This window comes from Somniosus microcephalus, chromosome 25, assembly GCF_052327205.1.
Source record: "Somniosus microcephalus isolate GS21.2 chromosome 25, FLI_Smic_1.0, whole genome shotgun sequence".
Taxonomy (NCBI): domain Eukaryota; kingdom Metazoa; phylum Chordata; class Chondrichthyes; order Squaliformes; family Somniosidae; genus Somniosus; species Somniosus microcephalus.
Window position 1 is genome coordinate 15591451 of NC_141011.1, and position 288358 is coordinate 15879808.

Genomic DNA, 288358 nt, shown 5'->3' on the forward strand with positions numbered 1-288358 from the left:
TTTAAACACTTACCTTGTTGGTTGTGGCCTGCAGGGGTCCCTTTAAGGCCTGTTCGGCTGCATGTAGACCTGGTTTTCCTGAGTGTGGCTATTGCCAGCTGCCCCAGGGTAACTCAATTTTGCAAACGGGCCTCAAACAGCCGTTAGGCCCCTTATTTGCATACGCAAAGTAAGTAACACCTGTTTCAGGCGCGGGCACAGCACGCCGATTCTTACGGCCTTTACCAATATGGCAGGTAGCACACTTCTGGCTCGTAACGAGCATGCACTTCCTGCCCATCATACTGGAGGCTTAGGAGGCTGCTTAGTGCCCGAATAATGGACGAATTTCTAGGCCGTTTTATCAGCTCCTGCTGTAACTCATTTCTTTCTAGGAGCTCAAATCCGTCAAACTCTTACCTCCATTTGCCTCACCTTCCTCAGTGCTTCCTTCCTTCTAGCACCTACAGCCTTTCAATCAATGCCTTCTGTCAACAAAGCACTATATCTTGATTTATGTGGATTTCTATCCTACCCTTGCAATGTCGACATTGGTTCTGCATTGTGGGCCCTAGTCTTCACCTTGGTTTCTCAAATTAAAAAAAGGCAATCCTAAGATCCTGTTAATTCTGTTGAATTCCTATCTGCCGGCTGCTGGTAAACATTAAAATCACTTATATATTGGGGCAACTATTCCGATGCCTATGGTTGTGTACAGGCCCGTAGGGACATCGGAAATGCTGGTTTCAGGTGTGCGAAGCACATGCGCTGAAAACCGGCATTTCTGATCTGTCAAGAATCCTCTTGACAGATCGGACGCCTGCCCTGGAGAAGGGTCTCTGCAGGCGGATTGTTCCACTTCCTGGAGAACCTCCGCCCGCAGAAAACCCTTAGAAATCTTACGCCTGGTAAAAGCAGTAAGGTGTCAGGCCTGCTCTTACCAGCATAAGAGTTGAAAAAGAGTTAAAAAAAAATTTTCACTCATTTATCATTTAAAAATACCTTTAAAAAAGCGAAGTTTATTTTTAGCCCCGTAAAAAACTTGAATTATTTTTTTCAAAAAATTTAATTTTTGTTTAAAATATTTAATTTACTGTAATTTCAACTCATTTTAAAAACGTGATTTAAAAAAAATTATTTAATGTTTTACTGTGTTTTTGGGGTGATCTCCATTCATATATTTGACGGGTCTATCTGTCAAGTGTATGAAGGGAAATTCCCTTCTTCTATTGGCTCCCCATGGCCCACATGATCCCAGGGACGCTTGCGAACCGCCTGCACCTCAGGGATACGTGGGCCCTGTGCATTTCGAGTTTGGAGAGGCCCAGGAGCGGAAGTGTCCGGACCTCGGGAGCCCTCAGGTCATTTTGTAGATTTTTCCAGATTGGAAAATATAGCCCCATTAAAGCTGTAATGTGAGACAGATTTAACATTGGTCCTTTTGTGATATTGGAACTCACCATGTAGCTACACGTCAGGAGGGTGTAGTGTAATATCCCCACTGACACCTGGGAATCCCTGGCCCAAGACTGCACAAAGTGGAGGAGAAGCATCCGGGAAGGCGCCGAACACTTCGAGTCTCTTCAACGGGAGCAAGCGGAAGCCAAGCGCAAACAGCGGAAGGAGCGCACGTCAACCCAAGCACCCCACCCGCCCGCCCCTTCAACCACCGTCTGCCCCACCTGTGACAGAGACTGTAGGTCCCGCATTGGACTCATCAGTCACCCGAAAACTCATTTTTAATGTGGAAGCGAGTCATCCTCGGTTCCGAGGGACTGCCTAAGAAGAAGAAGAAGAGGGGTGTGTCTGATAGGGCCTACGGGGAGTGAGCTTCGGGAATTCGTCATGTAGGATTGAAATTATGGAATTAAAACTTGCTTAAGCCTAAAATGATGTTTGATGCTGTGATGTTGCACTGCTTATTGAAGATGGGAGAGAGAGCCCGTGGAGGCCTCGGACAATAACAGCACCTAAAATGAATAAAAGGCTGTTCTGTTCATGACCTTGGACATACTACTGAAAGTTTACTTAGACAGCAGGGCTGGAGAACATACTCTGGAAGGCACAGAAAGAGCTGGGGCTCCCCTATGTGAGATATCTGATATCGGAGCCCAAATAGCAGGAGTAGAAGGGTAGAAAAGCAGAATAAATTAACCCCGAACTCTCTGGGATTTTCTTCCATGTGTCCACTATCCTATGGCAAAAGACGATTTTACTCCCTCTAACCTTGCACGAGACTACTGAATCAAATGCTCGTTCTCCACAAGTTAAATACCTTACTTACTTCAACCTCATCTAGACATTTCATTATTTTGGCTTGTGTTTATTACCAACTATTTAACTGAAGTCAATGGAATGGAAAATCAGGCGGGGTGTATAATGGGCAAGCAACGTGTTCCTGCCCATTTTGCACCGCGATTAAGTGGAGCTTTAATCTGTGTCTAACCGTGGTGTGTGCCTGACACAGGCCTGCTTGATGCTGACACTGGCTGGTTGAACTGAAAAGTGATCTATTCCCTAGCACAAACATATCTCAACTTCATAAGCACAAAATTTACCAAAAAACAAAACACTGGAAGGAGCACTAGTTGCTGGTCTGTAACGATGATGGACTGGGGACAAATGATGTAACAGAGGACTATTGCAGACTGATTATTGCGCTAAGTCACTCTACTCTGCACAGTGACATGTTTTACCAGGACACTAAGTGACTGCCACTCTTTAATTTTATTGCTAAGCACTTCGTTAATTAATTCTTCATTGAACTTTTAAAGCAGCCACAACTGACAATAACTCTTGCTTTTTATGGTGGACAGGGACCGGCCAATCGTGGCACAGACAGAACCATTAGTGCTCCAGAGATGTTGTGTTACGGCTACAGTTGCTCCGGAGACTTGAGCACATAATCCAGGCTGACACCTCCGTGCATTGCTGAGGGAGTGTTGGACAGGAGGTGCCGTCTTTCGGATGAGACGTTAAACCAAGGCCCCGTCTGCCCTTTCAGGTGGACATAAAAGATCCCACGGCTATTTCTAAGAAGAGCAGGGGAATTCTCCCCAGAGCCCTGGCCAATACTTACCCCTCAACCGACATGACTTCAAACAGATTATCTGGTCATTATCACATTGCTGTTTGTGGGAGCTTGCTGTGCACAAATTAGCCGCCGCGTTTCCTACATTACAACAGTGACGACGTTTCAAATGTACTTTGTTGGCTGTAAAGCGCTTTGGGACGTCCTGATGTCGTGAATGGCGCTACAGAAATTCAAGTACTTTCCTTATTTTTCTGCTCATCAATCCAAGCGTTGGTATTTCCAGCAGGTGCTGAACAGTGATCGGGAGCGAGGAGGTTGATCAGCTCGTCCTTCTCCTTCTCTAGCCCAGGGCTCCTGAAGTCAACTGTGTGTGATGAAATATTTCCATTCATCACTGCCTGTGACTGAGATCGGTTTCAGTGTCATTTCCCTTCCCCCAGACCTCATTGTATTGTGTACTGGAATGTGCTGTATTGTATACTGGAATGTGCTGGAATGTGCTGTGTGTAGGGCTCCGCCCATACCTGGCCCCGTTTGTAAGCTAGCTTCAGTCTAGCCCCAATCTCCAGAAGGACGACATCTATCTCGCTTACGTGTTTCGTTCTAAGTTAATAAAAGCCTTGTTTTGTTCTGCGACCTTCGAGTCTCGGAATTATTGAGGCACATCAATTTTATTAACTTATTTTTTCAACACTATGGATCAACTCCTGAAACCCGAACGTTTGGATTTGGATCAACATGCTCCGGACGCATCAGCACGCTTCAGACACTGGTTTGAGTGTATGGAATTCTTCCTGGACAATTCCGCAGCCGTCAAAGACGCTACGGACGCTGCAAGGATGAGACTCAGAATTCTGCGGAATTGGGTAAGCCACCGGGTTTACCCCCTCATCCAAGACGCCGAGACGTACCTGGCCGCCTGCGACATCTTAAAGGCGCATTACCAGCAGCCTACGAATGAGGTGCATGCTAGGCACCTGCTCGCCACCCGCGCACAGCGACCTGGGGAATCGGTGGAGGAGTTCCTAAGCACCCTGAAAATGCTTGGCAAAGACTGCAAGTGCCGAGATGTAAAAGCCGCGGTGTACACTGACGAGCTTGTTCGCGATGCCTTCATCACAGGCCTCAGCTCCACTTACATCCGGCAAAGACTGCTGGAAAAAATGGGGTTGGACCTGAAACAGGCTGCGGACACCGCGCGATCCCTGGATGTGGCCCAGAGAAACTCGGACGCCTACTCTTCAGCCCGTGCCGTCCACGCCGCCACGTGTGCACCGAGGGCGCCGCCATCTTGGAAGGCATCTTCCCCGCTCGACAGCCCGACACCGGCTGGGCCCCGCTCTCCCCCCAGAAGCCCTACGACAGCCGCGACGCGTCAGGGACCCAACTGCTACTTCTGCGGGCAGCCAAAGCACACCAGAAACCTGTGCCTGGCGAAAGGCACCACCTGCTTTAAGTGCGGTAAGAAGGGGCACTTCGGGAAGGTGTGCAGAGGGAACCCCGCCGGAAAACCCGCCACCGCCGCGTGTGCGCCGTGGGAGCGGCCATCTTGGATGCCATCTTGCCCGACCTCGTGGGGTCCGCCATCTTGTGAGCAGACAGCGTGGACGCCATCTTGTATCGATCAGGGCCCTACAGTGGCATCGGTCACAGTGGACCAGACCAGGCCGCACCCGCTATCCAGATCAATGGTGGACATCGAGGTAAACGGGTGCCGGGTTAAATGCTTAATTGACAGTGGAAGCACGGAGAGCTTTATCCACCCAGAACTGGCACAACAACTCTCCCTAAAGGTGGTCCCTACTCAGGGTACCATCTCTATGGCTGACAAAACCCAGACATCGACCATTCTGGGTTACTGCACGGTACAATTGTGCGTTAACGGAACTGTATATGATAATTTTAAAGTATTAATCATGAAGAACCTATGTGCGAGCGTGATCTTGGGCCTGGATTTCCAGTGCAACCACCAAAGCATCACGCTCAAGTACGGTGGGTCCCAGCCGCCCCTCACAGTGTGCGGTCTGGCTACCCTGAAGGTAAAGCCGCCTTCGCTATTCGCGAACCTTACCCCTAACTGCCGGCCAATAGCGACCAAAAGCAGGAGGTACAGCTGGGAGGACAGGCGGTTTATCGCGACCGAGGTAGACAGGCTCCTGAAAGAGCACATTATTGAACGCAGCAACAGCCCGTGGCGCGCCCAAGTGGTAGTGGTAAGGGGTAGCGAGAAGAAACGGATGGTGATCGACTATAGTCAAACGATCAACAGGTACACCCTACTAGACGCCTACCCGCTACCCCGCATATCAGAAATGGTGAACCAAATCGCCCAATACCGGGTGTTCTCCACCATCGACCTCAAGTCAGCATACCACCAGCTCCCTATCAGACCAGAGGACCGCCCGTACACCGCCTTCGAGGCGAACGGACGCCTCTACCAATTCCTCAGAGTCCCCTTTGGGGTGACGAATGGGGTCTCGGTCTTCCAGAGGGAGATGGACCGCATGGTCGATGACCACCACTTGCAGGCAACCTTCCCCTACCTCGACAACGTCACCATCTGCGGTCACAACCAGCAGGATCACGACTCGAACCTCGAGAGGTTCCTGAAAACCGCACAAAAACTCAACCTCACCTACAACGAGGACAAGTGCGTTTACAACACCACGCGCCTCTGCATACTAGGCAGCGTGGTGGAGAATGGGAAAATCGGACCAGACCCCGACCGATTGCGCCCCCTACGGGAGCTGCCCCTGCCCAACACTCCCAAAGCCCTGAAAAGATGCCTGGGGTTATTTTCTTATTATTCCCAATGGGTCCCCAACTACTCCGACAAAGCCCGCCCCCTCTTGAAAGCATCCTCTTTCCCGCTCTCTGCTGAGGCCCACGCCGCCTTCAAAAGCATTAAGCAGGATATTGAGCGGGCCACGCTACAGGCAGTGGACGAGAACACTCCATTTCAAGTGGAAAGTGATGCGTCAGACTTCGCCTTGGCGGCCACCCTCAACCAGGCGGGGCGGCCCGTAGCTTTCTTCTCGAGGACCCTCCAAGGGCCCGAGATCAGACACTCCTCTGTGGAAAAGGAGGCCCAAGCCATCGTGGAGGCAGTGCGCCACTGGCGCCACTACCTAGCCGGCAAACACTTCACCCTACTTACCGACCAGCGGTCGGTAGCGTTTATGTTCAATAATAAACAGAGGGGGAAGATTAAAAATGATAAGATTCTTAGGTGGCGGATCGCGCTCTCCACCTTCGAGTACGACATCATTTACCGGCCAGGGGCCCTTAACGAATCCCCTGACGCCCTCTCACGAGGGATGTGTGCCAGCGCCACCGGGGATCGGCTACAGACCCTCCACAACGACCTCTGCCACCCAGGGGTCACGCAGCTGTTCCACTTCATAAAGTCCCGTAACTTACCCTACTCGATTGAGGAAGTTCGGTCCCTGACCAGGAACTGCCGCACTTGCGCTGAGTGCAAGCCTCGGTTCTACCGCCCAGATAGAGCCCACTTAATCAAAGCTACACGGCCCTTTGAGCAGCTCAGCTTAGATTTCAAGGGCCCCCTCCCGTCCGTCGACCACAATGTTTACTTCCTGAACATTGTGGACGAATACTCCCGGTTCCCATTCGCCTTCCCCTGCCCAGACATGACCAGCGCCACGGTCATTAAATGCCTCAACAGCCTGTTCTGCCTGTTCGGTATGCCGAGCTACATCCATACGGATAGGGGGGCGTCCTTCATGAGTGAAGAGCTACGCCAGTACATGCTGTCCAGGGGGATCGCCACGAGCCGTACCACCAGCTACAACCCCCGGGGTAACGGCCAAGTGGAGCGAGAGAACGGGACAGTATGGAAAGCAGTCACTCTAGCTCTAAGGACCAAGGGCCTCCCTATCTCCCGCTGGCAGGAAGTCCTCTCGGATGTGCTCCATTCGATACGGTCGCTATTGTGTACGGCCACTAATACCACGCCTCATGAACGAATGTTTGTCTTTCCCCGGAAATCCACCTCAGGCGTATCCATGTCGTCATGGCTCTCCACCCCAGGTCCGGTACTCGTGCGAAGGCATGTGAGGGGCCACAAGACGGACCCTCTCGTGGAGCCAGTACACCTACTCCACGCCAACCCCCAATATGCATATGTCCGGCACGCCGACGGAAGGGAGGACACCGTGTCCATAAAAGACGTCGCCCCAGCCGGCATCGACAACAACCACGGCAATAGCGGCAACGACGATCACAGCAACTCTTACCCACCCACTACTCTTTCATCACCCCCGGAAGAACACCGACCAACGGCACCCCCACCAACTACCCCTTCAACAACCCTGGCGGCACCCCCGGCAGAGACCCAGGAGGCTACCGGGGACACCCAGCCGACACCCGCGGCACCGCAACAGCCACGTCGGTCGCAGAGGACTATCAAACCCCCGAACAGACTAAATCTATAGAAGGGGTGAATGTGATGAAATATTTCCATTCATCACTGCCTGTGACTGAGATCGGTTTCAGTGTCATTTCCCTTCCCCCAGACCTCATTGTATTGTGTACTGGAATGTGCTGTATTGTATACTGGAATGTGCTGGAATGTGCTGTGTGTAGGGCTCCGCCCATACCTGGCCCCGTTTGTAAGCTAGCTTCAGTCTAGCCCCAATCTCCAGAAGGACGACATCTCTCTCGCTTACGTGTTTTGTTCTAAGTTAATAAAAGCCTTGTTTTGTTCTGCTACCTTCGAGTCTCAGAATTATTGAGGCACATCACTGTGGCACCTCTATTGCCACCTCAACGGAGGTAGTTTAACTCCGCGCAGTTTGGGGCATAGGTATCTGCGCCTGCAACAAAATGAAAGGGAGGTTTTTTGGTGCAGCAGACCCTTAGGTGAATCCAAGTTCTGTCAGCACGTACCTTAGCGCACCAAGTTAATATCCATTTTCTCATTTGAATATGTGCCCTATTGCAGTGCTGGTTTAAACTGGAAGTGTCTGTGCAGCATCAAAATGGCTCCAGGCGAGACAAGGGTCATTTCTTTCTGGAGGTGGAGTGGTTCCCTCCCCACCTCCTCCCCCTCTCCCCCTAGCCCCCCTCTCTCCCCAACCCCATCCCCCCCAACCCCCTATCTCCCCACACCTTCTCCCCACCCCCCTCTCTCCCCACCCCATCCCCCCCAACCCCCTCTCTCCCCACCCCCTCTCCCCACCCCCCTCTCTCCCCACCCCCCTCTCTCCCCACCCCATCCCCCCTCCCCCTCTCTCCCCACCCCCTCCCCCTCCCTCCCCACCCCCCCTCTCTCCCCACCCCCTCCCCTCCCTCCCTGCCCCGCCCCCCCGCCCCCACCCCCCGCACCCCCCCACACCCCCCCACCCCCACACAACCCCCACCCCCCGCCCCCCCACCCCACACCCCCCTGCCCCCACACCCCCACACCCCCTGCCCCCCGCCCCCAAATCCCCATCCCCACACCCCACACCCACACCCCCCACCCCACCAACCCCCCGCACACACACCCCCACAACCCCCCCGACCCCCTGACCCCACACCCCCACACCCCCGCCCCGCCACCTCCCTACACCCACACCCCTACCCCCCGACCCCCGCCCCCACACCCCGCACCCACACCCCCACACCCCCCCCCACACCCCCAGCCCCCACCCCCCACACTCACTCCCAGATCTACTAACTCAGGAGAGATCAGTCTGAATGTGAGCACACAAATCAAGGGTGACCACTTGATCAAGTTACTGGCAGTGGGGCTGTACCCAGCAAGTATCAGGACATGGGGGGCGGGGGCTGGGGGTAGAACTGAATTATTACATAGAATTACATCGAATGTACAGCACAGAAACAGGCCATTCGGCCCAACTGGTGCTTATACTCCACACCAGCCTCCTCCCACCCCTCTTCATCTAACACTATCAGCATTTACCTTCTATTCCTTTCTAAATTATAAAACGAAGCCCCCATTAACCTTATATGTAAAGGCAGACTAGGTGTGTGGGTGACAGGTGACATTGCAGAGTGGGTCACCCATGCGTTACAGGTGAGGTAGTTCTGTGTTGAATGTATCCCGTGAGATCTACTGAACTTGGTTGAATAATTCCAACTACTCAGAGAAGCCATAAAAATTCAAAGTGGCTGTGTTTCTTGCCGTTCAGAGAGGCTGCAAGTTGTTCCAGTCCAACAAATTTAATTAAAGTGTTAAGTCGGAGAAGTGAGGCCGCATCTAAATAGTTCTAATGCTGTAAGTCAGAGAGCTCGTTTGTTACAGTTTGCCAAATAAAGCAGCTTTTGTCTAGAATCTAAAGTAGAAATATCTATGTGCTGAAAAAAATCGAGTTGGGGGGAAATAGGATAGCTTGGAGCATTCAACATCTTTGACTAACTAAAGTCTTTATCTTCCCATTCCTATTTGTGGACTGTGCCTGTGGCGAGAAGCAATACTAAGAGGGTTAGGGACGTACCACAACACCTCAGGGCATTTTAAGATCGGTGACAGGGATCCTACAACTGGTCGCGGCACCACAGGAGAGGAAGAAAATCGGCCCCCAGGATTTCCCGCCTTTGACTCCTGCTGAAAAGCACTGGGCGAGGCTGCAGTTAAGATTTGTCAGGGTGCTCCCCCCATGGTCAAGTCGCCTGATGTCACTCACTGCACCGGTTCATTCATTACAAATGGACGGCTGGATGAGGTGCTGAAGGGCAAAGAGTGCCCGTAGAACCTCGCTTCAGGATGAGTCAGCGCCTCAAGGGGAAGAGATTGGAGGGGGAAAAATATGTAAACAAAATGAAGTTCCCTCCTCAGTAAAGAGGGTGCAAAAAAAACCTTTTACTTTTAAAAGCATACCTCTCTTTTTAAGGGCTCAAGAACTTGCATTTATATAGTGTCTTTAATGTGGAAAGAAACCTCCAAGCACTCCACAGTGAGTGTGGAATCAAGAGCCATTCGAAAGAAGATTGAAAAAGATTTTCTCCTTGAAAGAAAAGTACACGTTCTTATTTTAAAATGTCTTCCTTGCATCCAGCGAGACCATCAAAGCTATAGGTCAAGCACTGCATTAGACTTACCTCCTGTGTTGTCTATTCGATTTTCCGCTTTAATCCATTAAGTACCTCTCGGGCAGGTATTTCTTGATAAGTGCCTTCATCAGCGTACATGTTGGAACACAGCACTAATTTACTGCTAATGGGAAATGGAGACACCCGATCAGCCTTGACGATCGGACGCGATGCTGTTGTCTCCTGTAAGGCACCAGGTGGAGGTACCAAGCTCTGTAACTTGTTTTAAGCTTCACTACAATCCACGATTGAATGAAAAAAGGGGAGAAAAAGAAACTTTAGGAGAGTTTAGTAACTCACACCTGCTCACCAGCTTCATCCTGCAGACACCTGGCTTGTGTTGCTTGACACTAACCCACTGCCTAATTATTTTATTGTCGGCCACTGATTGTTAAAGGGACGCCTTTAACTTATTCAACCGATTATGAAACAAGGCACGTGTTAAAATAAGGGAACGTCTACTTATCTCAAACAGCACTCCAGATATGCTGTTAATTACATTTCAAACTACTGGCACAGCAATCAGAAAGACTGCTCCCATTTCTTGTTCTTATGTGTAAAAGCAAGGAAGTTATGCTGAAACTTTATAAATCACTTTCTAAAACATCTCACCATCCCACCATCTCAACCTCACTCTGTGCACAGACGGTATAAATCGCCAAATCCACAACATTCACCCACCAACTATGCCCATCTACTAAAAGTCACATCCACATCTCACGCCTTGCATACATTAACAGCTATTCAACTATGGTAGGCACATCTGCCCAACACACAGCTGCACACTCACTCACACGCTGTCCTTCTTCTCGCAGGCCAAGCTTGCTCACAACAGGTGGGAACAGCTGGAGGAGCGAGTGCGCAGCATCATTGCGGCACAGGTCGTGGCCGCTGTGGCAGTCGGAAAGGTCGACCCCCTTGGGGAGAACAACAGTATGTTCATCACCTTTCCCTCTTCTCTCATACCACTTCCCCCTCACAATACCAAGCCCTTCCCACTTTCCACCTAACTATACTGTCTCCATTCCTTGCCCCCTTCCTGCTCCCCTCCCCTGACCTTAAACCCATTCCTGTGCCTTTATGCTTTCAGATAATCAGCCACCATCTGACCAGCCTGTCCCTCAGCCTCCCAGTGGCAGTGACGCGGAAGAGGATCAGGAACACCAAGCCGGAGCCTCACTGCCTGTGTCTCCCGAGGGCGAGACATCCGATAATGTGGCCACGCGGTCGCTGGAGGGGAGAAGAGAAAATGGCTCTGATGTGGGCGAAGCTCCGGTACCCAGCGAGCTGCAGCAACGCCATGGGGAAAGGGAAGCTCGGAGGTCATCTCCCCGGCGGGTGAGTTCACACGTGAGTTCTGCTGCACAGGACTCGGATGAGGACCTCAATGTCGAGGCGATGACCACACATGTCTGTGATGAGCATGCATACTGAGCTCATGGGTGCAATGGCAATGGTGCACTGGCTAGGAGCATGGAGGAGTCCGCCGCCAGCATTGCTCTCATCTCTATGCAAATCATTGAGCCCATCCTTGGCACTTTGCGGAGGATGGTCGACTCGCAGAGAGGCCGTGGAGACCCAGACCTCATGCCACATGTCACAGGTAAGGTGGCAGCAGCTATTGCAGCACAGGCCGAGGCAATGCAATGGCTTAGTGCTGTAATGAAGTCAGTGGTTGGTGGCATCCAGGCTCAGATTGCTCTCATGCAGTTTCAGATTGATGCCACGCAAGCGCTGGCTGCTGCCATCTTCGCTGGGTCGCCCACTGGGGATCTGACGGTGCCGCAGCAGGCCAGCAATCTGTGCTCGAGCAGATTGCTCCGGATGCTGAGGTGCTGCCCCGAGGGAGTGGCGGTGTGTCGGTCAAGCAGGGAGGTGCTGTCCTCTCTCAGGGTGACAGCATTCCTGCTCCCAACACTGCCACTCCACCATTGCACTTGTCGCAGCCTGTAACCCAGTCATCCCAGACTGCTGCCACCTGTGGTGAGTTGGTGCAGTCTGCAGCCGGGCTTTCCAGGCCCAGAGCTGGTCGCGGGCATCCTGCAAGGCCATCTGCAGTCTCTGGCTCCCAGACTCGCAAGCCTTCCGCCAGCCTTGCTGCAGCTACTGGGGCCACTTTACAGAGGAGCAGTAGGGTTAGGAGGGGGGATTTCCAAAGGGGAGGGAAATCATTGAGGAAGGGGGAGTAAATAACATGTTAATAGCAAATGGGGGGAGTGTGTGTACAAAAGTTGATGTGTTTGCAAATGTATTGTTCAGTTTGGTAAGAAGTAGTTCCGTTTGCTAAGAACCAGTTGTGTTTATTCATAAATTGTTGTGTTTTTTTATTATTGGTTGTGTTTGATAAGAGACAGTTTTGCAGAATAATAAATGTTTATTTCAATGTAACACATTTTGTGATGTTTCTCATTTGACCTTTGCCCGGTGACAGGGGCTGCGAGCTGGCTGTAATGATGTGGTTGTTCTGTGCAAACATCATGTGCTCGCTCATTTATTGGAAGCGCTGTGTAATGAGGCACTCGCGAACGGCCCTTGCAGAAGCAACATTGAGTGGCTCCCTCCTATGTTGGTGCTGCTCCTCCTCCTCCAGAGGTGGACCTGTAATCCCTGGTGGCAATGGCTGGGTCCTCAGAATAGCCAGGTTGTGCAGCACACAACGATGAAAAGGGAGACTCGATCAGGGGAGTACTGCAGGGCTCCTCCAGAGCAGTCAAGGCAGCGGAACCATTTCTTTAGCATGCCGATAGTCTGTTCGATCAGGTTCCTGGTGGCGCTATGGCTCTCATTGTATGCGTGCTGAGCAGGAGTGCTGGGGTGGCGGAGGGATGTCATCAGCCAGGTGGCCAGTGGATAACACTTGTCTCCGAGCAGCCAGCCGCGAGCTTCATGTGGTGGGTGGAACAGTGCTGGGATTCCAGTCTCACACAGGATGAATACATCGTGGCTGCTGCCAGGGTAGCGGGCAATAATGGCAAGGATGAGCTGTCTGTGGTCGCACACCAACTGAACGTTCAGAGAGTGGTAGCCTTTGCGATTGCGAAACACCTCTGCATTGCGATGAGGTGCATGCAATGCCACGTGGGCGCAGTCAATGGCGCCCTGAACCATGGGGAAGCCTACTATCCTTGCAAAGCCACATGTGCGTTCGTGCTGTTTGTCTCTGGTCATGGGGAATGACCTTCTCCTTCTGTACAGAGCATCTGTCACCTCCTGGGTGCAGCAATAGGCAGCGAACTGTGAAATGTTTGCAATATCCCCTGTTGAAGTATGGAAGGAGCCGTTGGCATAGAAATTGAGAGCGGCTGTGACCTTCACTGCCATTGAGAGAGACGTCCTAGTCCTGAGCTGAGGCTGGAGGTCTGGCTGCAGGAGGTGGCAGAGCTCTGTGACCAGAGCTGAGTGAAGCCTTCTAACGCACTGCTCCTCTGAGAGATGAATGCAGGAGAAGTGCTCCCGGAATACCCTGGGAGGGCAAGGCCTCCTGTGCAGAGCTCTGTTGGCACTCCTCCCTCTGGCCACATTTTCCAATCTTTCTCTCTGCCTCCTCTGCCTCCGACGGTGATGCTGGAGGGTGAGGTCCAGTGCCGGTAGAGCCCCCATTAAGTGTTGGAAATGTTGCAGGATCAAAAGTAAGACAAATGAACCGATAATTTTTTGTCAGGAGCAAAGCTCCTTCAAGCAGGAAAACCTCCAATGGGTCAAAACGTCTTCTGCTTCTGTCAAAGTGACAAGGCTGCATTGTTTGCCGACAAAAAAACAGGAAGTGCACGCCTTTAAATAGCGCTCCGGAGCTCCCGGCTGACTGCAAACTGCCTCCTCAACCTGTTGTTCCTAACGGCAGGCGCTGAGGCAGGGGGTGAAAATCAATTTCCAGTCCAGGGCGCTACCGGGGCGATGCGCGGCTGGATGACGTCACGATCTCCGGGCGCAGGAGATCTTGGCGGTAGTGTTTAGTGCCACCGCAAACCACCAGGTGAATTTTGCCAGTGGCGCTAGCGTTGCCGTGCCCGGGCGGTAAGTAGTTAGCAACCCGTTAGCGCCCCCTCGGAGGCACTAACAGGAGGCTAACCAACCGAGTTTCTCACCATGAAAGTGCAGGCAAGGACAGGATAATTAATAGCTCCCTTTCCACAATAATAGGAATGTATAGATTCGAGATTTAATAATTAATCTATTTGGACACAAGGCGATGTTGGTCCAGGGTGATAATTAAGTTGTTCAGAGTTAAGGGTGTCAGCTGAGGGGCGACTTGATTTGGGAAATTCATTTACTGGGAACCTGAAGAAATATCAATTGAGGGGTGCGGAATAATTTAGTCAGTACTCAAGGAAAACCGAATCGGGAAGTTAATCAGAAATTGAGCAGAGAGAGAAAGTGGAAGGCAATGATTCTAACTGGAGCGGTAGGAAGTCACTAATGACTTTAATTGGAGACTCACTGGAGATCGATAATTAGTTTAATCAGTGATGAGGTAAAGAGCTGATGTATTGATTCCATAGGAGGCTGATTGGAGATGCATGTCAGAAAGAGATTTATTTTGTTATTCTCTTTACTGCAGTCATTTCAAGAGATGCTAGAAATTCGGCTGGGTAGTGCCCGATTATTCGGTGCTACGGATGACATTTTGTGTTGAAAATGGTGTCTGCGTCGCACACTTCTGGTGTGGGCCATGCCGGCTGCCATTTTAGAAACATAGAAACATAGAAGATAGGAGCAGGAGTGAGCCATTCGGCCCCTCGAGCCTGCTCCGCCATTTAATGAGATCATGGCTGATCATCCAAATTCAGTACCCTGCCCCTGCTTTCTCCCCATATCACTTGATCCCTTTAGCCTTAAGAAATATATCTAACTCCTTCTTGAATATATTTAACGAATTGGCCTCAACTGCCTCCTGTGGTAGAGAATGCCACAGGTTCACCACGCTCTGGGTGAAGAAATTCCTCCTCATCTCAGTCCTAAATGGCTTACCCCTTATCCTTAGACTGTGACCCCTGGTTCTGGACTCCCCCACCATCGGGAACATCCTTCCTGCATCTAGTCTGTCTAGTCCTGTTAGAATTTTATAAGTTTCAATGAGACCCCCTCTCATTCTTCTAAACCCCAGCGAATATAAGCCCAATCGACCCAATCTCTCCTCATACGTCATTCCTGCCATCCCAGGTATCAGTCTGGTGAATCTTTGCTGCACTCCCTCCATGGCAAGAACATCCTTCCTCAGATAAGGCGACCAAATCTGCACAAAATAGTCAAGGTGTGGTCTCACCAAGGCCCTGTACAACTGCAACAAGACATCCTTGTTCCTGTACTCAAATCCTGTCGCTATGAAGGCCAACATACCATTTGCCTTCTTAACCGCCTGCTGCACCTGCATGCTTACCTTCAGCGACTGGTGCACAAGGACACCCAGGTCTCGTTGCACTTCCCCTATTCCCAATCTATTGCCGTTCAGATAATAATCTGCCTTCCTGTTTTTGCCACCAAAGTGGATAACCTCGCATTTATCCAGATTATATTGCATCTGCCATGCATCTGCCCAATCACCGAACCTGTCCAATTCATACTAGAATTTCTCTGCATCCTCCTCACAGCACACATGCCCACCCAGCTTTGTGTCGTCTGCAAATTTGGAGATATTACATTTAGTTCCCTTGTCTAGACCATTAATATATATTGTGAATAGCTGGGGTCCTAGCACCGATCCCTGTGGTACCCCACTAGTCACTGCCTGCCACTCAGAAAAAGACCCATTTATTCCAACTCTTTGCTTCCTGTCTGCCAACCAGTTCTCTATCCAAGTCAGTACCTTGCCCCCAATCCCACGTGCTTTAACCTTGCACGCTAATCCCTTATGCGGAACCTTATCGAAAGCCTTCTGAAAGTCCAAATACACCACATCCACTGGTTCTCCCTTATCTATTCTACCAGTTACATCCTCAAAAAATTCCAGTAGATTATTCAAGCACGATTTACCTTTTGTAAATCCATGTTGACTTTGTCTGATCCTGTCACTGTTTTCCAAGTGCTCTGCTATTACATCTTTTATAATGGACTCTAGCAATTTCCCCACTACTGATGTCAGGCTTACCGGTCTATAATTCCCCATTTTCTCTCTAGCACCTTGGTTAAATAGTGGGGTTACATTAGCTACCCTCCAATCCATGGGAACTGTGCCAGAGTCTATATTTTGGAAGATGACCAGCAATGCATCTACTATTTGTAGGGCCACTTCCTTAAGTACCCTAGGATGTAGATTATCAGGCCCTGGGGATTTATCGGCCTTCAATCCCGTCAATTTCCCTAACACCATTTCCCTGCAAATACTGATTTCATTCAGTTCCTCCCTCTCATTAGACCCTATGTTCCCCGACATCTCTGGGAGGTTATTTGTGTCCTCCTTTGTGAAGACAGAACCAAAGTATGTATTTAATTGGCCAGCCATTTCTTTGTTCCCCGTTATATCATTTGGTGAGGGCGGTAGGGTGGGCATTAGGAGTGCATACCAGAAGTATGTAGAGTGGGCAGATCCTGACGTCAATCAGCGTGCAATGCTGATTTGATGACAGCGCTGCCATTTTCATCCTAAATGCTGGAGCTAAGGCCCTGTGTTAACCTCGCACAGCTGAGCATGTGTTCAGCAGCAGCAAGGACCCCCCCACCCGCGATATTTAAAGGGATCAACAAATACTCCCAGGTTAGTTGCTGATTAATTTCTACTGGCTCTGTAAGTTTGTAGAAGTGTTTGGAGTTTTCTAGAGTTGTTTAAAGTTTATGAGGTGAGCGGAAGTTCCTGGTTCTGACTTCAAGGGTTCTGGTCAGACCACTTGTTCCCAGTCATGGGTGCTCTAGTTGTCTCCCCCTTGGCCTGCAGCATGACAGGGAGATGGAGCAGAGACAACAAAGAAGAGGGCAAGCTGCTCGCAGTGGGAGGAGGAGGAGGATGAGAAAGAGCAGGAGGCATGGAGGAGGCAACCAACACATCCCGTCTTCGGCCGGGCAGTCCGTGATCGCCTCATTCTACTACGGTTCTGCTGAACACACCCCTAAATCCCTATTGTATAACAGTTATGCACCTTACCATCCCTCTGTTACTGCCCATCATAGCATCCGCTTGGCCACAATACTGAAATAAAAGCCACCATAAAGGAAACATTTCAAACCAGCTTTATACATCAATCTATCCAATATTACATAACAAAGTCAACTAATCAGCCTTGTACATTCCCTTAGTGCCTGTCTTCTGTGTGCCTTTGCCTGCCCCAGTGCCCCCCGAGTGGCTGCTGCATAGCTAGTGGATGTTATGTTCATTAATAACTAGTCGTTTTTATTCAGAACAGCTAGCTTTTGCTAGACACTTTATTGAGCACATGTGGATTAGGTACAGTATCTGTAGAGGCCTCCATCTTGACTGCTGCCTTGTGGGTAGCCTAGTGCATCGTGGGTAGCCCACTCTTATATACATACAGCACCACCTAGTGTACCATTCCAGAATGACAGGTTACTGATCATTACAGTGGAAAGTTACTGACTTTCAGTGGGGGAGATTGCAGATGGCCTTGTAGGATGACCTCTAGCAGCACTGGGCCTAAAGGGCCTGGCTTTAGACTGCACCACATCAGCATGGGCGGCTGGGCTGGCTGTCTTTTTCTTATTCATTCACAGTATGTGGGTGTCACTGGTAAGACCAGCATTTATTGCCCTTGAGATGAGCCACCTTCTTGGCAACTGAATGGCTTGCTAGTTAAGAGTCAACCGCATTGCTGTGGATCGACAAAGGATGGCAGATTTCCTTCCCTAAAGGACATTAGTGAACCAGATGGGTTTCTACGACAATCCAGTAGTTTCACAGTCACCATTACTGACACTAGCTTTTTATTCCAGATTTATTTAATTAACTTAATTTAAATTCCCCCAGCTGCCGTGGTGGGATTTGAACTCCCTGGGCACATTAGTCCAGGCCTCTGGATTACTAGTCCTGTAATATAACCACTATGTTACCGTACCTGTATGTCTGACAGGCAACAGCAAGGGCACTGGCAGAGTGGCAGGGGTGGGAGGGCGAACGCTGTCATCCTGAGAAAGAGCAGCAGGTTCGTGCTCCACGGAGCCACCTCAGCATTCCTAGTACAGTAATCTGTTGGAGGACAGATTGCTGGACTGCTGTGACACACTGCTAGCCCCCTTCCACACTGATAAACGCAGCCACGATGTCAGCAGCCTGAGCTTGCGTGGCAGCAAGCTGAGCGTGGATGAAAGCAGTCTGAGCTTGCGTGGCAGGAGAGTGAGCTTCCACTGCAGCACTCAGACATTGGGTGGCTACTGCTTGTGCTGCAATAGAAGCTGAGACATTATCAGACCCTGAATCATGATTAGTTCCACAAGTGCGCTAGTGGAGTTGCCCAACACTTCCATGCTGGAAATCATGGGCTCCAAGCTCTGCGCAAAGCCCTGTGCAAGATTGGTGCTGGACTCCTCCATGCTCCTTGACATTGCACTCAGGCTGTCTGGCAGGCCTGCCAATGCACCAAGCATTTCATTGTGCATACCCATCAGCGTTCATCTGTAGGCAACCCCATCGAATTCCTCATCTGAGTCCTCTGCAGCAGAACTCATGGGTGACCACGCCCTCCGGGGAGCTGGCACCTGCACTACCCATTCCCCCTGCCCTGGGAGCAGGCCACTCATGCCCGGTGACTCACCATGTGCAGATCCCACCTCTAACCTATCCTCTAAAGTACACAGAGAGTCAGTATCAGAGCTGGTGCCTGTGAGTGTGAAAACGAGTGACGGTGCTGTGTCTTCATCAGCAGTGTCTTGGTGCTCTTCAAATTCCTGCTCCTCCACCAGTGCCTGGCCAGCTGTCAGTTTTTGAAAGGAGAAAGGTCCTGGTGAGGGGAGGGGAGAAAGCAAGAGGTGCATGCTTAGATCAAATGCAGCTTGTAAGTCAGAAGAGATTGTGGGGTGAGGGTGAAGTGGGATGTGAGAAGGATGAATACATATGAGGATGCCAACATCTTGTATTGTTTCAGCTCCTCCGCTGGCCATGGGGTCAGCAATGGCCCTCCCAATAATGGCCAGCACCGTCTCCTCCATCGGGGTCATGTTAAGCAGGTGTGCATGTCCCCTGCCGGTTAGGTTCTGCTGCCTCCAGTTGTGAACCAACTTGTCCTGCAAGAGAAAGGGAAGTGTGTGAGTGAGTGTGATTCAATGTGTTTGGGTGATATCCCTGTCATTTGTGTGCAGGCTGTGAGATGTGGGTGTGAGGCTTGCATCAGTGCTAAGTGTGTGAGGGTGAGGTGAAGGTATGAATGTGAGGTGTGAGTCGTGTTTGGTAGAGATTGTTGGTAAATGAGTGATGGGGGTGTGGTGCATTGAGCAGTGTGTGAGGCAATTGTGCAGATGGTGGGATATGGCATTTGAAGATGAATTCACTGATCTTGACCACTCATGTGAGGTCATTAAACTTCTTCCCGCACTGAGCCCAGGTCCTCGGGGCTACACAGCTGGCATTGACCACATCGGCTATCTGGTCCTATTACCTTTTACATATTTGCCTGGAGGGCCTCCTGGCCCCCTGTGGAAACTAGACCTCTCTCCTTGTGTTCACCTCCAGCACCAAGGCCTCTAGTGCTGCATCGGATAAGCTTGGAGCACGATCACTCCCCCGTTGTGACATCAGTAGATTTATTTGCTGCTCTGACTCTGTTCCCCAGCCAGTTAAATCAGCAGCTGCAGGCAGAAGGCACCTCCCCTTTAAGAGGTGTAGACTGCCTTTAAGAAGTGCAGGCTAGCTTTAATTGGCGCTAGCCTCGCACAAATTCGGGCCCATGCCAAGCGTTCGGCCACTCAGCAGCACTGGGCTGAATGCCACAATCATGTTGATCAGCAGGAAGCAGGAAGTTAGCATTGCGATTCCCACACCCGTTTTCGGGGGCAAACGAATTTCAAGCCGGCTGTTTTTTTTCTTGATAGCTAACATTAATGATAGTTAATATTGGATCTGGAATGCATTGCTGGCTGGTGCGGTGGGTGCTGACTCTCTGGATCACTTCAAGTGGGAGCTGGACCGGTTCTTGACTGGGCAGGGGTCATATCATATAGACATCACATGATGGATTGGTTTCGATCGCCTGAGGAGGTGGCAGAGAAATTTTCCAGAGTATTATCTGGAGCAGGAATCAACTCAGTCTTTGACCTACTAAGCCATATGATGCACTATGAGCTACAGCTCTTTACCTAAGTTCCTTAGCTCAAACAGAAAGAAATTGCCCCCTGATAGCCTCATGGGTCAGAACATTGCTCCTCCAGGCTTTTGTTACCGCTAGACTCGACTATTCCAATGCTCTCCTGGCCCGCCTCCCACCTTGCATCCTTCGTAAACTTGAGCTCATCCAGAACTCTGCTGCCCACATCCTAACTCGCACCAAGTCCCGTTCACCCATCACCGCCCCCCCCGTGCTCAGTGACCTACATTGGCTCCCGGTCCGGCAACGTCTCCATTTCAAAATTCTCATCCTTGTTTTCAAATCCCTCCATGGTTCCGACCCTTCGTATCTCTGTAACCTCCTCCAGCTCTACAACCGACTGAGATCTCTGCGCTCCTCCAATTCTGGCCTCTTGCGCATCCCTGATTTTCATCGCTCCACCATTGGTGGCCGTGCCTTCAGCTGCCTAGGCCCTAAACCCTGGAATTCTCTCCCTAAGCCTTGACCTCTATTTCCTCCTATAATAAGCTCCTTAAAACCTACCTCGTTACCTGTCCTAATATCTCCTTATGTGGCTCGGTTGTTACATTTTGTCTGGTAACACTTCAAGCGCCTTGAGATGTTTTACTATGTTAAAGGCGCTATATAAATTTAAGTTGTTATTCTTGATGCAGAACTAGGGTAAAACTAAATAACAACAGAAAAGGCTGGACAAACTGAGCAGGCCAGGCAACATCCGTGGAGAGAGAAATAGAGTCAACGTTTCAGGTTGAAACCCTTCGTCAAGACTGAAGAAGCACAGGAAATGAAACAGATTAAAAGGCCAGTTTGGGGGCTGGGAGAGAACAAAAGAGCAGTGAAGAGACATTAAGAGGTATTCGTCTGGTTTTGAATACCTCTAAATGTCTCTTCACTTCTCTTTTGTTCTCTCCCAGCCCCCAAACTGGCCTTTTAATCTGTTTCATTTCCTGTGTTTTTTCAGTCTTGACAAAGGGTTTCGACCTGAAACGTTAACTCTGTTTCTCTCTCCACGGATGTTGCCTGGCCTGCTCAGTTTTTCCAGCCTTTTCTGTTGTTATTTCGGATTTCCAGCATCCGCAGTATTTTGCTCTCGTACCAGGGTAAAAGGAGCCTGAATGTTCCATGCTGATCTGCAGTCTGCGCTGAGTGACTGATCTCAGCCTGGTTGAAGTGCTGCGACGTGAACTAGTGTCCCTGAGCCATGGAGGGGGAAGCCAGCCTTCCAGGTTTTGACTATTAGCTGGTGATGGTTGCTGGACGGCGTGTGATGTAAAAAGACTACTGAGCACGTGGTTTGAGTATAAAACAAGGCTTTAATCAACTGTTTCAAAACCATGAGATTCTAGTTTCATCACTAGTTCCTGGTTACAGAAACATCCTGAGCAAGCTGAGCCCACGCCCGAGTATTTATACTCCTTGGACGGCGCCACCAGCTGGCCGCCCAGTGTTATTTCATGAGTCATGATAAGATTCATGACAGCGTGCCTGTGTGGAAGTCAGCTCAGAGCAGGACTGGGCTCTGCTATGATGCTTGCCGGCGTGGACTAGACTGTCCCCACTTTCTCCGGGGGGACAATTATCAACAAAAAGAAAAGAAACGTGAATTTCAGACAGTGAAATAGTAGAGCAGCATGCCGTGCGATACCAGGTGAAGAGAGCACGAGGAGGAGCTGGCAATGTAACAGCCAGATAATCCATCAAACCAGTGACAAAAACACAGCTGAACCCACCCAAGGGAAGAACTGGAGATAAGAAAGTATGATTTATGTTGGTGTAGCCTGCGTTGTCTTGCATTTAATTTGCTGATAAAACAATAGATTTAACCACTTCATATAGTGCGCATTTAATTTATTGGCAGCAAAGCACTTTCGGGACATCCTGAGGCTATGTCAGGCATGATAGAATTGTTTTTAATTGGATTCAATGGAGGACTTTGGAATTCCACGAGTGAGAACAGACGGATCTTCACTGCTATCAGTCCACTGTCGCGGCGAACCCTATCTGAGTGCTATATTAGCATGAGCAATCTTACTTTGCACTCTGAAGAAATGGAAACTGGAAAAATAAAGCCATTTGTTGTAACTTGTGAAGTAAAGTTGCTTCGAAGCTGTGAATTGTTGGGAAAATGTGGAATCGTTATTGAAAAAAGACTGATTGAGTCATGTGGGCATGTTTTGTATCTTGCTTCTCTTCATTTTTTTATTCGTTTATGGGATGTGAGCGTCGCTGGCAAGGCCAGCATTTATGGCCCATCCCTAGTTGCCCTTGAGAAGGTGGTGGTGAGCCGCCTTCTTGAACCGCTGCAGTCCGTGTGGTGAAGGTACTCCCCCAGTGCTGTTTGGGAGGGAGTTCCAGGATTTTGACCCAGCGACGATGAAGGATCGGTGATCTATTTCTAAGTCAGGATGGTGTGTGACTTAGAAACATAGCAGATAGGAGCAGGAGTAGGCCATTCGGCCCTCTCGAGCCTGTTCTGCCATTTAATGAGATCATGGCTGATCATCCAAATTCTGTACCCTGTCCCTGCTTTCTCCCCATATCCCTTGATCCCTATAGAAATATAGAAGATAGGAGCAGGAGTAGGGAGGGGAACTTGGAGGTGGTGGTGTTCCCATGCGCCTGCTGCCCTTGTCCTTCTAGGTGGAAGAGGTCGTGGGTTTGGGAGGTGCTGCCGAAGAAGCCTTGGCGAGTTGCTGCAGTGCATCTTGTAGATGGTACACACTGCAGCCACGGTACGCCGGTGGTGGAGGGAGTGAATGTTTAAGGTCGTGTATGGGATGCCAATCAAGCGGGATGCTTTGTCCTGGATGGTGTCGAACTTCTTGATTGTTGTTGGAGCTGCACTCACCCAGGCAAGTGGACATAACGGTAGCAAGAATTGCAGTATTATGGGGCAGAGTTTCCGCTTTGGGCGCGATTGGCGAACCGGCCGCAGATTGCGCCCAAAACGGCACTGGTTTTCAGAAATGCCATTTTTTCACTCAGGCTTCCGCTCAAATTAATTGGCATACCGCTGAATGTAGGTTCTGCCATGAACCAGCGTTTTAGAACATCATTTTTTTTTAAAATTTTGCTTGAAAAAATATTCCTTGAGATATTTAAGAGTGGTAACCTGGTGCCGTTTGATTAATATAGCTGAAAGTGGATTTATCACAAAAAAATAAGCCTTTTAATCAGAGTGTGTCGTCCAGCACCTGTAAGTAACCTGATTTTAAATAACTCAAAATGACTTTAAAAAAAAACTATACAGAACCATTTGCTGGTTATGTTGGTGTACAGAAGTCAGTTCCTCAGTAAATTAAAAAAAATTATACTCAAAAGCTTTACAAACGTGCCGATTAGTGTCCTTGCGCACAAAAGAACCGGCTTAATTTTTGGAGCCTCCTCAAAGGCCTGCAAACGGGCACAGTTAGCGGAAACTCGCCATGGTGACTGATTCGGTCTGTGGGCATGGGCAGTTTTGTGGGCGGGGCCAACTTGTAGCTCTTATTGAACAAGAGTAAAAGATTGCGGAAACTCGAGTTGCGCTGAATGAAATTTGCGTTTAAGATTCTTTTGTGCCAGTTTGGATGGTTTTCGGGCGAATTGCGCCGAAGAAAAACAGCGCAACCGAGCGGAAACTCCAGGCCTACGTCCCCCTCCTGAACCATTATCACAGTTATCACAACACCCGCTTTGATGGCCACAGGTTATTCCAAAGATCCTGTTGAAAAGCCAAATGAGACCATTTGTTGCGCTGTTGGGATGAAGACTTCCTGTCAGGAGTTTCCTCTGGTGAAGATGCCTTGGTGATCACTATTTGACAAATAATCACCATTTGTCGAGCACCATAGATTCCCCGAGGAAAATCCACAGGGAGTTCAGTTTTAAAATTGCATAAATCTAAAATGGATCCAAGTTGGTGCATTAAGAATCTAACGTGTCATATTTCTATGGCAATTCTTGTTGGTATGATTGCTTCTAATGTGGGAAAAAGCCATTCTGAAAATACAAAAAACAGTTTTGTGTAAAGTGTAAGTAAGTGCTCTATTGCCAGCTTAGTGTAAAATGTGTCAAGTTACAATCAGGTTCAAGAGGACGTATTTTGGACGTTTGACAGAAATTGCATTGAATTAATAAATTAAAATGTTGACTCGTTGAACAGGCTTGTCACAAAGATCTTTTATTCATAGTTTGTAATTATAACTTAGACTATTAATGTATATTTAAAAATAATAATAATTATAAACTATGTGGGGAATAAAGGCCATAGAGTAGGAATTTATGGAACAACTTGACAACTAGTTGTTTAGAGTAAAAGGCAATTTAGAATAGTCATGCCATTTTTTTTTACTGATAAGATTATTAGAATATGGAATACATTACTGAAAATGGCCAGTGAAACTACTTTTAAGAGGGAGTTAGAAAAACACTTGAAGAGTACAGGGAAAGAATAAGGAAATGGGACTGGAATAGAAAGTGGAGCAAGGCGTGGATGGGTATGAGAGTCTGAAATAGCCTTCCATGCATACACTTCCATCATAATTTCAAATTGGAATAAGAATTATGTTGCCCAGTGCTGCATCACGTTAGTTCAGGTTTGCTTCCATGATTCCCCACATGCGATGTTCCAGATCGTGGCCTTGCCAGCAAAGGACACACTGCGCAGAGGTTAAGGACAGAGCAAGCATTGGTGTGTCTCCTCACATCGCCAACACAGGATTGACATTTACATAGAAACATAGAAGATAGGAGCAGGAGTAGGCCATTCGGTCCCTTGAGCCTGCTCCGCCATTCAATGCGATCAGAGAAACATAGAAACATAGAAGATAGGAGCAGGAGTAGGCCATTCGGTCCCTCAAGCCTGCTCCGCCATTCGATGAGATCATGGCTGATCATCCAAACTCAGTACCCCGTAACTGCCTTCTCCCCATATCCCTTGATACCTTTAGCTTTAAGAAATATATCTAACTCCTTCTTGAATATATTTAAAGACTTGGCCTCAACCGCCTTCTGTGGTAAAGAATTCCATAGGTTCACCACTCTCTGGGTGAAGAAATTCTTCCTCATCTCTGTCCTAAATGGCTTACCACTTATCCTTAGACTATGACTCCTGGTTCTGGACTCTCCGACCATCGTGAACATTCTACCTGCATCTAGTTTGTCCAGACCTGTCAGAATTTTATAAGTTTCGATGAGATCCCCTCTCATTCTTCTAAACTCCAGCGAGTATAAGCCCAATCGACCCAATCTCTCCTCATACGTCATTCCTGCCATCCCAGGGATCAGCCTTGTGAATCTTCGCTGAACTCCTTCCATGGCAAGAACATCCTTCCTCAGATAAGGCGACCAAAACTGCACACAGTACTCAAGGTGTGGTCTCACCGAGGCCCTGTACAACTGCAGCAGGACATCCTTGCTCCTGTACTCAAACCCTTTTGCTATGAAGGCCAACATACCATTTGCCTTCTTCACCGCTTGCTGCACCTGCATGTTTACCTTCAGCAACTGGTGCACAAGGACGCCCAGGTCTCGTTGCACTTCCCCTTCTCCCAATCTATTGCCATTCAGATAGTAGTCTGCCTTTCTGTTTTTGACACCAAAGTGGATAACCTCGCATTTATCCACGTTATATTGCATCTGCCATGCTTCTGCCCAATCACCCAACCTGTCCAAATCATCCTGGAGTTTCTCGGTATCCTCCTCGCAGCACACACACCCGCCCAGCTTTGTGTCGTCTGCAAACTTGGAGATATTACATCTAGTTCCCTTATCTAGATCATTAATGTATATTGTGAATAGCTGGGGTCCAAGGACCGATCCCTGCAGTACCCCACTAGTCACTGCCTGCCACTCAGAAAAAGACCCGTTAATTCCTACTCTCTGCTTTCTGTCCACCAACCAGTTCTCTATCCAAGTCAATACCTTGCCCCCAATCCCATGTGCATTAACTTTACACGCTAATCTCTTATGTGGGACCTTATCGAAAGCCTTTTGAAAGTCCAAATACACCACATCTACTGGTTCTCCCTTATCTATTTTCCCAGTTACATCCTCAAAAAATTCCAGTAGATTAGTCAAGCACGATTTACCTTTTGTAAACCCACGTTGACTTTGTCCGATCCTGTCACTGTTTTCCAAGTGCTCAGCTATTACACCCTTTATAATGGACTCTAGCATTTTCCCCACTACCGATGTCAGGATTACCGGTCTGTAATTCCCTGCTTTCTTTCTACCACGCTTTTTGAATAGTGGGGTAACATTAGCGACCCTCCAATCCCTGGGTACTGTTCCAGAGCCTATTGAGTTCTGGAAGATGACCAGCAATGCATCTACTATTTCCAGGGCCACTTCCTTAAGCACCCTAGGATGTAGATTATCAGGCCCTGGGGGTTTATCGGCCTTCAATCCCGTCAATTTCCCTAACACCATTTCCCTACAAATACTGATTTCTTTCAGTTCCTCCCTCTCATCAGACCCTATGTTCTCCAACGTCTCTGGGAGGTTATTTGTGTCCTCCTTTGTGAAGACAGAACCAAAATATGCATTTAATTGGTCTGCCATTTCTTTGTTCTCCATTATAACTTCCCCTGCTTCTGACTGCAAGGGACCTACACTTGATTCCACTAATCTTTTTCTCTTCACATATCTATAAAAGCTCTTACAGTCAGTTTTTATGTTCCCTGTAAGCTTACTTTCATATTCTATTTTCCCCTTCTTAATTAATCCCTTTGTCCTCCTTTGTTGAATCCTAAACTGCTCCCAATCCTCAGGATTACCGCTTTTTTTGGCCAATTTATATGCCCTCTCCTTGGATCTTATGCTATCCATAATTTCCCTTGTTAGCCACGGTTGAGTCACCTTTTTGCTTTATTCTTATCCCAAACTGGGATGAACAACTTCTGTAGTTCATCCATGCGGTCTTTGAATGTTTGCCATTGCCTATCCACCGTCAACCCTTTGAGTGACATTCCCCAATCAATCCTACCCAATTCGCGCCTCATACCATCGTAGTTTCCTTTATTTAAATTCAGGACCCTAGTCTCCGAGTCAACTACTTCACTTTCCATTCTAATGAAGAATTCTATCATATTATGATCGCTCTGACCCAAGGGGCCTCGTACAACAAGACTGCTAATTAATCCTCTCTCATTACATAATACCCAGTCTAAGATGGCCTGATCTCTGGTTGCTTCCTCGACATATTGTTCCAGAATACCATCCCGTAAACATTCTAGGAACTCCTCCTCCACAGTATTTTTACTAATTTGGTTAGCCCAATCTATATGTAAATTAAAGTCACCCATGATGACTTCTGTGCCCTTATTGCACGCGTCTCTAATTTCCCGTTTAATGCCATCCCCAACCTCCGTATTACTGTTTGAAGGTCTATATACCACTCCCACTAACGTTTTCTGCTCCTTGATATTTCTCAGTTCTACCCATACAGATTCCGCATCATCAGAGTTAATATCCTTCCTTTCAATTGTGTTAATCCCCTCTTTAACTAGCAATGCTACCCCACCTCCCTTTCTTTTTTGCCTATCCTTCCTAAATATTGAATACCCCTGGATGTTGAGTTCCCAGCCTTGGCCACCCTGGAGCCATGTTTCTGTAATCCCAATCAAATCATATTCATTTACCTCTATTTGCGCAGCTAATTCATCCACCTTGTTCCGAATGCTCCTTGCATTAAGACACAAAGCCTTCAGGCTTGTTTTTTTAACGCTCTCAGACTTATATGAATTATTATTTACTGTGACCATGTTTGATTTAAACCGTTGAGTTCTTTGCCTTCTAATTTTGTTTTTCTCCTTCCTGTTTTTTGCTTTTTTCCTTGTTTCCCTTTCCTCTGTCTCCCTGCTCAGGTTCCCAACCCCCTGCCACTTTAGTTTAAACCCTCCCCAACAGCACTAGCAAACACTCCCCCTAGGACATCGGTCCCGGCTGATCATCCAAATTCAGTACCCGGTCCCTGCTTTCTCCTCATACCCCTTGATCCCTTTAGCCTTAAGAAATATATCCAACTCCTTCTTGAATATATTTAATGAATTGGCCTCTACTGCCTTCTGTGGTCGAGAATTCCACAGGTTCACCACGCTCTGGGTAAAGAAATTCCTCCTCATTTCTGTCCTAAATGGCTTACCCCTTATCCTTAGACTGTGACCCCTGGTTCTGGACTCCCTGACCATCGGGAACATCCTTCCTGCATCTAGTCTGTCCAGTCCTGTTAGAATTTTATCAGTTTCAATGAGATCCCCTCTCATTCTTCTAAACTCCAGTGAGTATAAGCCCAATCGACCCAATCTCTCCTCATACGTCATTCTTGCCATCCCTGGTATCAGCCTGGTGAATCTTCGCTGAACTCCTTCCATGGCAAGAACATCCTTCCTCAGATAAGACTACCAGAACTGCACACAATACTCAAGGTGTGGTCTCACCAAGGCCCTGTACAACTGCAGCAAGACATCCTTGTTCCTGTACTCAAACCCCTTTGGAGAGATCAGGGAGCTGGTCACTTGCCTACACTCTCAGCCAAAGGGATGGTGAGTCTAATGGGACACCTAAAGAGGAAGGGTCACCAAATAAAAGGAGGTCATTAGAGAAGTTAGGAATGCATTCAAAACTATTACCTGACTTTGAGCTCAATGGGCTAATTCAAGCTATATTTCCATGGTAGTCTATTGTGGCTAGGGAGTAAGTTAGAGCACGTAGAGACAAAAGTAATGTTATAATTAATGATGAAAAGAAAATAGTAGACTTACTTAATAATGTACAATAATTATTCTTTAGAGGGGAATGCACTAACTTGTTATGCAGTTAGTTCAATGACTACCCTAAAGTTTTGGAAATCTGTGTGGAAGAAATGACTGATAGGATAAAGGAACTAAAAACTAACAAATCCCCTGTCCCAGGCTGCATATATCTTAGGGGGCTGAAGGAGGTACATTGTTGGGCACAGGCTACATTCATGATGCAGCCTGTGAGGACTGTCCTATGAGGAGAGATTGAGTAAACTAGGCCTCTATTCTCTAGAGTTTAGAAGAATGAGAGGTGATCTCATTGAAACATACAAAATTCTTACAGAGCTTGACAGAGTAGATGCAGGGAGGATGTTTCCCCTGGCTGGGGAGTCTAGAACCAGGGGTCACAGTCTCAGAATAAGGGGTTGGACATTTAGGACTGAGATGAGGAGAAATTTATTCACTCAGAGGGTGGTGAATCTTTGGAATTCTCTACCCCAGAGGGCTGTGGAGGCTCAGTCGTTGAGTATATTCAAGACAGAGATTGATAGATTTTTGAATATTAAGGGAATATGGGGATATGGGGATAGTGCAGGAAAGTGGAGATGAGGTAGAAGATCAGCCATGATCTTATTGAATGGTGGAGCAGGCTCGAGAGACAAAATGGCCGACTCCTGTTCCTATTTCTTATGTTCTTATGAAAGGGTCTGTGGTTACTGAAGACTTCCACAGGATTGGAAGCAAGCAAATGTAGTGTTTAGATTTAAAAAGAAAGACAAATATAATCTGGAAAACTAAAGGCCTATTTGTCTAATATTGAAGGCAGTGTCCAAGGCTCAACTATCTTCAGTTGCTTCACCTTCCTTCCATCATAAGGTCAGAAGTGGGGTTGTTTGCTGAAGATTGCATCGTCTTCAGATCCATTCCCAATTCCTCAGATAATGAAGCAGTCCGTGTCCGCATGTGATGAGACCTGGAAAACACACAGACTGATAACTTTATGTAAATGCTTCTCCTAGTGATTTTCAAACTATAGTGGGACTTGCAAGAAGTTTGGGATGCCCCAAGAAAGTTCTTTTATCAAGCCTATGTCCATCCAGTCCAGATGGAGTCATGTCACCTTATTTGGGCAGATTGTGGAGGAACCTCCATTTCTTCCTCTTGTAATCAATGCAGTCCAAAACTGTTAAGACAAATGGACTCGCTGCAGACAGCCTATTTCATGGTAGAGTCTATTCTACACAACAGTGTGACTTCAAAGCTTGTTGGAGCAGAAGAGGATTTCAGCTAAGTTGTTCTACAATCATCCTTTGTAACTTACATTACATAGTATTAAGTAGTATTTACAGCACAGAAACAAGCCATTCGCCCCAACAGGTCTATGCCAGTGTTTGTGCTCCACACGAGCCTCCACCCACCTTATACCACCTCAACCTATCAGCATATCCTTCTATTCCTTTCTCCCTCATGTATTTATCTAGCTTCCCCTTAAATGCACCTATGCTATTCACCTCAGCTACTCATTGTGGTAGCAAGTTCCACATTCTAACCACTCTCTGAGTAAAGAAGTTTCTCCTGAATTCCTTATTGGATTTGTTAGTGACTCTCTTATATTTATGGGCCCTAGTTTTGGACTCCTCCACAAATGGAAACATTTTCTATATATCTACCCTATCAAAACACTTCATAACTTTAAAGACCTGTATTAGGTCACCACTCAGCCTTCTCTTTGCTAGATAAAAGAGCTTCAGCCTGTTCAGTCTTTCTTGAAAGTTATAACCTCTCAGTTCTGGTATCATCCTTGTAAATCTTTTTTGCACCTTCTCCAGTGCCTCAATATCCTTTTTGTAATATGGAGACCAGAACAGTGCACAGCACTCCAAGCGTGGCAACTTGGGTAGAAACCCTGGAGAAACAGCATAAGTGGCTGTTTACACAGTTTCCCAAGGTTCTCGCAGAGGTCTCCACCTCAAATTGTTCACCTTTTGATGTTGCATTTCGGTGTGTTACTTTGAATTCTGTATTTTGTTCTGACAAGTTAATTTACATTCCACGTCTTTGTCCATTTCTCATTCAATCACCCAACCACCATTCCAGCCGGTTGCAGGGATGCACCTGATGCTCAAGTCCTATTATACATGGAAACCGGCAAATAAATGCCATGATTGATTCTCAGTGCTTACATGAATCTACTCCCTTCTACAAGAGACTGCGGTTAATTCAATGAACAGTTTTGTTTTAGATCAGCCATGTGTTAGAGTTGAATAATTATTTTACAGTTGAAGAACTTCGGCGAGCGTTCAATTAATAATTATGTTTGGTGATGAATTGCTGCTATTGCTTTACTTTGTTCACAGTATTACTGTTAATCATTCACGTTTAAGTATTGTAGATGAACATAAATTGGCAGCATTTTCTTTTTATTGCCAGATTCTGATTTAAACCATGAGGCATTTATTCTACATTTGAATACATGGCATTTACAGAAGCTGATTTTGTTGCACAGTTTTGCGAACAGAGCATTTTATATTTCAGGCCTGCGATGGCCATGGGACTGGAGCCAGTTGGTCGTGGGTCCACGGGGCTGTGTTGCATTGTCCAGGAATGCCATGGAGTTTGGACATTATTCTTCTGGTCTCTGTTACACTTCAGGCTATGTTCCAATACTTATTATTCATGCTCTCCACAAATATCAACTTCCATTTGACCAACCCAGAAATCCTATGAATTAAAGCATAGCCTTATTCGTGAAATAGATGGACTCGCTTTGTCACATGCAAAATCCCACCATATACTTGATTTCCAGGAAGTAGCTGGTCACACTAGGAGTGGTGGGCATTGCCATTTGTGTTGCCTCACCCAAACTAGTAATGGAAAAGGCCCCTGAATCGTATAAGAACGTACTTGATATTGTGAATACTTTTCACGATGCTGTGATCCGCCAAAGACCTGTAGCAGTTGTAAAGGGCGGTTGGAGGCTCCTTGATGTTGATGATCATAAAGTAGTGGTTCCCGGGCTCCAGCTCACGACTTAACTCCTCTCCTTTGCAATTCTATACATGGTCATCCATTATCATTGTTTGCCTTTCCCTTCTCAGTCCCCCTCCACAACTGCTTCAGATCCCCTGACCCTAATACTGGCCACATTTTCGCTCGGATCAACCAATTTAAATGACAAATTAAAGCTGCCTATTCAGCGCATATTGCCCATGTCCCAGCCCGACACTTGTTCTGTGATTTTACCTGTAACTTTTCAACAGTGGGAAGGAACCCTGCTCACATTTGATTCCTGAACGTCTCCTTCGCCATCAGGGCTGCAGGCTCTGCTGGACTTTACTGCAGGCCTCGGCTCCGCCACTCAATCTCTCCGAGTTTAAGGTGAGCTGTCCCTCTGCTGCTGCTGTCACCCGCTGGACTTCAGGACTGCAGCACTGCCAGCTTCTCAGCTTCACTCTCCTGCTGCTGTGTTTCCACCTCTGGAATTCCCTCCCCAAACCTCTCTACCTCGCTCTCCTCCCTTAAGACGCTCCTTAAAACCTACCTCTTCCTGCCCTAATATCTCCTTTTGTGGCTCGGTGCCAAGTTTGTTGAAAACGCTCCTGTGAAGCGCCCTTGGGACGTTTTACTACTTTAAAGGCGCTACATAGATGCAAGTTTTTGTTGTTTCTGACACCTCCACTGCCGCTTTTCTACTGAGACTTTAGCCTCTGTTCGACTGCCACTTGGCCACGGCCTGGCCTGCTCCTGTTGGCTCAATTTCCCGCTCCTGCGCTGAGACTTTTCACCCTTTGCTGAGCTCGCTCTGATCCATTCCTGCTGATTCCCATCCTGCTCCAGGTTTTGCCCCCATGCTGCTGAATGATCCCTCTTTTCACGGCTGTCCACTTGCTTCTCATGGCCACCGACTCCACTCGTCCTCCGTTACTCCTCCATCCACGTTGGCAAGCGCGTGCGTGAAGACCACCCAGCTTGTTCTGCCGTTGAGATTTTGTCCTGTGAGCCAACGGTACTATTTTCATCGGCCCCACCAACAAGCCCACTGGGCTGAGATATCGCAGGGTCCCTGGGTGGGACCAGTTCCTCAAGCTTATGCAGCTCCCAATTTTGTGCCCTCCTCACTTTTTTACGGCGGTTCCTCAGCTTAGCTCCTTCAACCAAGCTGATCTTGTGGATTTACCCTTCACCCTGCACTGGCTTTCATGGACTTCACTGCTCTTGGTCCTTGGGTTTCACTTCCACTGCTCCTTGCTCTCCTGCTGGTATGTTGGATCTGCTGGTGCTCCCTGCTAACATTTAAGGCCACTGCACACCGCTGCTGGATACCTGGAACAATCTCTGCTGCCTCATGAGGGACTCTGCACTCCTCTTCGGCCATCTGATTCCAAGCAGCACGCCCACCAGTACTCGACCCCTCGAATGGCTCCTGTATTCACCCCGTTCCACAACTATCTCCAAACCTATCTAGGTACCCATTGCTGCTCCCTTATGAGGAGGAACCACCACTATGTTATCCTCCTCCTCTTATTTTGAATGGTTGCATTGATATCCTAGCTTAGACTGAACCGTAGCTAATGGTTTGAGATACATTTCCTCTTACCAAAGTCTCCCCAGTCTTTGGCCTCCCATTCACCATGATACTCCTGCAGCCATCGATTTGTTCAATGACTCCCTCATGTCCACTTCTGGTGCTCTTGTCCCCAGCAAACCCCACTCTGTTGCTCCCTTCACCTTCACTTCCAAAAGCAAGTGTGATGAGCTCATGGACTTATTGGTCACTATGAATGAAACCATCCGTGCAGCTGCCTCTGTTGCTTCACCCCATTCCCCTTGCCCACTGAAGCCAGCGTCTTCAGCCCCTGCCACAAACTGCATACCCTCACCACCAATTCTATCCCCCCCCCCACAGCTACAAACTAGAATCATAGAATCATAGAATGGTTACAGCACAGAAGGAGGCCATTCAGCCCATCGAGCCCGTGCCAGCTCTCTGCAAGATCAATTCAGTTAGTCCCACTCCCCCGCCCTTTCCCCATAGTCCTGCAATTTTTTTTCCTTCAGGTACTTATCCAATTCCCTTTTGAAAGGCATGATTGAGTCTGCCTCCACCACCCTTTCAGGCAGTGCATTCCAGATCCTAACCACTCGTTGCTTAAAAAAGTTTTTCCTCATGTCGCCTTGGTTCTTCTGCCAAGCACCTTAAAACTGTGTCCTCTGGTTCTCGACCCATCCGCCAATGGGAACAGTTTCTCTCTCTCTACTCTGCCCAGACCCCTCATGATCTGAACCAAACTGTTCATAACCTCAGTGTCCTTTTCGGTCCTGAGCTGAGCTTCTGACACCATATCCACCCTATCACAAAGACCGCCTACTTCCACCTCTGTGATATCACCCACCTCCCCTCCTAGCTGAGCCCATCTACTCCTGAAGCCTTCATCCGTGCCTTTGCCACCTCCAGACTCGACTATTCCCTGCTCTCCTGGCCGGCCTCCCATCTGCTACCCTCCGTAAACTTCAGCTCATCCAAAATTCTGCTGCCTGTGTCCTAACCCGCACCAAGTCCCTCAGTGACCTACATTGGCTCTCTGTCTCCCAATGCCTCCAATTTAAAGTTCTCACCCTCGTGTTTAGATCCATTTATGGCTTGGCCCTTCGCTATCACTGTAACCTCCTCCAGCCCCGCAAGGATTCTGAACTCTTGTAGGAATAGGTGTATTCCTAACAAATAACGGAGCTTGACTCGGAAGAACAACAAACGGGATTTTAATGTTGGATAAGATGAAATACAGCAAACAACGTAGGTCGATGCAGGAGAGTCGTGGAACAGGTCTTTCCCCAGTGGGGACGCCACGAGGACTGACTAGGCAGTCCGGAGGTTTGCGCGATGACGTCATCGCGTGTGCGTCGTGACGTCATCGCGTTGCTCGCGTTTCCCGCGCTTGGGGCGTCACGTGACTTGCGATGTGGCGTCATCGCGTTTGCCCGCACTTGGGGCGGTCACGTGACTCGCGCGATGACGTTACCCGGCACCCGGCATTGGAGCTGGCCGTTGCGGCCGAAGTCGCGGGAGTGGGAGGCCGAGCCGGGCTGGCTCGCGCCTGGGTGAGTCACGTGATGCGCGACGTGACGTCATTGCGTTAGGTCGCGCTCTTAAAGGGGCAACGGCCCGAACAGGTAAACTATATATATATACATCGTTAAGTTAAAGGGAATTATATATAAGTAAGGGACACCCGGTGGTACCGCTACATGTGCCCCCCCAGAATTCGCTTTAATGAACGACAAAAGATGAGGTGGTCTGTCGAGCCTGTCCGAATGACTCCTGCAGTCTCGAGACGGAGATTGCTGGGTGGCTGGCGGTCTGGTTGGCGATTGTGCTTGGTCTGCCGTAACGACGATGGTTGTCCGATGGTCCCGGCGGTCGTGCTGTCTCGACTTGGCGGGCGAGGTTCAAAGGTGCTGGTCGTGAGCGGACCCTTGCGTGCGTCGTGGCGGATAAAACGTATCCAGCCGTGCGAAGGACCGTGGTGTCATGGCGAATAAACTGCATTCAGCCATGCGAAAGACCGTGGAGATGTTCGACCTCTGCAGCCCGTGGTTCGAAGCGGGCGCCGAGGCGAAACAGCTGGCCGTGTCATAGTGACTGGCATATTGGGCAGACGCGGACCACGGCTCTGTTGATGTTGGAAAAAGTCCCCAGTCTGACAAAATCTGCAGGAACGCTGAACGGGCGATCCAGGAGGACTTGGTGGGCGAGGTCGGTGAACTCGCCGACAGGTGAGCGAACTGTTCGGCAGTCTGGAATGCACGGAACGGTGCATGCCGTAGTGCTACGATGGTAACACAAAAGAGAGTGAACCGTTGCTGCGTTGATCATTGATCGGTGATGACAGCAAGTTTTGCGTGGCCGATCGCGGCCGCGGGATGCCTGTTGGACCCGTCCTCAATGGTCGCAGCATCAGCAGATGTTTGCTTTTGTTGAGGGGAACACTGTAGAGAGGGCGGCAACGCTTCGGGTTGTTGTTGATTTCGGTAGGGGGAAAACTGCCGGGAGGGCGGCAACGCTTCGAGTTGTTGTCGATTTAGGGGAAAACTGCCGGGAAGGCAGCAACGCTCCGCTTTCGCGCCGAAAAGCGTGGTAGAAAACACAACCAGCAGGCTGACGGGCTGGTGCGACATCGGCGGGGAATGAGTCTTCGTGTTTCACGAGGGATGGGTCCTCGTGGTTTGCGAGGGATGGGTCCTCGTGGGTCGCGCGGAGTGCGTTCTCGTGGTTCGTGAGGGGCGAGTCCTCGTGGAGCCTCCGAACTGACTAGACCTATATTCGATGGTCTCCTGTTGTAAGAGTCATTAAAGTTTAAGAAAGAAAATACTTTAAAATATTGGTTAAATAGTATAATACAGTTAATTTACCTGACTGATTTATTGTATTGAGAAACCCCCTCTTTTCTTGTTACAATAGTATAGGCTGAGTGACCCCCTTTATTCTTGCTACAATGGTACAGTCCTTAAGCTTGTCACATGGTATCCAGCCATTTTACAGCTCAAGCACCACGAGGCTGGAGGAGGCAGAAGCTTTGAGGGCTGGAGCAATACAGTTTTTGACCGTGTTCGTTTAAACGTGTTTTGCTTTGTAATTCTGTTTGTACGGTGTTACAGTAAACAGTTTAAAGACAAAGTTATGGTTTGGAACGTTTTATTTCGACACGCGTCTACTCGTTGCTAAAGCCTCAAAGCTCAGTGGCTCCATGTTTGGAAACTGCGAAGCGCCACTGCACCTGTATTTATCCATTAAACTCTGTTAGTTTTCATTAAACCTCGTTTATTTAATCGCCTGAGTGAACCTCAGTCTTTTGACAGGAACTAGACAAAGACAGGGTCGCCATACGTTGTTGGTCAGCAATTGTAGGAATTGGTGTTCGTCGTGCTCTTCCTCTGTGAAATCGTTCACAGAGATGGGGTTCAAGCTGCGCGCTGCTTCCGTGAAAAATGTTCACGGAAAACGGGGTCACCAATTGTAGGTTTTGATAAATTCCCGTCCTCACGTCGTTGGGTCACCAATGTAGGTGTTGGACGAATTCGGCTGTGCACGTCAGTCGTCTTCTGTGAAGACGAGGTTCAGGCTGTGCGCTTCTTCTGTGAAAAATGTTCACGGAGGCGGGGTCACCAATGTAGGAATAGGTGTATTCCTAACAAATAATGGAGCTTGACTCGGAAGAACAACAAACGGGATTTTAATGTTGGATAAGATGAAATACAGCAAACAACATAGATCGATGCAGAAGAGTCATGGAACAAGTCTTTCCCCAGTGGGGATGCCACGACGACTGACTAGGCAGTCTGGAGGTTTGCGCGATGACGTCATCGCGTTTGTGTCGTGACGTCATCGCGTTGCTCGCGATTCCCGCGCTTGGGGCGTCAAGTGACTTGCGATGTGACGTCATCGCGTTTGCCCGCGCTTGGGGCGGTCACGTGACTCGCGTGATGACGTTATCACGTCTACCCGGCACCCGGCATTGGAGCTGGCTGTTGCGGCCGAAGTCGCGGGAGCGGGAGGCCGAGCTGGGCCGGCGATTGACGCGGGAGCGGGAGGCCGAGCCGGGCCGGCTCGCGCCTGGGTGAGTCACGTGATGCGCGACATGACGTCATTGCATTAGGTCGCGCTCTTAAAGGGGCAACGGCCCGAACAGGTAAACTATATATATATATACATCGTTAAGTTAAAGGGAATTATGTATAATAAGTAAGGGACACCCGGTGGTACCGCTACACTCTCCATTATTCTGACTCTGGCCTTTTGTACATCACTGACGCCCCCTGCCTTTTGTCCCACCATTGGCAGCTGCACCTTCATCGCCTAAGCTCCACATTCTGGAATTCCCTGCCCAAGCTCCTCTGCCTCTCCTCTGTCTGGAGGACTCTCCTTAAAACCCACCTCTTTCACCCTTCCAATATCTCCTTATTTGGCTCGGCATTCATTAATTGGTGATTATGCCTCTGTCAATCACCTTGCAATGTTTTTCTATGTTAAAAGCACTATATAAATGCAAGTTGTTGTTGTTATTTAGGACAAACAATGAACCCTTATGCTGTTTGACTCTAAATAATACAGTGTGGCACCATATACTCCTGGGCTCTGAATCAGTGGGAAAAATACCACACTGGCAGACCATTTAGCTCAAGCTAAAACTACTAATCCACAGCTTTTAAGACATAAAATTAAACAAAAGGAAAAAGGTAACTTGACAGGTAAAAAAACAATTCAATCCTTCATTCATACTGGTATTTCAAAACTGTTTCTGAGGTCAATACAGCAAGCCTTTCAGATTTCTTAGCTGAGGTTATATCTCAAATTACAATGGAGTCTTGTTGCATGGAGCTAAATGGATGATTTATGTGAACCACTCAAAGTTTTACACTGTGGCGCAGTTGGTTGCACCTCTCACTTCTAGAGTCAGAAGATTGTGGGTTCAAGTCCCACTCCAGGGACTTGAGCACAAAAGTCTAGGCTGACACTCCAGTACAGTACTGAAGGAGCACTGCACTGTCGGAGGTGCTGCATTTTGGATGAGGCGTTAAACCGAGGTCCCATCTACCCTCTCAGGTGGACATAAAGGCCTAGAAATTCAGTGGGCTGCGCCACCAGTTAGCACCCAAAGAGGGCACTTAGTGGCTTTAGCGCCACTGGCCACGCCACCCGTGAAATTTAGCGGGGGGCTAATGGCGGCGTTAGCCTGTAGCGCTGCACCACCACCAATGACGTCATCGGTGTGCGTAGCGCCCCGCTACTGCCCCGAACGTGATATTGGGTCGCGCCCCCCACCCCCCATAGCATTGGTCGCAAATCGCGACCAGTTCACGGGGCCTACCTGTGGCGGTAGTGGCGCAAATTGTGGAGGTGCGGGCGGCCACTTTTTTTGGTGGCCGCCTGCCAGCACCTCCTCATGCCGCCCTCCCCGGCCTCCTGTTCCCCCCCCCCGGGCAGTGCCGGCTGTGACCTGAGGGCCCGGCACTTCTCCTCGGTGCCGGGCTCTTTTGCCGGCACTCGCGATCGGTGATTGCGCTGGTGCAGGCCCCTCCCCCTTAAGAAGGGGAGGAAGGCCTGCAGTACCGCAGCGCGCCGTGCCGCAGCGTGTGGCGCTGCGGCACGTTGCACTGCGATATTCAGTTTCAGCTCCCCAAGAGGGACGCGGGGCGCCTCGAGCAGCGCCCCGCGTCCCTCTTGGGACGCTCCAACTGAATATCGCACTGGTGCTCCCGGCACCGTCCGGAGCGGTAATTCCGGCGCCCAGGCGAGCTTGGCGCCCCAAATGGGGTGCCAGTGAATTTCTAGGCCAAAATATCCCACGGCACTATTTTGAAGGAGGGCAGGGGAGTTAGCCCTGGTGTCCTGGCCAATATTTATCCCTCAATCTACAAAACAAAAACAGATTATCTGGTCATTATCACATTGCTGTTTGTGGGAGTTTGCTGTGTGCAAATTGGCTGTCGCGTTTCCCACATTACAACAGTTGTAATGTATGTACCTTTAAGGGGGAGAACTACTTTTTACAGCTCATGTATACTGTAGTACCGGCAGTGACCACACCTGTATATAACGTTGAGTAGTAATCTGTACAGATCAGTTGCAGTCTGAGCCACGTTGAGTAAACACCGTTTGTACCGTTCTCCGCAGTCTGTGTCTGATTATACACGGACGTAACAACAGTGACTACACTTCAAAAGTACTTCATTGGCTGTAAAACACTTTGAGATGCCCGGTGGTTGTGAAAGGCACTATAGATATGCAAGTCTTTCTTTCCAAGACAAAACAAACCTGCTTCAGTCTTCTTGCTAGTTGGACAATTCCTGATGAAACATTCCCTCATGATACACTCCTTGTTGGGACACTCCCTTATGAGACACTCCCTTATGAGACACTCCCTTATGACTTGTTGAATAATTAAATTTTGTCAGTCTTCACAGTAGAGGAAGAAGATAATATACCTGAGATTCCAGGAAAATGAAAAATGAATCAAAGACTGCAACTTGCTAATGTTAACGTAAGCAAGCAAAAAGTTTTAGAAAAAGTAATGGCACTAAAGACTGACAAATCCCCAATGCAGATGCTTCGGTTATAACCTTCCAAAGCTCTCTCCATTCAGAAATTGGCCCTTTAGATTGGAAAATTGTAAATGTAACTCTGTTATTTAAGAAAGGAGAGAGAGAAAAACCAGGAAATTATAGACCTGTTAGTTTAACATCTGTTGTGGGGAAGTTATTGGAATCTATAATTAGGGACAAAGTGACTGAGCACGTAGAGAAATTTGAGCTGATTAGAGAGAGCCAACATGGATTTGTAAAGGGTAGGTCATGTTTAATGAAATTAATTAAATTTTTTGTGGAAGTAGCTAATGTAGTAGACAGGGGAATGTCTATGGATGTGGTTTATATGGATTTCCAGAAGGCATTTGATAAGGTTCCACATAAGAGATTGTTAACTAAAATGAAACCTCATAGAATTGAAGGCAAATTATTGACCTGGTTAGGAGATTGGTTAGGCGGTAGAAGGCAGAGAGTAGGGATGATGGGTAGTTACTCGAATTGGAAGGAAGTGACTAGTGGTGTCCCACAAGGACTGTTGGGAAGAGTTTAAACTAATTTAGCAGGGGGATGGGCACCTGAATGTAGCATTAGAAAGGAGAAACAATGTGCACCAAGGATGGGGAGAGACCAATAACACTAGAGTAAGAAATAGTATGGTATTAGGTGGGGTCAGACTAAGAGAGAATACAAGAAGGTCTGAGATAGTGCATGTGTGTAAACGCTGGAAGCGTGGTAAATAAGGTTGGTGAGATGCAGGTGCAAATAACCACTTGGGAATATAATGTCATGGCGATCACAGAGACCTAGCTCTAAAAAGGGCAGGATTGGGTTTTAAATATTCCTGGATATAAGATGTTCAGCAAAGATAGGGAAGGAAAGAAAGGAGGTGGGGTGGCATTATTGGTTAAGGAGAATGTTACAGTGCTGGAGAGAGAGGATGTCCTGGAGGGGTCAAGGACAGAATCTATTTGGTTAGAGTTAAGAAATAATAGAGGTGCCATTACACTAACTACTAGGTGTATTCTATAGACCACCAACTAGTGGGAAGGATATAGAGGAGCAAATTTGCAGGGAAATTACTGAGAGGTGCAAGAACGATAGAGTTTAATAATGGGGGATTTCAATTATCCTAATGTGGACTGGGATAGTAATAGTGTGAGGGGTAGAGAGGGGGAAGAATTTCTGAAGTGTGTTCAGGAGAACTTTCTTGATCAGTGCGTTTCCGGCCCAATGAGGAAGGAGGCATTGCTGGATCTGGTTCTGGGGAATGAGGTGGGTTAAATGGAGCAAGTGTCAGTACAGGAACATTTGGGAACAGTGATCACAGTATCATAAGGTTTACATTAGCTATGGAAAAGGACAGGGGGCAATCTAGAGTAAAAATACTTAATTGGACAAAGGTAAATTTCAGTGGGTTGAAAATGGATCTGGCCCGGGTAAATTGGAATCAAAGATTGGCAGGCAAAACTGTAATCGAACAATGGGCTGCCTTTAAAGAGGAGATGGTTCGGGTACAGTCGAGGTACATTCCCATGAGGGGGAAAGGTAGGGCAACCAAAGCCAGAGCTCCCTGGATGACGAACGAGATAGAAAGATGACGCAGAAAAAGAGCACGTATGACAGATGTCAGTTTGCGAATACAAATGAGAATCAGGCTGAATATAGAAAGTTCAGAGGGGAATTAAAAAAGAAAATAGGAGGGGCAAAGAGAGAGCATGAGAATAGATTGGCAGCCAACATAGAAGGGAATTCAAAAGTCTTCTATATGCATATAAATAATAAACAGATAGTAACATAGAAACATAGAAGATAGGAGCAGGAGTAGGCCATTCGGCCCTTCGAGCCTGCTCCGCCATTCAATGAGATCATGGCTGATCATCCAAATTCAGTACCCTGTCCCTGCCTTCTCCCCATACCCCTTGATCCCTTTAGCCTCAAGAAATATATCCAACTCTTTCTTGAATATATTTAATGAACTGGCCTCCACCGCCCTCTGTGGCAGAGAATTCCACAGGTTCACCACTCTCTGGGTGAAGAAATTCCTCCTCATTTCAGTCCTGAATGGCTTACCCCTTATCCTTAGACTGTGACCCCTGGTTCTGGACTCCCCGGCCATCAGAAACATCCTTTCTGCATCCAGGAGGGGTGGGGCCGATTAGGGACCAAAAAGGAGACTTACGCATGGAGGCAGAGGACATGGCTGAGGTACTAAAAGAATACTTTGTATCTGTCTTTACCAAGGAAGAAGATGCTGCCAAAGTCATAGTGAAAGAGGAGGTAGTGGAGTAACTGGATGAGATAAAAATTGATAAAGAGGAGGTATTAGAAAGGCTGCCTGTACTTAAAGTAGATAAGTCACCAGGACCAGATGGGATGCATCCTAGGCTGCTGAAGGAGGTTAAGGAGGAAATCACGGAGGTACTGGTCATAATCTTCCAATCCTCCTTAGATATGGGGGTAGTGCCAGAGGAATGGAAAATTGCAAATGTTACACCCTTGTTCAAAAAAGGGTGTAAGGATAAACCCAGCAACTACAGCTCAGTCAGTTTAACCTCGGTAGTGGGGAAGCTTTAAGAAATGATAATCAAGGACAAAGTTGACAATCACTTGGACAAATGTGGATTAATTAAGGAAAGTCAGCATGGATTTGTTAAAGGCAGATTGTGTTTAACTAACTTGATCGAGTTTCTTGAGGTAACAGAGAGGGTTGATGAGGGCAATGTGGTTGACGTGGTGTATATGAACTTCCAAAAGGTGTTTAATAAAGTGCCATATAATAGGCTTGCCAGCAAAGTTGAAGCCCATGGAATAAAAGGGACAGTGGCAGCATGGATACGAAATTGGCTAAGTGACAGGAAACAGAGAGTAGTGGTGAACGGTTGTATTTCGGGCTGGAGGACGGTAAATAGTGGTGTTCCCCAGGGGTCGGTACTAGGACTATGGCTTTTCTTGATATATATTAATGGCTTAGACTTGGGTGTACAGGGCACAATTTCAAAATTTGCAGATGACACAAAACTTCGAAGTTAGTGAACAGTGAGGAGGATAGTGATAGACTTCAAGACATAGACAGACTGGTGAAATGGGCGGACACGTGGCAGATGATATTTAACGCAGATAAGTGCGAAGTGAAACATTTTGGTAGGAAGAGCAAAGAGAGGCAATATAAACTAAATGGTACAATTCTAAAGGAGATGAATGAACAGAGAGACCTGGGGGTATATGTGCACAAATCATTGAAGGTGGCAGGACAGGTTGAGAAAGCGGTTAAAAAAGCTCACGGGATCCTGGGCTTCATAGAGTACAAAAGCAAGGAAGTTATGATGAACCTTTATAAAACACTGCTTTGGCCTCAACTGGAGTATTGTGTCCAATTCTGGGCACCGCACTTTAGGAAAGATGTGAAGGCCTTAGAAAAGTGGCAAAAAAGATTTACGAGAATGGTTCCAGGGATGGGGGATTTCAGTTACATGGATAGACTGGAGAAGCTGGGGTTGTTCTCCTTGGAGCAGAGAAGGTTGAGAGGAGATTTGATAGAGGTGTTCAAAATCATGAGGGGTCTAGACAGAGTAGATAGAGAGAAACTGTTCCCATTGGCGGAAGGGTCGAGAACCAGAGGACACCGATTTAAGGTGATTGGCGAAAGAACCAAATGCGACACGAGGAAAAGGTTTTTTACTCAGCGAGTAGTTTGGATCTGGAATGCACCGCCTGAAAGGGTGGTGGAGGCAGACTCAACCATGGCTTTCAAAAGGGAGTTGGATAAGCACCCGAAGGAAAAAATTTACAGGGCTACGGGGAAAGGGCGGGGGAGTGGGACTAGCTGAAGTGCTCTTGCAGAGAGCTGGCACGGGCTCGACGGGCTGAATGGCCTCCTTCTGTGCTGTAACCATTCTATGATTCTATGGACTGTGCTGGGGCCTCAACTATTCACTATATTTATTCATGACTTAGATAACGCAATGGCGAGCCATATATCCAAGTTTGACAATGACACAAAGATTGGTGGTACTGTAAGTAGTGTAGACAGGAGCATAAAATCACTAAGGGACATTGATAGACTAAGTGAGTGGGAAAAACTGTGGCAGATGGATTTCAACACATCCATTTTGGACCAAAAAGGATTGATCCATGTATTATTTAAATGGTGAAAAGCTAGGAACAGTGGAGGTCCAAAGACATTATGGAGTCCAGGTACACAGATCACTAAAATGTCGTAGTCAGCTACAAAAAATAATCAAAAGGGCTAATGGAATGTTAGCCTTTATAACTGGAGGGCTAGAATATAAAGGGGAGGAAGTTTTACTACAGCTGTACAAAGCCCTGGTTAGACCACATCTGGAGCACTGTATACAGTTCTGGTCACCGCACCTTAGAAAGGATTTATTGGCCTTGGAAGGAGTGCAGCGCAGATTCACCAGAATGTTACCAGGGCTCCAAGGGTTAGATTATGAGGAGAGATTAAATAAACTAGGCTTGTATTCCCTAGAATATAGAAGGTTAAGGGGTGATACGATTGAGGTTTTTAGGGTTTTGAAAGGAATTGATAGGGTAGATAAAGAGGAACTTTTTCTGCTGGTGGGGGAGTCTAGGACAAGGGGACATAACCTTAAAATCAGAGCCATTCAGGAGAAAAATTAGGAAACACTTCTTCATGCAAAGGGTGGTAGAAATGTGGAACCCTCTCCCACAAAACGCAGTAGATGCTATCTCAATTAATAATTTTAAATGTGAGATCGTTAGATTTGTGCTAGACAAGGTTAGTAATGGATATGGAGCTATGGCAGGTGGATGGAGTTAGGATACAGATCAGCCGTGATCTCATTGAATGGTGGAACAGGCGCGAGGGACTGAATGGCCGTCTCCTGTTCCTATGTTCATATGAGACGCTCCTCGGTGGGACACACCCTGATAGGACACTCTGTGAATGGACTTTCCCTGATAGGACTCTCCCTGATGGGACACACCGTGATGGGACACTCTGTGAATGGACTCTCCCTGATAGGACTCTCCCTGATGGGACACACCCTGATGGGACACTCTGTGAATGGACTCTCCCTGATAGGACTCTCCCTGATGGGACACACCCTGATGGGACACTCTGTAAATGGACTTTCCCTGATAGGACTCTCCCTGATGGGACACACCCTGATGGGACACTCTGTGAATGGACTCTCCCTGATAGGACTCTCCCTGATGGGACACACCCTGATGGGACACTCTGTGAATGGACTCTCCCTGATAGGACTCTCCCTGATGGGACACTCTGTGAAGGGACACTCCCTGATAGGACACTCCCTGATGGGACACACCCCGATAGGACACTCTGTGAATGGACTCTCCCTGATGGGACACACCCTGATGGGACACTCTGTGAATGGACTTTCCCTGATAGGACTCTCCCTGATGGGACACTCTGTGAAGGGACACTCCCTGATAGGACACTCCCTGATGGGACACACCCTGATAGGACACTCTGTGAATGGACTCTCCCTGATAGGACTCTCCCTGATGGGACACACCCTGATAGGACACTCTGTGAATGGACTCTCCCTGATAGGACACTCCCTGATGGGACACACCCTGATGGGACAATCCCTAATGGGACAGCCATTACAGTTAACTCTTTTGGTTTCCACAGGGCTAAACACACACATTTCCTCATGCCACTGTGAAAAAAGGATTGACTCTCTCCCTCTTTGCAGTGTTGGTAAAGGGGTTTCTGTTGTATAAGTACAAAGAAGGGAGTCCAGACTGGTACTGCTTCATTTTGTTCCTGATGATCCCTGTCGCATAGATGCTTGATTCAATGCGTCATCTCAGCATTAAGTGACAGTTTGCTTGTCTCAGCGTGCAATGCTCTGACCTCTATCCCACTCCTTTGTGCTGAAGAATAAAATAGGTTGTTTTGCTCTTGTTCCCTCTACTGGACAGTGAGGTTGAGTCCCCTTAGCTCGTGAATCAACAGTTCCCACCAGGCCGCACCAAGCACAAGCACACTTTTATACAGTCGTCCTAAGCCTTGCATCTTCCCATTCATGTAAAGACAGTGATGACTGTTTCTCGAGCGAAGGATTGGGAAACAGTTTCTTTGCTTTCTGTGTGGAGGTGTGGTGTAGAGGCTAAAGCATTGGAGCAGCAAATCAGCGATAAACGAGGAGGAGAGCAGCCGTTAAGTGAATCATTGAATGCTCATATATATTGTGGTTTGCATTATTCCGTGTGAGCTCATTATATCTGGGAAAAGAGGCTCTAATCGCCTGCATGTTGGTACTTAATTGTCTGTTAAATGAAAAGATTAGCAGGTTAAAAAGATTAAAAGCAGAAAACCTCCAAAATATTGACAAATGTTTTTGATGATCGTAGCCTGAGATTATTTGGTGTTAGAATAATAAAGCTTGGCCTAGAAATTCAGTCTGGACACTTTTGGGGCGCTAAAGTCGGGCGTTCGCTAAAGTTAGCGCCCGCCGGAAAGTGTAGGCCACATCGCCGAAATTCAGTAGAGTTGGCCAAGAGTTTGGCCGAGCGCTGAAACTGGCGTTGCAATGCTCTCTTCAGGCGCTAAGCCGGCGATGCGGCCTGATAACGCCGAGGCCGGGCGCAGCTCAGGTGCAGTCATGTTTTGATTGACAGCAGACACCCTGACGCCGGCCAGCTCTTAAAGGGGGAAGGGTCGACTTTGACTGCTGCCACGCCCTGCATACTGGAGCCCTGCAGCTAGGCCTCAACACTGCTGGTGGGCCAAAATAGCGCCTGGAGCCATGGAGAGGGCCCGTGAACGAGCGCAGCGCTTCTCAGAGCATGCTCTGAGGGTGCTGATTAATGGTGTCGAAAACAAAAGAGAGATCTTGTGCCCGGACAGTGGCAAGAAGGCTCCCAGGAGCCAGTACAGGAAAGCCTGGAGGAAAATCGCCCGCAGGGTGTCATCCACCTGCGATGTCCCCAGGAGTGCGGACCAATGCCGCAAGAAGTACAACGACCTCACTCGGATGGTGAAGGTGAGTACCCTTTCCAGTGTCCTCCTCATCCTTGCATGTGCACCTCACATTATGGGCAAAGGGACCTCAAAGGACTAATGGGCAGCCCTCCTCCCGCAGCAATGGCACTGGCATGATCATGAATAGCACTTTCTGCACTTAACACACTGGCCAAGCTATTCGACCATGGGAGGCAGTGCACACAGCAACAGGGCACCACACTGGCCAAGCTATTCGACCATGGGAGGCAGTGCACACAGCAACAGGGCACCACACTGGCCAAGCTATTCGACCATGGGAGGCAGTGCACACAGCAACAGGGCACCACACTGGCCAAGCTATTCGATCATGGGAGGCAGTGCACACAGCAACAGGGCACCACACTGTACTTAGAGGCCGTCCTTTCTCTTGCAGGCCAAGCTGGCATGGAATTTGAGGAGCCAGTCTGCCACCGGGGGAGGCCGTCCCCAGTACCAGGCGCTCAGTGAGCTGGAGGAGAGCGTGGCTCGACTCATGCGTGCCCGGGTGACTGGCCCTGTTGCGATCGGAGATGCGGACCCTGTACTGGGACCCACTGGTAAGGACATGACCGGTTGGACCTCTGTCGTTGCCCTTGCGCTTCAGATCTACATCCTTTCGCACTGACCGACAAATGCGCATAATGCCACCACTCAGGCCTCCCTCGCTGACGCCCTGTCCTCACTCTAAAGCTACTCTTGTGCCTTCCTGCTTTCAGCTGGTGAGGAGGAGGTGGTCCCTGAAGCTCAGAGTGCCAGGCCCTTGGAGGAGGAGGACGACGAGGACCAGGAGGAAGGCGGCACATCGGGGGAACCCTCATCCATGCCAGGGGATGGCAATGGAGGGGAGACGTCTGGCCTGCAGGAGAGCCAGGGGGAAGTGTTGCAGGGGAGGGCAGATCCTGCGCCCAGTGGGCTCGAGGCACGCGGGAAGGGTCCGGCAGCACGCCGGCCTTCTCCCCAGAGGGGGGAGGTGTTGCAGGGGAGGGCAGATCCTGGGCCCAGTGGGCTCGAGGCACGCGGGAAGGGTCGGCCAGCTCGGCGGCCTTCTCCCCAGAGGGAGAGTCCGCCCTCCAGTCCGGAGACAGCCCTCGCCCAGGAGGTGCGCCTCCTCGATGAGATGTCGGCGGTGTCTGAGCGGCGCCACCAGGAGTTCATGGGGGTTGTGCAACAGATGCCTCAGGCCATTGAGTCCCTGGCTCATAGTGTGGTCGCTTTCGGGGAATCACAGGCCAGGGGGGTCGAACAACTCGCGGCAGCGCACGACAGTGGTGTCCAGCAACTCGCGGCAGCCCAGGACGCGACTCGCGAGATGAGTGGTGCCGTCCAGACACTGGCAGAGCTGATGCGGGCACATACCAGGGCAGTTCGGGCACTCACTTCTGCCACACTCGCTGTGGCGCGGAAGCATCGCCAGGGCACCCGCCGCCCTGCTGCAGCACAGCGGTCTGGCCTCCACCAGATTGCTGCGCTTGCTGCACTGCCAGCCCGGCCGAGTGCCAGTGTCTCTGGCGAGCAGCGCGCGCCTGCCATCAGCCAGCTTGCCCCCATTGGTGCAGCCGACACTGCCACTCCCCCAGCCAAGGTGCGACGAGCTGCTGCTGAGACTGATGCTGGCCAGCCACAGCTGCAGCAGTCAGCAGCCGGCCCCTCCCGGGCCGGGCCTCATCTAGGCCGACCCCCAAGGGCATCTGCCGACACGCATTGTGGCCCTCATGAGCCTTCCCCCAGCCTTGCCACACCCGCAGGGCCCAGGTTGAGGCGGAGCAGCAGGTCGGGCAGGGGCCAGAGAAGCCTGTCTAAGGACTCGCCCTCTCGGCACACCAAGTAGAGTGTGATGATAGCGGTTTTTTTTATATTGGGGGGCTTGTGTTCTGGGGGGGCATTATTTTGGTAAGGCCGATGATGAAGGCCATTTGGATGGGCAAGTTTTGTTAGTCCTCCCCAGGTTTTGGGAGTGACAGATGTTTTTGACTGTTTTTTGGGGGTCTTGTCTGTTTTTCTGTTTCATGTGGGAAGGGCCCTGAGTTTGTGAAATAAAGCTTTTTATTTATTCAGCATGTCCACGTCTCAGGTTTCAAGTGGTTGTTGCGTTAACCGGCTGAGGGCTTGCGGTGCGGCTGCCTTCAGGTGCGTTCATTGCCACAGCCCATTCCCTGACAGGGGGCCTAGAAGTGTCGATCAATAAGCCCCCGGCGGACGGCCCTTGGACCTTGTGGCTCCCTCCTGGGCTGGTACTCCTCCTCCTCCTCATGGTCCTCCTGCTCGTCCTCCTGAGGTGGTGGTGCAATGTCAGGTGGCAGTGCCTGAGTCCTGTGGATAGCCAGGTTGTGCAGCATGCAGCACACGACGACGAACTGGGAGACTCTATCCGGCGAATACTGTGGAGATCCGCCGGAACGATCCAGGCAGTGGAACCGTTGCTTGAGGACGCCTATCGTTTGCTCTATGATGTTCCTTGTGGCTTGATGGCTTTCGTTGTATGCCTCCTCCGCTGGGGTCCTGGGCGCGTGGAGCGGGGTCATGAGCCATGTACACAAAGGGTAGCCCTTGTCCCCGATAAGCCATCCCCTTGGTGGAGGCTGTGCCTCGAACATGTCAGCCACAGTAGTCTGGCGCAGGATAAATGCATCGTGGCTGCTTCCTGGGAAGCGGGCATTGACAGCTAGGATGCGCTGCCTGTGGTCACACACCAGCTGTACATTGAGGGAATGGTAGCCCTTCCGGTTGCAGTAATCCTCAGCATTGTGGATAGGTGCCCGCATAGCCACATGCGTGCAGTCAATGGCGCCCTGCACCATGGGGAAGCGCACGATCCTGGCAAATCCGACTGCACGCTGCTCCTGCCTCTGTCGGGTCATGGGGAAGGAGATGAATTGGTGTCTCCTCGCAAAAAGTGCATCGGTGACCTGCCGGATGCAGCGATGCGCGGCGAACTGGGAGATGTTCGCTATGTCCCCAGCAGCGGCTTGGAAGGAGCCGCTTGCATAAAAGTTCAGAGCCACCGTGACCTTCACTTCCACCGAGAGAGACGTCCTGCACATCAGCTGTGGACGCAGATCTCTGTGAAGCAGCTGGCAGATCTCTGCAACCACCTCCCTTCTGAAGCGCAGCCTCTTAACACAATGCGCCGCAGTCATGGTGAGATAGGACATCTGCTGCTGGTATTGCCTGAGTGGGTAAGGCCTACGTTGCCGACGCCTGATGGCCCCTCTGCGTCTAGGCATGGCTGGCCCTCTCTCACAGCGTCTGCGAGCCCTTCGCACATAATGCTGCAACTGAGGGTTGGACCCCCATACAGCCCCCATAATAAAGTTGAAAACAGTGAAATCAAATGAATCAAATGTCAAAGCACTGGCCAGAAGCCAAAAATACCTCTCCTATGTTGTCCCAAATCAGTAAGCTCTGTCCCTTGGTCTCTGTCCAGAAATCCAAAGCAGTAAAGTCATTGCAGCAAAATGGCTGGGCTTTATAGGTCAGTGTAAGTGCCCTTTAATTAGCGCTCCCTGAGGCCCACAGGGCCTCTGTTGCGTTCCATTTCACAGTTCTTAGCAGCGCCACGCCCACATTGGGCGGGCGCCACTGAATTTCCGGTTTGGGGCGCACAAACAGCGTTGCACGACGAGATGACGTCATAAGCTGCGCGCACAGCTGAGCGGGCGCAAACACTTTGCGCCGGCGCTAAATGTCAACTGAATTTGGGCGTTGGCGCAGATCGGTCTGCGCCCGGGCGCTAAGTGCCTAGCGCTGGAAATATACCCCTCTTATGGCGTTACCGGCTGGCGCAACCAACTGAATTTCTAGGCCCTTGTCTTATGCAATGTACAATAAAAAGCTGTCGACAGCACACTATTTACAACACAAATTTCTTTTCTCAACTGGGTGTAATTGTTTGGCAAACAACTATGCTAATGACTACTTGCACAACTAAGCATAAACAGTCCCTTATTCCGTAGACATAATGATCCCTTTTTCAATTGGGTTAGTGCCTATAGCTTATTTTCCTATAGCCTGTTTATCCTGCTTGCTTATGTGCATGGCCAGAAGTAACAGCGGGGTTGAATTATTTGTATGCAGCTGGATATCTTGGGTTCGCTAGGTGTAATGGCGTTAAATTAAGTGATATGGCAGACTGTACTGTCTGCCAACCCCTCTGGTCCTGGTGGGTGTTCCCACACCTTGACCATTATTTCCAGACTGGTTGGGTGTAAGAGCTACTCCCCAACATACTGAAGGAACTTTGCCATTCCACTAGAGATGGCAAGGATGGAGTATGTAAGTGCTTACGAGAGCTGAATGTTACCCCTAGAACCAGGAACACTCAACTTGCTTATGGTCTTTTCAATAATGCTGTTCAATGTATTTAAACAGTGTTGTCTTCATATAAACGTTTGCATGCTGTAATATGTTTATACTCATCATGGCCAGGAGACACCCATGTCTAGACTTTCCTCATCAGTGAGATCGCTGGTACAGGTGTGGCAACTGGCCTTTCTGTCGGCCTGAGGTAGTAGCCATTTACAACAACAACAAGTTGCGGGGAGGGGGGAGGGGTGGTGGGGGGTGTGTGGGGAGGGGGTTGAGGTGGGGGGAGGGGTGTGTGGGGAGGGGGAGGGGTGGTGGGGATGCGGGAGGAGGAGGGGTGGTGGGGGGCGGGGTGGTGAGGGGTGCGGGGAGCGGGCTGGGGTGGGGGGAAGGGTGGGGTGCGTGGGAAGGAGGAGGGGTGATGGGGCTGTGTGGGGAGGGGTGGGGGGAAGGGTGGTGGGTGTGAGGGGTGGTGGGGGGAGGGGTTGTGGTGTTGAGGGGTGGGGGGGTGTGAGGGGTGTTGGATGTGAGGGGTGGTGGGGGAGGGTGGAGGGGTGGGGGGAAGGGTGGTGGGTGTGAGGGGTGACGGGGGGGGGTGCGGGGAGGGGGGGAGGGGGTATTAAATGCTGCTGCAGGATTTCTGGCCAGGCAGCCCCCTAGACTAAAAACTCCATCCAGCTCGTTGCCTGCTGTGACCTTTTAATTATTTTTTCATATCAATTAACAATGCTGGCCACCTGTTTTCTTAAGGTATAATACACCCAGTGTCACTGAGCTGCTGATGGTGGATAATGGGGCGTGTGATGTAACACCATCATTAGTATCTTATTTAAATATGCCAAACCATATTTGGACGGCACTTCCAGCATCCAACTGAAGTGACAGAGGATTGGGACGGCCAGACAAATGGTCAGAGATCAAATGCTCCGGGTCCACACCCAGTTTTCTGCCCAGGCCTATGTTCCTATCCCTACTTGTCTCCATACTGCTGATAAATGAGGCTAAAACTCAGGCTCCTGTGTTGAGATTGAGCACTCCCACATCAGGTTTAGCATGATGGAGGGGGAATTGCTTTAGTCATTCTGTGCAGTAGCATTGTGTAGTGTATGTGTCTTTAAGTCAGTACTACTTTTTACAGCTCCTGTATACTGTAGTACCGGCAGTGACCACACCGGTATATAAGCAGTACGCATGCCTCTGTACCCCAGTCTAGAGATTACCCTCCTCCAGAAAGACTTGTTATTTGTTTATGTACAGCATCTGTGTGATTATTTATCCACTGAACCACGGATCTAACAGTGGCGACGAGTGTCGATGCGAATCTACCAGCAACATAAAAAATTTAAAAAAAATAAAAAAAATAGTCGAGTCCAGGAACACGGGCGTCGACCGCGAGCAACCGCCCAGCAGTCAGGCAGAGATCCAACTTCACTGGGGAGGCTGTGGAGAGCCGGGCTTGGTTCCCCAGCCACAACGAGCAGTAAGAGACCGACGACAGGTCCAGAGCAGACCCTTCCCGAGCAGCGGCGGCTGGAGCTGACCGACGGCAGAGAGAGAGAGCCGAGCAGCGTCAACGGGGTAAGAAAGAGGGTGAAGAGAGCAGGGCGCAGCCGGGGGTTGATCACCGAGCGGCGTCGAGGAAAAATACTGCAAACCGGAGAGAGGGAGGGTAAGAAACAGCCGGGTTCTAGACTGAGCGGCGTCGACAAATATCAGGAGAACAACGCGCAGAGCAGAGCCAGGGATCACGGGCTGATCAGGGTCCGCGGGGTGAAGCAAGGGGAGATGCCATTGAGCCGCGGAGAAGAAGGAAGAGCGCGGGAGACGCCATTTTGCGAAGCCGCAGCGGAGAAGACGGGCGAGCGCGGGAAGGAAGGAAAGCGCGGGAGATGCCATTTTGTGCCAGCGGAGAAGAAGGGGAAGCGCGGGAGGCGCCATTGGTGATAGTTAACGCACAACCAAGGATGCCGAAGAGAGGCAGTATCTCTAGTTCGACAATGAAGTCGAAGATTGGGCGACATATGTGGAACATATTGAGGTGTACTGCAGGGCGAATGAAGTGCCAGATGCTAATAAAGCACTGGTTCTGTTAAACTCCATGGGTGCAAAAGCTTATGGGTTACTGCGAAATCTAATAACCCCAGAGAAGCCGGTAAACAAGAATTTTGAAAGCATAGTAGAAATCCTACAGGACCACTTAAACCCCACACCGCTGCTGATAGCAGAACGATTTAAGTTCCATAAAAGGAACCAACACAAAGACGAAAGCAATGCTGAGTACCTAACGGAACTGCGCAAGCTATCGAAATACTGCCAGTTTGGAGCGGGACTAGCAGACACGTTAAGGGACAAGTTTGTGTGTGGGCTACAAAGTGAAGGAACCCAGAAACGGCTTCTATCAGAAAAGGACCTTACGCTGGACAAAGCTTTCAGTATGGCAGTATCACACGAAGCAGCCGCAAGGGGCGCTGCAGAGATACAATGGAGACTGCAAGAATATGGCACCAACGAAATGACCTATGGAACAGGGAAGTGCTATCGCTGCGGCAGAACAACACATGACCAGAAAGATTGTTGGTTCAAGGACCAAGTGTGCAGACAGTGTGGGAAAGCAGGACACATAGCAAGAGTCTGCAGGTCTGGGAAGAAAACCAACAGTAAGAAATCTCCACAGGAGAAGTACAAAAAGGTACACCAGGTGATGGACAGTGGTTCAGACGAACAGAAAAGTGACACAGACTCCGGAAGCAAGGAGCTGGGTTGTCTGAAACGACATAATGTAACCGAAATGGAGGACCACCAGACTATCTGGGTTACACTCAAGATAGACGGAGTCCAAGTGGAAATGGAATTGGACACTGCGTCAGCTCTAACAGTCATAAATCAAAGAGACTACAAGCGGCTATTTTCACATATACCCTTGAAAGCTACAGAGATTGTCTTGAAGACGTATACGGGGCAAAAAGTCTACCCCAAAGGTAAAATAAGGGTGAAAGTGACATATAAAGGTCAGGAAATACCTAAAATGGATATATAAGTATTGCCAAATGGAGGACCACCACTGCTAGGACGTGAATGGATCCGGGAGATACATTTAGATTGGCATTCCATACAGGCACTGAAGGTGGAGGCCAAAAAGGATGACGACATCACACCTGGACGACTGTCAAAAATGCTAACTGACGCAAAAGAAGTGTTCCAGGAGGGACTAGGAACACTAAAAGGAATAACAGCAACAATTAAAATAGAGGATAATGCAAGCCCAAAGTTTCTGAAGGCCAGACCAGTGCCTTATGCGATCAGACCAGCGGTTGAAGCAGAGCTGGATGGGTTGGAACGTTCAGGAGTACTGTCCAAAGTGGACTGGAGCGAGTGGGCTACACCCATCATTCCTGTAATGAAGAGGTCATTGAGTAATATGCCTGGGGAACCAAAGAAGGTCCGCATCTGTGGGGATTTTAAGGTGAAAGTGAACCCAGTCCTACACATGGTGCAATATCCGCTTCCACGAATTGAGGATATTTTCGCCTCGCTATCTGGTGGTAAACGCATCACCAAAATTGATCTAGCCCAGGCGTACTTGCAAATGGAGGCAGAAGAAGCTTCGAAACATTACCTTACGATCAACACCAATAAAGATCTCTATCAATACAACCGGCTGGTGTTTGGAGTAGCCTCGGCTCCGGCTATCTGGCAAAGGGCGATGGATCAGGTCCTGCAAGGGATTCCAGGGACCCAGTGTTATTTGGATGACATCTTGGTCACGGGCGAAAATGACGGTGATCACCTCGCTAACTTGGAGAAGGTGGTCGCCAGATTAAAGTAATATGGGCTACGAGCTAATCGCCACAAGTGCGAGTTTTTCCAGAAACAGATCTCGTATTGCGGCCACGTCATCGATGAAGAGGGGTTACATAAGTCCCCTGACAAGATTGAGGCAGTAGTCAAGGCTCCAGCACTGGAAAATGTGTCACAACTGAGGTCGTTCCTCGGGCTGGTAAACTATTACCACAAGTTCTTAACAAATTTGTCTATGGTATTACACCCGCTGAACACCCTACTGCCAAAAGGGGTACCATGGAAGTGGGATGACGAACGTAGACGAGCTTTCCAGAAGTGTAAAGAATTGATCACATCAAAAGAGGTGTTGGCCCATTTCAACCCAGCACTACCGATTCGTTTGGCATGTGATGCATCACCCTACGGCATTGGAGTGGTGCTGTCGCACAAATTCCCAGACGGGTTGGAGAGGCCAGTAGCCTTTGGGTCTCGGTCACTAACCTCAGCCGAGCGCAACTACACCCAGATTGACAGGGAGGCCCTCAGCCTAGTATAGGGAGTAAAAAAATTCAACCACTATCTGCATGGACAGAAGTTCACCTTGCTGACTGACCACCAACCACTTGTCTCCATCTTTAATCCTAAGAAGGGCGTGCCAGTAATGACTGCACAGCGGTTACAAAGATGTTCCCTGTTTCTAGGGGCGAATCAATATGAAATAGAATATAAAGGCACGAGACAGCATGGGAACGCTGATGGGCTATCGCACCTGCCACTGCCTACTGTGGAGGAAGCACCAGCAGTGGACCCTATCGAGATATTTTATTCGTCGATATTTGAATGCTTGCCAGTAACAAACGCGGATATAGAGAAGGAGACCCGCAATGATCCGACGCTGTCACGGGTATATGAATTGACGGTGAGGGGATGGCCAACACATGGCGACTCACTGTTGCCAGCATTCTCATCCAGAAGAGAACGGCTGTCAGTATGCCAGGGGACAGTGATGTGTGGATCCAGAGTGGTGATTCCACCCAAGTTAAGGGAGAGAGTGCTAAATGAGCTACATGAAGGTCATCTGGGGGGAGTGAAAATGAAAAGCCTTGCTAGGGCTTATGTGTGGTGGCCGGGAATCGATCAACAAATCGAAGACCTAACTAAGAGCTGCTTAGGATGCCAGAAGGTCCAAAATGCACCACCACATGCCCCTCTACACCCATGGGAGTGGCCCTCCTCTCCATGGCAATGGGTGCACATTGATTTTGCTGGTCCATTCATGGACTCAATGTTCATAATAGCAGTGGATGCTCATTCAAAGCGGCCTGAGGTGATAAAGATGTCTTCAACCACTACAGAGAAAACGATTGCAGTCCTACGGACCATATTTGCCAGAAACGGTTTGCCAGAGCAGATCTGCTCTGACAATGGACCACAGTTTGTGTCCGACGAGTTCCAAAAATTCATGAAAAGGAATGGGGTAAGGCATTACACATCCGCCCCGTATCATCCAGCCACCAATGGATTGGCTGAGAGGTTCGTGCAAACCTTTAAGAAGGCGATAAAGGCCATGTGCGATGAGGAAATTCCACTACAGCATAAGATGGACAATTTCTTATTAGCCTACCGAAACGTGACACATGCAGTTACCAACCAGACCCCGGCCATGATGTTCTTTAACCGAAGGTTGAGATCTCGTCTGGACTTGCTCAGACCAAATGTGCGAAGAAATGTTGAGGACAAACAATTCCAGCACATCAACGAGAAGCCGACAAGGAGCTTCAATGTAGGGCAACCAGTCTTGGCCCGGGACTATCGAACAGAGAAATGGCAACCCGGAACGATATGTACAAGGCAGGGGCCATTAATGTACACAGTGGATGTCGGGGAGAACATTGTGAGACGCCACGTCGATCAGATATTAGCATCACAGGAATGCGTCAACCCCATGTCTCGAGTACCGGGGGATGAACCCGACATACCGGTAGCATCTACTTCAGACCCAGTAGCAGTGGAACCCGATGAACTACCCGATGAAAGGGGGTCAGAATCGCCTCTGCACCAAGAACAAGAACCTCTGGAAAGGCGCTATCCTGAAAGGGTCAGGAAGCCGCCCCAAAGACTGAATCTATAAATGGACTTTTGTTATTGAATGTACATGTAAAAATGTAATTGTTATTTGAATATTAAGGGGGTATTATTAATCTAAAAAGGGAGGAATTGTAGTGTATGTGCCTTTAAGTCAGAACTACTTTTTACAGCTCCTGTATACTGTAGTACCGGGAGTGACCACACCAGTATATAAGCTGTGCGCATGCCTCTGTACCCCAGTCTAGAGATTACCCTCCTCCAGTAAAGACTTGTTATTTGTTTATGTACAGCGTCCGTGTGATTATTTATCCACTGAACCATGGATCTAACACATTGTAAAGGAGTAATTCTGCAATCCTGCACTGCCAATGGGGGAGCTGTGCTCAAAGGAAGCATCGGCCATATTTAGATCTATGTCATTGCACTCTCGAATCTCTGACTGGCATTCACTGTGAGCACCACTTCCCGCTGGGATGCAGGATCATGGGATTAGGCCTTATTTATGTCTGGTCAGTATTTCTAACAGATTTATAAGCCCATTCATTTTCAACATGCAGGAAACTCTTTGGTATCCGGCACCGACGGGACCGGCGTGTTGCCGGTTGATCAAAAATTCCGGATGACGGAGAGGGTTATCTACCGAGGCTATTTTTAACAAAGAAAAATAAAAAAAACAAGAAATGTGCAGTATACAGTAATTGGGTACTCGCCTACAGAATGTTGTGTTAAATGGATGGTGGAAGATGCTTGATTAAGTACAGTACTGCCAGTTGAGGGTAATGCAATGCAATGACTACCAGCAGCGTGGGAGACACACAGTACCCCTGTAAAATGGCAGATCAGAAGAGACTACCGGCAGCGCGGGAGAGTCAGACTCCTGTTACAGGGGTATTGAGGTGTTCTGACTCCCGACAGCGCCAAGAAGCCGAGTAGTGGCAGTTTGGAGAACTACCCCCACTGACTAACTCGGCCAACGTGGGAGACTCGGGCTCGGACACGGCAACATTGCCGGTTATTGAGGTGTTGCTTTCGGAGTGAGAATTTTGCCGGTTAATAGAGAATTCCGGATATTTAGGTGCCGTTTAAACGAGAGTTTCCTGTATTTACAATAGCCCAAGCAATGTTGACTGGAGCAAATCTCCATCAACCAGAGCAGTAATTCCCCAAAGATGATTTAAACCCAACCTCCAAAGAGCAATCTGTACGACACCAGTACAAGATTAGACTTCCTACGAGTCATTCTAAGTGGGTAATTTTAACCCAATCTGCCCAGCGGGAAACTGATAGTGTTGTGTCTGTGTGTTGATAGAGACACTGAAGACAGGAGTTGGTTTCATAGGTGTTTACTAAACAAAGTCTGGAGGGGAACTAACTGATACAACACAATATACAGGCTTATATAGGCCGAGTGGCCATTACCGGCATTACAGTACACATGGGGCTCTTAAAGGCACATACACTACAATTCCTCCCCTTTTAGCCAACCAGTACATAATATTTTAAGTAATTATTAATTACATGTTACAAGAAAAATAATCTACACATTGCTGCAGTTAATTAATTATAAGTCAGTCTCTCTGGAGGCTTCCTGACTCGGTCCAGATAACGCCTCGGTGGTGTAGTAGTTTCTGGTGGTGTAGTAGGTTCTTTTGGCAAGGCTGATTCGGCTTGAATGCCAGTGTCGGGTTCATCGGGTTCCAGTATCACCGGATCGGAGGTAGATATGGGTATCTTTACTTCATCGTTAGGCGTATAGAGTTGCGGTGTAGGTTGTCCCTTTTCGGATGACTCTATGATTTGGTCAGCATGGCGCCTTATTATGCTTTCTCCGATGTCCACGGTATACATCAGCGGTCCTAGTCGTGTGCAGATAGTTCCAGGCTGCCATTTCTCGGTACGGTAGTCCCGGGCCAAAACTTGTTGACCTATCTGGAAGGTTCTAGTTGGCCTTTCATTCATGCCTTGAAATTGCCGGTTCTCCATGTCCCTTCTGATGTTGGGCTTGATCAAATCCAGCCGGCATTTTAGGCTTCTATTGAAGAACATCATGGCGGGAGTTTGGTTTGTAACCGTATGTGTTGCATTCCTGTATGCGAACAAGAAGTTATCCACCTTGTGCTGAAGTTTTATGTCTTCATTACCCATGGCCTTTATGGCCTTCTTGAAGGTCTGGACAAACCTTTCAGCCAATCCATTGGTGGCTGGATGGTATGGGGCGGACGTGTAGTGCTTAACCCCATTGTTTTTTAAGAACATCCTGAATTCTTCGGACACAAATTGCGGTCCATTATCAGAACAGATCTGTTCCGGCAGCCCATTCCTGGCAAATATGGTCCTTAATACTGTGATGGTTTTTTCCGTGGTGGTGGAGGACATCTTTATTACCTCCGGCCACTTGGAGTGTGCATCAACCACGATTAAGAACATTGAGTCCATAAATGGACCAGCAAAGTCGATGTGTACCCTTTGCCAGGGAGATGAGGGCCACTCCCATGGATGTAGAGGGGTTTGGGGTGGAGCGTTTTGGACCTTCTGGCATCCTAGGCAGCTCTTGGTCATTTCTTCGATGTCTCCATCGATATCTGGCCACCATACAAACGCCCTGGCTAGGTTCTTCATTTTCACTCCACCCAGATGCCCCTCGTGAAGCTCCTTTAGAACTTTATCCTGGAGTTTGGGTGGAATCGCCACTCTGGATCCACACATCAAGGTTCCTCGGCACACTGACAGCTGTTCTCTTCTTTGCGAGAATGCTGGCAACAGTGGTTCGGCATGTGCTGGCCATCCCTTCACTGTTAAATCGTAGACTCGTGAGAGAGTCGGGTCATTTCTAGTTTCCCTTTCAATGGCAGAATTTGTTACTGGTAGACATTCGACTATGGTAGAGTGGAAAATATCCACTGGGTCTACGGTAGGTGCTTCTTCTACCATTGGCAACGGTAGGCATGATAACCTGTCAGCATTCCCATGCTGTTTTGATCCTTTGTATTCTATGTTGTATTGGTGTGCCCCTAGAAAAAGGGACCACCTCTGTAGCCTTTGCGCTGTCATAATGGGAACACCCTTTTTAGGGTTGAATATGGAGATGAGGGGTTGATGGTCAGTCAATAGGGTAAATTTTTGTCCGTGTAGGTAATGGTTGAATTTCTTCACTCCCCATACCAGGTTGAGTGCTTCCCTGTCGATTTGGGCATAGTTACGCTCAGCTGAGTTCAATGAGCGTGACGCAAAAGCTATCGGCCGTTCCGAGCCATCAAGGAATTTATGCGATAATACTGCTCCTACGCCTTAAGGGGATGCATCGCACGCCAGTCTGATTGGCAGTGATGGGTTGTAATGAGCCAAAACTTCTTTGGACGTGATTAAGTCTTTGCATTTATGGAAGGCACATTTACAGTCTTCGCTCCATTTCCAAATTACTCCTGTTTGTAGCAGTTCATTAAGAGGGTGTAGAAGAGTTGATAAGTTCGGTAAAAATTTATGATAGTAATTTATTAATCCCAGGAACGACCTTAATTGTGAAACATTTTCAGGTGCTGGGGCTTTTATGACCGCTTCAATTTTTTCAGGTGACATATGCAACCCTTCCTTATTAATTATGTGGCCACAATATGATATTTGATTTTGGAAAAATTCACACTTGGGGCGATTTGCTCGTAGGCCCCGTTCTCTCAGCCTAGTAAGCACCTGCTCCAAATTGGCAAGGTGCTCGTTGTCGTTTTCTCCTGTTACAAGGATGTCGTCTAGGTAGCATTGAGTCCCCGGAATCCCTTGGAAGACTTGCTCCATAGCTCTTTGCCAGATAGCTGGAGCGGATGCTACTCCGAAAACCAGTCGATTGTACTGGTACAGACCTTTGTGTGTATTTATCGTGAGATATTTTTTAGAGGCCTCTTCAACCTCCATCTGTAGATATGCCTGTGCCAAGTCAATTTTGGTGAAACGTTTCCCTCCGGATAGTGAGGCAAAAATATCTTCTATCCTCGGAAGAGGATACTGTACCGTGTGAAGGACCGGGTTTACAGTCACCTTGAAGTCTCCACAGATGCGAATTTTTCTCTGTTCTTCAGATTTATCATTATTCAATGTTTTCTTCATGACTGGAACGATGGGTGTTGCCCACTCGCTCCAATCTATTTTGGATAATACGCCTGCCTTTTCCAAATTCTCCAGCTCTGCCTCGACTGCTGGACGAAATGCGTATGGCACCGGTCTTGCCTTAAAAAACTTGGGAATTGCTGCATCTTCCACTTTTATTGAGGCGGTGATGCCTTTCAAGGTTCCTAGTTTCTCTTGAAACACTTCTTTGGCGTTGGCCAAGATGTCTTTTAATCGTTCAGGTATGACGTCATCATTGTTTTTTTTCTTACTGGTCACCGTCAGTGCCTGAATGGAGTGCCAGTCTAAACGTATTTTCCTGATCCATTCACGTCCCAACAGCGGTGGACCACCATCTTGTAGAATGTATAAATACAACTTTTGTATTTCCTTGCCATTGTGTACAAGAGGCACCCTTATTTTTCCTTTGGGGTATACTTTCTGCCCCGTATATGTTTTCAAGATAATGGATGTGTCTTTTAAAGGTATATGCGGAAATAGCCGCTCGTAATCCCATCAATTTATGACGGTCAGAGCTGATCCTGTATCTAGCTCCATTTTAACTGGGGACCCTGCTATCGTGAGGGTAACCCAAATGGTCTGGTAATCATCTTTGGCAATTACATTATGTAATTTGAGACAGCTTAGTCTCTTGTTTTTGGAGTCGCTATCGCTCTTCTGGTCTTTGGAGCTACTGTCCGTCATCATTTGTACCTTTCTGTACTTTTCTTTATTGATTTTTTTTTTCCTGTCTGTGGATTTTTTTTGTCCAGATCGGCATACCCGTGCAATGTGTCCAATCTTTCTGCATTGCCTGCATGCTTTGTCCTTGAACCAGCAGTCCCTCTGGTCATGGGTGGATCTGCCGCAGCGATAACATCTCTCGAAACCCTGTGTCATTTCATGGTTGCCGAAGTCCTGTGTCTTTTGTTGTATCTCTGCAGCTCCTCTTACGGCTGCTTCGTATGATACAGCCATACTGAAAGCCTTGTCCAGTGTTAAATCTTTTTCAGAAAGCAGCCTTTTCTGTGTTCCTTCACTTAAGAGACCGCAGACGAATTTGTCTCGAAGATAATCTGCTTGTCCTGCCCCGAATTGGCAGTGTTTTGATAGCTTTCTTAATTCGGTGAGGTAATCAGCGTTACTTTCATTCTTGTGTTGATTTCTCTTGAAGAATTTGAATCGTTCCGCTATCAGCAGCGGTGTTGGGTTTAAGTGCTCCTGTAGGGTATCAACAATTTCTTTAAAATTCTTGTCCTTTGGTTTGGCTGGAGTGGTTAAATTTCGTAACAGCCCGTATGTCTTTGCGCCCATTAGATTTAGCAGTACTGAAGCTTTTTTTTCATCTTCTATTCCATTTGCGGTGCAATATACCTCCACTCTTTCCACATATGTGGTCCAATCCTTTATCTCGTTATCAAAAGCATCAATATTGCCAGACTTAGGCATCCTAGAAATAAAATGGCGCTTCCCGCGCTTTTCTTTCTTTTCTTCAGAAAAGATATGGCGCTTCCCGCGCTTCCCCGCCGCTGCTGCCGATGACAACGCTGTTTCCCGCGGTTTCCGTTCTTTTTATTTATTTATTTACAGTTGGAGACTCGTTCCCGCCGGACTCTCTCTCTAGGTCTGAACGCCGACCTGCTTGCAGCGCCGGCCGTCTCCCGAGTGCTCCCTCCCCGTCTGTTACTGCTTGCCTCCGCTTTCGCTGCTTGGCCCAGCTGTAGAGCCTGCCGCTGGAGCCCCAGCCCGACGCCCAGGAAGGATTATTGCAGTACCTGCCACCAGCTTGGCTAGCTGGTGAAACCACAGCTTTTTCTTTTTCTTGATTTTTCTTCAACTTTGGACGCCAGAGGAATCGATGTCCTTGAGGTGCTGCCGAATTGCAGGTAAGTCCGTTTCCAATTCGTCACCACTGTTGTGTCTGTGTGTTGATAGAGACACTGAAGACAGGAGTTGGTTTCATAGGTGTTTACTAAACAAAGTATGGAGGGGAACTAACTGATACAACACAATACACAGGCTTATATAGCCCGAGTGGCCATTACCGGCATTACAGTACACACGGGGCTCTTAAAGGCACATACACTACAGATGGGATCGGATTGGCCAACCATTTTATGCACCTCTCGATTTACTTTCCATTTAACTCATCAGAAAATAAAATCGGGTGCGGTGTAAAACAGCCGGCCGATCATATCCAATCCCATCAATCTCCTACTGGGCAAGTAGGGTTAAAGTGACCCCTAACACTGGGCTGTTTTGTGCTGGAGACTAGTCACTGGATCGAGACAGGCTCAACTCACTTCCTTTAGGAACTTATGAAATCACCAAAGAGACCAGACTCTAAGCTCACCAATCAGGGCTGGATTCAAACCCAGATCCCATAGGAACAACAGCAGGCCATTCAGCCCCTCAAGCCTGTTCCTAAAGGTTGAAGCACCAATAATCTAATCAGTTGCAACACCCAGTTCCTCTCAACAAAACAGATTCTAAGTTAGCAATTAACTACTTTAACAAAGGCCCTAACAAATGGACAAGAATAACCACACTAATTTTTCACAGAAGCATTTTCAGCTCTGTTGTCCTGCTAATATATTTTGGAATCCAGTATATGAGTAATTTGAGACATGATGTGGTCAGTGTAGTATGCTTGAGAGGAACAGGTGACTTTGGACCTATGGGCCTAGAAATTCAGTCTAGCCACTTTTGGGGCGGTAAAGTCGGGCGGGCGCTAAAGTTAGCGCCCGCCGGAAAGTGGAGGCCACTTCGCCGAAATTCAGTAGCTTTGGCCAAGGAGTTTGGGCGAGCGCTGAAACTGGCGTTGCACTCCTATCTTTAGGCGCTAAGCCGGCGGTGCGGACTGATAACGCCGAGGCTGGGCGCAGCGCAGGTGCGGTCATGTTTTGATTGACAGCAGACACCCTGACGCCGGCCAGCTCTTAAAGGGGGAAGGGTCGACTTTGTCTCCTGCCACGCCCTGGATAGTGGAGCCCTGCAGCTAAGCCTGAACACTGCTGGTGGACCCAAATAGCGCCTGAAGCCATGCAGAAGGCCCGTGAACGAGCGCAGCGCTTCTCAGAGCATGCTTTGAGGGTGCTGCTTAGGGGGTTGGAAAAGAACAGAGAGATCTTGTGCCCGGACAGTGGCAGGAAGGCTCCCAGGAGGCAGTACAGGAGAGCCTGGAGGGAAATCGCCCTGAGGGTGTCAGCCAACAGCGATGTCCCCAGGACTGGTGACCAATGCCGCAAGAAGTACAACGACCTCACTCGGTTGGTCAGGGTGAGTACCCTTTCCAGTGTCCTCCTCATCCTTGCATGTGCACCTCACATTATGGGCAAAGGGACCTCAAAGGCCTAATGGCCAGCCCTCCTCCCGCAGCTATGGCACTGGCATGATCATCAATAGCACTTTCTGCACTTTACACACTGGCCAAGCTATTCGACCATGGGAGGCAGTGCACACAACAACAGGGCACCACACTGGCCAAGCTATTCCACCATGGGAGGCAGTGCACACAACAACAGGGCACCACACTGTACTTAGAGGCCATCCTTTCTCTTGCAGGCCAAGCTGGCGCAGAATCTGAGGAGCCGGACTGTCACCGGGGGAGGCCGTCCCCAGTACCAGGCGCTCAGTGACCTGGAGGAGCACGTGGCTCGACTCATGCGTGCCCGGGTGGTTGGCCCCGTTGCTATTGGAGATGCCGACCCTGTGCTGGGCCCCAATGGTAAGGACATGACCGTTTGCACCTCTCTCGTTCCCCTTGCGCTTCAGATCTACATCCTTTGCCACTGTCCGACCAATGCGCATAATGCCACCAATCATGCCTCCCTCGCTGACGCCCTGTCCTCACTCTAAAGCTACTCTTGTGCCTTCCTGCTTTCAGCTGGTGAGGAGGAGGTCCCTGAAGCTGAGCGTGCCAGTCCCTCGGAAGAGGAGGACGACGAGGACCAAGAGGAAGGCGGCACATCGGGAAAACCCTCATCCGCGCCAGGGGATGGCAATGGAGGGGACACGTCTTGCGTGGAGGGGAGCCATGGGGAAGTGTTGCAGGGGGGTGTAGCTCCTGGGCCCAGTGGCGTCCAGGCACGCGGGAAGGGTCGGGCAGCACGGCTGCCTTCTCCCCAGAGGGGGGAAGTGTTGCAGGGGGGTGTAGTTGCTGGGGCCAGTGGCGTCCAGGCACGTGGGAAGGGTCGGGCAGCATGGCGGCCTTCTCCCCAGAGGGGGGAATTGTTGCAGGGGGGTGTAGTTGCTGGGCCCAGTGGCGTCCAGGCACGCGGGAAGGGTCGGGCAGCACGGCGGCCTTCTCCCCAGAGGGGGGAAGTGTTGCAGGGGGGTGTAGTTGCTGGGCCCAGTGGCGTCCAGGCACGCGGGAAGGGTCGGGCAGCTCAGCGGCCTTCTCCCCAGAGGGAGAGTCCGGCCTCCAGTCCGGAGACGGTCCTCGCCCAGGAGGTGCGCCTCCTTGATGAAATGTCCGCGGCCTTGGAGCGGCGTCACAACGAGTTCATGGGGGTTGTGGGACAGTTGCCTCAGGCCATTGAGTCCCTGGCTCATAGTGTGGCCGATTTCGGGGACTCACAGGCCAGGGGTGTCGACCAACTCGCGGCAGCACAGGACGCGAGTCGAGAGTTCATGAGTGGTGCCGTGCAGACATTGGCTGATCTGATGCGGGCACAGACCAGGGCAGTTCGGGCACTCACTTCTGCCACACTCGCTGTGTCACGGAAGCATCACCAGGGCACCCGCCGCCCTGCTGCAGCACAGCGGTCTGGCCTTCACCAGATTGCTGCACTTGCTGCAGTGCCAGCCCGGCCGAGTGCCAGTGTCTCTGGCGACCAGCGAGCGCCTGGCATCAGCCAGCTTGCCCCCATTGATGCAGCCGCCACTGCCACTCCCCCAGCCAAGCTGCGACGAGCTGCTGCAGAGACTGATGCTGCCCAGCCACAGCTGCAGCAGTCAGCAGCCGGCCCCTCTAGGGCCGGACCTCGTCTAGGCCGACCCCCAAGGGCACCTGCCGTCACGCATTGTGCCCCTCAGGAGCCTTCCCCCAGCCTTGCAATACCCACAGGGCCCAGGTTGAGGCGGAGCAACAGGTCGGGCAGGGGCCGGAGAAGCCTGCACAAGGACTCGCCCTGTCGGCACACCAAGTAGAGTGTGTTGCCAACTGTTTTTTTATATGGGGGTGTTTGTGTTCTGTATGGGGGGGGGCTTATTTTGCTAACGCCGAAGATGAAGGCAACTGTTTTTTTATATGGGGGTGTTTGTGTTCTGTATGGGGGGTTTGTCTTGGTTAGGCCGAGGATGAAGGCCAATTGGATGGACAAGTTTTGTTATTCCTCCCCAGGTTGTGGGAGTGAGATATGTTTTTGACTGTTTTTTGGGGGTGTTGTCTGTTTTTCTGTTTCATGTGGGAAGGGCCCTGAGTTTGTTAAATAAAGCTTTTTATTTATTCAGCTTGTCCAGGTGTCATGTTTCAAGTGGTTGTTGCGTTAACCGGCTGAGGGCTTGCGGAGCGGCTGCATTCAGGTGCGTTCATTGCCACAAGCCATTCCCTGACAGGGGGCCTAGAAGTGTCGTTCAATAAGCCGCCGGCGGACGGCCCTTGGACCTTGTGGCTCCCTCCTGGGCTGGTACTCCTCCTCCTCCTCCTCATGGTCCTCCTGCTTGTCCTCCTGAGGTGGTGGTCCAACGTGAGGTGGCAGTGCCTGAGTCCTGCGGATAGCCAGGTTGTGCAGCATGCAGCAAACGACGACGAACTGGGAGACTCTATCCGGCGAATACTGTAGAGAGCCGCCGGATCGATCCAGGCAGCGGAACCATTGCTTGAGGACGCCAATCGTTTGCTCTATGATGTTCCTTGTGGCTTGATGGCTTTCGTTGTATGCCTCCTCCGCAGGGGTCCTGGGCGCGCGGAGCGGGGTCATGAGCCATGTACACAAAGGGTAGCCCTTGTCCCCAATAAGCCATCCCCTTGGTGGAGGCTGTGCCTCGAACATGTCAGCCACAGTAGTCTGGCGCAGGATAAATGCATCGTGGCTGCTTCCTGGAAAGCGGGCATTGACAGCTAGGATGCGCTGCCTGTGGTCACACACCAGCTGTACATTGAGGGAATGGTAGCCCTTCCGGTTGCGGTAATCCTCGGCATTGTCGATAGGTGCCCGCATAGCCACATGCGTGCAGTCAATGGCGCCCTGCACCATGGGGAAGTCGGCGATCCTGGCAAATCCGACTGCACGCTGCTCCTGCCTCTCTAGGGTCATGGGGAAGGAGATGAATTGGTGTCTCCTTGCGAAAAGGGCATCGGTGACCTGCCGGATGCAGCGATGCACGGCAAACTGGGAAATGTTCGCTATGTCCCCAGCAGCGGCTTGGAATGAGCCGCTTGCATAAAAGTTCAGAGCCACCGTGACCTTCACTTCCACCGACAGAGACGTCCTGCACATCAGCTGTGGACGCAGATCTCTGTGAAGCAGCTGGCAGATCTCTGCAACCACCTCCCTTCTGAAGCGCAGCCTCTTAACACAATGCGCGGCAGTCATGGTGAGATAGGACACCTGCTGCCGGTATTCCCTGAGTGGGTAAGGCCTACGTTGCCGACGCCTGATGGCCCCTCTGCGTCTAGGCATGGCTGGCCCTCTCACACAGCGTCTGCGAGCCCTTCGCACATAATGCTGGAACTGAGGGTTGGAACCCCATGCAGTCCCCATAATAAACTTGCAAACAGTGAAATCACAATGAGTGAAATTTCCAAGCTCTGGCCAGAAGCCAAAAATACCTCTCCTATGTTGTCCCAAATCAGGAAGGTCTGTTCCTTGGTCTCTGTCCAGAAATCCAAAGCACTAAAGTCATTGCAGCAAAATGGCTGGCCTTTATAGTTCAGTCTAAGTGCCCTTTAATTAGCGCTCCCCGAGGCCCGCAGGGCCTCTGCTGCATTCCACTTCACAGTTCTTAACAGCGCCACGCCCACATTGGGCGGGCACCACTGAATTTCCGGTTTGGGGCGCACAAACAGCGTTGCACGACGAAATGACGTCATAAGCTGCGCGCGCAGCTGAGCGGGCGCAAACACTTTGCGCCGGCGCTAAATGTCAACTGAAGTTGGGCGTAGGTGCAGATCGGCCTGCGCCCGGGCGCTAAGTGCCTAGCGCCGAAAATCTACCCCTCTTATGGCGCTAACGGCTGGCGGACACAACTGAATTTCTAGGCCATGGTTCCCAAAGCTCTCCACCACTGGGGTTTCCTTGAGTCATGTCTGGATCTGTTTTAGACTAATTGACAAAGATTGAGTGTTATAATTAGTCGACAACTCCCTTATCAGTGTATCATGGGACTACCAGGATGGTAGAAGGTGAACTGGGGGGGGCGAAATTCAGCTCCTTTGCGCCTGACGTTAGCGCCTCCGGGCAAAGGGATTATCGCCCAGGGGGAGGGGGGGTGCCACAAAACACCTCCCACGAAATTCGGTGAGGCGTTGCTGAGGCGCTTCCCGGTAGCGCCGCACTCCCGCTGGTAACGCCCCAGGCCGCCGCGCCTCTGGTGATGACATCATTGCCATGCGCGGCAACCCTTTAGTGCCCCGTCGCATCCCCTTACTGCCCCACGGCAGAAATTTGGCTGTGCCCCGCAAGGCTGCCGCGGGTGGTGTCAGCATCAGCCTCGCGGGTCCCGAGCCGGTCGACCTCCGCTCGCGGGGTGGTATTTAAAGGGGAGGTGCGGCCGTGACACACGCCCCACGCCGCCATTTTGTTTTTTTGACCTCCCTCCAGGTCGGCACTCCGTGATGTGCCGTGGCGTGGTCCTGACCGCCACCACACAGCCCAGCATTGCATCTCGGCGTCGGGCTGCCACCATCGCACCATGCTGCCCTGGTGGCCTGGTTGGGGCCATCGGAGGCCCTGCAGTGTGCGCAGTGGACCTCCCCTTTAACTGAAGGGGAGGGGCATTGAAATGCGGCAGAGCTCCGTGGAGCCTCCGTGGAGCGCTGCTGATCGCGCCCCGACATCGCCTCGGTTACCGCCCCACTAGTAAGTGGAGTGCCCGAGATTGCGCTCCACTTCCTGGGTGGGGCGGTAAGGTAAATTTCACAGCCGGAGCGGGACTACCTCGCTGGCCGCGGGATGGTCTGCCTCGCCAGCGTTACCGCCCCAAAACGGGGTGCTACCGAATTTTGCACCCTAGGGCCTAGAAATTCACTAGCCTTAGCGCCGCTTTTGAGGCGCTAGAGCGACTAGCGCCAGAGTTATGGCCAGTTGAAAAATTCCCTGGGGCCCGAAAGCGGCGTTGCACCGGTAGCGCTGCGCCGGCACCGATGACGTCATCGGTGTGCGCAGCGTCCCGGTTGCCATGCCGACGGGCCCCAGCGCCGAAATTCAGTTGCGGCCGCCTCGCCCGTGGCAGCCGCAACTAAGACTCTGGCAACCGAGTCTGACACAAGTTAGCGCCGGCACATTAAGGTCGCGCGGCGGCCGGCCGCTTTCCCGCCGGCCGCCTGCCCGCACCTCCCTCCCCGGACTCCTCCACCGCCACCCCCGCGGAACAGATGCATCTGGCCTGCAAGCCCGGCACTTGTCCGAGGTGCCGGGCTCATTTTTGAAAAAATCAAACGGCCAGCGATCGGGTGAAGGCAGCGCCTCCTTAATGGGAGGAGGAGGCCTGCACTTCCCCAGCCTGCCGCACCGCATCGGGTGCCGCAGCGCCGGATTAGCGCCGCAATTCGGCACTCAGCGCCCATTGGGAGGCATTCACGCCTGCCAGTAGCGCCGGCAGCCGTCTGGGCGCGGCGCTACTGAATTTTTGGCGCGCGCAAGGGAATTAGCGCCGGCGCTAAATTTCCGGCGCTAAAGCCCTGGCGCGGCGTCAACTCAATTTCTAGGCCTAGATGTCTTATGCTGTGGAATTCTTTGGTCAAATTGGTTTACGATCTGCTGGGCCTCTCGGGACATCTAGACTACATTTCTGCACTAGACTACACTGGATTTTACTGTACGACCTATTGTGTCTCTATCTCTGCTGCTAAAAGATTTTTTAACTTTTAAACTGCGGCTGTATCTCTGCTGAACTGGTTCTACTGGTTTTTCAGCTCTGCTGGCTTCTAGCTAGCAGCTGCTGCTTCACTTGCTGTCTGGTGACTCGTTCTACTGGTTTTCAGCTTTGCTGGTCGCTGCCTTGTGGTTTTACTTTTTCTCCGCCGCTTTGATCAACGGTAACCTCCAACTTGCGTCAATTTCGCCATCATCGTTCTGCACCGCCACCGATTCTCATTCCTATGGCAACAACCTCTAACCTCGAACACTCTAGCGGTTCATCGATGCTCCGTGCTGGCCCCATCCTGCTTACACCGGCTTTGTCCCTCCATGGGACCTCTGACTTTGGCCCTGGTCTCCCTACTATTGTCCCCAACCTATTCCCTGCTACCAGGAAATATTTATCCCATTAATTACTACATTTAACCAGGCCTATGCAACCTGAGCTTTTCCCCTGTGTCCATTCGCGTGCGCACTTTGGCTACCGCTCCGGACCCGAGCCATTCAATACTTTTCCACTGTTTCTCCCCCTTTTCCTTTTCTTGCTATCCCTCCCTGACCGCTCTCTCCTGTCATCATGCCTCCTTTCATCTCTCCTCTCTCGGATACTCTGCCCTCCCAAATCCCGACCCCAATCCTTCATTACTCTTTGATCTTCCTACTCTCCTGCCGCCATCCCAGGCTTGACTCCCTCTTGGATAAGCCTACAGCTTCGCTCTGTGCCTCTCTTGACATCCTTCAAAGGGCCCATCGAGGCACTCATCGCTGCCGCCTTACGAGCAGCAACTCCAACTGTCCCATCCTACTCTCTCGCCGACATTCCCGCCTGGCACACTCACTGGGGGCTAATCTTGCCAATCTCCTTCCCATCCAACTCACCCCTCCGAGTGCTAACCCTGTGGACGGTGGCAGAAGGTCAGCCATCACTGACCCTCTCCGCATCTCCCTCCAGAATGTCCGTTCACTTGCAAACTAAACCTTTGTCATCCATGAGTTTATTGTGGATGAGTGCATCGACATCATGGCCCTGAGGGAAACTTGGCTGAGGGGTGATGACACCTTACCCTTAACTGAAGCCTCCCCACCTGGCTATACATTCCACCACTTGCCCTGCTCAGACCGCCGTGGTGGGGATGTGGCTCTCATCACCAAATCACACCTTGGTCTGTCCTCCTTCTCCTCCAGCACTTTCTCCTCCTTTGAGCATCTCACCTTATTCCACCCTCTCACCTCTCATTTAAAATTCTCCTTCTCTACCGCCCACCCAAGTACCATAAAAACTTTATTACCGAGATATCTTCACTGCTTTCCTGCCTCAGCCTCTGCACCTAATGACTTCTCATCCTCTGTGATCTCAACTTCCATCTCAATTCATCATGCTCTCTCTCCTCTGAGTTCACTAGCCTCCTCTCTTAATCTCTCCCTCCATGTAAACTCCCCAACCCATATTCATGGCCACCCCCTTGATCTTGCCATCTCTCATGGCCTCGCTACTCCCATCGTATCAATTGCAGATTGCATCTACAAGCTGCACTGCAGCAACTCGCCAAGGCTCCTTCAGCAACACCCCCCAAACCCGCGACCTCTACCACCTAGAAGGACAAGGGCAGCAAGTGATGGGAACACCACCACCTCCAAGTTCCCCTCCAAGCCACACACCATCCTGACTTGGAAGTTTATCATTAGTCCTTCATCGTCACTGGGTCAAAATCCTGGAACTCCCTCCCTAACAGCACTGTGGGAGCACCTTCACCACACGGACTGCAGCGGTTCAAGAAGGCGGCTCACCACCACCTTCTCAAGGGCAATTAGGGATGGACAATAAATGCTGGCCTTGCCAGTGATGCCCAGATCCCATGAACGAATAAAAAAAAGTTAAGGCCATACCTGACCACTTCCTCATATCGCTCTCCTCCCACATCACCCTTCCAGTCCGCCTCGCCGCCCCCAGCCCCGCCAACTCTACTTCCTTCAGTGTCCACCCCTGGAAAAAACTCTCTCCTGACTCTCTTACAACTGCACTTATGAGATACCAACAGTTCATCCTTTGGCCCTCCATTCACCACGAGATTTCTGCAGCTACCGATCTGCTCAACCACACCCTCACCACCACCTTTGATGCCCTAGTCCCTAATAAAACAATTACTCTCTCTCACCCTGGCCGTTCCCCCGGTGTGCTCCCTTAAGTCCAAGGGACGCAGACTTGAACGGATATGGCAGACAAATGGTTTAGCCATTCACCGCCAGATCTGGCTGGACCACATAAAGCATCATCGGGTCCCACTCTTGTCTGCCAAAATTGCTCACTATTCCAGAATCATTCTGGAATGCAAAGATAAACCCCAGCTTCTATTCTCCACTGCTAACTGTCTTCTTAAACCCCACTCCCCTGTCTCCTCCACCCTCACCTCCGACAACAAGTGTGAGGAGCTCATGGACTTCTTTGTCTCTAAAATTGAGACCATCCGTTCAGCTGCCTCTGCCACTTCCCTTCCTTCCCCTAGCCGACCGGACCAAACTTCGTCAAAGGTTCACCCCTTAAGTCATATTTTCTCCAGTTTCTCTCTGATCTCCCCTCATGCCCTCTCCATGCTCATGTTGTCCATGAGACCCACCTCCTGCTCCCTTAACTCTATTCCCACCAAACTGCTGACCATCCAACTTCCTTTTCTGGTTCCCATGTTAGCTGACATTGTTAATGGTTCTCTCTTCTCAGGTACTGCCTCCTCTCAAATCTGCCATCAACACCCCTCTCCTCAAGAAACCAACCCTGGACCCCTCTGTCCTTGTAAACTACCACCCCATCACCAACCTCCCTTTCCTTTCCAAGTCCTTGAACATGTTGTTGCCTCCCAAATCCGTGCCCATCTTGCCCGCAACTCCATGTTTGAATCCCTCCAATCAGGTTTCCGCCCCGCTACAGTCCCGAAATGGCTCTCATCAAAGTTACAAATGACACCCTTTGTGATTGTGACAAAGGTAAACTATCAATCCTCTTTATTCTTGACTTGTCAGCAGCCTTTGACATGGTTGACCACTCCATCCTTCTCCGACACCTCTCCACCGTCATCCAGTTGGGTGGGACTGCACTCGCCTGGTTCCATTCTTATCTATCTAATTGTAGCCAGAGAATCGCCTGCAGCAGCATCTCTTCCCGCTCCCGCATCGTTACCTCTGGTGTCCCCCAAGGATCTATCCCTGGCCCCCTCCTATTTCTCATCTACATGTTGCCCCTTGGTGACATCATCCGAAAACACAGCGTCAGCTTCCACATGTACAATACGTTGATGACACCCAGCTCTACCTCACTACCTTGTCTCTCGACCCCTCCACAGTGTCTAAATTGTCAGACTGCTTGTCCGACATACAGTTTTGGATGAGCAGAAATTTTCTCCAATTAAATATTGGGAAGACTGAAGCCATTATTTTTGGTTCCCACCACAAACTCCGTTCCCTAGCCACTGACTCCATCCCTCTCCCTAACATCTGTCTAAGGCTGAACCACACTGTTCGCAACCTTGGTGTCATATTTGACCCTGAAATGAGCTTCCAACCACATATCTGCAGCATAACTAAGACAGCCTATTTCCACCTCCGTAACATCGCCTGTCTCCACCCTTGCCTCAGCTCATCTGCTGCTGAAACCCTCATCCATGCCTTTGTTACCTCTAGACTTAACTATTCCAATGCACTCCAGACTGGCCTTTCACATTCTACCCTCCGTAAACTTGAGGTCATCCAAAACTCGGCTGCTTGTGTCCTAACTCGCACCAAGTCCTATTCGCCCATCACCCCTGTGCTCGCTGACCTACATTGGCTCCCGGTTAAGCAACGCCTCGATTTCAAAATTCTCATCCTTGTTTTCAAAACTCCTCCATGGTCTCGCCCCTCCCTATCTCTGTAATCTCCTTCAGCCCCACAACCCCCCGAGATATCTGCGCTCCTCTAATTCTCCTTCCTGAGCATCCCTGATTATAATCGCTCAAACTTTGGTGGCCATGCTTTCTGTTGCCGATGCCCTAAGCTCTGAAATTCCCTGCCTAAACCTCTCCGCCTCTCTACCTCTATTTCCTCCTTAAAACCTACCTCTTTGACCAAGCTTTTGATCACCTGCCCTAATTTCTCCTTATGTGGCTCGTTGTCAAATTTTTTCTCTTATAATACTCCTGTGCAGCGCCTTGGGACGTTTTACTACGTTAAAGGCGCAATATAAATACAAGTTGTTGTTGCTGACATTAGTCTTCTAACATCTAACAATTCCTATGTTCCTAAATAAAGTTGAAGTTCCAACTACTGCTAGTAATAAAAGAATGGATTCAATCTAAAGTCATGTGATACGACACTGTTGTTGATACATTATACAAGGAACATTCATTCATTATTCAGATTCGCATTGCAATCTAGTGGGACAGAAATATTGTTTGCCATTGCTTTAAAATTGGCTGCTTATAGCTTTGGGTGACTCCCTTTCCTCACAGTTGCATCGCGCAATAGTAATTAAATTAAGTTTGGTTTTGGCGTACTGCAGTTTGCTATGTGTGTTGCAGGTGAAAAACAACTGAAGTGGAATGAAATTACTGGTGTGATATTTGCAGAACAATGAAGCTTGGGAAAAATTACAATATCTAATAACTCGGAATTCCCTGTGTGCTGTGTTGTATCTCGACCGGTCGTCTGAATGCAGATGAGTGAAGCCTTGGAGGAGATTTCAATGGAGCACGTGTAGCTATCTAAGTACCTGTCTTCTGCTAACAATCCTGTGCCATCCTATGTGCAATATAGTTCTCCTCAGCGTGCTCTGAATGCTCCATCTACCGTGCACATCATCCTCTGTTGTTATCATACGAGACTTGAACATGTTCGAAAGCTTTGATGGAGCAGATACAACGTGGACAATGCATAATGGGTCTAATAATAAAAACATTATTTTTATTCATTTCTAAAAGAATCATAAATGGGGACTCTGATACAGTAAGCTCTGACTCCTGGGTTTAGTGTTCATACAACCTGATGGATATTAAGAGCTGTAATTTAAGTATGCCTGTGTCCCCTCAATCTTACTGCTAGTAAGTACAAATCAATTGGAAGTGGTAAAGTTCCATAGTTATTTCAGACTCAGAACTTACAATAGACATCTGACACCAGAATAGCTACCTAACCCAAAGTCTGTGCTTAGTCCACCACACTTTCAACCTGTAGCAGCAGTAATCTGCTGCACAGTTATTGTTAGATCAAATTTGCCATGAACCAGTCAAAATACGTTAACACTTTGTTGTGTCTGAACACATTGCTCACAAAGGTTTGTCTATACCCCAGGCTTGCTTGGCCCCTCTGGCTTCTCATTTTTCTCTCTATATATATAATACCAACTGATCTTACAATGGCCAAGAAATTCGTCTCGGGCAGGCGGGGCAAAATGGGCGGTATCGGATCGACCGCCTGTTATACGCCACCCCTGATTTTCAGTTCCAATGACTACAATGTAACTGAATACCAGGCGCTGTGTATAGCGGGCAGCTGGTCCAATACCACCCGTTTTGCGCTACCCGCCCGAGATGCATTTCTAGCCCATTAATGGGGGCGATTTTCCCACTGGAGGCGAGGTGGAGGCGGGTTTCAGTTTGGGTGGGTTTGAAATTTGCCTCCACTGATAGGTTTCAAAAATTTGCAATTTTCCCATGATTGGCCACTTGATTTCAGAGGTGTGGGATGCCCTTGGTCAATTAGCGTTTTGGGACTGAAACTCACCTTGTAAAGGAAATAGCCATATTCCAAGAGATACACCATCCTATGAACAGATTTCTGATATTATTAATTCATGACATACTGGGTTTAAAAGTCTGGAAAGCCTCAGTGACACAGGCTGTCAATACAGGCTTCTGAGATAAGATCAGTTGTTAACACAAGTTGTAAACACCGCACAAGCTTTTGAAATGGGAATTGATTGTTAATACTAAAACAATGGCCCTATTGAAAAAGCAAAGGCTTGCTTCTGAAAAGTCTGCAGTTTGGAACCAACACAATAGCAATGCCCAAGTAAAGTGTTAAAAATTGACACTTCATACAGAAACATAGAACATTAAAGAACCATGTGCCTTTGTAAAAGTAACATCAAATGAAACAGGAAACATGATTAATATACAATCAATTGAGGTGGCTAATAAATGCCTGGAACACCCTAGATGAAGTGTTTTTGATTTACATGTTGTAAATATACCTACAGAAGACTTTGTAAATATGACTTCAATAGATACACCAAGCAATCTTACATTGTGTTTGTATTGAAAATGGAATAGTTAGTAGATACGACGTCTGCTTTCAAACAGCAGAGGTGATTTAGAAATTGAATGAAAGACCTTCGATCAGAATGGCATCAAAGAGATAAATCTGTTATAACCATTTTATGATAAGTTTTTGAAACACCTATACAGTAGACAGGATTCTGAGAGTTGGCAGCTGAAATGACAGTAAGAATAGAAAAGAATTCAACAAAGAATGAGTAGAGATAATTAGCTTACATCAGCAGAAAACTTCAAAGAATAAACCATTAAAAAAAGGTATAAAAATAGAGCTTTTTAGATGGAAAGTCAGAAGTCGCTGGAAAGGGCAAGTGTTTCTCAACTTCAGAGGCAGTCTCTGTAAGTTTTTAATTATTTGAGTCTCGGGGATCCAAAAGCTACTCTTATTTGATTTTGGTGAATATTCTGGATTAAGAAATAATAAGAAATATAAAAATGTACGAATTTAAGTTTTGAGCATAAGGACCTCTGAGAATAAGAAATGTAAGCTATTTGTTTTTTGAACTGTTAAAGTCGCAATTGACTCACAAGCTGTTAACTGAATGTCGGTTCTTTAATAAATTTATATATTTTTAGAATTGTCTCAATTAGTATTTCTGTATCAAACTCACGAACTCAATCTCTGTATACTCTTTTGTGAGGAGTTGCAGAATTCTGGGGGGGTTTTCTGGACCCTCATAATATCCGGAAGGTTACAGTCTAGTTAAACTTATTAAAAGTGCTATCTGGAGGATGGTAACATTTTCAGTCATTCCTTTCCTTTAGAGGGAGATAGCCTGGACCTTTAGACCCAATTAAGCGTCTTATAGAATTTGGCTATCTCTAACTGTCATTGAAGGTGAATGTTTGGGGAATACGCCTGATCTGGGGTAGCCCGAAAAGGGCTAGGACTAGTAATTATCCCTTCAGCCTCTGTTGACACCTCTTTTCCAGTCTGATTTTATGACTTCTTGCTCCCTTGGCTCATTCCACAGCATTTCTGCGTCTCCTGCACCACGTCCAACATTCTTTGAGAAACTACTATGTCCAATTCCAAGGCAAGGGCCTACCCGAGGCTCTCGGATGAGGTGCTGCAAATGTTGTTTGAGGGGGTGACAGCTACCATGGAGGCGCTCTTCCACTCATCTGGGAGGAAGGGGCCTGCCAAAGAAACCAAGGCTGTGTTTGGTACAGCTGGCAAGGGATATAACCTCTAGGTCTGTGTGCAGATAGGGAGACTGTTTCTGTGTATTGATGAAATGCCACCCCTGTTGGAAAGTATTAAAATGATTTGAAGCCAAAATGTTAGCGTGATGGCATTGGTTCTTTTGCCTTATGCAGCTCCACATTGCGGGCACCGCCACACTTGCGTTGTCAGGTTGGTGGCCTGAGTGAAAGGAGGCCAGAGAGTCCATTGTCAATGATGTCCTAGGATGGAGCCAAGGACATGTGCCAACTTGGGCAACCTATGCAAATCTGGCCATGATAAGTTCATCCCTTGCATCCCAGGCAGCCATGTGCTCGCGTGCTGCCACTGCCGCTGGTCGATACACCGGCGCTCTGACCTCCTCCTCCTCCTCCAGGTCCTCCTCCTCATCCTCCTCTGAGGTCGATGCAGAAAGAAAACGAATGGTTCCCATGCTGCTTGTAGATGCCTCCTTTGGGGAAGCGCTCATTGCAAGTGGGGAGACTCTGGTCTTCCAAGGAGGTCCCACAGATGATGGGGTCAAGCTGCAGCACCTCCGACTTCGGAAGGCCTTCTAAAAGTGCTCAGAGGCCTTTTGAAGCAAAGGTCAGCCACCTGCAAGTAATCCTTGCTGCAGTAAACAATGTCTTGTTAGATCTGCAGCAGTGAGGAGGCCACCCACGAGTCAACCCGCCAGGTTTACCTGGCATGGTTTAGGAGGTGCGTGGAGCACGCTGAAATGCTGGAAAAATCATGAGGGCCTCTCAAAATAGTCTTAAAGAGGCCCTTAACGAGCGTTTAAGGAGGATAAATAGCGCAATGACCAGCTGGAGGCGGGAGCGTTTCCCGACCTCCAAAACCAGCACCGGCAAAATCCCGCAGAGGCGGGTTGGAGGCAGGTTCCGAACCCGACGTCTTTGAATCTGATTTTCCCGCCTTTCCCGCCTCCAAACCCGCCTCCTCCAACATCAGAAAATCGCCCCCAATGTCTCTGCAAACTGACAGTAACCAGTACCATGGGAGATCCACTAAACATAAGAAAACGTGAAATGGGAATAAGCCGTTTGCCCCATTCATCTATTCCTTCTGTGGAACATGTATCATTTCTTCGACAGACAATATACAATTGATGGATATCATCAAAAAGCCTCCACAAAATGGCTCTCTATCCTCCCAATGGTAAATTGAATAAAACTCCAGGATACTTATCTAACCTGACATCATTTATTCAATGTTTCTGACCAGTTCTCTTCCTTGGTGGTTCGATTCAGCACATGGAACCATAGGAACAAGAGTAGGCCATTCAGCCCCTTGAGCCTGTTCCGCCATTCAATTACATTATGGCTGAAATAACAACAGAAAATGCTGGAAAAACTCAGCAGGCCAGGCAACATCAGGGGAGAGAAAATAGAGTCGACTTTTCGGGTGAACCCTTTTTCAAAACTGGAAAGGAAATGAAACAGATCGAAAGGCAGGACTGGGAGAGAACAAAAGAATTGAAGAGACATTAAGAGGTATTCAAAATGAGACGAGATGGTGATAGGACTAGTGGAGACAAAAGACAGCTCTAGATTAGGTGTGAAGTGTTCTGGCAGATTGAGAGACAGCTGCCATGTGGGAGAAAAAGAAAAAGTGGGGGGGAAAAGGCCAAAACAAAGATGTGGGTAAAATATAAGCAAAAATGTAAAGGGGGTCGAGGTTATGATCTGAAATTGTTGAACTCGATGTTGAGTCCGGAAGGCTGTAAAGTGCCTAATCGGAAGATGAGTTGCTGTTCCTCGAGTTTACGTTGAGATTCCGTGGAACAATGCAAGAGCCCGAGTGCAGTGAGGTCTGAGTGGGAATGGGTCGGTGAATTAAAGTGACAGGCGACCGGAAGCTTGGGGTCCCCCTTACGGACTGAATGGAGGTGTTCCGCAAAGCGGTTACCCAATCTGTGTTTGGCCTCCCCAATGTAGAGGAGACCACATCGTGAGCAGCGAATACAGTATACTAGATTGCAAGAAGTACAAGTTGTAGTGTATGTATCCGTCTACCTTTAAGAAAACCATTGTATGTAACCGTTCACCTTTAAGAGAACTATTTTAGGTGTGGCACTACTTTGTTGGCTTCTGTATACTGTAATACCGACGGTGACCACACCGGTATATAAGTGCTGTGTCAGGATTTATTTGGCAGATTCGCCCTGACCTTCGAATAGTAAAGTCCTGTTTTAAGTTACTCTGGTAGTCTGTGCATTAATTAACTAAACAACCCACAGACTTTACAGTGCCGACGAGTCCGATCGTACCCTGCGGCAACAATACTTCCGAAGCAGTTAACGAGCGTCGAGAAGAGGCAACCGCCCTCGTCGTTCTGCTGGGAGAAAACTCGAGGCTGCAGAACTAGAAAGGAAGAAGAAGTTAGAGACAAAGACTTCCATCAGCAACAGGCACTGACTGTCCCTTCTGCCACGGTGAGGAGTGAGCCGATCAGCACGAGAAGCAAGGCGGCCACGGTGACTGTGAGTAAGGGAAAGTAAAAAGAATAACCGGAGGATAAGTGCGGTGCACTCGACCATAGAAACATAGAAACATAGAGATAGGAACAGGAGTAGGCCATTCGGCCCTTCGAGGGGGAAAGGAGCCGGACAGAAGTCGGGTCCAGAGGCGCTGAGACTGGGGCAGCGTGGAGCAAGGAAGCCACGGTACAGACAGGCTGGGGGACGCAACGGCGTCGTGAGACAGCTAGACCGCGACCGGCGAAAAAGGCCGGGCAGCGACCAAAGCCACGAAGCGCTGCGACCGGGAGCGTAGGCGCGGGAAGAGATAAACTCAGCCGCAGCCGGGGAGGGAAGCACCAGGCTGCGAGAGGGCTGGGAGGCGCGATTGGGAGCCGAGTGAGCGGGAGAGGCAGAGCCGACCAAGGGGGAACTGAGCGAGAGCCAGTCCAGCGGCTGAAACTGTTCTCCGTCAATGGGGTGTACCCAGCGCCGGTAGAGCCGAGCGAGCGGGAGAGAGACAGAGCCCGAGCAAGGGGAACCGAGCGAGAGCCAGCCCAGCGGCTGAAACTGTTCGCGGTCAACGGGGTGTACCCAGCGCCGGTTGCCCTGCCGAGAAAAGGGAAAGCCCTGAAGCCGACGCGCAGGCTGTGAACCTGAAAGCCAGCGGCCGTCGCCCGTGGGGAAAGTGTACCCCTCCCGCGAGGGAAGAAACGCGGGAAGCCGCCATTAGGCGGGGAAGAAGACAGAAGCGGGAAAACGCCATTGAAGTGGGCGGGGAGAGAAGATAAGCGCGGGAAACCGCCATTTTCGCGGGAACCGCCATCTTGGAAAAAAAAAATAAAAGAAAATTTAAAGAAATAATTCGTGGTGTTATCAGGAAGAGAGGAAGATGCCTAAGCGTGGTAACATCAACGATTTTAATTCCGAGGTAGAAGACTGGGCCACGTATGTGGAACGCATTGAGATCTATTGTGAGGCCAATAAAATAGAAGAAGATGACAAAGCTATAACCTTGCTAAACTCGATGGGCGCGAAGACATACGGGCTCTTGAAGCATCTACTAGCACCAGCTAAACCGGCGGATCAGACTTTCGATGATATTGTGACTGTTCTGAAGGATCACTTGAACCCCATACCGTTGATGTTGGTGGAACGATTCAAATTCTATGCGAGAACGCAAAGGAAAGACGAAAGCAACGCAGAATACTTGGTCAAACTGCGTAGACTAGCGAAACACTGCCAGTTTGGAGGGAATCTGACAGAGGCATTGCGAGACAAGTTTGTGTGCGGGTTGTCAAAGGAAGGAACGCAAAAGCGACTACTCGAAGAGAACGACCTTACACTTGACAGGGCTGTCCTTATTGCAGCATCGCACGAAGCCGCAGCGAAGGGAACTGCGGAAATGCAGCTAAAGGCAGCGGCACTCAGTGTGGATCAAATTACCTCGAGTACAACAAAGTGCTATCGTTGTGGGAAGACAACACACGACCAGAACCAATGCTGGTTTAAGAACCAGGAATGTAGGAAATGTGGCAAACTGGGTCACATAGCTAAGGTATGCCGGTCAGGGAAGAAGACCAACAACCAAAGGAAGCCATCACAGGAAAAGTACAACAAGGTACACAAGGTGGCTGAGAAGAGTTCAGACGAACAGAATTCGGACTCAGACCCAAACGGCCAGGAGCTGGGCAGTCTGAGAATTCACAATGTGAGTAAGGAAGCTGACCTACAAACTATCTGGGTCATGCTAAAAATAGCTGGAGTCCAAGTGAAAATGGAGTTGGACACTGGATCAGCTCTATCAGTCATAAATCGAAGGGATTACCACCGGCTATTCTCACATATACCCTTAAGAGATACCAAGTTCGTATTGCAGACATACACAGGGCATAAAGTATACCCCATGGGGAAGATAAGAGTCAAGGTGAGAGATGGGGGTAAAGAACACCCAAGAATGAACTTATACGTACTACCTGAGGGAGGATCACCACTTCTGGGACGGGAGTGGATCAAGAAAATAGACATGGAATGGCACTATCTAAAAGCCATAACGAGTGAGGACTCGGTGCAGACAATCAGCTCAGATTCTGAAACGGATGACGATAAGACCAACCCAAATATGAAAGACAAGGCTAAAATGGACTTGCCGACTAAGGTTGGAAGAACGAAGGCATGCATAAAGGCTGATGCTCCAGAGAAGAACAAAGTTTCAGAACAGAACTCCACCGAACAACGACAACATAGTTTGACAGAGAATTCTGAGTCTGTTCAGTTTACGGACATATCCATGACTGACGAACACCGAGCTCGGACTCAACTTTATTTCAAATTATGACAGCAAGTAGAACAAGTGAGTTACCGTCTCGAACAAGAGATGAAAACAATGAAAAAGTTCTATGACACCGAATGGGAGAATCTGGAAAGACAACAGAAGCAGCTAGCTCAAGCAGAGAGCGACCATAGAGCCATTGTGACCAATTACCGATCACATCTCCCTTATGCTGTTCAGGAGTTAGAATATTTGCAGGAAGGAGCAAATGAAGAGGAATCTTCAGGAAGCCAGGATTTTATTCCCGTTCTTCTCTACGACTCCTTATAAGCAGAGTTTGAGAAGTTGAAGGAACAGTATGAATAGGCCCAGGCTACAATCCTGGAGGGGATTAACTCGGCAACCTCCGAAAAGCTAGTTTCAGTAGAAGCATATGAGCAACTAAAGGTTGAACTTGAGCAAGAAGTCCAAAGGCTGCAGGAAATTCTTGATGAGCTCAAGGCCAAGACAGACTCATCGGTAGAAGTTCCATCCATAGATGAGAAATTAGAGGTGAAAGACATGGCAGAACATGAAAGACAAGATGTCCAAGAACTCATAAAAATATTGAAGGAAACCCAAGACAAATATGAGGCGGCAATGACCGAGGTTCAACAACTTGAAGAACAGATTCAACTGGGAATCCTTTCAGTGGAAGAAAAGGAAACTAAGAAACACAGAGACTGTAAGAATGGCCCCTGAACATGAGCTAGAGAGCATCAAGGCGCAACTTCTCCGAGTGCTGAAAGCCAAAGTACAAGAGCAAAAGAAGGTGAAAGCATTGGAGGAAAAGGTGGATGAAATGGAGAAGACTCTGATCCACAGTGTTCCCGTGGAAGAGTTAACGGTCAGCCAACTCCTTCATATGCTGAGGGACAAGACTCTGCAATGGGAACAATCTGAACACGAGCTTCAATCTTCAAAGGGAAGGAGTTCGGAGCTCTCAAAAGTTATGGAAATAGCTGAGGTTGCAACACAGATTTTACTGGGATGCCAAAAGTACGCTGAATCACGTCTATGTGAACAACAGAATGTTGAAACAGCTGCTCCAGTAGAAGGATTGAATAGCCCGATCAATCAATCCCCGATGGAAGGGGAAGTGTTGAAATCACAAATGAGGTCATTAGTGAAGGATTTGCAGGAAACCCAGGAAGAGCGGGATGAATATGAACGCATGAAGAAGTCTCTTCAGGAAAGATGTCTAGGGAGGGAACAACAGTCGGCTAACGTCCAGTTGGGTAAGGAAGAAGTAGCAGGCCCTCTCGCTAGACTAGTTCAGGGTGACACCGAATATTACCATGACCTGTTGAGTGACACGGAATATTACGAGGACTTGGTCTGCCCAGCTTGTGATGAAAACTCCCAAAGTGCAGAAATCAGGATGAAGCACTTAAAGTCTAAGGAACATAGGGAGATGGTGGCGCTTCAGCTGGCAGCTGATAAGGGAGCCCCGAGAGTCTCCAAGAAGCAGAAAAGAAAAAGACGAAGCAGAAGGTGATAACCATCTAAATCATTATCACTTCTACCAGATCATGTACGTGGGCCCTACGAAGGGAGCCAAATCAGTTGGCAAGTAGGAAAAATTACCAAGGCAGTCCAGCTGTTTGTAAAAGTCAGCACTGCTGGTTCAGCAGGACGGAAGTTCAAGCTGTTAAGTCAAGGGAAAGACTATTGGATGAGTCACGCTAGCAATGTGAACCGGCTACACCACAGAGATGTTGTTCGGACCGAGTCAAGACCAGAGACTGAATCTGTGAACTGTTCCCGCAGAGACTGAATCTGTAAACTGTTTCCCGCATAGATTATACCTGTGAATTGTTTTACATGAAGTTGAATATATGTTATGTTTAATGGGGGACTAAGTATGTTGTAAGCTAAAAAGGGAGGATTGTAGTGTATGTATCCGTCTACCTTTAAGAAAACCATTGTATGTAACCGTTCACCTTTAAGAGAACTATTTTAGGTGTGGCACAACTTTGTTGGCTTCTGTATACTGTAATACCGACGGTGACCACACCGGTATATAAGTGCTGTGTCAGGATTTATTTGGCAGATTCGCCCTGACCTTCGAATAGTAAAGTCCTGTTTTAAGTTACTCTGGTAGTCTGTGTATTAATTAACTAAACAACCCACAGACTTTACACAAGTAAATCACTGTTTCACCTGGAAGGGGTGTTTGGGGCCCTGGACAGTGGGAAAGGGGGAGGTATAAGGGCAGGTGTTGCATCTCCTGCGCTTGCACGGGAAGGTGCCGGGCGAAGGGGAAGGGGTGCTGGACGTGATAGAGGAGTGGACTAGGGTGTCTCGGAGGGAGCGGTCCCTACGGAATGCTGAAAGGGGAGGGGAGGGGAAGATGCATTTGGTGGTGGGATCACTTTGGAGGTGGCGGAAATGGCGGAGGATGATCCGTTGAATGTGGAGGCTGGTGGGGTGAAAGGTGAGGACAAGGGGAACCCTATCGTGGTTCCGGGAGGGAGGGGCAGGGGTGAGGGCAGAAGTGCGGGAGATAGAACGGACACGGTCGAGGGCTGTGTCAACCACTGTAGAGGGGAATCCTCGGTTGCGGAAAAAGGAAGACATGTCGGAAGCACTGGTGTGGAAGGTGGCATCGTCGGAGCAGATGCGGCGGAGATGGAGAAACGGGAAGAATGGAATAGAGTCCTTACAGGAGGCGGGGTGGGAGGAAGTGTAGTCCAGGTAGCTGTGGGAGTCAGTGGGCTTGTAATGAATGTTGGTCAATAACCTATCCCCAGAGATGGAGACGGAGAAGTCGAGGAAGGGAAGGGAAGAGTCGGAGATGGACCATGTGAAGGTGAGGGAAGGGTGGAAATTGGATGCAAAGTGAATGAAATTGTCTAGTTCAGGGCGAGAGCAGGAAACGGCACCGATACAGTCATCAATGTACCGGAAGAAGAGGTGAGGGAGGGGACCCGAGTAGGACTGGAACAAAGAGTGTTCCACATATCCCATGCGGGTACCCATAGCAACACCTTTGATTTGGAGGAAATGAGTGGAGTCAAAGGAGAAGTTGTTCAATGTGAGAACAAGTTCAGCCAGGCGGAGGAGGGTAGTGGTGGATGGGGACTGGTCGGGCCTCTGTTCAAGGAAGAAGTGGAGCGCCTTCAGGCCATCCTGGTGGGGGATGGAAATTGTAGTGTATGTGCCTTTAAGAGTCCCCTGTGTACTGTAATGCCGGTAATGGCCAGTCGGGCTATATAAGCCTGTATATTGTGTTGTATCAGTTAGTTCCCCTCCAGACTTTGTTCAGTAAACACCTGTGAAACCAACTCCTGTCTTCAGTGTCCCTATTAACACACGGACACAACAGTGGCGACGAATTGGAAACGGACTTACCTGCAATTCGGCAGCACCTCAAGGACATCGATTCCTCTGACGTCCAAAGTCGAAGAAAAGCAACAAAAAGAAAAAGCTGTGGTTTCACCAGCTAGCCGAGCTGGTGGGAGGTACTGCAATAATCCTTCCTGGGCGTCGGGCTGGGGCTCCAGCGGCTGGCTCTGCAGCGAAGCCAAGCAGCGAAGGCGGAGGCAAGCAGTAACAAACGGGGAGGGAGCACTCGGGAGACGGCCGGCGCTGCAAGCAGGTAGGCGTTCAGACCTAGCAGAGAGAGTCCGGCAGGAACGAGTCTCCACCTGTAAATAAATAAATAAAATTTACAAACCGCGGAAAACAGCATTGTCATCGGCAGCAGCGGCGGGGAAGCACGGGAAGCGCCATATCTTTTCTGCAGAAAAGAAAGAAAAGCACGGGAAGCACCATTTTTTTTCCAGGATGCCTAAGGCTGGCAATATTGATGCTTTTGATAACGATATAGAGGATTGGACCACATATGTGGAAAGAGTGGAGGTATATTGCATCGCAAATGGAATAGAAAATGATAAAAAAGCGTCAGTACTTCTAAATCTAATGGGCGCAAAGACATACGGGCTGTTACGAAACTTAATCACTCCAGCCAAACCAAAGGACAAGAATTTTAAAGAAATTGTTGATACCCTACAGGAGCACTTAAACCCAACACCGCTGCTGATAGCGGAACGATTCAAATTCTTCAAGAGGAATCAACACAAGAATGAAAGTAACGCTGATTACCTCACCGAATTAAGAAAGCTATCAAAGCACTGCCAATTTGGGGCAGGACTAGCAGATTATCTTCGAGACAAATTCGTCTGCAGTCTCCTAAGTGAAGGAACACAGAAAAGGCTGCTTTCTGAGAAAGATTTAACACTGGACAAGGCTTTCAGTATGGCTGTATCATACGAAGCAGCCGCAAGAGGAGCTGCAGAGATACAACAAAAGACACAGGACTTCGGCACCCATGAAACGACACAGGGTTTCGAGAGATTTTATCGCTGCGGCAGATCCACCCATGACCAGAGGGACTGCTGGTTCAAGGACAAAGCATGCAGGCAATGCGGAAAGATCGGACACATTGCACGGGTATGCCGATCTGGACAAAAAAAATCCACGGACAGGATAAATAAAAATCAATAAAGAAAAGTACAGAAAGGTACAAATGATGACGGACAGTAGCTCCGAAGACCAGAAGAGCGATAGCGACTCCGAAAACAAGAGACTAAGCTGTCTCAAATTACATAATGTAATTGCCAAAGAAGATTACCAGACCATTTGGGTTACCCTCACGATAGCAGGGTCCCCAGTTAAAATGGAGCTAGATACAGGATCAGCTCTGACCGTCATAAATCGATGGGATTACGAGCGGCTATTTCCGCATATACCTTTAAAAGACACATCCATTATCTTGAAAACATATACGGGGCAGAAAGTATACCCCAAAGGAAAAATAAGGGTGCCTATTGTATACAACGGCAAGGAAATACAAAAGTTGTATTTATACGTTCTACAAGATGGTGGTCCACCGCTGTTGGGACGTGAATGGATCAGGAAAATACGTTTAGACTGGCACTCCATTCAGGCACTGACAGTGACCAGTAAGGAAAGAAATGATGATGACGTCATACCTGAACGATTAAAAGACATCTTGGCCAACGCCAAAGAAGTGTTTCAAGAGAAACTAGGAACCTTGAAAGGCATGACCGCCTCAATAAAAGTGGAAGATGTGGCAATTCCTAAGTTTTTTAAGGCAAGACCGGTGCCATACGCAATTCGTCCAGCAGTCGAGGCAGAGCTGGAGAATTTGGAAAAGGCAGGCGTATTATCCAAAATAGATTGGAGCGAGTGGGCAACACCCATCATCCCAGTCATGAAGAAAACGTTGAATAATGATAAATCTGAAGAACAGAGAAAAATTCGCATCTGTGGAGACTTCAAGGTGACTGTAAGCCCAGTCCTTCACACGGTACAGTATCCTCTTCCGAGGATAGAAGATATTTTCGCCTCACTATCCGGAGGGAAACATTTCACCAAAATTGACTTGGCACAGGCATATCTACAGATGGAGGTTGAAGAGGCCTCTAAAAAGTATCTCACGATAAATACACACAAAGGCCTGTACCAGTACAATCGACTGGTTTTCGGAGTAGCATCCGCTCCAGCTATCTGGCAAAGAGCTATGGAGCAAGTCCTCCAAGGGATTCCGGGGACTCAATGCTACCTGGACGACATCCTTGTAACAGGAGAAAACGACAACGAGCACCTTGCCAATTTGGAGCAGGTGCTCACTAGGCTGAGAGAACGGGGCCTACGAGCAAATCGCCCCAAGTGCGAATTTTTCCAGAATCAAATATCATATTGTGGCCACATAATTAATAAGGAAGGGTTGCATAAGTCACCTGAAAAAATTGAAGCGGTCATAAAAGCCCCAGCACCTGAAAATGTTTCACAATTAAGGTCGTTCCTGGGATTAATAAATTACTATCATAAATTTTTACCGAACTTATCAACTCTTCTGCACCCTATTAATGAACTGCTACAAACAGGAGTAATTTGGAAATGGAGCGAAGACTGTAAACGTGCCTTCCATAAATGCAAAGACTTAATCACGTCCAAAGAAGTTTTGGCTCATTACAACCCATCACTGCCAATCAGACTGGCGTGCAATGCATCCCGTTACGGCGTAGGAGCGGTATTATCGCATAAATTCCTTGATGGCTTGGAACGGCCGATAGCTTTTGCGTCACGCTCATTGAACTCAGCTGAGCGTAACTATGCCCAAATCGACAGGGAAGCACTCAGCCTGGTATGGGGAGTGAAGAAATTCAACCATTACCTACACGGACAAAAATTTACCTTGTTGACTGACCATCAACCCCTCATCTCCATATTCAACCCTAAAAAGGGTGTTCCCATTATGACAGCGCAAAGGCTACAGAGGTGGTCCCTTTTTCTAGGGGCACACCAATATAACATAGAATACAAAGGATCAAAACAGCATGGGAATGCTGACGGTTTATCGCGCCTACCGTTGCCAATGGTAGAAGAGGCACCTACCGTAGACCCAGTGGATATTTTCCACTCTACCATAGTCGAATGTCTACCAGTAACAAATTCTGCCATTGAAAGGGAAACTAGAAATTACCCGACTCTCTCACGAGTCTACGATTTAACAGTGAAGGGATGGCCAGCACATGGCGAACCACTGTTGCCAGCATTCTTGCAAAGAAGAGAACAGCTGTCAGTGTGCCGAGGAACCTTGATGTGTGGATCCAGAGTGGTGATTCCACCCAAACTCCAGGATAAATTTCTAAAGGAGCTTCACGAGGGGCATCTGGGTGGAGTGAAAATGAAGAACCTAGCCAGGGCGTTTGTATGGTGGCCAGGTATCGATGGAGACATCGAAGAAATGACGACGAGCTGCCTAGGATGCCAGAAGGTCCAAAACGCTCCACCACAAGCCCCCCTACATCCGTGGGAGTGGCCCTCATCTCCATGGCAAAGGGTACACATCGACTTTGCTGGTCCATTTATGGACTCAATGTTCTTAATCGCGGTTGATGCACACTCCAAGTGGCCGGAGGTAACAAAGATGTCCTCCACCACCACAGAAAAATCCATCACAGTATTAAGGACCATATTTGCCAGGAATGGGCTGCCTGAACAGATCTGTTCTGATAATGGACCGCAATTTGTGTCCGAAGAATTCAGGAAGTTCTTAAAAAACAATGGGGTTAAGCACTACACGTCCGCCCCATACCATCCCGCCACCAATGGATTGGCTGAAAGGTTTGTCCAGACCTTCAAGAAGGCCATAAAGGCCATGGGTAATGAAGACATAAAACTTCAGCATAAGGTGGATAACTTCTTGTTTGCATACAGGAATGCAACACATATGGTTACAAACCAAACTCCCGCCATGATGTTCTTCAGTAGAAGCCTAAGATGCTGGCTGGATTTGATCAAGCCAAACATCAGAAGGGACGTGGAGAACCGGCAATTTCAAGGCATGAATGAAAGGCCAACTAGAACCTTCCAGATAGGTCAACAAGTTTTGGCCCGGGACTACCGTACCGAGAAATGGCAGCGTGGAACTATCTGCACACGACTACGACCGCTGATGTATACCGTGGACATTGGAGAAAGCATAATAAGGCGCCATGCTGACCAAATCATAGAGTCATCCGAAAAGGGACAACCTACACCACAACTCTATATGCCTAATGATGAAGTAGAGATACCTATAGTATCTACCTCCGCTCCGGTGATACTGGAACCCGATGAACCCGACACTGGCATTCAAGCCGAATCAGCCTTGCCAAAAGAACCTGCTACACCACCAGAAACTACGACACCACTGAGGCGTTATCCGGACCGAGTCAGGAAGCCTCCAGAGAGACTGACTTATAATTGATTAACTGCAGCAATGTGTAGATTATTTTTCTTGCAACATGTAATTAATGATTACTTAAAATATTTTGTACTGGTTGGCTAAAAGGGGAGGAATTGTAGTGTATGTGCCTTTAAGAGTCCCCTGTGTACTGTAATGCCGGTAATGGCCACTCGGGCTATATAAGCCTGTATATTGTGTTGTATCAGTTACTTCCCCTCCAGACTTTGTTCAGTAAACACCTGTGAAACCAACTCCTGTCTTCAGTGTCTCTATTAACACACGGACACAACAGAGGTGTAGAGGGATTGTACGTCCATGGTGAAAAAGAGGCGGTTGGGGCCAGGAAACTGGAAACTGTTAAAGTGGCGGAGGGCGTCCAAAGAGTCGCGGATGTAGGTGGGAAGAGACTGGACAAGGGGGGAAAAGATAGAGTGGAGATAGGAAGAGATAAGTTCGGTGGGGCAAGAAGAGGCTGAAACAATGGTTCGACCGGGGCAGTCCTGTTTGTGGATCTTGGGAAGGAGGTAGAAGCAGGCTGTGCGGGGTTGGGGAACTATGAGGTTGGTGGCCACGGGGGGAAGATCTCCAGAGGAGATGAGGTCAGTGACAGTCTTGGAAATGGTGGTTTGATGTTCGGTAGTGGGGTCATGGTCCAGGTGGATGTAGGAGGAGGTGTCGGAGAGTTGGCGTTCAGCTTCCTCTAGGTAGAGGGCGGTGCGTCAAACAACAACAGCACCACCCTTGTCAGCAGGTTTACTGACAATGTCAGGGTTGGATCTAAGAGAATGGAGTGCTGCAAGTTCAGAGGGAGGTAGGTTGGAGTGAGTGAGGGGAGCGGAGAAATTGAGACGGCCGATGTCACGGCAGCAGTTAGCGATGAAAAGATCTAGAGAGGGTAAGAGGCCAGGGGGAGGGGTCTAGGTAGACCGGGAATTCTGAAAGCGGGAGAAAGGGTCAGCCATGCGGGGGGAAGACTCCTGGCCAGAGAAGTGGGCACGGAGACGAAGGCGGCGGAAAAAGAGCTCAACATCGTGCCGAGCTCGAAATTCATTGAGGTGGGGGCGTGAGGGGATGAAGCTCAGGCCTTTGCTGAGGACTGATCGTTCAGGGTCAGAGAGGGGAAGCTCAGAGGGGATAGTGAAGACGCGGCAGGGGGTGAGATTGGGAGAAGTGGGGTCAGAGTAAAGTGAAGGAGAAGAAGGTTTCGGAGGGGCGTTGGTGTTCAAGAGTTGCTGAAGCTTGCGACCCTTGACATCGGATCTGTCTTTTAACTCCGCTTACCCATTATTAACCATCATGCCTCATACTGCATTCGGTCATCTCTACTCGCCAACCTACATTGGCTCCCAGTTAAGCAATTCCTTGATTTAAAAATTGTCATCCTTGTTTTCAAACTCCTCCATGACCTCTCCCCTCCCTATCTCTGTAATCTCCTCCAGCTCCATAACCCTCTGAGGTATCTGCGCTCCTCCAATTCTGGCCTCGTGAGCATCCCCGATTTCAATCGCTCCACCATTGGTGGCCGTGCCTTCAGCTGCCCATCCCTAAGCTCTGGAATTCCCTCCCTAAACCTCTCCGCCTCACTACCTCTCTTTCTGCTTTCAAGATGCTTCTTAAAACCTACCTCTTTGACCAAGCTTTTGGTCACCTGTCCTAATATCTCCTTAAATAACAACAGAAAATGCTGGACATACTCAGCAGGCCAGGCAGCATCCGTGGAGAGAGAAACAGAGTTAACGTTTCAGGTCTGGGACCCTTCATCAGAACTGACCTGAAACGTTAACTCTGTTTCTCTCTCCACGGATGCTGCCTGGCCTGCTGAGTATTTCCAGCATCTTCTGTTGTTATTTCAGATTTCCAGCATCCGCAGTATTTTGCTAATATCTCCTTATGTGGCTCGGTGTCAAATTCTGTTTTATAACACTCCTGTGAAGTGCCTTGGGACGTTTTACTATGTTGAAGGCGCTATATAAATTCAAATTGTTGTTGTTGTTGTTGTAGTTCTGCTCAGAATACCAGTACAGGTCCTCCTGTTTGTACGCTCTTTGAAAAAACGGTGTTGATCAGTATTAGCTGACTTCGGGTGGCTGACTTAGGCTTGGCCTCGGGTGACTGTCTGTGTGGAGTTTGCACATTCTCCCCGTGTTTGCGTGGGTTTCCTCCGGGTGCTCCGGTTTCCTCCCACAGTCCAAAGATGTGCGGGTTAGGTTGATTGGCCATGATAAAAATTGGCCCTTAGTGTTAGGGGGGATTAAATATGTGGGGTTATGGGGTTACGGGGATAGGGCTTGGGTGGGATGGCAGTCGGTGTAGGGACCGGGTGCTAGGGTTTGGATGATCAGCCATGATCTCGTTGAATGGCGGAGCAGGCTCGAAGGGCCGAATGGCCTACTCCTGCTCCTAGTTTCTATGTTTCTATGTTTCTATGACTTACTCAGAATTGCTTCCAAAAGCCCCTGCTCTGTGGAGATAATCTTGAGTGTCAGTTCGTGCTTGGAGTTTGTTAAAGTTACGTTCCTATCCTGCAGCTCCGCACCATAAAAATAAAGAGTTCTTTCTAATACAGTGGAACTCCATCATCTGCTATAATGGAGGGGATTATCTCCCCCCGATGGCAAATAGAAATCGGTAGCTAACTGAGAGACATAAATGATGCGGCAATATCCTAGGGACGGCAATGAAGATAAGCACAATAAAACAGGGAAAAGAAGCATTACTGTTAAACAACTCGCAAAGTTTTGTCCGATGAAAATTCTGGCAGATAATCCGGAAAGGTGATAATTGGAGTGTGGATAATAAGAGGGTCCGCTGTACAAGAGACTTTGGTTTATCCAGAGGTTGTATGTCCGGGAACCTCGATCTACCGGCAGAAATCAGGAGCCGTTTTGTTAGGTTTTTTTTCTTCTCGTGGCTTTTTTTTTCCAACAGTCAGGCTCTGGAAAGTCTCTCTGAAGCTTCCAAGGTACGGGCCGACTGTTTGAAGCTGTTGCTAAGCAATAGTGTTTGTTGTCAGATACGGAGATGGAAACCTCTGTATGCTTCAACATTAACGCTGGTATGTCCGGCAGTTTTGATAGATCGGCAACAGCTCGGTCCCGTCGGTGCCGGATATAACAAAGTTTCCTGTATTTGGAATAATGCTGTGTCTAACCCAGACTTTCAAGGTTGGCTAGCTGCAATTATATAGTGTCATGGGCACCTACTTAGATATTTCTACAACCCGTGAATTGTCTTTGAAGATTCAGCCTCAAAGATATTGTTATTCAAATTAATATGGAATTTCACCTCTTAGCTATTTCCATGGGTATAATAAGCTTCCTTATTGCCTCTGATTAGGGGAATAGAAAAAGCAAATTGCCTTGAGTGTGAGCTCTCATTTATTTTATGTAATGTTCTCTTTGCCTCTATGCTGATTGGTATTTTAATTATGAATTCTGTTTGCATTTTTGGTCTTATTTTAATTATAACAGTGAAAGGCTGGATTCAAAGAGATTTCGGCTGACACAAATCCACAACACATCATTGCCCATAATTTAGCATTAATTGGCACTCCATTAGTGTCAGTTCAGCTCTTGCCTCTAAGTCTGAATGTTGCGGGGTTCAAACTCCATTAAAGACTGACATTTCAGCCGCAAATTTAATAGACCTCAGAGGGCGGGTTTGGAGGCGGGTCGGTCGCGAAAATCGGAAAAGTTGATGGCGGGCTGCAAACCCGCCGCCATCCCGCCTCCACGCGACTTTTGGCAAGTGTCGGGTCAGCCGTTCCCGAACTGACCCGACACCAAATGGTGGGAGAGGCAGTTAACAGCCTGGGTAATCCTATTTTAATGGCCTGATTGGATTTTGCAGGTTTTTCTGCGTGCTGCCCGCCTTCACAAAGACACGCCAGCTGAATCGAGCCGGGTTGAGCGAGGACCTGAATTGTTGCCAACTGCTCGAGCAGTTTAAAAGCGGTCCTGCAACCTCTCATTCTTTCACATGCCACAACTTAGTGCTTAGAGGTTTGGGAGACATTTTTCAGCTCAACTAATCTTCTGAGTGTTGAGGCTGAAATACAAGTGCAGTGTGAACTCCTTGAAATACCCTCTGGCCCCTTTGTCTGAGCGCACACAACCTCCATTCCTTGACTGAGATATATACCAGCAGTATGGGAACCATTTATATCCTCTCATCCTGGTCGTCAGATTCAGACGAGCAGCCGCGGCAGCAGCGCAACCAGACACAGCAGCAGCACCAACAGCAGGAGCGCCAACCTTCTCCTCAGCCTCCTGATGATGCACAGGGCCGATGGCGTCAGCACAGACCTGCACCTCGCCGCAGGAGATACCCCCAACACAGGGTTTACAGGCAGAGGATGAGCTTCCTCAAAGTGAGTGAGCAACAGTGCGAAAGGAGGCTGAGACTTCCGCGAGAGGTAGATGCTGACATCTGCGCAATGCTGCACCAACACCTGGAGCCCCGAGGAGCGAGTGGACATTCCTTACCGGTGGCTGTCAAAGTCACCACCACCCTCAACTTCTTTGCTTCAGGGTACTTCCAGGGATCAGCAGTAGACATCAGCGGCATCTCCCAGTCGGCTGCACATGCCTGCATCGCGCAGGCTACCGATGCCCTCTTTGCAAAGGAGCACAATTGCATCCACTTCTCCACGGATGAAGCAAGTGTAACCACGTGTGCGGTTGGCTTTGCAAATATGGCAGGCTTCCCAAGGGTGCATGGCATTGTAGACTGCACACACGTGGCCATTAGGGCACCCCATCACAACCCAGCTGTTTTTGTCAACCGCATGGGATTCCACTCCCTTAACGTCCAGCTGGTGTGTAACAATAGGAAGAGCATCATGTATATTTTTGCCAAGTACCCTGGCAGTTGCCATGACTCCTTCATCCTGCAGCAGTCTACTGTGTCTCCGCTCTTCAATCCGCCAACCCAACTTTCCGGATGGCTACTTGGCGACAAGGGCTATCCCCTGAAAAAGTGACTCATGACACCAATGAGGAGGCCATCAAACGAAGCTGAGGAGCGCTACAATGTGAGCCACATTTCCACCAGAAACATCATAGAGCAAACCATCGGCTTGCTCAAAATGCGATTCCGATGCCTCGACAGATCTGGTGGAGCCCTGCAGTATACACCAGCCAGGGTGTCCAGAATCATCGTCGTCTGCTGTGCCCTGCTCAACATCGCACAGCAGCGCGGCTTAGCGCTGCCTGAGGAACAAGTGGCTCAGCGCAGAGCATCCTTGGAAGAGGGGGAGGACAAGGAGGAGGAGGAGGAAGAGGATGGGGAGGAGGCCGAGGAGGAGGAGGAGGAGGATGACGAGGAGGAAGAGGCATGCCTTACGCGGCCAGCAATGTGGCCAATGAAGCAGCACTCGACCACATTGCTGGCCGTCACACAAGGGATGCACTCATCCATGCCAGATTCGTGTAAGCTTAGGCTTCAACCACAGGTGGCTGGCAAATGGCTATGAATGTGTGGATGACCTTCTTAAGATGCCATACATCATCTCTCCAATAAACAGTGCTTTCCTATCACTCTCAGCACCATCATTACAAATGCAAGTCACCCTGAGCCCTCAATGTGCAACTTCCATTTCCCAGAACACATAGGCCAGAACTTCAACTGTTTTCCATCACTTTTGTTTAATCTCATCACAAAATGATGACAATCGAAAATTTACAATGGAACAAAACACCTAAGTAACTATTTGGGTGTTAACTTCCTCTTACGCGTGCTTCTACGTGGTGCTTCCCCTGTGGCTTCAGCAGATGTAGAGGCACCTTGCTCAATTCCATGCTGCACCTGCTTAGACGCCTTTGGCGGGTGTCTTCTGGGTTTGGGAGCCTGGGAGGGCTCTGCAACAGTCTGCTCCTCCTGCGGCTGTGCAGGGGCTGAGAGGGCCATCTCAGTTGAGTGAGGAATCTGGGGCTCTGACCGAGGGCTCCACAGTGGCATGGGAGTGTGAGCGCTCGGAGAGGAGCCCACACTTTCTTGTTGTCTGCCGCCAACATCCCTCCCATGGGTCACCCGCACTTCAGTGCTACCAATTGGCAGGAGAGCACCTTGCTGCACATCAGTGGGGCCATGAGGACCCGTCTCAGTACTGACAGTCCTCATAATGGGGACATCCATGTACCTCTGGTTCCTCTCCTCAATAGATGCCCATCTATCCTCCATTGTAGACTATCTATTTAGAAGAGTCACCATGTTCTCCTGAGTCTGGCAACTTATGTCATCCATGGAGGTTGCCACCCTCTCCATGGTGGCACGTTCATGCGCCTTTGCCTCCACAAAGGCAGTGCTCATGTTAAAGATGGACTCTTCCATTCTCTCCACACTCGCAGTTACTCTGGATGCAAACCCTGTCAGAGACTCCTGCACTTGTTCCTGGGGTTCCAGCACTTACCTCCTCAGCAATCTGCAGCCAGGCTACCTTTGTTTGCTGAGGAGGCTTCCTCTGGCCATCAGGAGGGAAGAGAATCTCCCTGCGCCCTCTTACTCCCTCTACAAGAGCTTGGAGGGAGTCCTCATTGAACCTTGGAGCAGCCTTGGCTTTGGCAGCAGTCATTGTAGCCTGGGCCCATTCAAACTGCAGCAGAAAGGAGAAATGAGAGGCTGAGGCTACATGGGCCCCTTAAAAACAACTGCAGCAATGACATCATCAGTGGAGAGTAACAGACACGTTCCCACTCATTGGACTGGCCAGCGCCCACAACGGGTCTAATTAGGCCACTTAAATTAAATTTGCAAACCGGGAGCGTCTGAAACCGGAAGCGGGACCGGAACCCGCCTACCAGGCAACCTGACTCCAACCCGCCTCCTCTATTAAATTTGCGGCCTTCAATGCAGCTCTAAGGGACTGTTGCATTGTGGAGGTGTTATCTTTTGGATAAAGAGTTAAAGCAAGGCTCTCTTTGTCGATTCAGCTGAACATAAGAGATCACATAGCACGACTCGAAAGGGAGCAGGGAAGTTCTCCTGGCCAACATTCTCCGTCAATCAATGCCACCAAAACTGGATTAACTGGTCATTTACATGACTGCTGTTTGTGGGATTTTGCTCTGCGTAAGTGTTCCTGCAATCTCTCGAACATGAACTAAGCAAACACTTGGTGAGACAAGGTATAGTCAGAGTAAGAATTCTTGGGGCCCTGTGTACCAAGAACATTCAGGGGCCCTCTGCACCTCAGTTTTGCTGGGGGTTCTATATTTGTATAGGGCGGGGGTTCTATATTTGTATAGGGCGGGGGTTCTATATTTAGTTGGGGCACTTGGCATGGACGCCATAAGCCTGTGCATTAATCCACACTTGAGGTAAGATAAGATATAAATCCTTAAGCTGCTTTATTTCATAGTTAAGTGAACATATACAACAGCAATTATGATCAGACTCAATCCATACAAATTATCTTAGTGTAATGGTACAAAATAAAGAACACACCATGCTTCCCCACATCAGTGGGTTATCTTACTTGACTTATACAAGATGGCTTCTAGCTGGCCTTCGGCATTTCCAACCTCTTGGGCTCCACAAAAGCCCTCACAATTTTCTTTATGAGCAACCTGTCTGCCTTCACAGCATTCTGTTTTAAAAGCTCTCATCACTTGACTGACTGACTACTCTGTGCTTTATATGTCATTATTTACCACCAGAAAGGGAAGGCTTGCCAGACCTATTGCCAAGTGCCTGGGAACAATCCGCATGAGGTGCTAATCAATTATTGAGACAAGATAATGATTTGTTCATTATTTACACTCTGTGAGGGAGCAACATCAAAGCTAACTCATGAGCATCTCAGCTGCCGATTATCTCAAAACCCTCATTTTAACTTGTCTGAATGCACTATGCTTTATAACACATTGGCCCAGAAATTAGGGTTTCCACGGGTGAGTACGCATGGGGTACTCACCCGTAAGGCCGATGGAAGTGCCGGTTTCCCGCATGCGCTGCGCATGCGCGGGAAACCGGCACTTCCGTTCCCCTGAACGAAGGGGTTAAGAGGTCGATCGCGTGCGACGTATGAGGCAGAGCGTGCGCATGGAACTCAGGAGTTTTTCTCAATTGGTGCAGTGCGGGTAAGTCCCCAGCATTTGCACATGTAAAAAGCAGGAGTAAAGCCCTGGCAGAAGCTCCATAACGATCAGGAAGAAGAACTGTTTCAGCAGTGGGGCTACTAAACGGAACATTTTTAATTGTGAAAGGGAGCAAAGTTATTTTAACAAAGTCTGAGGTAAGTTTCCAACTTTAAAAATTTTTTTAAAACGGGTTTTGAGTACTGTAGTTATAAGGAGCAACTCTTGCTGTGTGCAAGGCCTAATTGAATTAGATTTTTTTATTAAATGTGAAAGTGACTGTTTAAAAATGAATAATTTAACATTTACAAAAGTATTAAAAAAGAAAATTATCATCAGTAATATATATTCTTTTAAGTATGTATTGTATGTATATATTCCTTTAAGTATGTGTATGTGTGTATATATTCCTTTAAGTATGTATATATTCCTTTCAGCATGTGTATGTATGTATGAATGTATGACTTTCAGAAAATGTTAGTTATTGGAAAATCATCTCGGGCGGTGATATTCATCAGGCGAGTGTGACGTGTTCCCAAGCCGATAACGCACGTTTCCTACCATAGCCCGAGGTGATTTTCTAGCCACTCACTATTAAAATTACTTTAACAACTCTTTCCATTTTTTCCTTACAAGGACTTCTGTTTAAAGAGGAAGCCTGTGAGGGAGAAACATGCCCTTTATAAATGGTGTCCTGATCCTCTGTGCGATTTTGCTTCAGAGAATTCGAAACGCCAGGGAACAACATAGAAGAGTGAGGAACCATAACCGTCTCCTGATCAGAAGGAACTACTACCCACCCCAGAGAGTGTACAGGGAGAGGCGATCATTTGAGATGCTGTCGGAGGAGTTGTGTGTGTGGAGGCTGCGCTTCAGTAAAGAGGCAATTGGCCGACTATGTGACATGTTGAAGGAGGACCTTCAAACACGCTCGAAGACCCGCACTGCCTTGTCAGTGAACATAAAGGTAACCACAGCATTGAACTTCTTTGCAAGTGGGTCATTTCAAGCAAGCACCGGTGACATAAGCAACATCTCCAAGAATGCTGCAAGGGTCTGCATTCACCGGGTCACAGATGCCATTTTCCGTAGGCTTTCAGAGTTCATTAAGTTTGACTTGTCCACTGGACATCAAAAGGAGATGGCCCCTGCATTTCATCGCACTGCTGGATTCCCCAAAGTGATTGGGGCTGTTGATGGAACCCATATTGCATTGAAGGGACCAGTGGATGCACCTGTGACATACATCAACAGGAAGGGGTATCATTCATTGAATGTAATTATAGTATGTGATGCGCACCTCAGGATCCTAAGCGTGAATGCAGATCACCGGGTAAGTAATCATGACCCCTTTGTCCTCCGTAACTTGAACTTATATGACACCCTCAGCAAATTGCCTCCAGGGTCCGCATGGATATTGGGCGACAAGGGCTACCCGCCAAGACCATGGCTGATGACTCCCTACCGCAAGACCAATAATGAGGCTCAGGAGAGATACAACCAGGCACACGTGTCCACACGTCAAGTGGTGGAGAGGACAATCGTAGTTCTGAAATCACGCTTCCGGTGCCTGGATAGGTCAGGGGGGACCTTGCAGTATTCTCACCAGAAAGTGGCAAGGATTGTGATGGCCTGTTGTGCTTTGCATAACTTTGCCCTGCAGGAAGGACTGAACCTTAACACTGCAGAGGAGCTCCCTGCTGAAATGGAGGACATAAGCGCTGCCAATGTGCCTGTGGCCAGGCCTGATGGGGAGGAGCCAAGTGCTGCCGAAAGTAAGGCTGCTCGGGAACTGCTAGTAGCCAACACCTTCACGAGGTAGTGTTGCCTTGTACCTCCCCCTCCCCCAGCAAGGCAAAGAAAGGAGCAGACACATTTTAAAGTGAAACAGTGAACTTTTATTGCAGCATCAAAGACTTTTGAGGTTCAGTTTTGATGTAGATAGTTTATAACTTTTAAATGTTAACTAGCTACTTTCTATTTTTCAAAGATTCGTAAACATGAATAGTTTGGAAAAAACTTTGTAAACAGTTTAAAGTAACTTTTTTTGGTTTCTTAGTGCAATAAAGACATTCAAGATGGAAACTAGCTATTTTCTAAATTTCAAACAGTTGTAAAAATATTTTTGCTAAAATAAAAGTTGACATTTTTTTCAAACTGACTACAGGCTGTACTTTTTAAACGAAAAGGTTACATATACTTTCAGTCACAAATATAATTTGCTAATTAAATAAAATGAATGAAAAAAATGCTTTCAGGGCTTTTAAAACTCTTTAAATTGCTTCAAACCTCTTTAAAACTATTTAAGATTCTTCCAATTCATGTAAAAGTATTTAAAAGTTTATAAAAGTTACCAAAAGATTCATAAAAATACAAAGAACCAACTTACCAGGCTGTTTCTGCATGTACCAAGTCTTTGGAGCTTGTGAAAAAGATTGGGGGCGTGTCCTATGCTAATGCGATCTCACAGGGCGGGTCTCCCTTACACTCCGCGCTGGACGCTCCGCGCAGGCTGCACTCATGGGCGGCATGACGTCAGACGCTGCCCGGGAGTGCTCCTCAATAAAACGGAATTCCATGCACGCCGAGAGCTCAACGGCCGGCGCGCTAGTTAAGTGCAGATCGGGGGCTTGCACCCGCGGCAAGCCCCCGACCCGAATTTCTGGGCCATTGAATATTTAAAGTAACTCACTTTCCAAATGGTCAATGGCTCCCAACAGATGTCAAAGACATACAGTACATCGGAGCACTGTAGGTGGAACTGATGGGTGGTGTCACCCTGCCAATCCCGCCTCCGTCCGTGACACCAATGTCAAAGGGGATGGACGTGGCAACCACCCCAAGGCCCCTCCCCAGGAAACCCCAGCCCTGCTATAATGGGGTGGGCACGTGGGCTAAGTGGGTCAACCCCAGAATCAACCTCCATCTGCCAGCTTTGCACCCTAGGTTTCCCCAAAACATTGCAGGTTTCTGAGGCCACTTGGTCTCATTAGTCTCAGAACAAGTACACTGGCTTCATGAATGCACAGCTTGCCGACTGAATGTGAGGTCTTTTTAACGTAACATTTTAATCTCCAGCATACTGTGCTGAAAGGAATGGGAAAATAAACAATCAAGAAGCTACTCAATTTTTGTCACGGCTCTCCAATCACAAGTGGTTTTGAGTCATACTTTTCCAATGGACTTGCCCATGACTGTGTCTAATCCATGATGTGTAGGGTTGCTCACAGTGAGTGAACACGACCTCCTCCTTTCATTCATTTAGTTGCTGTTCTCATTGCTGCCTTTGCGCTTTATTTCAAAGTTGTTCACTCAATATCCTAGTACTTAAGCCATCCCAATCTTTCGGCCGCTGGGAGCTGTTTGTTTGGTTATATGCCACACAGATTGGGTTTTGCTTCAATATATCTTTAAAATGCTTCCCCTGTGACTCCTTCATACATCTGAACTCGTTGTGCAGAGCACACTTGGGAAGTCTGTTGTCATCCAGCTAGAAAACATATCCCACCCAGCAGATCTGAGCTGCTAGCAGCATTGTCTCAGTGTTGCTGACTTGTCACTTCTGTTTCTATGTTCTTCTCCTTCATGAATCTAAAAAGAAAGAACTTTCACGACCTCATGACGTCCCTTTACAGCCAGTGAAGTACTTTTGAAGTGTAGCCACTGTTTTAACATAGGAAGCGTGGCAACCAATTTGTACACAGCAAGATCCAACCATCAGCAATGTGATAAATGACCAGCTAAACTGCTGCTTTAGTGATGTTGGTTGAGGGATAAATATTTGTCAGGGCACGAGGGAGAACTCCCCTGCTCTTCTTCGAAATAGTGTCAGGGGGTCTTTTACGTCCACCTGCGAGGGCAGACTTGGTTTAACATCTCATCCGAATGACAGCACCAACCGACAGTGCAGCACTTCCTTAGTCGGTGGGGAATCCCTGGCCCAAGACCGCACAAAGTGGAGGGGAAGCATCCGGGAAGGCACCGAACACCTCGAGTCTCTTCGCCGGGAGCAAGCGGAAGCCAAGCACAAGGAGCGCACGTCAACCCAAGCACCCCACCCACCCGCCCCTTCAACCACCGTCTGCCCCACCTGCGACAGCGTCTGTAGGTCCCGCATTGGACTCATCAGTCACCTGAGAACTCATTTTTAATGTGGAAGCAAGTCATCCTCGGTTCCGAGGGACTGCCTAAGAAGAAGACTTCCTCAGTACTGCATGGGAGTGTCAACTTAGATTATGTGCAACCAGTCTCTAGAGTGAGACTAGAACCTACAACCTTCTGACTCAGAGACGAGAGTGGTACCACTTAGCCACAGCTGATACCTAATCAGCTTCGCTCTTGTTACTTATTGACCCGCTCCATTCCCATTCTGATTCTACTGTCTCATTACTTGCTCAGTACTTGTCAATAGCCGCCCTTTTTTCAGGAAATTATCGTTTTGTAAACCTCCTTTTTCTCCCTTCACACTACTATTGTCTCCTTCAAATAAAAGTCATGATGTGGAGATGCCGGTGTTGGACTGGGGTGGACAAATGTGAGAAGTCACACAACACCAGGTTATAGTCCAACAGCTTTATTGAAATCACAAGCTTTCGGAGCGCTGCTCCTCCTCCACTTCACCTGACGAAGGAGCAGCGCTCTGAAAGCTTGTGATTTCAAATAAAGCTGTTGGACTATAACCTGGTGTTGTGTGATTTCTCAAATAAAAGTGTCTTCCGTTCCTCCCACTGTGCTCTTTTCTTTCAACTGTAATTCTCACCCAACTCATTTTAACTGTTCTCTCCCATGTTTTCCACGTTCTGCCACATTCAGACTCATTGTGCTGTATCATTACCTTTTCTTCATCAGATGCTCTCCCACGCCCTGCACAAGCAGCATTAACCAGTGCTAGTAAGCTTTTTATGAGCCAAGATTTCAAAGCTCGCACACTTCCCAGCTCAGTGATTGAGCTTCAAATCCCTGCAGCATCATCTGTGGCTCTGAGTCAGAAGGCTGTGGGTTCAAGTCGCACTCCAGAGGCTTGAGCACAAAATCTAAGCTGACGCTCCCGTGCAGTGCTGAGGGAGTGCTGCACCGTCGGACGTGCTGTCCTTCAGATCGGACGTTAAACCGAGGACCCGTCTGCTCTCACAGGTGGATGTACAAGGTCCCGTGGCGCTATCTCGATGAAGAGCAGGGGAGTTCCCCCAGTATCCTGGCCAATATGTTTCCCTCAGTCAACATCACTAAAACAGGTTGGCCTCGAACTTACACAGCCTGTGACAGCGTACGCCGTCGTAAGTGTTGTGAATGGCCCCGCAAGTTCCGGGTCTCCGCATGCACTGCGCATGTGTGAAAACCCAGAGCTTGCGATCTGTCAAGTTTCACTCAGACAGATCCACCACATCCGCTGTAAGTTCACTTTCGCTGTCGCAGGGATGGGCTTGCCCATTTACTGCACAGCGATAACCCATTAAACCCCTATGCCTGGTAAAAGCAGGCGTAAGGCATTCTTTTACCAGTATATGGGTTAAAATAAATGTTAAATACATTTTTTTAAATGATTTAAACATTCACTTACATTTAAAATTCGTTTAGATAAATGTTGTCCTGTTTCAAAATGTTTAATTTTATTTTTCAAAAAATTTAATTTTTATTTTAAGGGGGAAAAATCCAGTATCGCCCCGTTTGGGGCGCCATTATCGGCCGTGCGCAAAGTTTAGCGCCTGGCACTAATTATCGCCTCCGACGACAAACTTGGCTTTTATCGCCCCTGGAGGTGGTTGGAGCGCTAAATCACGCGCTTTACACCTGTCTTAAGGTGCAAAGGCCGAGGAGCGAGGCGCTACCTCAGAGCGCTGGCGAAGCTCATGTGATGTCAGTCAGCAATGGAACACAGACACACTGGCGCCGGCCAGTTCTTAAAGGGGAGTTCTGACGAAAGGTCATCGACCTGAAACGTTAACTCTGTTTCTCTCTTCACAGATGCTGCTTGACCTGCTGAGTTTCTCCAGCATTTTCTGTTTTTATCTTAAGGGGGATGGTTGATTTTGCTCTCCATCCACACCCTGCTCATTGCAGCCTTGAATCTTGGCCTGGAGAGACCTGTACATCAAATCTGCTGGAAAGAACAGTGAAGGAATAGCCATGATTCAGAGAAATACACGATACTATGAACAGCTTTCTAATATTAATAAAAGACATATTGGGTTTAAAAGACACAAGTCTCAGCAGACAAGGCTGTAAACAGAAACACAGTCTTCTGAGAAAAGATCAGTTTATAACAAAGTTGTAAACAAGCTTTGAAATGGGAATGAGTTAAATAATCTAAAACAATGAAAGATTGAAGCAAACCATTGGTGCTTCTGAAAGGTCTACGGTTTGCAACGAACACAATGAAAATGCCCAGTTTAAAGTGTGAAGAGCTAACACGTTGGAACAGAAAGACAAACATTAAAAGAGGCATGTGCCTTTGAAACATGACATCAAGTAAAAGAAACATCTGCTGGTCAAATAGTTTTATGTTAAACTTGGAAAACAGGAACCATGAGATTAAATATGCAACCAATTGAGATAGCTAGAAATGCATGAAACATTCAGTTGAAGTGTCTTTAATATATACATAGTAAAAACCAAACCAACAAGACTTTGAAGAAATTACTTCAGTAGAGACACCAAGCAATTGCATTGTGTTTGTATTAAACTTGGAGCAGTAAGGAGAGTCACAATGTCTGCAAAAAAGCAGTAAAGCCAATATTAAGAATCTTCGATAAGAATGACATCAAACAGAAACCATAGCTGTCATTGTTTTTATGATGGTTTTTGGAACACCTAAAGGTAGAGAAATAATTATGCATGCAATAGTTGAATTGACAGTAAGAATAGAAAGCATTTGAAAGAGGTATCAATAAAGACAATTAGTTGACATCAGCAGAAAACATCAAGGGAGAAACCAATGCCAAAAGGGTATAAAAATAAGACCTTTTTTAATAGAAGTCAGAACACGCTGAACAGGCAGGGCATTTCTCAACTTTCCAGAGGCATCTCTGTAAGTCTTTAACTATGAGTCTCGGGAAGTCAGATTGATTTTGGTGGATGTTCTGGATTTAGAAATAAGTAAGAAATAAGAAATGTAACAAAGTAAAGATTTGAGAATAAGGATCTCTGAGAAATAAGAAATGTAAGCTATTTGTATTTTGAATTGTTAATGTTGCGACTGATTCAACAGATATTAACTGAATGTTGGCTCTTAAATGAAACTATATACTTGCATTTCTATAGCGCCTTTCACGACCACCGGATGTCTCTAAGTGCTTTGCAGCCAATGAAGTACTTTTGAAGTAAAAACAGAAAATGCTGCAGACACTCAGCAGGTCAGGCAGCATCTGTGGAGAGAGAAACAGAGTTAACATTTCAGGTCGATGACCTTCCGTCAGAACTGGAAAAAAGCAGGAAATGGAACAGATTTTAAAGCAAGTTTAGGGGCTGGGAAAGGGGGGAGGGGATGAAAGAACAAAAGGGAAGGTCTGTGATAGGATGGAAGGCAGGAGAATTAAAGAGACATTAAGAGATATTCAAGGCAAAGGGAGATGGTAATGGGACAGGTTATGAAACAAAGGATGGCTCTAGATGAAGTGTGAATTGCGCTGGCAGAATGAAAGACAGCTGCCATGTGGGAGAGAAGAACAAAAGGCACAAACAAAAAGTGTGGATAAAAAGTATATATATGATAGGGGCCGAGGTTATGATCTGAAATTGTTGAACTCTATGTTGAGTCCAGAAGGCTGTAAAGTGCCGAATCGAAAGATGAGGTGCTGTTCCTCGAGCTTACGCTGAGCTTCCGTGGAACAATGCAAGAGGCTGAGGACGGTGAGGTCTGAGTGGGAGTGGAGCAGAGAATTAAAGTGACAGGCGACCGGAAGCTCGGGGTCCCCCTTACGGACTGAACGGAGGTGTTCCACAAAGCGGTCACCCAATCTGCATTTGGTCTCCCCAATGTAGAGGAAACCATATTGTGAGCAGCGAATACAGTATACTAGATTGCAAGACGTACATGTAAATCGTTGTTTCACCTGGAAGGGGTGTTTGGAGCCCTGGACAGTGGGAAGGGGGGAGGTATAAGGGCATGTGTTGCATCTCCTGCTCTTGCACGGGAAGGTGCCGGGCGAAGGGGAAGGGGTGCTGGGGGTGATAGAGGAGTGAACTAGGGTGTCGCGGAGGGAGCGGTCCCTACGGAATGCTGAAAGGGGAGGTGAGGGGAAGATCCTCAAAGGGACCGCTGCAGGCCGTAGCCAAAAAGATAAATGTTAAAAAAAATTCTGAATGTGAAGCCGGGAGGTGATGGTGAATATCGGGTGGGCCTTGGGCCTATCTTTCAAGCACAAGGATCGTTCCCTGCACCCAGTTCACGGCGGCCTGTGAATTTCTAGGCCTGGAGCTCTAGCTCTAAATTCTGACATCCAGCGGGACACTTGGGTCTGGTGGGTGTGGGCCACCCCCTCCCTCCACTCATCGATAGATTATGGGCTGCCTAAAACTCTTCCACCGCATAGAACTAACCACCCAATTGACTGGTATAATCTGCTTACGGGAACTGCCAGTGTGAAAGCTGGTGCTGGCAATACCTCCCCCATTCAGGATATGCCAACTGTATACAAGGTACTCTATTCTGTTTGCACTTGTAAAAAGTGGCAAGCATTGCAATGGGTGGGTTGACGTCATAGGTGAAAGGGGTGCAACAATTGAAGATAAAGGGCATGTGCCACATGACAGATATCTGCGGTCAAATGACATCAGAGTTGCAAGATCACCAAAAACTAGCCTGTGCGTCCTGACATAATTACGTGCAGATCATAGATAGTTTCCTCTGGAATAAGAAATAGGAGCAGGAATAGGGCCATTTGGACCCTCGAGCCTGCTCCGCCATTCAATAAGATCATGGCTGATCTTGGGCTCAAAACCATTTCCCTGCCCGCTCCCCATGACCCTTCACTCCAATGATGCCAGCTCCCCGGGCTGGGGAGGAAAATCAGGTGGTAAGCTGGTCCACTGAGTCCTGACCACCCACTGCCACCTCCAGGCTTTCCCACCAGAAGTATGGGCAGATGTCGAAACAGGAGCACTGTGCCTTCTCAGCATGCGGTGTGGCTAGAATGTGGGAAGAGGGGACTTGAGGGCCACATGAGAGTATAATCAATTGCTCTATTCCTCCAATTTTATTTGAATTTAGAAAATCATCACGCTGCCCCAGAAGGTTGCAGTGGTAATTTCTCTCTCTCGCCTGAGGTGGGCTGCCTGATGCATGTGAGAATCCTGCGAGGAGCCCGCCCAGCATACTCGACTGTCCCTGATCTCAGGAAATTGGCCGGGCTAGGGTCACAGGCGCAGGGCAGGTGAAAGTCCTGCCCCGTCGTAGATGTAGATGCAACAACTATAATTTTACACTTAGGTGATTAAGCCAGATAATTGCGTCAGGAGTAGGGGAGTGTGTCGCTGTGCTGCCTCCTCTGTATTTGTGAATGGGGCATTGAGCCGTTCTATGTTCCATGGTCTGTTCTGGGTGACCACAGTCGCACACTGGAGAGTTTATCATTCTCCATTTGTGCATCAAGTATTCGCTTCTGCCGTGGTTTGCGCGGATGCAGTTTAGGATTGCCCATAAGCTTCGTGGCCTGTCTCGGAGTGATGCTGGACCACACGCTAATCTTCCATGATCACCTGAAAAAGTTAGCCGCCAAGATGAAAACAAGGGTCAACCTGGTCCAGAAACTGGCAAGCACAAGTTGGGGAGCATCAGCATCAGTGCTATGGACATCAGCGATGGCCCTCGTGTGCTCCGTAGCTGAGTACTGTATGGACCAGAGGTCGTCACGCTCAACTTGTGGATGTCCAACCGACCACTGCAATGCGGCGCATCACTGGAACCCTCAAGTCGACCCCAGCACCCTGGCCACCCGTGCTGCCGCACATCGCTCCCCCCGTCCATTCGCCGCGATCCCTCAGGCTTCCGGGAAGTCCAGCGAATCGTGGCAAACGAACATCTCCCAGGATCATCAGGATCTCAACAACATCCCTCCCCACTGCTTGAAGTCACGCCAGCCATTTTGGGCCCACGCGCTTAATCTTCAACTTCAACGCTGATGATGCTGGGAAAGCCGAACGGAGTTCACAAGAAGTCACAAACAAACACCTCGCGAATGACCCAATGCGGAAAATTAAATCTGCTGACTAGGCAGAATAGGAATAAGAGTCAGTTAGCCAAACGTAAGCAGACTTTGCTTCATTAGTTTGAATTAGCCATCCTGGTTGATGCATGGAAATCCAATAGGTGGAATGGACACTTGAAACAGGGTCTGACTGCAACCATTTGCCTTATGTATATCATCCCCGACAGGTAAGTAATTCAGAGATTGAATGAGTCATTATTTTCAGGGTCTGGCTAATTGATTTAGATCACTGATCCCCATTACAAACCTTTCATTCTTTCACAAGATTCCGTTTTTCAATCCTTAAATAGACATTAAATAAATCGACCGGGTCTGCGGTTCTCCATTATGTTACCGTGTTGTCTTGGCCCCAAGAAGTGATACATGGCAATCCTTCATCCACTGTACTGCAAACCTTGAGAGTCTTGTCTGTGTGTGGACTTTTTAAGCCCAGCTTTTGGATGCAGCACAGATACAGTTGCGGTGTGGTTTCCTTTTTGACAGTTAACAAATGTTAACGAAAGGGCTACTCCATGGTGTTTCATTTCAGTGATACGTGCCAGTGGCAAAACACCTGCTTTGGGCAGTTATTTTACACTGCAGTTCACTGCAGTTGCAATTAGTTTACTTTGAACAGTCTCTCTTTTGGTGAATCTGATTGCACATTAGCAAATCAAGAAGTCGAACTTGCATGGCCTTCCCCTTTTCAATTACTCTAAGGGCTAGAAGTTGGCACCCTTAGCGCCTCCCGTTATTGCCTCGGGGGGGGCGTGGCGGGGATAACGGGGCGCTAACCACTTACTGCCCGGGTGCGGTGAGGTGAACGACTCCCGCTAACTTGGCCGAGAGGTTTGTGGTGGCGGTAACACTTTGTGCCACGATCTCCTGCGTCTGGGGATCGTGACATCATCGCCATGCGCATCGCCCCGGTAGCGCCCCGGACCCGAACTTCGGTTCCGCCCCCTGCAGCATCGCCGGGCAACAACATCGACCGCTGCAGGAGGCATCGATCAGGAGGCCGGGTGCTTCGGAGGCGCAAGTTAAAGGGGAGGTTGCCGAGATAAGTATGAAAATTTGTAAAATGTTTTTTTCAATTTTTTCCAATTCTCCTGGGCCGCGATCGATCAGCCCGGCACTCTGCTGGAGTGCACGGGGCTGATCGGGCCGGATCGCGGCCGCAGTCGGGGACCAGCTAACTGGTCCCAATGCAGAGCCTGCAGCGATGGCCCTTCCATTTAAGGGAGGGAAGGAGCCTCGGAACACGGCAGCGCTGCACAAACAACGCCCCGCCTGCGTCCCTTAGCGCTCCACTCCCTTCCTGGAACGTAAACACAAACAGCTGGGAATCATTAGCGCCTGGCGTTAAGTTTCCCAGATTTCAAAAGTTACCGCCCCCAAACGGGGCGATACCGAATTTCTCCCCCCCGGGCCTGATTTAAATATCACTGACATGAATCTTGTCATTCATGTGGAAATGACTTATGAAATGATGCTGGGCGGCCTGCTGGTGGCGCTGTCCAGGGAGAGTATAAATACTCGGGCACGGGTCCAGCTTGCTCGGGACATTCTTTAACAGGAACTAGTGAAGGACACAACTAGATCTCCATGTTGTAAAACAGTTGATTAAAGCCTTGTTTAATACTCAGACCAGCCTAGTAGTTTTCTTATGTCAATCATCTTTTCTAGTTTTATAGCCTTGATATTCTTGCAGGGGATTATCCTGCCTAAAGAGTATGTGTGATGGCCGAAGGAAAACATGAAGATCATGACGATAGATTAAACCACAACAGAAACATTTCCTCAAACTGTATTGAATAAAAAGGGAAAATGCTGGAAATACTCAGCAGGTCAGGCAGCATTGTGGAGAGAGAGAAACAGAGTTAACGATTCCGGTCGATAGCCTTTTGTCAGAAATGGAAAAAGTTACGAGATGCAACAGGTTTTAAGCAAGTGCAGGGGCAGGGAAAGGGGGGAGGGGAGGAAAGAACAAAAGGGAAGGTCTGTGATAGGGTGGAAGGCAGGAGAGATTAAATAACAAAAGGGATGATGGTGCGAGGCAAAAGGGGCATGTAAAGAAACAAAAGATGGGTTTAGAAGAGGTGAAATGGGAATAGCAGAATCATTACCAGCTCCTGCTGTCCCATAAAATGGGGGCAGTGGTTACGATCCCTCAAACTGTCTGTTCATTTTTGTCAGCAGTGAGTTAAGGTAGCCTATAACAAGTACTTCAGTGACTAGTCTCTTCACTGTGCTGGCTATATTAATTACCCAACTCACAGCATACACATGTCAGAATTGTCACTGTGTCATACTCAAAACAAAACAGGGTCAGATATCTAGACGAAAGGTCTTCGACCTGAAACGTTAACTCTGTTTCTCTCCCCACGGATGCTGCCTGGCCTGCTGAGTTTTTTCCAGCGTTTTCTGTTGTTATTTCAGATATCTAGATATGTTTTGGTTTGAGTATTTTTGAAATGTAGTCACTGTAGTGATGTAGGAAATGTGATGAAGGGGTGGGTGGGTGGGGCGCATGGGTTGACGTGCGCTCCTTGCGCTGTTTGTGCTTGGCTTCCGCTTGCTCCCGGCGAAGAGACTCGAGGTGTTCGGAGCCTTCCCGGATGCTTCTCCTCCACTTTGTACGGTCTTGGGCCAGGGATTCCCAGGTGTCGGTGGGGGTGTTGCACTTTTTCAAGGAGGCTTTGAGGGTGTCCTTGAAGCGTTTTCTCTGCCCACCTGGGGCTCTCTTGCCGTGCCGGAGCTCCGAGTAGAGCGTTTGTTTTGATGTAGAGGCACCCGCCCCTTCAACCACCGTCTGCCCCACCTGTGACAGAGACTGTAGGTCCCGCATTGGACTCATCAGTCACCTGGGAACTCATTTTTAATGTGGAAGCAAGTCATCCTCGGTTCCGAGGGACTGCCTAAGAAGAAGAAGAAGTAGGGAATGCCGCAGCCATGAACTAACTGACCAGATAATCTGTTTTAAGCCTTGGTTGAGGGATAAATATTGGCCAGTACACCAGGAAAACTCCCCATCTCATGTTTGAATACTGTCATGGGCTCTTTTACATCAACCCGAGAGGACAGACGAACCCTTCGCTTTAATGTCTCATCTGAAAGACGGCACCTCCGACAGTGTAGCACTCCCTTGGTACTGCACTGAAATGTCAGCCTGGATTCAGTGCTCAAGTCTCTGGAGTGGGACAACCTTCTGACCCAGCAGTGAGAATGCTACCACTGACCACAGCTGATAACCTTTAGGTTATTTGACACAGTTTAGATCAGTGTCACTTTCCTCTTGTTTTCTTTCTTTTTTGGTAGATGGTTGTATCCATTAAGTTGAATGCCAGTACTAGAGAGTGCAATATTTAGGTAAAAGATATACAGCTTTACCAGTGATTTGTACCAAACCAAGGGTTGGTTTGTCAAAGGGTAATGTTGAATCCTGAAATAGGTGCCAGTGTGATGAAACACAATTATACACAAGCCTTGGAGTTGATATTGGACCACATCTATGGAATCTTTCTCTTTCCAGCCTCACTGTGTTAAAATGAAGATTGTCACATGGTTTCCTTTGCTTTCTAGGGACTGAACCAATCCAGATTTTAAGTCTTTTTTGAATGGACTATCTGAAAATTTCTAAAATGAAAACTAAGGGGACATTTGGGGCGCTGACTTTTAAAAGTTGAACAAACTAGCGCCAGGCGCTTAATGCTTTCCAACTTCTCAAAAATGCAGCGTTTGCACTCCAGGAAGGAAGTGGGGCGCTAAATCAAGGGCTCCACTTCCTTCCTGGAGCGCAACAGGCAGCAGGCGGGGCGTTAGGTGAGCAGCGCTGCACACTGGGCTGTGCAGAGCTGTCGCGTTGGAAGGCTCCTTCCCTCACTTAAAGGGAAGGGCCATCGCTGCAGGCTCTGCAAGGGCAAAACTTACCTGGTCTCCGACGGCAGCTGTGATCCGGCCCGATCAGCCCGATGCACTGCAGCAGAGTGCCGGGCTGATTGATCGCTGGGGAAAAAAACAAAAGAAACAGAAAACAAATATTTGAGTATTTTTTACTTACCTCGGCCACCTCGCCTTTAAGTATCGCCCCCTGCAGCGCCTGGCCTCCTGATCAACGCCTCCTGCAGCTGCCGGTGTTTTTGCCCGGCGATGCTGCAGGGGGCAGAACCGAAGTTCGGGTCCAGGGCGTAACCGCGGCAACAGCACGGCGATGATGTCACGATCTCCGGGCGAAGGAGATCGGGATGCAACGCCATACCGCCACCGTAAACCTCCTGCCAAATATAACGGTAGGCAATATTCTCGCCGCGCCTGGGCAGTAAGTGGTTAGCGCCTCGTTATCGCCCCCCGGAGGTGCTAACGGGAGGCGCTAACCAGACGAATTTCTAGCCCTAAGTACCAAAAGCCCGGTTCTTAAAATAGAGGTCTGCTTTTACTCATTTCGGTGCCTAATTATGTGGGCGGTAATCATGATTAATGATCTGCATCAGTAGCAAAGGAACTATCAAAACTCAAAATATGATCTACCCCCCGCCTCACACTATCCTGTCCCCTGTCCAGTTTTGGACTTGACAAAAGGTGACAACCAAAACTCTAGCCTATTCTTTCCTAAGAGTTGAAGCTCCAGAGTGCCTTCCCTCCCTAAGCGTGTCTTCCTTTCTACATTTAAGAACCCAGCTAGCCTCTGGCTAACCATTAATCTCATTTACTTTATCTCACTTGCTCTTGGCAGTGTTTTGCATTACAGGCCTTTCCACATGTTTCTAAATTTAACAAATCATGTGTTTATCCTCCAGATACTTGTCCGCAGTTAATGCTGAACGTGTATATTGTGTTAATTCAAACTGCTGAAGGTGATGGGGCACGGTAGCATAGTGGTTATGTTAGCTATGCCAGTAATCCAGGCGACCCGGACTAATGATCCCGAGACATGAGTTCAAATCCCACCACGGCAGCTGGGGAATTTAAATTCAGTTAGTTAAATAAATCTGGAATAAAAAACTAGTATCAGTAATGGGGAACCATGAAACTATCGGATTGTTGTAAAATCTGCTGTCCTTACCCAGTCTGGCCTATATGTGACTCCAGACCCACAGCAATGTGGTTGACTTTTAACTGCCCTCTGAAATGGCCCAGCAAGCCACTCAGTTGTAACTAATCGCTAGGAAACACAATAATAAGAATGAAACCGGACAGATCACTCGGCATCGGCTACAGACACGGCAACGGCACACCCAGCCCAGTCAACCCTGCAAAGTCCTCCTCACCAACATCTGGGGACTTGTGCCAAAATTGGGAGAGCTTGTAAAAAACCATCTGGCTCACTGGGGAAGGAAATCTGCCATCCTTACCCAGTCTGACCTATATGTGACTCCAGACCCACAGCAATGTGGTTGACTCTTAACTGCCCTCTGTGGTTCAAGAAGGCGGCTCACCACCACTTTATTCAAGGGCAATTTGGGATGGGCAATAAATGCTGGCCTTTCCAGCGACAGCCACATCCCATGAACAAATAAAGAAAAGATTCTAACTATAACTCGGTTAGTGAGTGTACAAGGAAAACAGAAGATTCTGCAAACACACAGAGGAGTGACAGGGCCCTTCCTCAGTATGGTCCTGATGCCATTTCAGATCACCAGCATTTTCAGTTTTTTGCTTTTTATTTATACGCAATTCTACCATGGCCAATAAATACATCACTGTTTTTTCAGGAGTGATCTAAGTTCCTCTGCATGTACCAAGTATCAGCAACCAATAGCCCCAGGACAGTTGCAGATAGATACAAGGAAGAACTTCATCTACAGTTCATCAACAATTGTACCTGAACCCCAAACTCAGAAGAGCACCCCACCACATTAGTATGTGGTTTCTATTTACTGCACCTCCCACTTTTGTGGTCTCGCTGAGTAAGGTGGCCAATTTAGTGCCAAATTATAGGCAACTTTGTGCTGCGCATTCATGCTCACGAGGAATTAAATTGACACTAAACAACCTCAATTCACTTAGGATCCCTCCAGCCATGAGAGAGAGGCTTTAGTCTCAGCAGTGGGGGCTGAACTTGATGCTGGGTTACAGAGGTGAAAGGTCAGTGTTGTGAATCATTGCAGCCATCTCCTTAACAAGCTCGCTGAGCGTGGCTCTGTACATATGATGGGTGTACCTCAATATGTTGACATTGCAGCAACTGGAGCCGTGACAACAAAGATAGATATCCACTTTAAAACAAAACAAGTGGATCACCTGTGGTGCTGCTTATACTAATGTGCAGGATGGGATGTTTTATAATGATAGGAGTGTTACACTATGTAATGTATTATTCTGCTGCCGTGCAGTTGTGTTTAATCAACCTTTTAGGCTACAATTTCTGCAAATCTGAGGTCAGAGGTTAATTGCTGTTTGGGAGGAGACTTTGCAGACTGACAGATTGTTTGCAAACTCTTAGGGGGAAAAATACGGTATCGCCCCATTTGGGGCGCCGTTATCGGCCGTGCGCAAAGTTTAGCGCCTGGTGCTAATTGTCGCCTCCGACAGCAAACTTGGCTTTTTCTTGCCCCTGGAGGTGATTGGAGCGTTAAATCAGGCACTTCACACCTGTCTTAAGGCGCAAAGGTCGAGGAGCGAGGCATTACCTCAGAGCGCTGGCGAAGCAAGGAAGGGCAAATCAAAATGAACCTGCAAAGTGCTGCTCAGTACTCAAAACTCCTTCACACAGCGTTGAATCTCTCCAGAAGTCTCTCTCTCTCTCTCTCAGAATGCGTGGTGCAAAAATGTCACCGACAAAAAAAGGCAGGAAGCGGTCGCCTTTAAATAGCGCTCCCCCAGTCCCTTTCTGACAGCATAACGCTTCCCTCAACCTGTCGTTGCTAGCGGCAGGCGATAAGGCAGGGGGCACCACTCAATATCCGGTCCGGGGCGCTGCGCACTCGACTGACGTCACAATCTGCCGACGCAGGAGATCGTGGCAGTAGTGTTCCGCGCCGCCGCAAAATGTCTAGTTAATTTTGCGAGCGGCACAAACATCGCCGCGCCCGGCCTGTAGTTGCTTTGTGCCCCAATTGGCACCCTCTTAAGGTGCTAACGGGAGGCGCAAACAACTGAATTTGTCCCCCTTAGCTCCATAACGGAAGAAACCAGCATCAGATTGCTGTCTGTTTTCTCTTTTTTTAACACCTGGCAGTGAGATGCTCAAAGTGTGACAGATTCCTAGCATATAATATCAATAGATATTTTCATGTGTCAATGCACTTTTTTGAAGTCAGTCGACTGCTGACGATCTTCTGATTTGACATCAAATTCTTAATGATGTGGTGGAGAATCTTGGGAGGGAATTTACGTTCAATCCCTCCCAGTCCATGGCCTCAGCTTTGCAGAACAAGATTCCCACTCCCCTCCAAAAACCAAGGTTCAAAAATACTAAAATCTCACCGCTAAATACAGTGCACACGTGTCTCTAAACAGAACCAGATGTGCGGGAATTGTTACCTTTTGCTGAAGGTGTACGTCTGAGGCTTCCAGCTCAAAGACTTCGCTGCGCAACAGTGCAGCAATGGTAGCATAGTAGTTATGTCACTGGGCCAGTAATCCAGAGGCCTGGACTAATGATTCGGAAACATGAGTTCAAATCCCACCATGGCAACTGGAGAATTTAATTAAATTAATCTGGAATAAAAAGCTAGCATCAGTAATGGTGACCATGAAACTATCGGATTGTCGTAAAAACCCATCTGTTTCACTCGTGTCCTTTAGGGAAGGAAATCTGCCGTCCTTACCTGGTCTGGCCTATATGTGACTCCAGACCCACAGCAACGTGATTGACTCTTAACTGGCCTCTGAAATGGGCTAGAAAACCGCGCTGAAAAACAATAAGAATAAAACCAGACGGAACAATCGGCACCGGCTACGGACAACGGCACATCCAGACCAATCAACCCTGCAAAGTCCTCCTCACCAACATCTGGGGACTTGTGCTAAAATTGGGAGAGCTTGTCCCACAGACTAGTCAAGCAACAGCCTGATGTCGTCATGCTCACAGAATCATACCTTTCAGCCAATGTCCCAAACTCCTCCATCACCATTCCTGGGTATGTCCTGTCGCACAAGAGTTGGCGGCACAGTGGTATACAGCCAGGAAGGAGTGGCCCTGGGAGTCCTCAACATTGACTCCGGGTCTCATGGTTTCAGGTCAAGCATGGGGAAGGAAACTTTCCTGCTGATTACCACCTACCACCCTCCCTCAGCTGATGAATCAGTACTCCTCAATGTTGAACAACATTTGGAAGAATCACTGAGAGTAGTAAAGGCAAAGAATGTACAGGAAACTTTGTGATATCCGGCACCGACGGGACCGGCGTGTTGCCGATCTATCAAAACTGCCGGACATACAAAGTTAATATTGAAGCATACGGAGGTTTTCATCTCCGTATCTGACAACAAACACTGTTGCTTAGCAACAGCTTCTAAAGAGTCGGCTGCAGCTGCAAGCGTCTGTAGCTGAAGCTGTTGCTATAGCTACAGACCTTGCAGTGCCTGACTGGGAAAAAAAAAGAACGAGATCTAAAAAAACTTACAGAAAATGGCTCCTGATTTTTGCCGTTAGATCGAGTATTCCGGACATACAACCTCCGGATAAACCAAAGTTTCCTGTATTCTGGGTGGGGGACATCAATGTCCATCACTAAGGGTGGCTCAGTAGCACCACTATTGACTCAGCTGGCTGCGTCCTGAAGGACATAGCTGCCAGTCTGGGCCCGCAACAGGTGGTGAGAGAACCAACATGAGGGAAAAAACTACTTGACCTCGTCCTCACCAATCTACCTGTCACAGATGCATATGTCCATGACAGTATTGGTAGCAGTGACCACCGCACAGTCATTGTGGAGATAAAGTGCCATCATCACACTGAGGGCACCCTCCATCGTGTTGATTGATACTACCACCATGCTAAATGGGATAGATTCAGAACAGGTCTAGCAGTTCAAAACTGGGCATCCATGAAGCGCCGTGGGGCAGCAGCAGAATGATATTCCACCACAATCTCTAACCTCATGGCTTGGTATACCCCTCGGCATATCCCTCACTCCACCAGTGTAGAAGAGCATGCCAGGCGCAACACCAGGCATACCTAAAAACGAGGTGCCAACCTGGGAAAGCTGCAACACAGGATTACATGCATGCTAAAAAGCAGAAGCAGCATGCTACAGACAGAGCTAAGCGATCTCACATCAATGGATCAGATCAAAGCTCTGTAGGCATACGAATTAGGAGCAGCAGTAGGCCACTCGGCCCTTCGAGCCTGCTCCGCCATTCAATAAGATCATGGCTGATCTGATTACTCCACATTCCCGCCTATCCCCGATAACCTTTCACCTCATTGCTTACCAAGAATCTTTCTACCTCTGCCTTAAAAATATTCAAAGACTTTGCTTCCACCGCCTTCTGTGGAAGAGAGTTCCACAGACTCACGACGCTCTGTGAAAAAAAATTTCTCCTCATCTCTGTCTTAAATGGGCGACCCCTTATTTTTAAACAGTGACCCCTAGTTCTAGATTCTCCCACAAGAGGAAACATCCTCTCCACATCCACCCTGTCCAGACCCCTCAGGATCTTACATGTTTCAATCAAGTCACCTCTTACTCTTCTAAACTCCAGCGGATACAAGTCTAGCCTGTCCAACCTTTCCTCATAAGACAACCCGCCCATTCCAGGTATTAGTCTAGTAAACCTTCTCTGAACTGCTTCCAACGCATTTACATCCTTCCTTAAATAAGGAGACCAATACTGTACACAGTACTCCAGATGTGGTCTCACCAATGCCCTGTATAACTGAAGCATAACCTCCCTACTTTTGTATTCAATTCCCCTCGCAATAAACGATAACATTCTGTTAGCTTTCCTAATTACTTGCTGTACCTGCATAGTAACATTTTGCGATTCATGCACTAGGACACACAGATCCCTCTGCATCTCAGAGCTCTGCAATCTCTCACCATTTAGATAATCCAGAAATTCGGGTCCCCACGCGTGAGTATGCGCTGGGTACTCACGCGTAGGCCCAACGAAAGTGCCGGTTTCGTGCATGCACTGCGCATGCGCGGGAAACCGGAACTTCCGTTCCCTTGAAAGAAGGGGTTGACAGGTGGAACGCGTGCGCAGGAGAGGCAGCACATGCGCATCGAACTTATGTTTTTTTTGCAGGTTTCTCCAAGAGGGTAAGTCTCCAGCAGTTACACTTTTAAAAAGCAGGCGCAAGGCCTGCTTTTAGCAAGGTAAGTGGTGAATTAATTAAAATTAAAACATTTTTTCCACAGGTTTATTATTTTTAAATACTTTAAAGAAAGGTAAGTTTATTTTTAGCCCCATTAGAAAATGTAATTAATTTTTTCAAAAATTTACATTATTGTTTAAAATAGTTATTTCATGTAATTTATAGTTATTTTAAAAATGTGCTTTTTAAAAAAAATGTATTTGAAGTTTTAGTTATGTTTTGGAGCTTATAGTATTTATAGGTTTGACAGCTCTTCCTGTTAAATTTATGAATGAAGCATTCCCTGCTACCATTGGCTCTCCATGGCCCACGTGATCCCAGGAGATGCTTTGAACTAACTGCGCCCCTGGGATACACAAGCACTGCGCACCAGCAGTTGGAGGAGGCCCAGGATCGGAATCCCACGCGGGCCCACAGCTCAACGGCCGGCGCGCTAGTTAAGGGCAAGTCAGGGGCTTGCACCCGTGGGAAACCCCCAACCTGAATTTCTGGGCCATTATGCTTCTTTTTATTTTTCCTGCCAAAATGGGCAACTTCACATTTTACCACATCTTCCCATGCCCCCAATTTTTAGTTTAAAGCCCTCTCTACCACCCTGGTTATATGCCTCGCCAGAACACTGGTCCCAGCATGGTTCAGGTGACGACCATCCCAACGATACAGATCCGATTTTCCCCAGTACTGGTGCCAGTGCCCCAAGAATTGAAACCCATTTCTCCCACACCAGTCTTTGAGCCACGCATTCATCTCTCTGATTTTATTTACCCTATGCCAAGTTGCTTGTGGCTCAGGTAATAATGCAGACATTATTACCCTTGAGGTCCTACTTTTTAATTTAGACCCTAGCTGCTCATACTCTCTCAGCAGAACCTCTTTCCTAGTTCTACCTATGTTGTTGGTACCTACATGGACCACGACCACTGGCTCCTCCCCCTCCCACTGCACGTTCCTCTCCAGCCCAGAGCAGATGTCCCAAACCCTGGCACCAGGCAGGCAACGCAGCTGTCAGAAAACTGTATCTATCCCCCTGACTATGCTGTCCCCAATTACCACGACATTCCTATTAATTCCCCCCCCGCTTGAATGGCTTCCTGTACCTCGGTGCCATGGTCAGATTGCTCATCCACCCTGCAGCCGGCGCTTTCATCCATACAGGCCGCAAGAACCTCAAACCTGTTGGACAATTGCAAAGGCTGAGGCTCCTCCACCTCCTGGGTCCCCATACCTGCCTCACTCGCAGTCACATCCTCCTGTCCCTGACCACTGACCAAATCAGAAGACCCTATCCTAAGGGGTGTGGCTGCCTCCTGGAATAAAGTGTTCAGGTAACTGTCCCCCTCCCTGATGCATCGCAGTGTCCGCAGCTCGGCCTCCAGCTCATCAACTCTGAGCTGAAGTTCCTCAAGCCGCAGACACTTACCGCAGACATGTTCATCCTGGATCACACTGGAGTCCAGGAGCTCCCACATACTGCAGTCACAACACATCACCTGCCCGGCCATCTTTATTGAGTCTTAATTAGTTTATTACTACACCTTATAAGATTTATTACTGCTAGTAAACTAGTACTAATGAAACCTTACAATTACTAATAAACTTCCTGGGCTTTAAAAGATAAGGGAAGTGAGCAAAATACTCACCAACCAATCACTCACCCTTTTCCCTGTGATGTCACCTTTTAGTTTTCTCCAAATGCGGTTGGGGGGTGTTGCAGAGCTGAACTCCCGCTGGTTCTCGGCCCCCTCTTGTGCAGCTTTTTAACTCCTGCTCTCCTGGAAGTTGACAAAGATAGAAAAAGAAAGGAACAGCTCCCTCCCCAAACTCCCTCGCTGCCATATCCAGTCGTGAATGGTGGTGGGCCATTAAACAACTAACGTGAGGAGGAGGCTCCATGAATATCCCCATCCTCAATGATGGTGGAGACCAGCAAGTGAGTGCAAAAGACAAGGCTGAAGCATTTGCAACCATCTTCATCCGGAAGTGCCGAGTGAATGATCCATATCGGCCTCCTCCTGAGGTCCCCACCACCACAGAAGCCAATTTGATTCGCTCCACGTGATATCAAGAAACGGCTGAGCGCACTGGATACAGCGAAGGCTGTGGGCCCCGACAACATCCCGACTATCATGCTGAAGACTTGTGCTCCAGAACTAGCCACGCCTCTCGCCAAGCTGTTCCAGTACAGCTACAACAATGGCATCTATCCAACAATGTGGAAAACTGCCCAGGTATGTCCTGTCCACAAAAAGCAGGACAAATCCAATCTGGCCAATTACCACCCAATCAGGCTACTCTCACTCATCAGCAAAGAGCTCACCAATAACTTGCTCACTGATGCCCAGTTTGGGTTCCGCCGGGACCACTTGGCTCCCGACCTCATTACAGCCTTGGTCCAAATATGGACAAAGGAGCTGAATTCCAGAGGTGAGGTGAGAGTGACTGTCCTTGATATCAAGTCAGCATTTGACCAAGTGTGGTATCAACGAGCCCTAGTAAAACTAAAGTCAATGGGAATCAGTGGAAAACGCTCCACAGGCTGGAGTCATACCGAGCACAAAGTAAGTTGGTTGTGGTGATTGAAGGTCAATCATCACAGCCCCAGGACATCACGGCAGGAGTTCCTCAGTGTAAAAAATAGCTATTAGATTCATAGCTGAAGTTTGACTCTTAGAACAGAAATGTAAATGCAGTCAGGAACAAATGGTTGAAGTGTCAGCAATGTCAAATATCAAACACCAAAAGACAAATGGAAATGATAAGAGGATCGTAAAATGCAAGAAAACACAGGATGATAATACCGCTGTGAGACAATAAGGAGCCATGAATCATAAAATGTCCTTAAAGAAACATAACAAAACATTCCTCAGAAAGATAAGGGAAAGGCCTGGTCAGCCATGAAAGGGGCAGTGAGGGATGTCTTCCCACACCACACTTGGATTATAGACGATTGACACTAGATAGATCACAGCCCACCGAAATAACTGTAAATATAGAGGGCTGAGATGGAATCAGACAGCGAGGGGCGAAGGCTTCTTCAAGGTGGAAATCAATGCTCGCTCAGGCTTAACACTTTGACTAAGTTTAACCCCTGAGGTTGATCAATGCTGGCTTATGCCCAACACCTCCAACAGCTCGGGGGATGAATCAACAGAAGTGACTGCTGTTACTGACTACAGAGACCCGCTGACCCGAGACCTCTATGTTGTCTCATCAGACATCTAACCAACCGTCCATCTGGTCGTGGCATTCCGATTCGGGAGTCGTAGATCGCTCACTACTGTCACGGGTTGTATGTCTATTATACTCAGCTTAAACCATGGCCCAGTAATTCCTGTCGGGGGCTTGCCGCGCGTGCAAGCCCCCGATGTGCACTTACCCGGCGCGCCGACATCTGAAACCTGGCCCGCAGTGGATTTCCTGTAAGTGGCCCGGTTCTGATCTCGGCGCGCTGTGCTAACCTGACCCAGCGGCGTAGTTAGTGCGATGTGCCGGCTGGGATCAGGTGAGCACTGTTCAGCCAATCAGGGGAGGGGAAACTTCATTCATAAGTTTGATAGTAAAGACTGTCAAACTCATGAAAAGTACGGCACCCCAAAACACTACTTAAACTTTAAATAAATTTTTTAAAAGCATCCCAATAATTAAATTAACTATGAATAACTTTAAAAAACTATTTTAAACAATTAATCAAATTTTTGAAAAAAATCAATTTTAAAAAAATAGGGTCTAAAACTAAACTTACCTTACTGTAGATTCTTTAAAAATAATAAACCTGTGGAAAAAAAAAATTCTAAATTGTACTAAAAGACCACTTACCTGTAAAACTAAGTACTTACGTGTGGTTTTTCAATGTGTAAAAACCGGAGGCCTTTACACATGCGCAAATCTGTAAAAATACAGGAAATCCAAGTCGCCCGCGCTGCCCAATACCGCGCATGCATTCAGCCTCTTAACCCCTTGGGTCAGAGGACAGGAAATGCCGGTTTTCAGCGCATGCGCTGTGCATGCTGAAAACCGGCAATTCCTCCGGGCACACGCGTGAGTACCCTGTCCGTACTCACGCGTTGTGACAGGAATTACTGGGCCCATATGTAATATCTGATTATGCTTTAAAACTGTAGCTCTTTAATAAAAAGCCTTACAACTCCTAAGACCCTTTGGGTAATCTGTGTGTGACCTGTGATCCTAAACTTTCATCAGGGCAGTGTCCTAGGCCCAACCATCTTCAGCTGCTTCATCAATGACCTTCATTCCAAAATAAGGTCAGAAGTGGAGATGTTCGCTGATGACTGCACAGTATTCAGTGCCATTCGCAACTGCTCAGATAATGAAGCAGTCCATGCCCACGTGCAGCAAGACCTGGATGACATTCAGGCTTGGGCTGATAAGTGGCAGTTAACATTCGCGCCACAGAAGTGCCAGGCAATGTCTATCTCCAACAAGCGAGCATCTAACCATCGCCCCTTGACATTCATCGGCATTACCATTGCCGAATCCCTCACCATCAATATTCTGGGGGTCACCATTGACCAGAAACTTAATTGGACCAGCCACATAAATACTATGGCAACAGGAGCAGGCTGGGTATTCTGCGGCGAGTGTCTCACCTCCTGACTCCCCCAAAGCCTTTCCACCATCTACAAGGCACAAGTAAGGAGTGTGATGGAACACTCTCCACTTGCCTGGATGAGTGCAGCTCCAACAACATTCAAGAAGCTCGACACCATCCGAGACAAAGCAGCCCGCTTGATTGGCATCCCATGCATGACCTTAAACATTCACTCCCTCCACCACCGGCATACCGTGGCTGCAGTGTGTACCATCTATAAGATGCACTCAAGCAACTCACCAAGGCTTCTTCGGCAGCATCTCCCAAACCCGCAACCTCTACCACCTCGAAGGACAAGGGCAACAGGCGCATGGGAACACCACCACCTCCAAGTCACACACTATTCTGACTTGGAAGCATATCGCCGTTCCTTCATCGTCGCTGGGTCAAAATCCTGGGACTCCCTCCCGAACAGCAGTGTGGGAGTACCTTCACCACATGGACTGCAGCGATTCAAGAAGGCGGCTCACCACCACCTTCTTGAGGGCAATTAGGGATGGGCAATAAATTCTGGCCTTGCCAGCGACGCCTACAGCCCATGAATGAATAAAAAAAGACAATCCCTGCGTGCTGGCAGCACGACAGGAAGGCAAGGCTACATCGCTGCCTGCAAGTGGAGTGCTTCTTCTGTCTGTGACACCCCAGTGATAAACCGCTAACCATTAAGAAGTCTGACAGCACTTTAGAAGATCATATGTGCTGACAGTGCTTTTGGCTTTATAAACATATACAGTGAGTGGTGAGAAGATCAGCTCTACTGGCTGTGAAGCCCATATGATACAATAATTGTTCCTGATGAATGCTGTGTTGTGACAACAGTGCAAGAAATCATTAAGGTTTGCGATGCTCCCAGCGCCAGCTTTCTAATAAAGACATACAACAATGTAACTCCAAGGACGCTGGCTGCCAGTGAGAAATAAAGGTGCTCTGAAGCATTCCTTCTTGTCTCTTTCCGTGTATCGCTGCCTCCCATTGAAAGAAACGGAATGGTTAGCCGAGGCAAAGGGAGTAGCTGGGGAAGATTCAGCAAATTGAGCAGAAACAGAGAGGGGGAAGGGTGATCAACAGGCAGAGGTGACAAGTTCCAGATGTGGTAACTACCTTGACAAAGCGGCAGCCAATGGGGTGAAATAGTCTTCAAACAGGGCATGGCAGTCAGGAGGAGGAACCTGACGCCCACACTTATGCTCTTTCAAGAAGGGGCAACTGGACAATGAGCAGGAGTGGATTCATGGATGTTTACCCCTCACCCTCCTCGGCCTGGGGTATAAAGGCCAATTGTAGCCCCCTTTTCATTATCTCTACCGGGATTAGTAGAGATCAGGGTCAAACCAAGCCAAAATTTGCATCAGTAGGTGACACAAGCCAGCTAAATTACATGGAATTGGTTGATGAAATTGGGCGGAATGCAGGAATGCGAGGGAGAATGCAGCTACAAATCATTTTTATTGAGTGCCCAAGGTGAGGGACCAGGGCCCACTACACTGAGCAATGCAACAATATTGATAGAACTGTACGATGTACGGACTAGAAATCACTGGCCCAGGAATTCGATCCCGTCTGGATTGAGGCGTGATCCCAGTGCAGCGCGCGCCCACTGAGGCCAGCGGCAGCACCAAGGGAAGTTGTTCCGCCGGCCTCATTGGCTTATTACCAGCGAGCCGTGGGTGCCAGTCGTGGCCCCAGAGGCAACTCGGCGGTCCCAGGGATGGGGCGGGGTGGGCAGCAGGATCGGCTGGCTCGCCATGGGCTGAGGTCCTTTGGAAAGTTGGGGAGAGGGGAATCAATCGGAGGGAGGGGTGAGCGGTAGACGGCAGCGGCTCGCATATTTAATGTGGCGCACTCCCACTCTTCCTGGCTCCACAATAATGTAAGTACAATCTTCAACCGTACCCTTCCAGTAGCAGCCTCCAGCAGTCCCTTTAACAACAACAAAAAATACTTACATTTATATAACGTCTTTAAAAAATGATCCAAGGCGCTTCACAGGAACGTTATCAAAAACAAAATTTGACACCGAGCTATATAAGGAGATATTATGGCAGATGTCGAAAAGCTTGGTCAAAGAGGTAGGTTTTGCAAATCGTCTTCAAGGAGGAAAGAGAGGTAGCGAGGCGGAGAGGTTTAGGGAGGGAATTCCAGAGCTTAGGGCCGAGGCAACAGAAGGTACGGCCACCAATAGTGGAATGAACAAAATCGGAGATGCTCAAGAGGCCAGAATTGCCAGAGCACAGAGTTCTCGGGAGATAATAGGTCTGGAGGAGATTACAGAGGTAGGCAGGGGCGAGGCCATGGAGGGATTTGAAAACCAGGATGAGAATTTTAAAATTGAGGCAATGCTTAACTGGGAGCCAGTGTAGGTCAGCAAGCACATGGGAGATGGGCGAACAGGACTTGGTGTGAGTTAGGACACAGGCGGCAGAGTTTTGGATGACCTCAAGTTTATGGAGGATAGAACAAGGGAGGACATCCAGGCGTGCTTTGGAACAGTCAAGTCTAGAGATAACAAAGGCATGGATGAGGGTTTCAGCAGCAGATAAGCTGAGGCAAGGGTGGAGATGGGCGATGTTATGGAGGTGGAAATGGACAGTCTTGGAGATGGGATGGATGTGAGGTAGGAAGCTCAACTCATGATCAAATATGACACCAAGGTTGCGAACAGACTTGGTCAGCCTCAGACAGTTGCCGGGGAGAGGGATAGAATCAGTTGCTAGGGAATGGATTTTCTGGCCTGAACCGAAGACAATTACTTTGGTCTTCCCAATATTTAATTGGAGGAAATTTCTGCTCATCCAGTGCTGGATGTCGGACAAGCAGTCTGACTGTATAGAGATGGTGGAGGGTTCGAGAGAGGCAGAGCTGGGTAACATCAGCGTACATGTGAAAACTCACACTGTGTCACCAGATGATGTTACCGAGGGGCAGCATGTAGATGAGAAATAGGAGCCAGGGATAGATCCTTGGGGGACAGCAGAGGTGACAGTGCAGGAGCAGGAAGAGAAGCCATTGCAGGTGATTCTATGGCCATGGCTGAAAAGATAGGAATGGAACCAGGCAAGTGCAGTCCCATCCAGCTGAACAATGGTGGAGAGACATTGGAGCAGAATTTTATAGTCAACTGTGTCAAAGACTGCAGACAGGCCGAGAAGGATGAGGAGGGATAGTTTACCTTTGTTGCAGTCAATTAGAATGTAATTTGTGACCTTGGTAAGAGCTGTTTTGGTACTGCGGCAAGGTTGGAAACCTTATTGGAGGGATTCAAACAAGGACCTGAGGAAAGAGAACTGTTAACAATATCAGCTAACATGAGAGCCAGGAAGGGAAGTTGGGTGGTCAGCAGTTTAGCAGGAATAGAGTCGAGAGAGCAGGAGGTCGGTCTCATTGACAAGATGAGCTTTGAGCGGGCATGAGGGAAGATAGGAGAGAAACTAGAGAAATATGCAAAATCAGGGTTAGGGCAGGGGGGAAACTGAGAGGAAGTTAGGCCCAGTGAGCTAGGGGAAGGGAGGGAAGTAGGCGAAGCAGTTGAACAGATGTTCTCAATCTTTTTAACAAAAAAGTCCATGAGCTCCTCGCATTTATTGTTGGAGGTGAGGGAGGAGGAGGCAGCTGAGGGTGGTTTAAGAAGACGGTTAATGGTGAAGAGAAGCCTGACGTTACCTTTGCCTTCCTGGCTGACCTTAGACTAGTGGGCAGTTTTAGCAATGGAGAGCAGGTCCCAATAATGCTTTATATGAAGGAACGTTGGTTTGGTTGCTAAACTGCTGAAGAAGTTGACCGCAGGTCGCACAACGCGTGGTACAGTCATGCACAATCGAGAGCGGGCCTCAAAAGAGAAAGAGGGCGAGAGAGATGTTGAAGAATAGGCATGCACTTGCAATGAGCATTCCATATCAGGTCAGGTCGTGCGGCCAAAGGTGAAGAAGAACTATGGGTGGGGCTATCAAAGAGCTGATATCTGTCAACTGGACTTCCGCAAGACAGGAAGAAATTGTAACTGAGAAGGATTGAAACAAGATTGTCACTGGTCCTTTAAAGGGCGTGCAGGAGATCAAAATGTAATGATTCAGCCTTTACAATGGCAGAGGATTGAGGTTAGTTCTGAAAGCATGTAGCTTGAAACATGTTGATGAATGCAGCATAAGAATGGAGGAGTGGAGGAAATTACCGATATGAAAAAGCAACAGAGTGAGAGAGGGAGGTTGCTCTTGGGGAATCGCAATGTTAATAGAATAAAGAGCCGGAGGATGTACAGGTTGAATGAACTGAGAGGTAAATCGTCGGTGGAAGGCTACATAATAGTAACATGTTTACTCTTGATTGGCACCCCATCCACCACCTTAAACATTCACTCCCTCCACCACCGGCGTATCGTGGCTGCAGTGTGTACCATCTACAAGATGCACTGCACCAACTCGCCAAGGGCTTCTTCAACAGCACCTCCCAAACCCGCGACCTCTACCACCTAGAAGGACAAGGGCAGCAGGCGCATGGGAACACCACCACCTCCAGGTTCTCCTCCAAGTCACACACCAACCTGACTTGGAAATATAATCGTCGTTCCTTCATTGTCGTTTAGTCAAAATCCTGGAACTCCCTCCCTAACAGCACTGTGGGAGTATCTTCTCCTCAAGGACTGCAGCGGTTCAAGAAAGCAGCTCACCCCCCACCTGCTCAAGGGCAATTAGGGATGGAAAATAAATGCTGGTCTTGTCAGTATCGCCCATATCCCATGAACGAATAAAAAAAAGTGACGCATTCTGTCTAAGGCGTTAGAGATTTCCAAGGCAACGACAGAAGCTTCACTAAAGAATAGAACTTCAGAGTTGTGTAACAAAGGCAACTAGCTCATCCTCAGAGCAAGAAAGGTCAAAGCAATAACATATGATGGGCTAAGTTCAGATACATACATCTCGATGATATACTTGCTATGGAGGGAGTGCAATGAAGTCTCACCAGATTGATTCCTGGGATGGGGGGATTGTCCTATGAGGAGAGATTGAGTAGACTAGGCCTATATTCTCTGGAGTTTAGAAGAATGAGAGATGATCTCATTGAAACATACAAAATTCTTACAGGGCTTGACAGGGTAGATGCAGGGAGGATGTTTCCCCTGGCTGGGGAGTCTAGAACCAGGGGTCACAGTCTCAGAATAAGGGGTCGGTCATTTAGGACTGAGATGAGGAGGAATTTCTTCATCAGAGGGTGGTGAATCTTTGGAATTCTCTACCCCAGAGGGCTGTGGAGGCTCAGTCATTGAGTATATTCAAGACAGAGATCGATAGATTTTTGGATATTAAGATAATCAAGGGATTGGGGATAGTGCAGGAAAGTGGAGATGAGATAGATCAGCCATGATCTCATTGAATGGCAGAGCAGGCTCGAGGGGCCGAATGGCCTACTCCTGCTCCTATTTCTTATGTTCATATAATGGGAGGAATTCCATCAGGTCTTGGCAGAGTCCGGTGAGCAGACGACAAGATTTAATGTTGGTCATAGTTCAACAGAATGGAATAATGTGGAAAGTCCATTGTGAAAATGACTCGGATTAATGCTGGAGGAGAAACATGTCCAAAAGGCAAAACCACATTGAATTTGTATTTAGGCACCGAGACCACAGGAATATGCATCTTATGGTTAAAAAAAAGAAAGTAAGACTTGTATTTCTTTAGCGCCTTTCACGACCTCAGGATGTCCTAAAGCGCTTTGCAGCCAATGAAGTACTTTTGAGGTGTAGTCACTGTTGTAATGCAGAAAACAACCTACATGTACAGGAAACTTTTTTTTATCCGGCACCGACGGGACCGACGTGGTGCCGGTTCATCAAAAATTCCTGATAACCGAAAGCTATAGTAAAAGATACGGAGCTGAGAGCTCCGTATAAAGCAACAAACCCTGTTGCTTAGCAACAGGTTCAGAACAATGGCCACAAGTTCCAAGCATACTGTAGCTTAGCAACAGCTGCAGCCACACCCTTGCACAGCAACAGATCGAGGAAGGCAAGTAATAAAACTTACCTGAACCTACTCCTGAATTTTGCCGGTTAACCGAGATTTCTGGTTATTTAGGTGCCGGTAAATCAAAAGTTTCCTGTATTGTTAACAGTATTCTGCTCATATTGAAGGTCTGATACTTTCCAGGTTGGGAGTATTTATTCCATTACTTGATCTGTCAGGTAAGTGTCTGATGCTACTAACTAGTACCATCTGGAGCTGGGGAGTTAACATAGTGTGCATGTCAGCAAGCTGCACTTTACCATCAGAACTTCAGAACCATTCCTATAACAACAGGCCCCTACATCGTAAATTCAAACCATTTGATCCCACAATTTATTTTCTTACAAACCTCAGTGTAATGTATTAAATACAATTTTGACCCCAATGGAATTCTTCCTCTCCCAAGTCCAGCAATGTTAATGTCCCAATTAATTTCAGTACAATTTTATCCCTGACAACATGCTGCTAAATTGATTATGTTCGGAATTGATTTGGTAATAGTCATGAGCACCCAAAGTCATCAGACCAACATGATACCAGTCTGACTTCACTCTGCAAGGCAAATTTCCATTCATTATAATAGCACCATAGAGACTGAAGTCCTTTAATAATATTATTCCAAATTCCGACTTCTCTCTCTATCATAACATTTCTTGTCTCTCTCTGTTTTATTGATTTTACAGTTATCAATGAGTATGCTTTCTTTCCTCCTAACCTCTAAATACCTCAGGAGGAATTTTAACCCTAAAAACAGGCGGGTTTGGGTTGGCTGGGAGGTTAAAGTGTCAAAAATCTGAATCCCGACCCCAACCCACCGACTTCCGGTTTTAACAGAGGTGGGACGAGGGCGGGCGCGCCCAGGTGGCGGGTCATCCATTTAAATATTATAATGAGGCTCCGTGCCTCATGGTGATCCACCATTTTAAATTTAACTGAGTACTGATTTCAACACAGGGTGGAGAGAATAGGGCCGGAATTTTAATTTGGAAGTGGCTAGGTAGCGGGGGGTGGGGCGGGGCTGGAAAACAGTTGGGAAACCCAGGAGAGCGGGTTTCCCGCAGTCCCTGCCAAATTTAATGGCAGGGCCTGATTGGCAATTAGAATTGTTGTTTCCCAGATGGAGAGGAGGGCTAGGGGTGAGGAGGGCTCAGAGACCAGAGGGGAATCATGGGCCAGAGGAGGGAAACTGCCGGTGATCGGGGGCCAGAGGGAGAAGGTTGGAAGGTGATCGGGGGCCGGAGGGGGGAGGTCCGGAGGCCAGAGGGGGGATTGGGGGCCGGGAAGGGGAGGTCAGAGGGGGGATCGGAGATCGGAGATCGGAGGCCTCAGTCCGTTCTCCTGGGTTTCCCAGTCCTCGAGGAGCCCACCAGTTAAGGGGAGGCGAGGACTGCTGGATCCAGGAGGTAAGTGCCTTTCCACTTACCTGCTGGATCCAGCATTCCTGCCTCACAAACCCCCGCAATTGGACACCCCCCGACCCTTCCGATCTCCTGCTGACCTCCCCTCCCCCGAGGCCTCCGACCCCACCCCCCCCCCCCACAATGCCTCCAATCACCGATCGCTCCTCCGGCCTTCCAACCTCCCCTTCCAGCCCCCGATCACCTTCCAACCTCCCCCATCCAACCCCCCGATCACCTTCCAGCCCTCCGACCTCTCCCTTCCAGCCCCCGATCACCTGCCGGCCTCCCCCCTCCAGCCCCGATCAGCTGAGACCGAGGGTTATGGCAGGTAAGTGTTTGGGGGCCACCTGAACAAAGAGGAGGCTGCTAAAGGCTCTCTCCCTCTATTTAGGTAATTACTGGCACTTCTCAGGGCCTACTGCCATCTTCCATCTGGTGGGCCCAGGAAGGGGTGGTAAGTGTGGCAGAGGGCATGAAAATCTGCCAGGAACTCAGGCTCCCCCCACCCCGTGACTTACCTGCGGTGGTTGTTGAAGGAATGGGCAGTGCCAGTTCTGGTTGGGCATTGAAGCAGCAGTGGGTTTCACAGCCTGAATTTTTGGACAGGATGGCCAAGGAGAAACACTCCCAGGACAAGGAGGCCACCATGCCCACTACACTCAGGCCAAGTCACAGTGTCTGGACATGGAGAATGGCCACTGCAGCTGGAGCTCCTGGTTGAGTGCCCGTGTCAGTGGAGGGACATCCCAGAGTGAGAGGGGGAGGGGAGAAATTAGAAAGTAGAAAAACAATGGCCAGTATTTTCCGATCGCAGGCCTCCTGTGGACGGAGGTCTGCGATCTGGAAAACTTTCTGCCCTTACCTGAGGGCTCCCGGGACGCACACACTTCCGCTCCTGGGCCTCACCAAACATATCCCAGAGGCGCATGTAGTTCGCAGCGTCCCTGGGATCACGTGGGCCATGGGAAGCCAATCACAGAAGGGAAACATAGAAACATAGACACATAGAAGATAGGAGCAGGAGTAGGCCATTCAGGCCCTCGAGCCTGCTCTGCCATTCAATGAGATCATGGCTGATCATCCAAATTCAATACCCTGTCCCTGCCTTCTCCCCATATCCCTTGATCCCTTTAGCCTTAAGACATATATCTAACTCCTTCTTGAATATATTTAATGAATTCCACTGGTTCACCACTCTATGGGTGAAGAAATATCTCCTCATCTCTGTCCTAAATGGCTTACCCCTTATCCTTAGACTGTGACCCCTGGTTCTGGACTCCCCCGCCATTGGGAACATCCTTCCTGCATCTAGCCTGTCTAGTCCTGTTAGAATTTTATAAGTTTCAATGAGATCCCCTCTCATTCTTCTAAACTCCAGCGAGTATAAGCCCAATCGACCCAATCTCTCCTCATATGTCATTCCTGCCATTCCAGGTATCAGTCTGGTGAATATTTGCTGCACTCTCTCCATGGCAAGAACATCCTTCCTCAGATAAGGTGACCAAAACTGCACACAATACTCAAGGTGTGGTCTCACCAAGGCCCTGTACAACTGCAGCAAGACACCCTTGTTCCTGTACTCAAACCCTCTCGCTACGAAGGCCAACATACCATTTGCCTTCTTAACCGCCTGCTGCACCTGCATGCTTACCTTCAGCGACTGGTGCACAAGGACACCCAGGTCTCGTTGCACTTCCCCTTCTCCCAATCTATTGCCATTCAGATAATAATCTGCCTTCCTGTTTTTGCCACCAAAGTGGATAACTTCGCATTTATCCACATTATACAGCATCTGCCATGCATCTGCCCAATCACCCAACCTGTCCAAATCATAGTGGAGTTTCTCAGCATCCTCCTCACAGCACACACGCCCACCCAGCTTTGTGTCGTCTGCAAACTTTGGAGATATTACATCTAGTTCCCTCGTCTAGATCATTAATATATATTGCGAATAGCTGGGGTCCCAGGACCGATCCCTGCGATACCCCACTAGTCACTGCCTGCCACTCGGAAAAAGACCCGTTCATTCCAACTCTCTGCTTCCTGTCTGCCAACCAATTCTCTATCCAAGTCAGTACCTTACCCCCAATCCCATGTGCCTTAACTTTACACGCTAATCTCTTATGCGGGACCTTATCGAAAGCCTTCTGAAAGTCCAAATACATCACATCCAATGGTTCTCCCTTATCTATTCTACCAGTTACATCTTCAAAAATTCCAGTAGATAAGTCAAGCACGATTTACCTTTTGTAAATCCATGTTGACTTTGTCCGATCCTGTCAGTTTTCCAAGTGCTCTGCTATTACATCTTTTATAATGGACTCTAGCATTTTCCCCACTAGCGATGACTTGAAATTGCAATAAATTAAGTATTTTAAACAAAGATTTAATTTTTTGAAAAAAATAATTAAAATTTTTTACAGGGCTAAAAATAAACTTACCTTTTTTTTAAAGTATTTTTAAATGATAAATCAGTGAAAACATTTTTTTTTCTACTTTTTTCAACTCTTATCCTGGTAAAAGCAGGCCTTTTACCAGGCATAAGAATTGTAAGGGTTTTCTGCGGGCAGAGGGTCTCCAAAAAGCGGAACTATCCGCCCGCAGAGGCCCTTCTCCCGGGCAGCCGGAGGATCTGTCAAGAGCAAGAGCTTTCTTGACAGATCGGAAATGTCGATTTTCAGCGCAGTGCTTGCCTGAAACCGGCCTTTTTGATGTCCCTACGGGTGGGTACACAGCGCGTACTCACCTGTACGGATCGGAATATCCGGGCCATTATCTCAAAGATTTCCAACTATATTGAAGTGCTCTTATGTTCTCTGTGTGGCCTCCATTCAGACACACTTGCTGAAGCAAGCTTTGTCCTTTTAAAGAGGCTTCCTCCTGGTATCATTCAGAGAATCATACTATTGAGCTGGATTCTTCCCTGGATAGTTACTTCCAATCTTACACTGCACATCCCATCAACTGTAAAACGCTATTTAACGAGCTTCGAGGTAGCAGCTGTAACAAGAGATGAACGAATAACAAACACATATTCAAATACCATAAAAGTATCTTGATCCTACTGAAATGGATGAGAGCATCCTCCCACACTGAAATCATGCCGGCTAGCTGAAATGCTTTTGAGGTGGCAAAAAATAATGCCATCACTTGCCGTTCAGTGTGCACACGGAGTATGATCAGTTCTCTTTCCATTTCTCTGCTTCTTATATGGCTCCCAGGCCACCTTTTTACACTGATGACTGAATGGTGATTGGTTTAATATTTATTCATATAAACTTCCGCCTACATGCTTAGTAAGCCCATTCAATGCAATGCATTAAAGTCTTCATTCTGCCTGACAGCCCCACCAGATGGCTCAGCGAGTTGATCCAGTGAATAGTTGGGCATGTAGCTCCCAGTTCGATTGTTGGTCTGTGGACCTCAGCCAGGGTGGCACTGAGGACTCGCAACTGGTAGTGGGTTTGAGGGGATGGGATTTGCGGCGGGGGGGCGGCGGCGGGGTGGGGGGGGTGGCGAGACTGGCCGGGGTTCTTGGCCGTGATTGCAATCCTGTTGGAGGTGAATGAGTATGAGTGGAGCGGGATCGAGCTGGGTGGTGTTGAGCCCTGAGGTCAACCGGCAGGTGAATGATGGCCAGTTGAGTTTGGTACCTGAAGGACAAGCAGTGCCCGTGGAAGCAGCAAAGGTCAATGTCTTCAGGAGGGGAAGAGGGGGGGAAAGGAAAAATTGTGAGGAAAGAGAAGAAAAACTCGCCATTGAGTTTAATGAGGGGAAGGAGCGTGATTTCTAGTGAAAGGTCCTGCGGGTCATTTATTAGCTGAGCCATACATCAGGGGCCCTTTGCTTGGGATGATATGCGACAGGGCCTGTTACCTATTGCAGAATTTAAGAATCATTTCAGTCACAGCCACAGAATGCAGGGAACAGCAATACTAGCCTCCCAGTCGCAGCTAAAGGCACATTTAAAGGATGAACATAATTTCACACATATATTTGTCACAGCGCAGTGACCATTTAAAATGAAAAGAATAATAAGACAATAAATTGGCTGCCACTTCCTCTAGAATGCATTGGGATTCAGGCATTGCACATAGGGATTTATAGATGAAAGACACCAATTTCATAGAACATTAAGTCAGTTCTTGCTGTGCGATAAAAAGTGGATCTATGCTGATGCTCTGTGGAATTTGGGGATTAGCCCTGACGCTCTGCCGAATATAGGGCTTATCCCTTCAATGAGTAGAACCTCATGAATCTGGTAACATGGAGTGGACGTGGCTCAGTGAATCAGTCGATGATATTTTCTGAGGTTGAGCTGAAAGGTGTCCGCAGGGGAGCAGTGACTGTTGGGGCTGTGAGTTAGAATCGTAGAAAGTTACAGCACGGAAGGAGGGCCATTCGGCCCATCGTGTCCGTGCCGGCCAAGAAAGAGCTATCCAACCTAATCCCACTTCCCAGCTCTTGATCCGTAGCCCTGCAGGTTAGAGCATCCCAAGTGCACATCCAAGTACTTTTTAAATGTGGTGAGGGTTCCTGCCTCTACCACCCTTTCAGGCAGTGAGTTCCAGACCCCCACAACAACTCTGGGTGAAGAAATTTCCCCTCAAATCCACTCTAAACCTTCCACCAATTCCTTTAAATCTGTGCCCCCTGGTGTTTGACCCCTCTGTTAAGGGAAATAGGTCCTTTCTATCCACTTTATCTGGGCCCCTGATAATTTTATACACCTCAATAATGTCTTCCCTCCGCCTCCTCTGTTCCAAGGAAAACAAACCCAGCCTATCCAGTCTTTCCTCATAGCTAAGATTCTCTACTCCTGGCAACATCCTTGTAAATCTCCTCTGCACCCTCTCTAGTGCAATCACAGCTGCCACTGGGTGTTCCATACCCGATATGAAAAATCTTTTTGGTCTCACTTGGTTGATGGAAAAGGGAAAGATGATCCGTTTGATGCCACTGCTATCCCTTTATTGCAAAATCATTACGATTCGGACCAGAAAGCAGATACACAGTGAACAAATACAAGCACTGTGTCCGTCCTGGGGTGTGTTGCCATCGGTTCAAACCACCCTATGGTAGTTCAATCCATCGTCCCTTCTTCACATTGAGCGGAAGCAGGCTTTTTGACTGCAAGAGGCATCGCACCTGAGCCCAGTTGTGGCCACCAGTGATGTCCACATACGCATGCTTTCCAAATACAAAAAGGAGCAAGGTTGATGACTGGTGTCTCGGCTAACGGTAGCACCCCGGTTGTTGCCCCAGCTGAGAATGGCCTAACATGTCGCCGATGTGTGTCACTGCCGTCGCATTATCACAAGTATATCGGTGAGTTTCACAGTCAGAAAGCAGCGAGAGACAGAATGAGAAAGCACACCAGCTGTATGTGAGGACGGCCGCTTGATTTCCCAGTAGGGGAATTAACATTAAGTTCCCCACTGGGAAATTAAGCTGGATTTTATGTTGCAACAGGCTTATTTTAGTCTGTGCTATTCCTTGAACATGATCAATTGAGAACGATCCATATGACCTCTCCTCAGCCAACCCAATTTAGTTTTGTTCATTTAGCTTCCAGTTTCTAGTTCTGACAAATGCCCCACTGTTACCCGTTCTTCGTTCTTCACGGATCTGTTGGGCATTTTGAGCACTTTCTCTGTTCTTGTTTCAAACACTGAGGGCTGGATTTTGCCAGGCCTGAGGAGGCGGGCTTGAAGGCGGGTCAGGTGGGCAAGTTGCCAAAAATTGCTTCGGGCTCCAATCCCGCCTCCAACCTGTCTCTGCGCAACTCTCCCAAATGCGGGCTTGCAGACCCCGTTTCGGTTCCGCCACCAAGAGGCGGGATAGGCCCTGAAGGCACTTAACAACCACACTAGTGCCTCTACAATGCCATTTTGAGAGGCCTTTCCGAGTTTACCACATTTCCCGTGTGCTGCATGTCTCCCCCGGAACACGCCAGCTAATCCTGTCGGGTTCACAAGTGGATGGTTTACTAACAGCTGCAGCTCCACCATCAAAATGGAGTTTTCCAAAATGATCATTTGCAGGTGGCAGAACTTTCTTTTCTCAGGTCTGGGAGAATTTTTTGCAGGTCTACTGATTGTGGAAGTGTTGAAGCGGAGATCCATCTCCAGTGTGACCTCCTGGGAAAACCCTCTTCCCACCTTGACTGAGCGCTTCCTCAACTGAGGTATCTACCAGCAGCATGGGAACCATTTATTTCCTTTCCTCCTGGACCTCAGATTCAGACGAAGACCAGCAGCAGCAGAACACAGAACAACAGCAGCACCAACAGCAGGTGCAACAACAGGAGCGCCAACCTGCTGCTCACCCACCTGAAGCTGCACAGGCCAGAAGGCGCCAGCGCAGGGAAGGACGTCACCACAGGAGATACCCACAAAACAGGGTTTACAGACAGAGGATGAGCTACCTCAACATGACTGAGCAGCAGTGCCAAAGGAGGCTCAGACTTTCGCGAGAGGTAGTGGGTGACCTCTGTGCAATGCGGCAGCAAGACCTGGAGCCCAGAGGAACGGGTGGACACCCCTTACCAGTGGCCATAAAAGTCACCACCGCACTCAACTTTTTTGCTTCAGGCTCATTCCAGGGAACAACAGCAGACATCAGCGGCATCTCCAAGGCGGGCGCACACACTTGCATCACGCAGGTAACCGATGTCCTCTTTGCCAACGCGCACAATTACAGCAACTTCTCCAAGGATCAAGCAAGTATAACCGCGTGTGCGGTTGGGTTTGTGACTCTGGCAGGCTTTCCAAGGGTGCAGGGCATCATAGACTGCACACGTGTGGCCTTAAGGCACCCCATCACAATCCAGGTATTTTTGTCAACCGCAAGGGCTTCCACTCCCACAAGAAGGACAAATTGCATGTTTGCGCCAAGTACCCTGGCAGTTGCCATGACTCCTTCATCCTGCGGCAGTCTAGTGTGCCTCCGCTCTTCAGTCAGCCAGACCAACTTTGCGGATGGCTACTTGGAGACAAGGGCTATCCCCTGAAGACGTGGCTAATGACGCCATTGAGGAGGCCATCGAACGAAGCTGAGGAGAGCTACAACTCGAGCCACATTTCCACCAGATCCATTATCAAGCAAACCATTGGCTTGCTGAAGATGCGATTCACATGCCTTGATAGATCAGGCGGAGACCTGCAGTACTCATCAGCCAGGGTCTCCAGAATCGTCGTGGTCTGCTGTGCACTTCACAACATGGCACAGCATTGTGGCTTGCAGCTGCCTGAGGTACAAGTGGCTCATCGCATAGCCTCCTCAGATGAGGAGGAGGAGGAGGAGGATGAGGCAGAGGAGGAGGAGAGTGAGAATGAAGAGCTTGCAGAGGCGCATCAACCAGCGGCAGCAGCACGCAAGAACATTGCTGCCCAGGATGCAAGCGATGCACTGATCTTGGCCAGATTTGCTTAGGCTGCCCAATCAAACACATTTGGCTTGCACCTTCTTACCACACCATCGACAATGGACAAGAACCTACGGCTTCCTATCACTCTGACCACCATACTGAAAATTCCAGGTCGCCCTGAGCCCTCAATGTGGAATCCCATTTATGAAATGACACAGCCCACTGTTGTGTCTGTGTATAATAAGACACAGACTGCAGGAGAACGGTATAACAGGTGTTTACTCAACGTGGCTTACACGGGAACTGGTCTGTACAGATTACTACTCAGTGCTATATACAGGTGTGGTCACTGCCGGTACTGCAGTATACATGAGCTGTAAAAAGTAGTTCCCCCCTTAAAGGTATATACATTACACCCACAACTTCAATAGTTTGCCATCAAGTCATTTTATAACATTAATTCACGGATGGCATTTCACAATTAAGCACAACAGAACACCCAAATGACTATCCTTGTGACTACTTGTGCTTTATCTTCCTCTTACACATGCTCCTAAGTGATGCTTCCCCTGTGGCTTCAGCAGATGTGGAGGCCCCTTGCTCACTTTCATGCTGCTCCTGCCTCAACACCTCTGGGTTTGCGAGCCTGTGAGGGCTCGGCAACAGTCTGCTGCTCCTGAGGCTGTGCAGGGGCTGAGACACCGATCTCAGTTGGGTGAGGACTCTGGTGCGGCTCAGACCGAGGGCTCTGCAGTGGCATGGTCGTGTGAGCGCTTGGAGAGGAGCCTCCTTGTTCTCTGCCACCAACATCTTTCTCATGGGTCAGCCCCACTTCAGAGCTAGCAAGTGGCTTGACAGCACCTTGCTGCACTTCAGGGGGGCCATGAGGACCCGTTTCTACACTGGAGGTCCTACTCCAGGGGACTTCCATGAAGGTCTGGTTTCTATGCTCAATAGCTGAACATCGCTCCTCCAGAGATGTCAGTCTATTCTGAACAATGACCATGTTTTCAACACTCTGGCGACTTAGCTCCTCCATGGCCGTAGCCATCCTTTCGCGGAGGTTGCCATCCTTTCCGTGGTGATGCATTCATGCGCCAATGCCTCCACAAAGACCCTGCTCATGTTAGCGATGGACCCCTCCATCCGCCCCACACTCGCAGTGACCCTGGAGACAAAATCTGCCAGAGACTCCTGCACCTGTTCCTGGAGTTCCAACACCGCTCTCCTTCTGGATGGACCCAGAGGCACAGGGTCGACATGCAGCTGAGCCGAGCTGGGAGCGCCCTGCGCCCTCCAACGAGGACGCTTCACTGCTATCCCTGTCTCCACCATCTGCTGATGCTCACTTGTGAGCTGTGATACACCAGTTGACAAGACTACTCTATGTCCCGAAGGTCCCACCGAGGTGTGAGTGTCTGCGCTGGTGCTGGGTGCGCTTAATTCTGGTGACGCTGCGCCATCAGAGGATGCAGCTTCTTCTGAGGAGTCTTGTGGCTCAGGCTGCTCCTCCTGGACAGTGGGGAGGGGGGCTGTCGATGGTCCTGTGGGGGAGTGAAGGAAAGAGTTAGAAACATGAGATAAACATTGCATGCACATGGAATTGTGCAGATGATCATAAGTCAATCTGTTAGAGCATCAGAATCAATATCAGTCCCTCATGCAATGTCAATGAGAGCGATGAAAAACTATTCTGTCACCAGCTTGCTCTGATGTGCCGTCTGTCCATCCCCCACTTTCACATTCTCTTTGGCTCCCACGATCCTCAAGGGCTGCCTCCTCTGCGCTGGTGAGCTGGGCTATTGAGGGTGGCCCTCCTCCTGTCTTCGCCCTTTCCCTTATTTTGGACTTTCTTTTCCTGCAATGAGGGACGCAAGTGGAGTTTGAGTGAGAATGAAGGAGTAAGTGTAGAGAATCCACAGCATAGATGCTTCGAAGGACACAAAGATGGAGTGAGGTCCCAAGACCAAGGGCCCTCCCTGTGTGCTGTAAGTTGTTGTCATAGCATAAAAGTGATAGGGAGTGTAAGAGCTGCATAGTGGAATAGTTAATTGAATGGGTACATAGAGAGAAAGGGAATGGTTAAGGGTCCAAGGGATGGATGGGTCAAGTGAGATGTGGAGGAGGAGGTTGACAATGAAGCGTGCTGGTGATGAGAGGTGATGGGGAGCAGGTTGAGGGTCATGTTGATGTCATACTCAATTTTCCTGTGCGGAAAAGGTCATTAAACCTCTTTCTGCACTGCAGCCATGTTCTGCTGCACATTGATATGGCACTGACTTCCTGTGCCACTTGCAGCCACACAGCTTTGGTCAGCTGGGGAGGTTTTTTTCTCCCAGAGGAAACATAGAAACATAGAAGATAGGAGCAGGAGTAGGCCATTTGGCCCCTCGAGCCTGCTCCGCCATTCAATGAGATCATGGCTGATCATCCAAACTCAGTACCCTGTCCCTGCTTTCTCCCCATATCCCTTGATCCCTTTAGCCTTAAGAAATATATCTAACTCCCTCTTGAATATATTCAATGAATTGGCCTCAACTGCCTTCTGTGGTAGAGAATTCCACAGGTTCACCACTCTCTGGGTGAAGAAATTCCTCCTCATCTCTGTCCTAAATGGCTTACCTCTTATCTTTAGACTGTGACCCCTGGTGCTGGACTCCCCCACCATCAGGTACATCCTTCCTGCATCTAGTCTGTCTAGTCCTGTTAGAATTTTATTAGTTTCAATGAGATCCCCTCTCATTCTTCTCAACTCCAGCGAGCATAAGCCCAATCGACCCAATCTCTCCTCTTACGTCATTCCTGCCATCCCAGGTATCAGTCTAGTGAATCTTCACTGCACTCCCTCCATGGTAAGAACATCCTTCCTCAGATAAGGCGACCAAAACTGCACACAAAACTCAAGGTGTGGTCTCACCAAGGCCCTGTACAACTGAAGCAAGACATCCTTGTTCCTGTACTCAAACCCACTCACTACGAAGGCCAACATACCATTTGCCTTCTTAACCGCCTGCTGCACCTGCATGCTTACCTTCAGCGACTGGTGCACAAGGACACCCAGGTCTCGTTGCACTTCCCCTAATCCCAATCTATTGCCGTTCAGATAATAATCTGCCTTCCTGTTTTTGCCACCAACATGGATAACCTCACATTTATCCACATTATACTGCACCTACCATGCATCTGCCCAATCACCCAACCTGTCCAAATCATACTGGAGTTTCTCGGCATCCTCCTCACAGCACACACGCCCACCCAGCTTTGTGTCGTCTGCAAACTTGGAGATATTACATCTAGTTCCCTCGTCTAGATCATTAATATATATTGTGAATAGCTGGGGTCCTAGCACCGATCCCTGCGGTGCCCCACTAGTCACTGCCTGCCACTCGAAAAAAGACCTGTTTATTCCAACTTTTTGCTTCCTGTCTGCCAACCAGTTCACTATCCAAGTCAGTACCTTGCCCCCAATCCCATGTGCCTTAACTTTACAAACTAATTGACGTCATAAAGACTCACTACGCACTTGGTTGTACATAAAGCAAGGCTTTAATCGACTTGTAACAAAACATGGAGGTCTAGTTAGTAGTCACTAGCTTCCTGTTTCCAGATTGTCTCTGGTCAAGTTGGGCCCACGCCCGAGTATTTATACTCCTCGGATGGCGCCCTCAGCTGGCCGTCCAGTAGTACTTCCTGAGTTACTTCTTGTAGAAGTTGCGATTTATGACACTAATCTCTTATGCGGGACCTTATCGAAAACCTTCTGAAAGTCCAAATACACCACATCCACTTGTTTTCCCTTATCTATTTTACCAGTTACATCCTCAAAAAATTCCAGTAGATTAGTCAAGCACGATTTACCTTTTGTAAATCCATGTTGACTTTGTCCAATCGTGTCACTGTTTTCCAAGTGCTCTGCTATCACATCTTTTATAATGGACTCTAGCATTTTCCCCACCACCGATGTCAGGCTTACCGATCTATAATTCCCCGTTTTCTCTCTATCACCTTTTTTGAACAGTGGGGTAACATTAGCTACCCTCCAATCCATGGGAACTGTTTCAGAGTCTGTAGAATTTTGGAAAATGACCAGCAATGCAACTAATATTTCTAGGGCCACTTCCTTAAGTACCCTAGGATGTAGATTATCAGGCCCTGGGGATTTATCGGCATTCAATCCCGTCAATTTCCCTAACACCATTTCCCTACAAATACTGATTTCATTCAGTTCCTCCCTCTCATTAGAACCTATGTTCCCCAACATCTCTGGGAGGTTATTTGTGTCCTCCTTTGTGAAGACAGAACCAAAGTATGTATTTAATTGGTTGCCATTTCTTTGTTCCCCATTATAAATTCCCCTGATTCTGACTGCAAGGGACCTACGCTTGACTTCACCAATCTTTTTCTCTTCACATATGTTTAAAAGTTTTACAGTCAATTTTTATGTTCCCTGAAAGCTTACTCTCATGCTCTATTTCCCCCCTCTTAATTAATCCCTTTGTCCTCCTTTGCTGAATCCTAAACTGCTCCCAATCCTCAGGTTTACTACTTTTACTGGCTAATTTATATGTCCTCTCCTTGGATCTTATGCTATCCCTAATTTCCCTTGTTAGCCACGGTTGAGTCACCTTTTCTGTTTTATTTTTATGCCAAACAGGGATGAACAAATTCTGTAGTTCATCCATGCGATCTTTGAATGTTTGCCATTGCCTATCCACCATCAACCCTTTGAGTAACATTCCCCAATCAATCCTACCCAACTCGCGCCTCAGACAATCGTAGTTTCCTTTATTTAAATTCAGGACCCTAGTCTCTGAGTCAACTACTTCATTCTCCATCTTAATGAAGAATTCTATCATATTATGATTGCTCCGCCCCAAGGGGCCTCGCACAACAAGATTGCTAATTAATCCTTTCTCATTACATAATACCCAGTCTAAGATGGCCTGGTCTCTAGTTGGTTCCTCGACATATTGGTTCAGGAAACCATCCCGTATGCACTCCAGGAATTCCTCCTCTACAGTATTGCTACTAATTTGGTTAGCCCAATCTATATGTAGATTAAAGTCACCCATGATAACTGCTGTGCCCTTATTGCACGCATCTCTAATTTCCCGTTTAATGCCATCCCCAACCTCCGCATTACGGAAGGAAACAACACCTCAATTCTGAGCTCTGGCTCCCTCCACCAGAGCTTGTGCCTTGAGGTTGACATCTGTGCACCACCAATCCCTCACAAGTGTCTCCAAAAAAATTGTAAGGCAGAAAGTGAACCAAGGCTGCTTGCAGGCCTTAAATGCAGCTGCATAAATAACGTCATCAGAGGCGAGTTTCAGGACCAAAAGACTCATTGGGCCAGGGGTTCACACACGCTGGAAGTCAAGTGCCCAATTAGGGCAAAATTGCTAAATTCTCCCGCCTCACATCGGAGGCGGGGGTGGGAGCGGGACCCGCCGACCACCTGACGCGCCCCCAACCCACCTCTAATGACAAAATCCAGCCCTGAGAGTTTGCTTAATAGACAGAACCCTGTGTCACTGGGCAGAACCTCTGCAACTCAACATCTATAAAAAGAGTCACTCAGGGACAGCAGCCAATCAGGAGAGAGCCTAGGAGCTGTGGAGGAGCAAGAAATTTGGCTCTCCAGGTCCTTAAATCACAAAAAACTAATGGACAGTAAAAAAGTAATCAAATGGAATCTCGGCCTTTATCTCAAAGGGGGTTGGAATACAAAGGGGAGGAAGTTATGCTTCAGTTGTACGGAGCTCTGGTCAGACCCCATCTTGTGTACCAGAGAATCATAGAAAGTTACAGCACGGAAGGAGGCCATTTCGGCCCATCATGTCCGTGCCGGCCAACAAAGAGCTATCCAGCCTAATCCCACTTCGCAGCTCTTGGTCCGTAGCCCTGCAGGTTAGAGCATCCCAAGTGCACATCCAAGTACATTTTAAATGTGGTTAGGGTTCCTGCCTCCACCACCCTTTCAGGCAGTGAGTTCCAGACCCCCACAACCCTCTGGGTGAAGAAATTTCCCCTCAAATCCCCTCTAAACCTTCCACCAATTACTTTAAATCTGTGCCCCTTGGTTTTTGACCCCTCTGCTAAGGGAAATAGGTCCTTTCTATCCACTTTATCTGGGCCTCTCATAATTTTATACACCTCAATAAGGTCTCCCCTCAGCCTCCTCTGTTCCAAGGGAAACAAACCCAGCCTATCCAGTCTTTCCTCATAGCTAAGATTCTCTACTCCCGGCAACATCCTTGCAAATCTCCTCTGTACCCTCTCTAGTGCAATCACATCTTTCCTGTAATGTGGTGACCTGAACTGCACGCAGTACTCTAGCTGAGGCCTAACTAGTGTTTTATACAGTTGAAGCATAATCCCCCGGCTATTGTATTCTTTGCCACGGCTAATAAAGGCAAGCATTCCGTATGCCTTCTTAACCACCTTATCTACCTGGCCTGCTACCTTCAGGGATCTGTGGACATGCACTCCAAAGTCCCTTTGTTCCTCTACACTACTCAGTGTGCTACCATTTAATGTGTATTCCCTTTCCTTGTTAGCCCTACCCAAATGCATTACCTCACACTGCTCCGGACTGAATTCCATTTGCCACTGTTCTGCCCACCTGGCCAATTTATTGAAATCTTTCTGCAGTCTACAGCTTCCTTCTTCAATATCAACCACACGGCCACATTCAGTTCTGGGCACCACAGCCCCAGGAAGGATATATTGGCCTTGGAAGGGCTTCAGCGCAGATTCACCGGCATTATACCAGGGTTTAAAGGGTTAAATTATGAGGACAGGTTGCATAACCTTGGCTTTTTTTCCCTTGGGTTTAGAAAGTTGATGGGTGATTTAAAATGACACAGGGCTTCAATAGAGTAGATACAGCAAAACTATTCCCTCTGATTGGGGGGGAATCCAAAACAAAAAGGCACAATTTTAAAATTAGAACAAGCCATGCAAGAGTGAAATCAGAAAGTATTTTTTCACACAAAGGGTAGTGGAAATCTGGAACTCTCTCCCCGTGATGCTGACGGTCAATTGAACTTTTCAAGACTGTTATCGACAGATTTTTATTAGACAAGGGTATCAAGGGTTAGGGATCAAAGGCGGGTAGATGGAGTTAAGATACAGATCAGCCATGATCTAATTGGCCCAATATGTCGAGGAGCCGACTCGAGATCAGGCCATTTTAGACTGGGTATTGTGCAATGAGAAGGGACTTATCAGCAATCTTCTTGTACGAGGCCCCTTGGGTCAGAGCGATCATAATATGATCGAGCTCTCAGTCGAGATGGAGAGTGAGGAAATTGAATCAGAGACTAAGGTCCAGAACTTAAATAAAGGGAATTACGAGGGTATGAGACGGGAATTGGGTAAGATTGATTGGGTGGTGTTTCTGGGGGGATTGACAGTGGAGAGACAATGGCAAGCATTCAAAGATAGAATGGAAAAATTCCAGAACATGTTTATACCGGTTTGGCATAAAAATAAACCTAAAAAGGTGACTCAACCGTGGATAACGAGGGAAATTAGGGACAGCATAAAATCAAAAAAAAGGGCATATCAACTGGCAAAAAAAAGCACCAGACCGGAAGATTGGGGGCAGTACAGGATACAGCAAAAGAGGACAAAGGGATTAATCAGGAAGGGGAAAATAGAATACGAAAGTAAACTTGCAGCAAACATAAAGACAGACTGCAAAAGCTTTTATCGGTATATCAGGAGGAAAAGACTGGTAAAATCCCAAGTCGGTCCCTTGCAGTCCGATTCGGGAGAATATATAATGGAGAATAAGGAAATGGCAGACCAATTAAACTCATACTTTGGTTCTGTATTCACAAAGGAGGACACAAATAACCTCCCAGGAATATCGGCAAACATAGGGACTAATGAGAGGGAGGAGCTGACAGAAATTAGTATCTCTAGGGATATGGTGTTGGGTAAGTTGAGGGGATTGAAGGCCGACAAATCCCCGGGGCCTGATAAACTACATCCTAGGGTACTTAAGGAGGTGGCCCTGGAGATAGCAGATGCTCTAAGGATCATCTTCCGGAACTCCATTGACTCGGGAACAGTACCCGTGGATTGGAGGGTAGCTAATGTTACCCCAATATTTAAAAAGGGGGGTAGAGAGAAAGCAGGGAATTATAGACCAGTAAGCCTTACATCGGTTGTGGGCAAAATGCTAGAGTCCATTATTAAGGATAAAATAGCGGAGCACTTGACAAATGGGGAAAGGATCGGACAGAGTCAACATGGATTTACAAAGGGTAAATCGTGTTTGACTAATCTGCTGGAATTTTTTGAGGAAGTAACTGGTAAAATAGATGGGGGAGAGCCAGTGGATGTGGTGTACCTTGACTTCCAGAAAGCCTTCGATAAGGTTCCACACAAAAGATTATCATGCAAAATTAAGGCTCATGGGATTGGGGGCAAAGTATTAACGTGGATAGAGAACTGGCTGGCGGATAGAAAACAGAGAGTTGGAATAAACGGCTCGTTTTCGGAGTGGCAGGCAGTGACCAGCGGGGTGCCGCAAGGATCTGTCCTGGGACCCCAGCTGTTCACAATATATATAAATGATCTGGATCAGGGAATTGGATGCAATATTTCCAAATTCGCTGACGACACTAAACTAGGAGGAGGGGTGGGCTCTGATGAGGATGTCAGGAGGCTACAGTGCGATTTGGACAGGTTGGGGGAATGGGCGGATACGTGGCAGATGCACTATAATGTGGATAAATGCGAGGTTATCCACTTTGGGGGTAAAAACAGGAGGGTAGATTATTATCTAAATGGCAATAGATTGGGAGATGGGGAAGTGCAGAGGGACCTGGGTGTTCTTGTGCACCAGTCACTGAAGGAGAGCATGCAGGTGCAACAGGCGATCAAGAAGGCAAATGGTATGTTGGCCTTCATATCAAGGGGGTTCGAGTATAGGAATAGGGATACCTTACTACAGCTGTACAAGGTGCTGGTGAGACCGCATCTGGAGTATTGTGTACAGTTTTGGTCGCCCCATCTGCGGAAGGATGTTCTTGCCATGGAAAGAGTGCAACGGCGATTCACCAGGCTGATACCTGGAATGGCGGGAATGACCTACGAAGAGAGATTAAATAGTTTGGGCTTGTACTCACTGGAGTTTAGAAGATTGAGAGGGGATCTCATCGAAACATATAAAATTATGGCAGGCCTGGACAGGCTGAATTCAGAGAGAATGTTTCCAATGGCCGGGGAGCACAGAACCAGGGGCCACAGTCTAAAAATAGCGGGCAAATCATTTAAAACAGAGATGAGGAAGAATTTCTTCACTCAAAGAGTGGTGAGCCTGTGGAATTCCCTGCCACAGAGGGCTGTGAAGGCTAATTCAATAAATATTTTCAAGAGAGAATTGGATATATTTCTGAAGGCTAAGGGGATTAAGGGTTACGGAGAAAAGGCGGGGACGGGGTACTGAACTGGTAAGATCAGCTATGATCTCAGACGAAGATCAGCCATGATCTCATTGAATGGCGGAGCAGGCTCGAAGGGCCGAATGGCCTACTCCTGTTCCTATCTCTATGTTTCTATGTTAATTGAATGGCGGAACAGGCTCGAGGAGCTAACTGGCCCATTCCTGCTCCTATGCTCCAATGAAGATATACGGGAGGATCAGTCAGGTTATAGGGTGTGGGCAGTCAGCAATGGTCATTCCTCATGTGTGAGCCCAGACAGTGGGTGTTAGAATGCTGTTGAACTGTGGCAGGTGCCTGTCTTGTCCTCACCTGATACTCACTCACATGAATTTTCTAGGGAATGGGGTGTCACTGGACCACACGCCGGGAGTAGGAGCCCTGCCTGATTTTCTTTATTCCCATCTGTAGCTCAGGGAGGCGAAGACCAATTCAAGACACTCCAACCGTGGCCTTAGCTGAGATCAGATAACTCACCACAGGCCAGGGATTGAGCCTGGGCCTTTCCTATTTTATACGGCTTAATATCACACCAAACGGTGCCTTTGCCCACTGAGCCAATAGGGGAGCCCAAAACGGGTCAATTTTAAGACAGGTGGGGCCAAGTTTGATACTAGTTCTATCTGTTTTCTACACCCATGGTGTAAGGTGGGATTTACTGCCTGTTATATTAGTGATGGTGTTCCTTCATAATGCAATCCCAGGACCTACTGGTGTGGAAAACACAGAATTAATTTATATGGAGGGTCGTTTTCCATTTCAGTGCTCCCAGCATGGGGCATCATCTGACGGGAATGCCAATCTGAATATTGGAGGGACAATTTGGGCTTGATGTGTAAGGGCTGCCCTCCTGCACACCTAGCGTTCCTGGACAGGAACGGACAAGTAGAACCTTTACCCTGTAATTAATTCTATTAGAATCTCACCACTGGTTTCTTCCCCTGGCTACACTTCAAAGTATCAAAAAAATGTCAAAATGTTTCTGAGATGTGAAATGTCTTTCTTTTCTCTCTCTCAGGCTTTCTAATTTGCCCTTATCCTGTTGGGTGATTCGCTCTCCATTTAAGCACCTGCATTTTAAAAAATATACAGGCACTTGCCTTGTTACTTAGCGACTGGTATATTTTGTGCCAAACAGAATAAATGAAAGGTTTCCGACAACCTAAAGCCTCAGGCGGCCTAAAGCAACCCATATTCCCTGGGTGAAGACCCCCCGCTTGTGGGTTTTCGCCCTCAGGTTGTGCTCTCAGGCCTTGGCACCCCCATTCAGTAGATTAGCTGCAGGGGCTGCCTTCTCTGTGGCCTAGGCTTCCTATCAGAAGTGTATTCCACTCACAATCTGGGAGAGAGAGGAGCTGAATTTACAAATTTTTAATTTAAATACATCATTGTAGGCCAGCAAGGGCCTTGCCTTCTCCGAAATGATAATAATCATGTATTACAAGTGTAATGTCTCTAATCTCTGATCTTTTCACTTCCTCTGGGCTCAGCGGCCCTCTGTTTTGCCATCTATATCGTCACCTTGTGGTTCTGAGCTGTCTGTGGCAGAAGAACGCTTGTTTCCCACTTGTATCTGCAGTGAAGAGTTCTCCAACTGTGCTTCTAGACACGGTGTAAAGTTGCATCCTGTCTGCTTTTGGACTGCCTGCTTTTTCTTTTGCTAAATCTCACTCTAGGACTTGAGCACACTAGTTCTAATCACGTTTACCCGCCCTGCTCCCATACCCCTTCAACCCCTAGCCCTTCATTCACGTATCCAATCTAATCTTGAAGGTTGACATCGTTTCTGTCTCAACTCAAGTGAATTCCACAGCCTCACAACCCTCTGTGTGAAGAAAATTATTTCCTGCTCTCTGTTCTAAATCTATTACATTTAATCTTGTATCTCTGGCCCCTTGTTCTTGACCCCTCAACTAATGGTAGCAGTCTGCTTCTATCTACCCTATCCCATCCTTTCATCATTTTAAACACTTCGATTATATCGCCTCATATGCAATTCTCACAAAAAAGACCCAATTATTCAAGTCTTTCTTTGTATTTATATTTTCCCATATCAGATAGAATCATAGTGAATCTGTGTTATATCCTCTCAATAGGCTCAATGTCCTTCCTGTGGTGTGGAGCCCAATACTGCGCACAAAGTCTAACTGAGGTTTTATACAGGCTCACCATTACCTCTTGGATTTTATATTCTATACTTAACCCTAACCTCTTGTAATAAAACCTAGAATTTTATTTGCTTTTTTTTTAACAGCCTTATCAAGCTGCGATGCTGCCTTTAATGTTCATGCTAGTTTTAATCGAAGGTGTCACCTCAGGTGTTAACTTGTTTTCCTCTCTCAAACACTATGCATTTCCAGCATGTTTTTTTAAACATTTGCCCTCCCACTCCCTTCCTTTCTTGAAGGTGCCGATTCATGCAGGGCCACAGTTCCAGGGGAACTCCAGACCCTTACCTACGTGACCATTCTTCTTGTGTAAGAGTGAATGTTGGCGGTATATTCACCCACTGGTGGTGGTCACAACCCTGTTCTCACTGGACACCCACAACAGTGGTAACTGGACAATGATTTTCACCTCCTCAGCAGAGAGACGCTGAGGCCATTTGCAAATAATGATTGGTCAAACACATTGCTCCCAGTGAAACCTTAATGCAGCCATCTACTGCTCTCACACAGACTGTGGGCTGCACATAGCGACACCACTATTCCCAGACCAGAATTGAAATGCTTTGCTAATTCCCCCGTCAATTACACCAGAGAACTGTACTGCTGAAAGTGACTGGGAATGATTTTACCCACATAATCCGTATGTAACTATCCTCCACTCACTGCAGTTTGCAGGTGAAATAACCCTGCCTATTTCTATCAGGAGACTTTGCTGTAGTTTCGGTCATGAGCTCTCTTTGCTGTAGTTCATAGAGACTCTTTTTAAATAGACGCTGTTTGCTGCTTGCTGAGTACAAAGGGCTCGATTTTCAGTGTGCTGTGGAGTCGGGTTTGGAGGCGTGTGGGGGGGTTAAATTCCCGAAATCGGTGGTCCCGACCCCATCCCGCCCCCAACCCGCCTCCATGCCAATTTCAAAGGAGGCGGGTACCCGCCCCACACTGGGACCCGCCTACCCGAGGCGGGAAGGGATTAGTGCCAATTAACTGCCTGTTAACAGGTAGTTAACAGGCAGTTTTTAGACTAATCCCTATTTTTAAGCTTGAACTGTGGGAATCCCGATGACTCCAAACCACGCCAAGTTGGAGGAGTCGGGCCGTCGGGTTGAAGGGTTTGGAGGGGTCGAGATGTCAGTGTTCAGGTGAGTGATGTGTGCATGAATGCAAAGATAAGTGTGTTTGGTATGTCTAAAGTGATTAAATAAGTTTTACATGCAATTTTTTACATTTTCAGCCTTCCTTCCTTTTGGTTCGGGGAGCCCCTCATCTCACCGGCACAGAAAGCAGAATGGCTGCGATCTGTCAAAAGTGACAGCCTGCAGCTTTCTGTGCAGAAGAGATTTCTAACTGAGTCTGTGGAGAAGGACTCATGTTAGAAGTAAGACTGTCAGTGTTTGACAGCATCAAACAGCTGTGAAACACTGATATTTCATCTGTCAATACGTCTTGACAGGTGAAATTTCAGTCTGTGACGTCACCTGTTGCCAGCTGGCCCTTTGTCAATCAAGTTAAAATCGCATGGATTGGCCGCATCTCATAGAAACATAGAAACATAGAAGATAGGAGCAGGAGTAGGCCATTCGGCCCCTCGAGCCTGCTCTGCCATTCATTGCGATCATGGCTGATCATACAAATTCAGTACCTGGTCTCTGCTTTCTCCCCATACCCCTTGATCCCTTTAGCCTTAAGAAATATATCCAACTCGTTCTTGAATATTTTTAATGAACTGGCCTCCACTGCCTTCTGTGGTAGAGAGTTCCACAGGTTCACCACTCTCTGGGTGAAGAAATTCCTCCTCATTTCTGTCCTAAATGGCCTACCCTTTATCCTTAGACTGTGTCCCCTGGTTCTGGACTCCCCAACCATCGGGAACATCCTTCCTGCATCTAGTGTGTCCAGTCCTGTCAGAATTTTATAAGTTTCAATGAGATCACCTCTCATTCTTCTAAACTCCAGCGAGTACAAGCCCAATCGACCCAATCTCTCCTCATACATCATTCCTGCCATCCCAGGTATCAGCCTGGTGAATCTTCGCTGAACTCCTTCCATGGCAAGAACATCCTTCCTCAGATAAGGCGACCAAAACTGCACACAATACTCAAGATGTGGTCTCACCAAGGCCCTGTACAACTGTAGCAAGACATCCTTGTTCCTGTACTCAAACCCTCTCGCTATGAAGGCCAAAATACCATTTGCCTTCTTAACCGCCTGCTGCACCTGCATGCTTACCTTCAGCGACTGGTGCACAAGGACACCCAGGTCACATTGCACTTCCCCTTCTCCCAATCTACTGTCATTCAGATAATAATCTGCCTTCATGTTTTTGCCACCAAAGTGGATAACCTCACATTTATCCACGTTATATTGCATCTGCTATGTTTCCGCCCAATCACCCAACATGTCCAAATTGTCCTGGAGTTTCTCGACATCCTCCTCACAGCTCACACGCCCACCCAGCTTTGTGACATCTGCAAATTTGGAGATATTACATCTAGTTCCCTTGTCTAGATAATTTATATATATTGTGAATAGCTGGGGTCCAAGGACCGATCCCTGCGGTACCCCACTAGTCACTGCTTGCCACTCGGAAAAAGACCCGTTTATTCCAACTCTTTGCTTTCTGTCTGCCAACCAGTTATCTATCCAAGTCAATACCTTGCCCCCAATCCCATGTGCCTTAACTTTACACGCTAATCTCTTATGCGGGACCTTATTGAAGGGCTTCTGAAAGTCCAGGTACACCACATCCACTGGTTCTCCCTTATCTATTTTACCAGTTACAACCTCAAAAAATTCCAGTAGATTAGTCAAGCACAATTTATCTTTTGTGAATCCATGTTGGCTTTGTCCGATCCTGTCACTGTTTTCCAAGTGCTCTGCTATTACATCTTTTATAATGGACTCTAGCATTTTCCCCACTACCGATGTCAGGCTTACCGGTCTGTAATTCCCCGTTTTCTCTCTACCACCTTTTTTGAATAGTGGGGTAACATTAGCTACCCTCCAATCCATGGGTACTGTTCCAGATTCCATTGAATGTTGGAAGACGATCAGCAATGCATCTACTATTTCTAGGGCCACTTCCTTAAGTACCCTAGGATGTAGATTATCAGGCCCTGGGGATTTATCGGCCTTCAATCCCATCAATTTCCCTAACACCATTTCCCTACAAATACTGATTTCTTTCAGTTCCTCCCATTCATCAGACCTTATGTTCCCCGGCATCTCTGGGAGGTTATTTGTGTCCTCTTTTGTGAAGACTGAACCAAAATATGTATTTAGTTGGTCTGCCATTTCTTTGTTCCCCATTATAAATTCCCCTGATTCTGACTGCAAGGGACCTACGCTTGACTTCACCAATCTTTTTCTCTTCACATATCTATAAAAGCTTTTACAGTCAGTTTTTATGTTCCCTGAAAGCTTACTCTCAGATTCTATTTTCCCCTTCTTAATTAATCCATTTGTCCTCCTTTGTTGAATCCTAAACTGCTCCCAATCCTCAGGATTATTGCTTTTGCTGGCCAATTTATATGTCCTCTCCTTGGATCTTATGCTATCCCTAATTTCCCTTGTTAGCCACGGTTGAGTCGCCTTTTTTGTTTTATTTTTATGCTAAACTGGGATGAACACATTCTGTAGTTCATCCATATGGTCTTTGAATGTTTGCCATTGCCTATCCACCGTCAACCCTTTGAGTGACATTCCCTAATCAATCCTACCCAACTCGCACCTCAGACCATCATAGTTTCCTTTATTTAAATTTAGGACCCTAGTCTCTGAGTCAATTATTTCATTCTCCATCTTAATGAAGAATTCGATCATGTTATGATCGCTCTGACCCAAGGGGCCTCGTACAACAAGATTGCTAATTAATCCTTTCTCATTACATAATACCCAGTCTAAATTGGCCTGATCTCTGGTTGGTTCCTCGACATATTGGTCCAGGAAAACATCCCGTAAACACTCCAGGAATTCCTCCTCCACAGTATTGTTACTAATTTGGTTAGCCCAATCTATATGTAGATTAAAGTCACCCATGATGACTGCTGTGCCCTTATTGCACGCTTCTTTAATTTCCCTTTTAATGCTATCCCCAACCTCCGCATTACTGTTGGGAGGTCTATATACCACTCCCACTAACGTTTTCTGCTCCTTGGTATTTCTCAATTCTACCCATACAGATTCCACATCATCAGAGCTAATATCCTTCCTTACAATTGTGTTAATCCTTCTTTAACCAGTAATGCTACCCCACCTTCCTTTCATTTTTGCCTATCTTTCCTGAATATGGAATACCCCTGGATGTTGAGTTCCCAGCCTTGGCCATGCTTGAGCCACGTTTCCGTAATCCCAACCAAATCATATTCGTTTACCTCTATCTGCGCAGCCAATTCATCCACCTTATTACGAATGCTCCTCGCATTAAGACACAGAGCCTTCAGCTTGTTTTTTTAACGCTCTTGGACCTATTAGAATTATTATTTACTGTGGCCACGTTTGATTTAAACTGTTGATTTCAGTGACTACAACCCCGAAAGTTGTAGTCCCGCCTCCAACCCGACTTCTGAATGAAAATCCAGCCCATAGACTCTGTTTGCTGTTAAATAGACTGCTTGCTGTGAGTCCCGCCGTAAGTCCTGCCCCACCCCCAACTCACTGACTGACAAAGTGCAGACTGTGCGATAAAAATGTACAAGGTTTTCATAAAATGGTTATGAGGATATGCTGATAGGGTGAGATAAAGTAAAGTGGGAGGAGGCTCATGTGGTGTATAAACACTGGCGTAGACCAGTTGGGCCAAATGGTCTGTTTCTGTGCTGTAAATTCTATGGCTGGTATTTTCCCTACCGAGTCGGGTCGGATGTGTGCGGGCTGCATAGCGGAGCGGTACCGCGATGTATTGCTCGGCTGGCTCTTCAGAGCGACTTTAGCGCAGTGGCCCCTATTAAGGCAGACATGTGCTTTTCCCAGCCCTATTAAATGCTGCGCGTCTGATGACGTCATCAATGACTCAGTTCCAGTGGGGATAGTTAAAGCAGCCTTGGCCACATCGCATTTGAAGGTTCCTGTAGGAGTGTGGATGGAGGATTGGAGAGCAGTGTCTTGCAATGCAGAAATAGAAAAATGACTTCACAAAGACAGAGAGCTGCACCCCACTTTTCTGATAAGCCGCTACATATTCTTATGGAGGGAGTCAGCGCACGCAGGGAGGTCCTCTTCCCTGCTGATGGATGGAAGAGATCTCCCCAAGGGACAAAAAGAGCCTGGCTCCAAATTGCTGAGGAGGTCAACAGCAGGACCTGGGTACAGTGCAGGAAGTGCTTCAACGATCTGATGAGATCAGGAAAGGTGAGTCCAAAGCCACACTTACCTTCATCCTGCTGTGCCTCTCATCACATCCCCATCACTCTGCTTTCCCAACACTACTTCTGCACATCATTACTCACACCAACATACCTTGCACATCCACCCATCCCTCTCTCTCTATCTACATTATCACATCCCCATCTGGCGAACCCCCCCTCACACTCACCCTCGTCCTTATGTAATCGTACCAAGTAACACCACAGAAAGAGGCCATTTGGCATTGGCACCCCACTCCCTCAGAGTCACCCTCTACAGAGTCGCCCACACATTCCTTAGGCTCATTCCATCACTCTCACTCAAACTCCTCTTCTTTCCCTCCTTGCAGGAGAAGAGAGCCCACAACAACAGGGAAAGGGAGAGAACCGGAGGGAGCCCTCCATCCTTCAGTACCTTAACTGCAGCAGAGGAGGTGGCCCTGGAGGTCTCAAGAGTTTCAGAGCTGCTGGTGGTGGGAGACAGAGAGAGGGGACCTCTCAACAACCTGGTGACAGAATTACATCTCATACAGCCACATGGCATACAGCAGTCACTCATATGAGGACTGATGTCAGCAGCCAGTGAATGGTCATCATGTGCATAATCGTATCGTTACCCATTCTTGATATTACATTTCTAAATCATCTCTTTACTCTCTCACAGGTCCATCATGAGTCCCCCCACCACTGTCCAGCTGGAGGAGGAAGATGACTCCTCAGAGGAACCTCCAGCCTCTGAGTGTGCACCGTCAGCAGACCCAAGCGCACCCAGCACCAGCGCAGATACCCACACCTCGGCGGGTCCTGTGCAAGCTAGAGTAAGCAGTGTTGTCACCTGGTGTCTCACACTTTGCAAGTGAGCAAGAGCAGATGGTGGACACAGGAACCAACAGTGGAGACTCCTCACCGGAGGGCACAGGATGCTCCCAGCTCTGCTTAGTTGCATGTAGATGCTGAGCCTTGGGGACCATCAAGACAGAGGGTGATCCTGGAGGTGCAGCAAGAAATGCAGGAGGCTCTGGCAGGTATTGCAGTCGTGATGTCTGCAAATGTGCAGAGAATGGAGGAATCAATCTCAAACATGAGGACCACCATATCGCAGGTGATGGCGATGATGTGCTGCTCCATGGAAAGGATGGCCACCTGCTTGAAGCAGCAAATGTGCCGCTCACATGAGCACATGCCAGCTGTGGACAACAGAACGCAGGTGCTCATGGACCTCCTCTCTAGAGGGATGTCAACGTAGACTTGGGTCCTCATGGCCCCACTGCTGTGCAACAAGGTGGTCTCCAGCGCCTTGCTAGCAGGGAAGTGCGGGTGGCTCATGTGTAGGATTCGCAAAATTGAACTTTATATTATAAAGGGTCGAATGGCAGAAGAGGCCATGATTTTAAAGACTGTTTTAAAAGAAGCCTAGGAAAAAGGGGCATTCAAAATGGCCACCAGACCCCGTGACCAACTTATTGGGACATTTTAAAATGGTTCCTGCAGTCCTCAGACAGCTTTGTGGATTCAGCCCACAGTAAGTTCTGGAAGCCGTTTCTGAGAGAACGAAACCAGACACCCACATATACATATAGATTGGATGCAGATCCAGTCAAGATCGGCCTGTAGATAAAGGCCATCTAAATGTTTAACCAGACAAAAGGGAACAATTTCATATTCATGCGAAGAACATCAAGGACCCGTTAAGGACATCACCAGGACATTAAAAACAATGAAGGTCATTCCAGACCAGAGATGGCCCGTTACCGGCCATCCAAGAACAGTTTAAAATATAATAACTACCCCGTTGTGCTCCCAGCCCACCAAAATTAAAACAAAAGACTAACCAGATTTGGCGCGAGATAAGGGCTTCTGATGAGAAGTATATCTGGGAACCCAGGGGTAGAAAGAAAAGGACGGCCATCGTGGAGAGCAGTCTTTGTGGTGCTACCATTGTATCGGTGGCGTCATCGCTAGAAGAAGGAGAAGAAGACGGTTTGAGCCGGCGTCGCGCCCCGGGGTAAAACATCGGGAGATCATCGACAAACCCCGGGCCGTTGACGAAACGGGAGGCCATCAACCCACTCCGGCTCGGGAGAAGAGGTAATAAAAAACGACAGAGGAAACGATGGGGGCCAGCCCGAGGCTCCTCTGACCGGGGTCGAGCAGACGGTCCCCGACCCCGCCGACATCCAGACCAGCCGGTGTCCAGCCATCCCCGACCCCCACCTCAGGAGAGAGGTGTGGCGCTGCTCGCTGGGGCTCCACCAACCACGTGGAGACAGGACGCCTGAAAGAATCAAACGCAGACCTGTTTCAAAACCTTACACTTCCTAGTTGGATTGGTGAGCATGTTTCTGGCCCTTCATAATCAGATCTAGATAGGTTTAAGGGGGTGGACATTTAAGGGTATAATTAACATGAATTGTTGCCCCTCGATGTTCCGTGTGTTTTCCCCATTTCATGATGATCTTTGTAGAGTATAATATGCCTGTATTTGCCTTAGTTAGTATTGTGTCGTTATAATTTGTTTGTGTTTTCCCCTCCCATGTACCCTCTTATTTGCTTGCATTTGATTTGTTTTACATTATGCAATAAAATTCCATTTTGTTTCATCAAACTTGGTCTATAAGAGTTTTTCTCTACATTGTAGTTCCTGCCCCAATGTCCAGAGTATAGAATCTAAGGGGCGAGTGGGTCGAACCACTCAAGGTTTTACTGTGCAAGAGAGAGAGGCCTCGAGAGAGACAAACCTCTGCGATCTAAAACCCCTTACACATGAGAGGGATAATGATGAGAGGGGCTCTTCACAAAGCACTCCCACTTCTCCCCCATTGCCTCCTCTCAGTCAGAGCCCCAGCTGCTTCCTTGGATCGCGATGGCCGAGTCTACCCCTGTACAGTCGCAGGAGGAGCAGACTTTGGCGGGGCCATCACAGGCTCCAAAACCCGGAGGACATCCACCAAGAGTGTCTAAGCCTTTGCAGCAGGGAAGTGAGCAGGCTGCCTCTACCTCTGCTGAAACCACAGGGCTAGTACCTTGTAGAGGCACTCGGAAAAGGAAAATGACACAGAAGTAGATGCACAAGTGTAAACACATGGGTGTATAAAGAAATGTTATTGGTAAGGTTCTGTTACTGTTATCAAACATATAAATCTATTTATTTTCACCACTTCCCATTTTTGTCTGCTACTTTGGAAGTGGCTTTATGAGTTGGAGTGAATGGTGAGACATAATGTTACCTCCAGCAATGGGGGTCAGTGTGAAAGGAATGGCCTAGTCATTGTAGGGATGCTTTATGGTGTTGTTAGGGGGCTGCAGGGGGTGAACCTGGCGCACCATGTGGCAGCCATATAGGTGTAATGCAGGAAGTTAAGTAAATCTGGCCATGATGCGGCCATCCCTGGCCTCCCGGGCAGCAATTTGCTCAGGTGCTGCTGGCATCTGGACCTCAGCTTCCTCCTGCTCCTCCTCCTCATCTTCCAGCTGATGCTCCTCCTCCTCCTCCTCCTCCGCTGAAGAGGCTGTGCGCTCAGAGCCTTGCTCCTCATGCAGCGCTAATCCTCGCTGCTGCACTATGTTGTGCAGGGCGCAGCAGACTACAACGATTCTGGTGCGTACTGAAGGGCTCCTTCAGATCTGTCCAGGCATTTGAAGCGTATTTTCAGCCTGCCTATTGTTTGCTCTATGACACAGCTGGTGGACATGTGGCTTTCATTATAACGCTCCTCAGCCTCATTACTTGGTCTTCTAAAGGGTGTCATGAGCCACGTCTTCAGTGGATAGTCTTTGTCTCCAAGCAGCCAACTGGTAGGTGTGTTTGGCGGTGTGAAGAGCTGAGGGAGGGTGGACTGGTGCAGGATGAAAGAGTCATGACAGCTGCCAAGGAATTTGGCGCACACATGCATGATGATCTTCCTATGGTTGCAGACGAGCTGCACATTGAGGGAGTGGAAGCCCTTACGGTTCACAAACAGTCCTGGGTGATGATGGGGTACCCTGATGGCCACATGTCTGCAGTCGATGATGCCCTGCACCCGTGGGAAGCCAGTCAGAGTGGCAACGCCGAGCGCCCGCTCAGTAACACTGACTTCATCAGTGGCAAATTTCACATAATTGGCTGACTTGCCAAAGAGGGCATCAGTGACCTGTGCAATGCATCTGTGGGAGGCTGACTGTGAAATGCTGCAAATATCTGCTGCAGATCCCTGGAAGGAGCCTGAGGCAAAGAAGTTGAGGACGGTGGTGACTTTGACAGTCACTGATAAGGCATGTCCACCAGGTCCTCTGGACTGCAGGTCTTGCTCCAGCAATCTGCAAATGTCTGCGACGACCTGGCGTGATAGCCTGAGCCTCCTTTGGCACTGCTGCTCAGTCATGTTGAGGAAGCTCATCCTCTGCCTGTATAGCTTGTGTTGGGGGTATGGCCTCCAGCGCGGTGCTGCCCTGCGCTGATGTCCTCTGTCCTGTGCACCATCAGGTCGTTGAGGAGAAGGTTGGCGGTGTTGTTGCTGCTGCTGCTGGTGTGCCTGCTGGTGCTGGTGTTGGGACTCATTGTGGTCAGATTCTGAGGACCAGGGTGAGGCAGTATAAACGGCACCCAGGCTCATGTAATAGATGACAGGTCAAGTAGGGATCAGAGGAGCAATCTGCCAATGGTGTGATAGGTTCTACCAATGTGGTGAGAATGGCTTCCGAGACTACAAACTCTAGACACCTAAATCTGTGCTCAAGAGGGTGTCAGCAAGAGCCTTTCCCGTAGGCAAGTAAGCAGATGTCATGTGGAAGTATTTATTGGGATTTCCATGCTCTGCATTAATGACCTCAATCAATGGCCACTGAGCTTCCACCTCAGGTGGGCAGACGTGGTTCCCGAGCTGCGTGATTCCCGTGGTCATCCAGTGGAAATCAAAAGGTCTGGTTAAAATCCCTGTTTAGGGTCGCCCAACAAGGATTTAATGAGCTTAATTAGGTCGTCCGCCTCTGCCGTTCGGGTCCGTGGCGCGCTGGCAAACGTGCCCGAGTTAAAGGCATGAGGAGGTGGGATGACGGCGGGTTCCCAACGCGCTCGCATTTTCTGCAACTTTTACTGCCGGCCCACCTAAAAAACCCGCACGCATGGCAGCGGGAACATTCTAGCCTTTGTAGTTCTATGTAATATAATTCTATGGCTACAATAGCACCTCTCAGCCTCTCAGCCTCTACCGCTGAGAGGGACAAGAGCTGCAATGGAAGGCCACCCCCTCGAGGTTCCCCTTCAAGTCGTGCACAATCCGAACTTGAACATATAGGGGGAAAAATTCAGTTGTTTGCACCTCCCGTTAGTGCCATAAGAGGGCGCCAATTGGGGCGCAAAGCAACTAGAGGCCGGGCGCGGCGATGTTTGCGCCGCTCATGAAATTAACTAGACATTTTGCGGCGGCGCTAAACACTACTGCCACGATCTCCTGCGCCCGCAGATCGTGACATCAGTCGAGTGCGCAATGCCCCGATAGCGCCCCGGACCGGATATTGAGTGGCGCCCCCTGCCTTACCGCCTGCCGCTAGCAACGACAGGTAGAGGGGAGCGTTTTGCAGTCAGAAAGGGACTGGGGGAGCGCTATTTAATGGCGACCGCTTCCTGCCATTTTTTGTCGGTGACATTTTTGCACCACGCATTCTGAGAGAGAGCGAGAGACTTCTGGAGAGATTCAACGCTGTGTGAAGGAGTTTTGAGTACTGAGCAGCACTTTGCAGGTTCATTTTGATTTGCCCTTCCTTGCTTCGCCAGCACTCTGAGTGAGCGCCTCGCTCCTTGGCCTTTGCGTCTTAAGACAGATGTGAAGCACCTGATTTAGCGCTCCAATCACCTCCAGGGGCGATAAAAGCCAAGTTTGCTGTCAGAGGCGATAATTAGCGCCAGGCGCTAAACTTTGCGCACGGCCGATAATGGCGCTCCAAATGGGGCGATACTGAATTTTTCCTCCATATTGTTCCTTTATAGTCGGTGGGTTGAAATCCTGGAATGTCCCCAACCGTCGCGGGAGCAATGGATCAAGAAAAATCCCCACCTGCCTTCTCAGGGCTCCTGGAGGTGGGCAGTAAATGTAGCTCTGCCAACATCACCGAGAAGATTAACAACAAAACATCTTGAAAATACAATGAATGCTCTTTACGCTACACCTAGATATGTACATGGTGGAGAAAGGAATAGAAGGATATGCTGATAGGGTGAGATGAAGCAAGGTGGGAGGAGGCTCGTGTTGGAGCATAAACACCGGCATAGACCAGTTGGGCCGAATGGCCAGGGCGGGTGGGGGGCGTTAAATATTTTTAAATGGGCAACCTGACCCCAACCCACCTCCAACCCGCCCACTTCCGCTCTTAACAGAGGTGGGTCGGTGGGGGGGGCGTGCGAGCAATCCACTCCCAGGGGGTGGGTCGGTCACTGAGTGCCTCCATTTTAAGTAAAGTTCTATTTTTTAACACCGGGCCTTGGGAAACCGGCAGCTGAAGGGAGGCGGGAAGGGCCGGATCCATCGGGTAACTGCCTTTACAGCACTGCTTGCGGACCAGGAGGAGGAAGAGTGCGTTCTCCCGGTCCACCAAGCTTCCCTGTTTACTCCATGGGATGGGACCTCCACGATCGTCCGACACCCACCCCACCCCTCCCCACGATGTCGGACTTCCCTCCGATCTGCTCCCCAGCTGTTTTCCAGTCCGATACCCAACCAGTCTGTTAATCTGGCTGGCTGTCGGGTGAGAAACCTGTTGAAAAAACTTTCAACATGTCCTGTCGGTAAATAAAGCAGGACCTGCGGGAAACCCTTACTTCCGGGTTTCCCGCCCGCAAATCCGACCCCCTCCCCCTCGCTCCTGCTCTCTTCTTGGTGTTATTATCAGGGCCAGTATTTCATCTCCTCCTTATGCAGTCCGCTCACTTACTGACCATTGACTTTAATCTCTGAGTGCGGTGTGTTGGGCAGGAGACAGGACTCTTTTCCACCTCTGCTTATTTAGACAAATCTTTTAGAATGAAATAAAAATGCACAAACTGTGGGATAGTGCAACCTGAAATTAAAATTACGATCATGATATGAAGTACGCATTTAAAAAAAAGGCTCTGCTTGCTCTCCAAAGGTTCATTTGGCGAGTACACCACTCAAATAGAAACTGCAAAGGAAGGTCGCAACTGATCTTCCCTCTCTGCTGTGTCAGGTAATCTGAAGCTGGGTAGCAGGAGGCGGTTTTAGTGCCTCCCGGAGTGAGGGGATTATTATGTCCGTGAATGATTGAGACACGGACAGCAGGAGTTGAACAAAACAAGTCTTTACTGATTGAAGTCAATAGGGAAACTGAAAACACAGAGGCTCACTAGCGCCTTTTATACAGGGGTGGTCACTGCCGGTACTGCAGTCTGAGACCAGTTATTCGCTTAAAGGTACATACACAACAATTCCTCCCCTTTTAGATAAACAGCACAGAACATTCATTTAACAACTAAATGATAACTAATTACAATCACAATTACGGTTGCTAGATACATTGGTTAAGTTTAAGCAATTATAAGTTCAGTCTTTGAGGAGGCTTCCTGATTCTGTCTGGATAACGCCTCTTTGGGATATCAGGTTCTTCTGGCAAGGTTGAGTCGGGATCAATGTCGTTGTTTGGTTCATCTGCTTCCAATATCACCGATTCTGCGGTAGCTGCAATTGGTACGTCGATTTCATTGCCAGGTGTATCAGATCGTGGTGTGGAGTTGACGTTTTCCAGTGACTCGAGAATCTGGTCAGCATGGCGTCTTACAATGCTCTCTCCAACGTCCACGGTATACATGAGAGGTCCTTGCCGTGTACAAATCGTTCCTGGCTGCCATTTCTCAGTGCGGTAGTCCCGGGCCAAAACTGGTTGACCTATCTTAAAACTCCTGGTCGGCCTTTCATTCATATTCTGAAACTGCCTGTTCTCCACATCTCTTCAGACATTTGGCTTAACCAAATCCAAGCGGCATCATAGTCTTCGATTGAAGAACATCATGGCTGGAGTTTGGTTGGTAACCGCATGTAAACAAGAAGTTGTCCACCTTGTGTTGTAGGGGTATATCTTCATTACACATTGCCTTGATAGCCTTCTTGAATGTTTGAACAAACCTCTCGGCCAATCCATTAGTGGCTGGATGATATGGGGCAGATGTGTAATGCTTAACACCATTGTTCTTTAAGAACCTCCGGAACTCTTCAGACACAAACTGTGGTCCATTGTCAGAGCAAATCTGTTCAGGCAGCCCATTCCTGGCGAATATGGTTCGTAAAACTGTGATAGTTTTTGCCGTGGTGGTTGAGGACATTTTTATTACCTGTGGCCACTTTGAATGTGCATCCACCGCAATAAAAAACATCGAGTCCATGAAGGGACCAGCAAAATCAATGTGCACCCTTTGCCATGGAGATGAGGGCCACTCCCATGGATGCAGAGGAGCTTGTGGTGGGGCGTTTTGGACCTTCTGGCATCCTGCACAGCTCTTGGTCATCTCTTCGATTTCTCTATCGATTCCCGTCCACAACACAAATGCTCTGGCTAAGTTCTTCATTTTTACCCAACCCAGATGACCCTCATGAAGCTCATTGAGCACTCTATCCGTCAACTGAGGTGGAATTACTGCTCTGGATCCACACATCAAGGTTCCTCTGCACACTGACAGCTGTTCTCTTCTCGGCGAGAATGCTGGCAGCAGTGGTTCGCCATGTGCTTGCCATCCCTTCACCGTTAAATCATAGACCCGTGATAGTGTCGTGTCATTCCGTGTTTCCTTTTCTATGTTTGCATTCGTCACAGGGAGACATTCGACTATGGTCGAGTGGAATAACTCCATTGGATCCACTGCAAGGTCTTCTTCTTCCACCATCGGCAATGGTAGGCGTGACAATCCATCAGCATTCCCATGCTGTTTAGTTCCTTTGTACTCGATGTCATATTGGTGTGCCCCTAGGAAAAGGGACTACCTCTGCAGCCGTTGTGCTGTCATTATCGGTACGCCCTTCTGAGGGTTGAAAATGGAGACAAGAGGTTGATGATCAGTTAGTAGAGTAAATTTTTGACCGTGCAGGTAGTGATTGAACTTCTTCACCCCCCACACTAGGCTGAAGGCCTCTCTGTCAATCTGGGCGTAGTTACGCTCGGCAGAAGTTAACGAGCGTGACGCAAAAGCTATCGGCCTCTCTAAACCATCAAGGAATTTATGTGACAGTACCGCCCCAATGCAGTAGGGAGACGCATCACACGCCAGTCTGATCGGCAGTGCTGGGTTGTAGTGAGCCAATACTTCTCTTGAAGTGATTAAGTCCTTACTCTTCTGAAAGGCCCGCTTACAATCATTGCTCCATTTCCATGCTACTCCCGTTCGTAGCAGGGCGTTCAGTGGGTGCAGAATTGTCGACAAATTCGGCAAAAACTTATGGTAGTAATTCACCAATCCGAGGAATGACCTCAGTTGCGACACATTTTCAGGCGCTGGGGCCTTAACAACCGCTTCAATTTTATCAGGGGACTTGTGTAACCCCTCTTCATCAATCACGTGGCCACAATACGATATCTGTTTTTTAAAAACTCGCACTTGGGGCGGTTGGCTCGTAGCCCATGTTCCCGTAGTCTAGTGAGCACCTGTTCTAGGTTGTTAAGGTGTTCACTGTCATCTTCATCTGTCACAAGGATGTCGTCCAAGTAACACTGAGTCCCCGGAATCCCTTGCAGGACTTGTTCCATCACTCTTTGCCATATCGCCGGAGCCGATGCTACTCCGAATACCAATCGATGATACTGGTAAAGACCTTTGTGAGTGTTTATCGTGAGATACTTCCTAGAGGATTCTTCAACCTCCATCTGCAAATATGCTTGTGCTAGGTCAATTTTTGTAAAACACTTCCCTCCAGACAGTGAAGCGAAGATGTCTTCTATCCTTGGAAGAGGATATTGTACTGTGTGAAGGATTGGGTTCACCGTCACCTTGAAATCCCCAAAGATGCGAACCTTCCTTGGCTCCTCAGACTTATTGCTTAACGTTTTCTTCATGACAGGAACGATGGGTGTCGCCCACTCGCTCCAGTCGACCTTAGACAACACGCCTGCCTTCTCCAGATTCTCCAGCTCTGCCTCGACGGCTGGGCGAATTGCATAAGGTACCGGTCTTGCTTTGAAAAATTTGGGAATTGCATTCTCTTCTATTTTTATCGAGGCGGTTATGCCTTTAAGAGTGCCCAGTTCTTGTTGAAATACCTCTTTGGCGTTAGCTAAGATTGTTGACAATCGACCAGGAGTGACGTCGTCATCTTTTTTACCGTCCACCGTCATTGCATCAATGGAGTGCCAATCTAAGCTTATCTTCCTGATCCATTCACGTCCCAATAATGGTGGTCCACCATTTTGCAGTATGTAGAGATACAATTTCCGTATTTTCTTGCCGTTGTATTTGACAGGCACCCTTATTTTTCCTCTGGGGTATACTTTTTGCCCCGTATACGTCGTCAAGATGATGGATGTCTCTCTCAAGGGTATGTGTGAGAATAGCCACTCGTAGTCTCGTCGATTCATGATGGTTAGCGCTGATCCTGTATCCAATTCCATTTTAACTTGGGACCCTGCTATTGTGAGGGTGACCCAAATGGTTCGGTGATCCTCTTTTGCGATTACATTGTGAAGTTTGAGACAGCTTAGTCTCCTGTTCCCGGATTCACTATCGCTCATCTGGTCTTCGGAACTACTGTCCGTCATCTTTTGTACTTTCTTGTACGGTTCCTTAGTAGCCTTTTTGTTGTCGCTGGTCTTCTTCCCAGACCTGCAAACTCGTGCAATGTGTCCCATCTTTCCGCATTGCCTGCATATTTTGTCTTTGGACCAGCAGTCCTTCTGGTCATGGTTAGTTCTGCCGCAGCGATAACATTTTGCAAATCCCCATGTCATTTCGTGGGTGCCGTATTCCTGTGGCTTTTGTTGAATTTCCGCAGCTCCCCTGGCTGCTGCTTCGTACGATACTGCCACGCTGAAAGCCTTATCTAGCGTCAGCTCTTTCTCTGAGAGTAACTTCTTCTGTGTTCCTTCACTCAGGAGTCCACAGACAAATTTGTCCCGTAGGGTATCTGCCAGTCCTGCTCCGAACTGGCAGTGCTTTGATAGCTTGCGTAGTTCCGTAAGGTACTCAGCATTGCTCTCATCTTTATGCTGAATTCTCCTGTGGAATTTAAATCTTTCTGCTATCAACAGCGGTGCAGGGTTTAGGTGTTCCTGTAGGACAGCAACAATTTCGTTCAAACTCTTCGCCTTCGGTTTGGCTGGAGTAATCAGGTCCCGCAATAGGCCGTACGTTCTAGCGCCCATTAAGTTTAGCAATACCGATGCCTTTTTCTCATCGGCTATTTCGTTTGCCTCGCAATATACCTCGACTCTTTCCACATACGTGGTCCAGTCCGCTATTGTATTATCAAAGGCAGTGATACAGCCAGTCTTCGGCATCTTGCAAATCTAAAATGGCGCCTCCCGTGCTTTGCCTTCTTCCCCGCTGATTAAGATGGCGCCTCCCACGTTTTGCCTTCTTCCCCGCTGTTGCTAGCGCTGCTTTCCGCGGTTCCCGTTGCAACCTGCAGCTCCTCGCGGTTTCTTGCGCGTTTAATATTTCTTTTTTTATTATTTTCCCGTCGTGGAACAACCCTGTGGGACTCTTGCCTCCCTCTTCTCGGGTCTATATGCAGCCCGGCTTCGTAGCACCGGCCGTGCCCTGTGTGCTCCACCCTCTCTCTCTCCTCTTCCCGACAACGCTGCTCGGCCCCGTTGCAAGCCACCCGCTCGAGTTCGTGAACGCCGCAGCCCAGGAAGGATCAGTGTACTACCTGCCACCAGCCTGATTAGCTGAAGCACCGTCGACAGGAATCAGACCCCGCTTTCGACAGCTTCTCCAGCAATCTTCAACTCCGCTAACACAGGGGCGGATGCCCACGGTCGACGCCCGTTTCTACTGCTTCTTTCTTCCTTCTGGCCTCGACCTCTGCTCACTTCGCTGCAGGAATGGATCCCAGGAGGTGGTGCAGACTGTAGGTAGTTCGTATCTGCTCGTCGCCAGTATTATGTCCGTGAATGATTGAGGCACGGACAGCAGGAGTTGAACAAAACAAGTCTTTACTGATTGAAGTCAATAGGGAAACTGAATACACAGAGGCTCCCTAGCGCCTTTTATACAGGGGTGGTCACTGCCGGTACTGCAGTCTGAGACCAGTTATTCTCTTAAAGGTACATACACAACAGGGATGAGGTGTAAAGACAATGGGGGAAAAATTCGGTGTCGCCCATTTTGGGCCGCTAATATCGGCCGGGCGCAAAGTGTAGCGCCCGGTGCTAATTATCGCCTCCGACTGCAAAATTCGCCTCCATCACCCCTGGAGGTGATTGGAGAGCTAAATCAGGTGCTACACGCCTCTCTTAAGGTGCTAACGTCAGGGAACGAGGCGCTACCTCAGAACGCTCAGGCGATGACAGTTACCATGGAAGCCAGACAGACTGGCGCCGTCCAGTTCTCAAAGGTGAGGGGCCATATTGCTGGCCAGCCACTCCCTGCTCATTGCAGCCTTGAATCTCGGCCTGGAGAGACCTCAAAAGCAATTGTGTTGGAAGCACTAATGGATAGGCCCAGGGAAAGAGCTCGGCGCTTAGGAACCTCAAAACTGGTGCTGAGGGCCAAAGCTCCTTAGGACAGCGTTAAAACCAAAAATTTTGCCGACAACAAAAGGCAGGAAGCGCTCGCCTTTAAATAGCGCTCCCCCAGCCCCTTCCCGACTTGAAAACATTCCCCTCTGCCTGTCATTCCTAGCGGCAGGCGCTAAGGCAGGGGGCGCGACTCAATATCCAGTCCGGGGCGTTGCACGCTTGACTGACATCACGATCTGCAGGCGCAGGAGATCGTGGCGCTAGTGTTTAACTCCGCCACAAAACAGCTGGTCAATTTCGCTCGGGCACTAAAATCGCCACGTTCTGGCGCTAAGTTCCTAGCGCCCCGTTAGCGCCCCCCGAGGCGCTAATGGGAGGTGCTAACCAACCAAATTTTTCCCCCAATCTGCCATAGCTCCCACTTTTGATCAAATCCAGCGATGGATGTGTGGGAGTCAGATTATTCCCGATGGGGCAGGACTGTGATGCCCGCCCACAGTCAAATAGCCTGTCCAGCTCACTGTCAGGACTCTAATATAAAGAATGTGTGCAGCATCAGAGGGTGGATAAGAGCTGCGAGACCGTACCTCGATGCCTTAAGGAAAAGAGGGAAAAAAACTGAGGGGGATAAAAATTTGAAGGAAGTTTGTGGCTGTTTCTCATCTTCCTTCCATTGTGATTGTACACATCCCAGGACTATTGCTTGACAAGAAAACTCGCCGCAGTCAGTAAGCGAACAGACCCCATAAGTTAAAGGAAATAGCGAATCTGCGATATTGCAGGAACAAGGTGTAGCAGCGAATAACATGGAAAGCATCCAATGTATTAATGGAGCACTGGTGACAAAGTGATGCATAGCGTTGCACAGGGGCCAGTCATACCATCAATCAACCCAGACCACAGGATCGTTATGCATGTCACACACTAACCCCATCCATGCAAGGTTAATGCTAATACAGTGACCCCCCCTGACACCAAGCACAAAGTAAACAGCACAAAGACGCAGTCATTTATTAATGTAGCAGCTCTGGTTACAACATGGGACCTTCTGAGAAGGGATATTTATTGCTTAGACACACCTGTCGATGGAGAGCTGATAGGACTCAGATGGTAAAACTCTTCAGAATGGGCTGGTGAGGAAGGGGGGAGATTAGATGGTGCGCTGGATTAGATACTGGTTTCTTACCACTGCATTGGAATCCAGTGTGGACTGATAGTGTACAACTTCCTGTGTCTGCTCAGCTTATACACACACAGCTGGAACTCATGCTCATCTCATGCTAGCTCAAAGCTCAGCCTCTGCCCTGTCTGATTTGGGGCCTTCCTCTATTCTTTCAGCTCACACTATTTTGAACCATTGACAGGCGCTCCACTGGTCACAAAAACTCCAAACCACAGCCACCTTTATACAGATCTTCACAAGTCATTGAGCTGGATTAGGGGAAGGCTGTGTCTGTAAGCAGAGCCTTGTCCTTAGTGCAAAGAGAACAAATCAATACACCTTAAACTGTAGTAATGCCAGTTCTGGTAGTACCATTAACAACATGCACCTATCTCAACACTGTTGTAAAAGATCCCACAGCACTATTCGAAGAAGAACAGGGGGGTTCTCCCCCGGTGTCCTGACCAGCATTTAACCCTCAACACGTAAAACAGATGACCTGGTCATTTATCTCATTGCTGTTTGTGGGAGCTTGCTGTGCGCAGATTGGCTGCCATCTTTCCTACATTGCAACAGTGACTACACTTCAAAAAGTACTTTAGTGGCTGTAAAGCGTTTTGGGATGTCCTGAGGCTGTGAAAGGTGCTACATAAATGCAAGTCTTCCTTTTTTTATTCTTTGGCTGTGTACTCCACCCTACTTTTCCCTTCCCTCTCCTCCTTCTCTGAAGAGGCTGGGGTAGATTTGTGTGTCTACACCGCCTGGGCAGTAACCTGGCAGTGTAGATCACCTGGCCTTGGTAGAACCTGCTCGATTAGCATTCCATTGATTTTGAAGGTACGAAGATCAGGCGCGTTCTACAAAGGGCTGGCGATCTGCTGTGCCATGTTACTGCGCAAGAGGTAAAGATGAAAATCTAACCCGCTCCCTCGTGCTGCAGTAATGTTCTGTAGACATCAGTTCCCCAAAATTAAAACTACCCCTTGCCAAAAAGAAACGCCTTAAAAATGAATCCTACAAGTGATTTTATCAGACATTTATATCGGTTTTCCAGCAGGGAATTTGGACATACATTGCGTCTGATTTCCTGCATAATTTTTAGAACAATTGTGCTCTCCTTACTGGACACTCACGAGAACGAGACGCACCGTGGAACACACTCACTGGAAGGAGACGCACCGCGGGACACACTCACTGGAAAGAGACACCGCGGGACACACTCACTGGAAGGAGACACTGCGGGGCACACTCACTGGGAGACACCGCGGGACACATTCACTGGAAGGAGACACCGCGGGACACATTCATTGGAAGGAGACACCGCGGGACACACTCACTGGAAGGAGACACCACGGGACACACTCACTGGGAGACACCGCGGGACACACTCACTGGGAGACACTGCGGGACACACTCACTGGAAGGAGACACCGCGGGACACACTCACTGGAAGGAGACACTGCAGGACACACTCTCTGGAAGGAGACACCGCAGGACACACTCACTGGGAGACACCGCGGGACACACTCACTGGAAGGAGACACCGCGGGACACACTCACTGGAAGGAGACACCGCGGGACACACTCACTGGAAGGAGAGACACCGCGGGACACACTCACTGGAAGGAATTAGGAAGGACAGACAGGGAGGTGGGGTGGCTATGTTAATAAAGGATGGAATCACTGCAATAGTGAGAAATGATATTGGGTCAAAGGATCAGGATAGTGAAACAGTCTTGGTGGAGATAAGGAATAATAAGGGGAAAAAGTCACTAGTGGGCGTAGTCTATAGGCCTCCTAACAGTTGCAACTCTATTGGTCAGAGTATAAATCAGGAAATAGTTGGGGCTTGTATTAAGGGAACAGCTATAATCATGGGAGATTTTAACTTTCATATTGACTGGACAAATCAAATTGGGCAGGGCAGCCTTGAGGAAGAGTTCATAGAGTGCATTAGGGATGGGTTCCTTGAGCAGTATGTTACTGAACCAACCAGGGGGCAGGCAATCTTAGATCTGGTCCTGTGTAATGAGACAGGATTAATAAAAAATGCCCTAGTAAAGGATCCCCTTGGAATGAGTGACCATAACATGGTTGAATTCCAAATTCAGTTGGAGGGTGAGGGAGTTGGATCTCAAACCAGTGTACTAAGCTTAACTAAAGGAGACTATGAAGGTATGAGAGCAGAGTTGACTAAAGTGGACTGGGAAAATAGATTAAGGTGTAAGATGGTACATGAGCAGTGGTGTACATTCAAGGAGATATTTCACAACTTTCAAGAAAAATATATTCCACTGAGGGAAAAGGGGCGTAAAAGAAAAGACAGCCATCCGTGGCTAGGTAAAGTAATAAAGGATTGTATCCGACTGAAAACAAGGACATATAAAGTAGCCAAATCTAGTGGGAGGATAGAAGATTGGGAAGCATTTAAAAGCCAGCAAAGAATAACTAAAAGATTAATTAAGTAAGGGAAGATAGATTATGAAAGTAAGCTAGCAAAAAATATAAAAACAGATAGCAAGAGTTTCTACAGTTATATAAAAAGAAAAAGGGTGGCTAAAGTGAATGTTGGTCCCTTAGAGGACGAGACCAGGAAATTAGTGGTGGGGGACATGGGGATGGCAAAAACGCTGAACAAATATTTTGTATCAGTCTTTACAGTAGAGGACACTAAAAATATCCCAACACTGGACAAACAGGGGGCTATAGGGGGGGAGCAGCTAAACACGATTAAAATCACTAAGGAGATGGTACTCGGTAAGATAATGGGTCTTAAGGCAGATAAATCCCCTGGACCTGATGGCTTACATCCTAGGGTCTTGAGAGAAGTAGCGGTAGGGATTGCGGATGGATTGGTGGTAGTTTTCCAAAACTCCCTGGATTCAGGAAAGGTCCCAGCAGATTGGAAAACTGCTAATGTAATGCCCTTATTTAAAAAGGGAGGTAGGCAAAAGGCTGGAAACTATAAACCAGTTAGCCTAACATCTGTGGTTGGTAAAATGTTGGAGTCCATTATTAAGGAAGCAGTAACAGGACATTTGGATGAGCATAATTAATCGGACAGAGTCAGCATGGTTTTATGAAGGGGAAGTCATGTTTGACAAATTTGCTCGAATTCTTTGAGGAGGTAACAAACAGGGTGGATAAAAGGGAACCAGTGGATGTGGTGTATTTGGACTTCCAAAAGGCATTTGACAAGGTGCCACACAAAAGATTACTGCACAAGATAAAAAATCATGAGATTGGGGGTAATATACTGGCATGGGTGGAAGATTGGCTATCTAACAGAAAACAGAAAGTTGGGATAAATGGTTCATTCTTGGGTTGGCAATTAGTAACTAGTGGTGTTCCGCAGGGGTCAGTGCTGGGACCCCAACTCTTTACAATCTATATTAACGATTTGGAGGAGGGGACCAAGTGCAACATATCCAAGTTTGCCGACTATACAAAGATGGGAGGGAAAGCAGTGAGTGAGGAGGACATAAAAAACCTGCAAAAGGACATAGACAGGCTAAGTGAGTGGGCAGAGATTTGGCAGATGGAATATAATGTTGGCAAGTGTGAGGTTATGCACATTGGCAGAAAAAATCAAAGAGCAAGTTATTATCTAAATGGAGAGAAACTGTAAAGTGCTACAGTACAAAGGGATCTGGGGGTCCTGGTGCATAAACAACAGAAGGTTAGTATGCAGGTACAGCAGGTGATCAGGAAGGCCAATGGAATCTTGGCTTTTATTGCAAGGGGGATGGAGTATAAAAGCAGGGAAGTCTTGCTGCAGTTATACAAGGTACTGGTGAGGCCACACCTGGAATATTGCGTACAGTTTTGGTTTCCATATTTAAGAAAAGACATACTTGCTCTTGAGGCAGTTCAGAGAAGGTTCACTCGGTTGATTCTGGAGATGAGGGGGTTGACTTATGAGGAAAGGTTGAGTAGGTTGGGCCTCTACTCATTGGAATTCAGAAGAATGAGAGGCGATCTTATCGAAACGTATAAGATTGTGAGGGGGTTTGATCGGGTGGATGCGGGGAGGATGTTTCCACTGATGGGTGAGACTAGAACTAGGGGGCATAATCTTAGAATAAGGGGCTGCCGTTTCAAAACTGAGATGAGGAGAAACTTCTTCACTCAGAGGGTAGTAAATCTATGGAATTTGCTACCTCAGAGAGCTGTGGAAGCTGCGACATTAAATACATTTAAAACGGAGATAGACAGTTTCCTAGCTGATAAGGGAATTAGGGGTTACGGGAGCGGGCAGTGAAGTGGACGTGAGTCTAGTTTCGGATCAGCCATGATCCTATTGAATGGCGGAGCAGGCCCGAGGGGCTGTATGGCCTACTCCTGCTCCTACTTCTTATGTTCTTATGTAAGGAGACACCGCAGGACACACTCACTGGAAGGAGACACCGCGGGACACACTCACTGGAAGGAGACACTGCGGGACACACTCACTGGAAGGAGACACTGAGGGACACACTCACTGGAAGGAGACACCGCGGGACACACTCACTGCAAGGAGACACCGCGGGACACACCCACTGCAAGGAGACACCGCGGGACACACTCACTGGAAGGAGACACCACGGGACAGTCACTGGAAGGAGACACACTATAAGGAGGTTGGGACCCAGGAATGAGGTCGAGGTCCAGGAGGGAGGACATGGCTCAGGAGCGAGGTCAAGGCTCAGGGGCGAGGTCGAGTTTGAGGAGCAAGGTCGAGGCCCAGGAGCGAGGTCGGGGCCCAGGAGCGAGGTCGGGGCCCAGGAGCGAGGCCCAGGAGCGAGGTCGGGGCCCAGGAGCGAGGTCGGGACCCAGGAGCGAGGTCCAGGAGCGAGGTCGAGGCCCAGGAGCGAGGTTGAGGCCCAGGACGAGGTCAGGGCCCAGGAGCGAGGTCGGGACCCAGGAGCGAGGTCAGGACCTAGGAGCGAGGTCGGGACCCAAGAGCGAGGTTGAGGCTCAGGAGCGAGGTCGAGGCCCAGGAGCGAGGAAGCGGCCCAGGAGCGAGGTCGAGTTTGAGGAGCGAGGTCGAGTCCCAGGAGCGAGGTCGAGGCCCAGGAGCGAGGTCGAGGCCCAGGACCGAGGTCGAGTTTGAGGAGTGAGGTCGAGGCCCAGGAGCGAGGTCGAGTCCCAGGAGCGAGGTCGAGTTTGAGGAGCGAGGTCGAGTCCCAGGAGCGAGGTCGAGTTTGAGGAGCGAGGTCGAGTTTGAGGAGCGAGGTCGAGTCCCAGGAGCGAGGTCGAGGTCCAGGAGCGAGGTTGAGTTTGAGGAGCGAGGTCGAGTTTGAGGAGCGAGGTCGGGCCCAGGAGCGAGGTCGAGGCCCAGGAGTGAGGTCGAGGCCCTGGAGCGAGGTCGAGGCTCAGGAGCGAGGTCGAGGCCAAGGAGCGAGGTCGAGTTTGAGGAGCGAGGTCGAGGCCCAGGAGCGAGGTCGAGGCCAAGGAGCGAGATCGAGCTTGAGGAGCGAGATCAAGTTTGAGGAGCGAGGTCGGGCCCAGGAGCGAGGTCGGGGCCCAGGAGTGAGGTCGAGGCCCTGGAGCGAGGTCGAGGCCCAGGAACGAGGTCGAGGCTCAGGAGCGAGGTCGAGGCCAAGGAGCGAGGTCGAGCTTGAGGAGCGAGGTCAAGGCCCAGGAGTGAGGAAGAGGCCAAGGAGCGAGGTCGAGTTTGAGGAGTGAGGTCGAGGCCCAGGAGCGAGGTCGGAGTTCAGGAGCGAGGTCGAGGCCCAAGAGCGAGGTCGGGACCCAGGGGCGAGGTCAGGACCCAGGAGCGAGGCCGAGGCCCAAGAGCGAGGTCGGGACCCAGGAGTGAGGTCGAGGCCCAAGAGCGAGGTCGGGACCCAGGAGTGAGGTCTTGACCCAGGAGCGATGTCGAGGCCCAGGAGCGAGGAAGAGGCCCAGGAGCAAGGAAGAGGCCCAGGAGCGAGGTCGGGGTTCAGGAGTGAGGTCGGGGCCCAAGAGCAAGGTCGGGACCCAGGGGCGAGGTCGAGGCCCAGGAGCGAGGTCGAGGCCCAGGAGCGAGGTCGAGGCCCAGGAGCGAGGAAGAGGCCCAGGAGCGAGGACGGGACCCAGCAGCGAGGTCGAGTCCCAGGAGTGGTGCAGCGTGGACCAGCAGCGGGGTCGGGAGGACCACACTGCATCCTATGAAACCCAGGCAGAGAGAACCTGCAAGAAGGAGGGAGGAGGACAGTAGGAGTATGTGTGTATGTGCTAGGCCGATGTAGCAGAGCCTGGTCTCCAATCGTCTTGGATCCCCTTGGTAGCTGGTGTGAACGGCCACCCCACGTTAAAAGAATTCACACACAGGCATCTTCCACCCTTTAAAATGAAGTTCGGGCCTGGAATGTCAGGACCCTCATGGACAACCCCAACAGCGACAGACCGGAACGCCGTACTGCTATCGTTGCCCGGGAACTCAGACGTTTTGACATTGACATTGCTGCCCTTAGTGAGGCCCGGCAGGCAGGGGAAGGCCAGCTCAAGGAGCAAGGCGGTGGTTACACCTTCTGCTGGAAAGGCAAACCTGAAGAAGAACGCCGCCTCCATGGGGTCGGCTTCGCCATAAAAAATGAGCGAGTTGAACGTCTCAGAGACTCCCCTTGTGGAATAAACAAACGCCTCATGACAGAGAGGCAGTCAGTGCCCGCTGGAAGGAGCACTTAGAAGATCTCCTTAACCGAGACTCTGTCTTTGACGTGAGTGTCCTCAACTCCATCCCGCAGCATGCTACCCGCCACCACCTCAGCACAACCCCAGCCCGGCATGAGGTTGAAAAGGCCATCCGACAACTGAAGAACAACAAGGCCTCAGGAGCAGATGGAATCCCCGCCGAGGTGCTAAAACATGGCGGAGAAGCACTATTGGCGCAAATACATGAACTCATTTCCCTTATTTGGAAGGAGGAGAGCATGCCAGGGGATCTCAGAGACGCTGTAATCGTGACCATCTTCAAGAAAGGTGACAAGTCCGATTGCAGTAATTCCAGAGTAGTCTCCCTGCTGTCTGCCACAGAGAAAGTCATTGCAAGAATCCTCCTCAATCGCCTTCTCCCAGTGGCTGAAGAGCTCCTCCAAGAGTCGCAATGTGGATTCCGCCCACTAAGGGGCACAATGGACATAATCTTCACCGTGCATCAACTACAAGAGAAATGCAAGGAGCAGCACCAACCGCTGTACATGGCCTTCTTTGAACTCACATAGGCCTTCGACACCGTCAATTGTGAAGGAATATGGAGTGTCCTCCTCAAATTCAGCTGCCCTCAAAAGTTTGTCGCCATCTTCCACTTGCTTCACGACGATATGCAAGCCGTGATCCTGACCAACGGATCCACCACAGACACAATTTTCGCATGGACTGGGGTCAAGCAAGGCTGTGTCATTGCACCAACGCTCATCTTGATCTTCCTGGCTGCATTGCTCCATTTCACCCTCAGTAAGCTCCCCGCTGGAGTGCAGCTAATCTACAGAACAAACGGGAAACTGTTCAACCTCCGTCACCTCCAGTCCAGATCCAAGGTCGTCCCATCCTCTGTCATCGAATTACAGTATGCAGACGACGCTTGCGTCTGCGTACACTTTGAGGCTGAACTCCAAATCATCGTCAACACCTTCACCGAAGCATACGAGAGCATGGGCCTTACACCAAACATCCGTAAGACAAAGGTCCTCTACCAACCTGCCCCCGCCACACAGTACTGCTCCCCGATTATCAAAATCCATGACGAGGCCTTGGACAACGTGGACCACTTTCCATACCTCGGGAGCCTACTGTCAACAAGGGCAGACGTCGATGACGAAGTCTGGTCCACACGTGCCCTTGTGAGGTTCGCTACACCTCATCTGTCTCAGAATGCGGCTGCCACTCTCCCAATCCAGAGCCAGGAGAAGGAACTCCCTGCTTAGGGATTCCCCAGTCCATCACTCATCCTGTAAGGAGGATCTGCCCCTTACAAGTCAACATGGAAACTGGCAGGAATGATGGAGACCTGATGTAACTGGATCCCCCCCGCCCCTGGTTTATTTGGGGGTTCCGCTGGTCTACAGAACTCATGACTTGCAACTAATAGAACCCTGATGGATTCCGGGGCTAAGAACTTTTGAAAACAGGAAAAAGCCATTAGGTTAAAAACACACATCATGTTTTGATAGATCAACCTGCCTACCCACCTTCTCACTATAACCTTCAATTCCCTCTCTCTCCAGAGACACATCCATTAGCCTCTCGAACCCATTTACACTGTTCACTTCAGTGGCTAACATATTCCGTAAGTTTATTACCCATTGAATGAAAAAGGTTTTACCTGACATCTCTTCCTAATTCCAACTCCCAATTTTTGACTTAGTACTGAATTGCCTCGAATACCATCATCAAATCTCTCCATAATCATCAGTTAGGTTATGGTGAAATCTTTACCTCTCCAACATCAACAAGTCTAAGGCGGAAAAATTCGGGACCTTAGGGCTTCCCGTTACTGCCAGCGCCAGAGCGTTATTGCTGGGGCGAGGAGAATCCAATGCTGTGTGCCAAATCCCGCCACCCCCGCAGCGTCACTGCTGACAATCATCGCCGGGAGCCTCAACGGCAGGTGGCTCGTGACGTCAGTGAGTTTGCAACGCTCACTGGCCGCCCGATCTGCGAAATTGATTGTCGCCACCTACCTTAGCACCTGGAGGAAACAACGACAGGGAGAGCTGGCGTGAAGCAGCAGGAAGCCAACTACAGGGACGTTATTTAAAGGGATCATCAATAATGAGTGACAGCTGTAGGTTAGTGGAGTTTCAGTGCTTTCTTGTCAGTTTCACATAGTGCAACAGTCTCATTTCATTCCTATGAAGTGCTGGCCCAGTGCCTGCAGCACGGCGGGTGGAAGGCTGCTGAGTGTCCGTGCGGGAGACTTCAGATGGCCTTGCAAGATGCCCTCAACCAGCTCTGGGCCTGGAAGACCCGGCTGCAGACTGCAGCACCTCAGCATGGGCAACAGCAGTCTGGGCTGGCTGGATGACAGGCAGCGACAAGGGCAATGGCGGAGTGGCAGTGGTGGGAGCAGGAATGCTGTCATCCTGAGAGAGGTCAACAGGTTCCTGCTGCACTGACCCACTGCCACTCCCCCGGGGCAGCACCTCAGCATCCCTAGCAATCTGTTGGAGCATAGATTGCTGGCTTGCTGTGACACCATGAAAGCCCCGGTCGACAGAGGTAGACCCAGCCACGATGGCAGCAGTCAGAGCTTGAGTGGCATCAAGCGGAGACTGCATGAGAGCAGTCTGAGATTGGATGCCACCCAGCATAGACTGCATTACAGCACTAAGACGTTGCGTCGCTTCTGCCTGTGCTGCAATGGAAGCTGCCAGATCACCCATCACACGCGGCATCAGGTCTGGGTCGCCACGGTCTCTCTGGGAGTCTACCATCCTTTGCAGGCTGGAAATGATGGGCTCCAAGGTGTGCATAGAGCCTTGTGCAATGTTGGAGGCGGACTCCTCCATGCTCCTTATCATTGCCAAGAGGCCCTCAGACACACTTGCCATTGCACCTATCATCTCCATGTGCATGCGCATCACCCTTCTTCTAAATGCCTCCCCATCGAGGTCTTCATCGAGTCCTGTGCAGCAGAACTCACGCACAAACTCACCCTCTGGGGAGCTGGCCCCCGAGCTACCCTTCCCCCTGGCCTTGCTGCAGCCCGCTTATCCCCAGTGCCTCATCCTGTGCAGATCCTGCTACTATACTAGACTCTAAAGAACGTGTAGTGCCAGTATCTGAGCTGGTGTCTGCGGGTGAGACAGGCAGTGACGCGGTGTGTTCTTCCTCCTCCTCTTCTCCCGCCTCGCTCTCAATGGTGCCCTCAGGGACAGACTGCTCAGGTGCTTGATGGTTATCTGAAAGCCTAAAGGCACAAGAGTTGAAATAAGGTGAGGGGAGGGGGGCAGGAAGGAAGAAATGCATGCATACAGCATGATTAGCTGGAAAGTGCAAAACCCTTGTGCGGTGAGGGAGAAGTGGGATGTGGGAAACAGGAGTAGGGATGAACATACCGTTGTTGTCCCCAAGGGGGTCAACGTCGCCGGTGGCCATGGTGCCCACCACCTGGTGCCCAAATTAACTGCAGCATTCTATCTTCCAGCGCAGACTGTGGTTGGGTGTCAGCTTGGCCCCCACCTGTGCATTCCAGCTCGCTCCTGTTGTGAGCCATCTTGGCCTGCAAGAGGAAGGAAAGTGTGTGAGTGAATGTGGAGCAATGTGTTTGGGTGATGTGCCTTCCATATTTGAATATCTGTCATTGTATGCAAGGTGTGAGATGTAGGTGTGAGTGTTGATAGGTAGAGATTGTTGGTGGGTGAGTGCTGGGGGTGTGGTGCTTTGGGCAGTATGTAACGATAGTGGTTCAGATGGTGGTAAGTAGCACTTGTTGAAATATTCACTCACCCTGACCACCCGAGTGAGGTTGATAAAATTCTTCCTGCACTGTGTGTGGGTCCTGAGGACCAGAGTGCTGCCTGAGACGTGCTGTGCTACCTTCTTCCATATAAGAACATAAGAAATAGGAACAGGAGTAGGCCGTTTGGACCTTCGAGCCTGCTCCGCCATTCAATAAGATCATGGCTGATCTTCTACCTCATCTCCACTTTCCTGCACTATCCCCATATCCCTTGATTCCCTTAACATTCAAAAATCTATCGATCTCTGTCTTGAATATACTCAATGACTGAGCCTCCACAGCCCTCTGGGGTAGAGAATTTCAAAGATTCACCACCCTCTGAGTGAAGAAATTTCCCCTCATCTCAGTCCTGACTGACCCCTGGTTCTAGACTCTCCAGCCAGGGGAAACATCCTCCCTGCATCTACCCTGTCAAGCCCTGTAAGGATTTTGTATGTTTCAATGAGATCACCTCTCATTCTTCTAAACTCTAGAGAATGTAGGCCTAGTCTACTCAATCTCTCCTCATGGGACAATCCCCCCATCCCAGGAATCAGTCTGGTGAACCTTCGTTGCACTCCCTCTATGGCAAGTATATCCTTTCTTAGGTAAGGAGACCAAAACTGTACACAATACTCCAGGTGTGGTCTCACCAGGGCCCTATATAATTACAGTAAGACCTCTTTACTCTTATAATAAAGGCCAACATACCATTTGCTTTCCTAATTGCTTGCTGTACCTGCATGTTAACTTTCAGTGATTTGTGTACAAGGACACCCAGGTCCCTCTGAACACCAACATTTCCCAATCTCTCACCATTTAAAAAATACTCTGCTTTTCTGTTTTTCCTACCAAAGTGAATAACTTCACATTTATCCACATTATATTCCATTTGCCATGTTCTTGCCCACTCACTTAGCCTGTCTATATCCCCTTGAAGCCTCCTTGCAACCTCCTCACAACTTACATTCCCACCCAGCTTTGTATCATCAGCAAACGTGGATATATTACATTTGTTCCCCTCATCCAAATCATTGATGTAGATTATGAATAGCTGAGGCCCAAGCACTGATCCTTGAGGTACCCCACTAGTTACAGCCTGCCAACCTGAAAATGACACATTTATTCCTACTCTCTGTTTTCTGTCAATTAACCACTCCTCAATCCATGCTAGTATATTACCCCCAATCACATGAGCCCTAATTTTGTTCAATAACCTCTTGTGTGGCACCTTATCGAATGCCTTCTGAAAATCCAAATACACCACATCCACTGGTTCCCCCTTATCTATTCTGCTAGTTACAACCTCAAAAAATGTAACAGGTTTGTCAAACACTATTTCCCTGTCATAAATCCGTGTTGACTCTGCCTAATCCTATTATTATTTTCTAAGTGCTCTGTTACCACATCCTTAATAATAGATTCTAGCATTTTCCCTACTACTGATGTCAGGCTAACTGGTCTGTAGTTCCCCATTTTCTCTCTCCCTCCTGTCTTAAATAATGGGGTTACATTTGCTACCTTCCAATCGGCGGGAACCGTTCTAGAATCTATGGAATTTTGGAAAATGACAACCAATGCATCCACTATCTCTATAGCCAACTCTTTCAAAACCCTAGGATGTAGGTTCAGGGGATTTATTGGCTTTCAGTCCCGTTAATTCTCCAGTACTACTTTTTTACTATTACTAATATCTTTCCGTTCCTCATTCCCGCTAAACACATGGTGTGGAAGTCTTGTGGTGAGGGACTCCTGCCACTTGTCGGGTAGATCACTGCCCTCCATCTCTCCGCAGCGAACACCAATGCCGCCAATGCTTGATCGCCGAATCTGCGGGCTCTCGCCCTGTGTCATGGATCTGCCATGAGTACAGCTGCTTCAGTCCTCTGGATCTTTCTCCTTGACCTGCTACTGCTGCTGTGGCAACTGCTCAGCCAGCAATGCTGAGAATGAGGTTCTGCAGCATCAATGAACCTCCCCTTTAAAAACTGGAAAAAGCCTGTGTCAATCATAACTTGCGATTAGGCTGCACCTGATATTGGTCCACCCCTTGAATGTAACGCCAATGAGCTTGGGCTTAAAGACATAAATTAGTGCTCCAATCATTTCTTTGAACAGGCAGTCTAAAGCATTTATGCCTGGCGCTAATTCTCTAACTTTTCTAATTATACCGTCCATTCCTGGGCTATAATGAATTTCTAGCCCTAACTTCCTTAATCTTTGCCCATTGCTTAAATTTCTGATAAACAGAATCGATTTTGTTACCCCCCTCCTCAGTACCCTCTTAAGGATTAAAATATTCTCAATTCAATTTTTTCAATTCAATTTTATTTGCCATATGTAACCAGTACAAGTACAAATTACAATGGAATGCTTACTCCCCGTAGGGACACATCAGCTATTCTTACAGTGCTGTGTTCAGAAAGTCAATTCAATGGCATCCAGTGGCAGTGGGAGCACGATGTCCCTCAGCCACTCCGTCCTCCTCGTCACTGCGGCCTCCTCCTCACTGTTGCCGGCTCCACGTGTGGTGGCCTGCTTCTCCCGCTCACGATCCGACCTCTGGCCGCCATGCCCGGCTCCCCTCCTCCCATTCGGACTGCGAGCTTCCCACCATGGAGCTGCCGGCCGACGTGCTGCAGCGGGTCATCGTGGCTGCTGCTGCTGCCTGTTGTGCTGTGCTGCCTCCGCCCGACTCGCCGAACACATCATCGGGATGTGAATGCTCCGGTCGCCGCAGCCTCCTCCTCACCGTCGCCGGCTCCATGGTCCGACGGCCCAGGGCCTGCTTCTCCCGCTTCCGGTCCGGCCTCTGGCCGCCATGCTTGGCTCTCCTCCTCCCAGTCGGAATGCCTTCCCACCGAGGAGCTGCTGGCCGACGTGCTCCAGCGGGTTACCGTGGCTGCTGCTGCGCTGCCTCTGCCCAACTCGCCGAACACTTCACTCCGGTTGCGGGAGCGAGCGGTGAGAGCTGGCCGCCGAAGCAGGGAGAGCGCGCTAGCACCTGACCATCTCGGCCGCCATCTTGACCATCTTCTGCTTATGATTCAGTGCCTGGTACAGCACACAGTACTCCCGAAGGAAGGACTGTTTATATTCTGTTTACAAAGCTTGCTGAGGACATACAGATGAATAGTAATACTGCACCAACTTTTTCTCCACCTTGACTCGATGCTGGACAGAATCTGAGCTGATAGTTCAGTGCATCAAGTGCAGTCCGTGTTGTACTGAGGTAATTCTGCATTGCTGGAGGCATTGTCTTTCAGGTGAGATGTTAAAACTAAGACCCATCTGCCTGCCTAAATGGATGTAAAGGTTCCCCTGACAGTATTCGCAAAGGAGCAGGACACTGTTCTAATGGCCTGGCCCACATATGTGTGTCAGCCATGGCTCAGTTGCTAGCACTCTCCCCTTTGAGTCAGAAGGTTGTGGGCCCCAAAGCCTATAAAGTACTTGTGAAGTGTAGCCACTGTTGCAATGTAGGAAAAGTGGCAGTTAATTTGCGCACAGCAAGAGCACACAAAGAGCAATGTGATAACAGCCATATAATCTGCTTTTTAAGCGAATAGAGTAAACTGTGCTGAGGATCAAAACTGTTTTTCCCAACTGAGCTTTAAAAGGTTGCCTACCAGGAGAATAATATGCAAATGAATGAATCAAAAGCCACTAAAGGGAGGAAATCACACAATAAACTAATGAAATATTCATTGACTGCTATCTTCCCACCCCAGTGTTGAACTGTGGTATTATCTCCTCCTTTTGCAGTGTTGTGATGTGAGTACTAATGGTTTTCTGCATGGTTTAGTCTCACTGTCTAGAATATCATGGTTATCGGGTGCTAAAGGGGACCAGTGAAGGTCAAATTTCTGTCGTCCATGTCTGAGAGTTGCCGTAAGCTTTGCAGTGATAACCAACTGATTTGCCCAGCAGCTTTCTTCCTCTTCCTAAGAACGCTTGTGCTCCTATATTCTTGGCATTTACTAACGCTGAGTAAAAACAAGCTGACAGTGCTCGATACCAAAGTATCCATACGTTTCTCTTCTGTGGCTGCATAGATCAAATGGATGGAGAATGGGCAACACTGAGCTTTAATTTAATAAAAGAAAGACTTGCATCTATATAGCGCCTTTAACAACCACTGGACGTCCCAATGCTCTTTACAGCCAATTAAGTACTTTTTGAAGTGGCGTCACTGTTATAAATGTAGAAAATGCGGCAGCCAATTGCGCACAGCAAGCTCCCACAAACAGCAATGTGATAATGACCAGATAATCTGCTTTAGTGATTTTGGCTGAGGGATAAACATTGGCCAAGGCACCGCGGATATCTCCCCTGCTCTTCTTCAAAATAGTGGCCGTGGGATCTTTTACGGCCACCTGAGAGAGCAGACGGGGCCTCGGTTTAACGTCTCATCTGAAAGACGGCACCTCTGACACTGCAGCGCTCCCTCAGCACTGCATTGGAGCGTCAGCTTAGATTTTGTCACTCAAGTCCCTGGAGTGGGAGCTTGAACCCACGACCTTCTGACCCAGAGGTGAGGATGCTGCCAACTGAGCCACTGGCTAATAGCCAGTGACTGTAGGGATGACAGGGAGCAAGGCTTCCACACTTGTGATGGTGCAGAGAACCTTGGCGGTACATTTTCAACTTGCCAACTGGGTGTACTCTTTTGGTGCATACTATAAACAAATAAACTGTAACTAAAAAACCATTAAAGAAAACTTAACAGCTTAAATTACAATTTGGTTGGCTGGGGTGGTCCTAATGCACCGGTCACGGAAGGCCTCGAGCGTGCCGGCGGACACCGCATGCTCCATCTCCAGGGGCACCCGGGTGCAAATGTGGCCGCGGAAGAGTGGCAGGCAGTCGGGCTGAATGACCCCCTCGACTGCCCGCTGCCTGGACCTGTTGATGGTCACTTTGGCCAGGCCCAGACCCAGGAGCAGTCCTATGAGGAGGTCCCCCGATCTGCCCACTCCTCCCCCCCCCGCCTCGCACCGAGTGACCAAAGATCAGGAGCGTGGGACTGAAGTGCAGCCAAAAATCGAGGAGCAGCCCCTTCAAATAATGGAAGAGAGGCTGCAAACTCTCACATTCAAGATATACATGGAACACGGACTCCTCCAGGCCGCAGAAAAGGCAGGCAGCCTGGGAGACCAACTGGGTGTAAAGCTGACGTCATGGCTCGACCACCAGTTATAGAACGGAAATGGAAATCGGGCGGTCGATTGGTAACATTGAATTGAGAATCTACCCCTTGATTTCAATACAGTAAGGATGCAAGTTGGAGAAATAGAGTGTGTGGCGGTATGTTTGCGGCTTAGGAAAAACAATGTTTTTGAAAACTATTGATAAAATAAAGTTGAGAAAAGTTGGGAGAAAAATAGTTTGGAGCCCAAAGGGGGTAACAGCCTTGCAAGTGGCCCAGTTCTGGCTCACTTTGAATTCTAATAATTTGACTCTGGCACGTAATGGTAAATTTGAGAGAGTGTGACACGCTTTGTATCCTGTCCAGCAGTGTGAGAGAAATGCTAGGAGATTTTCTTAACAGATGAAATCTTCTTGAAAGAGCGATTGGGCTGTCAAACAGGACATGTTGTTTACTTTCCATATCAGAGTGGATCTAGGTGTGATGGATGTTAACCAATTTGTATATACAACCGCAGGTAATCTTATGGCCTAATTTATCCCAAATCGTATACAGTACTCATTTAGAGTCCAATTAATGCTGCATTTCTCTGCTCTTGAGAGATCATGCCTTAAATAAAATAATTAGCATTCACTAGATGGTGCTGTTATCTTTCCCATAGTAATGGAATTAAGCACTTTAGCTTATCCTTTATAATAAATAATGACCTAGTCTAGTGATGGTATTGTGAATATTCTCAGTGCTATTTTTAATGGTCTATTCTGTATTCATTGAGTGAAGATGCAAGTGACTTCATCAAACACTCAAAGCTCGTGTATTGCACACTGTTCAACTCTCTCCAGACTGTGCCTGATTAAGTTCCAGCAATCCCTACCGTACCAGCACTGTCATGTGTTTCCCCACAGAAGCTGTCCTTGTGGCCTCTCTGAATGCAATTAGCCAGTTAATCGCAACCGATGCTAAATAATGGGCTGTTTGGAGCCATAGGATGTTCACTGCTGAGAATTGGGTTGAGGTCATCCAAATTAATTTCACTGAGGTCATTTAGCAGTTGGCAGAAAGAAGCAACTTTATTCCATCCTGGGCCAGATCTGACCTCAAACACCACAGGTAAATCTGTTGTGTTCGAAACCCCTTGTAAGCCATTGATTACTCAGCGGAAACAAGATTTCAACTGCACGTTATGTCATCAGGGCTGGCAGCAAAGTGCATCGGGGCATTGTTCCAATATACTATCCTCTCACACTTGGGGGATGATTTTTCATCCAGTCACCAGGCCGCTCTCTACTGGCTATTAAGCAACTCAAGTAAAAAGGCAGTAGGCAGCTATCAAATTCAGTTCTCATTGTGCCTCAACACTGTTCTAAATTTGTCATTAGGTATTAGAGAAATCGATAAACACAAGTACATATGAATAAAATAAAGTGCAGTGGGTGATGAGTTTCTCCACAACTTCAACAACAACAACAACTTGTATTTATATAGAAACATAGAAGATAGGAGCAGGAGTAGGCCATTCGGCCCCTCGAGCCTGCTCCGCCATTCAATGCGATCATGGCTGATCCTCCAAATTCAGTACCCTGTCCCTGCTTTCTCCCCATATCCCTTGATCCCCTTAGCCTTAAGAAATATATCTAACTCCTTCTTGAATATATTTAATGAATTGGCCTCAACTGTCTTCTGTGGTAGAGAATTCCACAGGTTCACCGCTCTCTGGGTGAAGAAATTCCTCCTCATCTCAGTCCTAAATGGCTTACCCCTTATCCTTAGACTGTGACCCCTGGTTCTGGACTCCCCCGCCATCGGGAACATCCTTCCTGCATCTAGTCTGTCTAGTCCTGTTAGAATTTTATAAGTTTCAATGAGATCCCCTCTCATTCTTCTAAACTCTAGCGACTATAAGCCCAATCGACCCAATCTCTCTTCGTATGTCATTCCTGCCACCCCAGGTACCAGTCTGGTGAATCTTCGCTGCACTCTCTCCATGGCAAGAACATCCTTCCTCAGATAAGGCAACCAAAATTGCGCACAATACTCAAGGTGTGGTCTCACCAAGGCCCTGTACAACTGCAGCAAGAAATCCTTGCTCCTGTACTCGAATCCTCTCGCTATGAAGGCCAACATACCATTAGATGCTAAAGGATGTTAAACTGTCTCAGTTTTTTGTTTCAGCACTGGTGTAACTATTCTGTTGACCCTTTGGGAATGCCTGTTCAGTTGTTCAACACTGACACCATATTGGTTATGGTTATTTTATTTTATTTGTTTATGGGATGTGGGCGTCGCTGGCAATGCTGGCATTTATTGCCCATCCCTAATTGCCCTTGAGGAGGTGGTGGTGAGCCGCCTTCTTGAACAGCAGAGGGCAGTTAAGAGTCAACCACATTGCTGTGGGTCTGGAGTCACATATAGGCCAGACCGGGTAAGGGCGGCAGATTTCCTTCCCTAAAGGACATTAGTGAACCAGATGGGTTTTTACAACAATCCGGTAGTTTCATGGTCACCATTTCTGACACTAGTTTTTTATTCCAGATTTATTTAATTAACTGAATTTAAATTCCCCAGCTGCCGTGGTGGGATTTGAACTCACATCAATTTATGGCTTTATTTGGCATAAGTAAGAATTTATAAATTAAAGTATTTATTACAGAGTACAACTGAGAATTATATTACCCGTTGCTATCCTTTGGGTAGAGGACGTGACCCATTCACCGAACCGCTTACTCACATACGCTTGCCTGGTGCTTTCTGTGGCCCTTCTACACGGAGAGAGACACAAACTCCTTAGGATGTACCCCAAAAACCAGAACTATGGAAAAATCCATCCAATCATAGGGACCTTGGGCCTCCCTTATCTGTCTTTTAGCCTTAGACACAAGCTTTTTCTGTTCCTATAGTTGATGATGCATGCTATGGACCTTGAAGACAACAAGGGGGTGATTTTCATTCAGAAGTCGGGAAGGAGGCGGGACTACAACTTTCGGGGTTGTAGTCCCGCCTCCATTGAGATGCGGCCAATCCATGCGATTTTAACTTGATTGACCTTGTTGAGCCCGCCCAGCGGGCTCAGCAGGCCAATTAAGGGCCACCCGGCAACAGGTGACGTCACAGACTGAAATTTCATCTGTCAAGACGTTTTGACAGATGAAATATCAGTGTTTCACAGCTGTTTGAAGCTGTCAAACACTGACAGTCTTACTTCTAACCTGAGTCCTTCTACACAGACTCAGTTAGAAATCTCTCCTGCACAGAAAGCTGAAGGCTGTCGCTTTTGACAGATTGCAGCCATTCTGCTTTCAGTGCCGACTGAATGATGGACTCCCGAAACCTAGAGGAAGGAAGGCTGTGAAGGTAAGTACAGGTAATTTAAACTTCTTTACACACTTTAGACACACCAAACACACTTACCTCTGCACTCATGCACCCATCACTCACCTGAACACCGACATCTCGACCCCTCCAAGTCCTTCAACCCGACGGCCCGACTCCTCTAACTTGGCGTGGTTTGGAGCCGTCGGGAATCCCACACTTCATGCTTTAAAATAGGGGTTAGGCTAAAAACTGCCTGTTAACTACCTGTTAACAGGCAGTTAATTGGCACTAATCCCTTCCCGCCTCGGGTAGGCGGGTCCCAGTGCGGGGCGGGTACCCACCTCCCCTGAAACTTACATGGAGGCGGGTTGGGGGCAGGATGGTGTTGGGACCCCCGAATTAGGGACTTTAACCCCCCGCACGCCTCCAATCCCGACTCCATGGGTCAATGAAAATCGACCCACAAGAGTTTAAACTGTAAATAAAACATTTCTTTCCCCTAATTCCGGCAGAGGAGAAATAAAACTAAAGTAATAAAGCTGTACAAAAGCAAAATACTGCAGATGCTGGAAATCTGAGATAAAGACAGAAAATGCTGGAAATACTCAGCAGGTCAGGCAGCATCTGTAGAAAGAGAAACAAAGTTAACGTTTCAGGTCAATGACCCTTCGTCAGAACTGGAAAAAGTTGGAGATGGAACAGGTTTTTAAGCAAGTGCAGGGGCTGGGAGAGGGGGGAGGGGAGGAAAGAACAAAAGGGAAGGTCTGTGATAGGGTGGAAAGCAGGAGAGATGAAGAGACAAAAGGGATGATGGTGCAAGGCAAAAGGAGATGGTAATGGGACAAGTTAAGAAACAAAAGATGACTCTGGATGAAGTGTAAATGGCAATGGCAGAATGATCGACAGCTGCCATGTGAGAGAGAAAAAAAATAAATGGAAAAAAATGATAGGGGCCGAGGTTATGGTCTGAAATTGTTGAACTCTATGTTGAGTCCAGAAGGCTGTAAAGTGCCTAATCGAAAGATGAGGTGCTGTTCCTCGAGTTTACGTTGAGCTTCATTGGAAAAGTGCAAGAGGCCGAGGACGGAGAGGTCTGAGTGGGAGTGGAGTGGAGAATTAAAGTGACAGGTGACCAGAAGCTCAGGGTCACCCTTACGGACTGAATGGAGGTGTTCCGCAAAGCGGTCAACCAATCTGCGTTTGGTCTCCCCAATATAGAGATATAGAGAAGACCGCATCATGGAATACTCTCCACTTACCTGGATGAGTGCAGCTCCAACAACACTCAAGAAGCTCGACACCATCCAGGACAAAGCAGCCCACTTGTTTGGCACCCCATCCACCACTTTAAACATTCACTCCCTCCACCACCGGCGTACCATGGCTGCAGTGTACCATCTACAAGATGCACTGCAGCAACTCGCCAAGGCTTCTTCGGCAGCACCTCCCAAACCCACGACCTCTTCCACCTAGAAGGACAAGGACAGCAGCCGCATGGGAACACCACCACCTCCAAGTTCCCCTCCAAGTCACACACCATCCTGACTTAGAAGTATATCGCCGATCCTTCATTGTCGCTGGGTCAAAATCCTGGAACGCCCTACCTAACAGCACTGTGGGAGTATCTTCACCACACGGACTGCAGTGGTTCAAGAAGGCGGCTCACCACCACCTTCTCAAGGGCAACTAGGGATGGGCAATAAATGCTGGCATTGCCAGCGACGCCCTGATCAAATAAACAAATTTTTAAAAATGAGCAGCGAATACAGCAAACTAAATTGCAAGAAGCACAAGTAAATCGCTGTTTCACCTGGAAGGAATGTTTGGGGACCTGGGCAGTGGTAAGTGGGGAGGTAAAAGGACACGTGTTGCATCTCCTGCGCTTGCACGTGAAGGTGCTGAGTGAAGGGGAAGTGGTGTTGGGGGTGATAGAGGAGTGAACCAGGTTGTCGCGGAGGGAGCGGTCCCTTCGGAATGCTGAAAGGGGAGGTGAGGGGAAGATGTGTTTGATGGTGGGATCACGCTGGAGGTGGCGGAAATGGTGGAAAATGATCCGTTGAATGATGAGGCTGGTGGGGTGAAAGGTGAGGACAAGGGGAACCCTATCGTGGTTCCAGGAGGGAGGGGAAGGGGTGAGAGCAGAAGTGCGGGAAATAGAATGGACACGGTCAAGGGTCGTGTCAACCACAGTAGAGGGGAATCCTCGGTTGAGGAAAAAGACATGTCGGAAGCACTAGTATGGAAGGTGGCATCGTCAGAGCAGATGCGGTGGAGACGGAGAAATTGGGAGAATAGAATAGAGTCATTACAGGAAGCGGGGTGGGTGGAAGTGTAGCCCAGGTAGCTGTGGGAGTCAGTGGGCTTATTGTGAATGTTTGTCAATAGCCTATCATCAGAGATGGAGACAGAGAAGTCGAGGAAGGGAAGGGAAGAGTTGAAGATGGACCATGTGAAGGTGAGGGAAGGGTGGAAATTGGAAGCAAAGTGAATGAAATTTTCTAGTTCAGGGCGAGAGCAGGAAACAGCACCGATACAGTCATGAATGTAATGGAAAAAGAGGTCAGAGAGGGGACCTGAGTAGAACTGGAACAAAGAGAGTTCCACATATCCCACGAAAAGGCAGGCATAGCTAGGACCCATGCGGGTATCCATAGCAACACCTTTAATTTGGAGGAAGTGAGTGGAGTCAGAGGAGAAGTTGTTGAATGTGAGAACAAGTTCAGCCAGGCGGAGGAGGGTGGTGGTGGATGGGGACTGGTTGGGCCTCTGTTCACGGAAGAAGCGGAGCGCCCTCAGGCCATCCTGGTGGGGGATGGAGGTGTAGAGGGATTGGATATCCATAGTGAAAAGGAGATGGTTGGGGCCAGGAAACTGGAAACTGTTAAAGTGGCAGAGGGCATCGGAAGAGTCGCGGATGTAGGTGGGAAGAGACTGGACAAGGGGAGAAAAAATTGAGTCGAGATAGGAAGAGATAAGTTCCGTGGGGCAAGAACAGGCTGAAATGATGGGTCTACCAGGGCAGTCCTGTTTGTGGATCTTGGGAAGGAGGTAGAAGCGGGCTGTGCGGGGTTGGGAAACTATGAGGTTGGCGGCCGTGGAGGGAAGATCTCCAGAGGAGATGAGGTCAGTGACAGTCTTGGAAATGGTGGCTTGATGTTCGGTAGTGGGGTCATGGTCCAGGGGGAGGTAGGAGGAGGTGTCGGAGAGTTGGCGTTCAAGAATGGAAGGAAGGGAGGGAGGGAGGGAGGGAGGAAGGAAGTGAGGGAGGAAGGAAGGAAGGAAGGAAGGGAGGAAGGAAGGGAGGAAGGAAATATTTGTATCGTGGCTTTCACGACCTCAGGACGTCCCAAAGCGCTTTACAGCCAACAAGACTAGCAAACTTAATATTAAACTGCAATCTAGCAAAGCTTAATACTGAAAAATAGTAAAAGGGGATTATATTTGATTATATTTCAACAAATAACAAAAGCTGTCTGTGCATACCCACAGTCAGAGAAGAGAGATAAGAAATAACACTGAGGACAGCTTCAAGTCTCAAACTGTTCTTCTCTCCCTTCTAGCAATAACAATTAGTTTGAAATTAAAAGGATACTTGTGATCGTTCATCATCCTGCACCTGCAAAAAGTCAGCCTGAGAGTCCAAGAGCAATGTATCTTACAGAATAGCAGTTCTAGCAAAACATTCAGGTCATATAACTCTTTTGAGCCTAAACCATCTAGACAACCTCCCAAATCTATATTCTTATGCTGGATACATTATTTTCTAATAGCAAGGGCTTATAGTCATCAATAGGACTGCTGCAGAACACTCATCTGATTAAAAAGCTCAACGAGTGGATAGGAGCAACTGGGCTGATGTGATGCAGAGCTAAATATTAAAGCAATTTATTCACAATAATATTTTAGGGGGAGAGGGAGGAAGGGAGATCACACACAGAGGTCAGTCTCCATAAGCCATAGGTGCAGTACTCATTCGTACATCACAACAATGACCACGCTTCAAAAGTGCTCCGTTGGCTGTAAAGTGCTTTGGGACATCCTGAGGTCATGAAAGCCACTATACAAATATTTTCTTCCTTCCTCCCTCCCTTCCTCCCTCCGTCCCTCCCTTCCTCCCTCCCTCCCTCCCTCCCTTCCTTCCTTTCTCCCTCCCTCCCTTCCCTCCAACATGGCACTCATTTTTTCCACCTCCAAAGAATGTGAGGCTCAATGAACACCAAGGTCTTTGGTCACAAGTCTGACCTTACAAGAGAGAAAGAAAGCCAAGCAGTTTGATTGCTTAGCTTGTCCTGGGTATGATCTAATAGCCATTACAGAGACATGGTTGCAAGGTGACCAAGGCTGGGAACTGAATATTCAGGGGTATTTGACATTTCGGAAGGATAGACAGAAAGGAAAAGGAGGTGGGGTAGCTCTGTTAATAAAGGATGAGATCAGTGCAGTATTGAGAAATGATCTTGGCTCAGACGAGCAAGATGTAGAATCAGTTTGGGTGGCAATAAAAAATAATAAGGGAAAGAAGTCACTGGTGGGCATAGGCTATAGGCCCCCTAACAGTAGCTACACTGTTGGACAGAGTATAAATCAAGAAATAATTGAGGCCTGTAAGAAAGGTACAGCAATAATCATGGGCGATTTTAATCTTCATATTGATTGGACAAATCAAATTGGCCAAGGTAGCCTCGAGGAAGAGTTCATAGAGTGTACCCGGGATGGTTTCCTAGAACAATACATTATGGAACCAACTAGGGAGCAGTCTATCTTAGATCTGGTACTGTGTAATGAAATGGGATTAATAAATCTTACGGGGATCGGGTGGGATATGTGTCGGTGCAGGCTCGATGGGCCGAAATGGCCTCTATCTGCACTGTGGGGTTTCTGTGATTTCTGTGATCTGTGAATAAAGGATCCTCTAGGAAAGAGTGATCATAGCATGGTTGAATTTCAAATTCAACTGGAGGGTGAGAAAGTTGGATCTCAAACCAGTGTCCTGATCTTAAATAAAGGCAATTACAAAGGTATGAAAGCAGAGTTGGCTAAGGTGGACTGGGAAAATAGATTAAAGGGTAAGACGGTTGATAAGCAATGGCAGACATTTAAGGAGATATTTCATAACTCTTAACAAAAATATATTCCAGTGAGAAGGAAAGACTTTAAGAGAAGGGAGAACCATCCGTGGCTAACTAAGGAAGTAAAGGATGGCATCAAATAGAAAACAAAGACATACAATTTTGCCAAGATTAGTGGAAGGCCAGAGGATTGGGAAATTTTAAAAAACCAGCAAAGGACGACTAAAAAATTAATAGAGAGAGAAGATGGATTATGAGATTAAACTAGCAAGAAATATAAAAACAGATAGTAAGAGTTTCTACAGGTATATAAAAAGGAAGAGAGTAGCTAAAGTAAACGTTGGTCCCTCAGAGGATGAGACTGGGGAATTAATAATGGGGACCAGGGAAATGGCATAGACTTTGAACAAATATTTTGTATCAGTCTTCATGGTAGAAGACACTAAAACCATCCCAATAATACATAATCAAGGGGCTATAGGGAGGGGGGAACTTAAAACAATCACTATCACTAAAGAAAAAGTACTCGGCAAAATAATGGGACTAAAGGTGAACAAGTCCCCTGGACCTGATGGCCTGCATCCTAGGGTCTTAAAAGAAGTGGCTGCAGAGATAGTGGATGCATTGGTTGCAATCTACCAAAATTCCCTGGATTCTGGAGAGGTCCCAGCGGATTGGAAAACCGCAAATGTAACGCCCCTATTTAAGAAGGGAGGGAGACAGAAAGCAGGAATCTATAGACCAGTTAGCCTAACATCTGTCTTTAGGAAACTGCTGGAATCCATTATTAAGGAAGCAGTAGCAGGACATTTAGAAAATCATAATGCAGTCAAGCAGAGTCAGCATGGTTTTATGAAAGGGAAATCATGTTTGACGAGTTTGCTGGAGTTCTTTGAGGATGTAACGAGTAGGGTGGATAAAGGGGAACCAGTAAATGTTGTGTATTTGGATTTCCAGAAGGCATTCGATAAGGTGCCACATAAAAGGGTACTGCACAAGATAAAAGCTCATGGGGTTGGGGGTAATATATTAGCATGGATAGAGGATTGGCTAACTAACAGAAAACAGAGAGTCGGGATAAATGAGTCATTTTCCAGTTGGCAAACGGTATCTAGTGGGGTGCCACAGGGATCAGTGCTGGGGCCTCAACTATTTACAATCTACATTAATGACTTGGATGAAGGGACCGAGTATAATGTAGCCAAATTTACTGATGATACAAAGATAGGTGGGAAAGCAAGTTGTGAAGAGGAGACAAAGAATCTGCAAAGGGATATATATAGGCTAAGTGAGTGGCCAAACATTTGGCAGAAGGAGTATAATGTGGGGAAGTGTGAGGTTATCCACTTTGGTAAGAAAAATAAAGAAGCAAATTATTATTTAAATGGAGAGAGATTACAAAATGCTGCAGTTCAGAGGGATCTGGTGGTCCTTGTGCATGAAACACAAAAAGTTAGCATGCAGGTACAGCAAGTAATCAGGAAGGCAAATGGAAAGTTGGCCTTTATTGCAAGGGGGTTGGAGTATAAAAGTAGGGAAGTCTTGCTACAACTGTACAGGGTATTGGTGAGGCCACACCTGGAGTGCTGCGTACAGTTTGTTCTCCTTATTTAAGGAGGGATATACTTGCATTGGAGGCAGTTCAGAGAAGGTTCACTAGGTTGATTCCTGAGATGAAGGGGTTGACTTATGAAGAAAGGTTGAGCAGGTTGGGCCTATACTCATTGGATTTTGGAAGAATGAGAGGTGATCTTATTGAAACATATAAGATACTGAGGGGGATCGACAAGGTAGATGCAGAGAGGATGTTTCCCCTCGTGGGGGAATCTAGAACTAGAGGACAAAGTTTCAGAATAAGGGGTCGCCCATTTAAAACTGAGATGTGGAGGAATTTCTTCTCAGAGGGTCGTAAATCTGTGGAATTCTCTGCCACAGAGAACTGTGGAGGCTGGGTCATTGAATATATTTAAGGTGGAGATAGACAGATTTTTGAACAATAAGGGAGTGAAGGGTTATGGGGAGCGGGCAGGGAAATGGAGCTGAGCCCAAGATCAGATCAGCCATGATCTCATTAAATGGTGGAGCAGGCTCGAGGGGCCAAATGGCCGACTCCCGCTCCTATTTCTTATGCTTTTATGTTCTTATGTCCTCTAGAAGATCAAGTACAAGTGAAAACCAGTGGGTGAACTTCTCCAAATGTTGGGCTAGTTACTACTGGGGTGTGGCATGGTACTGCGATGCTTTATCTCAAGTTGGGCCGAGGATGGGAAGGAGAAAAAGAGGAACAAGTTGTCTTCAACTTGCCCTGCCCGAATGCCACCTCCAGCTAGTTGTCACAGAGTTCCATTGGCAGTGATACCTCAGAAGACACCAGAACAGGCCTTCCTCCCCTTCCAGCTGGAGGAGAATGTACGGCAGAAGTTAGCCAGCGGAGAGAAGCCAAATCGAGAATGGTGGAGAATTTTCTTTTTCTGATAATATGAACAAAGAAAAAAAAATGTAAAAGCTGAAAAGGCTTTAAATAGATTTAAATGTCCACTACTGAATGGATTCACATTTTTAATTGTCAGAGACGTAGATACATTAAATCCATCCATCCAGTTAATAATAGAAATAGATTAATTATTCCTGTGTCTTTACCAAATATAGAAACAATTGCACCTCGCTGCTTGCTAGCAGCCTCCCAGAGAGCACCAAGAGTGATAGTTCTTCGCTCTCGCCAGATGTTCAGCATGTGACACTTTGCATGTGTAACCTCCCTTTCCCCGGTCTGTTCAATCCTCAGTTAGATTTTCATTTTTAAAAGAGTTTAATTTAGCAAACCAGTGAATTTTAAAGGGACAGATTGGGCCCAAACTAAAGGTTAAGATGTTCTATTTTATGCGTCCACCATTAACCAGAGAACGATCATTAATCACTATTATATACAATGTGAGCGACACTGAATTGTAGCAGTCAGAGGTTTTGAATCTAAATGGCCTAATCTGTAAACCTGGATTGATGAAATACTCTTAACAGTAGATAGGAGCTAATAGAATTACAGATATTATGGGCTGCACATTAGTATCTGGCCTGACATTCATGATCTCTGCACTATGGGTCTGCAGCGTTACGTAGGAACATACAAAATTGATGGGCAGGAAAAGACAAGCTGGCCCATCAAGCCTGTCCCACAGCATCATGGCTAAACACTGCTTCCCACACCTCGCACCCACCACCAGCAGCCATGTAGCCTCCCGGGGAGAGGCAAAAAAAAAATCAGAGAAAAAAACCCGGGCTAATGAGGGAAAAAATACGCTGGAAAATTCCTCTGAGACCCCCTCAGGGGATCAAAACCAACCCAGGAGATCAATCCAGCACCAAGTACTTTCTATATAGACACTTACCTTCCATGTGGGGGTATGGTAGCATTGTGGTAATGTTACTGACCAGTAATCCAGTAGGTCTGCACTAATAATCTGGAGATATCAGTTCAAATCCCACCACAGCAGCTGAGGAATTTTAATTCAGTTAATTAAATAAACCTGGAATTAAAAGCTGCTATGAGTATGAAACTACAGGATTGTCACGAATAGGTTCACTAATGCCCTTTAAGGAATGAAATCTACTGTCCTTACTGTAACGATCAGTAACCTGTCATTCTGGAATGGTACACTAGGTGGTGCTGTATGTATATAAGAGTGGGCTACCCACGATGCACCAGGCTACCCACAAGGCAGCAGTCAAGATGGATGCCTCTACAGATACTGTACCTAGTCCACATGTGCTCAATAAAGTGTCTAGCAAAAGCTAGCTGTTCTTAATATAAACAACTAGTTATTAATGAACATAACATGGTACCAGGAGTGGGGTCTGATGAGCGTCGGCATCGGGCGCCTTAACTCAGCGTTCGGTTCATCCCGCAGCGCCAGTTCTGCTTACCAAAAGTGGCCCACTGGGCACTCGCATTCCACGCCCAGCTCCAAGCCAGCGAGTTGGGCTTCTTACCCATTTAAAGTTTGAGAATAGGTTGAGATCGTTTCGGCCCCAAGACCTCTAATCATTCGCTTTACCAGATAAAACTGCTCCGGATTCGGGGATCTGAACCTGACTCCCTTTCGATCGGCTGAGGGCAACGGAGGCCATCGCCCGTCCCTTCAGAACGGCGTTCGCCTATCTCTTAGGACCGACTGACCCATGTTCAACTGCTGTTCACATGGAACCCTTCTCCACTTCGGCCTTCAAAGTTCTCGTTTGAATATTTTCTACTACCACCAAGACCTGCACCTGCGGCGGCTCCACCCGGGCCCGAGCCCTGGGCTTCCGTGCTCACCGCAGCGGCCCTCCTACTCGTCGCGGCCTAGCCCCCGCGGGCTCTCCATTGCACGCGAAGACTTTCAGTGAAATCAATAATGATGCGATTGTAATGAGTGATAATGCTGCTGTCGGTGCTGTGTCCTACAAGGGGAAGAAACGTGGGCAGAACAGAAATGAAAAGCAATCGGAGGATGAAATTTTTAATTGTAAACGCTGTGGTTACAAATACCAGTTAAGACAATGCCCAGCGTTTGGAAAAATGTGCACAAAGTGTAATGGAAAGAATCACTTTGCCAAACAATGCTTTTCAAAAGTAAAAACAAAGAAAGGGCAACGAGTTAATGTGATTGAGGACACTGATTTAAGTGAGACATTTTTTGTACGAATGGTGTCATGTGACAATGTCAAAAATGATACAGAAAATGTGCAGCCCTCAGATATGGACAATGCTGAACATAAAATTAATGCAGTAAAAGAGGACAAATGGATGATCCCACTGCAGATAAATGGAGCATTAGTTACATTGAAATTGGACACTGGGGCAAAAGCAAACTTAATCAGTATGAGTGACATTAAAAACATGAAAGAAAAGCCTAAAATACAGAAGAAGTCAGTACTACTGAAGGACTATAATGGACAGAAAATAGATAGCTTAGGTGTATGCAGACTTAAAGTGACAGTCAAAGACAAAGTGCATCATCTCATGTTTTCTGTTGTGGCTGAAGGACTTGATTCACTACTGGGTGACAAAGCTTGTGAGGACTTAGAACTGGTCAAGAGAGTATACCGTATAAACTGTGCCATAAGCAGACCAGATGACTCAGTGGATTCTGTAGTAAATAATTTCCAGGATGTGTTCAAAGGATTTGGCGTTCTACCATTCACTTACAAGATCCAGCTAAAGGAGGATGCTCAGCCAGTGGTACATGCTCCTCGAAGAGTTCCAGCACCCCTGCGTGACCGGCTCAATAAAGAACTGGACAGAATGACCACACTAGGAGTCATCAGGAAAGTCGAAGAGCCAACAGACTGGGTTAACTCCATGGTATGTGTAAAGAAAAAGAACAATGATCAAAGAATATGCATGGATCCAAAGGACTTAAATGCAAACATAAAATGTGAACACTACCAGATTCCCAAGTGAGAAGAAATCACCAGTGAAATGTCAGGTGCCAGATACTTTACAAAGCTCGATGCCTCACAAGGATTTTGGCAACTAAAACTGGATGAAGAGAGCAACAAATACTGTACCTTCAACACACCATTTGGCAGGTATTGTTTCCTCAGAATGCCTTTCGGGATAATATCTGCATCTGAAATCTTTCATAGAGCGATGGAACACATAATTGAAGGTCTGGAAGGAGTTCGGGTCTATGTTGATGACATCATCATCTGGGGCTCCACACTGAAAGAACACAATGAGAGACTGACTAAAGTGCTACAGAGCATACGTCGGAATGGACTGAAGCTCAACAAAGCCAAGTGTCAGTTTGGCATCCAGGAAGTCACTTTCCTAGGAGATAATCTATCTGGTAAAGGAATAGAGCCAGATATGGAAAAAGTAAACGCCATACTAAAAATGCCCCGACCCACTGACAAAAAAGGAGTGCTACGCATCATGGGGATGATAAACTTCATTGGAAAGTTCATTCCTAACTTGTCAGCCAAGACAGCCTGTCTACGAGACCTGCTACGTAAAACAAATGAGTTCGCATGAACAGAAAGACATGAACAAGTGTGGATAAACCTCAAAACAGTGCTGACAACCACACCTGTACTCACCTTCTTTGACCCAACAAAAAGAATCAAAGTGTCAACGGATGCATCAAAAGATGGCCTAGGTGCGGTCTTGCTACACGCAGAGGGTGAAGATTGGAAACCTGTTGCCTATGCCTCCAGGTCTATGACTGATACTGAGTGTCAATACACCCAGATTGAAAAGGAATGTCTAGGTTTGGTAGTTGGGCTAGAAAAGTTTCATGGCTACATATATGGACTTCCCACCTTCACAGTTGAGACAGACCACAGCCCACTGGTTGCCATCATAAAAAAGAACCTGAATGAGATGTCTCCAAGGGTTCAACGGCTCATGATGAAGCTGCAAAGATATGACTTTGAACTGATCTACACACCAGGCAAATGCATAGTGTTAGCAGATGCACTATCCCGAGCACCCACAATGAGTCATGTGAGCTCTACTGAAGAAGACGTGGATGTTCATGTGAGTATGGTCACTGCTGCGCTGCCCGTGTCAGACACAAAATCAAAGCAGATAGCAGAAGAAACAGAAAAAGATACAGTATTACAAACAGTAATAGAGAACATTCATCATGGTTGGCCAAAAGGTTCCTGTCCAAAATATTTTCACATAAGGTCAGAATTGAGTGTCGCAAGTGGGCTATTACTACAACAGAACAGAATAGTCATTCCACAGGCTCTACGTCAAGACATGCTCAAAAGGATTCATGAGGGACACCTCGGAATTGAAAAATGCAAAAGGAGAGCAAGAGACACTGTTTATTGGCCTGGCATAAATAAGGACATTGAGAACATGATAGGCAAATGTGAGACATGTCAGAAACACCAAAACAAACAAACAAAGGAACCAATGATAGTAGCTGACTTACCAACAGCATAATGGCAAAAGGTTGGTATGGACCTCTTTCATTTAAATGGTAAAGAATATCTAATAGTGATTGACTACTATTCTAACTATCCTGAGATGGCGCTGCTCTCAAGCACCACAGCAAGCAGTGTCATAATGCATGTGAAATCCATCTTCGCCAGACATGGAATTCCCAGGATTGCCATCAGCGACAATGGTCCGTGCTTCAGCTGTAAGGAGTGGCAACAGTTTGCAGCACATTATGACTTGCAACACATCACATCCAGTCCTTTGTATGCTCAGTCGAATGGTAAGGCAGAGAAAGGTGTTCAAGTTCTCAAGCAGCTACTGAAGAAAGCGACAGAAAGCAAGTCTGATCCTTATCTCGCCCTGCTGAGCTACCGAGCCTCACCTTTAGACATTGGTTCTTCACCTGCTGAACTCCTAATGGGTCGCAAGTTGCGTACCACGCTACCCTGCTGTGCAAAAGAAAAGCAGAGTAAGGAACTGAGATAGAGACTTCAACTGTTAAAGCTGAAACAGAAATCATACTATGACAAGTCATCCAAAACTCTGAAACCATTGACAAGGGATGATGTTGTCAGGATTGAGGATCCAGATGCATGGAACAGGAAAGCTACAGTTCTTGAGGAAGTAGGACCAAGGTCATACGCTGTTAGAACTGAGGAAGGACAGATTCTTAGGAGGAACCACCGTTCCCTCCTAAAAACACAAGAGACTATCGAAGAGCAAATCAATGACAATGCCGCAACTGAATCTTGTCACTCACCACCAGAACAATCTAACACAAATACACATACAGGCTCTCATGAAAACACATCAGGCTTACCTGTGCTGAGAAGATCCACACGTGAAGTAAAAAAGCCTGTTAGACTTAATCTTTGAGTACAAAGAAAACTACATTGAAAATGTATTGACTGTTGAAGATGTTTATGTTGTTACGATTGATTGATATTAATTGATGCTGATTTTGTTTAACCTCAAAGAAAGGGGGATGTAATGATCAGTAACCTGTCATTCTGGAATGGTACACTAGGTGGTGCTGTATGTATATAAGAGTGGGCTACCCATGATGCACCAGGCTTCCCACAAGGCAGCAGTCAAGATGGATGCCTCTACAGATACTGTACCTAGTCCACATGTGCTCAATAAAGTGTCTAGCAAAAGCTAGCTGTTCTTAATAAAAACGACTAGTTATTAATGAACATAACACTTACCTGGTCTGGCCTATATGTGACTCCAGACCCACAGCAATGTGGTTGACTCTTAACTGCCCTCCGAAATGGCCTAGCAAGTCACCACCAAGGTGGCTCACCAGCACCTTCTTAAGGGCAATTAGGGATGGGCAATAAGTGCTGGCCTTGCTGGTGATACCCACATGCCATGAATAAATTAAATGATGATGCGATCTCTGGCCCAGTCACAAACCGGCCCAGATCCCACTTGAAGGCGTGCAGAGAGGCAGCACCCACACAACAACAGTGCTGGTCATGATATCTGGGGAGGTACAGAGGAGACACCAGGCCTTCCTCACAGGAAGGGAAGGGAAAGTCAGCGGATGAGTCACCTGGGGGAGCGGAAGAGAAGGAGAGCTCCCAAGACCAACAATTGCCATCTGCAGGTCACCAGCTGGGGCCTCTTGACTGGGGAGAGATCGTTGACTTGATGAGGTTGAAACAAAATGACAAAGAGCCCTGATTTTAACTCCAAGTGGATTCCCAGCTCAGGCCTGAGTTAAAATTACAGTCGGGTCTCAATGATGTCATAGGGCCACAACACGCATATGTAAAGAAAGACCCTGTTGGCTCCGGCTGCTTGCTCAGGAGAAGTTGCGATCATGGCAGCTTTCGGAGAGGTAAGAGCCAGGGCAATTTTAACTGCCCACCCGCCAAGTTCCTGGTGAGCGAGTAGGGTTAAAATCGTTCCCTATAAAGTGGCAAATGACTTGTACCGAACGTTCACTGCGAACTGTTGATTCACAGGCTCCTGGAATCTACTGAGGAACGAAACCTGAGATCCTGAATCAAGAGGCCCCACTGTCACTATATCTGAGGGTCTTCAGCAGTCTCGCTCCCTGGGCCAGCGAGCTGTGAAAACTCCTGCTTTCTTGGTCACAAAGAAACACTGTTTAATATCTGCTGCGGAGTACAATTTAATGAATTATTTTGTGTTATTATTTTACTTTAATGATATAGTTCGAAGAGGTGTATTTATTTCCCATTGGGCTGATAATAAGATGTCTGTATACAGGCTGAAAAACTTTCTGTTTGTTCAGTGAAATCAATGCCCTTTAAAAGTGTAATGAAGCAACTCCTGATGTCTTAGTGAATAAAGACCAGGTAAAGGCTTGGCCTGGTACAGGGCTTAACCAATCAGATCAGGTAAAGGCTTGGCCTGGTACAGGGCTTAACCAATCAGATCAGGTAAAGGCTTGGCCTGGTACAGGGCTTAACCAATCAGATCAGGTAAAGGCTTGGCCTGGTACAGTTTTTAACTAATCAGATCAGGTAAAGGCTTGGCCTGGTACAGAGCTTAACCAATCAGATCAGGTAAAGGCTTGGCCTGGTACAGGGCTTAACCAATCAGATCAGGTAAAGGCTTGGCCTGGTACAGGGCTTAACCAATCAGATCAGGTAAAGGCTTGGCCTGGTACAGTGTTTAACTAATCAGATCAGGTAAAGGCTTGGCCTGGTACAGGGCTTAACCAATCAGATCAGGTAAAGGCTTGGCCTGGTACAGGGCTTAACCAATCAGATCAGGTAAAGGCTTGGCCTGGTACAGGGCTTAACCAATCAGATCAGGTAAAGGTATGGCCTGGTATAGTACTTAACTAATTAGGCCAAACAGGCTTATCTCTTGCTCTGGCCTGGTTCAGCTGATTGTGCCTCTACAATTGGCTAAAGTGCCTCTAGGTTTTAGAGCGGGCGGGGGTGGGGGGGAACACAGCCATGCTTCCCACGCCAAAGTGATCAGGTCAGCTGGTACAGGTGGGGATCCCTCATGCTGTGTGCTCCTCCTGAATCGTATGAACAGCAGATCTTCATAGGACAATAGCAAAATACTGCGGATGCTGGAAATCCGAAATAACAACAGAAAACGCTGGAAAAACTCAGCAGGCCAGGCAACATCTGTGGAGAGAGAAACAGAGTCACGTTTCAGGTCAAAGACCTTTCGTCAGAACTGGCAGATCTTCATAGGACATCATTTGTGTCGTAGGCCGGAGTTTGTTTGATAATCTTTGGGAGACAAATGAAAACTTTACAGAAGCTTCTGTCAAAAGATTAAATAATTTGGATGGAGCCTATGATGGGCAAATCATACACTGTCTGTGAAAGGAGCAGGCTTGATGAAGTGAATGGCTTTTTCTGGTTCCATGCCTTATGTTAAGGGCTTGAAAAAACTGGCCCATTGTCAGACCATAATTAATTGTTGTCCTTTTCACAAAGACCCATCCCAAGCAAAGACTGCAAATAAATAATGAAACTTAATCCTTATTTATAGAAATATATCAAACCCTGCATGGAACAGGCCTCTCACCCTAGGGTGAAGAGAATGTACTCTTGTAAGAATGTTGGATGTTCCCTAAGGTCTTTTAGGCTGAGTCGGGAAGTACCTGTTGCTTACAGTGGGTGCCAAAGTGAAAAATAATTCCATTGCCAGCACAGGTAACCCTGAGCTAAAGGCTGAAGATGAATGGTCCCATTACCAGGGTACCACAGAACACTGTGAATTTGACTGCGCTCACTTTATTTCCCAGTGCAGTGCGTCATTGAGAGTGGCGAAAATAAGAAAGACTTAAATTCGGCAATGTTGATGAAGAAATTATTGCTAAAGAGTTTAATCCCCTGTTCCAGCTACAGAAATAATATGGGCTGAACCGGACGCAACTATTTAGGAAGGGGCTGATGGATTCAAGGTAAAACATAAATCTGCGAAGGTCTTGTTAACTTTTTATTAAAGTAAACTTTCCATAAATATTTTATGTAGTTTTTTCAATAAAATTGTCACCAAGGTTCTTTTCCTGCTGGTGTGACTGATTATCTCAGCCCATTGTGTAGCCTCTGGGCGGAAGGAAAATAAGAATTATTATCAAATTGGAGGTTGATAACAAGCCTCAAGCATATGTTTAGTGCTGCTGCACGCTTATTAAGATTCAATAGGACACTTGTAATGTCCACTTTACTGTTAGCATTGCTTTGAGAATGTTCTGAGATTATTACATCGTATCTGTTACATAGCTGAACAAATTGCTTTGCTTAAATATATCACCAGACAAAACAGGTTGAAACCAGTTGCACATAGAATGCAGAAAGCAGAGAGGAAAAGAACTCGTCTACACAACTTGTCTCTGTGTGGTTGCTTCATTAATACATCGCTATAAAAGATACACGCGGGCAGAAACCTTACAAGATACATTTAGGGGATGATTCCGTGACCCTGCGAGAATGACATTTGCAAGAAGTCCATTGTGGGAAATCACGGGCAACACATCCATGCTTTCCCAAGATGCTTTCCCTGTGAGTGCTTCTCCTCGCTCGAGGCGCCGGATTGTGGAGTCATCCCTTCAGCGACACAATGGTTTCGTTTTTGCTAGAGCTGGAAATCTCGCCGCGTGCCCTGTGAGTGGGGATTTTTCTCCTCACCCTTCAGCCCCAAAAACTGGTTGTGCCACAAATTGCTGGAAGTGCGAACTGATAACGGCACGCGAGGGCCACGGGCGCATCTGGGATCTTATGAACGTCAGGTCTAATGGTCTATCCTCCCTAACCAATTAAATTTAAGGATAGAGAAGAAACAGAGGGATGAAGGAAAAGGAAATAGGTGAATTAGAGTCAAATGAGATACAGAATGAGAAATAGAGACAGGGGAAAGAAAGATTGGATTAAGAGAGAAAAAAATGACAGGAAGGAAAAGTAAGGAAAAAAATGTCATTTTAAATTTTGAAAACCTCTGGAACAATTTACGACCTGCAGGAGTGAGACTCCACAGTTTCAATTGTTCCCTTTTTGGGCCGGAGAGGTTGAGTGGCATTGGTAGGAATATACATTTTGTCATTAAAAAGGTGCTTGCGTTGTTAAATGCCAGCCCTAACTTTCTGCGCCGATTTTAATGCGTTTGAACAATTTGTGGCGATTCGCAACTCAGGCCGTCTCTCTTCCGCGCCACAAATTGCTGGGGTTTTACACACTAATAACGGCAAGCACATTAAACTCGCAATTAGATTACCCGCAGCATTTCCCGCAGTCAGTTGAACGTAAGTTCTAATGTATAAATGGACGTGACTGCTGCCGACTAAATGAATCGGTTGAGCACGTGCATTTCCAGTGGGTTTTTTTCGGTTGTTCGCCGACTGAAAAGAAAATATTGGCACCACCGCAAAGAAAACGCTCACAGAGAGAAAGGAGGTGAGGGGGCCGGGGGAAAAGTGATCGCTACTGCCAAACGGAGCAGCGTCAGGAAAGTCCGCGTCAGCAAAACTCAGCAATTGTCCATTTTTATCAATTTTCTTCTCCTTTCCCTTCACACGGAGCTCGTGCTCCCAACAAATAAATCTCCGTAAGCGTCCCCCCACCCCCCCCCGTGAAATTAATACTTAAACCAACCCGTGATATTATATATTATTAAACCGACCGAGAGCTCCACAGATTTATGCGATATTACGATATTATTATACATTAGCAATTGAACCACCACAGATTGATGCGCAGAACGCTCCTGCGCAGCTTCCGGTCATTGGCAGCTGTCACTCTGTACATAAAATGGCGACCAAGTTCGAGACTTCAGAAATGCACTCCACTAGGCCACCTAGTGGTCGGGGGCTGCAATTACATTGTAACAGTTGACATAATAAAATTGAAACAGGGAGACAGATTATTATCTGAACGGCAATAGATTGGGAAAAGGGGAAGTGTAACGAGACCTGGGTGTCCTTGTGCACCAGTCGCTGAAGGTAAGCATGCAGGTGCAGCAGGCGGTTAAGAAGGCAAATGGTATGTTGGCCTTCAAAGAGAGAGGATTCGAGTACAGGAGCAAGGATGTCTTGCTGCAGTTGTACAGGGCCTTGGTGAGACCACACCTTGAGTATTGTGTGCAGTTTTGGTCGCCTTATCTGAGGAAGGGTGTTCTTGCCATGGAGAGAGTGTAGCGAAGATTCACCAGACTGATACCTGGGATGGCAAGAATGACGTATAAGGAGAGATTGGGTCGATTAGGCTTATATTTGCTAGAGTTTAGAAGAATGAGAGGGGATCTCATTGAAACTTATAAAATTCTAACAGGACTAGACAGACTAGATGCAGGAAGGATGTTTCCGATGGCGGGGGAGTCCAGAACCAGGGGTCACAGTCTAAGCATAAGGGGTAAGCCATTTAGGACTGAGATGAGGAGGAATTTCTTCACCCAGAGAGTGGTGAACCTGTGGCATTCTCTGCCACACAGGGCAGTTGAGGCCAATTCATTAAATATATTCAAGAAGGAATTGGATATATTTCTTGAGGCTAAAGGAATCAAGCGATATGGGGAGAAAGCAGGGACAGGGTACTGAATTTGGATGATCAGCCATGATCTCATTAAATGGCAGAGCAGGCTCGAGGGGTCGAATGGCCTACTCCTGCTCCTATCTTCTATGTTTCTATGAATGGAAAATGTTGACATAACAATTTATAATGGGAAGTGCTGACAGAATAATGTGAGCAAAAAAATCTTGACAACCGGAAGTATGTTTTGTGGGAAATTCATGCCCTATACAAGATTATCAATAATATATAGATTATAATCTCTAGCATGTTATAAAACCATCTCGGCTCCACTCAATCCTGTCACCCTCCTTTATTTCTTTCTTTTTATCTTTTCACTGACTAGTTAGCCTTGAGATTGCACCATGCAAAGTTCTGGTCTGGAGGCAGTGCAGAGAAGGTCCATGACACCAGTCTCTGGTATCAGGGGTCTGAGTTACAAGGATAGACGAAAGAAACTTGGACTTAGCTTCGAAAGAAAGTAGCTGAAAGCTGATCTTATAGAAGTATGTGAGAGGTATGTTAAGCGTATAGAAAATGTTAACCTGGAATACTATTCCCAATTGAACTGCGGGAGTAGAACAAGGGGATATGCATTTAAACTAGTAAAAGGTAAATTTAAGACTGATAGAGCAGTAAAGCCCTGAAATCATTTAAGAAATAATTGAATGCTACAATGGGTGTACATTAGGATGTCTCTAGCTGGCTGAAATAAGATGGGATGAATGGCCTTCTTCATGTATAATAATTTTGTGATCTTATAATACTAACATACAAAAGCTTATCGTGCTTGCTTGAAATTCCTCTCCCTACTATCTCAGCACCCCATTTAAATGGATTAATGCCGCTTTCAAAACAGTGGAGCGAGAAATTGGAAATTGCTAAGGCTCCAGGGCCTTGTTTCCCACAGTGCTGTCTTTTATTTCTTTGAGTTTTGATGTGTGGTAACAACATACTTTCACAAACTAGAACGTGTTTCAGCCTCCAACTTTATTTATAGCCCCTTCTTCCCTGACATCTGTGACTCACTGTGGGTTCTGGCTCCACAGCGACCAGAGGTCCTCAAGCCCAGGTGGACATTCTTCTGAGTCTGGACAGTGAGCGGAGGTGACGTAGCCGAACCCAGTCCCTGACCTGATCTGGAATCCGCACATGTGTATTGCTCACCAGAGGTCACGCGCGGGTCATTGATCAGCAACAGGGGCCTGCGGCTGATCTATCCCCTCCAGGGGTGCTGAGGCTAATGGTAGCAGTCGCCCGTCTGCCGAGGCTGTGACCGACTAGACTGTGAAACGAACCTGGAGCGATGCTGGACAATACGTTTAACAACAGAGGCATCTGGGCAGTCTATATTTTTTTACACTGTGACCAGCGACCATTTTGATTTGAGAATATTCCAGAAATTCCTCTGATGCTAATTTACAATCGACATTACAAAGCATGGAAGATTAATTTCTGGTTTCTAACAGAAAATAACCATTATTTTTAATGCTGTACCAGCTTATTAGCATTGGCATATTAATTGTAGCTGGAAGGATATGAAATCTTTTATACAAGACCTAATAATAGATTTAACGAATTTCCTATTGCTTAAAGTCAAAGAATATAATTCTTTTATATCGAGCAGAGTTAATTACCCAAAGCCGCAGTGTGTTTTGGCCTTGTAATCTCCGGCGATTTTGTTCTGTGGTATTTTATGGATCCTATTTAGTTTTAACACTATCAATTTTTATGCATCTCTCTTTTATTTCATTCCGTCCCTTCCAGTAGCCGAGAAAAATCAGCAGTTCTCAACAGGGGAGCGAGGAAGAGCTAGATCCACAGACGAGGAGGGCAGTCAATTACAGCGCGAGTTGGAGAACGGTGGAAGCACTGCAGCCCTGCAGAAGTACAAGGGGAAAGATCAAACGATGGATGATCTTCTTCAGTGAGCATGCAGGTGAAGATCAGATAGAAAGGGGATCGAAGTACTGGAGAGATTAACCTTCAGCCAGTAGCATAAGCCCCGATTTTAACTCCCTCTGCCTGGCGCAAACCGGGCGGGGCGGGGGGAGCTGTTAAAATGAGCTCAGTGATTTACCCCCTCTGAACTTGCTGCCTTCCTGACGGGTCCGAGTATTAACTGGCTCATTTGAGCAGGTGAGCGGGACACACATCCCAAGCTGGCAGAGTCCTGTTTAAATATGCCGATCTGTTACATTAGTCCACGGCCTGAGCAAGGGGGACAAATGTAAGAAATCACACAACACCAGGTTATAGTCCAACAGCTTTATTTGAAATCACAAGCTTTCGGAGTGCTGCTCCTTTGTCAGGTGAAGTGGAGAGATGCATAAAAACACAGCTTATATAGTCAGAGAATAATGTCAGATGTTTACAGGTAATCTTTCTAACTGCCATTTATCACACCTCGGCAGAGAGATAATCACAGCAATCAAAGGTGTAAATGGTGTCCAAGCAGGTCAGTCAGGAAAACATTGCAAAGAACAATGAGGTGGGGTCACAAGGGGTCAAATGTTGCAGATGCTGGGGTCTGTATGAAAAACAAAAAAACAGACAAGAAACATTTTTTTTGCTGGAAATCACAGCAGGTCCGGCCGCATCTGTGTGGAGAGAACAAGCCAACAACGACTCGAGTCTGGATGACCCTACGTCAGGTGGGGTTACATGTAGCGTGACATGAACCCAAGATCCCGGTTGAGGCCGTCCTCATGGGCGCGGAACTTGGCTATCAGTTTCTGCTCGACGATTTTGCGTTGTCGTGTGTCTCGAAGGCCGCCTTGGAGAATGCTTACCCGAAGATCGGAGGCTGAATGTCCTTGACTGCTGAAGTGTTCCCCGACTGGGAGGGAACACTCTTGCCTGGCGATTGTTGCGCGGTGTCCTCTTGGGGCGATGCAACTCAATTTCGGCGAAGGTGGCGCTAAGTTGCGCCGGGCGCTAAATTTAGCGAACGCCCGGCTGTAGCGCCCCAAACGTGGCGATACTGAATTTCTGGGCCGCAATCTCTGGGAGAAGCTGCAGAACCCTGGGGGGCGATCTTGCCAGCCCTGGGGGGGCGGGTTTGAAGGCCGGATTGCTGGGAAAATGGTAGAATTTGGTGGCGGGTGCCTAAACCGTCCCCGACACGCCTCCATGCCATCTTCCCACGAGGCGGGTAGCTGTCTCGCGCCAGGTCCCATCTCCTTGGAAGCGGGAAGGGATTACATCCACTTAACTGCCTGTTAAATAGGATTATCCCCATTTTGCCCAAATAAGTGCAGGCTTCCCAAATGCTCCGAACCCCACCAGGGTCATCGAGGTGAGTAGTGGGTCTGCGGGGGTCGGAGGGGTCCAAGAGTGTGCTGTGGAGGTGAGTGATGGGTGCAAGTGTGGGGAGGTGAGTATCTGAGGTAAGTGCAAAGCGTTAGAAAAAATTTACTTATCTTTGTTTCTTCCTGCAGGCTTCAATTGGTGGGTATGCGGAGAGTCCCAGACCTCACCGGCAGAGATGACAGATGGCCATTGCATTCTCCAATGCAACAACCATCTCATTTTTACAAAAGAAAGAGGTTTGATGAGTCTTGAATTCAAGAACTCATCAAACTACAGAGAATGTCAGTGTTTGACAGCTTCACAGAGCTGTCAAACGATGACAATTCATCTGTCAAAAAGGAAATGTCTTATGTTGAGGTTCTCTGTAACCCGCTTCCCCTTAATTGGCCTGCTAAGCCCGGTGGGCGGGCTTAACAAGGTCAATCAAGGGAAAATAGCATAGGTTGGCCAGAAGTTGATGGAGGCGGGACTAAAACCCGACAAGTGGGAGTCCCGCCTCCAAAAGCTCCCCATTGGCAAAACCCAGCCCCTGGGGTCTTGTGCCACCAATGTTCCCCCGAAGGTACGTAGGCTCGTGGTCGCGCACCAATCGGGAGGTCCCGTGCAGGCCGCCCACCAGCTGCTGCTGAAAAAGGGGGCCCCGCACAAAAAAAATTAGAGTGAACATCGTGTGCCACGTATTATTAGGAAGTGGCATTAACTTGAATTCTACTGCAATTTTTCTTTGCTGAGCCTGCAGTGATGACTTTGCAGTGAAGTGCAATGTCTTTCTCTGTCATCATTTACCGCCTCATTGAGAAATGGGTAAAATGGAAAGAAACAAACTGCTGGCACATTGATCTCATAGGTTATGAAGCATCTAAACCCTTGGATGAAGTTAGGACTGGGTAACTCATTCTCCGAGATCGATTGCCCATGCTGAGAGAGCTCGCCCAGGATGCCCCGAGGGGGGAGATCCACTGCGTGGTGTAGTGCTGAGTTCTAGGGTGAGCCCCAGCTTCCACCCCCTCATCTACCCAGGATACGGGGTAGGACATTTAGGACTGAGATGAGGAGAAATTTCTTCACTCAGTGGGTGGTGAACCTGTGGGATTCTCTACCACAGAAGGCTGTGGAGGCCAAGTCACTGAATATATTTAAGAAGGAGATAGATAGATTTCTAGACACAATAGGTATCAAGGGGTATGGGGAGAGAGCGGGAATATGGTATTGAGATAGAGGATCAGCCAATCCTCTATCCATGCTAATATATTACCCCCAACTCTGTGAGCTCTAATCTTGTGCAGTAACCTTTTATGGGGCATCTTATCGAATGCCTTCTGCAAATCCAAATACACCACATCCACTGGTTCACCTTTGTCCACCCTGCTCGTTACATCCTCAAAGAATTCCAGCAAGCTTGTTAAACATGATTTCCCTTTCATAAAATCATGCTGACTCTGCTTGACTGTATTATGATTTTCCAAATGCCCTGCTACTGCTTCCTTAATGAAGGACTCTAGCATTTTCCCCAAAGACAGATGTTAAGCTAACTGGTCTATAGTTTCCTGCTTTTTTCTCCCTCCTTTCTTAAATAGGGGTGTTACATTAACGGTTTTCCAATCCGCTGGGACCTCTCCAGAGTCCAGGGAATTTTGGTATATTGCAACCAATGCACCCACTATCTCTGCAGCCACTTCTTTTAAGACCCTGGGATGCAGGCCATCTGGTCCAGGGGACTTGTTGTCTTTTAGTCCCATTATTTTACCAAGTACTATTTCCTTAGTGATAGTGATTGTCTTTAGTTCCCCCCTCCCCGCGGCCCCTTGATTATCCATTATTGGGATGTTGTTGGTGTCTTCTACCATGAAGACAGATACAAAATACTTGTTCAGAGTCTCTGCCATTTCCCCGTTCCCCATTATTAATTCCCCAGTCTCATCCTCTAGGGGACCAACATTTACTTTAGCTACCCTCTTACTTTTTATATACCTGTAGAAGCTCTTGCTATCTGTTTTAATGTTTATTTCCAGTTTACTCTCATAATTCATCTTCTCTCTCTTTATTATTTTTTTAGTCATCCTTTACTGGTTTTTAAAAATTTCCCAATCCTCTGACCTCCCACCAATCTTGGCAACATTGTATGCCTTCATTTTAAATTTGATACCATCCTTTACTTCCTCAGTTAGCCATGGATGGTGCTCCCTTCTCTTAAAATCTTTCTTTCTCACTGGAATATTTTTTTGTTGAGAGTTATGAAATATCTCCTTAAATGTCCACCATAGCATTTCAACTGTCTTACTCTTTAATTTATTTTTCCAGTCCACTTTAGCCAGTTCTGCCCTCATGCCATTATAATTGCCTTTGTTTAAGATCAGGACACTGGTTTGAGATATATCTGTCTCACCCGGCAACTGAACTTGAAATTCATCCATGCTATGATCACTCTTTCCTAGAGGATCCTTTACTATGAGATAATTTATTAATTCTGTCTCATTACATAGTACCAGATCCAAGATAGCCTGCTCCCTGTTTGGTTCCATTACATATTGTTCTAGGAAACCATCCTGGATGCACTCTATGAACTCCTCCGCAGGGCTACCATGGCCAACTTGATTTGTCCAATCAATATGGAGATTAAAATCACCCATGATTATTACCGTAGCTTTTTACAGGCCTCCATTATTTGTTGATTTATACTCTGTCCAACAGTATTGCTACTGTTCGGAGGCCTGTAGGCTACGCCCATCAGAGACTTTTTCCCTTTATTATTTTTTATCTCCACCCAAACCGATTCTACATCTTGATCTTCTGAGCCAATATCACTTCTCACCACTGTACTGATCCCATCCTTTACCAACAAAGCCACCCCACCTCCCTTTCCTTTCTGTCTACCCTTCTGCATTGTCAAATACCCTGGAATATTCCGTTCCCAGCCCTGATCACCTTGCAACCACGTCTCTGTAATGGCGATCAGATCATACCCATTTGTATCTATTTGTGCCGTCAACTCATCTATCTTGTTACGAATGCTGCATGCATTCAGATATAGAGCTTTTAACTTTGTCTTTTTACCATTTCTCCTTGTTCCGGCCCCATTTTCTGTTGCACTCTTATTTTTAAACATTCTGGGGGAAAAATCGGTTGGTTTGCGCCTCCCGTTAGCACCTTAAGAGGGCTCTAATGGGGCGCAAAGCAACTAGCGCCCGGGCGCGGCAATGTCTGCACCGCTCGCGAAATTGACCGGACATTTTGCGGTGACGCTAAACTCTACCTCCCCGGTCTCTTGCATCCGCAGATCTTGACGTCAGTCGAGCATGCAACGCCCTTGTGGCACCCCGGACCGGATATTGAATGGCACCCCCTCCTTTCCACCTGGCGCAAGCAACGACAGGGAGACTGGAACGTTTTCCAGTCGGTGAGGGGCTGGGGAGTGGGGGGGAGGCTATTTAAAGGCGGCCTCTTCCTGGCTTTTTCTGTGGTAGACATTTTTACACCACTCATTCTGACAGAGAGAGAGATTCTGAGAGAGAGAAGGAGAGACTTCTACATAGAGTCAACACTGTGTGAAGTAGTTTTGGCTACTGAGCATCACTTTGCAGGTACTTTTGGATTTGACCTTCATTACTTCGATTGCCAAGAGACTGTGGGGGCTGCACTGATTTGGGGCGTCGTCCTGCACCTGCAGAATCGGATGCAACAGAGATGCAGAGAGAGAGTGGCAATCATGGCCAGATGGAGGAGGGCCAACAGGCCTCTGCACAGGAGACCTTACCTTCCCAGGGTATTCCGGGAACAATTCTCCTACATTAATTTGTCTGAGGAGCAGTGTTTGCGCAGGCTGCGCTTCAGCAAGGAGGTGGTCACTGAGCTCTGCCACCTGCTGCAGCCAGATCTGCAGCCTCAACTGAGGACCAGGACGTCTCTGTCGGTGGCAGTGAAGGTCACAGTGGCTCTGAATTTTTATGCCACCGGCTCCTTTCAAGCAGCTACTGGGAACATCACCAATATCTCATAGTTCGCGGTCCATTGCTGCATCGGTCAGGTCACAAATGCCCTCAATAAAAGGAGACACCAGTACATCTCTTTCCCGATGACCAGGGCCAAACAGCATGAATGCGCATTGGGCTTTGCGAGGATAGCGGGCTTCCCCATGGTGCAGAGCGCCATTGACTGCATGCATGTGGCATTGCAGGCACCGCATGAGAATGCAGAGGTTTTCCGAAACCGCAAGGGGATCCACTCCATTAACGTCCAGTTGGTCTGTGACCACAGACAGCTGATATTCGCTGTCAATGCCTGCTATCCTGGCAGCAGCCATGATGCTTTCATCCTGCGCCAGACTGCTGTGCCAGAACGTTTCCAGGCACCGCATCAGCCAAGTGGTTGGCTCCTCGGGGACAAGGGTTATCCACTGTGCACCTGGCTGATGACACCGCTCCATAAGCCCAACACCCCTGCTGAGCTGCGGGACAATGAGAGCCATCTCGCCACCAGGAACATCATTCAGCAGACGATCGGCGTGCTCAAGCAACGGTTCCACTGTGTGGACCAATCAGGGTTATTCCTGCAGTACTCGCCTGAACGAGTCTCCCTCTTCACAGTTGTGTGCTGCATGCTGCATAACCTGGCAATCCTCAGGACCCAGCCAATGCCACCAGGCCTTGGAGCACCACCGGAGGAGGAGGAGGAAGAGGAGGAGGAAGAGGAGGAGGATGATCATCAGTAGCACCAAGGTGAGAGGGAGGCCCACAATGTTGAAACTGCAAGGGCTGTCCGTTAAATGCTGTAAAAAGCTGCTTCTAGGCCCCTGCTGAGGAAATGGCTTCTGCCATGGAGAACAACATAAATGAAACCAACCCGCAACCCTTAAGCCGGCCAAGGCAGCAATGATTCCAAAGGCCAAACCTATACATTTTGAATACAAAAGCTTTTTTATTTTACAAACTCTGTGTGTGTCATTTCTTCATGACAACCTAATAGAAACAAACACAAAAAATCATTCATTAACATAACTGGTTCTCACAACCTGGAGATAATGTCCAAAACACTAAAGAAAAGTTTGAGAACGAACCTTGGCCTTTAATAAAAAATTGACTTAACATTTCGTCACACCTCTTACTTTTTGCCCTTCGAGGGTGATCTCCTTCCCTTGCGCACTTCCCCCCTTCCCACCCTACTGCTCCTCCGTAATGGGGCCCCAGTGGCTGCAGCAAGGCTGGTGGAAGGCTGCTGATTGTCAGAACCTGAGACTACAGATGCCCTTGAAGGACGGCCTCAACCAGCTCTGGGCCTGGAGGCCCCGGCTGCAGACTGCACCAACTCTGCATGGGCGGCAGCAGTCTGGGCTATAGGCGGTGGCAAGTGCAATGGGGAAGTGACAGAGGTGGCAGCTGGAATGCTGTCATCTTGAGAGAGAACAGCAACTCCCAGTTCGACCGACACACTGGCACTCCCACGGGGCAGCACATCAGCATCCGGAGCAATCTGCTGGAGCACAGATTGCTGGCCTGCTGTGGCGCAATGAGAGCCCTGTGGAAATGTGTCCAAACCAGCGACAATGGCAGCAGTCAGTGTTTGCGTGGCCTCAATCTGAGTCTGCATGAGAGCAGTCTGAGATTGGATCATGGCAGCCAGTGACTGAATTGCAGCACTAAGCATTAGTGGCATCCGCCTGTGCGACAGCGTAGTGCTCCACATTCCTTGCCAGTCCATCAATACTTTCGGGCACCATTCCCACTGCACCCATGAGCTGAGTCTGCATGTCCACCACCTGGGTGTTCATTTCAGCGATGAGCTGCTCCTCCTCTGCGTCCAGTGCAGGACTCGCTGGCCTACTCTCCCTCCGGGGAGAAGGCCCCCGAGCTTCCCTAGCCACATTGCGTTGCTGCAGCCTGGAGCTTCACCCTCATCAGACCCTTCCCCCCTGCTCCCCTCTAGGGAAGACGTGGTCCCACCATGGGCATGGGCTTCCTCGGGAGAGGGTGGCACTGATGCTCCAGCTTCCTCTTCCTCCTCACCTGCGGCATCGCTCCCACTGGCAGATTCAGGGCCCGTCTCTTCAGCTGGTGAATCACCATCTGAAAGCAAGGAGGTACAAGAGTGGCTTTAGCGTGAGGACAGGGGGGCAGTGAGGGAGGAAGGACTGCAGCGATTTAGTAAGTTGGATTGAAAGTGTCAAATGCTGGTGTTGTGAGGAACAAGTGGAATGAGAGAGGAGAGAAAGCTGATGACCTTACCATGGCTGTCCCGAATGGGGTCGGCCTCTCCAGGGGCGACAGGACCGATCACCTGGCTTGCCACAATCCTGTGGACGCACGCCTCAAGATCGCTGAGGGGTTGCAGCTGAGGCTGCCCTCCACCTGTCTGTTGCTGCTGTCTCCTATTATGAGATAGCTTGGCCTGCAAGAAAAAGGACGGCGTCTGAGTAAATATACAGCCATGGTCTTGCCTGATGTGCCTCCCATAATTGAATAGCCCTTACTGTATGCAGCCATGATCTTGCCTGATGAGTCTTCCATAATTGAATAGCCCTTAATGTATGCAGACATGGTCTTGCCTGATGTGCCTCCCATAGTTGAATAGCCCTTACTGTATGCAAGGTGTGGAATGTGCGTGTGTGTTTCATAAGAGGGCCATACGTGTTGGATGAGTGTTGGGCATTGGAGTTTTAAGACCCTCTGGTCATAGAGTGAGGTTGAGATGGAGGGATGGAGAGGTATTGAAAAAATGCTATTCACCCTGATGACCCGAGTGAGGTCGTTGAACTTTTTGCGACATTGAGTATGGGTCCTGGGCACCATGCTCCTGGAGGAGACGCTCTGAGCCACCTCCCTCCACACTCTTCTGTAGTCACGCGGCGAAGGCCTGCTTCCACTCTCAGGGCAGAGTATAGATCTTCTGCGCTCCACCGCGCCAACCAGAGCCTCCAAGGCCCGCTCGCTGAAGCACTGAGCTCGTTCTCTCACCCTTTCCATAGTCCTTTGCTGGAAAATGTAGTCACAGGTCTCTCCAGGCCGAGATTCAAGGCTGCAATGAGCAGGGCGTGGCTGGAGAGCAAGATCGACCCTCCCCTTTAAGAACTGGCTGGCGCCAGTGTGTCTGTGTTCCATCGCTAACTGACATCACCTGCGCTGCGCCCGCGCTCTGAGTTAGCGCCTCGCTCCTCGGCCTTTGCGCCGTAAGACAGGTGTGCAGCGCCTGATATAGCGCTCCAATCACCTCCAGGGGCGATAAAAGCCAAGTTTGCAGTCGGAGGTGATTATTAGCGCCAGGCGCTAAACTTTGCGTCCGGCCGATAATCGCGCCCCAGCAGGGCGATACTGAATTTCTCCCCCTCTGTCCCTTCCTGTCACACTCTGGTTATTATTTCCCCCATCTCTATCCTGCTCTATTGCTTTCTCATTTCTCATTGACTTTTTAAATTCCTGCTCACCTGGATCCGCCCTCCCATTATTTAGTTTAAAGTCCTCTCTACAGCCTTAGTTATGCGATTTGCCAGGACTCTAGCCCCAGCATGGTTCAAGTGAAGCCTGTCCAAACGGAACAGTTCCCTCTTATCCCAGTCCTGCTGCCAGTGCCCCACAAACCGAAACCCATTTCTCCCACACCAGTCTTTGAGACACTCGTTCATTTCTCTGATCTTATTTACCCTATGCAAATTTGCTCGTGGCTCAGGTAGTAATCCAGAGATCTTCTGCGCTCCACCTTTGTGGTTCTGCTTTTTAATTTAGCCCCTAGCGGCTCATAATCTCTCAGCAGAACCTCTTTCTTTGTTCTACCTATGTCATTGGTACCTATGTGGACCATGGCAACTGGATCTTCCCCCTCCCACTCCAAGTTTCTCTCCAGCCCAGAGGAGATGTCCTTAAACCTGGCACCAGGCAGGCAACACAGTCTTTGGGACTCACGCTCTCAGCTTCAGAGAACAGTGTCTATCCCCCTAACTACACTGTCCCCAATCACTACAACATTTCTTTTCACTCCCCCCACTTGAATGGCTCCCTGTACTACGGTGCTGTGGTCAGATTGCTCATCCTCCCTGCAGTCCCTGCCCTCGTCCACACAGGGAGCAAGAATCTCGTACCTGTTGGACAAGGCCAAGGGCTGAGACTCCTCCATCACTACCTCCTGGATCCCAATACCTGCCTCGCTTGTAGTCACACCCTCCTGTCCCTGACCATGGGCCAATTTGGAAGTAATTACTCTAGTGGGTGTGACTGCCTCCCGGAACATAGTGTCCAGGTAACGCCCCCCCTCCCTAATGTGTCGCAGTGTCTGAAGCTCGGACTCCAGCTCATGAACTCTGAGCCGAAGTTCCTCGAGCAGCCAACATTTGCTGCAGATGTGGTCGCCCTGGACCTCAATGGTGTCCACCAGCTCCCACATGCATCAACAACACATTGCCTGGTCTCCCATCTCAGTAAATTTGATTTAAAATTTGGAACACGTATATCTTTTAGTCGACACCAAAGCACTTAAATTTAGACGCCTAAGTTTGGAAAAAAAGCGAGAAATATAGAAAGACTCACCAACCAATCACTTACCTGCTTTCTGGTGACATCACACTTCGATTACTTTTTACTTCTTTACACTCACTAGTCTGTTGTAGCCGCTCCTGCTGTTTTAGTAGCTCCGAACTCTCGCTCTCTCCGGGGCTCCCGCTGTTTTAGTAGCTCCGAACTCTCGCTCTCTCCTGGGCTCCCGCTGTTTTAGTAGCTCCGAACTCTCGCTCTCTCCTGGGCTCCCGCTGTTTTAGTAGCTCCGAACTCTCGCTCTCTCCTGGGCTCCCGCTGTTTTAGTAGCTCCGAACTCTCGCTCTCTCCTGGGCTCCCGCTGTTTTAGTAGCTCCGAACTCTCGCTCTTTCGTGCGCTCCCACTGTTTTTGTAACTCCGAACTCTCGATCTGTCCTGGGCTCCCGCTGTTTTAGTAGCTCCGAACTCTCGCTCTCTCCTGGGCTCCCGCTGTTTTAGTAGCTCCGAACTCTCGCTCTCTCCTGGGCTCCCGCTGTTTTAGTAGCTCCGAACTCTCGCTCTCTCCTGGGCTCTCGCTGTTTTAGTAGCTCTGAACTCTCGCTCCCTCCTGCGCTCCTGCTGTTTTTGTAACTCCGAACTCTCGATCTGTCCTGGGCTCCCGCTGTTTTAGTAGCTCCGAACTCTTGCTCTCTCCTGGGCTCCCGCTGTTTTAGTAGCTCCGAACTCTCGCTCTCTCCTGGGCTCCCACTGTTTTAGTAGCTCCGAACTCTCGCTCTCTCGAGCGCTCCTGCTGTTTCTGTAACTCCGAACTCTCGATCTGTCCTGGGCTCCCGCTGTTTTAGTTGCTCCGAACTCTCGCTCTCTCCTGGGCTCCTGCTGTTATCGTTGCTCCAAACTCCCACTCTCTCCTGGGCTCCCGTTGTTTTAGTAGCTCCGAACTCTCGCTCTCTCCTGGGCTCCCGCTGTTTTAGTAGCGCCGAACTCTCGCTCTCCTGGGCTCCTGTTGTTTTAATAGCTCCGAACTCGCGTTCTCCTGGGCTCCTGCTGTTTTAGTAGCTCTGAACTATCGCTCTCTCCTGGGCTCCCGCTGTTTTAGTAGCTCCGAACCCTTGCTCTGTCCTGGGCTCCCGCTGTTTCAGTAGCTCCGAACTCTCACTCTCTCCTGGGCTCCCGCTGTTTTAGTAGCTCCGAACTCTCGCTCTTTCGTGCGCTCCCACTGTTTTTGTAACTCCGAACTCTCACTCTCTCACGCGCTCCCGCTGTTTTTGTAACTCCGAACTCTCGATCTGTCCTGGGCTCCCGCTGTTTTAGTAGCTCCGAACTCTCGCTCTCTCCTGGGCTCCCGCTGTTTTACTAGCTCTGAACTCTCGCTCTCTCCTGGGCTCCCACTGTTTTAGTAGCTCCGAACTCTCGCTCTCTCCTGGGCTCCCGCTGTTTTAGTAGCTCCGAACTCTCGCTCTCTCGAGCGCTCCTGCTGTTTCTGTAACTCCGAACTCTCGATCTGTCCTGGGCTCCCGCTGTTTTAGATGCTCCGAACTCTCGCTCTCTCCTGGGCTCCCGCTGTTATCGTTGCTCCAAACTCTCACTCTCTCCTGGGCTCCCGTTGTTTTAGTAGCTCCGAACTCTCGCTCTCTCCTGGGCTCCCGCTGTTTATGTAGCTCTGAACTCTCACTCTCTCCTGGGCTCCCGCTGTTTTAGTAGCTCCGAACTCTCGCTCTCCTGGGCTCCTGTTGTTTTAATAGCTCCGAACTCGCGTTCTCCTGGGCTCCTGCTGTTTTAGTAGCTCTGAACTCTCGCTCTCTCCTGGGCTCCCGCTGTTTTAGTAGCTCCGAACCCTTGCTCTGTCCTGGGCTCCCGCTGTTTCAGTAGCTCCAAACTCTCGCTCTCTCCTGGGCTCCCGCTGTTTTAGTAGCTCTGAACTCTCGCTCTTTCGTGCGCTCCCACTGTTTTTGTAACTCCGAACTCTGGCTCTCTCACGCGCTCCCGCTGTTTTTGCAACTCCGAACTCTCGATCTGTCCTGGGCTCCCGCTGTTTTAGTAGCTCCGAACTCTCGCTCTCTCCTGGGCTCCCGCTGTTTTAGTAGCTCCGAACTCTCGCTCTCTCCTGGGCTCCCACTGTTTTAGTAGCTCCGAACTCTCGCTCTCTCCTGGGCTCCCGCTGTTTTAGTAGCTCCGAACTCTCGCTCTCTCGTGCGCTCCTGCTGTTTTTGTAACTCCGAACTCTCGATCTGTCCTGGGCTCCCGCTGTTTTAGTAGCTCCGAACTCTTGCTCTCCCCTGGGCTCCCGCTGTTTTTGTAACTCCGAACTCTCGATCTGTCCTGGGCTCCCGCTGTTTTAGTAGCTCCAAACTCTTGCTCTCTCCTGGGCTCCCGTTGTTTTAGTAGCTCCGAACTCTCGCTCTCTCCTGGGCTCCCACTGTTTTAGTAGCTCCGAACTCTCGCTCTCTCGAGGGCCCCTGCTGTTTTTGTAACTCCGAACTCTCGATCTGTCCTGGGCTCCTGCTGTTTTAGTAGCTCCGAACTCTCACTCTCTCCTAGGCTCCCGCTGTTATCGTTGCTCCAAACTCTCGCTCTCTCCCGGGCTCCCGCTGTTTTAGTAGCTCCAAACTCTCGCTCTCCTGGGCTCCCGTTGTTTTAGTAGCTCTGAACCCGCGTCCTCCTGGGCTCCTGCTGTTTTAGTAGCTCTGAACTCTTGCTCTCTCCTGGGCTCCTGCTGTTTTAGTAGCTCCGAACTCTCGCTCTCTACTGGGCTCCCGCTGTTTTAGAAGCTCCAAACTCTTGCTCTCTCCTGGGCTCTTGCTGTTCTGGTAGCTCCGAACTCTCGCTCTCTCCTGGGCTCCCACTGTTTTAGTAGCTCCGAACTCTCACTCTCTCCTGGGCTCCCGCTGTTTTAGTAGCTCCGAACGCTTGCTCTCTCCTGGGCTCCCGCTGTTTTAGTAGCTCCGAACTCTCGCTCTCTCCTGGGCTCTCGCTGTTTTAGTAGCTCTGAACTCTCGCTCTCTCCTGCGCTCCTGCTGTTTTTGTAACTCCGAACTCTCGATCTGTCCTGGGCTCCCGCTGTTTTAGTAGCTCCGAACTCTTGCTCTCTCCTGGGGTCCGCTGTTTTAGTAGCTCCGAACTCTCACTCTCTCCTGGGCTCCCACTGTTTTAGTAGCTCCGAACTCTCGCTCTCTCGAGCGCTCCTGCTGTTTCTGTAACTCCAAACTCTCGATCTGTCCTGGGCTCCCGCTGTTTTAGTTGCTCCGAACTCTCGCTCTCTCCTGGGCTCCCGCTGTTATCGTTGCTCCAAACTCTCACTCTCTCCTGGGCTACCGTTGTTTTAGTAGCTCTGAACTCTCGCTCTCTCCTGGGCTCCCGCTGTTTATGTAGCTCCGAACTCTCACTCTCTCCTGGGCTCCCGCTGTTTTAGTAGCACCGAACTCTCGCTCTCCTGGGCTCCTGTTGCTTTAATAGCTCCGAACTCGCGTTCTCCTGGGCTCCTGCTGTTTCAGTAGCTCTGAACTCTCGCTCTCTCCTGGGCTCCCGCTGTTTTAGTAGCTCCGAACCCTTGCTCTGTCCTGGGCTCCCGCTGTTTCAGTAGCTCCGAACTCTCACTCTCTCCTGGGCTCCCGCTGTTTTAGTAGCTCCGAACTCTCGCTCTTTCGTGCGTTCCCACTGTCTTTGTAACGCCGAACTCTCGCTCTCTCACGCGCTCCCGCTGTTTTTGTAACTCCGAACTCTCGATCTGTCCTGGGCTCCCGCTGTTTTAGTAGCTCCGAACTCTCGCTCTCTCCTGGGCTCCCGCTGTTTTAGTAGCTCCGAACTCTCGCTCTCTCCTGGGCTCCCACTGTTTTAGTAGCTCCGAACTCTCGCTCTCTCCTGGGCTCCCGCTGTTTTAGTAGCTCCGAACTCTCGCTCTCTCGTGCGCTCCTGCTGTTTTTGTAACTCCGAACTCTCGATCTGTCCTGGGCTCCCGCTGTTTTAGTAGCTCCGAACTCTTGCTCTCTCCTGGGCTCCCGCTGTTATTGTAACTCCGAACTCTCGATCTGTCCTGGGCTCCTGCTGTTTTAGTAGCTCCAAACTCTTGCTCTCTCCTGGGCTCCCGTTGTTTTAGTAGCTCCGAACTCTCGCTCTCTCCTGGGCTCCCGCTGTTTTAGTAGCTCCGAACTCTCGCTCTCTCGAGCGCCCCTGCTGTTTTTGTAACTCCGAACTCTCGATCTGTCCTGGGCTCCTGCTGTTTTAGTAGCTCCGAACTCTCGCTCTCTCCTGGGCTCCCGCTGTTTATGTAGCTCCGAACTCTCACTCTCTCCTGGGCTCCCGCTGTTTTAGTTGCTCCGAACTCTCGCTCTCTCCTGGGCTCCCGCTGTTATCGTTGCTCCAAACTCTCACTCTCTCCTGGGCTACCGTTGTTTTAGTAGCTCCGAACTCTCGCTCTCTCCTGGGCTCCCGCTGTTTATGTAGCTCCGAACTCTCACTCTCTCCTGGGCTCCCGCTGTTTTAGTAGCACCGAACTCTCGCTCTCCTGGGCTCCTGTTGCTTTAATAGCTCCGAACTCGCGTTCTCCTGGGCTCCTGCTGTTTCAGTAGCTCTGAACTCTCGCTCTCTCCTGGGCTCCCGCTGTTTTAGTAGCTCCGAACCCTTGCTCTGTCCTGGGCTCCCGCTGTTTCAGTAGCTCCGAACTCTCACTCTCTCCTGGGCTCCCGCTGTTTTAGTAGCTCCGAATTCTCGCTCTTTCGTGCGCTCCCACTGTTTTTGTAACGCCGAACTCTCGCTCTCTCACGCGCTCCCGCTGTTTTTGTAACTCCGAACTCTCGATCTGTCCTGGGCTCCCGCTGTTTTAGTAGCTCCGAACTCTCGCTCTCTCCTGGGCTCCCGCTGTTTTAGTAGCTCCGAACTCTCGCTCTCTCCTGGGCTCCCACTGTTTTAGTAGCTCCGAACTCTCGCTCTCTCCTGGGCTCCCGCTGTTTTAGTAGCTCCGAACTCTCGCTCTCTCGTGCGCTCCTGCTGTTTTTGTAACTCCGAACTCTCGATCTGTCCTGGGCTCCCGCTGTTTTAGTAGCTCCGAACTCTTGCTCTCTCCTGGGCTCCCGCTGTTATTGTAACTCCGAACTCTCGATCTGTCCTGGGCTCCCGCTGTTTTAGTAGCTCCAAACTCTTGCTCTCTCCTGGGCTCCCGTTGTTTTAGTAGCTCCGAACTCTCGCTCTCTCCTGGGCTCCCGCTGTTTTAGTAGCTCCGAACTCTCGCTCTCTCGAGCGCCCCTGCTGTTTTTGTAACTCCGAACTCTCGATCTGTCCTGGGCTCCTGCTGTTTTAGTAGCTCCGAACTCTCGCTCTCTCCTGGGCTCCCGCTGTTATCGTTGCTCCAAACTCTTGCTCTCTCCTGGGCTCCCGCTGTTTTAGTAGCTCCGAACTCTCGCTCTCTCCTGGGCTCCCACTGTTTTAGTAGCTCCGAACTCTCGCTCTCTCGAGCGCTCCTGCTGTTTCTGTAACTCCGAACTCTCGATCTGTCCTGGGCTCCCGCTGTTTTAGTTGCTCCGAACTCTCGCTCTCTCCTGGGCTCCCGCTGTTATCGTTGCTCCAAACTCTCACTCTCTCCTGGGCTCCCGTTGTTTTAGTAGCTCCGAACTCTCGCTCTCTCCTGGGCTCCCGCTGTTTATGTAGCTCTGAACTCTCACTCTCTCCTGGGCTCCCGCTGTTTTAGTAGCTCCGAACCCTTGCTCTGTCCTGGGCTCCCGCTGTTTCAGTAGCTCCAAACTCTCGCTCTCTCCTGGGCTCCCGCTGTTTTAGTAGCTCTGAACTCTCGCTCTTTCGCGCGCTCCCACTGTTTTTGTAACTCCGAACTCTCGCTCTCTCATGCGCTCCCGCTGTTTTTGCAACTCCGAACTCTCGATCTGTCCTGGGCTCCCGCTGTTTTAGTAGCTCCGAACTCTCGCTCTCTCCTGGGCTCCCGCTGTTTTAGTAGCTCCGAACTCTCGCTCTCTCCTGGGCTCCCACTGTTTTAGTAGCTCCGAACTCTCGCTCTCTCCTGGGCTCCCGCTCTTTTAGTAGCTCCGAACTCTCGCTCTCTCGTGCGCTCCTGCTGTTTTTGTAACTCCGAACTCTCGATCTGTCCTGGGCTCCCGCTGTTTTAGTAGCTCCGAACTCTTGCTCTCCCCTGGGCTCCCGCTGTTTTTGTAACTCCGAACTCTCGATCTGTCCTGGGCTCCCGCTGTTTTAGTAGCTCCAAACTCTTGCTCTCTCCTGGGCTCCCGTTGTTTTAGTAGCTCCGAACTCTCACTCTCTCCTGGGCTCCCACTGTTTTAGTAGCTCCGAACTCTCACTCTCTCGAGGGCCCCTGCTGTTTTTGTAACTCCGAACTCTCGATCTGTCCTGGGCTCCTGCTGTTTTAGTAGCTCCGAACTCTCACTCTCTCCTGGGCTCCCGCTGTTATCGTTGCTCCAAACTCTCGCTCTCTCCCAGGCTCCCGTTGTTTTAGTAGCTCTGAACTCTCGCTCTCTCCTGGGCTCCCGCTGTTTTTGTAGCTCCGAACTCTCACTCTCTCCTGGGCTCCCGCTGTTTTAGTAGCTCCGAACTCTCGCTCTCCTGGGCTCCCGTTGTTTTAGTAGCTCTGAACCCGCGTCCTCCTGGGCTCCTGCTGTTTTAGTAGCTCTGAACTCTTGCTCTCTCCTGGGCTCCTGCTGTTTTAGTAGCTCCGAACTCTCGCTCTCTACTGGGCTCCCGCTGTTTTAGATGCTCCAAACTCTTGCTCTCTCCTGGGCTCTTGCTGTTTTAGTAGCTCCGAACTCTCGCTCTCTCCTGGGCTCCCACTGTTTTAGTAGCTCCGAACTCTCACTCTCTCCTGGGCTCCCGCTGTTTTAGTAGCTCTGAACTCTCGCTCTCTCCTGGGCTGCTGCTGTTTCAGTAGCTCTGAACTCTCGCTCTCTCCTGGGCTCCCGCTGTTTTTGTAGCTCCGAACTCTCGCTCTCTCCTGCGCTCCCGCTATTTTTGTAGATCCGAACTCTCACTCTCTTCTGGGCTCCCGTTGTATTTGTAGCTCCGAACTCTCACTCTGTCCTGGGCTCCCACTGTTTTTGTAGCTCCGAACTCTCGCTCTCTCCTGCGCTCCCGCTATTTTTGTAGATCCGAACTCTCGCTCTCTTCTGGGCTCCCATTGTATTTGTAGCTCCGAACTCTCACTCTGTCCTGGGCTCCCGCTGTTTTTGTAGCTCCGAACTCTTGAGCAGAGAGGCGGGATAAATGGGTCATTTTCCGGTTGGCAAACGGTAACTAGTGGGGTGCCACAGGGATCGGTGCTGGGGTCTCAACTATTTATAATCTACATTAATGACTTGGATGATGGGACTGAGTGTAATGTAGCCAAGTTTGCGGATGGTACAAAGATGGGTGGGGAAGCAAGTTGTGAAGAGGACTCAAAGAATCTGCAAAGGGATATAGACAGGCTAAGTGAGTGGGCAAACATTTGGCAGATCAAGTATAATATGGGTAAGTGCGAGGTTATACACTTTGGCAGGAAAAATAAAAAAGCAAATGATTATTTAAATGGAGAGAGATTACAAAATGCTACAGTTCAGAGGGACCTGGGGGTCCTTGTGCATGAAACACAAAAAGTTAACATGCAGGTACACAAGTAATCATAAAGGCAAATGGAATTTTGGCCTTTATTGCAAGGGGGTTGGAGTATAAAAGCAGGGAAGTCCTGCTGCAACTGTACAGGGTATTGGTGAGACCACACCTGGAGTACTGCGTACAGTTTTGGTCTCCTTATTTAAGGAAGGATATACTTGCACTGGAGGCAGTTCAGTGATGATTCACACAGTTGATTCCTGAGATGAAGGGGTTGTCTTATGAAGAAAGGTTGAGCAGGTTGGGTCTATACTCATTGCAGTTCAGAAGAATGAGAGGCGATCTTATTGAAACATATAAGATACTGAGGGGGCTCGACAAGGTAGATGCAGAGAGGATGTTTCCCCTCGTGGGGAAATCTAGAACTCGGGGGCATAGCTTCAGAATAAAGGGTCGCTCTTTTAGAACTGAGATGAGGAGGAAATTCTTCTCTCAGAGGGTCGTAAATCTGTGGAATTCTCTGCCCCAGGGAGCTGTGGAGGCTGGGTCATTAAATACATTTAAGATGGAGATAGACAGAATTTTACAGGATAAGGGAGTGAGGGATTATGGGGAGCTGGAAGGGAAGTGGGTTTGAGCCCAAGATCAGCCATGATCTTATTGAATGGTGGAGCAGGCTCGAGGGGCCAAATGACCTACTCCTGCTCCTATTTCTTATGTTCTTACATCACAGCCACCAATGGTGGAGCCAAGGAAGTGGGTGATGCACCATTGGAGGAATGCAGAGAACTCAGAGGTTTGTAGGGTTGGAGGAGGTTACAGAGATAGGGAGGGGTGAGGCCATGGAGGGATTTGAACACAAGGATGAGAATAGCGGCCCTATGAAGTCCCCCCCCCAACCTCCTTGGATTGTTTCTCCCTTCCCCCACTCTCCAGACCCGACTCTCCAGCCGGCTTGGCATTGGAGCCCGCCGATTTCCGGCCCTTGCTCAACCGTTTGTCCCCGGCCGCAGTGCAAATGGTTCGGGCCTCCTGCCACCGGCATCGAGGGGGGCTTGCGGTTGCTACACCAACTCGCCGCCTGTTTTGGGCTGAAGGTGAAGGATCGGCCCCAGTGACTCTGCGATAGGGAAGGGATAAGTCAGCCCATCCCTAGTTGCCCTTGAGAAGGTGGTGGTGAGCCGCCTTCTTGAACCGCTGCAGTCCGTGTGGTGAAGGTACTCCCACAGTGCTGTTAGGGAGGGAGTTCCAGGATTTTGACCCAGCGATGATGAATGATCGGCGATATATTTACAAGTCAGAATGGTGTGTAACTTGGAGGGGAACTTAGAGGTGATGGTCCTTCAATGCGCCTGCTGCCCTTGTCCTTCTAGGTGGCAGAGGTCGCGTGTTTGGGAGGTGCTGCCGAAGAAGCCTTGGCAAGTTGCTGCAGTGCACCTTGTAGATGGTACTCACTGCAGCCACGGTACACCGGTGGTGGAGGGAGTGAATGTTTAAGGTGGTGGAAAGGGTGCCGATCAAGCGGGCTGCTTTGTCTTCGATGGTGTTGAGCTTCTTGAGTGTTGTTGGAGCTGCACTCATCCAGGCAAGTGGAGAGTATTCCATCACACTTCTTACTTGTGCCTTGTAGATGGTGAAGAGGCTTTGGGGGAGTCAAGTGCGGTGTGTCGCCATGGAGAGATAGTCCATCTCCCCTCTCAGACAGGTGGAAATTTTACAGAAGTGTGTTTCTCGATTATTTGTTTGTGGATTCTTAAACATGCCGATGTGTTTTCAAACTAGGCTGACGACAAAATAAAAGTGTAACTTGACATACAGGTGGACTGATAGCCAATGTAAAACCAAGAGGCCTGAGCCATTGCATTAGAAGAAGAATTCCCATTGGCAGGTATCAGAATCAGAATTGCCCAGGGCTTTGCCGAGACACAGTGCTGTCTGCTTTGAGTTCTACGATTCAACAGGGGCCTCCATAGTCCTTAATGCTTTCTTGTATCATCCTGAGACTATTGCAATTTGCTACTTGTGCATGAAAGAGGCAAATTTCAGCAGTAAATAAACAGTTAACCTAATATAAAGCCAATTAATAACCCCTCATAAACCTCAGACAGCATGCAACTATTTGACTGTGTGCAATGGACTGTAGTGGATACAATTTCGTTTTGGTTCAACTGACGTTTTATCCAGCTGCCTTTCATATTACACTTTGTAGACGGTGCTTTTCATTTCAAGCTGTCAGTATAATCCAGAGAGAATCTCCACAGTGATGTGCAACAGAAGCATCCAGCATTTTCTCCATGGTAACCGAGATCTGTGGTAAATCCCACATGTGATTGCTTTGTAGTCATGGAGAACTCCCACAGTTCCCCAGTGTGAAAAAGCAGTGATACCGGAAGGTAGTTTTATTATTAATGGCATCTTGGCAATGCAGAATGTCCCTGAGCCACAGCATATAATAACTTATGTTAATGTCAAACTGTCTACTCCATTTTAATATTAATCCTTTAAGTGCTGCTTTCCTTTTGAAGTTATTTCCGCAGTGTAACAACTTTGAAATGATACGTATAAAGATTGCGATCTTACTCACTGATGTTCCTCCTGGATTGTTAAGGGGATCCACTTGTCTCTGTCATTTGAAAGCTTCTTGATACACGGGAGATGTCTCACGACAGGAATGTCCCGGCAACATCAGAGTGGCTGTTCGAATGGAATGTGCAAAATACATCATGACAGCTCCCCTGGTGGTTTTCATGGGTAAATGCACCATGATCCCTGCTCTGTCCTGTCTTAACCAGTGCAGCAGCTGGATCACTAAATTTGGCCTCAGTTCCTTAGGCTGGAAAAAAAATCAGCCAAGCCCCCTATGTGTGTACGTGTGTGTGTGTGTGTGTGTGTGTGTGCATGTGTGTGTACATGTGTGTGTGCATGTGTGTGTATGTGCATGTATACACGTGTGTGCATGTGTGTATGTGTGTATGTGTGCATGTGTCTGTACATGTGTGTGCATGTGTGTGTGTATGTACATGTGTGTATGTATACACTTGTGTGCATGTGTGTGCACATGTGTGTATGTGTACACACGTGTGTACATGTGTCTGTACATGCATGTACATGTGTGTATGTGCATGTGTGTGTACATGCATGTGCATATTTATGTGTGTATACATGTGTGTGTGCATGTGTACATGTGTATGTGCATGCGTGTGTATGTGAGACATGTGCATGTGTGTACATGTGTGTGCATGTGTGTGTACATGTATGTGCGTGTGTGTGTGTATGTGTGCATGTGTCTGTGCATGTGTGTATGTGTACATGTGTCTGTGCATGTATGTGTGACCTGAGGATGGGATTGGGCTCAGCTATCATGCCTGTGATGTAGACATCAGCACTTTTTCCTTTCCTTTATGTCAGAAGTTCGTACTTTTACTCATTTAAATTGCTGCCTTTAAATAACCGGAATATTAAAATGAGGCCCAGGAGTTAAAATCTCTCCGGGCCTCGGTATGCCAGTTTGTCACTCACCCAGAACCACCACCCCCCCCCACAGAATGGTCCTACCCCACGATAAAATCAGGGTCTTAAGTCTTCATCATGCCGTCAACACATATGTCTTTGAGTACATATTTTTCACCTCCTACTGAAGTACCAAAGATAGCATTGCTGTCATCTGCTGATAAATTGTCAAACTCCATAATATGAACCTCTCTGGAGCAAGGCCAACCTCAGTGTACACATTTCAATAAATGTGATCTGTATGTCTTACTAGTACTTGCCACCTTGGTGCTTGGTATTACTGTGCGATGGATGAAGGATAGGAAACAAGGAGCTCTCATCAGAGGAGTATTGTCGGAATGGAGAGAAGTGTGGAGTGGTTTCTAGCACTGTTTCTAGTTTACATAAATGACCTGGATTCAGAAATTCAATGCAAAGTGGTCAAATTTGCAGATGATAATAAAACAGGAGGAACAGTGAAATTGAAGGGGCAGCGTAGAAGTTACAGGATGAGTGTGAGTGGGAAGAACAATGGTTGATGGGATTTAATGCAGAAAAGTGTAAACTGTTGCATAACGGCAGGAGAAATAGACGAGCTGTGCATTTCATAAACGGTATTGAAATAGCTGAGAAAGAGACTGGTGTATTCATTGATTTGACTCCAATCACTGGCTAATGATTTGGTTCAGCAACTACAGGAAACTTTGGTTTATCCGGAGGTTAACTGTCCGGAATGCTCGATCCACTGGCAAAAATCAGGAGCTGTTTCGTTAGGTTTTTTTTCTTTTCGTTACTTTTTTTTCACCAGTCAGGCTCTGCAAGGTCTCGCTGAAGCTGTTGCTAAGCTACAGAGATGCTTGCAAGGTACAGCCGACTGTTTAGAAGCAAGCAACAGGGTTTGTTGCCAGATACGGAGCTCAAAAGCTCCATATGTTTCAACATTAGCGCTGGTTTGTCCGGCAGTTTTGATGGGATGGCAACAGCTCGGTCCCGTCGGTGCTGGATATCACAAAGTTTCCTGTATGTCCAAGGATGACGATGCCAATGGCAGCTACCATACGGCCAAACCCATTGAGATCAACAAGCCCCGCACAGACAAAGGGTTGAACCCAGGGCCTTGCTAATCTAGCATGGTTCAGTTGCACACTGAGCAGGGCATTTACCAACAAAACCACCGGAGGAGCCATGCTTTAAGGTGCATCAATACGGTATGAACACCAAACTGTATTTAACCACATGCTATGCCATGTCATCCCACCATCCCGGGTGTTTGAGTAGGATTTAACTCAGTATTATATGATTCCAGTAGAAGTATAAACACATCAACTGATTCAATTATGGGGGTTGGGGGGAAATCAGTGTAACTGATAGCCTATCAGTACAACACCTGCACAACAAGTCACATCTGGATCAGACCTTATGACTGTGACTGGGACGCTAAGGGGGGTGAATTTGCCAGCCCTGGGGAGGCGGGTATGGAGGTGGGATTGCCGGGAAAATGGCAGATTTTGGGGGGCAGGCGCCCAACCCGCCACCAACCCGGCTCCGTGCCATCTTCCTAGGAGGCGAGTAGCCGTCCCGCGCCGGGTCCCGTCTCATTGGAGGTGGGAAGGGATTAAAGCCTATTAACTGCCTGTTAACAGGCAGCAAATAGGATTATCCCCTTTTTGCCCTCACAAGTGCGGGCTTCCCGAAGACTCCGAAACCCGCCAGCTCAGCGAGGCGAGTACTGTGTCTGCGGGGGCCGGGGGTGTGCAAAAGTGTGCTGTGAAGGTAAGTGATGGGTGCAAGAGTGTAGAGGTGAGTATCTGAGGTAAGTGCAAAGTGTTTTTAAAAGTTTACTTACCTTTGTTTCTTCCTGCAGGCTTCAGTCGGTGTGTATGCAGAGAGTCTCGGACCTCCGTGTTGCAGATGAGAGAAGCCGTTGCATTCACAGATGCAACAACCATCTCATTTCTGTAAACGAAAGAAGTTTGATGAGTCTTGAATTCAAGAACTCATCAAACTACAGAGAATGTCAGTGTTTGACAGCTTCACAGAGCTGTCAAACGATGACAATTCATCTGTCAAACATTTTTGACAGATGAAACGTCATACGCTGATGTTCTCTGCAACCGGCTTTCCCTTAATTGGCCTGCTAAGACCGCTGGGCAGGCTTAACAAGGACAATCAAGGGAAAATAGCGTGGGGTGGCCACAAGTTGATGGAGGCGGGACATCAACCCACCAAGCAGCAGTCCCACCTCCAACGTGCCCCCATTGGCAAACTCACCCCCTGTGTCTCACTACAGATTTCACAGCACTGTTCACAGAATGATATAGCACAGAAGGAGGCCATTCGGCTGTGCCTGTGCCAGCTCTTTGAAAAAGCTATCCAATTAGGCCTACTCACCTGCTCTTGCCCCGTAGCCCTGCAAATGTTTTCCCTTTCAAGTATAGATCCGATTCCCTTTTGAAAGTTACGATCGAATCATGATGGGAATGGAGGCGAAGGAGAAGGAAAAAGGGGAATGTGCCAATGGAGGAAAAGAGCTAAGAACCTGCCTTACACCTGGAAAGGCGTGTCTGCGGAGGAGTGTCGAAGGAGACTCGGGATCAGCAGGGCTATCATGACTGAGCGGTAGCAATTACAAGCACCAAATTTAGAGTGATCCTCACCGACTCCAACTGCTCGGCCTTGTAGCTGTTCAATTGACAGCAGCTATAAATTCCTTTGCTCTCGGGCGGTTCCAATCACCGGGGAGTGGTATTGCTGCCATTAGCCGGAACGCTGTGTTCACCCGCATCCAGGAGATGACCGATGCATTGTTCCAGAGGGCTAACGGGTTCATCCATTTTGCTGGGAACCTTCAGAGATATTTGCTGAAAGGTGAAAGTTTGTGATGGCTTCCCAGAGTGTTGGACATGGAAGGCTGTGCCCCTGAGGGCGTCATCAGTTAGTGTGATGGTGTATAATAACCCCAGTAGGGCTCTCTGTTACCTCAGCGTGCAGCTGTACTGTGATGATAAGAAAATCATCCTCCGGGTGAATACTGAACTCCTTTGTTCAAATCACCACCCGCTGATCCTGACACACCCTCAGTTAGTTGGAAAGGGTGACTATCTACAAAGATGTTTTTTGGAAGACAACAACCGACCACTGAAACCATGAGGGGTCTGGACAGAGTAGATAGAGAGAAACTGTTCCCATTGGTGGATGGGTCGAGAACCAGAGGACACAGATTTAAGATGATTGGCAAAAGAACCAAAGGCGACACGAGGAAAAACTTTTTTACGCAGCGAGTGGTTAGGATCTGGAATGCACTTCCTGAAAGGGTGGTGGAGGCAGACTCAATCACGTTTTTCAAAAGGGAGTTGGATAAGTATCTGAAGGAAAAAAATTGCAGGGCTACAGGGAAATGGCAAAGGAGTGGGGCTAGCTGAGAGCCGGCACAGGCTCGACGGGCCGAATGGCCTTCTTCCGTGCTGTAACCATTCTATGATTCTATGATTATTGGTTAGAGGTTCGAGCCCCAGCCCAGACTGCCCCGGCCAGTGGAAATAAGAATTACAATCTCTGAATACTGGGTTGACATCGATTGGGTGCTCGAGTCTGATGGGAGTGCAAGGGTCCCTCCTCTCCCCACCCCTCCATCGCATCTAGTCGGCCCTCCAGGTAGGTGAATCAGGAGAATGATCTGCCCATGCAACAAGGGACTTCGTTCCGGAAACAACCCAGAGCACAACCTGCTGGGTGTAAAACAGCGGAAGAAATGGGTGGTCTAATGGAAGAGAAGAAGAAGATATGAACACTTTGAAGCTATAAGGTGCCCAGTTAAAGAGGGACTGTTGAGGCATGCTCTTAATCCTGGGACAGCATGAAGACAATATTCTACCTGAAACTCTCATGAAAAGGATTTCAACAGAAGTGAGCTGAGCGTCCTTTTCTTTTACCCACTCATCTCTCGGTATGAAATTTTAGGTGATGTCGAGATGCAGGATTTTAACGGCCGGGGAACAGAACCATTTTCCATCAGCACCTGGTATCACCATCAATCACGGCCAGATCTGCCGTAGCGCTGACATATGTACCTTCCTGTCAGTGCTGTGAAGTTCAGAGGATCTGAGTACACCCATTCCATGCTGCTGGAATAGCAAGCCAGCGAGACTATCACAGCATTATTCAACGTGCCTCAGTTGTGCCAGCAGGTTAAGGATAACAACAGCACTGAAAGGTGCCCCCGTAGCTTTGTGTGGGTGTTAGGTAAGTAAAGATGCTGCAAGAGCTTCAGAGCATTTATTTTGTAGAACTTGGAGCCCTGATGTAAAAATGCATAAGAACACAACATTAGCGTTTATTTTGTGTGGAATAAATTAGCGTATTATTTAAATCCTTAATGCAGACCAAAAATCAGAGGAACAATTAGCACATCGCCAAGGTCCACAAACCAGGTGACATCGCATTGAGAAGCAACATTCATGTTCGTTCTTAGCCTTTGCTTTCACTGGGTATCTCACCTGCAGCTCTGTTAAAAGTATTGAGAGCTGTTGTCAAACTGACGCTCTATTGTGCCGGCTATGTGTGGGAAGCCCTTCATTTTATAATCAGGCTGCATCGTGACATTAAAGCTCTGTAGGCTTTTCGACGTGTTTCCAAATCTCCTGTACCCATTGTAGTTTTTAAAATGAGACAGAAGAATTTAAAATATTATATATATATGTTACTATGAAAAAAACGCTGCTGGGATATTTCAATTTAGAACAGTATTGGAGAATTTTGCCGGTGAGGTTGGTGGGAGGATTTCGCCAATTTTTAATGTCACGTGCCTGGCAGTGCCTGCAAAAACAACATGGCCATTGTTCAGGATGCCCAGTAGTCGGGCCTTCTCGGCTTTTGAAGTTTCTTCATTTTACTGAGAGAATAGGCCTCGGGGATAGATTTTCAGCTTGCTGCTCAGCCGGTCTTGTCGGTGGGCTGTCCATTTTGGAAATGTCCACTTTTCACTCCCATTGAAAACAATCCAAATGATAATTGGGCGGTGTATACAACGGGCGGCTGACTGGCAATGCCAGTTCTACACCCAGCTGACAAGTTGAAAATGTACCCCCCTCCTCTCTTTAATAAAATGTTTACAATAAAAGGGGTGGGGGGGGCGGGGGAAGAGAGTCATTGGGGATATAGTGGCACAATGCCCCAGCCATGGCTTAATAGGAATGTAAGCTCACACCCATGATTCCTAATATCGCTAATTCCTAATCTTACCAGGAGAGGTTCGGAGCCAAGATTATTTGCTTCCCAATGGGAGGGGGATTTGGAGGGTGAGTCATTGACCTTGTGTCTCCTTGCAGTCAGCTTAAGACGGGCAGCAGCAGAGAACTGGGACTCAAGTCACTTCCCTCTCCAGCACAGCAACGGTTTGAGCAAGTGTTTACAGTGCGACACCATCGAGGTTCCACATGTGGTGAAGCCTGTTGCCTGAGTTCGCCTGACTGTCAGCAGATCTGAACTTCAACAAATCAATTACTACAACGAATACTCTGTCCAGCAGTGGTATATGGCAAAGGCAGGGGGAAATGAATGGTGGGTTTATACTGCAGGTACCAGCACTGGCATCAGTACCTGCTTTACCACGGCACGAGCTGGCAGCACTGAGTGGCACTGCTAGATCCCAGTGCTCCGAACTTGGGAAAATCAAAGTTTTGAGCGCATATATTTAAACACATGGACAAAGTTGCATCCAATGAAACTTTAAACATTAGTTAAGAGCCAATTGCCTTTCGCTGGTGAAGATCCAAGGTCCAGGTCATTGGAAATGGTCTATTGGTGGTGCTAGATCTGAGCAGCGTGACGGAGGTCCAAAGTGAGAATGTGGACAAAACAGTGCAGCAAATGGCTAATATTTATTGCGAGGGAAATAAATAGGAAGCCCCATGGTTTATCTAGTTTATCCTAGAATTGACCTTCGGCTGCCTGTACCCTAACTCGCACCAAGTCCCGTTCACCCATCGCCCCATGTGCTCACTGTCCTAAATTGGCTCCCGGACAAGCAATGTCTTGAATTTGAAATCCTCATCCACATGTTCAAATCTCTTCATGGCCTCGCCCATCCCTATCTCTACAACCTCCTCCGGCCCTACAACTCTCCGAGAACTCTGCGTTCTTCCAATTCTAGCCTTTTGAGCATCCCCAATTTCCTTTGACTAACATTAGTGGCTGTGCCTTCAGCTGTCTGGGCCCTAAGCTCTAGAATTCCCTCCCTAAACCTCTCCGCCTCTCTACCTCTCTCACCTCCTTTAAGACGCTCCTTAAAACCTACCTCTTTGACCAAGCTTTTGGTCACCTGTCCTAATATCTCCTTTTGTGGCTCGATGTCAAATTGTGCCTGATAATCGCTCCTGTGAAGCACCTTTGGATGTTTTACTACTTTAAAGGCGCTGTATAGATGCGAGCTGTTATTGTTGGAATGTAGAGGTGAATGACCAGCAATTACCTACACCCTTGGTACAGCTTTGGGAGGCTCAAAACTTGGGTCCTTGTGAAGGCTGAAACTATAAGTAGAGATTATACTACAAATAGACCTCCAGGGGTCTCATCACTTATTACTGTTAGACCACCAGAGCAGACACATACTAATAATCTACTGAGGGAAAGTTTTGTGAAATATATCCCCGAGGCCCAAAGCCAATTGAGTGAACTCCAGAATATCTAAGTATCCTTACATCTCCATTATACAAACCTGACCGGTTGGTTCTCATGGATGACATTACCATAGTCCCAGCAGCTACATATCGCCATCCTTCTCACCAAAACAGTCCTTATTGCTACTTCTCTCCATGTCAAAGCTGGAAGTTACCAACACAGGCACCAAACTTATCCAATAGTCAGTTAATCACTAAAACGGATTATCTGGTCATTATCACACTGGTGTTTGTGGGAGCTTGCTGTGCGCAAATGGGCTGCCACGTTTCCTACATTACAAAAGTGACCTCACTTCAAAAGTACTTCAGTGGCCGTAAAGCGCTTTGGGGCATCCTGAGATCGTGAAAGGAGTTATATAAATGCATGTTCTTTCTTGCTTAATAAGGAGCTGACTGGGGTAGTCCCACCTCTTGTTAATAGGAAGCTACACTGAAGCCAGGAATAGGCCAGGGTCCATCTTCTTGTCTGAGTTAAACTAGCTTTCCATGTGGTCATTGACTGGGACTAACAGAATGGCAATCGTGCAGCACATCAGTACTCATCCCTGTCGTGTGATCCTGAAACTCTGCAAATGAGTTTTCTGACTTACACCCATAGGATTTAGCACGGATGTTATGAGGACAGACATTAATTTGCAGCATCAATCACCAGACAAGCACTCATGATGAATCCTTAACTGGCAACGGACCTAGACACACAACAGTGAATACAAATCGTAAGCTTTAAATTACTTCTTGGTGTAAGTAAGAGTCTTTCCAATATTTTTATGTTACCTTGTGAATATGAATCTGTTTTGTTAACTGAGTGCACTCTAATGTCTTTCAGTCTGAAGTATCTTTGTCTTAAAAGTTTCAGCCATTATAATTGGCAGTATGGGGGCAAAATTTGGTTGCTTTGCGCCTCCCATTAGCGCCCCCCCTTAGGGCACTAACGGGACACAAAGCAACTAGCACCCGGGCGCGGTGCCACTAACGCCTCCCGCGAACTTTGGTTGCGCCCCGTGACGTACTGCCAGAGGCTATGTCCGACAGGGTCAGGGGGACGTACATGCGGCTGGGGTGGCGATATTTAAAGGGCAGGTGCCGGGTGGCCATTTTGTTTGCTGGCCTCCTGCCAGCACCTGCCCCCTCTGCCGTCCCCCGGCGGGGGGAGGGGGGGGCGGCCGTGATCGGTCACCCGGCACTCCTCTTGAGTGCCGGGCCCTTTTGCCGGCAGCCCGCTCCCTAGTGGCCCAGCAGGGCCCCGGTTCGTGCTGCGCAAGGCCCCTCCCCTTTAACCGGGGGAGGGAGGCCTGCAGTACCGCGTGGCGCTGCAGCACACAGCACCGCGATATTGGGCTGGAGCGCCCCAAGAAGGAGGGGGAGTGCTTCCAGTAGTGGCCCGCCTCTTGCTTGGGGCGCTACCCTTGAATTTTGAGCGCAGGGTGCCATCTTTTTTCAGGGCGCTAAAAGTAGTGCCCCGGCGAAGTTAGCACTCCAAAGGGGACGCGACCCAATTTTTGCCCATATATTCTTTTCTCAGTTGGCTTCGCTCTCAAGGGAGTGTGTAGTGTATGTAACCTGTACTACCTTAAGAGGATACCTTAAGGTGATGGACTACTTTTTGATGGCTCCTGTACATTGTAGTACCGGTGGTGACCACACCGGTATATAAACCCTGCGGAGCAAAGTGTACCTCAGTTCCGCCCTGACCCTCAATCACTAAAGACCTGTTTACTTACTTCTGTAGTCTGTGTCCTGTTATTCAGTATAACTGCATTTGTAAACACAGACTCAACAGTGGCGACGAGTCTGATCTTACCTAGCGGCAGTTTTGCATCCAAGGAAGCTTCGTCCTCAGAAACAGGCGTCGAAAAAGGGCATCCGCCCTCAATATCCTGCTGAGCACTGCATCGCAGAGGAAGCCATCGGGAACCCGGGTTGGTTTTCTGGCCACGAAGTCCAACATCAGTGATCATCCCTTCTATGACAGCGGCGGGTAAGCCCGATCGAGCGGCACGGGGGGGAAGTTGGCCGAGTTGTCAGTGGGAGAAGGGGAGGGAAAACGACGAATAGGGCGGAGAACACGACCGCAGCTGGTGTCAGGGGCCGGACTGCAATCGGGGCAGAGACGCGCAGCAGCCAGAAAAGCGTTTATGGCCACAAGGACAGCGGGAGCGGCGGGGCAACAAGAGCAGCAGCACAAGGAAAATAAAGGACCGCTTGGAGGTGTGGACGGCAACAGCGCGGGAATTGCCATCTTGAGTCGGCGGGGGAAGAAGACAAGTGCGGGAAAAGCCGCCATCTTAAATTTTTTTAAAAAGTCATCATATTAAATAATATCCGAAGGGAAAGGAGGACCTCAGCAAGGATACCAAAAACGGGTAACATCACTGCTTTTGATAACAATGTGGAAGATTGGGCCACTTATGTGGAACGCATCGAAGTTTACTGTACAACGAATGAGGTACCGGATGATAAGAAAGCACTAACCCTATTAAACTCGATGGGTGCGAAGACGTACAGGTTATTAAGGAACCTTGTAACCCCAGACAAACCAGTAGGGAAGAGTTTCGCGGATATTGTTACTATCCTGCAAGAGCATTTAAACCCCACGCCGCTGCTGATAGCGGAACGATTTAAATTCTACAAAAGAATTCAACTTAAAGAAGAAAACAACGCTGAATTCCTAACAGAACTGCACAAGTTATCACAGTACTGCCAGTTCGGAACAGGACTAGCAGATGCACTGAGAGATAAATTTGTGTGTGGGCTCCTAAGGGAAGGAACCCAGAAGCGACTGCTAGAGGAAAAGGATCTCACGCTGGACAAAGCTTTCAGCATTGCAGCATCCTACGAGGCAGCAGCACGGGGCGCTGCAGAGATACAGCAAAGGCCACTGGAATTCAGCACCAATGAAATGGCATTGGGCGCAGTAAAGTGCTATCATTGCGGAAGGACAACGCATGACCAGAACCAGTGCTGGTTCAAAGACAAAGAATGCAGGCAATGTGGCAAACTTGGTCACACACCGAGAGTATGCCGTCAGGAAAGAAGACCAGCAGCAAAAAGTCACCGCAGGAGAAGTACAAAAAAGTACACAAGGTGACAGAGAACAGTTCAGATAAACAGAAGACGGATTCAGACTCCAGCAGTAAGGAACTGGGTTGTCTGAAAATACATAATGTGGGTAACACAGCAGACCACTAAACTATCTGGGTCATGCTCCGGATAGCAGGAGTTAAAGTGAAGATGGAATTGGACACAGGATCGACATTAACGGTCATGAATAAGCAAGATTACAAAAGGTTATTCTCGCACATTCCCCTGAGGGATACGGAGATTGTATTGAAAACATACACGGGGCAAATAGTATACCCCAAAGAAAAGATAAAAGTAAATGTGGTCTACAATGGTAAAGAAAGTCAGAAAATTGACTTGCATGTGTTACCTGATGGAGGTCCGCCACTACTGGGACGGGAATGGATCCGGAGAATAAATTTGGACTGGCATTCCATACAAGCACTGACTGTGGATGCCTGTAAGGAGGATGATGTCAAACCTAAACGACTGTCCAAAATCTTAGATGATGCTAAGGAGGTGTTCCAACAGGGACTTGGAACACTGAAAGGAATTACGGCAACCATCAAGGTTGAAGAACATGCAAACGACCTGCTGTGGAAGCAGAGCTGGAAGGGCTAGAATGTTCAGGGGTACTGTCCAAGGTGGACTGGAGCGAATGGGCTACACCCATTGTTCCTGTCATGAAGCGTTCGTTGAGCAAGAAGCCGGGGGAACCTGGGAAGGTTCGCATCTGTGGCGATTTCAAGATCACTGTTAATCCAGTTCTTCACATGGTGCAATACCTGCTTCCGCGGATTGAAGATATCTTCGCTTCGCTGTCGGGCGGGAAGCACTTCACCAAGATAGACCTGGCGCAGGCGTACCTACAGATGGAAGTTGATGAAGCGTCACGTCAGTATCTCACGATCAACACACATAAGGGCTTATATCGGTATAATAGGCTGGGTTTTGGAGTGGCATCGGCTCCAGCGATTTGGCAAAGGGCCATGGAGCAGGTATTGCAGGGAATCCCAGGCACACAATGCTACCTGGATGACATCCTGATTACAGGAGATAACGATAAGGATCACCTCGTGAATTTGGAGCAGGTGCTCATCAGATTGAAAGAATATGGGCTAAGAGCTAATTGCCAGAAATGCGAGTTCTTTCAAAAGCGAATCTCGTACTGCGGCCACGTCATTGATCAGGAGGGGCTCCATAAGTCACCTGACAAAATCGAAGCTGTTGTCAAAGCTCCAGCACCGGAAAATGTATCCCAGTTGAGGTCGTTCCTCGGGTTGGTTAACTATTACCACAAGTTTCTTCCAAATTTATCCACGGTGTTACACCCGCTAAACACACTTTTGCAAATGGGAATACCATGGAAGTGGAGCGATGATTGTAAGCGGGCTTTTCAAAAGAGCAAGGCACTGATCACCTCTAAGGAAGTGTTGGCTCACTTTAACCCAACACTGCCTATTCGCTTAGCTTGTGATGCTTCTCCATATGGTATCGGGGCAGTGCTCTCATATGTTTCCAGATGGCTCGGAAAGGCCAGTCGCTTTCGCATCCAGATCATTGACCTCCGCTGAGCGCAACTATGCTCAGATAGATAGGGAGGCTCTCAGCCTCATGTGGGGAGTTAAGAAATTTAACCATTACCTGCAAGGCCAAAAGTTTACGCTGCTGACAGATCACCAGCCGTTGGTTTCCATTTTCAACCCTAAGAAGGGTGTTCCGGTAATGACGGCGCAGAGACTTCAGAGATGGTCCCTTTTTCTAGGGGCACATCAATATGATATTGAATTCAAAGGTACAAAGCAACATGGTAATGCTGATGGGCTGTCACGCCTGCCACTACCTACAGCGGAAGAGGCACCGGCAGTTGACCCTGTCGAGATATTTCACTCGACCATCATCGAATGCTTACCAGTCACCAATGCGGTTATTGAGAGAGAGACCCGAAATGACCCGACACTGTCTCGGGTCTACGACTTGACAGTGAAGGGATGGCCAGCACATGGTGAACCACTGTTACCAGCATTCTCAGCCAGACGAGAACAGCTGTCCGTATGTCAAGGAACATTGATGTATGGAACAAGGGTGATTATTCCTCCTAAATTAAGGGAGAGAGTTCTAAAAGAATTGCACGAAGGTCATCTGGGGGGAGTCAAGATGAAAAGCCTTGCTAGGGCTTATGTGTGGTGGCCAGGTATCGACAAACAAATAGCGGGTCTGACTAAAAGCTGCTCAGGGTGCCAAAAAGTTCAGAACGCACCTCCAATTGCACCGCTACATCCGTGGGAATGGCCTTCAGCCCCATGGCAATGTGTGCATATCGACTTTGCAGGTCCATTCATGGATTCCATGTTTTTGATAGCAGTAGACGCACATTCTAAATGGCCAGAAGTGATTAAGATGTCGACCACTACCTCTGAGAAGACGATTGCAGTTCTACGAACCATATTTGCAAGGAATGGATTGCCGGAGCAAATATGTTCAGACAACGGACCACAGTTCGTGTCAGAAGAATTCCAGAAATTCATGAAAAAGAATGGGGTGAAACACTATACATCTGCCCCATATCATCCGGCTACAAATGGGTTGGCCGAGAGATTTGTACAAACGTTCAAAAAGGCGGTAAAGGCCATGAGTGAAAATCATATTCCACTACAACACAAGGTGGACAATTTCCTAATGGTGTATCGAAATGCCACGCATGCAGTGACAAATCAAAGCCCTGCCATAATGTTCTATAACAGAAGGTTGCGGTCCCGGTTGGATTTGTTAAAACCCAATGTGCGACGGGAAGTCGAAAACAAGCAATTCCAGCATGTAAATAAAAAGGCCACTCGTAGTTTTGAAATAGGACAACCAGTGTTGGCCAGGGACTATAGGGATGATAAATGGCTACCTGGGACAATTTGTGCACGACAAGGACCCTTGATGTACACGGTAGATGTTGGAGAGAACGTAATACGACGTCATGCTGACCAACTTGTGGAATCGAGAACAAGGGTCGACCCCATGTCTACAGCAGAGACACCAGTTGAAGAACTTATTGAACCTGTAGCATCTACCTCAGACTCGAACGTATTGGATGATGTTAAATCCATATGAGATCAAGTGGATGAGTCACCCCAGCAACGGGAACCAGAGATCCCTGAAAGGCGTTATCTGGGCCGGATCAGGAGGCCTCCTCAGAGACTGAGGGCGAGATTTTCAGTTGATAGCGCCAGCAGTTAGCGCCTTAAGAGAAGTGATTTTCGGGCGCTATGCGTGTAGCGCCCGTGCGCAGCGCAGTTTGCGCCCCGCCCCAAATTAAGTTGCCCATTAGCGCCGGCGCAAAGTTTAGCGCCCGCCCGGATGCGCGCGCAGAAAATGACGTCACATCCTCGTGCAACGCCCTTTGTGCGCCCCGATTCCAAACTTCAGTCGGACCGCCCCATTGTGCGGCTGGCGGCCGGAGCGTTTGGAAAAAGGAACGCAACACAACCAGCGCGGGCCCCAGGGGGCGCAAATTAAAGGGGACGTGCTCTCCAGTATAAAGGCCAGCCTTTTTTCAGAAAACACTCTTGTGCAACGCATTTCTGGAGACACAACAAGGAGGATAGCTAACTGGTTTCAAGCAGCAAGAGCTCAGGTATTTTTGGACTCAGGCCAGAGCGCTGCAAGTGGCCTTTTGGAAATTTGAGTGTTTGCCAGGATTTGATGGGGGTTGCATGGGGTGCCAACGCGGAGCTGCAGCTTCATGTCCGTAGGGCTCGCAGACGCATTGTGAGAGGGGCAGCCCTGGCTAGAGGCAGAGGGGGCTACAGGCGTCGGCCACGTAGGCCTTACCCAGTCAGGCTATACCGCCAGCAGCACTCCTACCTAAACATGAGTGCCGCGCGATGTGTTAAAAGGCTCCGATTCCGAAAGGAGGTGATTGCAGAGATCTGCCACCTGCTTCGCCGAGATCTGCGGCCAAAGCTCAGGTGCAGGACGCCTCTGTCGGTGGAAGTGAAGGTGACGGTGGCATTGAACTTCTATGCCACCGGCTCCTTCCAATACGCTGCTGGGGACATAGCAAACATCTCCCAGTACGGCGCGCATCGCTGCATCCGCCAGGTGACCGAAGCACTGTTCAGAAGGAGAAGCCAATTCATCTCCTTCCCCATGGCCCTGGAGAGCCAGCATCAGCACGCATTGGGATTTTCCAGACTCGGGGAATTCCCCTTGGTGCAGGGCGCCATTGACTGTACGCATGTGGCTTTGCGGGCCCCTCTGGAGCATGGCGAGCAGTATCGCAACAGGAAGGGCTACCATTCTCTGAATGTGCAGCTGGTCTGTGACCACAAGCAGCGCATCATGGCAGTCAATGGCAGCTTCCCAGGCAGCAGGCACGATGCCTTTATCCTGCAGCAGAGTACTGTGCATGACATGTTCCAGGCACAGCCTCCCCCAAGTGGATGGCTACTCGGGGACAAAGGCTATCCTTTGTGCACCTGGCTCATGACCCCGCTCCGCGCGCCCAGGACCGCTGCTGAAGAGGCCTACAACGAGAGCCATCAAACCACCCGCAACATCATCGAGCTAACTATTGGGGTCCTCAAGCAGCGGTTCCGCTGCCTTGATCGCTCCGGAGGAGCTCTCCAGTATTCGCCGGACCGGGTCTCCCAATTTGTGGTGGTTTGCTGCATGCTACACAACCTGGCTATCCGCAGGACTCAGGCACTGCCACCTGACGTTGGACCAGCACCTCAGGAGGAGGAGCAGGAGGAGCATGAGGAGGAGGAGGAGGAGGAGCAGGAGTACGTTCCCAGGAGGGAGCGACCAGGGCCAAGGGCCGCACGACGCCACCTTATTACACGGTACTTCTAAGCCCCCTGTCAGGGAATGGCCAGGGGCCATGAGGGAAGATGAATGCAGCCGCTCCGCAACCCCTCAGCCGGCGAAGTCAACAAACACTAAGAAGAACAACCATGGAGACTGCATGAATAAAGATAATTTTTTATTACACAAAAATGAAAAGCCCTTCCCACATGAATCCCCAAAAACAATAAACGGGCCCCACAAAAAGCCCAACAAACGACTCACTCCCACAAACTGGGGAGGAGTCACTCCACCTTTCTTCAAACCAGGCCTCAACGTCGGCCTAACGCAAAAAATAAGCCCTCCAACAACACAACCATGGGCAAAATAAAGATGGCCACCGCCATATAAAAGGAAAGCTGGCCACACACTCTACTGAGTGGCCCGCGAGGGCGAGACCTTGCCCAGCCTTTTGCCTCCCCTGCCCGGCCTGCTGCTCCTTCGCAAGCTCTGCCCAGTGGCTGCTGCGAGGCTGGGGGAAGGTGCCTGAGGCTCAGATGCCCTTCCGCCAGGTGCCGCTGGGGGGCGGCCTACACGGCGTTTGGGCCTCGAGGGGCCGTCTGCTGAGTGGCGCACCTGAGCCTGGCCACCATCAGCTGCAGCCGCTTGCCCTTGACACCCCAGTGGGGGAATGGCGGCGACGGATGGCGCAATGTGGGCCAGCTGGCGTCTGGGATGCACTGGCTGGTGCTGTGGCGCGGTGGCACTCGGCCGGGTCCACACTGCAGGATCCGCAACAATCAGCCGAGGGGCGGCTTGCTGGGATGGTCCAGCACGGCGGCTGCCCTGGCGATGCCTGCCTGAGACAGCGCGTGTGGCAGCAGTGAGTGCCCCTGTTGTCCTGGTGTGCGCGCGCATCACATCCGCCAGGGTCATAGAAACATAGAGATAGGAACAGGAGTAGGCCATTCGGCCCTTCGAGCCTGCTCCGCCATTCAATGAGATCATGGCTGATCTTCGTCTGAGATCATAGCTGATCTTACCAGTTCAGTACCCCGTCCCCGCCTTTTCTCCGTAACCCTTAATCCCCTTAGCCTTCAGAAATATATCCAATTCTCTCTTGAAAATATTTATTGAATTAGCCTTCACAGCCCTCTGTGGCAGGGAATTCCACAGGCTCACCACTCTTTGAGTGAAGAAATTCTTCCTCATCTCTGTTTTAAATGATTTGCCCGCTATTTTTAGACTGTGGCCCCTGGTTCTGTGCTCCCCGGCCATTGGAAACATTCTCTCTGAATTCAGCCTGTCCAGGCCTGCCATAATTTTATATGTTTCGATGAGATCCCCTCTCAATCTTCTAAACTCCAGTGAGTACAAGCCCAAACTATTTAATCTCTCTTCGTAGGTCATTCCCGCCATTCCAGGTATCAGCCTGGTGAATCGCCGTTGCACTCTTTCCATGGCAAGAACATCCTTCCGCAGATGGGGCGACCAAAACTGTACACAGTACTCCAGATGCGGTCTCACCAGCACCTTGTACAGCTGTAGTAAGGTATCCCTATTCCTATACTCGAACCCCCTTGATATGAAGGCCAACATACCATTTGCCTTCTTAATCGCCTGTTGCACCTGCATGCTCTCCTTCAGTGACTGGTGCACAAGAACACCCAGGTCCCTCTGCACTTCCCCATCTCCCAATCTATTGCCATTTAGATAATAATCTACCCTCCTGTTTTTACCCCCAAAGTGGATAACCTCGCATTTATCCACATTATAGTGCATCTGCCACGTATCCGCCCATTCCCCCAACCTGTCCAAATCGCACTGTAGCCTCCTGACATCCTCATCAGAGCCCACCCCTCCTCCTAGTTTAGTGTCGTCAGCGAATTTGGAAATATTGCATCCAATTCCCTGATCCAGATCATTTATATATATTGTGAACAGCTGGGGTCCCAGGACAGATCCTTGCGGCACCCCGCTGGTCACTGCCTGCCACTCCAAAAACGAGCCGTTTATTCCAACTCTCTGTTTTCTATCCGCCAGCCAGTTCTCTATCCACGTTAATACTTTGCCCCCAATCCCATGAGCCTTAATTTTGCATGATAATCTTTTGTGTGGAACCTTATCGAAGGCTTTCTGGAAGTCAAGGTACACCACATCCACTGGCTCTCCCCCATCTATTTTACCAGTTACTTCCTCAAAAAATTCCAGCAGATTAGTCAAACACGATTTACCCTTTGTAAATCCATGTTGACTCTGTCCGATCCTTTCCCCATTTGTCAAGTGCTCCGCTATTTTATCCTTAATAATGGACTCTAGCATTTTGCCCACAACCGATGTAAGGCTTACTGGTCTATAATTCCCTGCTTTCTCTCTACCCCCCTTTTTAAATATTGGGGTAACATTAGCTACCCTCCAATCCACGGGTACTGTTCCCGAGTCAATGGAGTTCCGGAAGATGATCCTTAGAGCATCTGCTATCTCCAGGGCCACCTCCTTAAGTACCCTAGGATGTAGTTTATCAGGCCCGGGGGATTTGTCGGCCTTCAGTCCCCTCAACTTACCCAACACCATATCCCTAGAGATACTAATTTCTGTCAGCTCCTCCCTCTTATTAGTCCCTATGTTTGCCGATATTCCTGGGAGGTTATTTGTGTCCTCCTTTGTGAATACAGAACCAAAGTATGAGTTTAATTGGTCTGCCATTTCCTTATTCTCCATTATATATTCTCCCGAATCGGACTGCAAGGGACCGACTTGGGATTTTACCAGTCTTTTCCTCCTGATATACCGATAAAAGCTTTTGCAGTCTGTCTTTATGTTTGCTGCAAGTTTACTTTCGTATTCTATTTTCCCCTTCCTGATTAATCCCTTTGTCCTCTTTTGCTGTATCCTGTACTGCCCCCAATCTTCCGGTCTGGTGCTTTTTTTTGCCAGTTGATATGCCCTTTTTTTTGATTTTATGCTGTCCCTAATTTCCCTCGTTATCCACAGTTGAGTCACCTTTTTAGGTTTATTTTTATGCCAAACCGGTATAAACATGTTCTGGAATTCTTCCATTCTATCTTTGAATGCTTGCCATTGTCTATCCACTGTCAATCCCCCCAGAAACACCACCCAATCAATCTTACCCAATTCCCGTCTCATACCCTCGTAATTCCCTTTATTTAAGTTCTGGACCTTAGTCTCTGATTCAATTTCCTCACTCTCCATCTCGACTGAGAGCTCGATCATATTATGATCGCTCTGACCCAAGGGGCCTCGTACAAGAAGATTGCTGATAAGTCCCTTCTCATTGCACAATACCCAGTCTAAAATGGCCTGATCTCGAGTCGGCTCCTCAACATATTGGTCCAGATAACCGTCCCGAAAACATTCCAGGAATTCCTCCTCCTCAGAATTTTTACTAATTTGGGTAGTCCAATCAATATGTAAATTAAAGTCACCCATGATGACAGCTGTGCTCTTATCGCACGCTTCTCTAATTTCCCTTTTTATGCCTTCCCTCACCTCCATATTACTATTTGGAGGCCTATATACCACACCCACTAACGTTTTCCTCCCCTTGCTATTTCTCATTTCTACCCATACAGATTCCGTTTCATCCGAGTTAATATCCTTCCTTTCCATTGCATTAATCCCCTCCTTTACCAGCAATGCTACCCCACCTCCCCTACCTTTTTGCCGATCCTTCCTAAATATTGTATATCCCTGGATGTTAAGTTCCCAGCCTTGCCCACCCTGCAGCCACGTTTCTGTAATCCCAATCAAATCATACTTGTTTACCTCTATTTCCACAACTAATTCATCCACCTTGTTCCTAATGCTTCTAGCATTAAGATACAAAGCCTTCAGGCTTGCTTTTTTCACACTCTCATTATGAATTAGTTTGGCCCTTTGTGTTTCTCTCCTTTGCTTATTGCTTCTCACCTTTCTACCATCTATTTCTGACTTCATATGACTTCCCTCTTTTCCACTACCTAGGTTCCCATCCCCCTGCCAAATTAGTTTAAATCCTCCCGAACCGCCCTAGAAAATATTACCCCGAGGACATCGGCTCCCTCACAGTTCAGGTGTAGACCGTCCCCTTGGTACAGGTCACTCCTCCCCAAGAACTGGTTCCAATGCCTCAAGAATTTAAATCCCTCTCCCTTGCACCACTGCTCAAGCCACGTATTTAGCTTATCTATCTTACTCTCTCTAAACTTATTAGCTCGTGGCACTGGTAGCAATCCAGAGATTACTACCTTTGAGGTCCTACTTTTCAATTTAGCTCCTAACTCCCTAAATTCAGCTTGTAGGACCTCCTCCCTCTTTTTACCTACATCGTTGGTACCTACATGTACCACGACAACTGGCTGATCCCCCTCCCCCTTCAGAATGCTCTGCACCCGCTCCGAGACATCCTTGACCCTTGCACCAGGGAGGCAACATACCATCTTGGAGTCTCGGTCTCGGCCACAGAAACTCCTATCTATCCCCCTTACAATTGAATCCCCTATCACTATAGCCCTATCCCTCTTTTTCCCGCCCTTCTGTGCAGCAGAGCCAGTCATGGTGCCCTGAACCTGGCTGCTGGTGCCTTCCCCTGATAAGTCATCTCCCCCAACAGTACCCAAAACGGTAAACCTGTTTTGGAGGGAGATGACCGCAGGTGACTCCTGCACTACCTTCCTGCCTTTACCCTGCCTTTTGGTCACCCATTTACTGTCTGAGCTAGCCTTTACCTGCGGTGTGACCAACTCACTGAATGTGCTATCCACAACATCCTCAGCATCGCGTATGCTCCAGAGTGAGTCCATTCGCAGCTCCAGCGCCACCATGCGGTCTTGACGGCATCAGTCAGCATGCGGCCACTCGCGGCAGTTGCTGCCCCGAACTCGCGCACACTGGTCGCCAGCGACTCGATGGCCTCAGGCATGCGCCCCACCACGCTCATGAGCTCCGTGTGGCGCCGGTCCGAATCCTCGGCCATCTTATCCAGCTTCCGCACCTCCTCCGAGGTGAAGGTGTCCGGACTGGAGTCGCGACTCTCCCGCTGGGGAGGAGGGGGCCGAACTAAGGGACCCTTGCCACGTTGGTGGCGGCGAGTGTGCCGATCAGCAGCACTCCCCTCTGATCCTTCCCCCCTTTGGGGGGAAGGCCGCGGGCCACGTGCACGGCTCCTGGGTGGCTGGACGCCACTGGTCCCAGAAGCTGCATTGCCCTGCGACAGTTCCTCCAGGCACTCGTCCAGTGAGGAGGTGTCAAGCATTTCCTCCTCTCCTGCGGGACGTGACTGTTCCCCCGATGGTCCGGCTTGCTCCTCCTCCTCCTCCTGCTCGGAGGTGCTGTCACTGGCAGCTTCAGGGTCCTGGTCGTCACTAGCTGAAAGCAGGAATGCACAAGAGTAGCTTCAGAGTGAGGAGACGGCGTCAGCGAGGGAGTTAGGACTGGTGGCATTCAGCGCATTGGTGGGACAGTGGCAAAGGAGGTAGCTCGGATGGGCCAGTGTGATGCGAGAGGGCCAAAAGGCGAGTTCCTTACCATTGCCGGGCAGTGGAGGGTCGGCTACTCCGCACGCTGTGGGGACAATCACACGGACTCCCATGAGCACACACACGCGCTCCTCCAGCCGAGTGAGCTTCTGCAGCTTGGCGCGGCCACCCCTGGCACGGGCCTGGCGATTAAAGGCTACTTTAGCCTGCAAGAGAAAGGACGGGCTGTAAGTGTGCAGTGTAGCCCTGATGTAGTGTGCACTGCCTCCCATGGTGGAATAGCTTGGCCAGAGTGAAGCCCTGATGTAGTGTGCACTGCCTCCCATGGTGGAATAGCTTGGACAGAGTGAAGCCCTGATGTAGTGTGCACAGCCTCCCATGGTGGAATAGCTTGGCCAAAGTGTAGAGTGCCGAATGGCCATTTGATGCTCATGACTGTCCCAATGCTGCTGGCTGAGGGCTGGCCAATAGGACTTTCAGCTCCCTTTGCCCATCATGTCAGGTGTACATGCAAGAATGAGGAGGAGACTGGAAAGGCTACTCACCTTGACAATCCTGGTCAGGTCGTTGTATTTTTTACGACATTGTTTGTGGGTCCTGGGGGCATCGCCGGTGAACGTCACCCTCTGGGCGATCTGCTTCCAGGCTTTGGTGTAGTCGTGGTGGGTTGGATTCCTCCCACTCTCTGGGAGCAAGATCTTGCGCCTCACCTCCAGAGCTGTGACCATTATGTCCAGATCACCCTCTGAGAAGCGCAGGGCACGCTGACGGGCCTTCTCTGGCGTTGCCATGACTCCCTGGGGCTGAGCAGCAGTGTTGAGGCCTCTTTGCAAGGCTGCAGTGTGCAGGGCGTGGCAGCAGACCAATTCGTCCCTTCCCCCTTTAAGAGCTGGTCGGCGCCACGGGGTCTGCTGTCAGTCCAAAAATGACCGCACCCGCGCTGCGCCCCGCCTGGGCGCTATCCCTCTGGACCGCCGGCTTAGCGCCTAAAGAGAGTAGTGGAACGCCTCTTTTAGCGCTCCACCAACCTCTTAGGGCGAAGCCACTGAATTCCCGGCAACGGGGCGCTACTTTGGGGCGGGCGCTAACTTCGGGCGGGCGCTAAGGTTAGCGCCCCAAAACTGCCTATACTGAAAATCTAGCCCTGAATCTTTAAACAGTTCTTGTGTGTAAATTGTATATATGTTATCCATGTAGTGTATTAATTTGGGGTGTCCACTGTTAAGCTAAAAGGGGAGGAATTGTAGTGTATGTAACCTGTACTACCTTAAGAGGATACCTTAAGGTGATAGACAACTTTTTGATGGCTCCTGTACATTGTAGTACCAGTGGTGACCACACCGGTATATAAACCCTGTGGAGCAAAGTGTACCTCAGTTCCGCCCTGACCCTCAATCACTAAAGACCTGTTTACTTACTTCTGTAGTCTGTGTCCTGTTATTCAGTATAACTGCATTTGTAAACACAGACTCAACAGAGTGAAAGTCGCCTTGGGCAGAAGCACAAAACGGGCGATAGTGAATCGGCAGCTCATTTTACACTCCGCCCACTGATTCTTTTTCCATTGAAGTCAATGGTGAAGAAAATCAGCGGAGTGCAAAACGGGCTTCCGCCGAGGGCAAATTTCACCCTTAAAGTATTTCTCATTCTAAAGCTCACTGCCCCGTCGTGGTTAGATGGCTCTGAGCCTACCTGAGGAAAAGGCGAAAGCAGCCAAAACCCGGCCGTTAATCCCTTGTGACTGCGGCCTTGGCGCTAAGTAGCCGCCCACCTCTCAGCACCATTTAGAGGTACTGACCCAACTAACCTCTGTAGAAACTAGATTCGCTGCTTCAAAATACATTCAAAAATGCAGGCATCAATGATCCTCAACACTCGCTGCTTAAACTACCCCGGGGACTTTCAACAGGCCAATTGGTCGACCCTACCGAGGTGGGTGGGAGGTCGGCGGGGAAACCAAGGTGGAATATAAGTGTTTAAGAGCAAACTAAAGCACGTAGAAGTCATGTACGTACCCAAATTCAACTGAAGGGAGTATGGTTGGAAGAAACCTTGGTGGCTGACTGCTTATGTACAAAGACAAATGAGATGAAAACTAAATGTTTTTAATGAATTACAAGTGCAGAGTACACAGCAAAACAAAGACAAGTACCAAAAGCAGTTCCTCCCCACATACACGGACCCATTCTCTCCCCAGGGCCCCCCCTCCAGCCCATCACTGATCAGTCTCTGAGCACCAGCACTGTCCCTCCGCCCTCTGTTTCACACAAAGCACAAGACAGATGTTCAGCCTCTGCCCGCACGCCTCCCCCGTCAGATACAAAATATAACTACGGCTGTAATTAGATCAACTTAAAGGTTAATGCAAAAGAGGATTGTGGGCAACTGTGGCAGCAATGGGAAAGGGTCATGTTTCTAAGTTATGTAAGGGCAGAACTAGGTTGGATGTTTGGTGGTTCCACTTTTCCCAGAGAACAGTGGACCTCTGGAACAGGCTGCCGGCTCGTGCAGTGGACGTTGATTCGCTGAATTCCTTCAAGTGAGAGCTGGACCTGTTTCTGGCTGGGGTGGAGATCACCTCGTACAGGAGGTCAGTACCTGGTAACATTAATCAGGGCCAGAGTGTTCTCCTGGGCTAGTTTCGATCATCTAAGGGGGTCGGAGAGGAATTTTCCAGTTTTTCTCCCCTAATTGGCCTGGGTATTTATCTGGTTGTTTTCCTTGCTCAGAACTCCCAGAAGGGTGGGGTGGGGTATGCATATATAAGGCAGCGATGGCTGCCAACGAAGTTGGGCATGCGCAGTCTAAGTGATTTTTTGGTTGTTCGCTTCGCAAATCACGAGCTCTGGGGGAAAAAAAAGCCGGGAAGGCAGCGGGTCTTCAGGACTGTAGAAAAAAAAGCCGGGAAGGCAGCAGGTCTTCGGGACTGTAGAAAAAAAAGCCGGGAAGGGAGCTGGTCTTCGAGACTGTTGGACAAAAAGGCGGGAAGGGATCGGGCTCTGTGGGGGAAAAAAGCAGAAACATCATCGATATCAGCTTCCAGATTAATGGGCAGGACGCTTCTGTACAGCTTCCGGTCATTGGCAGCAGTCACTTTGTATATATTGTGATGAACAAGGTATTACAACTGTGAGGGATAGGCTGGATGGACCAGTAGGTCTTTTCCTGTTCGTCATTTTCGTATGTTAAACAAAAAAAAGAACATAAATGGACAGGAATAAATGGATGGCAGAGAATTCCACAGGTTCACCACTCTCTGGGTGAAGAAATTCCTCTTCATTTCTGTCCTAAATGGCTTACCCCTTATCCTTAGACTGTGATCCCTGGTTCTGGACTCACCCGCCATCGGGAGCATCCTTCCTGCATCTAGTCTGTCTAGTCCTGTTAGAATTTTATAAGTTTCGATGAGATTCCCCTCTCATTCTTCTAAACTCTAGTGAATATAAGCCTAATCGACCCAATCTCTCCTCATACGTCATTCCTGCCATCCCTGGCATCAGTCTGGTGAATCTTCGCTGCACTCTCTCCATGGCAAGAACATCCTACCTCAGATAAGGCGACCAAAACTGCACACAATACTCAAGGTGTGGTCTCAACAAGGCTCTGTACAACTGCAGCAAGACATCCTTGCTCCTGTACTCGAATCCTCTCGCTATGAAGGCCAGCATACCATTTGCCTTCTTAACTGCCTGCTGCACCTGCATGCTTACCTTCAGCGACTGGTGCACAAGGACACCCAGGTCTCGTTGCACGTCCCCTTTTCCCAATCTATTGCCGTTCAGATAATAATCTGCATTCCTGTTTTTGCCACCGAAGTGGGATACCTTGCAGGTATTCGTGGTCACCGATGTAGGTATTGGACGAATTACTACTTAATAATCAAGTTCGACTCCAGGAGAACAATCAAAAAGGTTTTTAATGCAGGAACAGAGGAATTCTAACAGGTTGCAGAGCTAGGTACAGGAGAGCCATAAAATAGGTCTTCACCAGGCAGAGACGCCACGAGGGCTGAGTAGGTAGTCCCGTGGATTGCGTGATGACGTCATCGCGTTCTTCCCGCGCTTGGGTAGTCACGTGACTTGTGTGATGATGTCATCGTGTTTGCCCATGCTTGGGACGGTCACGTGATGTGCGACGTGACGTCATCGCGTTAACCCGCGTCATCGCGTTCGCCCGCATCATCGCGTTCACCCACGCTCCCAAAGGAGGAAAGCCCCGCACCAGCTACATCATTACGTTAAAGGGAATTATGTCCGGTAAGTAAGGGACACTCGGTGGTACCTCTCCATGCGCCCCCCCAGAATTCGCTTTAACGGACATCAAACGGTGAGGTGGTCTGACGAGCCTGTCTGAACAACTCCTGTAGTCTCGAGACGGAGACTGCTGGGTGGCTGAGGGTCTGGCGGGCGGTCGTACTTGGGTTGGTGTAACGACGATGGGTGGACCGTGGTCTCGGCGGTCGTGCTGTCTCGACTTGGCGGGCGAGGTCCAAATATGTGCTGGTCGTGAGTGGATCCTTGCGTGCGTCGTGGCGGATAAAATGTATCCAGCCTTGCGAAGGACTGTGGCGTCATGGCAAATAAAACGTAATCAGCCATGCGAAGGACCGTGGAAGCGTGTGACCTCTGTAGCCCGTGGTTCGAAGCGGGCGCCGGGGCAAAGCATCGGCCGCGTCATAAAGACTGGCAGGTTGGGCAGACGCGGACCATGGCTCTGTCACTGTTGGGAAAAGGTCCCCAGTCTGACTAAATCTGCAGGAACGCCAAACGGGTGATCCAGGAGGAAAAAAACGTGGGTCTGGGCAGGTCAGTGAACTCGTCGACAGGCGAGCTACCTCTCCGGCAGTCGGGAATGCATGGAACGGTGCGTGCCGTAGTGCTACTATGGTAACACAGAAGAGAGTGAACCGTTGCTGCGTTGATCAGTGATCGGTGATGACAGCAATTTTCGCGTGGCCGATCGCGGCCGCGGGATGCCCGTTGGACCCGTCTTCGATGGTCGCAGCGTCAGTAGATGTTTGCTTTTGTTGAGGGGAAAACTGTAGAGAGGGCGGCAACGCTGCTACTTGTTGTTGATTGCGGTAGGGGGAAAAACTGCTGGGTGGGCGGCAATGCTTCTACTTGTTGTTGAGTTCGGTAGGGGGAAAAACTGCCGGGAGGGCACAACGCTTCGCCGTCGTGCTGAAAAAAGTGGTAGAAAAGACAGACCAGCAGGCTGACGGGCTGGTGCATGTCGGCGGGGGATGGGTACTCGTGGTTTGCGAGGGGCGAGTCCTCGTGGATTGCGAGGGGTGAGTCCTCATGGGTTGCGAGGGGTGAGTCCCAGTGGGTTGCGAGGGGCGAACCCTCGTGGATTGCGAGGGGCGAGTCCTCGTGGGTTGCGAGGGGTGGTTTGCGAGGACTGAGTCCTCGTGGCCTCTCCGCCGGGGTGCGCTCCGATCCTGTGAGCCCGTAAACGTGCTGTACCCGCGCTGTGAGGGTGTTATACTTGCTGTTCCGCCGTGGGGTTGTTGAAGAGGCTGATGCTCCGAAAGTCGGTAGAGCTGTCGAAAACGGAGACCGTATCCAGATACGTGGTCTGCGCCGTATTGATGTTGCACAAGGTGAACGGGGCTTCTTCCAGGATAAAGCGCGAGGGCGGTTGTTGCTCCCAGTGTTGCGGTAGCAGAGCGAAACGGTAGGATTCGCAAAATTGTACTTTATATTATAAAGGATCAAATGGCAGAAGAGGCCATGATTTTAAAGACAGTTTTAAAAGAAGCCCAGAAAAAGGGGCAATCAAAATGGCCGCCAGACCCCGTGATCAACTTATTGGGACACTTTAAAATGGTTCCTGCAAATCCGCAGACAGCTTTGTGGATTCAGCCCAAAGTAAGTTCTGGAAGCCGTTTCTGAGAGAACAAAACCAGACACCCACATATACATATCGATGGGATGCAGATCCAGTCAAGATCGGCCTGTAGATAAAGGCCATCTAAATGTTTAACCAGACAAAAGGGAACAGTTTCATATTCATGAGAAGAGCATCAAGGGCCCGTTAAGGACATCACCAGGACATTAAAAACAATGAAGGTCATTCCAGACTAGAGATGGCCCGTTACCGGCCATCCAAGAACAGTTTAAAATATAATAACTACCCCGTTGTGCTACAAGCCCGCCAAAAGTTAAACAAAGACTAACCTGATTTGGCGCGAGATAAGGGCTTCTGGAAAAGAACTATAATTGTGAGAACACACGGGTAGGGGTAGAAGAAGGAGACACAGGAGACACGCTCGTCAGTTTTCCAGCTTGCAGGCTTGCCCAGCTTTTGAGCTGGGTAAAGAGGAGTCGCTTCGGGAGAAGATCAGCGGGACTCCTCTCCATCGACGGAGAGGAAGAAGAAGAAGACCAAACCGCCATCAAGAAGGTCGTTTGAACCGGCGTCCCGCCCCGGGGTCAAACATCGGGAGATCATCGGCCAACCCCGGGCCATTGACGAAAACGAGAGGCCATCGATCCGCTCCGGCTCGGGAGAAGAGACAAAATAAAACGACAGAAGCAGCCGGTGTCCAGCCGCCCCTGACCCCCACCTCAGGAGAGTGGTGTGGCGCAGCTCGCTGTGTCTCCACGATCCACGTGGAGACGGGACGCCTGAAAGGACCAAACGCAGACTGGTTCAAAACCTTGCACTTCCTAGTTGGATTGGTGAGCATGTTTCTGGCCCTTCATAATCAGATCTAGATAGGTTTAAGGGGGTGGATATTTAAGGGTATAATTAACATGAGTTGTTATCCCTCAATTTTCCGTGTGTTTCCCTATTTCATGATGATTTTTGTAGAGTATAATACGCCTGTATTTGCCTTATTAAGTATTGTGTCATTATGATTTGCTTGTGTTTTTCCCTCCCATGTACTCTCTTATTTGCTTGCATTTGATTTGTGTTTCCATTTGCAATAAAATTTCATTTTGTTTCATCAAACTTGGTCTATAAGCGTTTTCTCTACATTGTAGTTCCTGTCCCAAAGACCAGAGTATAGAATCTAAGGGGCGAGTGGGTCGAACCACTCACGGTTTTACTGTGCAAGAGAGAGAGGCCTCTGGAGAGAGAAACCTCTGCGATCTAAAACCCCTTACAAAACGGCTGTAGCTTCCAGGCGTGCTTCTTTCGTGAAAGACGTTCACGAAAAATCGGGGTCCGGCTGCGCTGCTTTCGTGAAAAACGTTCACAAGAAACGGGGTCACCAATGTAAGTATTGATGAGCTCCCGTCCTCACGTCGTTGGTCACCAATTGTAGGAATTGGTGTTCATCGGTTGTTGTTCGCCGGTTGTTGTTCGTCGGTCCGTTCTTCTGTGGAAGCGTTCACAGAGACGGGGTTCAGGCTGTGCGCTTCCTCTGTGAAAAACGTTCACGGAGCTGGGGTCACCAATTGTAGGTATTCGTGGTCACCGATGTAGGTATTGGACGAATTCCTACTTAATAATCAAGTTCGACTCCAGGAGAACAATCAGAAAGGTTTTTAATGCAGGAACAAAGGAATTCTAACAGGTTGCAGAGCTAGGTACAGGAGAGCCATAAAATAGGTCTTCACCAGACAGAGACGCCATGAGGACTGAGTAGGCAGTCCCGTGGATTGCGTGATGATGTCATCGCGTTCTTCCCGCGCTTGGGTTGTCACGTGACTTGCATGATGACATCATCACGTTTGCCCGCGCTTGGGACGGTCACGTGGTGTGCGACGTGACATCATCGCGTTAACCCGCGTCATCGCGTTCGCCCGCGTCATCGCGTTCGCCCACGCTCCCAAAGGAGGAAAGCCCCGCACCGGCTATATCGTTACATTAAAGGGAATTATGTCCGGTAAGTAAGGGACACTCGGCAGTACCGCTCCATGCGCCCCCCCAGAATTCGCTTTAACGGACATCAAACGGTGAGGTGGTCTGACGAGCCTGTCCGAACAATTCCTGTAGTCTCGAGACGGAGGCTGCTGGGTGGCTGACGGTCTGACGGGCGGTCGTACTTGGGTTGGCGTAACGACGATAGGTGGACCGTGGTCTCGGCGGTCGTGCTGTCTCGACTTGGCGGGCGAGGTCCAAATATGTGCTGGTCGTGAGCGGATCCTTGCGTGCGTCGTGGCGAATAATACGTATTCAGCCATGCGAAGGACTGTGGAAGCGCGTCACCTCTGTAGCCCATGGTTCGAAGCGGGCGCCGGGGTGAAACAGCCGGCCGCGTCATAGAGACTGGCAGGTTGGGCAGACGCGGACCATGGCTCTGTCACTGTTGGGAAAAGGACCCCAGTCTGACGAAATCTGCAGGAACGCCGAACGGGTGATCCAGGAGGAAAAAAATGTGGGTCTGGGCAGGTCGGTGAACTCGCCGACAGGCGAGCAAACTCTCCGGCAGTCGGGAACGCACGGAACGGTGCGTGCCGTAGTGCTACTACGGTAACAAAGAGAGTGAACCGTTGCTGCGTTGATCAGTGATCGGTGATGACAGCAATTATCGCGTGGCCGATCGCGACCGCGGGATGCCCGTTGGACCCATCCTCGATGGTCGCAGCATCAGTAGATGTTTGCTTTTGTTGAGGGGAAAATTGTAGAGAGGGCGGCAACGCTTCTAGTTGTTGTTGAGTTCGGTAGGGGGAAAAACTGCCGGGAGGGCAGCAACGCTTCGCCGTCGTGCCGAAAAAGGTGGTAGAAAAGACAGACCAGCAGGCTGACGGGCTGGTGCGGCGTCGGCGGGGGATGGGTACTCGTGCTTTGCGAGGGGCGAGTCCTCGTGGGATGCGAGGGGTGAGTCCTCGTGGGTTGCGAGGGTCGAACCCTCGTGGATTGCAAGGGGCGAGTCCTCGTGGGTTGCGAGGGGTGGTTTGCGAGGACTGAGTCCTCGTGGCCTCTCTGCCGGAGCGCACTCCAATCCTGTGAGCCCGTAAACGTGCTGTACCCGCGCTGTGAGGGTGTTATACTTGCTGTTCTGCCGTGGGGCTGTTGAAGAGGCTGACGCTCCGAAAGTCGGTAGAGCTGTCGAAAACGGAGACCGTATCCAGGTACGTGGTCTGCGTCGTATCGATGTTGCACAAGGCGAACGGGGCTTCTACCAGGATAACGCACGAGGGCGGTTGTTGCTCCCAGTGTTGCGGTAGCTGAGCGAAACGGCTGTAGCTTCCAGGCGTGCTTCTTTCATGAAAGACGTTCACAAAAAATCGGGGTCTGGCTGCGCTGCTTTCGTGAAAAACGTTCACGAAAAATGGGGTCACCAATGTAAGTATTGATGAGCTCCCGTCCTCACGTCGTTGGTCACCAATTGTAGGAATTGGTGTTCATCGGTTGTTGTTCGCCGGTTGTTGTTCGTCGGTTGTTGTTCGCCGGTTGTTGTTCGTCGTGCCGTTCTTCTGTGGAAACGCTCACAGAGACGGGGTTCAGGCTGTGCGCTTCCTCCGTGAAAAACGTTCACGGAGACGGGGTCACCAATTGTAGGTATTCGTGGTCACCGATGTAGGTATTGGACGAATTCCTACTTAATAATCGAGTTCGACTCCAGGAGAACAATCAAAAAGGTTTTTAATGCAGGAACAGAGGAATTCTAACAGGTTGCAGAGCTAGGTACAGGAGAGCCATAAAATAGGTCTTCACCAGACAGAGACGCCACGAGGACTGAGTAGGCAGTCCCATGGATTGCATGATGATGTCATCGCATTCTTCCCGCGCTTGGGTAGTCATGTGACTTGCGTGATGACATCATCGCATTTGTCCGCGCTTGGGACGGTCATGTGATGTGCGACGTGACGTCATCGCGTTAACCCGCGTCATCGCGTTCGCCCGCGTCATCGCGTTCGCCCCCGCTCCCAAAGGAGGAAAGCCCCGCACCGGCTACATCGTTATATTAAAGGGAATTATGTCCGGTAAGTAAGGGACACTCGGTGGTACCGCTACAACCTCGCATTTATCCACATTATACTGCATTTGCCATGCATCTGCCCAATCACCCAACCTGTCCAAATCGTACTGGAGTTTCTCTGCATCCTCCTCGCAGCACACACGCCCACCCAGCTTTGTGTCATCTGCAAACTTGGAGATATTTCATATAGTTCCCTTGTCTAGATCATATATTGTGAATAGCTGGGGTCCTAGTACCGATCCCTGCAGTACCCCACTAGTCACTGCCTGCCACTCGGAAAAAGACCCATTTATTCCAACTCTTTGCTTCCTGTCTGCCAACCAGTTCTCTATCCAAGTCAGTACCTTGCCCCCAATCCCACGTGCCATAACCTTGCACGCTAATCTCTTATGCAGGACCTTATCGAAAGCCTTCTGAAAGTCCAAATACATCACATCCACTGGTTCTCCCTTATCTATTCTACCAGTTACATCCTCAAAAAATTCCAGTAGATTAGTCAAGCATGATTAACCTTCAAATCAGCTGGCCTGGGTGGGGGGCGGTGGGGTGGAGGGGTGGCTAACAAATCCCTTTTGATTGGACAAAACTATGGTCTTGGGAACGATTATTAGCCAATGAAAGACCACTACTCCAGTCTCAAAACTGGATGCACCAGGAGAATGTAAAAAGGCAAGACTCTCAGAGCTACAGGTAAAACTAGATGGTTTTTCAAATTATAATTTTGCTTTGAAATGCTTATTTTTGTAGTTTTGGGTCAATATTACAGCACGATAAGTATTGTCATATTTGAAAAGCTTTTTTGGTATAATGCTTGTGTGTGTTTCAGCATCAGAGACCAAAAGCTAATACATTATGAGACTGTCAGTTCCCTGGACAGTACAGGGATTGAGTGCAGTTATCCAATATTCTATTGACTAAATTCAAGGAGAGTATCACTTCTGTTGTGCCAATGAATTAAATTGTGTCTAAATGTAAAACAGCGCCTAATAGAAAATGCTGGAGCCGTTCCAAAATGATAGTCAGTGAGCCCAAGAAAATTGTCTGTGTTTGATGGTAGTTGTTTCCTCCAAGTTCAGAGTCTGTTTAATGCAATTTGAAATCTATTAGATTTAAGATACTTTGGCTGTTTATAAAGCACATTTTCCTCTCCATAAAACACACTGTGAAATGAATGAATGAAATGCATTAACAAAGAGTAGCGCACGCTTTTTCACCTGTGTGAAAAGAAAGCTCAGTGTTAAAACTTCCCTATAAACCAGACACTACGCACACTTAAAAAGTACAAGTCACACCATTTGTTGTGCGAACCATATGGGGTTTCTATTTATTGAGGAGTGTAAGGGTTTTAAGATAAGCTGTCAAATCATTGGTAGGGAACAAAGTTATGTGTTGGATACTGTGGCAATTCTCATGTTTCTATATATGCCGGTGTGATATTTAAGAATTGTAAAGATGCTGGCCGAGAAATTCATCTGTGCAGGGCGCTAAACGGCCTCCTAAGCTTCCAACATGGCAGGCAGGAAGCGCACGCTCATTACGAGCCAGAACTGCGCCGCCCGCCATATTGATAAAGGCCAAAAATTCGGCGTGCAGTGGCCATGCCTGAAACCGCCATTCGGCGCTTTGAATATGCAAATAAGGGGGCCTAACACCGCCCACTGCAAGATTGGTTTGCCCTGGTAGCCGGCGCCGGGCCCTACTCAGGAAAACCAGGCCCATATGCGGCCTAACATGTGGTCCTTAAAGGGACCCCTGCAGGCCGCAACCAACAGGGTAAGTGTTTAAAATATACCCTCACTCTGACCTCTCTGTCCTCGGCCTCTTACACTGTTCCAATGAAGCTCAATGTAAGCTCGAGGAACAGCACCTCATCTTTCGATTAGGCACTTTACATCCTTCTGGATTCAACATCGAGTTCAACAATTTCAGACCATAACCTCTGCCCCCATTTTTTCGGGTGGCAGCTGTTGATGATTCTGCCATCCCCATTTGCAACATTTAACCACTCCTGCGTTCCACACTAGCACAGACCATCCCTTTTGTCCTGGCCAATATTTATCCCTCAATCAACATAACAAGAACAGATTATCTGGTCATTATCACATTGCTGTTTGTGGGAGCTTGCTGTGCGCAAATTGGCTGCCGCATTTCCCACATTACAACAGTGACTCCACTTCAAAAATACTTCATTGGCTGTAAAGCGCTTTGGGATGTCCAGTGGACGTGAAAGGCGCTACATAAATGCAAGTCTTTCTTTTATCTTTCTTTTCTCCCCTCCCCCCTCTTTCCCTGCCTCTGCACCTGCTTAACACCTGTTACATCTCTAACTTTTTCCAGTTCTGATGAAGGGTTCACAGACCTGAAACATTGACTCTGTTTCTCTCTCCACGAATGCTGCCTGACCTGCTGAGTGTTTCCAGCATTTTCTGTTGTTTAAAACATACTTAGCTGAACGTAGAGCCGGGAAGAGCAGGAGTTCTCCTCCTGATCCCACATTCAAACCACCCAGGTGGCTGTCAGACACCGCTCCCCCCCACCCTCAGCCACCACTGCCTCCTGACCCACTTGCCACACCTCCCAAACTGATCGTCTCCCTTCCCGACCAACCACCTTCCTGGTTGCCCCACTTCCCGGTCCCCTTTAACCACCTTACCTGAGGGCCGGTACTGGCGATACAGCGGGCCGAGCTTCGATTCCTCATTGCCAGCGAGCTGCCTGGGGAACACCCATTAGGTGCCCGCAGCACTCCGGCTCGATGACAACGAGGCCTGAGGCCCAGTATTTCGTGCACCTTGGGCCTCACCGTGAAGTGCAGAGATCAATCGCGACCCACACCCTTCCTCCCAAAAATGGGCTCTCTCAAATTTCTAGGCTGCTACGTATCAGATGGGGTATTCATCATGGTCTGCTCTGCTTGGCACGGTCTGCATGGTAGAATCCAATGGCTCCGCTACACCACTAACACTGAAGAACTGCTTCTACCCACTACCCAAGGTCTCCCAAAGCTCCCATGCCATTGAGATATGTCCTCTCATTAGATTACCCTGGTGACGCCAACTTCAAATGAATAATTGATCACAAATTGCAAGGCACATAATTTTAGCAGTACGTTAACACCAATTAATGACAGGCTGCATTCTGGATATTAACAACAACAACAACTTGTATTTATATAGCGCCTTTAACGTAGTAAAACATCCCAAGGCGCTGCACAGGAGTATTATAAGACAAAAAATTTGACACTAAGCCACATAAGGAGAAATTAGGGCAGGTGACCAAAAGCTTTGTCAAAGAGGCAGGTGTTAAGGAGCGTCTTAATGGAGGAAAGAGAGGTAGCGAGGTGGAGAGGTTTAGGCAGGGAATTCCAGAGCTTAGGGCCCAGGCAACAGAAGGCACGGCCAACAATGGTTGAGCGATTATAATCAGGGATGCTCAAGGCAGAATTAGAGGAGTGCAGATATCTCGGGGGGGTTGTGGGGCTGAAGGAGATTACAGAGATAGGGAGGGGCGAGGCCATGGAGGGATTTGAAAACAAGGATGAGAATTTTGAATTTTGATATTAAGGATATTTCTGATGGTGTTTATGTGGAAACTGATAGCCATTGAGTTAGTGATGAGTAACAAAGAAAATGTTTACATTCGTTCCCAGAAGTAAGCCCCTCACAGAGTGCACGAACCCTGATTGAGGGTTATTTTAGGCTCTGTTTTCCTTTGACTAAATGCATATTGTTCAGAGAGCTATGTGGGCATAGTTGTCTCCTGCAGCACATTTTCTGTTGCGTGCTCTTTCACATTCCAGCATGTGATTTAATTGATTGAACTGCTTCATGCAGTCCTTTGTAGTTCTCAGTACTTTAGAAAATGAGTTGACCTGTTGGCCCTCTGTTATGGGCTGTGATGCCAAAAATAGGGCCTTTCACTGAGGCAAACAGCTCCGCTTTGTCGAAACACGATTTCCCCTAACACCCTTTTTTCTTGCCATATTCTGATGTTTACCGCAAGTTCACAGAATCACAGAATCACAGAAACCCCACAGTGCAGATAGAGGCCATTTCGGCCCATCGAGCCTGCACCGACACATATCCCACCCGATCCCCGTAACCCCTACACATATCCCACCCTATCCCCGTAACCCCACGTATTTAATCCCCCTAACACTAAAGGTCAATTTATCATAGCCAATCATCCTAACCCGCACATCTTTGGACTGTGGGAGGAAACCGGAGCACCCGGAGGAAACCCACGCAAACACGGGGAGAATGTGCAAACTCCACACAGACAGTCACCCGAGGCCGGATTCGAACCTGGGTCCCTGGCACTGTGAGGCAACAGTGCTAACCACTATGCCACCGTGCTGCCCCAAGTTACATTGGAGTACTGTGTACAGTTCTGGTCTCCATATTACAAAAAGGATATTGAGGCACGGGAGAAGGTGCAAAAAATATTTACGGTGATGACACCAGAACTGAGAGTTATAACCATCAGGAAAGACTGAACAGGCTGGGACTCCTTTCACTGGAAAAGAAAAGGCTGGGGGGGGTGACCTAATTGAGGTCTTTAAAATTATGAAGGGGCCTGATAGGGTAGACATTGAGGCCGCGATTCTGTCGGCGCTAAGAGAGGTGGGTCAGAGGTTAAAGTACTTGTTGTCTATGTACCATTAAGAGAATAACTGGTCTCAGACTGCAGTACCGGCAGTGACCACCCCTGTATAAAAGGCGCTAGCAAGCCTCTGTAGTTTCAGTTTCCTGATTGACTCCATTCAGTAAAGACTTGTTTAAATCAACTCCTGCTGTCCGTGTCTCAATTATACACAGACATAATACTGGCGACGAGCAGATACGAACTTACCTACAGTCTGCACCACCTCCTGGGATCCATTCCTGAAGCGAAGTGAGCAGAGGTCGAGGCCAGAAGGAAGAAAGAAGCAGTAGAAACGGGCGTCGACCATGGGCATCTGCCCCTGAGTTAGCGGAGTTGAAGATTGCTGGAGAAGCTGTCGAAAGCGGGGCCTGGTTCCTGTCGATGGTGCTTCAGCTAATCGGGCTGGTGACAGGTAGTACACTGATCCTTCCTGGGCTGCGGCGGTCGTGAACTCGAGCGGGTGGCTTGCAACGGGGCCGAGCAGCGTTGTCGGGAAGAGAGAGAGAGGGTGGAGCACACAGGGCGTGGCCGGTGCTACGAAGCCGGGCTGCGTATAGACCCGAGAAGAGGGAGGCAAGAGTCCCACAGGGTTGTTCCACGACGGGAAAATAATAAAAAAAGAAATATTAAACGCACAGGAAACCGCGAGGAGCTGCAGCTTGCAACGGAAACCGCGGAAAGCAGCGCTAGCAACAGCAGGGAAGAAGGCAAAGCGCGGGAGGCGCCATCTTAATCAGCGGGGAAGAAGGCAAGCACGGGAGGCGCCATTTTGTTAAATCAGGGAAGAAGGCAAAGCGCGGGAGGCGCCATTTTAGATTTTCAAGATGCCGAAGACTGGCTGTATCACTGCCGTTGATAATACAATAGAGGACTGGACCACGTATGTGGAAAGAGTCGAGGTATATTGCGAGGCAAACGAAATAGCCGATGAGAAAAAGGCATCGGTATTGCTAAACTTAATGGGCGCTAGAACGTACGGCCTATTGCGGGACCTGATTACTCCAGCCAAACCGAAGGCGAAGAGTTTTAACGAAATTGTTGCTGTCCTACAGGAACACCTAAACCCTGCACCGCTGCTGATAGCAGAAAGATTTAAATTCCACAGGAGAACTCAGCATAAAGATGAGAGCAATGCTGAGTACCTTATGGAACTACGCAAGCTATCAAAGCACTGCCAGTTCGGAGCAGGACTGGCAGATACCCTACGGGACAAATTTGTCTGTGGACTCCTGAATGAAGGAACACAGAAGAAGTTACTCTCAGAGAAAGAGCTGACGCTAAATAAGGCTTTCAGTGTGGCAGTATCGTACGACGCAGCAGCCAGGGGAGCTGCGGAAATACAACAAAAGCCACAGGAATACGGCACCCACGAAATGACACGGGGATTTGCAAAATGTTATCGCTGCGGCAGAACTAACCATGGCCAGAAGGACTGCTGGTCCAAGGACAAAATATGCAGGCAATGAGGAAAGATGGGACACATTGCACGAGTTTGCAGGTCTGGGAAGAAGACCAGTGACAACAAAAAGGCTACTAAGGAACCGTACAAGAAAGTACAAAAGATGACGGACAGTAGTTCCGAAGACCAGATGAGCGATAGTGAATCCGGGAACAAGAGACTAAGCTGTCTCAAACTTCACAATGTAATCGCAAAAGAGGACCACCGAACCATTTGGGTCACCCTCACGATAGCAGGGTCCCAAGTTAAAATGGAATTGGATACAGGATCAGCGCTAACCGTCATGAATCGACGAGACTATGAGCAGCTATTCTCACACATACCCTTGAGAGAGACATCCATCATCTTGACGACGTATACGGGGCAAAAAGTATACCCAGAGGAAAAATAAGGGTGCCTGTCGAATACAACGGCAAGAAAATACGGAAATTGTATCTCTACATACTGCAAAATGGTGGACCACCGTTATTGGGACGTGAATGGATCAGGAAGATAAGCTTAGATTGGCACTCCATTCATGCAATGACGGTGGATGGTAAAAAAGATGAAGACGTCACTCCTGGGCGATTGTCAACAATCTTAGCTAACGCCAAAGAGGTATTTCAACAAGAACTGGGCACTCTTAAAGGCGTAACCGCCTCGATAAAAATAGAAGAGAATGCAATTCCCAAGTTTTTCAAAGCAAGACCGGTACCATATGCAATTCGCCCAGCCGTCGAGGCAGAGCTGGAGAATCTGGAGAAGGCAGGCGTGTTATCTAAGGTCGACTGGAGCGAGTGGGCGACACCCATCGTTCCTGTCATGAAGAAAACGTTAAGCAATAAGTCTGAGGAGCCAAGGAAGGTTCGCATCTGTGGGCACTTCAAGGTGACGGTGAACCCAGTCCTTCACACAGTACAATATCCTCTTCCAAGGATGGAAGACATCTTCGCCTCACTATCTGGAGGGAAGCGTTTTACAAAAATTGACCTAGCACAAGCATATTTGCAGATGGAGGTTGAAGAATCCTCTAGTAAGTATCTCACGATAAACACTCACAAAGGTCTTTACCAGTATCATCGATTGGTATTCGCAGTAGCATCGGCTCCGGCGATATGGCAAAGAGCGATGGAACAAGTCCTGCAAGGGATTCCGGGAACTCAGTGTTACTTGGACGACATCCTTGTGACAGGTGAAGATGACAGTGAACACCTTAACAACCTAGAACAGGTGCTCACTAGACTACGGGAACATGGGCTATGAGCCAACTGCCCCAAGTGCGAGTTTTTTAAGAAACAGATATCGTATTGTGGCCACGTGATTGATGAAGAGGGGTTACATAAGTCCCCTGACAAAATTGAAGCGGTTGTTAAGGCCCCAGTGCCTGAAAATGTGTCACAACTGAGGTCATTCCTCGGATTGGTGAATTACTACCATAAGTTTTTGCCGAATTTGTCCAAAATTCTGCACCCACTGAACGCCCTACTACGAACAGGAGTAGCATGGAAATGGAACAATGACTGTAAGCGGGCCTTTCAGAAGAGTAAGGACTTAATCACTTCAAGAGAAGATTTGGCTCACTACAACCCAGCACTGCCGATCAGACTGTCGTGTGATGCGTCTCCCTACGGCATTGGGGTGGTATTGTCACGTAAATTCCTTGATGGTTTAGAGAGGCCGATAGCTTTTGCGTCACGCTCGTTAACTTCTGCCGAGCGTAATTACACCCAGATTGACAGAGAGGCCCTCAGCCTAGTGTGGGGGGTGAAGAAGTTCAATCACTACCTGCACGGTCAAAAATTTACTCTACTAACCGATCATCAACCTCTTGTCTCCATTTTCAACCCTCAGAAGGGCGTACCGATAATGACAGCGCAACGGCTGCAGAGGTGGTCCCTTTTCCTAGGGGCACATCAATATGACATCGAGTACAAAGGAACTAAACAGCATGGGAATGCCGATGGATTGTCGCGCCTACCGTTGCCGATGGTGGAAGAAGACCTTGCAGTGGATCCAATGGATATATTCCACTCGACCATAGTTGAATGTCTCCCTGTGATGAATGCAAACATAGCAAAGGAAACACGAAATGACCCGACACTATCCCGGGTCTATGATTTAACGGTGAAGGGATGGCCAGCACATGGCGAACCACTGCTGCCAGCATTCTCGCCAAGAAGAGAACAGCTGTCAGTGTGCAGAGGAACCTTGATGTGTGGATCCAGAGTAGTAATTCCACCTAAGTTGATGGATAGAGTGCTCAATGAGCTTCATGAGGGTCATCTCACAGAATCACAGAAATCACAGAAACCCCACAGTGCAGATAGAGGCCATTTCGGCCCATCGAGCCTGCACCGACACATATCCCACCCGATCCCTGTAACCCCTACACCAACACATATCCCACCCTATCCCCGCAACCCCACGTATTTAATCCCCCTAACACTAAGGGTCAATTTATCATAGCCAATCAACCTAACCCGCACATCTTTGGACTGTGGGAGGAAACCGGAGCACCCGGAGGAAACCCACGCAAACACAGGGAGAATGTGCAAACTCCACACAGACAGTCACCCGAGGCCGGATTCGAACCCGGGTCCCTGGCGCTGTGAGGCAACAGTGCTAACCACTATGCCACCGTGCTGGGTTGGGTAAAAATGAAGAACTTAACCAGAGCATTTGTGTGGTGGCCGGGAATCAATAGAGAAATCGAAGAGATGACCAAGAGCTGTGCAGGATGCCAGAAGGTCCAAAACGCCCCACCACAAGCTCCTCTACATCCATGGGAGTGGCCCTCATCTCCATGGCAAAGGGTGCACATTGATTTTGCTGGTCCCTTCATGGACTCGATATTTTTAATTGCGGTGGATGAACATTCAAATTGGCCAGAGGTAATAAAAATGTCCTCAACCACCACAGAAAAAACTATCACAGTTTTACGAACCATATTCGCCAGGAATGGGCTGCCTGAACAGATTTGCTCTGACAATGGACCACAGTTTGTGTCTGAAGAGTTCCGGAGGTTCTTAAAGAACAATGGTGTTAAGCATTACACATCTGCCCCATATCATCCAGCCACTAATGGATTGGCCGAGAGGTTTGTTCAAACATTCAAGAAGGCTATCAAGGCAATGTGTAATGAAGATATACCCCTACAACACAAGGTGGACAACTTCTTGTTTGCCTACCGGAATGCGACACATGCGGTTACCAACCAAACTCCAGCCATGAATTTCTTCAATCGAAGACTACGATGCCGCTTGGATTTGGTTAAGCCAAACGTCCGAAGAGATGTGGAGAACAGGCAGTTTCAGAATATGAATGAAAGGCCGACCAGGAGTTTTAAGATAGGTCAACCAGTTTTGGCCCAGGACTACCGCACTGAGAAATGGCAGCCAGGAACGATTTGTACACGGCAAGGACCTCTCATGTATACCGTGGATGTTGGAGAGAGCATTGTAAGACGCCATGCTGATGTCGAAGTCTCGACTCCCGAGTAAGACTCTTAAACACAAAGTATCGTCAAAGACAGGCTTTATTTGCTTGCAAGGGAAGGGTTGTGTAGTCAAAGGCTACATCAGACCTCTTCAAAGTAATACAGAATTTGTGACATATTTATACAGTACAGAAACAAAACAGGCTTTCTATGCCACATGACATAGTATTGAATCATACCTGATTACAAAGGCACAGACCTTGCGAATTATTGGAACAACGTATTCCAGGCTTCGTTAGAATAACGAACAGAAATACCTTGAGATAAGATTAATTAATCCTTTATTATGGGATCCTTCTGTTCTCCCACTGTACCAACTGAGCCTGTGGGCCGATGTTTACCTTATCCTGTCCTTGGCTATTTGTTTGGTAAACGGGGCTCCTTGTTAAGCTTGTCACAGATAAGGAGTATGCATGTAGCATTCCTAAATTGTCTCATCCCCTTGAAACTGATTAGTGAATCATGCTGTCAGCCATTTGAGTTTTTATTCTATGCCTAGGAAGCCATTTTGTGTCGAAGTGAGAAACTGTACTTCCACACTGACCAGATTCTAGAGTCACTGGAAAACATCAACTTCACACCACGATCTGATACACCTGGCAATGAAATCGACGTACCAATTGCAGCTGCCGCAGAATCATAAGAACATAAGAACATAAGAAATAGGAGCAGGAGTAGGCCAATCGGCCCCTCGAGCCTGCTCCGCCATTCAATAAGATCATGGCTGATCTGATCCTAACCGCCAATCCACTATCACAGAACCATCTCCTGAATCTAACAGAATTAGACACACGAAATAGGAGCAGGATCAGGCTACACGGCCCCTGGGCCCGCTCTGCTACCCACAGGGCCATGACCGATCCGAACCTCGACTCATGTCCAAATTCCTGCCCGCTCCCCATAACCCTTAATTCCCTTTACTTCTAGGAAACTGTCTATTTCTGTTTTAAATTTATGTAATGATGTAGCTTCTACAGCTTTTTGGGGCAGCATATTCCATGGACCTACCACCCTCTGAGTGAAGTAGTTCCTCCTCATCTCAGTCTTGAAAGAGCAGCCCCTTATTCTAAGACTATGCCCCCTAGTTCTAGTTTCACCCATCATCGGGAACATCCTCCCCGCACCCACCTGATCCAACCCCTTCACAATCTTATATTTTTCAATAAGATCGCCTCTCATTCTTCTGAACTCCAATGAATAGAGTCCCAATCTACTCAACCTCTCCTCATATGTCCATCCCCTCATCCCCGTGATTAACCGAGTGAACCTTCTTTGTACTGACTCGAGAGCAAGTATGTCCTTTCTTAAGTATGGACACCAAAACTGTACGCAGTATTCCAGGTGCGGTCTCACCAATACCTTGTACAACTGAAGCAATACCTCCCCATTTTTATATTCTATCCCCCTAGCAATGAAAGCCAACATTCCATTGGCCTTCTTAATCACTTACTGCACCTGCATACTAACCTTTTGAGTTTCGTGTACCAGGACCCCCAGATCCCTTTGTACTTCAGTACTTTCCAGTTTCTTGCCATTAAGATAATAACTTGCTCTACGATTTTTCCTGCCAAAATGCATAACCTCACACTTTCCAGTATTGTATTCCATCTGCCAAACCTCTGCCCACTTACTTAGTCTGTCTATGTCCCCTTGCATGTTTTTTATGTCCTCCTCACTCACTACTTTCCCTCCCATCTTAGTATCATCTGCAAACTTTGATATGTTACACTCGACCCCCTCCTCCAAATCATTAATATAGATTGTAAAGAGTTGGGGACCGAGCACTGACCCCTGCGGAACACCACTAGTTACTGATTGCCAGTCTGAGAATGAACCATTTATCCCAACACTCTGCCTTCTGTTAGATAGCCAATCCTCTATCCATGCCAGAATATTACCCCCAATCCTGTGATTTTTTATCTTAAGCAATAATCTTCTGTGTGGCACCTTGTCAAATGCCTTTTGGAAGTCTAAATACACTACGTCCACTGGTTCCCCTTTATCCACCCTATATGTTACTTCCTCAAAGAACTCCAGCAAATATGTCAAACATGACTTCCCCTTCATAAAACCATGCTGACTTTGTCCTATTAAATTATGATTATCCAAATGTCCTGTTACTGTCTCCTTAATAATGGACTCCAATATTTTACCTACCACAGATGTTAGGCTAACCGGTCTATAGTTTCCAGCCTTCTGTCTACTGCCCTTTTTAAATAAGGGCGTTACATTAGCAGTTTTCCAGTCTGCCGGGACCTTTGCTGAGTCCAGGGAGTTTTGGAAAATTATTACCAATGCATCCACAATCCCTACCGCCACTTCCTTCAAGACCCTAGGATGTAAGCCATCAGGTCCAGGTGATTTATTCGCCTTGAGTCCCATTATTTTACCGAGTACCACTTCCTTAGTGATTTTGATCGTGTTTAGCTCCTCCCCCCCTATAGCCCCCTGTTTGTCCAGTGTTGGGATATTCTTAGTGTCTTCTACTGTAAAGACTGATACAAAATATTCATTCAGTGTTTTTGCCATCTCCATATTTCCCACCATTAATTTCCCGGTCTCATCCTCTAAGGGACCAACATTTACTTTAGCCACCCTTTTTCTTTTTATATAACTATAAAAACTCTTACTGTCTGTTTTTATATTTTTTGCTAATTTACTTTCATAATCTATCTTCCCTTTCTTAATCAATCTTTTGTTATTTTTTGCTGTCTTTTAAAGTTTTCCCAATCCTCTATCCTCCCACTCGATTTGGCTACCTTATATGCCCTTGTTTTTAGTCGAATACTATCCTTAATTTCTTTACTTAGCCACGGATGGCTGTCTTTTCTTTTACACCCTTTTCTTCTCAGTGGAATATATATTTTTTGGAAGTTGTAAAATAACTCCTTAAATGTACACCACTGATCATGTATCGTCTTACCCTTTAATCTATTTTCCCAATCCACTCTACTCAATTCCGCTCTCATACCTTCATAGTCTCCTTTATTCAAGCTTAGCACGCTTGTTTGAGATCCAACCTTCTCACCCTCTAATTGAATATGGAATTCAACCATATTATGGTCACTCATTCCAAGGGGATCCTTTACTAGGACATTTTTAATTAATCCTGTTTCGTTACACAGGACCAGATCTAAGGTTGCTTGCCCCCTGGTCGGTTCAGTTACATACTGCTCAAGAAACCCATCCCTAATACACTCAATGAACTCATCCTCAAGGCAGCCCTGCCCAATTTGATTTGTCCAATTAATATGATAGTTAAAATCCCCCATAATTATAGATGATCCCTTATTACAAGCCTCAACTATTTCCTGATTAATACTCCGTCCAACAGAGTTGCCACTGTTCGGAGGCCTATAGACTACGCCCACTAGTGTTTTTTTCCCCTTATTATTCCTTACCTCCACCCAAACTGTTTCATTATCCTGATCTTTTGACCCAATATCATTTCTCTGTATTACAGTGATTCCTTCCTTTATTAACATAGCCACCCCACCTCCCCTTCCTTCCTGCCTGTCCTTCCTGATCGTTAAATAACCTGGTATGTTTAATTCCCAGGCATTGTCACCGTGCAGCCATGTTTCTGTAATGGCCACAAGATCATACCCATATGTAGTTATTTGTGCCATTAACTCGTCTATTTTGTTACGAATGCTACGTGCATTCAGATAGAGAACTTTCAAAGATGTTTTGTGACACTTAGTTCCTGCTTTTGCCCTTTTTATTACTTTACTCCATACCTTCTGCCCCTTCCTGACATGCTCTGGTTTTCAATTTCCCCACTGCTACCTAAGTCTATGACCTTCTCTGTTGTCATTTTTATTATTTGCTCTCTAGGAACCTCCCCCCGACTAGTTAGTTTAAAGCCCTCTCTACAGCCCTAGTTATATGATCCGCCAGGACTCTAGTCCCAGCACTGGCCAAGTGAAGCCCGTCCCAATGGAACAGCTCCCTCCTGCCCCAGTACTGGTGCCAGTGTCCCAGGAAGCAAAACCCATTTCTCCCACACCAGTCTTTGAGCCATGCATTTAACTCTCTAATTTTATTTGTCCTAGCCAAATTCGCTCGTGGCTCAGGTGATCGGTGATATTGGAAGCAGATGAACCAAACAACGACATTGATCCCAACTCAGCCTTGCCAGAAGAACCTGATATCCCAAAGAGGCGTTATCCAGACAGAATCAGGAAGCCTCCTCAAAGACTGAACTTATAATTGCTTAAACTTAACCAATGTATCTAGCAACCGTAATTGTGATTGTAATTAGTTATCATTTAGTTGTTAAATGAATGTTATGTACTGTTTATCTAAAAGGGGAGGAATTGTTGTGTATGTACCTTTAAGAGAATAACTGGTCTCAGACTGCAGTACCGGCAGTGACCACCCCTGTATAAAAGGCGCTAGCAAGCCTCTGTAGTTTCAGTTTCCCGATTGACTCCATTCAGTAAAGACTTGTTTAAATCAACTCCTGCTGTCCGTGTCTCAATTATACACAGACATAGTAGTACTATTGATTGACGGCGGGTCCCGAACCCGTCATTAACCCACCTCCAAACAGCTTTCCCAAGTGTCAGCGAATGGACCCGACAACTAGCGGTGGGAAACAGATTAAAGGCAATTACCTGCCTATTAACAGGTACTTGTCAGTAGTATTCAGCCTGTTTTTAGATTTTCCAGCTTCTGGGTCGGGTTTCCCGATGTCCGGACACCACGCCAGGTAAGTGTGGCGTGTTGTGAGTCTGGTGTAATGTTTGTGAAAGGATGGCAGCTTCAGAAGTGGTGTGAAGCAAAGAAAATGTTGGTTACTGCATTTTTAACACGTCTACAGATTTCTTAAATACAGAATTCATTAAATATATTCAAGAAGGAGTTAGATATATTTCTTAAGGCTAAAGGGATCAAGGGATATGGGGAGAAGGCAGGGACAGGGTACTGAGTTTGGATGATCAGCCATGATCTAATTGAATGGCGGAGCAGGCTCGAGGGGCCGAATGGCCGACTCCTGCTCCTATCTTCTATGTTTCTATGTTTAGCTTACAAGTTTTTAAATCTATGCCCAGTGCCACATCATTGGGAGAACCTCTCTCACAAGTAACAGATCGCTTCTGCCATTTCACCTGCAGCTGTGGAGGGAGTCATTGGAGAGCCTGGGTGCAAGGGTTCACCTTTGTGCAGTGATTGTCAGTGTTTTCAGCACCTCATTGGTGTCAAACACTGAGAAACCAACTGTCAAAATAAAATTGTGCATGGTCCCTTTAAGGAAACCGGCAGATGACGTCATCAGACCCGCTTCCTGTTAATTGGCCGGCAAGGCCACAGGGCGGCCTTAACAAGGTCAATCAAGGGAAAATCACATCTGTGGAGGTGAGGCAGCTGGGGGCGAGACTGGAAGACGGCAACCAGCTGTCACGCACCCATCCTGACACCGCTGACAAAATCGCGGCCAGAGAAATTGGCCCAGATTTTGTGGTGGGTAATAATGCTGAACTGTCAGTGTTCATGTTATTACATCTCAGAAATTGACTGTGACTTTCGGATTTAGCGCATGCGCATCTAAACATAGAAATCCTGAAGTTGCGGTCAGTCAATCACTGCTCCGACACTGGCTGCGCTGTGGATCCCCCACAGTGGAAATCCATGAAATCAGTGAATACTGTGGAACTGACAAAAACTTGAGCTTTTCCACGCTAATATCGCTGTTAAATACCACATTAAATGTTAAGCCTTGTTGGCATAGGTGTAACTGGAGTTTTAACACTTGTAAATACTGCTAAACAACCCTGAAAAACTGATTCTTATATTTGTGGACTGTCAAATTGCTCCATTATGATAAAAATTACAATTACAAAAACAATATTTTATAACATTTGCTCATGATATTTCAGCTCCTACCTTAACCCCAGTGTATGCCCCAATCTTTATTTTACTATCTGTAACATTTTTAAAAAGTGCAGATAATACAGTGCTTTTCATTTCCTGGTTTGCTTGCCTGTGAGAATTCTTCAATGCGATTGGCTGCTTAGACAACTTGTTGACATCACTGCAGCTCTGCAATGTGGATTCCCGTTACGTTGCGCTACAATCAATTGCACGCCGAGAAAGGTAAACTTCTTGCTGTAGAGATCGTGACATCTCTGTGGGCAGCTTTCTTTGAGGTCAACGGCAAGCGCCTTAGCTTTACCGCTGGCAGCAAATTATGGGTCAATGTTTCCGGTTCTGGTAGAATCCAAAACTAGGAGCCATAAACATAAGGGCCCAGAAATTCGGGTCGGAGGCTTCCCACGGGTGCAAGCCTCTGACCTGCACTTACCTAGCGCGCCGGCCGTTGAGCTGTGGGCCCGCGTGAGATTCCGATCTTGGGCCTCCTCAAACTGCCGGCGCGCAGTGCTTGCATATCCCAGGGGCGCAGTTAGTTCGAAGTGTCCCCTGGGATCACGTGGGCCATGGAGAGCCAATGGTAGCAGGGAATGCCCATTCATAAATTTGACAGGAAGAGCTGTCAAATTTATGAGTACAATTCAGCTCCAAAACATAACTAAAACTTCAAATAAATTTTTAAAAAATCACCTTTTTAAAATAACTATAAATTACATAAAATAACTATTTTAAACAATTTAAATTTTTGAAAACAATAATTACAGTTTCTAATGGGGCTAAAAATAAACTTACCTTTCTTTAAAGTATTTAAAAATAATAAACCTGTGGAAAAAATGTTTTCATTTTACTTAATTCACCACTTACCTTGTTAAAAGCAGGCCTTGCGACTACTTTTTAAAAGCGTAGCTGCTGGAGACTTACCCTCCCGGAGAAACCTGCAAAAAAAACGGAAGTTCGATGCATACGCGCTGCCTCTCCGGCGCACGCGTTTGACCTGTGAACCCCTTCCTTTAAGGGAACGGAAGTTCCGGTTTCCCACGCATGTGCAGTGCATGCACGAAACCGGCACTTTCGTTGGGCCTACGCGTGAGTACCCAGGGTGTACTCACCCGTGGGGACCCGAAGTTCTGGCCCAATATAGTCACTAATAAATCCAATAAGGAATTCGGGAGAAACTCGTTTACCTAAGAGAGTGGTTAGAATGTGGAACTTGCTACCACATGGAGTAGTTGCGGTGAATAGCATAGATGCCTTTAAGAGGAAGTTAGATAAGTACATGAGGGAGAAAGGAATAGAAGAATATGCAGATAGGGTGAGATGAAGTAAGGTGGGAGGAGGCTCGTGTGGAGCATAAACACTAGCATACATTCATCATGCAGTAGAACTCTTCCCCCTTTCCAGGTGCCTGTTTGGACACGGAAAGAATATAAGAAAATCTTGTGTCTCTATGAGTCCTCCCTAGTAGTTTATTCCAGGCAGTTACACAGAAGTTGCAACACAGAAACAAGCCATTTGGCCCAACCCATTCATCTCGGAATATATCCTCCATGCGAGAAAATAGCCCCAGTTACATTTACCTGCCCTGTTCCCTATCCCTTTATCCCCTTTTCCTTCATTAAAACAGTGACTACACTTCAAAAGTACTTCATTGGCTGTAAAGTGCCTTGGAACGTCCTGAGGTCGTGAAATGGGCTATATAAATGAAAGTCTTTCTTTTCCTTCATCCACCTCTCCAATCTAATCTTGAACATTGACATAGATTTTGCCTCAACCATTAACCCTGGAAGTAAATTCCATAGCCTCACAACTCTCTGAAGAAGTTTCTCCTGCTCTCTGTTCTAAATCCCTTACATTTAATCTTGTATCTATTGACCCTTGTCTTGGCCCCTCAACTACTGGAACTAATTTTGTTCTATCTATCCTCTCTCATGCTTTCAGAATTGTAAAAGCACTTCTATCAGATCACCCCATAACCTTCATTATTCTAATGATAAAAGACCCAACTATTCAAGTTTCGCTTTAGATTTGTATTTCCTCATACCAGGCAACATCCTAGTGAATCTATATCATTCCCTCCTAAAACCTCACTATTCTGCCAAAACTGTGGAGCACAGAACTGCACATAGTACTCTAACTGAGGTCTTAAAGTTAAGGTTTTATACAGACTCATCATTACCTCTTGGCTTTTTTTACAGTCCTGTGTTCTAATATTTCCTTATGTGGGTTGGTATCATATTTTGTCTAATAGCACTCCTGTGAAGTGCCTTGGGACATTTTACTACATGAAAGGCACTATACAAATGCAAGTTGTTGTAGTGAACTTGAAATGCTGCCTTTAATGTCCTGTAAATATTCAGGGTTTACATTATCTAAATTATTTAATACTAGCTGGAGTGCCCGGCGGTGCCGAGGGTTTTTTGAGGGCATGTTGTTATGAAAAAAGTAGAAATAATTTTTATCTATATATATCAATGAGTCTGTCCGTCTGTCTGTCTGCCTGTGTGGGGGAAGGAGAGAGAGAGAGTGGGAAGGAGAGAGAGAGAGTGGGAAGGAGAGAGAGAGAGAGAGAGGGAAAGAGAGAGAGAGGGAAGGAGAGAGAGAGAGGGAAGGGGAGAGAGAGAGAGGGAAGGAGAGAGAGAGAGAGGGAAGGAGAGAGAGAGGGGGAAGGAGAGAGAGAGAGAGAGGGGGAAGGAGAGAGAGATAGAGAGGGGGAAGGAGAGAGAGAGAGAGAGAGAGGGAAGGAGAGAGAGAGAGAAGGAAGGAGAGAGAGAGAGAAAAAAGAGAGAGAGAGGGGGAAGGAGAGAGAGGGGGGAAGGAGAGAGAGAGAGGGGGAAGGAGAGAGAGAGGGGGAAGGAGAGAGAGAGGGGGAAGGAGAGAGAGAGGGGGAAGGAGAGAGAGAGAGGGAAGGAGAGAGAGAGGGAAGGAGAGAGAGAGAGCGGGAAGGAGAGAGAGAGAGAGGGGGAAGGAGAGAGAGAGAGGGAAGGAGAGAGAGAGGGAAGGAGAGAGAGAGAGAAGGAGAGAGAGAGAGCGGGAAGGAGAGAGAGAGAGAAAAAAGAGAGAGAGAGAAAAAAAAGAGAGAGAGAGAGAGGAAGGAGAGAGAGAGCGAGAGGGGGAAGGAGAGAGAGAGAGGGGGGAAGGAGAGAGAGAGAGAGAGGGGGAAGGAGAGAGAGAGAGAGGGAAGGAGAGAGAGAGTGGGAAGGAGAGAGAGTGGGAAGGTGAGAGAGAGAGTGGGAAGGAGAGAGAGAGGGGGAAGGAGAGAGAGAGAGAGAGGGAAGGAGAGAGAGAGAGGGGGGGAAGGAGAGAGAGAGAGAGAGAGGGGGAAGGAGAGAGAGAGAGAGAGAGAGGGAAGGAGAGAGAGAGAGAGGGGGGGAAGGAGAGAGAGAGAGAGAGGGTGGAAGGAGAGAGAGAGAGAGAGAGAGAGAGAGAGAGAGGGGGGAAGAAGAGAGAGAGGGAAGGAGAGAGAGAGAGAGAGGGGGAAGGAGAGAGAGAGAGGGGGGGAAGGAGAGAGAGAGAGAGAGGGGGGGAAGGAGAGAGAGAGCCCCCGCTCCTCCGGTCGATGTGTTGAGGGCCGACCCCTGATCAGCGCCCTCACCGCTGAGCCAGAGCCCTCACTGCTGCTCCCCTGCTCGCTGTCTCTCGGGCCGCCTCGTTCTCTGTTTTCCTGCGCAGCCGGCCAGAGAGAAGAAAAACAAAAGAGATGAAGAGAGACGCGACTGAGTGAACGATCTAATTTAAAGCAGCCTCTCCCCCGCTAAAAGGTGAGAGCCGGAGGGAGATTTTGCGGGTGAAGAAGGGCAGCCAGCATTTAATTTCCCACCCGGGGAAGGGCTTGGAAAATTGAGCCCGGCCGCGGTGGCCGTGCGCGGCCTAGCGCTTCAGGCCCGGCCGGGCTCTCGGGCCGCGACTTACCTCAGCTGAGCTCCCGCTTCGGGAGAGAGAGAGAGGGGGGGAAGGAGAGAGAGAGACAGAGGGGGAAGGAGAGAGAGAGAGAGAGGGGGGAAGGAGAGAGAGAGAGAGAGAGAGAGGGGGGAAGGAGAGAGAGAGTGAGGGGGGGGAAGGACTTAGAGGCAGTCCGCGGTGACCGTGCGTGGCCTAGCGCTTCAGGCCCGGCCGGGCTCTCGGGACGCGACTCACCTCAGCTGAGCTCCCGCTTCGGGAGAGAGAGAGAGGGGGGGAAGGAGAGAGAGAGGGGGGAAGGAGAGAGATAGAGAGAGAAATTCCTGAATCAATACTAATTAAATTAATTGCCTCTAATTTCCTCACCTCCATTACTATTTTTTTAGCTTCAGGCCCGGCCGGTCTTTAATGGCCGCCACTCACCTCAGCTCAGCTCCCGCTCAGCAGTTTGAAGGATTAGGCCCCGCCCACAAACGCCATGAAACGCCCCCCAATTGGTCAACCATCACGTCACTCAAAGCTAATGAGCGGTAGGATTGGTCAACCGCTATTTTGTACGTTTTTTGAACGTTTTTTAAAAGTAAATATGCCTATGACACTCCCCTGATTGGTCAAATACGCCTATGACACTCCCCTGATTGGTCAACCGCTAATTAGCGGATTTTGTACGTTTTTGCAACGTTTTTTAAAAAGTAAATACACCTAGGACACTCCCCTAATCATAAGCTTTCTTTTGATATAACATATGTGTAGGTACGCTCAGAGAGAGACTGGGGGGAAGAGAGAGAGAGAGAGACTAGGGGGAGAAAAGAGAGACGGGGAGAGAGAGAAAGAGACTGGGGGGAGAGGGAGAGAGTGGGGGAGAGAGAGAGAGACTGGGGGGAGAGAGAGACGGAGAGAGAGAGAGACTGGGGGGAGAGACTGGGGGAGAGAGAGAGACTGGGGGGGGATAAAAGAAATGTTGTAGTGGTAGGGGATAGTATCGTTAGGGGGATAGATAGAGTTATTTGCAGCCGAGAGCGAGAGTCCTGAAGGCTGTGTTGCCTGCCCGGTGCCAGGGTTAAGGACATCTCCTCTGGGCTGGAGTGAAACTTGGAGTGGGTGGGGGAGGATCCAGTTGTCGTGGTCCATGTTGGTACCAACGACATAGATAGGACAAGGAAGGAGGTTCTGCTGAGGGAATTTGAGCAGCTAGGGGCCAAATTAAAAAGCAGAACCACAAGGGTAATAATCTCTGGATTACTACCTGAGCCACGTGCAAATTTGGCTAGAGTAAATAAAATTAGAGAGTTAAATGCGTGGCTCAAAGACTGGTGTGGGAGAAATGGGTTTTGCTTCCTGGGGCACTGGCATCAGTACTGGGACAGGAGAGAGCTGTTCCGTTGGGACAGACTTCACTTGGCCAGTGCTGGGACTAGAGTCCTGGCGAATTGAATAACTAGGGCTGTAGAGAGGGCTTTAAACTAATTAGTGGGGGGGAGGTTTCAAGAGAGCGAAAAATAAAAAAGTCAGCGGAGAAGGCAATAGAGCAAGGTAGCAGTGGGGCAATTAAAAACCAGAGCGTGTCAGGAAGGGACAGAATGTATAATGATAAAGGTAAAGTAGTAAAAGGGGTGAAAGCAGGAATAAATTGTCAGAAAACATATTTGAAAGTTCTTTATCTGAATGCACGCAGCATTCATAACAAAATTGACGAGTTGACGGTACAAATAACTACACATGGGTATGATCTGGTGGCCATTATGGAAACATGGCTGCAAGATAATCATGACTGGGAACTAAACATACAAGTGTATTTGACAATTAGGAAGGACAGACAGGAAGGAAAGGGAGGTGGGGTTGCTATGTTGATCAAGGATGGAATCACTGCAATAGTCAGAAATGATATTGGGTCAAAGGATCAGGATAGTGAAATAGTTTGGGTGGAGATAAGGAATAATAAGGGGAAAAAGTCACGAGTGGGCGTAGTCTATAGGCCTCCTAACAGTTGCAACTCTGTTGGTCGGAATATAAATCAGGAAATAGTTGGGGCTTGTAATAAGGGAACAGCTATAATCATGGGGGATTTTAACTTTCATATTGACTGGACTAATCAAATTGGGCATGGCAGCCTTGAGGAAGAGTTCATAGAGTGTATTAGGGATGGGTTCCTTGAGCAGTATGTAACTGAACCAACCAGGGGGCAGGCAATCTTAGATCTGGTCCTGTGTAATGAGACAGGATTAATAAAAAAATGTCCTAGTAAAGGATCCCCTTGGAATGAGTGACCATAATATGGTTGAATTCCAAATTCAGTTTGAGGATGAGAGAGTTGGATCTCAAACCAGCGTACTGAACTTAAATAAAGGAGACTATGAAGGTATGAGAGTAGAATTGACTAAAATGGACTGGGAAAACAGATTAAAGTGTAAGACGGTACAAGGGCAGTGGTCCACATTCAAGGAGATATTTCACATCTTTCAAGATAAATATATTCCACTGAGGAAAAAGGGGAATAAAAGAAAAGACAGCCATATCTGGCTTGAAGGTACTATATTGTTCGCAGGCAGAAATATGTTTGATTTATATGAAAATAGAAATTATGATCTCACCGCCCCTCTAGCCTCTCTCTCTCTCTCTCTCCTCCGAAACTGAGAAACAGAACAGAGCAACTGGTGTCTGATACATTCCATTCTCAACACCCGGAGACAGCAATGAGAGAGAGAGAGAGAGAGATTGTATCAGTCTTAATGTTTGTACTCTGATACAGGCGGCCCAGGCACTCTCTGTTAGAGAGATTTAGGGGCAGGAACGTGTCACAGTTTGTCTGTGTGTATCTTAGCCTGCTTTTAGAATATAGTATTATTCACAGAAATAGTGAGACATTCTGTTTACCACACATGGCTTAAACTCGGATTCAATAGACCGAAAACTGAGAGGTTCAGCATCGATCCGGATATAACAGGCAGGGCTGGGAGATAGACTGACTGGGGATTGATCCTGTGCACAAGGCACAGAGACAGACACATGGGGTGATAGTCTCACCGGCCCGGGAACTTGTCTGGGTGTCTTTGTGCACCAGTCGCTGAAGGTAAGCATGCAGGTGCAGCAGGCGGTTAAGAAGGCAAATGGTATGTTGGCCTTCATAGCGAAAGGGTTTGAGTACAGGAACAAGGATGTCTTGCTGCAGTTGTACAGGGCCTAGGTGCGACAACATCTTGAGTATTGTGTGCAGTTTTGGTCGCCTTATCTGAGGAACGATGTACTTGCCATGGAAGGAGTTCAGCGAAGATTCACCAGGCTGATACCTGGGATGGCAGGAATGACATATGAGGAGAGATTGGGACGATTGGGCTTGTACTCATTGGAGTTTAGAAGAATGAGAGGGGATCTCATTGAAACTTATAAAATTCTGACAGGACTGGACAGACTAGATGCAGGAAGGAAGTTCCAAATGGTCGGTGAGTCCAGAATCAGGGGTCACAATCTAAGGATAAGGGGTAGGCCTTTTAGGACAGAAATGAGGAGGAATTTCTTCACCCAGAGAGTGGTGAACCTGTGGAATTCTCTACCACAGAAGGCAGTAGAGGCCAATACGTTAAATATATTCAAGAAGGAGTTGCATATATTTCTCAAGTTAAAGGGATCAAGGGGTATGGGGAGAAAGCAGGGACCGGGTACTGAACTTGGATGATCAGCCATGATCGCATTGAATGGTGGAGCAGGCTCGAGGGGCCGAATGGCCTACTCCTGCTCCAATCTTCTATGTTTCTATCCGTGGCTTAGTAAAGTAATAAAGGATAGTATCTGACTGAAAACAAGGGCATATAAAGTAGCCAAATCTAGTGGGAGGATAGCAGATTGGGAAGCATTTAAAAGCCAGCAAACAATAACTAAAACATTAATTAGGAAAGGGAAGATAGATTATGAAAGTAAACTAGCAAAAAATATAAAAACAGATAGCAAGAGTTTCTACAGCTATATAAAAAGAAAAAGGGTGGCTAAAGTGAACGTTGGTCCCTTAGAGGATGGGACCGGGAAACTAGTGGTGGGGAACATGGAGATGGCAAAGACGCTGAACAAATATTTTGTATCAGTCTTTACAGTAGAGGACACTAAAAATATCCCAACACTGGACAAACAGGGGGCAATGGGGGGGGGGAGGAGCTAAACATGATTAAAATCACTAAGGGGATGGTACTCAGTAAAATAATAGGACTTAAGGTGGATAAATCCCCCGGACCTGATGGCCTACATCCTAGGGTCTTGAGAGAAGTGGCAGTAGGGATTGTGGATGCATTGGTGATTATTTTCCAGAACTCCCTGGACTCAGGAAAGGTCCCGGCAGATTGGAAAACTGCTAATGTAACACCCTTATTTAAGAAGGGAAGTAGACAAAAAGCTGGAATCTATAGACCAGTTAACCTAACATCTGTGGTTGGCAAAATGTTGGAGTCCATTATTAAGGAAACAGTAACAGAGCATTTGGATAAACATAATTTAATAGGACAGAGTCAGCATGGTTTTATGAAGGGGAAGTCATGTTCGACAAATTTGCTCGAATTCTTTGAGGATGTAACATACAGGGTGGATAAAGGGGAACCAGTGGATGTAGTGTATTTGGACTTCCAAAAGGCATTTGACAAGGTTCCACACAAAAGATTACTGATCAAGATAAGAAATCACGGGATTGGGGGTAATATACTGGCATGGGTGGAAGATTGGCTATCTAACAGAAAACAAAGAGTTGGGATAAATGGTTCATTCTCGGGCTGGCAATCAGTAACTAGTGGTGTTCCGCAGGGGTCAGTGCTGGGACCCCAAGTCTTTGCAATCTATATTAACGATTTGGAGGAAGGGACCGAGTGCAACATATCCAAGTTTGCCGACGATACAAAGATGGGAGGGAAAGCAGTGAGTGAGGAGCGCATAAAAAACCTGCAAAAGGACATAGACAGGCTAAGTGAGTGGGCAGAGATTTGGCAGATGCAATATAATGTTGGAAAGTGTGAGGTTATGCACTTTGGCAGAAAAAATCAAAGAGCAAGTTATTATCTAAATGGAGAGAAACTGCAAAGTGCTACACTACAAAGGGATCTGGGGGTCCTGGTGCATGAAACACAAAAAGTTAGTATGCAGGTGCAGCAGGTGATCAGGAAGGCCAATTGAATCTTGACTTTTATTGCGAGGGGGATGGAGTATAAAAACAGGGAAGCCTTGCTGCAGTTATACAGGGTATTGGTGAGGCCACACCTGGAATACTGCGTGCAGTTTTGGTTTCCATATTTAAGAAAAGATACATAGATACATAGAAGATAGGAGCAGGAGTAGGCCATTCGGCCCTTCGTGCCTGCTCCGCCATTCGATGAGATCATGGCTGATCCTTTAATTCAGTATCCCGTCCCCGCCTTCTCTCCGTAACCCTTAACCCCTTTTGCCCGTAGAAATATATCTAATTCCCTCTTAAATATATTTAATGAGCTGGCGTACACTGCCCTCTGTGGCAATGAGTTCCACAGGTTCACCACTCTCTGAGTGAAGAAATTCCCCCTCATCTCTGTCCTAAATGGTTTAGCCCTTATCCTTAAATTATGTCCTCTAGTTCTGTTCTCACCCGCCAAGGGAAACATTCCTTCTGCATCCAGTCTGTCTAGACCTGTCAGAATTTTATACACTTCTATGAGGTCCCCTCTCAATCTTCTAAACTCCAGTGTGTACATCCCTAAACTACATAGTCTCTCCTCATAGGTCATTCCCGCCATTCCTGGTATCAGCCTGGTGAATCGCCGCTGCACCCCCTCCATGGCAAGAACATCCTTCCTCAGATGAGGCGACCAAAACTGTACACAGTACTCGAGGTGTGGTCTCACCAGTGCCCTGTACAGCTGCAGCAAGGTATCCCTGTTCCTGTATTCTAACCCTTTTGCTATGAAGGCCAGCATACCGTTTGCCTTCTTGACCGCCTGTTGCACCTGCATGCTCGCCTTCAGTGACTGGTGTACAAGAACACCCAGGTCTCTCTGTACTTCCCCCTCTCCCAATCTATTGCCATTTAAATAATAATTTGCCCTCCCGTTCCTGCACCCAAGGTGGATAACTTCGCACTTGTCCACATTATAGTGCATCTGCCATTTATCCGCCCAATCGCCCAGTCTGTCCAAATCGCTCTGGAGCTTCCTGGTCTCTTCCTCTGAGCCCACCCCCCCTCCTAGTTTAGTGTCGTCTGCAAATTTGGAAATGCTGCATCCGACTCCCTGATCCAGGTCATTAATGTAAATTGTGAACAGCTGGGGGCCCAGGACAGATCCCTGTGGTACCCCACTTGTTACTGCCTGCCATTCAGAAAATGAGCCGTTTATTCCAACTCTCTGTTTTCTATCTGACAGCCAGTTCCCTATCCACGCCAAAACTTTCCCCTTTATCCCATGAGCCTCAATTTTCCATGCTAATCTTTTATGTGGGACCTTATCGAAGGCCTTTTGGAAGTCCAGGTACACCACATCTACTGGCTCTCCCCCATCTATTCTACCAGTTACTCCCTCAAAAAATTCCAATAGATTAGTCAAGCACGATTTACCCTTTGTAAATCCATGTTGACTCTGTCCTATCCTGTCCCCATTTGCTAAGTGCTCCGCTATTTCATCCTTAATGATGGACTCCAGCATTTTGCCCACAACTGATGTAAGGCTTACAGGTCTGTAATTACCTGCTTTTTCCCTACCCCCCTTTTTGAATAGTGGGGTAACGTTAGCTACCCTCCAATCCATCGGTACTGTTCCCGAGTCTAATGAATTCTGAAAAATCATCCTTAGTGCATCCGCTATCTCTAGGGCCACCTCCTTCAGTACCCTAGGATGCATGTTATCAGGCCCTGGGGATTTGTCCACCTTCAATCCCTTTAGCTTCCTTAACACCATATCCTTAGAGATATTGATTTGCGTCAGTTCCTCCTTTGCCATTGTCCCTATTTTTCCCGATATCCCAGGGAGGTTTTTTGTGTCTTCCTTCGTAAAGACTGACCCAAAGTATGCATTTAGTTGATCTGCCATTTCCTTATTTCCCATTATATATTCCCCCGTATCTGACTGCAATGGACCAACTTTGGTTTTCACCAGTCTTTTCCTTTTGATATACTTATAAAAGCTTTTGGAGTTAGTTTTTATATTTTCCGCCAGCTTGTTTTCGTAAGCTATTTTGCCCCTCTTGATTATGCCCTTTGCCCTCCTTTGCTCTATCTTAAACTGTTCCCAATCTTCCGCTCTGGCGCTTTTTTTGGCTATTTTATACGCCCTATCTTTGGATTTTATGCTGTCTCTAATTTCCCCTGTTATCCACGGTTGAGTCACCTTTTTAGATTTCCTTTTATGCCAGATTGGTATAAACAATTTTTGCAATTTTGTCATTCTATCTTTAAATGTTTGCCATTGTTTATCTACCTCCAGTCCTCCCAGGAACGTTGTCCACTCAGACCTACTCAGTTCCCGTCTCATGGCATCATAATTCCCCTTGTTTAAATTCAGGACCTTAGTCTCTGAGTCAATTTCTTCGCTCTCCATTTCGAGTGAGAAATCGATCATGTTATGATCGCTCTGACCCAAGGGTCCCCGTACAACAAGATTACTGATTAGTCCCTTCTCATTGCACAGTACCCAGTCCAATATAGCCTGTTCCCAAGTTGGTTCCTCGACATATTGATCCAGATAACCATCCCTCAAACACTCAAGGAATTCCTCCTCCTCATTATTTTTACTGATTAGGCTAGTCCAATCTATATGTAAGTTAAAGTCACCTATGATGACAGCTGTGCTCTTATTGCACGCTTCTCTAATTTCCCTCGTGATGCCCTCCCTAACCTCTATTTTACTATTTGGAGGCCTATATACCACTCCTATTAATGTTTTTCGCCCCTCGCTATTTCTTAGCTCCACCCATATAGATTCTGTATTAACTGAGTTAATATCCTTCCTTTCAATTGCATTTATCCCCTCTTTTACTAGCAATGCTACCCCTCCTCCCTTTCTTTTTTGTCGATCCTTCCTAAATACTGAATACCCCTGTATGTTAAGCTCCCAGCCCTGCTCACCCTGCAACCATGTTTCCGTAATCCCAATTAGATCATAATTATTAACCTCTATTTCCACAGCTAATTCATCTACCTTGTTCCTGATGCTTCTCGCATTAAGGTATAAAACCCTCAGGCTTTTTTTATGCTCACATTTTTTATGAATTAGTTTGGCCCTTTGTTTTTTGTTCCTCACCCTTTTATCATTTATTTCTGTCTGCCTTACTTGCTCTCGAGGCGGTTCAGAGAAGGTTCACTCGGTTGATTCCAGAGATGAGGGGCTTGATGTATGAGGAAAGGTTGAGTAGGTTGGGACTCTACTCATTGGAGTTCAGAAGAATGAGAGGCGATCTTATCGAAACATATAAGATTGTGAGGGGGCTTGATCGGGTGGATGCGGTGAGGATGTTTCCACTGATTATGCCCCCTAGACTAGAACTAGGGGGCATAATCTAAGAATAAGGGGCTGCCCTTTCAAAACTGAGATGAGGAGACACTTCTTCACTCAGAGGGTAATAAATCTATGGAATTTGCTACCCCAGAGAGCTGCGGAAGCTGCAACATTAAATAAATTTAAAATGGAGATAGACAGTTTCCTAGCAGATAAGGGAGTTAGGGGTTACGGGGAGAGGGCAGGGAAGTGGACGTGAGTCTAGATTCGGATCAGTCATGATCCTATTGAATGGCGGAGCAGGCCCGAGGGGCCGTATGGCCTACTCCTGCTCTTACTTCTTATGTTCTTATGTAGCACGTCCTAGCTCGAAACTACAACACTGGACCGAAATGGGTTCCTGCTACGGTGATCGCGCAGACGGGCTCTGTGTCTTACACGGTTGAGACTGCTGAGGACATCGTCTGGAGAAGACACACAGATCAACTGTTGCTAGGAGCAGAGACAGCCACAGAGGCTCCAACGGCTGGTTGGCCTGAACTGTTTCCGGATGATACCGCAAAACATTTCACAACTTTAAAAAACTCCTTTAAATCTCTTTTTAGCCTTCTATGCTCAGTGGCAGTAGTCCCCATATCTCAAGTCTCCTGTCAGAACTATAGTTTCTCATCCCTGGTCTCATCCTGGGGAATCTACATGGTACACTTTCTATGGGGTCGATTTTCATTGACCTGTGGAGTCGGGATTGGAGGCGTGCGGGGGGTTAAAGTCCCAAATTCGGGGGTCCCGACACCATCCCGCCCCCAAACCCGCCTCCATGTAAGTTTCAAAGGAGGCGGGTACCTGCCCAGCACTGGGATCCGCCTACCTGAGGTAGGAAGGGATTAGTGCCAATTAACTGCCTGTTAACAGGTAGTTAACAGGCAGTTTTTAGCCTAATCCCTACTTTAAAGCTTGAAGTGTGGGATTCCCGACGGCTCCAAACCACGCCAGGTTGGAGGAGTCAAGCCGTCGGGTTGAAGGACTTGGAGGGGTCGAGATGTCGGTGTTCAGGTGAGTGATGGGTGCATGAGTGCAAAGGTAAGTGTGTTTGGTGTGTCTAAAGTGTGTAAAGAGGTTTAAATTACCTGTACTTACCTTTTTAGCCTTCCTTCCTCTAGACTTCAGGAGTCCATCATCTAACTGGCACAGAAAGCAGAATGGCTGCGAACTGTCAAAAGTGACAGCCTGCAGCTTTCTGTGCCGGTGTGATTTCTAACAGAGTCTGTTGAGAAGGACTCAGGTTAGAAGTAAGACTGTCAGTGTTTGATAGCTTCAAACAGCTGTGAAACGCTGATATTTCATCTGTCAAAACGTCTTGACAGATGAAATTTCAGTCTGTGACGTCACCTGTTGCCGGGTGGCCTTTAATTGGCCTGCTGAGCTCAACAAGGTCAATCAAGTTAAAATCACTTGGATTGGC